General features: G+C 31.6%; 41 protein-coding genes, 2 non-coding genes and 2 pseudogenes across 47 annotated transcripts; 20 read left to right on the top strand and 25 right to left on the bottom strand.

Moving 5' to 3' along the window:
• The first annotated feature begins 4,754 nt into the window (after positions 1-4,754).
• On the top strand, positions 4,755-7,154 carry LOC124945755 (dr1-associated corepressor-like). Its single transcript, XM_047486245.1, has 6 exons — positions 4,755-5,043; positions 5,391-5,463; positions 5,570-5,663; positions 5,937-6,068; positions 6,172-6,229; positions 6,403-7,154. The coding sequence occupies exons 1-6, from the start codon at positions 5,011-5,013 to the stop codon at positions 6,886-6,888; spliced, it is 876 nt and encodes a 291-aa protein (XP_047342201.1). The 5' UTR covers positions 4,755-5,010; the 3' UTR covers positions 6,889-7,154.
• Positions 7,155-7,848: 694 nt separating this feature from the next.
• Positions 7,849-9,367, top strand: LOC124910007 (WAT1-related protein At3g30340-like). Its single transcript, XM_047450632.1, has 6 exons — positions 7,849-8,090; positions 8,179-8,241; positions 8,320-8,436; positions 8,517-8,901; positions 8,988-9,139; positions 9,223-9,367. The coding sequence occupies exons 1-6, from the start codon at positions 7,906-7,908 to the stop codon at positions 9,365-9,367; spliced, it is 1,047 nt and encodes a 348-aa protein (XP_047306588.1). The 5' UTR covers positions 7,849-7,905.
• Positions 9,368-10,595: 1,228 nt separating this feature from the next.
• LOC124910006 (NDR1/HIN1-like protein 1) lies at positions 10,596-11,312 on the bottom strand. Its single transcript, XM_047450631.1, has one exon. The coding sequence runs from the start codon at positions 11,310-11,312 to the stop codon at positions 10,596-10,598; it is 717 nt and encodes a 238-aa protein (XP_047306587.1).
• A 2,592-nt stretch (positions 11,313-13,904) lies between these two features.
• LOC124910531 (pentatricopeptide repeat-containing protein At5g08510) lies at positions 13,905-17,730 on the top strand. Its single transcript, XM_047451193.1, has 4 exons — positions 13,905-14,006; positions 14,912-15,883; positions 16,310-16,944; positions 17,597-17,730. Exons 2-3 carry the CDS (start codon positions 14,963-14,965, stop codon positions 16,928-16,930), a joined length of 1,542 nt encoding a protein of 513 aa, XP_047307149.1. The 5' UTR covers positions 13,905-14,006; positions 14,912-14,962; the 3' UTR covers positions 16,931-16,944; positions 17,597-17,730.
• LOC124910533 lies at positions 17,630-18,693 on the top strand (annotated as a pseudogene).
• A 4,650-nt stretch (positions 18,694-23,343) lies between these two features.
• LOC124945388 (beclin-1-like protein) lies at positions 23,344-28,542 on the top strand. Of its 2 annotated transcripts, none has more exons than XM_047485814.1 (11): positions 23,344-23,837; positions 24,967-25,276; positions 25,770-26,137; positions 26,255-26,425; positions 26,692-26,816; positions 26,967-27,015; positions 27,281-27,439; positions 27,547-27,632; positions 27,732-27,803; positions 27,901-28,050; positions 28,134-28,542. In XM_047485814.1, the coding sequence occupies exons 2-11, from the start codon at positions 25,138-25,140 to the stop codon at positions 28,390-28,392; spliced, it is 1,578 nt and encodes a 525-aa protein (XP_047341770.1). In that variant the 5' UTR covers positions 23,344-23,837; positions 24,967-25,137; the 3' UTR covers positions 28,393-28,542. The 2 variants fall into 2 exon arrangements, with proteins under 2 accessions (XP_047341770.1, XP_047341771.1); XM_047485815.1 differs by having other exon boundaries at positions 24,964-25,276.
• A 5,347-nt stretch (positions 28,543-33,889) lies between these two features.
• Positions 33,890-37,733, top strand: LOC124944580 (DEAD-box ATP-dependent RNA helicase 31). 2 transcript variants are annotated; one of them, XM_047484874.1, is made up of 8 exons: positions 33,890-34,319; positions 34,406-35,651; positions 35,757-35,963; positions 36,099-36,185; positions 36,270-36,365; positions 36,831-37,046; positions 37,124-37,306; positions 37,389-37,733. In XM_047484874.1, the coding sequence occupies exons 1-8, from the start codon at positions 34,213-34,215 to the stop codon at positions 37,614-37,616; spliced, it is 2,370 nt and encodes a 789-aa protein (XP_047340830.1). In that variant the 5' UTR covers positions 33,890-34,212; the 3' UTR covers positions 37,617-37,733. The 2 variants fall into 2 exon arrangements, with proteins under 2 accessions (XP_047340830.1, XP_047340829.1); XM_047484873.1 differs by having other exon boundaries at positions 33,890-35,651.
• Positions 37,734-57,299: 19,566 nt separating this feature from the next.
• Positions 57,300-58,185, top strand: LOC124910005 (abscisic acid receptor PYL9-like). The gene is made up of 3 exons (XM_047450630.1): positions 57,300-57,410; positions 57,593-57,808; positions 57,886-58,185. Exons 1-3 carry the CDS (start codon positions 57,300-57,302, stop codon positions 58,183-58,185), a joined length of 627 nt encoding a protein of 208 aa, XP_047306586.1.
• A 5,152-nt stretch (positions 58,186-63,337) lies between these two features.
• Positions 63,338-65,639, top strand: LOC124945869 (argininosuccinate synthase, chloroplastic-like). Its single transcript, XM_047486385.1, has 8 exons — positions 63,338-63,496; positions 63,694-63,808; positions 63,894-63,942; positions 64,030-64,212; positions 64,295-64,369; positions 64,451-64,636; positions 64,778-64,866; positions 64,946-65,639. Exons 1-8 carry the CDS (start codon positions 63,442-63,444, stop codon positions 65,487-65,489), a joined length of 1,296 nt encoding a protein of 431 aa, XP_047342341.1. The 5' UTR covers positions 63,338-63,441; the 3' UTR covers positions 65,490-65,639.
• A 5,916-nt stretch (positions 65,640-71,555) lies between these two features.
• Positions 71,556-88,442, top strand: LOC124944600 (vacuolar protein sorting-associated protein 52 A-like). Its single transcript, XM_047484898.1, has 20 exons — positions 71,556-71,857; positions 71,957-71,979; positions 74,612-74,669; positions 75,830-75,925; positions 76,738-76,839; positions 77,333-77,416; positions 78,506-78,586; positions 79,280-79,423; positions 81,914-82,005; positions 83,434-83,515; positions 84,004-84,186; positions 84,666-84,781; positions 84,872-84,930; positions 85,548-85,648; positions 85,858-85,908; positions 86,146-86,325; positions 86,444-86,578; positions 86,723-86,797; positions 87,577-87,634; positions 87,723-88,442. The coding sequence occupies exons 1-20, from the start codon at positions 71,813-71,815 to the stop codon at positions 88,028-88,030; spliced, it is 2,073 nt and encodes a 690-aa protein (XP_047340854.1). The 5' UTR covers positions 71,556-71,812; the 3' UTR covers positions 88,031-88,442.
• Positions 88,443-88,853: 411 nt separating this feature from the next.
• LOC124945985 lies at positions 88,854-90,152 on the bottom strand. The gene is made up of 6 exons (XM_047486529.1): positions 89,901-90,152; positions 89,710-89,813; positions 89,546-89,626; positions 89,385-89,460; positions 89,205-89,297; positions 88,854-89,087 (listed from the first exon to the last, which is right to left on the bottom strand). The coding sequence occupies exons 1-6, from the start codon at positions 90,109-90,111 to the stop codon at positions 88,978-88,980; spliced, it is 675 nt and encodes a 224-aa protein (XP_047342485.1). The 5' UTR covers positions 90,112-90,152; the 3' UTR covers positions 88,854-88,977.
• A 4,133-nt stretch (positions 90,153-94,285) lies between these two features.
• Positions 94,286-96,206, bottom strand: LOC124945520 (probable protein S-acyltransferase 14). 2 transcript variants are annotated; one of them, XM_047485971.1, is made up of 8 exons: positions 95,757-96,206; positions 95,493-95,589; positions 95,349-95,426; positions 95,183-95,274; positions 94,989-95,112; positions 94,802-94,887; positions 94,670-94,735; positions 94,286-94,601 (listed from the first exon to the last, which is right to left on the bottom strand). In XM_047485971.1, exons 1-8 carry the CDS (start codon positions 95,973-95,975, stop codon positions 94,503-94,505), a joined length of 861 nt encoding a protein of 286 aa, XP_047341927.1. In that variant the 5' UTR covers positions 95,976-96,206; the 3' UTR covers positions 94,286-94,502. The 2 variants fall into 2 exon arrangements, with proteins under 2 accessions (XP_047341927.1, XP_047341926.1); XM_047485970.1 differs by having other exon boundaries at positions 95,349-95,589.
• A 1,312-nt stretch (positions 96,207-97,518) lies between these two features.
• LOC124945852 (ATP-dependent DNA helicase 2 subunit KU80) lies at positions 97,519-103,294 on the bottom strand. The gene is made up of 12 exons (XM_047486363.1): positions 103,141-103,294; positions 102,420-102,512; positions 102,193-102,244; positions 101,376-101,507; positions 100,539-100,939; positions 99,972-100,258; positions 99,685-99,880; positions 99,376-99,582; positions 98,534-98,701; positions 98,113-98,442; positions 97,890-98,020; positions 97,519-97,774 (listed from the first exon to the last, which is right to left on the bottom strand). Exons 1-12 carry the CDS (start codon positions 103,153-103,155, stop codon positions 97,723-97,725), a joined length of 2,064 nt encoding a protein of 687 aa, XP_047342319.1. The 5' UTR covers positions 103,156-103,294; the 3' UTR covers positions 97,519-97,722.
• Positions 103,295-104,484: 1,190 nt separating this feature from the next.
• On the bottom strand, positions 104,485-105,781 carry LOC124945735. Its single transcript, XM_047486223.1, has one exon. The coding sequence runs from the start codon at positions 105,675-105,677 to the stop codon at positions 104,706-104,708; it is 972 nt and encodes a 323-aa protein (XP_047342179.1). The 5' UTR covers positions 105,678-105,781; the 3' UTR covers positions 104,485-104,705.
• A 606-nt stretch (positions 105,782-106,387) lies between these two features.
• LOC124946111 (peptidyl-prolyl cis-trans isomerase CYP18-1) lies at positions 106,388-108,326 on the bottom strand. The gene is made up of 5 exons (XM_047486678.1): positions 108,199-108,326; positions 108,041-108,115; positions 107,002-107,163; positions 106,732-106,890; positions 106,388-106,562 (listed from the first exon to the last, which is right to left on the bottom strand). Exons 1-5 carry the CDS (start codon positions 108,199-108,201, stop codon positions 106,479-106,481), a joined length of 483 nt encoding a protein of 160 aa, XP_047342634.1. The 5' UTR covers positions 108,202-108,326; the 3' UTR covers positions 106,388-106,478.
• Positions 108,327-110,036: 1,710 nt separating this feature from the next.
• On the top strand, positions 110,037-111,980 carry LOC124945238 (cytochrome P450 704C1-like). The gene is made up of 5 exons (XM_047485633.1): positions 110,037-110,569; positions 110,638-110,922; positions 111,006-111,332; positions 111,398-111,598; positions 111,672-111,980. The coding sequence occupies exons 1-5, from the start codon at positions 110,048-110,050 to the stop codon at positions 111,861-111,863; spliced, it is 1,527 nt and encodes a 508-aa protein (XP_047341589.1). The 5' UTR covers positions 110,037-110,047; the 3' UTR covers positions 111,864-111,980.
• A 432-nt stretch (positions 111,981-112,412) lies between these two features.
• LOC124944655 lies at positions 112,413-117,334 on the bottom strand. Its single transcript, XM_047484967.1, has 13 exons — positions 116,707-117,334; positions 116,546-116,632; positions 116,067-116,164; positions 115,838-115,888; positions 115,595-115,751; positions 115,199-115,501; positions 114,745-114,948; positions 114,178-114,654; positions 113,888-114,097; positions 113,618-113,806; positions 113,234-113,550; positions 113,076-113,154; positions 112,413-112,956 (listed from the first exon to the last, which is right to left on the bottom strand). The coding sequence occupies exons 1-13, from the start codon at positions 117,151-117,153 to the stop codon at positions 112,453-112,455; spliced, it is 3,123 nt and encodes a 1,040-aa protein (XP_047340923.1). The 5' UTR covers positions 117,154-117,334; the 3' UTR covers positions 112,413-112,452.
• A 1,271-nt stretch (positions 117,335-118,605) lies between these two features.
• Positions 118,606-120,770, bottom strand: LOC124910562 (protein ABIL1-like). The gene is made up of 9 exons (XM_047451228.1): positions 120,518-120,770; positions 120,204-120,286; positions 119,985-120,135; positions 119,798-119,897; positions 119,671-119,721; positions 119,500-119,590; positions 119,271-119,323; positions 119,123-119,190; positions 118,606-118,921 (listed from the first exon to the last, which is right to left on the bottom strand). The coding sequence occupies exons 1-9, from the start codon at positions 120,602-120,604 to the stop codon at positions 118,703-118,705; spliced, it is 903 nt and encodes a 300-aa protein (XP_047307184.1). The 5' UTR covers positions 120,605-120,770; the 3' UTR covers positions 118,606-118,702.
• A 5,473-nt stretch (positions 120,771-126,243) lies between these two features.
• LOC124910353 (desiccation protectant protein Lea14 homolog) lies at positions 126,244-126,975 on the bottom strand. Its single transcript, XM_047450988.1, has 2 exons — positions 126,732-126,975; positions 126,244-126,661 (listed from the first exon to the last, which is right to left on the bottom strand). Exons 1-2 carry the CDS (start codon positions 126,935-126,937, stop codon positions 126,397-126,399), a joined length of 471 nt encoding a protein of 156 aa, XP_047306944.1. The 5' UTR covers positions 126,938-126,975; the 3' UTR covers positions 126,244-126,396.
• Positions 126,976-130,176: 3,201 nt separating this feature from the next.
• On the bottom strand, positions 130,177-131,593 carry LOC124910442 (WRKY transcription factor 22-like). Its single transcript, XM_047451086.1, has 3 exons — positions 131,004-131,593; positions 130,780-130,890; positions 130,177-130,631 (listed from the first exon to the last, which is right to left on the bottom strand). The coding sequence occupies exons 1-3, from the start codon at positions 131,372-131,374 to the stop codon at positions 130,325-130,327; spliced, it is 789 nt and encodes a 262-aa protein (XP_047307042.1). The 5' UTR covers positions 131,375-131,593; the 3' UTR covers positions 130,177-130,324.
• Positions 131,594-136,380: 4,787 nt separating this feature from the next.
• LOC124946014 (probable glycerol-3-phosphate dehydrogenase [NAD(+)] 1, cytosolic) lies at positions 136,381-139,033 on the top strand. The gene is made up of 5 exons (XM_047486562.1): positions 136,381-137,405; positions 137,790-138,011; positions 138,165-138,412; positions 138,493-138,632; positions 138,708-139,033. Exons 1-5 carry the CDS (start codon positions 136,736-136,738, stop codon positions 138,832-138,834), a joined length of 1,407 nt encoding a protein of 468 aa, XP_047342518.1. The 5' UTR covers positions 136,381-136,735; the 3' UTR covers positions 138,835-139,033.
• Positions 139,034-140,987: 1,954 nt separating this feature from the next.
• Positions 140,988-147,885, bottom strand: LOC124910004 (probable E3 ubiquitin-protein ligase HERC1). Its single transcript, XM_047450629.1, has 4 exons — positions 147,040-147,885; positions 146,849-146,959; positions 141,173-141,256; positions 140,988-141,077 (listed from the first exon to the last, which is right to left on the bottom strand). The coding sequence occupies exons 1-4, from the start codon at positions 147,883-147,885 to the stop codon at positions 140,988-140,990; spliced, it is 1,131 nt and encodes a 376-aa protein (XP_047306585.1).
• A 1,876-nt stretch (positions 147,886-149,761) lies between these two features.
• On the top strand, positions 149,762-154,245 carry LOC124910003 (cytochrome P450 704C1-like). The gene is made up of 3 exons (XM_047450628.1): positions 149,762-150,008; positions 153,405-153,888; positions 153,966-154,245. Exons 1-3 carry the CDS (start codon positions 149,762-149,764, stop codon positions 154,243-154,245), a joined length of 1,011 nt encoding a protein of 336 aa, XP_047306584.1.
• A 365-nt stretch (positions 154,246-154,610) lies between these two features.
• Positions 154,611-156,483, bottom strand: LOC124944611. Its single transcript, XM_047484910.1, has 3 exons — positions 156,019-156,483; positions 155,776-155,936; positions 154,611-154,901 (listed from the first exon to the last, which is right to left on the bottom strand). Exons 1-3 carry the CDS (start codon positions 156,383-156,385, stop codon positions 154,638-154,640), a joined length of 792 nt encoding a protein of 263 aa, XP_047340866.1. The 5' UTR covers positions 156,386-156,483; the 3' UTR covers positions 154,611-154,637.
• A 4,982-nt stretch (positions 156,484-161,465) lies between these two features.
• Positions 161,466-162,506, bottom strand: LOC124910002 (PH, RCC1 and FYVE domains-containing protein 1-like). The gene has a single exon (XM_047450627.1). The coding sequence runs from the start codon at positions 162,504-162,506 to the stop codon at positions 161,466-161,468; it is 1,041 nt and encodes a 346-aa protein (XP_047306583.1).
• A 2,737-nt stretch (positions 162,507-165,243) lies between these two features.
• Positions 165,244-169,026, top strand: LOC124910001 (annotated as a pseudogene).
• A 6,525-nt stretch (positions 169,027-175,551) lies between these two features.
• On the bottom strand, positions 175,552-176,590 carry LOC124910000 (probable E3 ubiquitin-protein ligase HERC1). The gene is made up of 2 exons (XM_047450626.1): positions 175,745-176,590; positions 175,552-175,665 (listed from the first exon to the last, which is right to left on the bottom strand). Exons 1-2 carry the CDS (start codon positions 176,588-176,590, stop codon positions 175,552-175,554), a joined length of 960 nt encoding a protein of 319 aa, XP_047306582.1.
• A 1,883-nt stretch (positions 176,591-178,473) lies between these two features.
• Positions 178,474-182,968, top strand: LOC124909999 (cytochrome P450 704C1-like). The gene is made up of 3 exons (XM_047450625.1): positions 178,474-178,720; positions 182,128-182,611; positions 182,689-182,968. Exons 1-3 carry the CDS (start codon positions 178,474-178,476, stop codon positions 182,966-182,968), a joined length of 1,011 nt encoding a protein of 336 aa, XP_047306581.1.
• Positions 182,969-183,333: 365 nt separating this feature from the next.
• On the bottom strand, positions 183,334-185,206 carry LOC124944606. The gene is made up of 3 exons (XM_047484905.1): positions 184,742-185,206; positions 184,499-184,659; positions 183,334-183,624 (listed from the first exon to the last, which is right to left on the bottom strand). Exons 1-3 carry the CDS (start codon positions 185,106-185,108, stop codon positions 183,361-183,363), a joined length of 792 nt encoding a protein of 263 aa, XP_047340861.1. The 5' UTR covers positions 185,109-185,206; the 3' UTR covers positions 183,334-183,360.
• Positions 185,207-187,447: 2,241 nt separating this feature from the next.
• On the bottom strand, positions 187,448-190,940 carry LOC124909998 (ultraviolet-B receptor UVR8-like). Its single transcript, XM_047450624.1, has 3 exons — positions 190,095-190,940; positions 189,904-190,014; positions 187,448-187,507 (listed from the first exon to the last, which is right to left on the bottom strand). Exons 1-3 carry the CDS (start codon positions 190,938-190,940, stop codon positions 187,448-187,450), a joined length of 1,017 nt encoding a protein of 338 aa, XP_047306580.1.
• A 5,319-nt stretch (positions 190,941-196,259) lies between these two features.
• On the top strand, positions 196,260-198,177 carry LOC124909997 (cytochrome P450 704C1-like). The gene is made up of 3 exons (XM_047450623.1): positions 196,260-196,329; positions 197,337-197,820; positions 197,898-198,177. Exons 1-3 carry the CDS (start codon positions 196,260-196,262, stop codon positions 198,175-198,177), a joined length of 834 nt encoding a protein of 277 aa, XP_047306579.1.
• Positions 198,178-198,542: 365 nt separating this feature from the next.
• On the bottom strand, positions 198,543-200,493 carry LOC124944591. Its single transcript, XM_047484891.1, has 3 exons — positions 199,951-200,493; positions 199,708-199,868; positions 198,543-198,833 (listed from the first exon to the last, which is right to left on the bottom strand). The coding sequence occupies exons 1-3, from the start codon at positions 200,432-200,434 to the stop codon at positions 198,570-198,572; spliced, it is 909 nt and encodes a 302-aa protein (XP_047340847.1). The 5' UTR covers positions 200,435-200,493; the 3' UTR covers positions 198,543-198,569.
• A 2,182-nt stretch (positions 200,494-202,675) lies between these two features.
• LOC124909996 (ultraviolet-B receptor UVR8-like) lies at positions 202,676-206,166 on the bottom strand. Its single transcript, XM_047450622.1, has 3 exons — positions 205,321-206,166; positions 205,130-205,240; positions 202,676-202,735 (listed from the first exon to the last, which is right to left on the bottom strand). The coding sequence occupies exons 1-3, from the start codon at positions 206,164-206,166 to the stop codon at positions 202,676-202,678; spliced, it is 1,017 nt and encodes a 338-aa protein (XP_047306578.1).
• A 10,594-nt stretch (positions 206,167-216,760) lies between these two features.
• LOC124945301 (serine/threonine-protein kinase-like protein At3g51990) lies at positions 216,761-218,480 on the bottom strand. The gene has a single exon (XM_047485707.1). It carries the CDS (start codon positions 218,230-218,232, stop codon positions 216,883-216,885), a length of 1,350 nt encoding a protein of 449 aa, XP_047341663.1. The 5' UTR covers positions 218,233-218,480; the 3' UTR covers positions 216,761-216,882.
• Positions 218,481-228,167: 9,687 nt separating this feature from the next.
• On the bottom strand, positions 228,168-236,794 carry LOC124946049 (protein transport protein SEC31 homolog B-like). Its single transcript, XM_047486604.1, has 22 exons — positions 236,238-236,794; positions 235,524-235,578; positions 235,302-235,424; positions 234,889-234,985; positions 234,776-234,812; positions 234,578-234,683; positions 234,446-234,503; positions 234,158-234,255; positions 233,892-234,011; positions 233,646-233,688; positions 232,996-233,105; positions 232,789-232,916; positions 232,124-232,679; positions 231,855-231,947; positions 231,107-231,292; positions 230,823-231,036; positions 230,624-230,733; positions 230,334-230,495; positions 229,706-229,828; positions 229,341-229,623; positions 228,693-228,931; positions 228,168-228,490 (listed from the first exon to the last, which is right to left on the bottom strand). Exons 1-22 carry the CDS (start codon positions 236,552-236,554, stop codon positions 228,401-228,403), a joined length of 3,348 nt encoding a protein of 1,115 aa, XP_047342560.1. The 5' UTR covers positions 236,555-236,794; the 3' UTR covers positions 228,168-228,400.
• A 2,671-nt stretch (positions 236,795-239,465) lies between these two features.
• LOC124945689 lies at positions 239,466-240,802 on the bottom strand. The gene is made up of 3 exons (XM_047486166.1): positions 240,584-240,802; positions 240,440-240,492; positions 239,466-239,790 (listed from the first exon to the last, which is right to left on the bottom strand). The coding sequence occupies exons 1-3, from the start codon at positions 240,669-240,671 to the stop codon at positions 239,659-239,661; spliced, it is 273 nt and encodes a 90-aa protein (XP_047342122.1). The 5' UTR covers positions 240,672-240,802; the 3' UTR covers positions 239,466-239,658.
• Positions 240,803-243,298: 2,496 nt separating this feature from the next.
• On the top strand, positions 243,299-244,294 carry LOC124909995 (LIM domain-containing protein PLIM2c-like). The gene is made up of 5 exons (XM_047450621.1): positions 243,299-243,352; positions 243,538-243,637; positions 243,714-243,742; positions 243,828-243,920; positions 244,034-244,294. The coding sequence occupies exons 1-5, from the start codon at positions 243,299-243,301 to the stop codon at positions 244,292-244,294; spliced, it is 537 nt and encodes a 178-aa protein (XP_047306577.1).
• Positions 244,295-246,035: 1,741 nt separating this feature from the next.
• LOC124945013 (K(+) efflux antiporter 2, chloroplastic-like) lies at positions 246,036-256,031 on the top strand. The gene is made up of 20 exons (XM_047485374.1): positions 246,036-247,777; positions 248,393-248,564; positions 248,780-248,870; positions 249,348-249,484; positions 249,582-249,641; positions 249,746-249,865; positions 250,508-250,576; positions 251,037-251,102; positions 251,353-251,442; positions 251,696-251,800; positions 251,880-252,008; positions 252,346-252,555; positions 254,140-254,289; positions 254,776-254,829; positions 254,943-255,001; positions 255,094-255,160; positions 255,246-255,422; positions 255,504-255,560; positions 255,669-255,743; positions 255,829-256,031. Exons 1-20 carry the CDS (start codon positions 246,162-246,164, stop codon positions 255,928-255,930), a joined length of 3,606 nt encoding a protein of 1,201 aa, XP_047341330.1. The 5' UTR covers positions 246,036-246,161; the 3' UTR covers positions 255,931-256,031.
• A 271-nt stretch (positions 256,032-256,302) lies between these two features.
• On the top strand, positions 256,303-258,291 carry LOC124945014 (bifunctional protein FolD 4, chloroplastic). The gene is made up of 5 exons (XM_047485375.1): positions 256,303-256,752; positions 256,829-257,154; positions 257,247-257,483; positions 257,579-257,746; positions 257,902-258,291. The coding sequence occupies exons 1-5, from the start codon at positions 256,536-256,538 to the stop codon at positions 258,070-258,072; spliced, it is 1,119 nt and encodes a 372-aa protein (XP_047341331.1). The 5' UTR covers positions 256,303-256,535; the 3' UTR covers positions 258,073-258,291.
• A 3,275-nt stretch (positions 258,292-261,566) lies between these two features.
• LOC124944595 lies at positions 261,567-263,439 on the bottom strand. The gene is made up of 6 exons (XM_047484894.1): positions 263,038-263,439; positions 262,853-262,946; positions 262,554-262,675; positions 262,251-262,400; positions 262,043-262,147; positions 261,567-261,890 (listed from the first exon to the last, which is right to left on the bottom strand). Exons 1-6 carry the CDS (start codon positions 263,437-263,439, stop codon positions 261,855-261,857), a joined length of 909 nt encoding a protein of 302 aa, XP_047340850.1. The 3' UTR covers positions 261,567-261,854.
• A 2,334-nt stretch (positions 263,440-265,773) lies between these two features.
• On the top strand, positions 265,774-265,860 carry LOC124910922. Its single transcript, XR_007096532.1, has one exon. It is a non-coding gene; the product is annotated as a small nucleolar RNA snoR114 (small nucleolar RNA).
• Positions 265,861-267,397: 1,537 nt separating this feature from the next.
• On the top strand, positions 267,398-267,486 carry LOC124910923. The gene has a single exon (XR_007096533.1). It is a non-coding gene; the product is annotated as a small nucleolar RNA snoR114 (small nucleolar RNA).
• A 711-nt stretch (positions 267,487-268,197) lies between these two features.
• Positions 268,198-273,254, bottom strand: LOC124944594 (shaggy-related protein kinase theta-like). Its single transcript, XM_047484893.1, has 13 exons — positions 272,897-273,254; positions 271,840-272,082; positions 271,656-271,748; positions 271,327-271,386; positions 270,948-271,220; positions 270,774-270,848; positions 269,768-269,824; positions 269,543-269,683; positions 269,411-269,461; positions 269,236-269,331; positions 269,083-269,166; positions 268,891-268,993; positions 268,198-268,801 (listed from the first exon to the last, which is right to left on the bottom strand). Exons 1-13 carry the CDS (start codon positions 272,954-272,956, stop codon positions 268,740-268,742), a joined length of 1,398 nt encoding a protein of 465 aa, XP_047340849.1. The 5' UTR covers positions 272,957-273,254; the 3' UTR covers positions 268,198-268,739.
• A 2,716-nt stretch (positions 273,255-275,970) lies between these two features.
• On the bottom strand, positions 275,971-278,303 carry LOC124909994 (probable methyltransferase PMT16). The gene is made up of 5 exons (XM_047450620.1): positions 277,623-278,303; positions 277,291-277,501; positions 276,515-277,223; positions 276,366-276,443; positions 275,971-276,273 (listed from the first exon to the last, which is right to left on the bottom strand). The coding sequence occupies exons 1-5, from the start codon at positions 278,301-278,303 to the stop codon at positions 276,042-276,044; spliced, it is 1,911 nt and encodes a 636-aa protein (XP_047306576.1). The 3' UTR covers positions 275,971-276,041.
• Positions 278,304-281,020: 2,717 nt separating this feature from the next.
• Positions 281,021-283,105, bottom strand: LOC124945683 (protein CELLULOSE SYNTHASE INTERACTIVE 1). 2 transcript variants are annotated; one of them, XM_047486155.1, is made up of 2 exons: positions 282,934-283,105; positions 281,021-282,840 (listed from the first exon to the last, which is right to left on the bottom strand). In XM_047486155.1, the coding sequence occupies exon 2, from the start codon at positions 282,809-282,811 to the stop codon at positions 281,135-281,137; it is 1,677 nt and encodes a 558-aa protein (XP_047342111.1). In that variant the 5' UTR covers positions 282,812-282,840; positions 282,934-283,105; the 3' UTR covers positions 281,021-281,134. The 2 variants fall into 2 exon arrangements, with proteins under 2 accessions (XP_047342111.1, XP_047342112.1); XM_047486156.1 differs by having other exon boundaries at positions 281,021-282,821; positions 282,934-283,006.
• Between the last annotated feature and the right edge of the window lie 285 nt (positions 283,106-283,390).

Here is a 283,390-nt window from a genome sequence, read left to right as displayed (position 1 = left end):
AAGTTTGAAGCTGCAGAAATCTTTTGACTATATCAGCTGCTAAAATAGTAGAGAAACAAAAGTAGTAAGACTGTATCAGATTGATGAAAGCTACAAAAAAGTGAAGTAATTGGACCTTATGGAAACATTATAAGAACACAAGAGAGCACAGCACCTAATAGCCAAAACAATAACTCACATCTTATTCAGAATCCGTTGCCTTGCATCAGGTGGTATTTGGGACTTCCAATCACCAGAGTCAACAGCAGACTTATCACCTTGGGTAGACAGGTAACTGTTAGCATCCATTCCGACCTAACAAAATAAGCACAAACATCAAACTCTTTAAAGAATGAAATTACGCAAACAAGTGATGATCACTCTGCACAATAAAGATAAAACTATAACTAGATGAGATCGGAGAATTTCTTTACATACTATGCAGTAGAAGATCGGTAACTCGATGCTTATTTTGGATTGCTACAACCGCGTTGTTTTCCCCAATCGTCAACTAAAGAGGCGACGTAAATCATTCATGAACTTGCTCATATGATAACAGAGAATTTAGAAGAATCCCAAGCTAGGTATTCGATTTCAAAAGACTAGATTCAATAAGAACACTTCCCTCTTTCAATTCTATACAACATTAAATATAGATAATCACAATTCTCTGACCTAATATACAAATATTTTAAAATTAGTGAATTGATCAATTCCATCTTAGATAAACTATCAAACCACACTTTTCAACGGTAATATACAAATATTTTTATTATTTAATTTTGTAAGATAGTTATAGGAAAGAAAGTGTCTAAAACATACAATTTTACTGAGTTATTTTTTATTTTAAAAAATGTTTTTAATTGAAATAAAGTCATTATTCTAATAAATAGTAAGGAAATTTGACGAGATGGCCTTAAAGATGGTCTTATTTAAGTTTTTGATAGGCGCATATAATTAAATGCGCTGGTGCATCTTTATTTTTTTTTGGACGATTTTGTCCCTGTCGCGAGACGTTCACAATCGCGAGACTCAACCAGCATTCGCGAGACGCAACTTATTTTTATTTTTCAAAAAAATATATTTTTTCATCTCGCGAACGCCGGTTGTGTCTCGCGTTTGTGGACTTTTCACACAGCATCCAGTTGCGTCTCACAACGGGAGAATTTTCGTTCAAAAACAAAAAGGTGTCACCAACCCATTTAATTTTATGCGCCAGTCAAAAACTCAAATAAGATCATCTTTAAGGTCATTTAGTCAAATTTCCCGAAATAGTATTACAAAATTTAAAAATAAATAGAAGCATTTTAATGAAAAAGTGGAGGATGTATCTTATTAAAATCATCATTAAATTTTACATAAATAATCACTCCTCATATGTATTACACAATTTAAAAACTTTTTTTTTTAAATTAAGTTTCAACAGAAAAAATGTATATAAATTTTTTAAAGACATTTTTTTTTTGTCAATATTTCAACCATATGTCTATCTATTTGAGAAAACATTTTTTAAACATATTTTAATTAGACATAAATTTATTAAAGTTTTTTGATTAAACACAAATTGAGATTAAAGAAAAGATTGTTTACAAATGGGCTATAAATATCTTTTATGGGTAACTTTGGGTTTGAGTTGTGATAACTTAATTTTTCCTAAAATAATTTTAATACATTTCCTCTAAACATAGTCATTGTATCATATTTAAAGTTTTCAATAAAAACTGACATTATAAAATTTGGATGTAAAATGAAAGTCACTATTTTATTACATACCTTATGTAACAGGGAAGATGTTCCAATTTGTTAATTCAAAAAATTTAAGTATATTATCTAAGATGGGAAATACATTATCAATTCAAAAGCTTGAAAATAAATTTGAACTAGTTAAGTGGTTGGCAGTTGGTGAGGCACCAATACATACTGTATTCACCAAAGAAATTAATTATATACAAATGTTGTTTGCAGCTTATATTTACAAATTTTGAAATTATTAAATAAGTATAAGAATTGTAAATAGTTTTTTTTATTTGACCAAAAATTATATTTATATGTACCTTCTTATATCGATCTGTCACAGGAACACTAAACTATATAAAAATTATAATATTTTTAATTCATATTTACTACAGTGTCACACTATATTTGATATTTGTTTACTGACTATTTTAAATATTAAATAAAAACTTCAGTAAACTCAATATAATGAAATATAAGGATGCTGTACATTATCAAATTCTATGGATAATTGAGAAGGGCTAAAGTTGAAACAATATTTTAGGAAATTTCATGGAATGGTAGAAAGACTTGATTTTTAGAATGACAAATGGCAGCAGCTTCTCAGATTTGTTTGTACGATGAAAATGGTCAATGAAAAAATTATTTGGATTTACTAAACAAATTTAATAATTATATGATCAAATGATTGAAAACAAACGATAGATAACTTTTGTTTGTTTGTAAGTGATCATAATAATAATATTATTATTAGGGCTTCTAGGATGTGACTAAATCGAACAATTTGAGTTGCATTCTAAATATATATCTGAGTATTTTTTTTGTGTGTGTGAAACTATGTTTGAACAGATATATATTATTAAATTTCTTAATATATACAGTTAAATAATACTTCAAAACATTATTTTATTTAAATTAATATTTAGTAAGATATTAAAAAAATATTTGTAAAATGTTTTTTTTTCTCAAACTTGTTTACAAATTTGGTTACTAATTAAAATATGATATATGAATAAAATTTATAAATATATCAATTTAATATTTAAACATATTAATAAATTTGATTATTTTTAAATAAAATCTATCTAATATGATATAAATAAGAATAATTTAAAAATAATAAAAATAATGAAATGTACAAAATGTTATAAACTCAACCAAAACTAAGGGTGTTCATTGATTCGGTTTTTGAATTATTCGAGTTTTCGGTTCGAGTTTTTCGAATTTTTATTTTTTTAAGCAAATTAGAAAACCGAATCGATTTGATTAAATTTGAATTCGATAAATTTGAATTCGATCAGATATTCGGTTCAGACCAAATATTGAACATATCATACCTATAAGATGAAAAAAAAAATCTTAAATGAGTTAACAAAATAAATAAGTTGTTAAAGAGATCTTTTTACTTAAATTATAAAAAAAATATAAATCACGCAAATTAAGTTTAGTGATTCATAGCCTAGATATTCTAAAAGTTATAGATGAGGTGGACAATTGGAAGGACAACAAAGACTAGGAAGGTGGACGCAAAGAGGAAATAATTGATGGATTATAGATTTAATGAATTATTGGGCTGGGCTGGATATTAGGGATTAGTATGAGGCCCATGATAATTTAATATATAATATGTAATAAATTATATAATATATAATAAAAATAAATAACAATAAAATGAATTCATTTTTCGGTTTGGTTTTTGAGTTGAAACCTAAACTCAAAAATCAAACCAAAAACCGTATTTAAATTTGAATCGGTTTATAATTCGATTCGAAAACCGAAAATGTAATTCTAATTCGGTTTATTTGAATTCAGTTAGATAATCGATTTAGACCAAATATTGAACACCCCTAACCAAAACATAACAAGATTAACCAATTGGGTAACAACAGTGAAAATATAAGAAAAAATGTTTACCAACAAATAAATATAACAAAATTTATTATAAGAAAAAATGTTTACCAAATCTAGGGATTCATCAGTTCAGTTTTCGAATTATTCGAGTTTTCGGTTCGGGTTCTTCGAATTTTTATTTTTTTAAGCAAATTCGAAAAACGAACCGATTTGATTAAATTCGAATTTGATAAATTTTAATTCGGTCAGATATTCGGTTCAGACCTGAACATAACCTACTCATAAGATGAAAGAATTTTTTTTAAAAGAGTTAACAAAATAATTAAGTTGTTAGAGAGATCTTATTTACTTAAATTAAAAAATATATATATAAATCACGCAAATTAAGCTTAGTGACTCATCGTCAATATTCGTCGATTAAAAGACATAAATAAAATGTATTGATGATGACAATATATGGCGGTGGAGAAGTGTTGTTGACGGTGATGATATTATTAGTGAAATAGCTAGATATGCGAAGAATTTAGATATTTTTAAAGTTATAGATAAAGTGAACAAGAAAGGCTAGGAAGGTGAACGACTAAAGAAAAGGAAAAAATGAATGAGAAATTATTGATTTACTGAATTATTGGGCTGGATATTAAAGATATAGTATGAGGTCCGTGATAATTTAATAATATAATAAATTATATAATATATAATAAAAATAAATAATAAAAAATAAAAAATAATTCGGTTTTCAGTTTGATTTCGAGTTGAAACCTAAACTCGAAAACCAAACCGAAAACTGTATCTAAATTCGAATTTAGTCATATATTCGATTTAGACCGAATATTAAACACTCCTAACCAAAACACAACAAGATTAACCAATCAGGTAACAAAAGTGAAAATATAAGAAAAAATATTTACTAACAAATAAATATAACATAAAAGATAATAAAGCTAATTAAAAATAATTTACAAATATTTTGAGTTCATGTCCAAAATTTTGAAATCTCATTTCTGATTTTGGATGTAGTAACAAGCTTTTGATAGAATTTAACATTTATTAAAATTAGATTTAAATTTATTTAAAAAAACAAAACAAACACTTAATTTTATAACTACAATAAATTATTATAAGTAAGTAATATAAAATATGCAAACAAATACAATCCATAAATAAAATAGGATTTCGCTGTAGCCAAGCCGCACGAGCAGGCTTTCTGTTGTGTATACCCCCAAACCAGATTCTCTTTCTCTCTCTACTCAGACGCATCATCGGACGAGAAGATGATGATTGCCATGCACGAAGAAGGAGACGACGATTCACTGTGATCACAGCTATTCTTCACTTCGAATCCACTCATCTCCGATCTAATTCTCTCTATTTGATCCATATCCGTCTAATTTCTTATGCTCTCTTCGTCTCCACTTCCGATTACGAGATCCACAATCAGACTCTATGAGGAAGAAGCTCGACACTCGTTTTCCTGCCGTGAGTTCTTCTTTCTTTCTTTCCTCCTCTTTTGATTTCCTTTTTTTTTTTAAATTTCTTTTTCATTTTGTCTTATGTATAATAAGGAGTGTGGATTTGAATCAAGCATGTGATGATTGTTTAGGTTAATATAATACTGATATACCTGTCGTTACCTGGATTTTAATTATCACATCTCTGTTGTTTTTGACTCGTCGTTAGGGTTTTGAATCAATAGGTAACCTATATTTGAGAGATTAGGGTTTGTTTGACTTTTGTGAAGATTTAAATCATCTTATTTGAATTCAACCGTGTATACTGGATTATATGTTTTCATTTCATTGTAAAAACGAATTGAAACTGTACAGGCTCGGATTAAGAAGATAATGCAAGCAGATGAAGATGTTGGGAAGATTGCTATGGCTGTTCCTGTTCTTGTTTGTAAGTGATTTCTAAACACAAATCTTTTACATTCAATTGTTTGTATGGCTGTTCCTGTTCCTGTATTTAGTAATTTATTTGTATGTATGGTGGGATGATGTTGCAGCAAAAGCGTTGGAATTGTTTCTGCAAGATCTCTGCGATCGTACATACGACATAACACTTCAAAGAGGCGCAAAGACGATGAGTGCACTTCACTTGTAAGTAAATGGATAGTTGTTTACTCATTGTATTCTTCAGCATTTTATGTGTTCTTCTGCTTCATTTCCCCTGTATTTTTTTTTTTACCTAGAGTTGTTGCAGTCAGCTCATGAACTCTGTAACTGGGCTAGACAACATAGGATTTTATAGGAATATCTCCCGATGTTTGTTTGTTTGTTTGTTTTTACTATCATTGTCAGAAAAAAAGAAGATAATTATTTAATCAGTAGTTTTTGTTTTTGAATCTCCCCTATTTGTTGTCTGAATTGCAGAAAACATTGTGTACAAAGCTATAACGTCTTTGATTTTCTGAGGGATGTTGTGAATAAGGTTCCAGACTATGGTCACTCCGAAGCTGCTACTGCTTCTTCTGTTGGGGAAGATCGGGCAGTGTCAAGAAGAAGGTAAACCATCATTAGTAACCTTTTTCTAAATATTTGTTTTCATTTTTGTTTATATGCTTTGGTTTTAACGGTTATAGATACTTTTGTTTCTTTGTTTACCCAGGAAAGCTCCGGGAGATGAATTAAACGATAGTGACGAGGATACAAAGACTAGGAGGATGGTAGGATCCATCTTCTCGCTTTTATTTTTCTGAGTATTATAATTTGCAATTACAGAACATAAACCTGAGAAACAAAACAAAGATCAAAGCCATCTATTGCATTTTGTACTTGTTAATTGGCAACTCATTTGGTTATTTGCTCAACTTAGGATCGATTGTTATTTTAATTGCAGAATGAGACAGGCCATGCGAGCAGCAGTGGTAGAGGAAGAGGGAGGGGAAGAGGTAGAGGACGCGGGAGAGGAAGGGCAGCTTCTAAAGTAGAACACGACATTGAATTGGAACCTTCCGGAAGCAAGCATCCAAGTCCGGGGAGGTCACCTCCAATGGATGTGGTTATTCAAGAAGAAAACAAAGAAAGGGGAGAAGACAGTGCCAAAAAAGCAGTTGCTGACTCTGTTAGTGCTAGCCCAGCTTTACTAGACATCGATCTGAATGCAGACTTTGAAGAGAATAGTCAGGAGACAAGAGTAATCCCTGCTTCAACAGTTGAAGAAGTTACTACTACTACTACTAATAATAATAAAGCAGCAGCAGCGGGTGAAGAGATTCGACTGTCTGAGATGGACAGAATGGCGGTTCTGCAATTTGGGAATATTAACGAAGAAGAAGAAGAAGACTACGACGAAGTAGAAGAAGAAGAAGAGGAGGAGGGTTAAGGGTTAATCAAGGTTGGTTGGTTGGTTGTATCATGATGATCTCATTTTAATGTTTGATAGTATTAATTTGGCTAACTAACAGAGTAGATTTGTGTTAGGTCATATCTATGTTGGGATGAAATTCATTTTTATGTAGAAAAAAGCTTAACTTTCTATCGAAATAGAGTTTAGCTAGCTAGAGAATAGACATCTCTCACACACACTGTTCTTAATGGAAGTCATATCATATTATCATATTTATAATATGCCTCAAGTTGTTTATTCCACTTTTCTGGGCAATACTTAAAATTGCAAATCTAACTTTTATTTTTTCCTTTTTGATTCCATATGCTTTGAATCAATTCATCTTTTTGGTGATTAATCCTCAAATTGCTAGGGTTTCTTTTATCATTTCTTTATTCGAAATGAATAGACAACCATGAGATGTTTTAGCGGTCAGGCAAAATTTCGGGTATTGGGTGACCCGCCGAAAAATTGGGTTCGAGTTTTCGGGTACCCGATTCAGACCTGTTTGTCTTAAAAATTAAAAATAAAATAAATTGGTCTCTACGCTTTCGGTTCCAGTATATACGGGTCAATAACTGTAGCGACCCGATATTGACCTAAAAAAATTGGTTCCTGATTTACCATACCCGATAGAGGTGGGGGCGGCCGGATACCTATGGGGTCGGGTACCATTACCCTGCCTAGGTTTGTTTTGTAATTGGATGACCTACAAAGGATGATGTCATTGACAATGATGTAGGAATATTAGATAAGCTAAAAACATATATATTTTAAGCAACAGTTACAAAATTGATTCACTCTCCATATATTAAAAACAAATATGTAGCCTTTTAGGGGTCTTGGCACATCATTTTGGCAATGTAGAGAATATATTTGTCAAATCAATGATCATAAAAGCTCAAAATTAATTGTTCACTCACCATATTTATATATATATCATCAATGTAATGATGTTAATGATCTGAAGACTTAACAAGTTAATCAATTAACAAGCTTTTGTAGTGATTGATCATGGTTAGCTTTGAACAAAGTAAGCCATTTGTTGCCATGATAGTTGTGAACTTTGTTCTAGCAACTGTCAATGTTCTTTTCAAGAAGATTATCATCAATGGTGGAATGAGTCATTTAGTAATTGTCACCTATAGACAATCTGTTGCTGCCATTTTCCTTTCTCCATTGGCTTATTTTCGAGAAAGGTATGTATGTTTCATCGAATTAATCGTTGAATTAATCGTTGAATTAATCGTCGAATTAATCACTAAGAATTACTTTCATTTATTGTAGGAATGATGGTCACAAGCTTACCCTTCATGTAGTTTGTAATCTGTTTCTAAACGCGCTTATTGGGTAAATTATAATTTAAATATTATTACTACCCGTTTTGTTTTATCAAATGGTTTAATTTCTCGTATGATTGATCTTCAGCGCGACTCTAGTGCAATACTTGTTCTTGGTTGGGTTGGATTATACATCGGTTACGTTTAGTATGGCTTTCCTCAACATGGTCCCAATTAACACATTTGTTTTGGCAATATTCTTTGGGTAACATATAACACAAGTACACAACAACTTTATAATATTAAATCATGTGTGTTTCCAATAAAATAAAATAAAATTTGTAGGATGGAGAAAGCCAATGCGAAGAGTAGAGCCGGTTGGGCTAAGATTTTGGGAGCATTGGTTTCGATTGGAGGGGTGTTGGTGTTGAGCCTATATAAAGGAATGGCGTTTGGGATCAAGGAAGTGGATCGTGAAGATTTAGATCGCGAGAACAAGAAACGTACCATTGGTATTATAGTTTTGGCGGTTGGAAGTTTAATGTGGTCTTCTTGGTTCCTTATGCAAGCCGAGATTGGAAAGATTTATCCTTGTCCATACTCGAGCACCGCCATGTTGTCTTTTTTCAGCGCAATTCAGTCGGCTGTCTTGACATTGATTGTTGAAAGGAAATCCTCGTCGTCTTGGATTCCCAAGGGCATTTTTGATATATCATCCGTCATATATGCAGTAATTAAAAAAAATGTTGCATAATTTATTTAACTTTTGACATATAAATTGCTCACATATATTTACAATTAAAGAATTTAATGTAGGGAATGATGGGGTCGGGTTTGTGTTACGTTGTAATGTCGTGGTGCGTAAAGAAAAAAGGCCCTGTCTTTACAGCCGCGTTTAGTCCTACCATTCAAATATTCGTCGCAATATTTGATGTCTTCATTTTACTCGAACAAATTCACCTCGGCTGGTAGATATATGTACTTACAATCAATTATTCGTTTAATTGATTAATTCTTCTTATAAGTTGTTATTTTCTCCTCCTTTTGACAGTATTATCGGATCCATATTTGTAGTCATCGGCATGTATATTCTTCTATGGGGTAAGAGCCACGAATCAACAGTTATTAATCCCTCATTGCAGAAAGATGGAGAAAAAGATGGCAACAAAATGGAGATCCTCATAGGAGAAAAATAGTTGAAGCAATTTTTTTTGAAAAATAATTAATGTAGTATTTCCATAAAGAACCTCAATAAAGTTTGATTCCAGTTGTTTATAAAAATAATTATACCCAACACAATCAATTTCAATGCTACTCCAAAGAATTGATTCTATGTTATACAAAAATTATACCAAATAAATAATGATGACCAATTTAAGTCCTACCGAAGAAGGGTAGGTTTACATTAGGGTCGGGTTTACCCCCATTTATGTTGGTCCATCAGAAAAAAAAAACATTTTATAATAGAATAATGTCAAAATTCTTCTTAATTAACTCATCAATAAAATATTTACTTTTGAACCTAACCTGAAAACGCGATCCGAACACGAAATTATCAGGTTATGATTATGTATATTTGAGTTCGGATCAAAATCAGATGGACTTGTTTACTTGATGTTTACATGTGAAAATCAGGTTAATCTGAAATAACACAAAATAGACATTTTATAATTTTCTTTTGTTGAGTTTAGTATTTTTCTTTTTCACTCAATTATTAATTTTTTTTTTATAACTTTTTGTAAACGCATTTGTGATTTAACTTAATTTTTGTTTTGTGCTAATGTCATTTTAATTTGAAATGAAGATATTTGAATTAATTACATTGGATTAGGTAAATAGGTCGTGTTCGGGTCAATTACAAATAAACAGGTCAGGTTCATGTTAAAAATTTTAACCTGAATTACTACCGCTCAACCCGTTAACTTGATAAACCGAACCCACCAACCTGAACCTCACCGAAATGAGACTCTTACCTTTTTCCTTCAATTTTTCAAGTCTATCCCAAATTTTGTTAATTGCAACTAATTCCAAATCCTGAATTCATCCGACTAAACTAGGCATATCTGCCGAGCTAGGCTTAAACCTACAAATAAAATTATTATTTTATTTTTAAAAACTAATTCATGAGAATTAGATTGTTGCATTAATTCACTTATTTCATTCAGATATTTTTTTGTAAATACACCTGAAGTGGTACTAATTTTTCCAAGAAAGTATAACTTAATTTATAGAAATAAAAAATAAAGTTTTTGAAATAAGGATAGTATCATTATCTTTTAATAAATAAAAAAAGTAAAATTAATGTAGAACATGATTCCAATTAGCTTGGTAATAACAAAAGAAAGAAGGTGAAAAAGAAAGATGCTATACCCAAATGCTAAAGTAACCTCTTTTTAAAAAGATGATATTTTTTTATTAAATAAATTATACATTAACATGACATGAATTAGGAGAAGGCAATAAAGGAACTTGACCATAAGATCCATTCTTAACACTAACCGCCACGTCACACCGAACATGAACCGATTTCTTTCCCGTTGTAAATAATCCAATCTTCCATCTCAACTTCCCAACCACCACCACTCCCAACTGCATAACTCCATATCCTTCAACATCCAAGCTCAACCCATTCAAAGCCTCCGCCGATACCGGCACCGGATTTCCTCCTCCGATCACCGGCGACAGTGCCACCGTGCCCTGTTTTTCTTGAAACACCGGTGGTAATTCGAACGGAGGAGTTATGGTTTGATCGTGGTAAGATATAAAGGTGGTGAGGCGATCGTAGAAGATGGAGACGCGCTTGTTTGGGTTTTTTATTAGGATGTTGAATTGCATGGAGGTGGAAATGGAGGAGAGTGGCGATGGTGTTAGGATTAGGGCGTAGACGGCGGCGCCGACGATGGTGAATGATGGGTTTTTGGGATGGTAGATGAACCAGAGGGTGAAGATGGTTATACCGGATAAGATAAGGATGATGGCTGTGCAGATGATTATACCTCGTGGGGTGTTGTTTGGTCGGGACATGTGTCGGGTGTTTATATTGTTGTTCTTTTCTTGGTCTGGTGCCATTTTTATTGGTTGTGGGCCTTGTGGCTGCGGCGGCGGAGTTGGCGGCGGCGCTTGATGAGGTTGATCTTCCATTGTTAGAGAGAGGGAGAACAAATTTGGAGAAAATTAAGTTATAGGAAATGAATAAGAAAAGCATCTTATAGGAAATAGGAAATTTGGAGAGTTGGATTTGGATTATTGAAATTGTATTTGATTTTTTATTTTTTTATTTAAATTATAAATAGTAATTCATTTCTAATTTTTATGTTTAAATAAAATATAATAAAAATAATTTAAATATTTTATTAAAATATTTGTTTAATATAACATATTAGAACAACTTATTTATCATGAGTTTTTTTGTTTATTTTTAAGAGAAACAAATGATATCCACAAGTTAATTTACTAAATTAAAAACATAACATAGGCCGTCCTAAATTAGAATTAGGTTTTTTAGTTTATTTTGGTTAAAGTGACAAAAAAAAAAATTTTTTTTTTATGAAATATGAATAAGGTTATTTGAATAGAATGTGTTTTGGGACATTTAAGTCTCCATTGTTGTTAAAAATTAGGAATGTGCCATTGAGTAATAGAGTTTAATAATTTAAAATTTAGAAAAATTGATAAAGATAAAATAATATTTTAAATGGAGATATAAAATAATTGAAAAGATTGAAGTGACAGAGAAAATGAGAGAGAAAAACAAATTTAATTTAAAAAAAAAAACAAATAAGACAGGCCATACTATTTTTTTAAATTAAAAAAATAAAATTGTTTAGAAGATGATTTACCAAATATATAAAATATATAAAGTATTTTAAATTTTAATTTCTTAAATTAAAATATATATATATATATATATTTGTAAATGATAGAATAATAAAATATTTTTTATTATATACATTTTTTCATTCTAAATATAAAAGTATTATTTTTATTTAATATAATTGAGACAAAATAATAATTTTCTAAAATGATAGTACAGGCAATTCCAATTTATATATTGTTATTTTTTTTTTAAATAAACTCAATTGAAATAAAATTTAAAATAAATTAAGACCCTTTTTATTTCAAGATACCATTTTCACTTAAAAATACACCATTAAGAAGAAACATTATACTAATATTTAATAACTTAATAATATAGATAGAATAACTTAATAATATAGATGAATACGTGAGTTTACACAGTTATACTATTGACCATGGGAAGTTGGGCGACTTAAACGGAAAAATATATTTTTATATTTTTTAGTTTAATAGTTAAATAAATATAATAAATTTATCGGTAAATTAACTAATATACTAACTAAGGATCAAATATTATAAAAAAAAATCTGAATTTTGAATAACCGTGTGAGAAAGTGTAAGAGGGCCCTAGGTCGTGCCTAGTTAGCTATAGTAGGAACAAGAAAAACTATAAATACCCTGTCAAAAGAAAAAATATATATATAAAAAAAAAATAAAAGAAATATATTTTTTAAATAATATTATTTGATATTAAAAATGGATTGATTAGACATGAATAATATAAAAAATTTACTCATTTATAAGTAAATAAATAAAATATCCCTACACTAATTTTTACACTTAGAAAAATAAATAAATAAATAAATATGATAAAAAAAGTTAAAATAAATAAGACTTAATGACCCAAATAAATACTTTTGAAAAAACTGTAAGATAAATATATTGGAAGGTATGTTCTCTGAGATATGTCATGAAGAAACTTATTCATGGATAAATGCATTGGAGGATAAATTGTTTTCTCACATTTAATAATTGTCTAATTAATATTATACAAATCCCAATTCTTTTTAGTTAATTATATTTATTTATGTAAAATTGTAGATTAAATCAAATATTGATATAAAAGTTCTGAAAAAGTTAATAAAAATGTATTTGAAAAAAAAGGATTTGTAATAAATATTTTTTTAAAGTGATAAATATATATATTTTTTAAAATTAATAAAAAAAATTATCAATGAAAAATTCAAATAACATTAAACTAAAAAATAATATTGCAAGAATTTCAATTTATATTCTTATCTTTTTTTTTCAAAAACAAATTTAAAATCAATATGAAAAACATTAGCTTGCAAACCAATTTTTTTACATATTTTTTACTATATAAGTTTAATCATACTTTTTTTATCACATAGACAAATGTTAATTTTTATTTTGTTAATATGTTTTAAATATACTTATAATCGGTCGGCCGAAGTTTGGGGCATTAGACCAAAAAAAAATATATATTTTTTGAAGAATATAATAATTTTGTATAACATTTAATATAAATAATTTAGTTTAATTACTTAAATGTTATAATGGTCTTTAGGGTATCTCAAGAGTGTATTTTAAACTATGAAAATTAAAATGTTATAGAGAAAAATGTGTATAGTTTGCATATTTATATAATTAGGTCAAACCCAAACTTCTTTTTATTTTTAACTTAAGAGATGATACTTAATTTGATTAGTGATAACCAAAACTTTAGAAATGTATAGCAAAATATGTATATTATATTATCTTATCAAATTCATATTTAATTATATTTCTTTTAAAAAAACAAACAAATATAGTTAATACAAAATATATTTTATATTGTAATAAAAAATTGTAAAAAATACAGAATTTTGGGTTATATATATATAATTTTTTTCTTCTGATGTTAAAGCATTTTGGGTTTTAGACGGCCGGAGCAAGTGAACTCAAGAATAGCGGCAGAAGCCATACGGACTAGCTGAAGATCGGCACGTCGGCAATTTGTTTACTATTCCGATCACTGTAAGTTTTGATTCATAGTTCTAGAGTTTTGATTTAATTCCTCTGTAATCTTTATTCAAAGTAAATTGTAAATAAGACCCTGAATGAATGGAAGCAATAGCAAGTTTCAGAAGGAATGAAAGTCTGATTTTTAATTTCTGAAACTAGGCTTAATCCTCTAAAATCTATTTGATTTTGGTTGAGTTGTTATTGTGATTTTCTTCAGTTGATAGACTGAGTCCACTACATTGTCCTTGTTTGATGCATTTTTGTATGAGTAAAAGAGATGTTGGCTTGCTCGGGTATAGTTGGTATTTGGGTCTGATAGTGTAGATAATTTCTTTTTGGAGTTTGGATAATGTGGCCTTGATTGAAACCATTTGAATTAAATTGAAATCAATCTGTGTTGGTGATTGGAATTAAAAACTAAATTGAAAACACTTTCTAAAATGTGAAGTGTAATAAAGAGTTGTGCTAATACTCATGAATGCCATTCGGGCATAATGAATGAGTATAGATATGCAGTTGAATTGGTGGAAAAAACTTGATTGTGTTAATATCCATTTGACACAACTTTGAGAAAATCACTTGGACTTAAAATTTACTTTTGAATAAGAAGTTGAATTGAAAAAAATACTTTGCAAAGATGTGAATTGGGTCAGTCGTCAAACTAGAATCAGGTACTTGCCAAAGCTTTAGGTACTTGTCTCTGACTCTTAGTCTATTTATAACTTGCCAACGATTGTTTCATGGTGTTTATTATTATGTACAATATTAGAATGAGTTTGAACTTTAATACCAATTTGCTTGCCACAATCATAACTCATTCTTTCAAAATGTTACTTTGTTACCCATTGAAGGAAATATATAAATTGGGCACTGTATTATTATGAATTCTTTTAACATGTCTCCTTGCTTAAAAAAAGGGTCTAGGACAGCTCAAACCTCAGGCGAGTACTGTACAAGGGGAACTTGTTATGAACAAATTGAAGCAAGTCCACGCTTACACACTGAGAAATGGCGCGGATTTCACTCAATACCTAATCCTCGAGCTCCTTAAGCTAGGAAATATTCCATATGCCCGCAAACTGTTCGACCTTATTCCCCAACCAACTCTCTTCCTCTACAATAAGTTTATTCAGGCTTATACTGCACATGGCCCTTATGGTCACTGCATATATCTTTACAACCAAATGCGTCTTAAAGACTGTTCCCCAAATGAGTACACCTTCACCTTCCTCTTCAAGGCATGTCCTTCTCTTCCATACCCATCTCACGGCCAGAAGCTTCATGGCCATTTCCTTAAACTAGGTTTGGAATTTGACATCCATGCTATGACAGCTTTGGTTGACATGTACGCTAAGATGGGCAGGCTGGAGTCTGCTCAGTGTCTGTTTGATGAAATGCCAGTTAGAGATGTTCCCACTTGGAATTCACTCATCACAGCCTATGCTAGGTATGGTGATATGGAGAAGGCGTCTAAGATATTCACATCAATGCCAACAAGGGATGTGAAATCATGGACTGCCATGGTTTCTGGATATTCTCAGTGTGGGAAGTACACGCAGGCACTTGATGTGTTTCTGGAAATGGAGAATGTGATCAACCCTACTGAAGTCACTATAGGTAGTGTTCTTCCTGCTTGTGCAAATCTAGGGGCTTTTGAAACTGGACAAAGGATTGTTGAATATGCAAGAGCATGTGGGTACTTCAATAATTTGTTTGTATGCAATTCCACCTTAGAATTGTATGCGAGATGTGGTAAGATTCAAATGGCCAAGCATGTGTTTGACGAGATAGGTAGAAGGAGAGATATGTGTAGTTGGAACGTCATGTTAATGGGTTTAGCTATTCATGGTCAATGCTACGAAGCACTTCAACTGTTCCAGAAAATGCTGGTGAGAAAGTGAATAAAATATTTTCTTGGTAGAAAGTTTGAAACTTTTTAATATTTTTTTTTAAAAAAGGCTCATTTTTCTTTCTAAACATTTTTTCGCTATTTGTTTGGATAAGTCCATTAATGTAATTGTTATATGCATTTTAGAAAAAAAAAATTGCTAAACGTATACAAAGCAAAATGTATCATCCATTCTTAAAAGTTTATTAATTGTATCATCCATTCTTAATTGTTTGGATTGAGATTAAAGAGCTTAGAGCTGAATGAATAGTATCATCCATTCTTAAAAGTATACAAAGCAAAATGATCCAATACATCTTGAGGAAGCAAAACGAGTTTTAATGCAAGTGGGAAATGAACTTCTATCTTATTTTTTTCCTGCAATAACATATTATTTTTTGTCACTGCAACTAAATTGCTATAACAGAGAGAAGCAATTGCACCAGACGATATCACATTTGTCGGGGTGCTTCTCGCTTGTACCCATGGAGGCTTGGTGGTTAAGGGTCGGAAGATCTTCAGCTCAATGGAGAAGTACTATTCAATAACGCCAAAACTAGAGCATTATGGATGCATGGCTGATCTATTGGGCCGTGCAGGAGAATTGCATGAAGCATACTATCTAATACAAACCATGCCTATGAAACCAGATTCTGTAATGTGGGGAGCTCTGCTTGGGGCATGTAGCTTCTTCCATGGAAATGTTGAGCTGGCTGAAATAGCAGCTGAGTCACTGTTTAAGCTCGAACCAAATAATCCAGGGAACTATGTAACTCTTTCCAATATTTATGCATCTGCAGGCAAATGGGATGGAGTTGCGAAGATGAGACGGCTTATGAAGAAGGGACATCAAATGTCTAAGGCAGCTGGTTACAGTTTCTTTGAAGAAGGTGGTCAAATCCATATGTTCAACGTACAGGATAGATCGCATCCAAGATCTTTGGAAATCTACTCTTTGTTGGACCAACTTGTTTCGAAAATGAAGCCTAGATATGGTGTAGACTATATTCATGAAGATGCATTCATGATAGAAGATGTTGTATACTAAGATAGGAAAGTAAGGTTAGTCTCCTTCCCACTTCAAATGTTTATACTTATACTTATCCACTTGCATGAGTTTGTCATCAACAATACCAAATTTCCAGTTTAGATTATACAATTAATTTGCTTAACAAAATGTGAAAACACATCCTCAAAAGGTCAAATGTTTCATTAAGGAACCACAACATAGGACTCTTAGGCCTTGTTTGATGTAGGGTTATTTAGAAATAATCTAAGTTATTTGAAGAAAACAACAACCTTGTTTGATGTTAGGTTATTTAGGTAAAATGATAATTTAAGGTCACGACAATAAATATTAGGGTATAAAAGCAACATTCTTGCTCCCTCTCATTTCTGCTCTGCGCTATTGTGCGCAACAACAGAGCGGAGTCTGACTATATGTCACAGCTATTACCAAGTATCTAATTCCTCTCTCTAAAGCTCAATTCTTCTTCTATTACATATTTTTTTACTTCTCTGAAAGCGTTCTATATTGTTAGAAGTAATTTCATATCATATCATGGATATCTAGATTTTCCTCAACAATTCTGTCCAATTCATCTGTTGTGGCGGGATTCTGCTAATTGATGAAAAAAAGATGAAGAGTTTTTGGTTTGTTAGTTTATGCATTGAGTCTGATTCAAGATTATTCATTTTTCTTTTATAAATTCAGATCTTAACCAGATTAAGAGAAAAAGAAAAAGAGATGGCAATGTTTGAGCATTATCGTCAGTCTACTATTGGAATGTGTCTGACAGAGACATTGGATGTGATGGTCTCGAATGGGGTTCTCACTTCTCAGCCCAGATCATTCCATTCAAGTCCTTGTTCAGTTCGACAAGGTAATGTGGAAGCTATTTTATCAGTATAGACATGTTTTGTTGTATTGATATGAGTAGGAATGCACTTATATGTTTGTTTTTGTGCCCTCCTCGTTTTGTGGAATGCAGTTGACAACTGATGCTTTGGATAATCAAGTCAAGAACAAAGTCTCAATAAAGGTGAAGCATTTGGCTTGTTCTATTTGTGAGTGATTTTGGCTTTAGTTTTACTGAAGCTATATAAAGTCGCAATCGCTTCCACCAACTTTAATGCTGACCAATTTTAGACATTGTTTTAGCAGTTATTCTGCTTCAAAAGTCATTATAGTTGGAATCCAAAGACAAGGAACTTAAACCTTGACCGCGTTGTTATCTCTTGGAGAAACTCCTGTTCTGAAATTCATCTATTTCTCAGTCTAATTTGACCCCCACTTTAGCTAAATTATTGTCCTAGAATATTTTTGTACAAAGGATGTTAATTCTCAAGAGGTCTTTCTTACCCTCATACTAACTGTGTTCATGTTCTTGCTCAGAGCCTTCATGAAAATAATGACTACAGTTGGGACTGCATTCTATAATAGTATCACAGGGCCAAAAAACAGTTAAAAATATTTGACCTACATGGACATCTTCACACGTATAGATTATGTGACAATGTGTGGACATTCATCTTGCAAGATGCCTTATTCAAGAATGAGGAATGCCAGGATAATATAGGACGATCGAAGATTGTGGCATGCGACTCTAAGCATCTCACACAATGAGATACTTCACTAAAAACAACAGCTTCTTATTAGAGAAATACATGTTTTGAGTTCTTTCTTCCGATTAGGTTGTTAGTGCAGTTGCAGGTAATTTTGAATGAAACACAAGTTTCCCTGTAAACAAACTGATAATATTCTTTAGGTGCCTTACCTACAAATTGCAATTAAGAAGGAAATCCCTCCAATATATCTTTCCTATAAATATTCCTAACTGTTATAAAACAAACTCTAAGCCTCCCTGTAAACAAACTGATAATATTCTATTTAGGGTACCTTTCTTACAAATTAAGAAAATTACAATTAAGAAGGAAATCCCTCCAATATATCTTTCCTACAAAAATTTCTAACTGTTATAAAACAAATTATGCGTTTGATTAAGTGTGTTTGCGGGTTATATGTTTAACTTGCGAGGATTAGTCGCACTCTAAAAGAAAAGCGGTATCCAACGTTCTAAAAAAAAGCTAAACTTGCATAAGATTTTTTTTATAATAATTTGTTAATTTTCCTTGTTTAATCATGTGTTTGCCCACTTAAATTGAAAAGATTATTCTTATAGTTAGTTTGAACTAAACATTCATTTATTAAATTTAAAAATAATAGTATAATACAATAGTAAAAAGACAATAACTATAACAAAGGTTTTAGATCATGGTGAAAGGTTTTAGATCTAGGTGAATTACAAATTGGATTGAGTCTGGCTTTATTAAGTAGTTGTTTGCTTATCTAACACTATGAATATAATAACAATTTAAAACAATATAATTTTTTTAAACAAAAATGTAAAATCAAGCAAGTTGGTATATATGTACAACAAAATTAATCATAACATTAACAATAAATTTACAGATCGAATTGTTACGGTTATTTGAATATGAATAGACTCTATATATATCTTATTACATGGGAAATTTGAGGAAATGACCCTAAAGAGGGGTCAAATTATGTTTGGTGCGGGCTCATGTTTTTTATAGCGCTGGTGACCCCCAAAAAATTTTCTGCCGAAAATACCCCTATTGCGTCACGCACCTTCCAGTTGCGTGACGCACCTGAGGGCATTGTGAAAAGTCCACAATGCCCTTACTATATAATTAAAAAAATTCTAATTTTTCTCAGTTCTTTCTTTCTTGTTCTCTCTCTTCACTTCCCATTCTTCCATTCTCTTCCTTCTCTCTAAAAAGACGACTCCCGACGACGAACTCCGACGACGACCCCCGACGAAGACGTCAGAATCCCAGCGAAGGAGATGTTCGCTACTACTGGTATACTTTCTCCTTCCTTTATTTCTTTCGCATTGTTTTGTTAGGGTTTAGGGATTGGAGATTGATTAGATAAATGTCACCGGCGGCGAAATACGGGTACGTCACGTAGGTGCGTCACGCAGGTGCGTCACGCAGGTGCGTCAAGCAGGTGCGTCAAGCAGGTGCGTCAAGTAGGTGCGTCACGCAGGTGCGTCACGCATATGCCTCTTAAATCGTTCAATAGAAGAAGAATGATTGAATTACTACTAGTAGTACTGTTTCATTAGTCTATTTCATCATAATACTCCCATTTATAAAAGAAAAAAAGATTATACTTTTGTTTGTTTGTTTTAGCTTTGCAAGGGGATATTACTTTTTGGACCTCCTGAAATTGGGAAAACCCTTATTGCTAAGGCACTTGCAACTAAAGCAAGCACAAATTTATCAACATAACTACCTCAACTTTATTATCAGAGGTAACTAACTGTTGAATTTAATTTTTATTTTGTTTCTATTGATTTCACTTAATAGAAAGAAAACAACTACTGAACACTTGTGTTTACAAATGATGTTTGCAGTGGTTTGGTGAAAGTGTCAAGATATTCAAAATTTTCTTAGCTAAAACAGTCCATGGCGGAAGCAGGAAGACAACATGGCTAAAATTCTCTTGGCTAGTGTTTACGAATGATGAGGCATCTAACATGAACGAGCTTCGAAAATGGAATGAAAAGTATGGTCAAGGAGGAAGCAGGAAGATATCATCTTTTGGCTTTGCTAATCAATCTGAATCGCTAGCTTCTTCTTAATAGATAGCAAAATATAACACTCTTTTTTATTTATTAGTCTTTCTTTTAGTTGAATTAATTTTCTTTTGCAAGTAAAAATTGTTTAATTTCAGTTATCATCATCTCCTGTATTCGTCTGCACAATTATTAAGTAAGAAATATCATTCATTTAAATGACCATTTGCATTTCAATCATTAAAATATCCTCCAATAGATAGATGTGTGCACCAACATCAATCTGATATGAAAAAGAGATAAGGGTTTTAAAAAGGGCAAATCACAAAATGAAATCCATTAGAAGTAGTAGTGTTCTAAACAACTCTAATAAAGACTTTTCATTTCTAAATAGAATTCTACATACAAACTCATTTTAGAGCTCATTACACACTCAAGTCCATACTATAATAAAGTGATTTTTTATCATTCTTCAGGTATGGTAATTAACATAGGTATGGTAATTAGCATACTTGAAGTTATAATAATTGTCATAATGCATCAGATTGCAATTGCAAGAGAAAATACATTTTCCTATTTGTGTAAGAACATAGGATATCCTAACATTACTATTTGTGAGCTACTTCCAGGCATTGTTTCTGCATTGTGAGGACGTAATGATGTCAATGCTGATTTTGATGACAATGCTCTAGAGACTGATGATGGCCTAGAATTTGAACCCCATGAACTTGGAACAGGTTCATGCCCTCTATCGCTAGCTGCAGTTGATGGTCGAGTACCACTACCACCATCACTTTTTGGAGACAATGCTAAGGAGTTCCATGCATTGCCCGTGGATCGATTTTTCCAGTTATTGGTCCCCCTGTATGAACAAATAAGCTACTTTCAACTCCTATAAAATTTTCAAGATAGGATAAGCAAATAAAGTACATTACAATGTAGCATGTGCAATCTTTTTAAGTGCCTGTTTGTCTAGTTGTTTTATGAAGGATTTGAAGATTTATATGTATGAATGTATAAAGAAATTGATATCATACTCACTTGGGAACAATTTCAGCATTTGGGTCCAATCCATGATTTTCCAACCTAACAACAATATTCAGCAGTAATGTGAGACATCAAAATGAGAAATTCAATATTGGGCATAACTTATATTTGCAAAAGGATACAATGAAGAGTTGGAGACGTCATTTTGAAATGTATTTCCGAGTTCATTCAAATAACAATGCAATATCCTAGAGCAAGTCACACAATTGAAACATCAAAAACAAAAGAGAATACTTTAAAGCAATGTTATACTATATCAAGCAAGTAAACCAATCGGTATTGATTCAATAAAATTGTAAGCCTCCATGAAAGCATCAAGTTTGATAACAATAAGCATATTATTATTATTCTTTCATTACACTGTACATCTACATATGGGAGGTAAGTGTATATTCAAAATAAAACAGCATGAAGTCGACTAGCAATGGCTTTCGAAGCTAAGACTAATAACAAATTTATGCATATTTCTCTTAACATCAGACTCATCTACAGTTTGCCTATAATTCCAATAAACCCGATTCACAATCTATATAGTCCTAAATGTCAGCTAGTTTACTTGAAGAATTACTGCTTAATATATGAAGATCCAAAACAGTCTGTGCACCTCCCTTCTCAAAACTCTAAGGTTTTAACACTTTATGTAAACAATCAATTACAAAAAAAAAATCAAAAGTCCTGCATAATTCTCAAAAAGGTAACAAAAGGAAGATGTAGAACATAACTGAAAAGATGCAACAGATCATAAAACACAAGATAAGTTATTTAGGGTACAATAACATGCCAAAATAACTTTCGAAATGATACAACAATGGTTACAAAAAAAAGGGGACGCAATAGGTTCCAAACCATATATAGAGATTCCACAGCTACAAGGAAACCAGAAGAAGCGTTAGACAGAGAATGTGCTAACCAGATGAGACGCATCCTACTTGACGCATCCTACGTGACGCACCTGCGTGACGCATCCTACGTGACGCATCCTACTTGACGCATCCAACCAACCAACCTGCATTCAACAAATCAGGGCGAATCAATGACGTTCTGTAAAGAAAATCAACACAAACAATCATATATAAACGAAATAAACACAAAATATAAACGAATATAGTGGAAAATTTTGCTTTGGCCGTCGTCGTTCGCCGTTGGAGCCGCAGTTCGCCGTTGGAAGTTCTTCGCAGCTATAGGCCATTGAATATGGTGGAATGGTCGAGGGTGCCTCTTCGATTGGTTTTTCGGCGATGAAAAAGAAGAGAAAGTCTTCTCCGCCACCATTAGGGTTTCACGGCGGAGCGGAGAAGACGGAGAAGAAAGAGGCTGGATGAGAGAGAAAATGAATCGAAAATAAAAAAAATTAAGTCTTTATAGGGTTCAGGGTGCGTCACGCATCTGGAGGGTGCGTGACGCATGGGTATAATGGTCATTAAAAAGTTTGAGGTCATCAGCGCTATAAAAAACATGGGCCCGCACCAAACGCATTTAACCCCTACTTTGGGGTCATTTCCTCAAATTTCCCTATTACATCAGTTATACACTTATACTCAATCAAGACCTTACATTCGGTCATATAATTGATAAATCCAATATTTTTTTATTCAAATTATATTATTAACGTTTTAAATACTCATTTTAGTCTATACCATATTTTTTTTCCAAAATATCGAATTAATTATTTGAAATATTATATAATAAAAAATAATATTGCATTTTTTTTTTAATTTTTTTTTCCCGAAATTAAACAACGTCTGGAATTTATTTCAACCACCGGCTGAATAAATTATATTTTTTCCATAGAAAAAAAAAACGGGATTCTATTTGTTGGGGCCTTGGGCTTCACGATCTGAGAGGAAGGAAAGAGAAGTACAGAGGAAGAAGAAAAGAGCGATCGAAGGATTCCAATTTTCTGATGCTTCTTGAACGAGAGCTACAGAGGAAGTTGCCATGACAAGAACAGAGTGACTGCTTGAACATCTCCTGATATTACCGTGGCGGCGAATTCGATTTCCGAGAGCTAAGGAGGACATCCCCTGATTCGACCAATAACTGAAGGAAAACATCTGATTTGTACGTCGAGAATCACGAAGATCGTCTTTCGATTTTCTGATAGCAAGAAAGAAGCTGAAGGAACCTGACCTTTCCAGATTTGTCCACGAGAAAGAAAAGAGAAGAGAGAACAACTAAGAACAACTCCAGCTGATCGGGAGCATTCTCATCTTCAAATCTGGAGACTCTCGATATTGACAGTTGATCCAGCGATGACGTCCTAGCTCCGGAAGACTTCCAGAACCCTAAAACCGACGATGTTAGGTACAGGTTTATTTTTTATTGTTCAAAGTAATTCAAACATGCTTCTATTAGAATGAATATGATCAAATGCTTTGAATCTTCTGCAATTTCATAGTGCTGATCAAAAGATGTTCTAGCAATTATTGGCCCCATTTTGTCTGTTTTGATCGAAATTGCGTTGATATGATTTATATGAGCTATAATTGAGATGTTAACTTGATAGTATCATGAATTCTAATTGAGCTGAAATGATGCTAAGTCTGTTTGGTTTTGTCTGAAATAGGCAAATCCTCTCAAATTCTGAAATGCATGAAATGTTGAGATGCCTTGTTCTAAATATTAGAAATAATCTGTTCGAGAGGATCAATTTTCTCGAACGTGAATTAGCTTTTGATTATTAGGGCAATAAGAAAAACATTGTATGCCTGATTGAATACCTGAAGCTTTGAATAACTTTGAATTACTGTGAATGCCTGATTGAAAGTCTACCTTCTCTTTGAATCTTTGACAAATAGGCTTCTTTGATTTGCCTTCGGAGAGTCATAAATTAGTGTGAAATATTTGGAAAATAAAACAGAAACCCTCTAAGGATACAAAAGGGAAAAAAATATATAATTTCAAAAGAAGTGAAGGGTTCAACCAAAGAACTACGACTGTCCTCATCCCCAACAAAAGGGGTATGTAAGCAGCATTTGCACGAATGCAATAAAATAAAAAAGAAAACCCAAAAATATTCAATCCCCAAAACCGTGAATTGATGAATGATTTGATTGCAAATGATTTTTCAAGTTGATGAGTTGAGCTAGATTGTTTAATGTGTTAAATAACATCTTTAGAATGTTGAAACTGTCAGCTAGTCCAAAGATGTTTGTCCTGTCAATGAGGATGTGGTCGGACAGAAAATGAAAAAGATTTAAATTGGAATTCTGTTCTTGCACCATTCTTATAGTCTATGTAGATTTTGCTTGCATTTGTTTGGACTGAAGTTTGTGCACATTTTGTTTAGGGTATGTTTTTTTCTTGGAGAATTTTATATAAGTTGGTTTTGGATTTACATCATTTGTTCCTTCAGTTGTAACTAGAACTGTGCAACGCACAAGATCCTATCTAGTAAGTTTTCTAATAATATATCCTTATCTTATACAAGAAGGCATATCGGATTGTGGAACCCAAACCCGACAAGAATAATGCACAGCGTAGCATATTTGCTGTCACCGTTGATCTTTCTGTGACATTCTTCTGGTATACGATTCCTCAATTCGTCTTCTATATAACCGGAGCAACGAAAATGATGAAGAATTGTTGAAATTACGACAATACTATGCATGATAAAAGTCGAACCTTGCCGGTGGACCCAACCCTCCCGAGATGGATCTGCCAGAACTGTCATCAGCATCTGTGTATAGTCGGCGTAGATTCTTACGCCGACAAGTTCTCAAATGATTCCCCATCTCGTTCCGGTCAGTCTCATCTGTCTCTATATATAAGTAAATGATGTCCCTTAATTGATTGGAATTTCTGTTGCTTGTGACAATTAATTAAGTAGCATAGGCCTTATGCGGTTGGGGTTATTTAAGTAATAAAAAATAACCCACCATATTTTCATCAATCAAATGACTCAATTCATCAACTAAAAAACCCTCTATTTCTTTAAAATATATATATATATATATATTTTCATTATATTATAATATTTCAATTCCTTGTACCCAAATAAATCACTCTTAAATAACTCATGAATGCAAACAAGGTCTGATTTTGGCTATTGATCAAAGTAGTTCATTTGGTAGGTATGATATTTCCATGATTGATGCTGTTCTATAGGTCTAGTCAACTCACATGAATTCAATTGAAGTTCTTGAATGCACAGATGAATCAGTTTTTCATCACGACATTGATGTAGTAATTACATGTTACTAGTTTGGTACTTTGTTGATCACACTCAGTATGCAGGGATTCAGAATTCTTCTATCCATGGAACAACAAGTGTGTTAGGGCCTACGCGTATGGATCAGTCATTTGTTGTTTTGCCAGAACAAAGAAATCAATCGGCGAATCTACCTCCTCGACCTCGTGGCGGAGGAGTTGTGCAGCCTGAGACAAGCCAGGGTGGGAAGATGATGGAAGAGTCATTTGTGGTGTTGCCTCCAACTGCTGCATCAGTGTATAAAACTGACTCTGTGTCTGATCTCTCTGGAACCCATTTGCCAACAGCTGAAGGTGGAACAACAATCAATCCTACTCAACACAATGCTTCAGGATTTAGTTCCACTATAACTGTCCTGCAACGTGCATTTGATATTGCCACGAGCCAGACACAGGTTCATGTGACTTTTTGCTAGAATTACTGTCTCATTCCTGAAGAAGCAACCTTTGTTTCTATTGATTCCTCAGTTTTCCGATGATTAATTTATTGTTAGCTTATTTTTTTCTATTAGGTGGAGCAACCTTTGTGCCTGGAGTGCATGAGGGTATTGTCAGATAAGCTTGACAAGGAGGTTGAGGATGTGAATAGAGACATACAAGCCTATGAGGCATGCCTTGAACGCTTGGAAGGAGAGTCAATAAACGTTCTTAGTGAGGCAGATTTTCTTAAAGAGAAATTAAAGGTGTTTTTTTTTTTGTGAAATAATTTCTTTCAATCCAATTAGAAGAATAGTAGTCTTAGGAATTCATATTTGTAAATATTCTGCTAGTTAATTGCCTTTATTCCCTCCCTACAAACTTACCCCTGTTGTGCCCCGCGAAAAAGGAAAGTCAGTTTTGGTCTAAATTTCTGTTTTGTTTTCAAGGATGTTTTATTATCACTCAGTGATTTACTCTTCCAACTGCCATCATCGGCTAATTTTCACTTCTTTTTTATTTTAATATTTAGATTGAAGAAGAGGAGCGGAAACTTGAAGCGTCAATTGAGGAAACAGAAAAACAGCGTTCAAAAGTGACGGCTGAATTGAAGGAATTAGAAACAAAGTCTACCCGGTTTAAAGAACTGGAAGAGAGGTTGGTAATTTTCTTTGGATGAGTCTGTGATGGCTTCTCATTAAGTTTCCTGGCTTTGAAGCATGCTTACTTATTCTTGTAATTATATTGTATGAAATAAATTTTTATTGCTAATCTTTTCGACTTGACAATCAACTTCATGAGTGTCAGGTACTGGCAAGAGTTCAATAATTATCAGTTCCAGCTAACCTCTCACCAGGTGTGGTTTGAGTATTTTGCTGGAAAAGTCTTCTCAATAGTTTATTATGGTTCTATACAGTTGCAAGGGTTGAGACAGGCTTTTAAGTGTTTAACTTTTGCATTCTTCGTAATTCGTTAAATATGTGTAAACCAGTATCCTCATTCTCAGTCAATAACTATGATATGATTGAATTCTTCTGGTTTATAATCGAGGAGATTCCAAACTACAAATTGTTTCCCGTATATATTTGAAAGCGTTTAAGGGTTGGATTTTCTATTGACAGGAAGAGAGAGATGCTATTTTGGCCAAGACGGAAGTTTCACAGGCACATTTAGAGCTGTTGAAGAAAAGTAATGTACTGAATGATGCCTTCCCTATTTGGTATGATGCAGAATTTGGAACAATCAACAATTTCAGATTGGGAAGACTTCCTAAAATACCTGTAAGTCCCTCTTATTTTTGTTCTTTTACTGTGTCGCGGATTATGAGATGTATCAGTTATTTGGAGAAGTTATTTTGTTATGTTTACATTATCTGAATTATCTGTAGGTTGAGTGGGATGAGATAAATGCTGCCTGGGGCCAAGCTTGCCTTCTCCTCCATACAATAACCCAATATTTCCGGCCCAAATTTTTGTATCCTTTTTTCGTCAATTTTTCTTCGTATTGAGCAATTTCCTTTCTAGGCTGAAACTCTGATCGAAATCATCCTTTACTAAATTGGTTGGTATTCAGATCTAGGATAAAGATTCTTCCCATGGGAAGTTATCCTCGCATTATGGACAGTGCCAACAATACTTATGAGTTGTAAGTATTATACAAACGAAATGAAAATGTCTAATATGCCCCTGCTTTGGGGGATGATTCTTTTTTTTTTCTGAATGTTGTGAATGGGTTTTTCTAGATTTGGTCCAGTAAACCTGTTCTGGAGCACACGATATGACAAGGCAATGACATTGTTCTTGGCTTACCTTAAGGACTTTGCTGAATTTGCAAATTATAAGGACAAGGAAAATAACATCCCTCCCGAGAAATGTTTCAAGCTGCCCTACAAGTTAGTGTCGTCCTCTTTTTTTATCCATTTTTTATATATATATTAGTTTTATTAACAATTTGTAGTATTAATGGTGGTGGCAGGATTGAGAACGATAAAGTGGAGACCTATTCGATCACTCAGAGCTTCAATAAACAAGAGAATTGGACCAAAGCACTCAAATATACTCTATGCAACTTAAAATGGGTTCTCTATTGGTTTGTAGGGAATACAAATTTCCAGCCTTTGTCTGTCTCGGGTGCTTCATCGCGGGAAGTTCAAGCACCTGGTTCTTCTTCTCTGTACTCGCAGCAGCAACAGCAACGCCCAAAGTCTGAATTTCGGAATTTGTCAAAGTCCTGATGAGAATATGTTTATATTTGAAATTGAAAATGACAGACATGTAGAAAGATCTGGAGTTGTAATATGATTTATTGCATTGTCGAAGGTTGTCTGTCAAATGCCATTTATGCTGTTTTGTGGTGTTTTACTATGCTTTAGATCATTACATCTTACAAAAACAAAATACATTATATAAATTGTTTTCAAATTATTATTATTATTATTGTAAATAATCCAATTGTGAAGTTTGATCATGTGGACTCATTTATATTTAGCTATGAGTATGATTCTCGTTTTTAAACTAAGTTAATATATATTATTATCATTTTATTTTATAAATATATAATTGTATATTTTTTATGCAGGTGTTTTCATTAAAAAAAAATTGTTAAGGTAAATACTTAAATATTTGTTTTTTTTAGAAAATAATAATAAATAAATGTTGTGATCACAGAAATTTGGAGTTTACAATAAAATTTAAAGAAATTTAACTTAGACAATGAAATGATTTTTTAATAAAAAAAAATAATTATTCATGTCATATTTTTAAACTTATTTTTTTCAGTTTATTCAACTTTTTTATACTTCCATTTTTTATTTGCTTTTCAATTCTTATATATATATATATATAATATATATATATATAATATATATATATATATATATATATATATATATATATTAGTGGCAAGTAAGAGATATGCTATTAGAAAATTTTAATTTGTCTTTAATAATTATTATATTATTAATAAATAAAATTTAATAATAATAAGAGGAGCATGACCGGTCCTAGGTAAGGCTACTAGATGTACCCGCCAAGCCTCATCCTCCTCTCGTAGGGCCCCAAATTATATCATTAATTATATTATAATATTAATTATTATCTAATTATATACTTTAAACTAGAATGATATATGTTATAATTCTCAAAATCATTCCCCCACTAAAACTAAAACCTAGTTATAATAGTATTAGTATTTTAAATTAAACAGCATTAATTTCATTAAAATTTAAACATATTAAATTTTATAATCACTTCTTACTAAACGTATTTGTAAGACTATCAAGTATTTTTTTCCCTTTTTATGAAATCTTGAATCTAGTTGAATACTTTTATTTAATATTGTAATTTAACTATGGTTTAATATCTTAAATTTTAATAGATTAAGTTTAATGGTACAATTTTATAAATAATTATGCATATTAAATTTTAATATTTATGCATAAAATCAAAATTTTCTAACTATTTTGTTTTTCTTAATGATATTTATATCTTTTTACTATTAATATTTGTGATATAAATTATGAAAGTTTTTATAATAGTTATGATAGTTATATATTTTATTTTTTAAGCTTATAATTAGTACTATTTAACTTATAATTAGTTAACCATTAACTATTTAAAAATGGTTAGATCAAGGATCGGGAAATTTGACGAAATGACCCTAAAGATTCCTTTAAATGCGTCGGTGACCATCGCATAAATTAAATTGCGTTGGTGATCACTTAATATATTTTTGACGAAAATATCCCTTCGCGTTACGCGAAGGGGAAGATCGTCACGCGATGGGAAGACACGTGAAAAGTCTAGAATACCCTTACTATTTATAATTTGGTCTTTTTTTCATTTCTCTTCTCCGACGGACAGCCACGACGATCTTCGACGGACAGCCACGGCGGCGATCTTCGACTGACACAACCATGAGCACGAGCACTGTGACAACTGGTACTCTTCTTCCTTGAACTGTTTATTTTTTTCGTTAAAAATGGTATGGTCGTCTCGCGAAGGGTGGAACGTCTCGCGAAGGGGAATTGGTGAGGATCTTGGAGAAGATGAATATAGATGTAGATGGACGAGGATGGGTGGTCAGAATCATGATGGTTTCTCATCATGGAAAGAAATGGTAAATCAAGATTATCTTGTGCTAGCTGTTTCTCTACTCCTGTCAATATGGTCATGGGAGTCTTTCAGATATATGAATGTGGGTATACATTGTTTCAATTCTTTGACTTTAATGTTTTATATTACTATGCAATGGTTAAAAGTTTTCATTGACTTTATTGATTACTAGCCATTGTATAGGTACATTAACTAGATTAATTGATCTCCTTTGCAGTGGTAGGAGAAAAGTGACTGGATATGATACAAAAAGCTAGGTAAAATACTTACATCATGTCAATGGAAATGGAATGAAGAGACGGAGAATGAAGAGACGGAGAATGAAGAGAAGGATAATAAAGAGAAAGAGAATGAGAAGATGATGAATGAGGAGAAGGAGAATGAGGAGATGATGAATGAAGAGATGGAGAATGAGGAAATGGATAATGAAGAGAGGGAGAACGAGGAGTTGGAGAATGAAGAGAATGATAATAAAGAAATAGAGAATGAGGAGATGATGAATAAAGAGATGGAGAATGAGGAGATGATAATTAATTATATTAACTTATATTGTAAAAAGATTATGAGACAAAATATTATATTTTGCTCTTTGTCTATTTTCAACAACAAATATAAATATAAGCATAAGTGTTGCTTCGAGTTGAATCATTTGTTTTTTTATTAAATTAAGCTCATGAACCTTTGAATCTTTATTCTATCTTTTTCCAATTCATCAACAAAATCATAACATAATAAACAACACAACAACAATGGATTCATAAAACTTTAAAGTGGAGTCAATTCTGTATAAGTTATATGAATCAGGACAACTTAAAAATTTGGAGCCCAATAGGCATGGCAAAGTCCTCTACCAAATGGAAACATTCAACTTAGAACTTGTTGAATTTGGCAATAATAATACATTCGAGCATGGTCAAATGAAGGATCTTTGTAATAATCAGAAAAAATCAGAAAAAATTAAAACAAGTATTTGTCCATGGTACACAAAAGGTCCATACATTGCCAGGAAGACAGTAACAACCAAAGTCCTCATAGCCATTAACTTCCCAAAGCCACGGAAATAATGGCGAAACAAGTAGACAAAATACACAAGCGCAAAACAACAAACAAGTTTTTAAAGCAAAGAAGAACGGAAAAAAGAAATCTCCCCATCAAGTCATTCCCTTCTTCAAGAAAATACAAGGAGAGTAACAGTATGCCCTAAACCCTAAACCCATCGCGAGAATTCTCATCGCGAGAAGTCCCCATCGCGAGAAGGGACGACCCTTCGCGAGAAGCCCCATCGCGAGAATCACACGAATCTTCCCTGAAACGGAACCGAATCAAAGCATCATCTGCAAATATCATTATCGACAAGATGAACAATAAGAACAACCTCATCTGCATGCATCTACAAATATCATGGTTTAGGGTTCCATCGTTTAGGGCCTTTCAATAACATCCAACCTGCATTGAAGATGAACACAAAACATTTAATAAAACTATAATGGAAATAAGAACATAAATCAAACGATATTAGAACGGGTTTTCATCGTCGATCTGTATGATGTTTTCATCGTCGATCTGTATGATGTATTTGTTTAGAATTTCGTCGTGAGAGAGAGAACGCGGAGTAAAGAGAGAAAGGAAAATAACGAAATGAAAAAAAATTGAGTATTTATATAAAGAATTAGGGTCATTCGCGTGACGATCCTCCCTTTTGCGTTATGCGAAGGGGGTATTTTCATCAAAAAAAAAATATTAAGTGGTCACCAACGCAATTTAATTTATGCGCTGGTCATCAGCGTATTTAAGAGGATCTTTAGGGTCCTTTCGTCAAATTTCTCAAGGACTGGCCCGAGTGCCACCCTTTGAAAGAAAAAAAATTGAAATATTACAACATTTATTAATATAATAAATAAATAAAATTATTTTTATTAATAAAAATATTAAATTATTATATTAAATCAACTTAACATAAAATATATCTGGTAAAATAAAAATACTAACAAATTTATTTTTTTGGGTTCTTATTTCGGTAGAACGGTGAACTAATAGATCTTCTTGTAAATTTTTATAAATTTTCGAGCTCGTTAATATAATTTTTTTTAATGTTTGTTTAGTTGGTTAATATTTTTAATCATTTGTTTTTAAAATAGTTAATTTTATTATATTTTAATTGTAATTATTGACACTTATTGTTTTATATTATTTTGTTGTCAGGCTTAAATTATTCTAATTTTTAGGATACTAACCATTATTCCAATGTTTCGTTTTAATTATCATTTCAGATATTGTATATAATTTTGTTTTTGGTAAGTTATATTTTATTTTGTTTAGTTAATTATTTAAAGTTATTTATAAAAAGTCAGTTTGTGAATAATAAAATGGTATATTCAGGGGTGAAAAATTACTAATATTTTATATATATTGGAAATATTGTACCATTAAAATATTGAAAATATGAATACTATACAGATATAAGATTTTCAAAATTTAGGTTTATCGATAAATATTGAAATAAAATTTATAAATTAATATATATATATATATAATAATAATTATTAAAATAAATAAATAATGACTTATTAAATTATAATAATTATATTTTTATTTTTATTTCATAAATTATATTCACCTCCATTATAAATTTTTCAGTAATATCAAACGGATCTTTTTCCTCTTCACACATATTTGAAGTTTAATTTTGAAGATATTTATTATATTTCTTTAATCTTATCAATTTTATTTTGTTAAAATAATTAAATATTAATTCATTATAAAAACATTATTTTTTAAAATCAAATCTAAATATATTTATAATATAATATTATTCAATGTATATAATTTCTATACATTTATTTTAAGAGATATAAAACTAATTTAATTTCACTAGTGTTTGAATTTTTATTTTTATTTATAGAACAAAATCAATAGTATAAAATAATGTAAAGTTAAACTCAAATAAAACTCAACAACTATATCTGAAACAGAAGAGTTAATAATTCAAAAGGAGTAAAAATAACTTCAAGAAAATAAAGCCAAAGCTTTTTATAACTTTAAAAATATTGATTGTCTAATCTTTATAATTTACATATACAAATGTATTTAAACCGTTTTAGATCTTCTTATTTCATCTCCACTCTAACATGACTTGAAGATTATATTATATTTATTCGTGTTAATTTTAATTTTTATAATTACATTTAGTTTTTAACTTTTTATAGTTTTTACATATTGTATTCTTATAAATAATATTTTATTTTAAGATAAAAGTTTTTAATTTTTAACTATGTTTAATATTTTTTTAGTAATTATATTGTTTTTTTTAAATAAAAATATTTTTTTGATATCATTTATATAATATTAATATCGTATCGAAATCGAGGTATATCAAAATTAAGGTACGATAATTGTATAGATATTTTTTATATCGAAATTTTCGGTATTAATGTATGAATAAAGAATTACGTTACAGTGTACCAATTCACCCCACCCCCAAAGTATATCCCAATTTATAAAATATGATTAAATTAGATTTATCAAAAAAAAAAAAAAAAAACTAAATATGAAACATTTGATTTATTTTGAAGCATGTAATAATGTAAATGATAAACCCTATCCCATTCTTTAGGGTTCGGGCATAAGGGGGCTTAAACCCTATCTGCTCGTTTCTCTCATACACTCTCAAACACTAATTCTCACTGCCGAAAGCAAGCGGGAAGGAGAATATATATGCTTTTGACCTAGGCAGGCAGCTAACATGAAATTGAACTTTCCCATTCGTCTCATCAGCCCTTCTTTTCCGGTCTCCGGTTTCTCCTCCATGAAGTCCAATCCGACCATGAAGTCCTCCCGCATGGCGTCGTCCTTAATCGCCGGCGTTTTTCCTCACAAGCTCAAGTACAGTTTCCTCTACAGAACCTCAGGTGGTTTCACTCTTCCATCAAGAACTTCTCGAGATGACCTCGTCGTTCGTCGTTTCTCTACACGACCCAGACCCGGGGTTAGAGCGGAGGTCAGGGGTCCAAAGAGCTTGGTCGATGATGAAGCCGACCTTAGTGATTGGGTAAGTGGTTTACGGTCGACGCCCTCGTTTTCCAAGAATTTATACAGTAGTGACAATGACAATGATGACCGTGGTGGTGATGGCAGAAATGCGCGAAGTAATAGAGGAAGAGGCGGCGGGAACGATAGATTTCAGAGGGATAGGCCACCGATGAAGAGACAGAGGGATAGTGATTCAGATGCGTTTGACTCACCAAGTAGGAGAGGAGGCCGCGGAGGTTCATTTGCTCCGTCGTCAAGGAATTCTAGGAGGGATAGTGATTCAGATGCTTATGATTCACCAAGCAGGAGAGGAGGAGGTGGAGGAGGTCGGGGTTCGTTTGCTCCGTCTTCAAGAGGTTCAAGGGGTTCGTTTCCATCTTCAAGGGGTTCAAGGGGTTCGTTTCCCACCTCAAGGGGTTCATCAAGAGGTTCATTTCCATCGTCAAGGGGTTCATTTGCTCCATCTCCAAGGGATTCGAGGAGGGGTAGTGATTCAGATGAAATTGATGATTCACCAAGTAGGAGAACCAGCAGTGGTTCATTTGATCCATCATCAAGGAATTCGAGGGGAAGAGGACCTCGATTTGGTAGTGACTTGCAGAATGTTGATAGATCTTCATCAGGAAGAAGAGAGAATACACGTGGAGAAGCTGTATTTACGAAGAGAGGCAGCGAAAACTCGAGAGGAGGAGTTAAACAGCTGGGAAGACCTAAGTTGGTATCTTCGGACGATGAATCAGACGAAGATGATGAGCATCCATTCGAGGAAATCAGTGAATCTGACGACGATGATGAACAGCCAAACGAGTCCGTCAAGAGCTTCAGAGACTTAATCAGTGAAACTGAAGGCGATGAAAAAGAAGAAGAAGAAGAAGATGAGATCGAGAATGCAGTTAAATCTATTACTCCAAGAACTGCGCCTGTTTCTTCTGGGAGTAGCGAGTCTTACTTGAGCAAGACAAGGTTTGCTGATTGTCCAATTTCACCATTATCCCTAAAAGGCACAAAGGATGCTGGATACGAGAAGTTGACTGTGGTTCAAGAAGCCACACTTCCAATTATTCTCAAAGGTAAGGATGTTCTAGCAAAAGCAAAAACTGGCACTGGAAAAACCGTAGCGTTTTTGCTTCCTTCAATTGAAGTAATTGCTGGATTACCACCTAGTGGTCTTGATCAAAAGAGGCCTCCAATTTATGTTCTTGTCATTTGCCCAACAAGAGAGCTCGCTATTCAAGCTGCTAAAGAAGCCAACGCATTATTGAAGTACCATTCCGCCATTGGCGTTCAAGTTGTCATTGGAGGTACCAGACTTGCTCTTGAACAGAAACAAATGCAAGCCAATCCTTGCCAGGTCAGTTATCATTTCTTTTAAAGATTCACTAGCCCATTTATATGATGGTTGTTGGCTTAATTTCTGACTACTGCTTCTGCTTCTGTGATTATTGTTAAACATCAGATTCTTGTTGCTACACCAGGAAGGCTCAGAGATCATACAGAGAATACTGCAGGATTTGCAACTCGTCTCATGGGTGTTAAAGTCCTTGTTCTTGATGAAGCTGACCATTTATTGGATATGGGTTTCCGCAAAGAAATTGAGAAAATCATTGCTGCTGTTCCAAAACAGAGACAAACACTTCTCTTTTCTGCTACCGTTCCTAACGAGGTTATATTTTGTTTGTGAAAGAAGAACAAAACCTAGTTTAATGAAAAAGTTGATTATTTTGGTTAAATGACTAAAATGACTTAAATCCAAATAACCATTCATCAAAAAAGGGACTAATGGTTTTTGTTGTTTTAGGTTCGACAAATTTGTCATATGGCTTTGAAAAGAGATTACGAGTTTATCGACACAGTTGGAGAGGGGACTGAGCAAACACATGCACAGGTAAGTCAAGTCATTCACTACCCATTATTTTGTCCTGTCTGTGAATGTAATATAAAAACATTGCAAATGTGGGAATAATTTCAGGTCACACAATCGCATCTTGTTGCTCCTTTGGACCAGCATTTTTCATTACTATACACTCTACTGAAAGAGCATATATCAGATGATGTGGATTACAAGGTACAAACACATGGTTCAATATTTTTTTTGCAAATATTTGTGTCGGCTATGTTTGTTTGGTTTGGGCAGAACTGGGATTTGGAGTCCAAATCTGAAATTTTCTTTGTCTGATTACTTAAAATAAGGAATGGATCACTATAATTTCATTGGAAATGTATCATTCCTTGTTCGGGATTGCAATTTTACCAGTACTCCAAAAATTAATTTTGAATTGTAAAATATAATCCCAATTATACACATTCCAAAGACAGACTTATATTCTGAGAAAAAATTCTTTAATTTTCTTAAACACAAGTGTTTTAATGAAAATATCTCATTCATTGCATAGCAACTTGTTTTTGAACAAGTTTGTCTTACCTTCGAGTTCCACTTTGAATAATAACACATTTTTGTACATCCTTCCAAATTCCATTTATTCAGTTTGATCCAAATTTCAACACTAAAAGATATTGAAACGTTGTTCAGGTTCTTGTTTTCTGCACCACGGCTATGGTCACAAAACTTGTTGCTTCCCTCCTTGGTGAGCTCCATATGAATGTTCGTGAGATCCATTCGAGAAAGCCACAGAGTTACAGGACAAGAGTTTCCGATGAATTCCGCAAATCAAAAGGTCTAATTCTTGTGACTTCTGATGTCTCCGCACGAGGAGTGGATTATCCCGATGTTACCCTCGTTATACAGGTAGTTATCAATATACATTCTTATTTAAAGATGCCATTTATGGAGTGAAAAACATTTGCTAAATAAAAAAATGGCAGATTGGTACTCCGGCTGACAGAGAACAGTACATTCATCGGCTTGGTAGAACAGGTCGTAAAGGAAAAGAAGGACAAGGGATATTAATGTTAGCACCTTGGGAAAATTCTTTCTTGTCAACTGTTAAAGATTTGCCGATTTCTAAGGGTTCCCCACCCATGATCGACCCCGAGACAAAGAAAAAGGTAAGTTCCCCAACTAGCAATGTTGTCTTAAAAGCCAATTTCAATGTTTTTTCTAAAATATTTTTGTTGAAAACTATAATAGGTGGAAAGAGCGCTTTCAAATGTGGAGATGAAAAACAAAGAATCTGCGTACCAGGCTTGGCTCGGTTATTACAACTCGAGCAAAGTTGTGGGAAAAGACAAGTATAGATTGGTGGAGCTTGCGAACGAGTTTAGCCGAAGTATGGGGCTCGATAAGCCCCCGGCTATTCCAAAACTCGTTCTTGGCAAAATGGGTCTCAGGAATATACCCGGCTTGCAAGCAAAGTAAGTTTATTATATTAGATATATATAGCCACATCTTGTTGGTGGTTCTTCTTGCATCAATATGTTTTGAATTTTTCTAAGTTTTGAAATTTACATTATTTTATCACTACTTTATTTGCAATGGTGTATGTCTTCTTCTAATTATGTCAAAATGGGCTTCTTCTTTATAAGGCCCATCACTCACAAAAGGAATCATATTTCAAATGCCCTAAAACAAACGTATGCCCTTGTTCTGTCGGGGTAAATGGATTTTTAAGGTATTATTATATAATAAAAATAATAATTTTTGTAAAGAAATAGAGTGTATATTTTAATATGATAAAATGGATGAAAAAACTTAGGGTTAATGTAGATCTGGTCTTATGGGGATGAAAATTGGCTCTGCTGTCTATTTTTCATTATATGATTCATAGTCTTACCAGTTACCACACAAATTGAAATTAATATTCAAAGAAACATTGAATAACTCAGAAATTAGCTTTATGTTAAGAAAAAATAATGTCACTTGTTAACTATTATTTTGAGAATTAAAAAAGAACTAGCAAGTTATAACTCTCCCTTAAATTTAATTTTTAATTTTTTTTTACGTGGAATCAAATCCTTGACATTTTGATCTCTTAAGTCGATTTTTATTTTAAAACTGATTTTTTTTTTAAAATTATAAATTAACAAAATCTCTTAAATATTATACTGAAATTAATATATATATATATATTATTAATTTTAAAATATATAAATAAACTTACATATTAATAATTTTAAAATATATATATGAACTTAAATGTATTTATTCATGTATTAAAAAATGTAGTGATTTATTTTTTATTTTATTTATTTGTGAGAAAATAACATAATTTTATTAAATAAAAAGACCTGAAAAGAGTAAAATTTTAACCAACAAGATGAAAATAAAAAAATAATAAAAATGAGAACAAAAGTGAAGGGTTCAAACAACGAAATTTAATGTGTCTTGAAATTAGAAATAAGAGCGACTTTCTTCTATGCAATGTTCCATCTTTAACAAATCAACTATTTTTTTTCATAAACGAGAATTCGACTCCACGTTCGATTAATTGAGTTTTCATCAACGATAATTTAATTTCAAACAAACACCACATCATTTCAAAGCCTTGAAAATGTTTTTGCGTTTCTCTTCATCCAAATATGATAAATAATGTTTGCAAAGAATCACGTGAAGACATTTGAACTAAAGTCATTACCCTTTGTCTTGGTGATTGTCATTTCCTTAACATCAGTCCATTTTTTGGGAAGCGAGGAGACTCATTGATGTGGAGAACTTACCCCAAAATAAGGAGTAAATGGACAATCCCCAAAGAGATGATCAATGGTCTCCTGATTTCCTATACAAAGAAGGCAGCTGTGATCCAGGATATTCATATACTTCTTAATTCGATCACACGTGTTAAGTTTTTCACGGAATGTCAATCACAAAATAAATTAGTGTCTAGAAATAATTTTTGTGGACCACACTAAATGAGACCATGAAACCACATCTCCTTTGTCACGAATATTTCATGTTGATCCCGAGTCAAACTGTTTTCATTTTCACCACTTCAAACTTGAGAATCCACACAATTATTAAAATGACAGGAAGACGGAGTATTGAGGATCTTCGTACCTTTTAAAATTTCCCTTAGAAGGTTATTTCATTTCCTGTTTTTGACTTATTGAACAGTAGTCTGTTGACATTTCCATCTTATTTGAATAAGAGAGAAGACACTATTATGAATAATAGGGTAATCCTTGAACCAAAAAACAGAGTTCCGTTCCTATTCTCAATTTAAAGTTTGATCATTTTACCGGCACTATTTTTGAGCTTCAAATTTTTTTTTATAGGGATCATATCATTTTTATTTTGATATTGGACGTCCAGATGCTAATTTCCTTTCTAATGAACCTTGAATGAACTCATCTTATCCATAACGAGTCTTATTTTTTCTCCAATGAACAAAAATGCCGATAAGTGAGAGTTTATTCTAAGTAACGCAATCTTTAATACTAGTTTCACATTTTTCTTCGGTTTACAAACATCAAGTCACTTCACATTTTTGTCTACTCGCCCTGAGGCCTGAGGTGAAGTTACTTATAAATTGATCAACTCCTTTCATACATTTCACTATTGATAAGAACAAGTTCCCTGAGTAACTGATTTAATTACTCTTCATTAAGATTAAATTTATCATCTGTAATTATTTTTTATTTATGTATAAAAGTTATTTCTTATTTACACAAATAAAAAGTTACAAAATCAAACTAACTAAATGAGAGTTCATATGTTAAATAATATGAATTAGAGATCAATCTTAAAAACTTTAAAATTATTTAAAGACGAATTTTCATTTAGTTTGGTAAGTAGAACAAAATAATCAAACATTTCGGAATAGTTTGTACAAAATATTTTGAACACAATGAAATTGTCTTTATTCATGGGTTGGTAACAACGATAAAAAATATATATATATATATATATTTAGTGATAACTAACTGATTACATATAGTTAAAATAATTAAAAACTTATACAAATTAAGGGAGAATAATTAACTCACTAAAGTTGCTCAGGTCGAATTAAAGAGTGGTGTCTAAAAACCAAATGTCAAAATTCAATTCTCAATTAAACGCTTTAGATAAAAGTAAAAGTTATTACAAAATAAAATTAAGGGAGGATAATTTTTTATTGATAACTTCAAACTTCAGATTAATTAACTTTTATTAAGTAACTTAAGTGGTGGTTAATTCTAACACTGGTGAAAAAAGGGTCAAAACCGAGAGTTAAAACTCTCGGTTTTGACCCTATAACTTTCGGTGAAGACACCTTACCGAAGGTTTTAGTAACCCTCGCCATCCCTCGGTATTGACACTCTCGGGACTTCCATAAAGGGAAAAACCGAGAGTTATATGAAAACTTTCGTATTTTTCTCTTTTTGAAAAAACCGAGGGTTTTACAAGAACTTTCGGTTTTTCTCTTTTTGGAAAAACCGAGGGTTTTATACAGACCTTTCGGTTTTTCTCTTTTGTGGAAAAACCGAGGGTTGTATATAGACCTTTCGGTTTTCTTCTTTTTACAAATAACTTTCGGTTTTTCTCTGTGTGGAAAAACCGAGGGTTTTGCAAAGAACTTTCGGTTTTACCCGAAGAGGAAAACCGAGAGTTATATACAAAACTTTCGGTTTTCCTCTTCGGTTAAAACCGAAAGTTTTGTAAATAACTCTCGGTTTTCCTCTTCGGGTAAAACCGAGAGTTTTCCACTAACTCTCGGTTTTCTCCTTTTCAAGAAAACCGAAAGTTATATTAAAACTCTCGGATTTTACCCGAAGAGGAAAACCGAAAGTTTTGTAAATAACTCTCGGTTTTCCTCTTTAGGATAAAAACCGAGGGTTTGTCATATAACTCTCGGTTTTCTCTTTGGCTAAAAACCGAGAGTTTTCTAATATCTCTCGTTTTTTCCAAAAAGAGAAAAACCGAGAGATTTCAATATTACTTTCGGTTTTTTCCCCTAAAATTTTAAAAATGTGCGGATTATTTTGCTCGCAACCAAAACCTAACCAAAACCTGTTCAGCCAAACCAATATATTAATGATAAAAGAAATGCAGCATACATTAAACGATCACATTAATTGATCGTGAACATTACAAAATTCGAAACCAAACAAATATTCCGAACAATCTGTTATAAGTTCAACTACTATAATGAAAACATGTTCATAATCGAAACAACCTTAGCTTGTGGGGGGAGGAGGTGGTTGTTGCCTCATATATAATTCGATTCTCTCCATTCTCGCGTTCATCTCTGACTTCTCCCTCTCCATTTTTTCGGTAATCTCTAACTTCTCCCTCTCCATTCTTTCCACAATTTCTTGCTTTTCCAATTGCAATTCATCCATTTTCCGCCTTCTTTCTTCATCTCTCTTCTCCAGTTCCTCCAGCTTGAGCTTCATTATTTGATTCTCTTCTAACAATCGCTCATTGTTTCGCTGTGAACTGTTTCCACTACGACGATCCTCACGAAAGTGTGTGGGTCGGACGCCTGATCCCATTCCGAAGACGACCCCGTGTTTTTGTTGTCCGAACACCCTCTCCGTCAATTCAAAATCAGATATTCCCGGTTCGTTACTAACAACCTCCTCCATCTCAGCCTGCACAATTAAAATAAAATATCATTTCTATAATAAAAAAACTAGGCATATTCAATTCACTTACAATTTTCTCTTGCACGTGTTCGTCCGGGACGGGTGTTGGGTTTTCTTGTGTCGGTTTTGGTGTACGGGTCCTCTTGAATACTTCAATTACAGACGGTGGCCGTCCCATTTCAATCGCCTGTTGAAATAAATGATTTATATAATTAATAACAATCTTTATATTAAGTTATTACAAATAATGTACTTACCAACTCGTCTTCAATTTGTGCAAACGGTCTACTTCCCGTTCGATGTGGGAATTTCAGATTCTTCCGATTCTTCATATTTGTAGTACTGTGTCTCTGTATTTGAAATAACAAATGAAGTTAGATTAATTAATATCAACTCTTATTTGAATTATGAAACCGTACCTTAAACGTTTCTGTGAAGAAATGGTTGCGACACACAAACTCCCAATCATCTCGATCGTAGTCCGGTGGAGGATTAGCCAGTACCGCCGCCTCGTCTCCTTTGTGGACGCGGATATAATTCTTGTTCAAATCCGACCGCCATCTATCCCATATCTGATTGGCGTGTCCCAACCCCCTCGTTCGAAAAGAGTCAATGTCACCATTAGTCGCTTCGAACGGATCCTGAAAAAAATAACATCCAAATGTGAAAAATAATTATTTAATGACGTAATGTATAATCAAGTAATAATTATTAACCTTGATAGCAGTCCACAGTGAATCCAATTGGTCTGCACTTAAAGCCTTCCACTTGAGAAGACGGTGTGAGACGGCTGCGGGGCTCCGGATAATCGACCCCACATGTCTAGACCACAGTGTCCTTCCCACGTCTGTACCGCCTGGCCTCCCATCCTTCTCTCTAAACGTTAGAGGGATCCTCGTCCCCGCTAGCCTCTTAGACAGCGCAATATTCTTGTTCTTCCCCCGTCTCTTGCGGGCAGAAGATTCTTCAAAATTATCAAAATCTTAATTAAATATGTCAATCAATTGAAACACTAACTAATTTGTAAACGAAATACCTGTCGATGATGGGTCGGGAGTGGTCCCGTGCTCCTCCTCGTCATCCTGCTCCTCGATAGGCTCCTCAAGTCCCTCGTCTTCAGCCTCATCGCTAGGCAGGTTATCAGCGAATGTGCTCTCTATATACTCTGCGAAGTCATCAATATCGTCTTCAGTCTCGTATGTTCGGGGAGGCGCAGTAGCTATCGGGACCACAGGAATCGGTGGTTGGTCTCTCGAAGAAGATCCTCGTTGCTTTAACGACTCGGATTGGGCCAATAGGTTTTGGTAACTCTTATCCAATTTCTTGGGTGTCTTCCTCATACTCTTCCAAGTTGTTTTAGGAGCTTCAGACATTCTTAATTCACACCATTAATAAAAATGAGTGAATATTTGAAATAAAGTAGTAATAAAAATGAATATAAAGTTAAAAACATAATTAAATCTACCTAATCAATTAATATGAACTATATGTTTGTAAACCGCGGTTTTATTTTTGTCACAATCTTCCAACCGGGTCGGGCTGACATATCAGGGGCGTAGAATACTTGTTTTGCTTGACTCGCCAATATATACGGGTCTTGACTTTGCGTTTTCAATATTCGGTTTACATTTACACTTACGAAGCCATATTTATCCACTTTCACTCCTAGTTCCCCCGAATGTGTATCAAACCACTTACACTTGAATAAAACAACTCGTTTGTGAGAATAGTATTGTAATTCGATTATATCCGTCAAAACTCCGTAGTATGACATAGTTTCAGATCCGTTGAATCCCTCAACAACCACCCCACTATTTTGAGTTGTCAAACCTTCGTCGTGTTTTTCTGTACAGAATTTGAATCCGTTTACTTTACACCAAACATACATAGACGAGTACATACTTGGACCTTCTCCTAAGATCTTGAGGTCTCTTGATATGTCGTTAATTTCTGCTAAATGGGCGACCTATATATGTATCCGAAATGTAGTTGTTAATATGAATAAGAAAAGTTAGGATATATGGTTTGTAATTTACTCACTCGATGTTTGAAATATGCGGCAAACGTTTCTCCACTTGACTCGTTGTTATAATCTCTGCAAATAGATCGAATGCTAATTAGTAACACTCTTTAATGCTAATTAGTAATAGCAACTTTGAAACTTACATGTAAAAAGGTTCTGCTTCGGGACAATTTTTCAAAATGTAAAAATGAGCTGTCACTCGATCTATATAATCCAAGTTGTATACTTTTCCGTTGGATAGGTCTTCCAATGATGCAAATATTGAAATCCCCGAGATTTCAGGTTGTGCATTTTCTTGATCTTGTTCCTCCATATACCTGGCACATAAGCTAATACTTTCGTTAACAAGATAGCTCTCGCTTATAGAGGCTTCGGGGTGGTTATTATTCCGCAAATATCTTTTCATTGTACCCATGTAATGTTCAAAGGGATACATCCATCGATACTGAACAGGTCCTCCAAGCAAAGCCTCAAATGACAAGTGAACCGGGAGATGCATCATGATGTCGAAGATTGACGGCGAAAAAATCATTTCAAATTTGCAAAGTGTCAATGTAATATCCATGTACAATTGTTCCAGGTCCTCTTGAATCAACTCTTTGAAGCACAACAACCGAAAGAAACGAGACAAATTTACTAACGCATCATACACATACTCTGGAAGCAATCCACGAGTTGCTAAAGGAATTAGATATTCCAACAAGATGTGACAATCGTGACTCTTTAATCCCGAAAGTTTTTTCTCTTCCAAATTTACACAACCCCCGATATTTGAGCAAAACCCATCAGGCAACTTGAGATCTTTCAAGAAGTTACAAAGACGTATTTTATTTTCGGATGTCAAAGTGAAAGGCGCTTCTGGATAATGAACAACTCCTTCATCATTTATAGGATGTAACCATGATTTTATGCCTAAGAGTTCTAAGTCTTTACGAGCTTTAGGACCATCCTTAGTCTTCTCTTTCACATTCATTATTGTTCCCAACACGCTATCACAGATATTTTTCTCAATATGCATCACATCCAAATTATGTCTCAATAATAGGGATTTCCAATAAGGTAGACGGAAGAAAATGCTAAGTTTGTTCCAATTGTCTCCCCGCGTTTCATGATATATCTTGGTTCTCTTGCTCATATCCGCACTAAGAATAATGTCTTCTAGGTCTCGTGCTTGCTCATAACTTTCTTGCCCCGTTAACAATCTAGGGGGATCCCTATAATCAGTTCGACCATCAAACGATTCTTTATCCCTTCTGTATTTGTGCTTCGGTGGAAGGAAACGTCTGTGACCCAAGTAACATTGTTTGGAACCATGAACCAATCGAAGGGATACCGTGTCGTTGTTACAACAAGGACAAGCAAATTTACCTTTCGTACTCCAGCCTGATAAATTCGCGTATGCGGGAAAGTCGTTAATGGTCCACAACAACGCCGCTCGCATGTTAAAGTATTGCGAGGTGTGTGCATCAAAATAGCATACAATTTTTCTTACATGCGTCTATCTTGTCATATTTAAGCCCGATATCAGTAATGAATTTTTTACTTTCGTAGTATGAGTTTGGCAATTGAGCGTCAATCGGTAATATGTAGTCTTTAAGCAGACGCAGCAACATATCGAACGAAGAATTCGTCCATTGACATACATTTTTTATGTGAAGTAGTTTCAGTAGTGCCGATGATTTCGTTATTCGAGCACCTTCATACAATGGCCGTTTGGAATCATCAAGCAATTTATAAAATTTTTGGGCATCTTCGACTGGATCATCGTTGGTCGGGACGTCATTAACATTGGGGAACATATCGTTTATAAATTCGTGCATATAACGTTCTTCGTTCACCTGTTCATTAACTGTATTATTCATCTCCTGTATCGGATCGTTGAATTCCGGCACTGCATCCTCCGATTGATCATCGTCGTCATCATCATCGTAGTCATCGGCATCTTCATCGACATCTTCATTAACCACTTGAGTAGTACGTCTCTTTTCTCCATGAAAATACCAATACTCATAATGGATATTTATTCCATAAACGATGAGGTGAGTCTTCACTTCGTCTATTTCCATAAATGGCGTGTTCAAGCATTTCACGCAGGGACATTTCACAGTTTGTCGGGATGTATTCCGAACAGCATACTCAAGGAATTTGTCAACACCTTCCTCGTAATCTGGATGATCTCGACGTAAGGTCATCCAGCTTTTATCGGGTACTTCCATATTTCTAATAAAATGGAAAACAACCCGCCTTATTATTTACTTAAATTTGTCTAAATTAATTAGGATTACATAATGTTAACATAATTTCTAACTAATCTATCATTATCCAACCAAAATTACACATAAACAAATAATAATAAAACCTAACATAAATCTAACTTAAATCTAAACATACATATATTCTAACATTATTTCATTCATACACATTTCAAAACCTATTTAAATTATAATTCAACCTTATTTCATTCATACACATTTCAAACCTAATTTAATCTAACATATATAATCTAACATAATCTAACATAATCTAACATAATCTAACATAAATCAAACATAATACTTAATCTAACATAATACCTAATCTAACATACTTTAAATCTAACATAAATCAAACATGAAACTAACCTAACCATATAATAAACCAACAAGAACTAACCTTGCACAAATAGAGCGACGAAGAAGAGCAGCGAATGTAGATCGACGAGCGGGCAGCGGGCGGCTTAAATTCCTAACCTACATTAATATAACCAAATATTCAAACCAATAAATCTAATCGAATCAAACTCCAATCAAACATCAATCTAGCCAAAATCAAAATTTTAACCTAAAATTCTAACCTAAATTTCAATCATGTCTAACCTAAATCAAACCTCAATTAATTAACAATCAAACCAACAAACATTCAACCGAACATATATCAAATCAATTGAATAAAATAATCAATCCAAAACCTAAACTAACCAAAATCAATCATATTTTCAACCTAATATCAAACAAAATACCTAACATACAAATCTAACAAACATCTAACAATAATCTAACCTAATTGCAACAATCTAACAAAAATCTAACTTCAATCTAACCTAATTTCAAAAATCTAACAATAATCTAACCTAATCTGAAAAATCTAACAAGAATCTAAAATTAATCTAACCTAATTGCAACAATCTAACACTAATCTAACCTACTTTCAAAATAAAACCCTAAACTAACCTTGCAGGGCTGCGGCGGCGGCGGCAGAGCTTCTTCAAGATTCGGCGGCGGCGGCAGATGGCGATTCTTCAACAGCTTCGGTGGTCTTCGGCAGGGCGGCGGCGCAAGGTGTTCGGCAGGGCGGCGGCGCAAGATGTTCGGTGGTCTGCTTGTTCGTCGGGGAGAGAGAAGAGGGCGGCGGAGGAGATGAGAGGAGAAGAAATAAAATGAAATCGGGAAAGAGAAGAGGAAGAGGCGTTTTAATTTTAGGATGTAATTTCCGAGAGTTTTATAAAGAACTCTCGGTTTTACAATTTTTAAAACCCGAGAGTTGTGTGCAAAACTCTCGGTTTTACCCTTATAGAACCCGAGAGTTTTATATACAACTCTCGGTTTTATAATGTTTAAATTCCGAGAGTTTTAATATAACTCTCGGTTTTTAATGTTAGAATTCCGAGAGTTGTAATATAACTCTCGGTTTTTAATCTTTAAATACATTTTTAGAATTAAATTTAAATACACAAAAACGAGAGGCTGTGGTAAATCTTTCGTTTTTTAGGCATATTTCCGAAAGTTATATATTTAACTTTCGGTTTTACAACATGAGAACTTGTTAAATTATTTGAATTCTCACTTTCTAATAACGTTGAACAACATTAATTTAACACATTTGATATCCTTAAAACATTTCCCAATCCATATGTTCAAACATTACACAAATACATAGGATAATCAAACATAAACATTCATATACACTTCTATATATAATCAAACACATTCATAAACATTTTAACATTAAAGACAATTAAAATTTTTAAAATAAAAACACACACTTGATTATATTATTTAGGAGTCTAGATTGGAAGGTAGAGAACCAATGAATTTTACAATTTTGTGAAATGATAATTCCGAAAGTTATATAATTAACTTTCGCAAATTTACATCAAAACCGAAGGGTTTATATAAAACCCTCGTTCTTGAGAAATGTAAAATCCGAAAGTTTATAGAAAACTTTCGGTTTTGATGGTTATTTCCGAAAGTTAATTATATAACTTTCGGAATTATCACTTGACAAAAGGTTAAATTCTTTGGTTTTTCACCTTCTAATGACCTATAACAATATTAATTTACCACATTTGATGTATTCAAAATATTGCACAATCCATTTGATCAAACATTACCTACATTCATAAGATAATCAAACATGAACATTCATATAGACTTCTCTATAATAATCAAACACAATCATAAATATGTGAACATGAAACCCAATATTAAATTTTAAAATACAACACGAAATTGATTATATTAGTTAGAAGTTAAGATTAGTGGGTTAAAAACAAAAGAATTGAACAAACTAGGTAGTCTTAAAACCGAAAGTTATAAAATTAACTTTCGGTTTTGATGTGTATTTGCGAAGGTTTTAAATATATCTCTCGGTCTTGACCTTCATCAGAAGTTTTTTTGTAATTGTTAAAACCGAAGGTTTATTTGAAAACCTTCGGTTTTTACCCTTCCCCGTACTTAGAAAAAAATCTGATTTTTTTAATGTAAGGTCAAAACCGAAGGTTTATTTGAAAACCTTCGGTTTTTACCCTTCCCCATACTTAGAAAAAAATCTGATTTTTTTAATGTAAGGTCAAAACCGAAGGTTTATTTGAAAACCTTCGGTTTTTACCGGTCAAAACCGAAGGTTTATTTGAAAACCTTCGGTTTTTACCCTACCCCATATATTTAGAAAAAAATCTGATTTTTTTAATTTAAGGTCAAAACCGAAGGTTTATTTGAAAACCTTCGGTTTTTACCCTTCCCCATACTTAGAAAAAAATCTGATTTTTTTAATGTAAGGTCAAAACCGAAGGTTTATTTGAAAACCTTCGGTTTTTACCCTACCCCATACTTAGAAAAAAATCTGATTTTTTTAATGTAAGGTCAAAACCGAAGGTTTATTTGAAAACCTTCGGTTTTTACCCTTCCCCATACTTAGAAAAAAATCTGATTTTTTTAATGTAAGGTCAAAACCGAAGGTTTATTTGAAAACCTTCGGTTTTTACCCTTCCCCATACTTAGAAAAAAATCTGATTTTTTTAATGTAAGGTCAAAACCGAAGGTTTACTTGAAAACCTTCGGTTTTTACCCTTCCCCATACTTAGAAAAAAATCTGATTTTTTTAATGTAAGGTCAAAACCGAAGGTTTACTTGAAAACCTTCGGTTTTTACCCTTCCCCATACTTAGAAAAAAATCTGATTTTTTTAATGTAAGGTCAAAACCGAAGGTTTATTTGAAAACCTTCGGTTTTTACCCTACCCCATATATTTAGAAAAAAATCTGATTTTTTTAATTTAAGGTCAAAACCGAAGGTTTATTTGAAAACCTTCGGTTTTTACCCTTCCCCATACTTAGAAAAAAATCTGATTTTTTTAATGTAAGGTCAAAACCGAAGGTTTATTTGAAAACCTTCGGTTTTTACCCTACCCCATACTTAGAAAAAAATCTGATTTTTTTAATGTAAGGTCAAAACCGAAGGTTTATTTGAAAACCTTCGGTTTTTACCCTTCCCCATACTTAGAAAAAAATCTGATTTTTTTAATGTAAGGTCAAAACCGAAGGTTTATTTGAAAACCTTCGGTTTTTACCCTTCCCCATACTTAGAAAAAAATCTGATTTTTTTAATGTAAGGTCAAAACCGAAGGTTTACTTGAAAACCTTCGGTTTTTACCCTTCCCCATACTTAGAAAAAAATCTGAATTTTTTAATGTAAGGTCAAAACCGAAGGTTTACTTGAAAACCTTCGGTTTTTACCCTTCCCTTCCCCATACTTAGAAAAAAATCTGAAAATTTTAATGTAAGGTCAAAACCGAAGGTTTATTTGAAAACCTTCGGTTTTTACCCTTCCCCATACTTAGAAAAAAATCTGAAAATTTTAATGTAAGGTCAAAACCGAAGGTTTATTTGAAAACCTTCGGTTTTTACCCTTCCCCATACTTAGAAAAAAATCTGAAAATTTTAATGTAAGGTCAAAACCGAAGGTTTATTTGAAAACCTTCGGTTTTTACCCCAATATTTTAAAAAAAATTGGTCAAAACCGAAGGTTTTCAAATAAACCCCTCGGTTTTGGCGATGCGTTTTTTTTTTAAAAAAAGGTGAAAAGTCAACAAAACATAATTATTTAATAAAACATATTAAACCAAACAAAACAAACATAATAACAATAATTCATAAATATTAAAACATAACTGTCATAAATCCATAATAAATCTACAAATTAATTATTAGATGGGGTGGAAGGAGGGGGTGGTTGATTCAGTCGACTCCTCAACAAGACAAGTTCCTGTTCGAGATTCTCTAATCTCTGAGACATTTCGGCCCGGTCCGCTTTGATTTCACTCAGCAAACGACCTCTTTCGGCATCCCTTAGTCGGATTTGTTCCATTTCCAGCGTCATCTTTCTGACCTCTTCCTCACGTGCCGCAATTTCTGATTGTGTTATCAGATTCTGGTAACACGGATGCAGTTTCTCCGGTGTACGCCGAAGTCTCTTCCATGTCGAATCATCACCCATATCCTAAATGCATTTCAGATATATGTATATATATATATATTCATCAAACAAAATAACGTAAACTAACATAAATCTAGATCTATAATATATATATATACAAACTTAAGAAAAATCTAAATCTTACAATAAACAAAACAAAAAAAACAAATCAAACAAATTACCTGAAGAGAGGAGAAGAACCCGTGGCTTGGCTTGGAAGAGGCAGGCGGCGGCAGAGGCGGAAGAGAGAGAAAGGAGAGAAGCGGAATGAAAAAGAGAAGGGTTAGGGTTTGTATTTATAGAGGTCGAGGCCGAAGGTTTTCATAAAACTTTCGGTTTAGTTATTAGTCAAAACCGAGGGTTTATTATAAAACCTTCGGAAAAACCTTTTTCAAAAATTTGATAATGAGCAAAACCGAAGGTTCTTTGTACAACTTTCGGAAATGAAATTTTCAAAAAAGGCAAAACCGAAGGGACTTTGAATAACCTTCGCAATTAAAAAACCAAGGGATTTGAAAACCGAAGGTTTTTCCTAAAACCTTCGCAAATAACCCACACCCAATACTTAGAATTTTTTTGGGTTTTTTGGGAAGGTAAAAACCGAAAGTTCTTTGTAGAACTTTCGGTAATAATTAATAAACCCGAAGGTTTTACACCCCCCTCGGAATCTATTTTTAATCCCGAAGGATTTGTTCCTCTCGGGAGTATTTAGGAGAGGTTTACAAAACCTTCGGGAAAAACCGTCGGTAAAGCTCCTTTTTTTACTAGTGTAAGAGACAGTTCGAAATATCAATAAGAGAGATCATATAAAATAATAATCAAACAAGTGATTGATATACTAAAGGCAAATAGTATTCTTTGGATTATAAAAATGATAAATTGATAAAAACAAACGTTACCTCACATATGAGTGTTTGAAAAGGGAAACAAAACACCTTTCAACTCTAAGAAAACATACAAAATACTCATATATTCTTACAAGTATTTTCAAAGATGTGAAACTATAGAAAATGGGTAAAATATTAACAAGAATACTGTAAGAAATGATATGATATTAATTAAGTGAATTAAAATTTTAATATTAGAGATAATTTTTCATTTTCAATTCACTTGATCCATGTCACGGTAATCCTTAAACTTTTTTTTCTCAATCTTTTCCACTTCCCTATCATTTCTCTTTCAAATATTCATAATTTAAGAATTTCTTTCAAAATCGTTTAATACTTTAAACATCTATGTATTATTATCTCATCAAATTACTATTTTTTTTTTATCAAATGACCCTTAACCAACGGTAAAAAAAAAGAAGTCATTGAATATTAAAGGGGGGCATTAAATGAATAAAAACAGTTGGCTCTCGAATGCATCCATGCATCCACACTCAGAAAGTTAATGCGTCTGTCTGCTTCCTATCTGTATTTTATTTATTTATTTTGTATTTATTATAAATAGTATTAAATATACCTCTCTTTTTTAATTTTCAATATATGATATATACAACAATAACAAAACAATTATCACTAATTTTCACTTTTATTAAGCTGATCAATTAATGTAATAACTCATTAAAATGGGTTTTTTACTTTTTTATAAATTTAAATTACATTATATGTAGATATAATAATGATATGCATGCCCACATATATGATTTGTACAGACTTTAAACATTATTAATTAGTATATATAACCTAATTTACATAGTTGCCCCTTGTTTTTTTCTTCTTTATGAAGGGTCAATTCTAGGTTGGTAGTGGTCCTAATGGAAGGGTAAAATGGTGATATATTTTTGCATGGTCTGAGAAAAGACATAATAACATAGAACAGTAGAGAGAGAGAGAGAGAGAGGTAGGGTGCCAAATGTGCGGTTGCATGAGATGAAAAGGGTTGTCGTCTTCTTCCGATCGATCCTCATTATCTCCGCCACCGCCGGCGACGGCCAATTACAGTGGCGGCAGGTGTCGGAAAAGCAGAGAAAGGGAAATTGAATATTAATTACCTCTCTGATCACTGTTAAAACGATTCCTGCTAGCTGCATGCTGTTGTACGTTCATCAAAAGCTTCAAAATTATTCAACACGTGCTTTGTTTTTATTTTAAAATTATTATGAAAGGTCATATTCAAAACATTGTATCCTCACCACAATACCAGCAGCTATATATACCACCCCTTTTCATAAAACAATAAAGAAACTAAACCACTCTTCATAATTATTTTGTTTAATTGGCTTTCCCAAGTGATTATCTTGATTTGTATTCTATAATTTTAATCTAGTATTACTTCTAAAGCTAGTTTCATATATATGAGTTTTTCTTAGGAACTTTAAAAGAATCAAAGTAATTCAAAATCAAACTAACTTTAATTAAGTTATATGAAAATGAAATATAGAGTAGAAAAGTGAATAATAATAATTTTGATAAACACTAAGTTAAAGTGAATGTGATGTTGATTGAGGGGTCATCTTAAGGTTTGTATGGATTTGGGTTAGTGTAATAACTTGGTTATTTGAAAATAATGATTTGGGATGATTTTGATATCGGTATTTTTTAATTTGGTAAAAAAAACTTAAAGTATATTAATATATAATGATAAAATAAAAAGGAATAATTTAAAATAAATGTTATTTTATCCTTTTGTTTAATGAATTGTGTGATATTATGGAGAAGGGGTGAGTTGATATTTTTTGGTTTTGTATTCAAATAACCTCAACCTAACATGGCCTTAGTTTTTGTTAGGGTTTGTTTGATTTGGATTTTTTAAGGGGTATTTTGAGTTTTAAGGTTTATAAAAAAAAAATTATTACATTAATTATTATTTTAACTATCAAATCACTAATATTATTAACTAAAATATTTTTGTTTTATTTTTATAAAATTATAAATAAAAAATGATATTTTGTGAGTAAACTAATTAAAAAATCAAAAAATAATTTTTTGGACAAATCCTAAAAAAAACAAATAAGAATCAAACATTGGATTCCAAAAAATATTATTTCATTTCCCTTTTTTATATCATGTCACTACTTTTATTAATTCAAAATAGGGATGTAAATGAGCCGAGCAAAATAGGGATGTAAATGAGCCGAGCCGAACATTATCATGCTCGAGCTCGGCTCGTCTAGTATATATTCGTGCTCGAGCTCGGCTCGAGCTCGTTTCGATTTTTTTGCAATCGAGCTCGAGCTCGGCTCGTATGGATTTATTTGAGCTCACGAGCCGCTCGTGCTCGGCTCGTTTAAAGCTCGTTTAGAAAACTCGTTAAGAACTCGTTTAAAGCTCATTTAGAAAGCTCTATTTATTAACCCTAAGTTTAATTATAGCTTTATAGGTTATTATTATATTAATATAAATATAATCATGTAATAATATTAATTATTATAATATATATTTATATATTACTATTTGTTTTTAATAATTTACAAATTACATTTAAACAATATTATAATCGAACGTGTTCGTGAGCCTATAAACGAACTTGTTCGCGAGCTTAATTATAAGCGAACCTATAAACGAACATGTTCGTGAGCTTACGAGCCGAATATTGAGAAGTTCAAGCTCGATTCGTTTAAATTTTCGAGCTTTTAAACGAGCTTGAGCTCAACTCGTTAAGACTAACGAACGAGTTTTTTGTCGAGCCGAGATTCGAATAGCTCGCGAGCAGCTCGATTCATTTACATCCCTAATCCAAAATATTCAGCCTAGTTCAGGTTTTGAGTTATTCAAATAACCCAAAAAAATTAAATATCATTTTAATTACTCTCTTTTTCATTTATTAACCAAAATACTAAATATATATTATTTTAAATTATTATTTTTTATTTTATTTATATATATTAATACTTTTTAATTTTTATTACCATGAAATATTATTAGCTTTCAAAAATCATCGTCAATCATCATTTTTTCTCAATTATTTAAATAATCTGAATCGAATAAGGCCTTAAAATACTAAATTATTACGTTATATTTTATCATTATATATTAATATTTTAAAAAAAATTATAATTTTTTTTAAAAAAAAATCTACATCCTTAAAATATCACCGTTTATCACTTTTTAAATAATAATTTTTTTTTAAAAAAACCTCAATCTGATTAAAACTTTATCAAGTTATTTTATGTAAGTTTTTTTTAGATAAATTAAAGTAATATATATTTATATATATATATATCACTTTCAAGTTATTTTATTAAAATATCTTTAAAATTTAATAATTTAAACTTATAAAAATGGGTGAAAAAAATAGTATTTTTATATTTTAATTAATAAATAAAGTGATTTTATAATTAAAATATAAAATACTTTAAGTTATTAATTATTTTAATAAAACTTGAATTATTTTAAAAAATCTTTATTAATTGGTATTATTTTGATAAACTATTTTATTTTATTTTATTTTTTTAAATTATCACACAACTATCAAATCACTAATTTCTTTGTTTAAATGCTAAAATAACTTATTTTATTTTTATTAAGTTTAATTTTAAAATATAAAAAGATTTTTTAATAATTAAATTAATTAAATTTTAAATATTTTTTTATTTATTGTATTTATTTTGACAAAAACCAAGCTTTAACTGTTTACATGAAAAAAAAAACTTTTTAAAATGAAATAAGAAAAGCTGTGTAAAATGTTGTCTGACAGACATTTATTCGGATAAACATTCTTTTACAGTTATAACACTTTCAGTTAAAATTTGTCGTTTACCACTCATTAAACATTCATATTGCTTGGTTGACCTTATCCGACATGGATCCGACATGGAATTTTATCTCTGTTCTGTCTCTTCATTATTATTTGTTATTGATTGGATAGAACCCTGATCAGGGTTCCAAACTTCTGTCGGAAGATGTGGGAGCCTTATTTATGAAACAAATCAGGGTTAACGTCAGCAATTTGACAGAATGGGTTGGTTTGATTTAATTTATTTTTAAATTTTCTTAAAATTTTTTAAATGGTGAAATATATTTTTGATAATATTTAACTTATTTTAGTTATAAATTTTGAGTGTGTTTAATACAATTAATTGTTTTAATTGATTTAAATTGTTCAAATTATTAGTTAATAGTTCATATATACTTAATTTTATTTATACACATTAATTTATTCTCTAAAATTATTATATTAACTTATTACACAATTACAATATACTTTTACTATAAATCGAATCAAACTAACCCGGGCATGACACATTCAAATAGATTATACTTAGAATAAATTAGGTTGGGCTTGGATTTTGCTCACCGGAACGAAACAATACTAGCACTGCCCAACCCTATACATATAATTAAAAAAATTAAATATTTATTAAAATTATGGAGTTTAGTACATATATTAAAAAAAATAGGATCATTTTTTGTCTATAAATGATAATTGTAAACTTTTTTATTGATATTATTCTTATTTTAAAGTTAAATGGTTGAGCCTGCACGATGGAAGATAGACGACACGACATTGTAGGTTACGTAACACAATTAGTTGGATTTTCGGGTTGTATTGACATGAATACCATGTAAAACGATTAGTTAGACTTTCGGGTTATATTGACATAAATATCAAACTATTAGGCACGATTAAGTAGTGTCCATCAAGCTAGATAGACACAATTTCTAGGTTTAGTATGAAGTATGAAACATTATATTTTACTTTGCATTATAACTTTAATATTAATGTTAATGAGCTTATTTTAAAGAGAAAAATTAAAATTCAAAAAGATTAATTAGAGTAACATAATATATTACTAATCATAACCTATTCTTATCAACATATTTTTATTTTAAATAAATATAAACAAACATATATCATTATTTACTTATAAATTATTTAATGAAATTGTTAAATGTAATTATTTATCATAATAATATTAAATATATATTTCGGTATTTTATGATTTATTTTTTATTTTTTTCTCATGTTAATGCAATTCTTATAATTTTTTATTATATATATATAATACTCAAATAAGGGCTTGTTAAAATAATTTTATTTGAATAATAAACCTTAAATTGTTTTAAATTTTTTGATTGGTATTAATTTTGAAAAAATAAACTCATATGATTTAAAAATTAAAAATAAATAATATCTTAATTAATTAGTTAATTAATTAATTAATGAGAGTTAATAAAATAATATTTGATTATATATAAAAATAAAATAAAAACAATTTCAACCAAACAGAACATAACATTATCACTCAAATTTGTTAAAAAGAGTGCAAAATATATTAATAATTATCTTTAGCACCTCTTAAAATAAGAGGACCGTTACATTTAACAATCACAAGTATGTAAGTCTAGTATAATTCATAGCCAAAATAATATTTGAATGGAGATAACGAAGTCACATAATTGGACCATTATAAATTGAAGCTTTAATATGTATTTTTTTTTTTTATAAATGATGTAAGATAACCATATTTTTTTAATTTTATCTTCCCAACCATTTAATTTATTTATTCTTAATTCCAAAATCTTAATTGTAAATTTAATTATAAATTAGATTTGAAGTTAGATCAACTGTTTTATCTCATTAATTTTCAAAAAACAAAACTTCTGTTTTCTTATATTTCAATCAAACAAGTCCTAAAATATAGCGGTGGAATTGAGCTGTATTGAGGTAAGTTTAAAGGGTGGTAAAAGAGAGGAGAGAGAAAGTTACTGAATCAGAAGAACGTGGCAATGAAATGTGATTGAAATTATACTATAAATAGTGGCTTAGTGAACCCATAGATTTACATCCATCTTCTTCTATACATCGATCTATATATCTATCTATCCGAGGTTCTAACAATGGCAGCTCAAGCTCAAGCTCAGTACATTGCGATGCATCACCAGCACCATCCTAAGGGACATCAATCTTCCTCTGTCATTGTCAGGCACATCAAGGCTCCTGTCGATATCGTATATCATTCTCTATCACTCTTTTTATTACTATGCATGTCTATGAATTGTGTTCATTTCCTAGTTATCTGCTGTTAATTTCATGTATTTGGTATAGATTTATGTTTTTTTTGTTCGATTTGAAAGGATATATAATCTAGCTACTTCTCTAATTAAGTACTGCATGGATGTTTTTTTTGTAGGTTTGGTCGTTTGTGAGGAGGTTTGATGTGCCACAAAACTACAAGCCTTTCATTAGAGAATGTGAAAGTAATGAAATTTTCAAGGTCGGGAGTGTAAGGCATATCTCTATGAGGACAGGCCTTCCAGCCACATCCAGTGTTGAAATGCTATCTCGTTTTGATGAGGAAGAACACATCCTTGGAATCAAGATCATTGGTGGTGATCATAGGCTCAGGGTGAGTTGATTTTTTAACATATGGGTTTGTGTTTTTTATGTGTTTTGCTAATTAATTAATTGTTAAAAATGAAACAGAACTACTCTTCGATTCTGACTATGCATCCTGAGGAAATTGATGGACAAGATGGGACAATGTTGATTGAATCATTTATTGTTGATGTTCCTGAAGGAAACAGTAATGATGAGACTTGTTGCTTTGTGAGGGCACTGATAAACTGTAACATGAAGTCTTTGATGTTACTTTCTGAGAAGATGGTTATCAGAGTACAAGAAGCTGCTGCTGCTGCTGCTGCCGCCGCCGCTGCTGGAGAAGTGGTGGTGGAGGATGCTGCCGCTGCTAGAGAAGTAGTGATGGAGGAAGCTAATGGAGTTTAAATCTCTATCTATCTAGCTAGCTACTTATGTGTTTTTGTTTTAATGTTCAAAAATAGATCTGGCTCTAATAGCTATAGCAGCCAAAGCCAGGTTTATGTCTTCCTGTTTGTTTGTTTTTGCTGTTTTGCATTTCCCTTGTTGTTGTTTCGTGCATTCCGATGTTGTTTGCGACTGCAACTTGTTTGTGAATAAGTTGTTCATGTCGAATCGGAATTTTCATGTTTTATGTACTTTGAAGTTTGCAATGAAATTATGTTGTTTGTTGTTTTGGTATTTTGATTGGTTTAATTATAAGTTATTGAATAGTACTTAATTAGATGGAACTAAATAAGATCTATTTCATAAAGAAAAACAAAGAAATTAATTATCATCTAATATAGGTCTTAATCTTTCCAATTAGTTTATTTATTATTTATATATACTTTTACCTGTTTAAAAAATGACACAGGATTACAAAAAAACAAGAACTTTTATCGTGATTATTTTTATAAAGTTTTCGACTTGAATTTAAAATACCTTATTTATCTAATTGTTATTTGGGTGTAACTTGAATTATTTTTATCAAATAAAATTTAAACTTTAAATGCTATCATATGATACTCAAATTATCATTATTTTAACTAAAATTTAATAATTAAATGTTATTTTGTATTATTTTTAATTAATTTTGTAATTCATACCTAAATTAAATTTTAAAAAAATAATCATAATCAAATATCATTTTATTCACTTTAATCCATTATATCACTTACTTCATTAACAACAAAAAAAAAATAATAATAATAATAATAATAAAATAAAAAAAAAAATCTAACCTTTTAAAAAAAACATCCCAAGTAGCTCTTATATATATATATATATATATATATATATATATATATATATATATATATTATTTTAATGATTTAAAAGAAAGAGTTGCATCTAAGGGTGGCGGAGAAACCTAATAAAGGCTTGTGTCTCCCAGGTCCAACAGCATTAGGGTTTGCAATGAAGAAGCTGCCGGCGGCGCCACCTTGAAGATCTTCATTTCAGGTTCTTTCTTTCTTTCTTTCTTTCTTCCTCCTTTTTCAATGCAAACCCTAATGAACAAGGAACACAGAAGGAAAAGATGAAATCGTATCAGAATGTCAAACCCTAGCTAACTAGCTAGCTAATGAACAAGAAATAAAGCATTTTCTTCTTCTTCTTCCTCTTCCATTCCATTTCGATATCAACAGATATTCTATTTGGAAACCAGATTATGCTTCACAAAAATCATTTCAATAATATAAACACAAATATTATTTATTTATGTTTGTTTCATACATACATACAATCTGATAGGGTAGAAAGAACTATTCAGTTATTTCAAAGAGGCGAATTGCGAAATTTTGTAATATGAGATTTTTCTTGGAGAAAGGAAAATTAGACAACCTATTATTTAATTTGCAATTTTTTTCTCCATGAATTGAAAAACTATATATTAGATGGGAAGAAAATTATGAAATCGCCACACAATCAGTAAGAATAAACGAATTTAACCTTCTTTCCCTTTTGGAGGTCTACCTTCCCAACTGTTAAAAATAAAATAAGAGAAATTAAAGAATTAATAAAGAACAAGTTGGTGTGATTCTATTGAAAAAAGTGAGTAGGTAAAAATATATTAACTAGGTTAGGAATAATATTATATATATTTATTTAGACAGTTGCATAAAAAAATAAAATAGGTTAAAGCACTTTAACATTAAACTTAGTGGTTTCACAAGGGGAAGAAGAATTTGGGCGTGTGAAAGTCTTCGAATAAAGAATATTCTCCGATTATTTAATAATTAAAAAAAATATTCGTTATTCGCGAACTCTCACGGTCATGAGATTCGCGTTTTTTATCATTACCCTTTTCATATATCATACACATCTTTATATTACAATTTACCATCTAAATTGCATTTTCAATTTTGTTTATATTTATAATTATTTTCTTATTAATAGAATAATTAGTTTTTATAGGACAGAGCTAGATGTCATATAGGCTTATTTTTTATTTGAAACTCTTAACTTTGCTGTCATTTTTTTAAGTTGTTAACTCAGGTAAATATATAATTTATACAACAAAATAAAATTTCTTATTTGGAAAAGAAATGAAACAAGAAAAACAAAGATATGGTCTTTATGTTCAAATTTAAGAACAAATTCAAGGTAAAATAATGGCCCTAAAACCCCAAGAGCTGGGTTTGGTCTTTTTCTTTTTTTTTTAATTTATCTAAAACATATTATTTTAATATTGAAATATTGATTTGATAAATTAATGTTTTAATTATGTATTGTTCATTCAAATCCAACTACAGTTTAGCTCGATGTGTTCTCAAATAGAGACCACCATGATAATTGATTTTTTTTTCTTTGTTCATTATCAATTGTTAATTAAAATACATTATTTAAAATTTTATACAAGTCTCAAATACAATTTTTTATCACTACAAAAATTAACACCTTGGTTAATTATATATTTTTTATTATTGTTTTATTTTTCAATTTTTTTATTCAATATTAAATTTAATAATATTCATATAATTATTTTTTTACATAATACTATTATAAATTAAAATAATAAATATTTTTTAACTATTTAAATTAAAACATGTTAAAATATTATAAATTATTTGTAAAACTTTTATACTAAGTTTAAAAAATAATAATTTAACTATTATTAATTATTATTTGTTCTTAAAATATAATATGATAAGATTTTAATATATATAATGATATTTTAAATTAATTCTTTAACAAATATTCAAATTATTAAAATAAAAGATTAATATATATATATATATATATATATATATATATATATATATATATATATATTGTTATTTTGTATTAATATTTTACACTTATTAATTATTACTATAAATATATATATATATATATATATATATATATATATATATATATAATATCCAAATATTAAAATAAAATTAATTTATCTATTAAAATATATTTTTAATAGTTGATAAATATTAATTATTTTAATTTATAATATTATTATAGTTATATGAGAACTAGTAACTTAGTGAAATATTAAAATAAAATAATTAATCTATTATAATATTATTCTTAATAGTCATGAACTAATTGAGTACTCTCATTTTCTCTATATTGTGGATTTGTTATATATTTTTCTATAAAAAAATTAAAATTTATTTAATTAATAATTTAATTTTTTAAATATAAAAATATTTATTAGTATATATATAGAAAAAAATCATATATAAACAAGTAATATAAGAATTACTTACAAAATTTATAGAAAAAAAATAACAATTAACTTATATATATATTTTGAGCTTATTTTTAAAAATCAAAATAATTTTATTGGTTAGAAAAAGTTGATTAGCATTGTTTATAGGGTATTAGGTATGATCTTTGTATACAATTAACTATGTTTTAAATATCTTTATACATGATTTTGTTTTAAATTGTTTTTTATGCATTTTTTTTTATTTAAAATTATTCTTTGTATAATTATTTTTGTTTAAAATGGTTAAACTCTTTCAAACACTATAAAATTAAGAACTTAATTACAAGTATAAACAATTTTTATTCTATGATCAAAATATGAACCCTCTTGATAACTAATTTAAAATTATCAATCGCTTAAGGTTGTAACTATGCTCTTGTAACTATGCTGATGTATTTATCAGATTTTAGTTAGAGTATATTTTATTAATAACTCGTTTCATTTTTAAATCAAACTACATTCATTCTCACAGAGGGATATCCGTCATTCGGTGTAAATAATGTATAGTTGACCGGTTCAAATATATTACAGGTTTTATATTATAATATCATATTTAATATTTCGTAATTTATATTATATTATTTACATTTTTAACTATATGACTATTAGAAATCTTCTAATAGTTCAACATTAATATTTTTTAGAGATAATTTTGAAGACACAATATCTGAATATAGAGGAGACGAATGAGTAATAACCTCGCCGTCGTCTTAGTGTTCAACAACGCTGTCTGGAAATAGAACAAATCATATGCATCGTCGTCTAAGAATGAAATTAAAGAAGTCAAGACGATTTATGCCCGTAATAAAACTTATAAAATAAAAAAAAACATATCATATATCATGTATAAGAGGAGTTTGTGCATATATATTTTTTTTTATCACAAATTAACAATTTTATAACATTTTAAATTATTTTAGATATTTAAAGTATATAAATTCAAATAAAAATAAATGTATAAGGAATCATTTTAAACAAAAATAAATGTATAAGAAAATTTTCAAACAAAAATAAATGTATAAAAAATAATTTACAACAAAATCATGCATACGGATATATTTTAAAAATTAAATGTGGATGGAACATTATACTCACCTTTGTTTGTATGTAGCTTGATTTGAAAATATATCAAAAATTTATTTTCTATTTAAAATATTTATCTAATTAAATACCATTTTTATAATTTCAAAAGTGGTTAAAATTATAAGGATGATAATGATAAAATACTCATTTTCAAATAACCTAATTAAACTAATTAACCTAAATTTTTTTACCTAAATTAAACAAACCTTTAGGCATATTTAGGAATCAAAACAAAATTTCGATGAAAAAACAAAATTGCATAAGTAGACTCTTTCTTGTTTATAATATTGAAAGCATTTGTTAAATTTGTTTGATTTTGGGTTTTTTTAGATTCTTTTTGAAAAACTTCTTATCACATATATATATATATATATTTATGAATGATCAAATTACTCAGTTAATAGACTTAATATCAATCCTTTACTTAAAATAATAATAATTTTAGATTATTAAATTCTAAAAGTATTGTTTGTAAATATATTAAAGAAATATTTTTTTCAAAAAATATATCATATATTAAATATTTTTAATAAAAAAACTGAATTTTAACTTAAAAAAAATTACATCATAGACTCAATTTTTGTTGGATTTTTATGAGATTTTTCTTTAATTTGTTGGTAATAAAAAATGGTTATTATTTTAAACAAATCTTAAATAACCTACTTTTTATCATGAAACAAATATATATATATTTTGACAAAATGCCTAAAATTAAAAAAAACCCAACATCAAACTAGCTCTGAAAAACCCTAGCTTGAGTGGCTGTCAACTACCAATAATGGTAAAGTTGACAATAAAAGTAGTGCATATGTACTTCATTCCAAGTGATCAAATAAAGGAGAGCGATAGAGATTAGAGAGAGAGCATTTTCTTATACAAATTTGAGATCAGAAATGGCTGAGCTACAGGCCGTTGCTTCACATCCATCTGTTCTAAGTTCAAAATCAGGTAAATCTTCGAATCTATGAATGAGTGAGTATTCATCAAATGCGCTTATGTTCGCGACAAATCGTTTACGTTGACTTTGATGATTGACTGATTGATTCTGTTTCACTTGGAAGATCATTCATTTACGTTGACCTTGATGATTGATTGATTGATTCTTTTCTGGGTTGTTTTATGATCTTATCATTGTCACTTTGCAGAAATTCAAGCAGTGATGAAGAGTGATAATGGAGGAGTAAAATCCAAGAAATTGAATAAGGTGGTTCTAGCTTATAGTGGTGGCTTAGATACTTCTGTCATTGTTCCATGGCTGAGGTATGCTAACTTTTGTTCTTAAGAGTTCTCTTTCGATTCGGTTTCCTGTTTGATCAGTTTTACTTCATAAGTAAACATTTTGCAGGGAGAACTATGGCTGTGAAGTTGTTTGTTTCACTGCAGATGTTGGCCAAGTAAGCAATATATATATATATATGAGAGATATTCATTCATCTCTTTTGTTACAGCTTGACATGAAAGAAATTGAACATTTTGTGCAGGGTATCCAGGAATTGGAAGGTCTAGAAGAAAAAGCTAAAGCAAGTGGAGCTTGTCAGTTGGTGGTGAAGGATTTAACTGAGGAATTTGTGAAAGATTATGTATTTCCTTGTATTCGAGCTGGTGCTATCTATGAAAGGAAGTATTTGTTGGGTACATCTATGGCTCGGCCTGTTATTGCTAAGGTTAATTAAGCCTGTGATTGTGATATTAATCGGTCTAGTTTCAGGCATTTTGTTAATTTTCTTGATTGTTGTTGTGAGACAGGCCATGGTTGATGTTGCTAGAGAAGTTGGAGCTGATGCTTTATCTCATGGATGTACAGGCAAAGGAAATGATCAGGCAAGAACATAAATGACTTAAAAAAAACTTATAAGATTTGGATATTTCTGGTTTAGTGACATAAATGGTTTGATTTTTCAGGTCCGATTTGAGCTTGCTTTTTTTGCTTTGAATCCGGATCTTCATGTTGTTGTTCCTTGGAGGGAATGGGATATCCAAGGAAGAGAAGATGCCATTGAATATGCCAAGAAGCATAATGTGCCTGTTCCTGTTACCAAAAAATCTATTTACAGCAGGGATAGGAACCTCTGGCATCTAAGTCATGAGGTATTCATAATTGTTATGAATCAAACATATTTTTTTATAACCCATTTCGTGATTTACATTAAAAACGTCTTAAATTGAAGTGAGTTTGTTGATCATTACAAAATTGTATAACGTGTTTGACCTTTTGATTTGATGATGAAGGGTGACATACTAGAGGACCCTGCATGTGAGCCAAAGAAAGACATGTACATGATGTCAGTTGAGCCAGAAGATGCACCAAATGAACCAGAGTAAGTTTCTTTCAAGTTTCAACCTATCTATTGCGGGTTATCTTCTCATGCAATGATCAATGTTCAATGTTGATAATAGATACGTGGAAATCGGCATAGTCTCGGGTCTTCCAGTTTCCGTTAACGGTAAAGTGCTCTCTCCAGCATCTCTTCTGTCCAACTTAAATGAAATAGGCGGACGTCACGGAGTAGGCCGTGTAGACATGGTTGAGAATCGTCTCGTGGGTATGAAAAGCCGAGGCGTTTACGAAACTCCGGGAGGAACCATCCTCTTCGCTGCTGTTAGAGAACTCGAATCTCTAACGCTTGATCGCGAAACAATTCAGGTGAAAGACACTCTTGCACTGAAATACGCAGAGCTGGTGTATGCTGGTAGGTGGTTTGATCCTCTACGTGAATCCATGGATGCATTCATGGAGAAGATAACCGCAACTACGACAGGATCTGTCACTCTCAAATTGTATAAAGGATCTGTATCCGTTACTGGTCGGACAAGTCCTTACAGTCTCTACAGCCAAGACATTGCTTCGTTTGAGAATGGGAGTATATACAATCAGGCCGACGCTGCCGGATTCATCCGCCTTTATGGCCTGCCGACGAGAGTCAGAGCTATGCAGAAGTAGGATTTTGATTTCGATATGAAATTCTATCGCATGTCAAGTTAATGTTGTTTGAAATCGTTAAGACAACCGCAAATTTCAAAGTTTGTAATTTCATCCCGCAATTTAACCCTTTGACCATTTATTAATAAGATATCATCTATTATAATGTTTTGATATTTTCTAACTCAAAATACCAACCTTTCTCTCATATATATGTTTTTAATTGTTTTGTCACTTTCAAATAAAATTGGTATATAAGAATGATCTTACATGAAGTTTAACAATAGTTGATATATATTGAATCTTTTAAACCTTAAACATAGATCATTATATTTTTGTGGTTTTAATTATTAAATATTATATTATATTATTTCTCATTACATATACAAGTCTTACAATATTTGACGGTAAAATTTTATCATCAAAATCAAACTTAAGTCTTAAATTAATGAGGTTTCGGTTACAAGAATAGATTTGAAACTATAACTATTGGCTTATACCAGGTAGAAAGTTTAAATATATTTAATAATATTTTTTTTAATAATTTTGTTTATGTAAAAGTCACACTCAAATTAGGGGCAAAAAAAGAATATAACATTTAAATAATAAAAAACAGAAAGTTTAACTGATTTGTATATATCCATGTTACATTTATATATTATTTTGTTTACATATATTTATTATATTTTTTATTTAATTAATATTATAACCTATTTTTTAAAATTAAATAGTTGTTTTATGATTTAAAAATAAACTTACATAATTTATTAAAATTTTATTTACAAGAATGTTTCCAATTTTATTATATTATATATATATTTGTTAATTCATTTTATTCTTTAGTTTATTATATATTATATATATATATATTTTAGTTAATTCTACAATTATTAAACTTGATAAATCTACCTAACAATCTTATAATTGAATCGTTGTGATGAATAAAAAAATTGACTCGATTAAACCATTTAACCAGACCCAATTTTATAATTGAATCTCGATTTTATAATTGAATCGTTGTAATGAATTTTTCAATAAAAAAATTGACTCGACCAAATTATTTACCCAATTAAATAATACCTAACAACTATATATATATATATATTTATGTTAAAAAAAATTGTAAACACTAATTTAAAAAAAATTAATACTCTTCTTCTTCAGTTAACTTTTTTCTGTAATTAAGAAAACTCTACTTATTTTCTTGGGAAATTTGATGGAATAACCCTCATAAGAGGGGAATTTCCACTATTAACAGGTCATTAATAAATTTTTCATTTTTGACCTTTTGCCAAGGCAAAAGGTCAGTTTTACCCTTTATTAAAAAAAAAATAAAAAAAAATTTGATTTTCATTCTCCCCCGTCTTCCTTTCCCTCGAACCCAGTTCTCCTTTCACTCCCCCGTCTTCCTTTCCCAGTTCTCCTTTCACTCCCTCTCTCTCGTTTCCAACTTCGACGACGTCCTCTCCCTCGAACCCTCCCCGACGAGCTCCGACGACAAACAAGAGCCCCCGACAAATACGTCGAATGTGAGTTTATCTTCTTTCTATCCTAGTTCTCCGTTTTATTGTTTAGGTTTAGTTTTGGGTTTAAAATGCTTCTGTCGATGGCTGTTGCAGGGTTTTGGGTTTATTGTCGATGGCGACGATGCATTTTCGCAGACGACAGTGCATCTGTCGCAGACGACAGTGCATCTGTCGCAGGAAGAATACACTATTCGCCTGCGACAGATGCATCTGTCGTCTGCGACAGATGCACTGTCGTCTGCGACAGATGCACTGTCGTCTGCGACAGATGCACTGTCGTCTGCGACAGATGCACTGTCGTCTGCGAAAAATGTCATATTTCCTTTAAATTAGTGGTATTTACTTTCATTATTCTGACTTATTGATTTTTTGCAGATGGCACCAACCAAATGCAAAAACAAAACTGTAATTGAGAACTTTCCTGGACGTGTTTCATGGAAATCTACTTGCACCTGCTTGTTAAAGACCAAGGACAAGTTTAATCACTTTGGTCTTATGGAAAGGGCTATGAAGAGTCAAGTTTAATTATTCTGACTTGAATGTAAACCTTATGTATTTATTTTTGAATGTAAACCTTATGTATTTATTTTTGAATGTAATGTAGTTTGCTATTTTGAATTCAAATATAATATAGTATATATATATAATTAAGCACAAAACATAAATGAAATGCATCTGTCGCATGCGACGGTGCATCTGTCGCAGGCGACGGTGCATCTGTCGCAGGCGGGAAATGCATCTGGTGCATGCGCCAGATGCATTTCCCGCCTGCGACAGATGCACCGTCGCCTGCGACAGATGCACCGTCGCCTGCGACAGATGCACCGTCGCATGCGATAAATGCATCCCTGCTACTTCTATTTGTCCTGCGACAGATGCATTCCTGCATTCCTGAAATCAATCCTGCTATTTCTCTTTGACAACACAATAGATGACAACACTTAAACAGATAAAATATGAAGATGATCAAAACCCTACCCAAAAAACAGTTTGATCAACACCCTACCCCAAAAACAGATGATCAAAACCCTACCCAAAAAACAGTTTGATCAACACCCTACCCAAAAAACAGTTTGATCAACACCCTACCCCAAAAACAGATGATCAAAACCCTACCCAAAAACAGTTTGATGTACATACAAAAACGGTTTGATCAAAACTCTAAAACAGTTTCATGCCAAAGATTGGGCACTTGATTGTGAAGGTTGTGTAGATTGGGCACTTGATTGTGAAGGTCTTGCAGTAGATGGTGCAGGCATCACTGCTGAGCATGTTGCTCTGTTATGACCTAGACCGCCACATGAGCCGCACCGTCTCCGTTCTTTACGAACCTCACCTTGTGATGATCTACGTTTTGTTGTTGGTCGTCCTTTCTTAATCTTCACGGGGGGTTTTAGGCAGACTCGTTTCTTGATATGTTCGGGAATGTCCCAAGCTTCATTATGTTGAAAAACTGGATAACATGTCTCCGCATAAGCCATGCACCACGATTCAGTTGAGTAAAACCTGCAAAATTATACAGTGATAACATAAATTCAACATAACATATATTCAACACAACATAAATTGAACATAACTTATGGAACAAAAATTCTCTAACCTTGCGCACAACTCATATGGAACCGATTTCCGGAAACGGGCAGCAGCTAGGGCATGCGTACAAGGAAGACCGGATACATCAAATACCCTACAAGTACATGTTCGACCCTTGAAGTCAACTTGAAAATCAAATTCACCGTCATGCACATGGAACTGAAATCGATTAAGTGGATAAACACTGTAGAATCTAGCATTTTCACCTTCCTCACGTAATAACTTTTCATAATATGGAGATAAATGTTCGTTGTGGTTGGATGATTTTTCTCTTCTATGATAAAACCAATCTTGTATTGTGAATCTTAAATAGTCAGCTAATGTTGTTATGGGATATTTCCTAGCTTCTCTGCACTGACTATTAAAACTCTCAGCGTAATTACTTGTCATTTGATTGTATCGCGAACCGGGGAAAAAAGCACGACTCCATCTCTCCACTCCAATTTGTTCCAAATATTGAGCAATCCTAGGGTCTTTAGTTCTGATCTTGTCAAAATGCTTCTGAAACGTGGTCTCGGTGTATGCACGAGAAGCCAAATCAAACTCAACATGACAGTTATCAGTTTTAAATTTGGCCATTATATTCATTTTGATGTGGTATGTGCATGCCCCGTGATGTGCTTCTGGAAAAACCGCGGACAAGGCGTTGGCAATACTTGGGTGTCTATCGGATATGAAGACGAGATCCGGGACTGATCCAATTACCAACCTTAGTTGTTGCATGAAATATGTCCAAGAGTTATTATTCTCTGAATCAACGACACCAAAAGCAACGGGATATAGTTGCTCGTTCGCATCCAATGCTATCGCAACCAGTAGTTGACCTCCAACTTTATGCTTAAGGAAGCTGGCATCGATGCACAATACAGGACGACAACATCCTATGAAACCCCTAATTGAAACCCCTAAAGACATGAACATATACGTGAAGTGTCCTTCCTCATCCGTCTGGATGTCAGTTATGGTACCTGGGTTCTTCTTCTGCAACATGAACAGGTAGGATGGCAATTCACCATAGGAATCCTCCACAGTTCCTCGCACCGCCATTAAGGCCTTTTCCCTTGACCTCCAAGCCTTATTATATGTCAAAGTTAACCCATAACTTGTATGCATGTCTTCCATTATTTTTTTAGGCATGTGGTCATGGTGATGGTCCATGTATTTACGTTTGATACACTCCGCAATTACCCATGATGGTGCTTGCCTCACATTGTCTTGTCTCGTCAAAATTGAGCATGTGTGTTCTTTTACAAATTTTCTGATCTCAAACATCTCCGAGAATTTTCCTTTCATAGCACGCAATTTCCACTTGCAGTTCTCAGCCATGCATTTTACAAACCAAAGATTTTTTGTTGACTTCACCACTTTAAGGACAAAGTGATTAGACATCGCATGTCTATGCAACCTCAATTGTATTTCTTTTTTGTTATCAAAGAACGTACCCACTTCCAATGAATTTTCAATTAATGGAGCAGGAGTTTCGATCTCGAGTGGTTCATATGAGAAGTAGTGCTTGGTTCCCTCAGTATGGCTGAATGTATTCCTAACATGGGAAGTGCTTGGTTGACTTGGGAAGACATTTTCCGGCTCAAAAACATTTTGCTCCTCACATACATCTCTCTGCTCAAAAACATCTTGCTGCTCAAATATATCTCGCTGCTCAAACACATCCTGCTGCTCAAACACATGCTCAGATACATCTTGTTACCTTAGGAATACATCTTGTTGACTTGGGAATACATCTTGCTGCTCAAACACATCCTGCTGCTCAGATACATCTTGTTGTCTTGGGAATACATCTTGTTGACTTGGGAATACATCTTGCTGCTCAAATATGTCATTTTCTGGTCTTTCACTTTGTTGAGTTGAAGGTATTGACTTCTCTACTAAGGAGACACATAGCGGGGCGCGATGATTGGGCAGTGAAGACGAGAGTTCTTGTAAATAGAACGCCACATCGCTATCTCCAATGATTGTTGCAGGAGGAGAATTGATCATTAGCATATTATACTTTACCTTGAACACTAAGTCATATCTTAGTTTGTCCACACCAATAGAATTATAGACAATTGAAGCTAACTCTTCATATGTAGCATTTCGGGGTACATTCACACCACGACACGAACTTGAGACAAAAGAACTAACCCCACAATCATCAGTTTTCCAGTCTCCATCAAAGAGTAGAAAAACACCAACATTCATGTGATCTGCAATTGAAAAAAATTCAAAGAAGTCAGTGACAGTGACCAGGTAAAGGAGGAAAATGCAAGGAGGAAAATGCATCTGTCGCAGGCGACAGTGCATCTGTCGCAGACGACAGTGCATCTGTCGCAGGCGGGAAATGCATCTGTCGCAGGCGGGAAATGCATCTTTCGCATGCGACAGATGAACTGTCGCATGCGACAGATGCATTTCCCGCCTGCGACAGATGCATTTCCCGCCTGCGACAGATGCACTGTCGCCTTCGTCACCTTCTTCGGATGTATATTTCACTGTAAAACATATCAGCCAAGCTCTAAAACCATTATTCCATGACCTAACCTACATCCTAGACTCTAAACAACAAAACCCTAAAAGGACGGACGTCTAACCTGAATGTTGAAGACGATCGTCGATGATGAAGGAAGGAGCCGTAGGTGATGAAGGAAGCTTGATGATGAAGGAAGCTTGATGATGAAGAACCTTGATGAAGGAAGCTTGATGATGAAGAACCTTGATGATGGAAGGACGGGGAAAGGACGGTTGGTGGAGAGGAGGGAAATGGAGAAGAAAGTGGCATTTCATAACTGAAATGCGCACTCACTTTACTGATTTTTTTTTTTTTTTTTTTTTTTTTTTTAATAAAGGGTAAAACTGACCTTTTGCCTTGGCAAAAGGTCAAAAATGAAAAATTTATTAATGACCTGTTAATAGTGGAAATTCCCCTCTTATGAGGGTTATTCCATCAAATTTCCCTTCTTCCTCTTCTCTCTGAATCTCTCTTTCTCTATATCCCAATTCCCTTTTCCTCCGGCGTATCCTTTCGAGGACGTCGAACTCTCTTTCTCGAACCGAATCAGCATTACACTTCACGAACCCTAAACTTGTCTCTCTGAATTTGGTAGTGACAATTGATCTTACGGTTGAGGGAGGGGGATGCGGTGCTAGCTGGATGATGGTCTCCGTGGCCTTTTGTGTTAAAATCCATCCTCTGACATAACCGTTGACGATTTCGAGCTGGAGCTGATGATGGATTTCGAAGGCGATTCCACTCCTTCTTTCGATCCCGTGGTAAGCTTTCTATCCATCTTTCTCACGCCTCTTTCAAAATATTCCACAAGATCTGTAGATCAGTTTAATTGATCAGTGGTTGTACATCTTTCTGCACAGGAATGGGCATCATCATCGAACCTGTAAGTCTCTATAACACTAGATCTATATTGAAATCATCCATTTTTGATGCCATAAAAGTAGAAACTGATTTCCTTAGTCTGGTTCAATCGGGATGCTTCTCCAATTCCTAAGATGAAGAAATTCAGATAACAAGTTTAATCAGCTATGCAGAAATAATATTGATTCATGTATAGTGGTAGAGAATTTGGAAAGAACTGGTTTGTGAGCCTGTAGTTGCGTGCTTATCTGTTGTTGGTACCACTGATATTCTCTTTAGAATTTATGTTTCTGCTGTTGGTATCATCAACTCTAGCTCTGTGGTTGTTATCGATAACTATTTTCTTACTTAACTTTTCCATGTTACCCTATGCTCTTGGATGATAGGACATTGTTCCTCCTTTAAATGCTCTTGGTATAGTCTCTAAGTCCATATGAATAATGATTCTATTAGATTATAATTCTAATGGTAAGCATTTCAATCAATTATATTATTTTGTTAAATTTTAAGTCTAGTCCACACATAGGATAGGATCAGATAATCTTCACTACTCTAGCACAAAGGTGGTATAGGTTAAAGGTTGGAATGGAAAGGTTTTGGTATGGGGGAGAGCAAAGCAAAGGGGATAATCGATTTTTAGGATTGGTTGTCATAGTTGCATTTGGGTCGACTAGGGGATAGCAAGGTAGGCGGATAATCACAAATAATTTTTAAATGAGTGGCTATCAAAGTTGAATTGTCATGCCTATTAATTAAACAAAAAATGAGGTTTAGGTTCATTATGCTCTTCCAGTAATGTTCTTTCAAATGCTTACCCAATGCAAATGTAAATTTTGTACACAAATTTCTACTATTTATGTAGGAAATGCTAGAAAGGAATGTTTTTAATGGTGAATTTTCTTGCAAATGATGAAAGTCATCTTTATCATTCAATGTATTTATTGTAAATGAAATTATTAATATTTTCCCATTGTTTTACTCTCATTTTAACCATGCAGAAGAAAAGATCTATTTTCTTTTATTTTTGTTTTAAGTGTCCATCTAATAAATTTGTCGAAGAAAGTGATTTATTCAGTTTCATTTCTTCCATAACTTCCATATTTCTTTTACTTTTCTTATTTACTCTACTTAAACTAAGCAACATATTACTTATTGTATAATATAAATTTTCTTTTCTATTTGCGTGGCGTTGTAATTTGTTAAATAATATGTTTGGTTGTTGACAAGTAAAAAAACGTTTTTTCGGTCAATGAGGTTGTGTTTGGATGTAAAAGGCAAAAAGCTTAGTTTGAATGTTATAGTCTATGTAGATTTTGCTCTCTTTTGTTTGTATTGAAAATTGTCAACTTGTGCACAATTTGTTTACAGTGCCTGTTTTTTGGTTGAATTTCATAAAGTTCGTTTATTATTTACAACAGTGCAAAGCATGAGTTCCTACCTAGTATATATCTTATAATACTATGGAGCGAGTTCCCTGTACGCCCTCATGTCAGCTTTCTGGTTGCCATGGGTCGCCCTCAAGTTGGACAAAGAAATAAGTGGCAAAAGTTGGGGAAGACAACGATTAAACAAGAACACTTTGAGTCCTCGTCATATCTTAGTGTGTCCTCCTAAATAGTTAATTCCCCAACAAAAACATCCAAATTGAATACAAATTTGTTAGAATCACCTCGTTGTATGAGTGAACCTGCATAGCAATTTCTTTTGGGGATTTTAGGGTGAAAATTGCCATAAAAACAGAGATTGGGAGCAACATTTTGATGCAACATCAACCATACTGATGTATGATGATGACACAAAGTGTTCTTGTTTTTTCTTTGTCTTCCCTGATTTTCGCCACTTATTTTTTGGAACTTACGCTGGTTTCCCTAGAAAGTTGATGCGCAATTCTCGAAATTCCTATGATAATAATGTATGCATCTTCTAGATATAGAAAGTGTTTTGTGGTACTGTGTTATATTAGTGAACTAACCCTTAATACTAGACAATTATCCTCAGCTTCAGTAAAACCAAGTTTGAAACCAGATCATTTATAAGACAGTCAATTGAATGAGAAAAAAATTCCAGAAGTAAGATCTTGTGAGAAATTCTATGTCGTGTCAGTCTGCAAAATCTTAGACACATGTAAAACCCTAAATCAAGCTATTAAAAGGACAAACAACTTATGCTTCTTAACTCAGTAAAGGAATGACCATAGTCCTAAATGAGTGTAGGGCCCATGTTATTAGTCATTGTAAAAAATATAGTTTTTTGAGAACTAAATTTTTGGAAACTCAAGTTGTATCCCTACTTTCTTAACATAAAAGATGATTAGTAGATATACTTGTCAATTTGGTAAACCTACTAATCAGTGGCTAAGTTTATGTTTTAATGATCTTGACTTCATTGGGACAAACTAATAGCAGGTCCATCTATTCTATTTGTGTAATCTTACCTTCCTCTCTCTATGATCTTTCTCTATGCATGATAATCTTGTGCATCCTACCTTGGCTTTTCATTTTTATTTGGTTCATTGTGTAAGATTTTGGTTTTCTCAAGTTTGTAACATTCATTGAACAGATACATGCGTACCATAGGAATCTATTGTGGAAGTAGTACTTATTGCTGTTTGGACATTGGACTATTTTTTGAAATATTTGATTTGTTGTCTTCAGTGAGGATATATCCCTTGAAGGTCTAGAGCAAGAACTGGAAGAATGTAAAAGTGATGATGTAAGTACTAACTAATATTGTATCCTTCAGCTGCTTCAACTAAGTCATAAACAATACAAATATACTGGAGTACACTTTAGATGATACTATCACTTTGGAATTAGATGTTGGACTTAGACTGCTATGTCTGCTACTTATTCTTGATATTTATGAGAGATACATGCAGATTAAAATGAGTAGTAGCATTTGCTTTCAAATAGGGCTATTGTGTAACTGAAAGGAAAATTGCTTGTACAAGTAGAATACATATAGCACAATATTCTTCTCTTATAGATAAAATTTGTTTTCTATTAAGTATTCATGATTGTTGTTTCAAAAGAAAAATATACTCATGTTTGGTCTCTTGCTTTAAGTTCTTATTGCCATACTTTTGCATCAAACCGAAGTGAAGTTTGGGAGCGACCAATGAAAGGTCTTGCCATTATTTGATTTAGAGATGGGAAGAGGGGTTGAAAAGTAAGGGGATTTGTTTCAAACGACTTAATTATTTTTTTCTCAAAATTTTCTAAATCTCGGGGTTCACCTGGAGAGGAAGAGTTGAGATGATGAAACTTTTTGAGTGTCAAGACGAGACCTTGTTTAACTATTTCTCAAGAAGTAGATTTGATGGTTTCCACTTGGTGAAAATTGAGTTTAACTGAAAATTGGTTGGGGATGCAAGAAATGACTTGGTTAATCAAATAGGGACAAGTCATTTTGAAAGGGGATTTGCTTCAATTCATAAGAAAATAATTCCCTTTTCTTGATTTTGTTCTTTGAAATTCTAGTTTCCATCCTTAAGCTTATTTGCATATTGTAGAGGCTTTCCTCCTTTCTTTTTGTTTTTCTTTCATTCCCTTTACTTTTGGTCTCTTGCTTGTAATCATGAAATCACTATCTTTACGATCCCTCTATTTATACAAGCCTTAACTTTTCACAAACAAAACTATACTCATAAATGTTTTGACACATGTTAAGGTTGAAAACTTAAGCTTTATAATCGTTCAACATAATCTGCACTTCTACTCATATATGGACTTTTCTTTCTCATGCATATCAGCATATATCTGAAATAAATATGATTTACTTAGTATTACTCTTTTGGTCCTTTCCTTGAATTGCTGTCTACTCATTTTCTCATTCATGTACTTGCATATGGATATGGTTTCTTCTCTATGCAGGTTGTTGCGAACATATTGTCCAAGGGTACAACATTGCGAGAGTACACAAAGGGAGTAGAAGACAATTTGCGCCAAGTTGAGCTAGACTCGATTCAGGTTGGTCATTGAGTTGCAGTTTAACTTTTTTCTCTTGAAACCACCATGGTTTGACTTTTTAATCATCAAAGTATTTTGCGGCCTCATTACATATCTTGTGATTTTTTATTTTTGGATGTGTTTAGTATTGCTTCTGTTTTATCCCTTGACTGAATACTCTATAACTTCAGGTATTCATTTCACAAACCATTTTTCGGGCCTCGCATTGAGTCTGTAAAAGCTTGCATGTGTTTAATACTCATGGTTGGTAGTTGCTAACTTGCTATAACGGTGTCTATTCTAAGCTAGAAATCTTTCATTCAACACTTATGATGAAGATATTCAATTTGTTTCTCTTAATTTGATTTGGTAACATACTCTTACCATTTGTTTCATTAAGTAGAGTTGAAAATAAGTAGCAATATTTTTGTTGATCCTTTTTAAAATAAAAATAAGTAGCAATAGTTTAAGTAAACCCGAACATTAATTCTGAAAATTAATATGTTGCGTAGTACTTAAATATTATTTTGTTTAGTTTTATAACACTCACTTTTCTTTCACTTAACATATTCAATACTTAAAAATTAGTGCTCCATTTATAATTTTATCAAACAACTTGCTTGATATATTTCAACTTTATTATCATCATCTTCTTTTGTTGTTATGGCCTCAACGAAATAATGTAATGTAAAAATGTTGGTTCCCTTGATATAATGCATGGGGATCAATGTTGGTTCCTATTGGCTGGCTGTATTATTAGTCCTTCATGTTTTCATTTTTGAAGGATTGCAAATACATATGTTTTATGCACTGACCTTTTGTTCCAAAAACAGGACTACATAAAAGAAAGTGATAATCTTGTATCACTCCATGATCATATTCGAGATTGTGACATCATTCTGTCACAGATGGAGACACTACTTAGTGGATTTCAGGTATCTTTTCACCTAACATCACAGATGCATTGTAGAAAGGGAGGGTCAAGAATTGCAAAACCAGTTTATCATTTTAATAAACAAATTGGAGAAGAAAGTGACATAGTTATAATGAAAAAAAAATTGGAAATCAAAGTTTGTAATAGCCTTGCACAAATCAAATGTTTAACATTATTATACGATGAAAGGGCTCTGGAAAACAAAGCCAAGCTACGGCACTATTTCTCATGAGAATCTGAATATGTCGGATCTGCTGAAGGTAACATGCTTGTTGGGATGCAATCATGCAAGCATGCAACTCGTAGAACTAGGCCTACAGAATTTTTACCCTGAAAAGATAGTTGTGGTTATAAACTTCCACTGGTTTTCTTACACAAGCTGCCATAGAATTCTACTTATTGTTGTGCTTTGTATTGTTTTCTTTGTGTTCTCCATAAGCCATATTATTATTAATGTCAAATAATAACTATACTTATGGTTTTAATTGTGCTAGAGTGAGATTGGCTCAATAAGCGCAGACATAAAAATTCTTCAGGAAAAATCCATGGATATGGGACTGAAGTTGAAGAATCGCAAGGTAAGAACATTACAACCAAACTTATAGAGGGAGAATGTATTCTTAAGAAATAGTAATAGCTTAGATGCTGTCTTAGGGATAATAAAGCCCACTCAGTTACGAATTTGGGTCAATGAATAGCACAAATATACAAATAAAATATGACCCTAAAAGCCAACAATAAGCTGTCCTTCTGAAACTGTATGCTGGGGAAAAAGTAGCACTCCTTTTGGTACGATACTTCTTATATCTAGGATGAGCTGCAGTAAGGTTATGGATGATTCTGTGCTCCATATGCGACAGTGCTTTAACAAATGACTTTTTATATCTACATATTTCTACAATCATTTATGAAGTTGTTCATTGAAGCCTAGAAACTCTGGTCCTTCTTTGGTGAAATGTTCTTATAATTTAGTTTCTGTTCATTGATGGATGTCAAGGATCAACAGTTAAGTGCTCCTAATTGGCGATTTGTATATGCATTTAAACGACGACTATCCACACGTAAGTTAGCAACATTATGATTTTAAAAGATTTAGTTTCCAAGAACATATGACTTGGTGGTTCGTCATTACCTTATCTTCCCATGTTTAGGATAAGGCATGAGTTTGTTTCTGTAAGAAACTTCTTTGTGCTACTCATAGTTGTCAATAGCGAGTAGTGTTCCGTAGCGTCAAAGGTGTCATGGCTATAGCGTAAAGCAAACAGCGTAGCGAGGGCTATTTGAAAATAAAGCGTGGGAAGAATATAAATTTAAAAAAAAATGAAAAGCATAACAAAAGAAATATGGAACGAGGAAATTGTAAGAGGAAGAGGGAAAGAGAGAAATTTAAATAAGAAAAGAAGATGAAAAGACACGGAGAGAGATTGAAATTTCAATAAATAGAAAAAGCGTCGCTATCAGCGGTATAACTCACATAGCGATGAAAACGATGGCTTTCACCAACCATGAGTCCATTGCGCCTTATAGCCTTCCATCGTCGCTTCGCTACGCTATTGGCAATAGCGAGCGCTACGCTTTTTATTTCCTCCATCCTTGACCTTTTCTGCTTTCTCTAACTTGGACAAGAACCTTTAGTATTTTAATGGTTTACTAATGTTACGTGACAGGTTGCGGAATCAAAATTAGCAAAATTTGTGGAAGATATTATTATCCCACCAAGGATGATAGACATGATTGTTGAAGGAGAGGTAGATTCCGTTTACTGGATTTTTTTACCTTGAAAATTTTATGCTCAGATATAACTGCATCTTCACTTAGTTATCTTGATAGCATTAAAAAATTTGTATTTTGAACCTCTTGATGTTCCAAGCGCTTCCTGATGTAGAATCTAATAACAGGCAAAACAGTTAGCTGTAATTGGTGAGTAAAAAATATATCCTAATCAATCTTCCAAATCCCACTGTTTCAGTGTTGTAATTTTATAATATTCGAAATTGACAGGGCAATATGGAGCATTTCATGCTTCATGGAGCTTTAGGGAAAAGGTTAAGTACTTCCAGTTAGTTATCAGGTTCCATAGAGGAACTTTAAACGGACTGAAGTGTAGGAAAACATAAAATATTTTCTTAATAATATGTAAACCCTTGACTTTCCTTCCCAAGTTGAGATCATTAAGGGTCTGATAGGATCACATTGTATCGATCAGGTACAATTACTGAAATAGTTTCTTTAAAAGAGTTTGACCTTTATTTTTTTGATAAAGGTGGTTATGGAAAACAATTAAATTACAAGACAAGTTGCTCTATCCATGACACGATTAAAATATACAGTACTTGGTTCCTGATGATTTCTTTTGGGAAAGATTCATGGTGATTTCAGTTACTTGAATGTTTTTTTTCTGTTTCTCTTACCCACTTATAACTTGTAATTTAATCATCCAGGTTAATGATGAATATATGCGGGCACTTGAGATTTTGAGTAAGAAATTGAAGTTTATAGAAGCAGATTTGATGGTTAAAACATCAAATGCTTTGAAAGATGTTCAACCTGAGCTGGAAAGACTTCGTCAGAAAGCAGTCTCAAAGGTTATATCCATATTGAAACAATTCTTTGTTTGATCAACAGTATTTATATTCTTTGGATATTCAACGTTTTAGTAACTGGTGATGATGTTCGCTAATGTTCGGAGATTCATTTTCGAAGTTCCAGGAGTGACGAACTTAGCCGTTTGATATAGGTTATTTTTTGAACTGGAAAATTTTCCAACTGAAACTTCATTTGGGATCAAGCCTACCAAGTGCCCATGATCTAGAAATTTTACTGGTGATAATGTCCGGTGGTTCATTATGAGGTTTCAAGAGTGACAAAATTAGCCATTTTGGTATGGGTATTTGTTAAACTAGAAATTTTCCCTATTGAAATCATGATCTCATACAACTATGTTTATTAAGCAAACAAAAATAAATAAACCTGTTTCCAAAAATCAATTACCAAATGAGTTGAGTCACAAAAAATTCATCTAGAAAACACACTTCCCAAATGAGCTAATACGTTCTAATTTTACATGTGATGATAATTTTCTCCCGCTTCATTAGGAACTATTATTATTATTTTTAAAAGATCATTTTTTTTTAAGCGGAACGTAAGATGCGTTCAAACGTTACAAAGGGTGCGGGAAAAAACAAAGCAAGAAACAGAAAAACAATAGAAGAATTTTGAATGCCAAAAAGATCAAAAATTAGGAACATTATTATACATTCAAATAATTCCAAACTTTATGTTTTCATCCTCTTTGCTCAAGCTATCATATCCCATAGATCATGTGTTAAACTCAGATATTATTGTTGCATTTAGTATGCTATGGTTTCTTTAGTTAGATCCTTCTTGGTCAATTGACACATATATTTGACTTATGGAAGAGGAAGATGATCTGCATATTATTTGTCTATTGTTAATAACTTCCAAAAGAGTGTTGTTGTATAGCTGGCCGTTAAGTCTTTGAAAATGAAAACTGTGGTGGATTCAAATTCCCCATCAAATATATAGGTATTTTTGTTAAAAAACTTTCAAAAGACTATAGAGAAGAAGATGCCATGTAATGGCTTGTATATTTCTGAATAATCAAATGTACAAGACAAGATCAATATATATATATACAATGAAAAACAACTAAATCAAGAGATACATATTTCCAAGAAGCATTAAAGGGAACCTTGGGGAGTCCCTGGAAAGCATGCTTGCAGAATAATCTACATATTTGCCACTTGAATGCACATTTACTCCCATCTCTTATGCATATTACTTTTACTTTCCCTTGGAAATCTGGATATCAAATTGCTTTAGTTGTCCATTTTTCTTGCCTGTGAAATGTAACTCAGTGTGGTATTAGTCATAATGTGGATGTATGAACATTTTAGCCTCTTGTTCTTGTGGGAGGGTTGTGATAGGATGACTTTATACGGGAGATAGGTTTAGAAGATTTCTTTAGGTTGTTATCCTTTCAAAATGTGAATTGGTGTGATAAGAGGTTTTGCACGCAGTGTTAATTTCCTTGAGTAGACATTCTTTTCTTCAACTTGCATGGTTCATTGTAATTCATAAAGATGTTTAATTTCTCTCAACATAAATGCAATCGGTGTTCGAGTTCAAGATTTTTGGTGAGGCCAAAGCACATTTTGAATGTCATATAAAGAGCATACTTTGTACTGCATTGCGATTAATCTTAGCCATGTGTATGTTTACTTAAATCTAAGAATCGACTACTATACATGATGTTAGTGATAATTTGTGATGTAACACAAATGGTTCCAATGCCTATTATTATGCACAATATGTATTTCTAAACGGGACATACCTATAGGTAGCTCAGCTCTAATGCTTTATCCTTCTTGTTGAGCTTCATTTTAATAAAGACAAAATAGTGGAGTTACTTTATTTTATTTTTTTTTGGGGGAAAATTCTAGTTACTTCTTTTGTCATATGAAGATTGGCTTTCAGTGAAAGAGAAGCATTTATTATTTTGTATCATGTGGTGCCCCTCTCCATGATACTTGACTCTGAAAGACGGATTTTGCCACCTCTATGCTTTTATATAGTAGTTTTCCGTAGAGGTGGTGGTGAGATGTGGCCATGTGGCCATGATGCCTAGATGTCTTTTGGGAGTGCAGCTAAGTTTTGATTTTTTTTTTAGAGAAAGGGTAAACTTTTCATTAGAGGGAAATTTTTGTGAACGCGAGGAGGAGCATTCAATTAGTACAAAACGAGCTGAAAGAGAAAGGGTACATAATCAAAGGAGAAAAATAGAAAGAAGAAAACCATGAAAACAGAGTTAATTAGCTAAGTTTTGAATTTTCTGAGAATTTCTTCTTTATCCATACTCTTCTGGGCATATATTAAGGATATCTGCTGTTGATATTTTGAAATATGTTCCTTAATAGTTAGTTCTAGTCTTGATATTGATAGATATATTTGTTCTATGAAATATTTAATGGAGAAGAATATTACATTGATAGTGCTAATGGTTGGTTTGGTTTCTTCTCTTGGACTCATTTTATGGCCTGTCTTTTTCCCTCTAGGTGTTTGACTTCATTATTCAGAAGCTTTATGCATTGAGAAAACCCAAAACAAATATCCAGATCCTTCAACAGAGCGTTCTCCTAAAATACAAGTGAGTTGTTGGTATCTTACTACTGTGGTCTCAACAATATTACACTTTCAGAATTATTCCTTTATTTTTTTGTTTAGCTGAACTAGGGTTTCATTTTTCTGGTGCTTTATAAGTGTCATCAGTCTGATATGCCCTATGTGAACATTGTGAAGGCGACAATAGCTTTTTCCACGCTAGCTTTGTAGAAATACTTCTCTGATATTTTGTATTGATGACAAATATTTTTCAGCTTTCGAGTATATAATTATAGTTGGTGAACTTAAAGTTGCATTTGCATCACAGATGATTGGACATGAGTCTAAAATGTCTGCATGTCAAATAGCTGATCAAACTTGTGTGAAAGTCTCAATTCACTAAATTCTTGATTTGTTCAATCCACCTTTTGAACACTAATTCTGTCAACATTATTTTTATGTCTTTTTATTTTTCCTTCAATTTTGTAATGTTCCATCACCTTGTTTCCATTGTTCCCCTCCATCTAAGTCCTGTGTTGTATTGTTCATCTTCTTCTTGATTTACTTAAATGAACCATTGTTAACAGAGTTTAAGAAAATCTAATCACGTAAAAATGATTTAGTTGAAATGGTAATTTTAGTCAACTACACATGTCTAATGGGTGAATGGAGCTAATTTAAGGTTCACTGTATGATTCAGCCAATAGAACAAATTTAAAGGGGTAATCAAGCCAATTAGTATTGACTGGGTGATTTGAGTCTTCTTATACAAGTTGATGGTCATTTGAACTATATTTCCTCTTATGTTTACTGGTTCTATTGTCCATAACAATAAACTAGTTATTTAGCACATGGTGATTTCTTGACGCGCCGAATTTCTAGAATTGGAGGTAGTTGATATTCTTGGTTAATTTAGAGATTTGCTTCCTCTATTACCTTAGCGCCTATGAATGCAATATAAATTATAAAAAAATGTACTACTACATCAGAATTCAGCATTGGGCATTTTTTAATCTCTTCCACCAATGAGAATTGTATGCACCTAATTTCCATAATTTGGAATGATTACTTGATATTCTTGGTGAATGCAATAATTCATATTTGTTTATTAGAGATGGAAATCCTCTCTTTTTCCAGACTATCTGCGCACTATCTGTCATGCACAATCATGTTTATTTTTGGTTTCACTCGTTCATAAAGATGGCACCACTGTACATGAACTTAGTGTTGTGTTTTTTTCCTGGTCTCTGCAATCAAATCATGTTCCTGACATGACGGAGCTTCCTGCAATTTCCTTTCTGGAAAAATATTGCCAACTTTACTTTTGTGATATTTGTAGTTAGCACATAATCCAGTACTAACTTATTAAAGTTGAGGGCTGGTTGCAGAATGTAACACTGTTATGTTATCTTCTTAATGTTTGGTTATAAGAGTATGCATGCATTGTTGAACATTTTAAACTATAAAAATGTAGGTATATTATCTCTTTTCTAAAGGAGCATGGCAAAGATGTGTACATGGAGGTTCGTGCAGCATATGTTGACACAATGAACAAGGTAAAATCCTATCTATAAACATGTCTGGACTCTTCAAACTTGGTTAGTCTTTAATGGGCTGAAGAGCAAGTCTGAATTCTCCTTTAAATGACCTTAAATCAATTTCTTGTGTTTTACAGTATGAACATATAGATCATTGTTCTGAAATTTTAATTGGAGTCAGTAGTTTAGTTCAAGAAACATAAATTGATGTAAATTAATTCTAGAAACGTAGTTAAAGGTTTTCAATAACCTTCATGTCTATCTTAACTAAAGGTCCTGTGGAATCAAAGCATCTGCAAGTACAGAAGCATCATTTTTTATTTTGTTATTTGCATGCCAATTTTATGATCTTGTGTGCCACATCTAGGTAAACTTTCTATTCCAACAATTGTCTGGGAGCTCTTGACTAGAACCGTTTTCTTTTTTATATTGAGGCTCCTTTTCACATGTTTTCATAGCTGTTAATCATTTTCATGCACTGAACTGGTAACTGGTCAAATTTGAAGGTTCTTAGTGCTCATTTCCGTTCTTATATTCAAGCACTGGAGAAACTGCAGTTGGACATAGCAACATCTAATGACCTGATTGGTCTAGACACTAAAAGTACTAGCCTTTTTTCTAGAGCAAGAGAACCTCTGAAGAATCGGTCTGCAGTTTTTGCTCTAGGAGAGCGGATAAGCATTCTTAAGGTATTATTATAGTTTGCTGTAACTGACATGATTTTACTGCTTGCTTACTGGATATAGCATATTTTTGGTGGCACAATTTCTTTGCATGTAAATTAGAATTGTTTCCTTTTGTTGTGATTCAGCCTACCCTAGTGTTCTCTTTATGTTATTTATGATTATTAATGCCTGATAAGAAGGGATAGTCAGGCATAATGTTAATTTTATTGTGTGATGAAAGTTAAAAAGAAAATATCCAAAGAAAAAGAGCAAAGCAAATGAAGCATAAACATGTTCGAGGATAACATTCTGGACATGACGTTTAAAAGAAAATTTAAAGGGACTCAGCTTAATTAATGTGATTTAGTAGGATCTTTTGGAATAAGACTAAACAAACCTTTATTGGTATTCTCCTTCCATAGGTTGCAGTAGTACTGTTGCATACTTTATATTTTCCCGCTCTTTTTAATTTGGCGTTGATGGAATAACCTTTACCATCACAGGAAATTGATGAACCAGCAATAATTCCTCACATAGCTGAAGCCAGTGCTCGTAAATATCCTTATGAATTTCTATTTAGGAGCTTGCAAAAGTTGCTTATGGACACTGCCGGTTCTGAGTAAATAAAACTATAATCTCCAGCTTCTTATTTTTCATTCAACATGTATACCTTATAGTTAAACTTTGACTGTATTTCTTCTTGAAACAGGTACCTCTTTTGTGATGATTTTTTTGGTGAAGAGGCTATATTTTCTGAAATATTTGCAGGTATAAATATGTATGCAAACTTTACCTTTTGTTTGGCCTTTTTTTACCATAAAGTTGTACCTTCACTCATATACTTAACAATCTCACTCAAAAGCTTAAGCTATTACAGAATGGATCAAACTTTAATTGGTAACAAACTAACACATCTCCAGCACAACTACTGCGATCTCTGATAGAGAGCATTGATTGCACTCTAGAAGTAGATGACATAAATTAGGGGTGATTGGATTTTTTCCTGTAGAAAAATGGAGAGGATATATTGATATATTTTGTATATAATTGTAGTGAATAGTGTTAGATTATAATAATGAATGTGTAAATTCCCAAAGGCAACTATATATTCCCACCTATTTTCAATCTTATTTTCACCTTCTTCTTCTATGGTCTCATCTCCTAACACTCTATTATCTCATCTCCTTCTTGGTTTATTGTTGTTACTGGTTTTGACTATAACACATTGTTATGTTACTAACTCACTGAAATGCTTAAGCTGTTCTGTTTGTTGATGGCTCAAACGTCAATTTCAGGCTAACATCATCATAGTTATCCAATCACAATTCTCTCTGTTTTTGTTGTGTGATCTTGATTTTATGTTTTAACCTGGGTTGTTGTATCAGGGCCCTTCGCTGTAATTGATGAACACTTCAATTCCATCCTTCCAACTTCTTTTGATGCAATCGGCCTAATGCTTATGATTCGTATCATACACCAGCACCAGGTAATGTTAAACAATTATGCAAGTTGATCAGGAAAAACTAATAATGGTTAAAATCGATAGTAACTGCCTCAACTTCAGATTAGTATTGTGGATTTAGTGCCATCTTTGTCTGTGAACTGTGTTGTCTCATAAAACATGCAACCTCTTCTACATCTTGTTTTCAGTTTAGATATTTGACGTGTACTGTTTCTTGCATGTTCTCTTGTCAGCTCATTATGTCTCGAAGGCGTCTCCCATGCTTGGACTCATATTTGGATAAGGTATGCAAATAAGGACTGTTTGGTATCTCTTTTATTCACCTAATCAAACAGAGGCTTAGGTTGACGCTCTTGTTTGGACTATGCATTTTCCATAAACAAAGGATGATTTACATCTAATGTTGCAAAATACCTCGTTTAATACATGAACATCGCCATTGGCTGTGTTTGGGAAGAACATTTTATTTTAATGGCTAGAGTTGATAAACTTCTGTAAAATGAATGAATATAATAATACAGGTAAATATAGCCCTATGGCCACGTTTCAAAGTGGTATTTGACATGCACCTCAGCAGCCTGCGTAATGCAAATGTCAAGACATTGTGGGAAGATGACGTTCACACTCACTATGTCATGAGACGCTATGCTGAATTTACTGCATCTCTTATTCATCTCAATGTTGAATATGGGGATGGTCAGGTTAGTAAAAAAAAATCTATCTAGAAGATTGAATTCATAAAATCCCATTCTTGTGCCAAATATCAATCTACCCAACTTCTAAAACAGAACTAACATGGCTGGCTTCTGACAATTCCAGCTTGAGCTGAACTTAGAGAGATTGAGAATGGCCATAGATGACTTGCTTGTGAAGCTTGCAAGACTATTTCCAAAGCCGAAGCAGCAGACTGTATTTCTAATAAACAATTATGACATGACTATATCTGTCTTGAAGGTACGTAAAAATTGGATTCTTCAATTCCTCAGCGGTAGATTAAGGCGGATGTGAAATCCCTTTATTGTCCAGAAGTTTGATTTAATATTCTAATAGCTGATAGAGTCCAATGGTTATTATAGTTTAAATATTCTTCTTCTTCAGGAGGCTGGACCTGAAGGCGGGAAGATACAACTTCATTTTGAGGAACTGCTTAAAAGCAATACTGCAATTTTTGTGGTATGTCCTATACTTGAATCAATGAAATTGATAACAGCTTCTGTATGAGATCTTTCTCAACAAGTGAACCTGATATCTATGCACAACAAAATATAAGGACTATCCCATTTTGGTTATTCTTTTAATTTGGTAAAACTCAGCTTTCGATAGTTTACTCTGATGGGCTGTATGATATTGTAAATAGTTGTTGTTGGAAATTTTAGTAGTAAGTATATTATATGGGTAATATGGTAATGTGCGTTTGATTAAACTGAAAATTAAGTGTTAGAATTCTGAATTTAAGTTCCTAATGCTGAATATAACCCTAAACCCCACCAGAGTAGCCCGGTGGAAATAGTTCGATTCCCACCAGAAGCGCTTTGAATGAAAGCGGAGGGTCATAACTGTGGAGTGTTATGCAAGTTCTTATTAATTAAAAAAAAATCTGAATTTAAGTGCTTAGTGCCGAATATGCCAAATGAAAATATAAAAAGTAATTAGCATGTAAGTTGATTTGATACAATGTGAGGAAAGTATGTAAAGACCATTTTACTCTTAAGTTGATTAGTTTACATGATTAAAGTTGTCTTATGAATTCTCTTAGTATACTAATGAGTTAAGTCATTCACAACTCACCGAAATAAGTCTGATTGATTTTATAGTATACTAATGGTTAATTAAAATCACTTAATTATTTTGATTCACCAGAAATTCTGGCCAGCTCTACTATTTCTGATATGGATTACTTTTGTTTGCTAGCATACAAAGAAAAGAGACTAACCATTTTATTTGCTTTGCAGGAAGAGTTACTTTTGGAGCACTTCAGTCACATTATCAAGTTTGTTAAAACCAGAGCTTGTAAGTTACAATAGTATAATAAAACTGTGAAACAACCATTTGTTCGTCTCTTCTGAAAATGAACTCATATTGTTGTTTTCATGATCAGCGGAGGACATGAGTCCTGGTGGTTCTGAAAAGCCGATCAGCATATCGGAGGTTGAACCATTAGTGAAGGACTTTGGGAGTAGATGGAAAGCGGCGATAGAACTGATGCACAATGATGTGATTAAATCATTCAGCAATTTCTTGTGTGGTATGGAGATCTTAAGAGCTGCACTCACCCAGCTGCTCTTATATTACACCAGGCTTTCAGATTGCATTAAGAGGATTAACGGCGGTTCTGCCCTAAACAAGGATCTAGTATCCATATCTTCAATCATGTTCGAAATCAGAAAATATTCAAGGACATTCTAAATCGATGATGATGATGGCGGTTCTGCCCTAAACAAGGATCTTGTATCCATATCTTCAATCGTGTTCTAAATCAGAAAATATTACATTCTATATCGATGATCATATAAATAATCAAGTTAGATTCTCTCTTCCTCCTCTCTCTTTATAAATATCTAAACTGTTGTTATTCTATCACCACCACTATCATCATGATTAGGGTTCTTATTTTTCCTCTGTTGGACATGTGAGTATTAAAAGTCAGGAAGAAATGTCGTCCCTTTTTTCTTCTTCTTCTTGAGAGGGAAGAGAGTTTTGATTGGAAGTTTTTAGATGTATTTTAAGATTCGGTAACAAGTTTGTTCTCTTATTCATATCAAACAGAATATGTAAAAGATTTACAATATGTGATTCACAATTTTTTTTTGCTTCCTTTACTTCTAAAAGTAAATTGTTTTTTTTTTTTTTTAAAAGAGATTTAAGTTTTACTACTTCAATCTGAAGTAAGCTAGCACGAACTCTCGAGATTTTAATGAATGTAATTAATAAAGGATGACAATGTAAGATGAGCCTTAATGAATATTTGATACATTAATTTGTCTTTAAGCAAAGTGGTCATTTTTTAGTAACAAAATATAATTATTAACCCAACCCTGTAGTTTGAGATTGGACAATGAAATGACGTTCTTGATTCAAACCCATATGTTTAATCTTTGAAAATTAGTCGGTACTCCGAAGAAGCGGATATGGCGTTCTAACAAAATAAAATTTGATGCGGCACCAAAACCCCCAATTATGCATATGATAACACAATAAGTTGTGTTTTTACACATAACTTGACAAGCACATTAGATTATGCATATATGATAACACAATAAGAGTTATTTTGTCACACATAATTTGACACACACAAAAATCCAGTAATTTATTGACCACTACAGTCTTGTTTGGATGAACACCAAACTTCTAATCTATTCTACATTGATACGAGTAACCTTCTTAGTTGAAGAATTTCCCCCATCATCATTTTTCTTATGTCCTTCAGTGGGAGGAAGTGCCCATCCACCTCTGAAAATTGGTTCTGCAGATGGAAGAAGCCCAAATTAAACAACCAAACAAGTACTAATTATTAAGAATCAAGAAAGAATGTTTTCTTTTTCTTCTTGTTGGATCAAAGAAAGAAAGAAAGAAGAATTACCTGCATTTTCAAGAGATCTGTATAATTCACTATTCAGATCCGGAAGATACCCAGCATTATCTTTCCATTTTTGTTCAAACATATCAAGCTCATCTAAGAAGAAAATCAAGAAGTTTCATTGATATATTTAATTAGTTGAGAGATTTACAGACAGACAGATAGACACTTTGACCTAACAACCTTGGTTTATGTTGTGTAGAGTCTGCAAAGTATCTTTTTTACCATCTGAGTTTCGTTTTGTTGTAACTGAGTGACCCTGCATGTAAAAACTTAAATATTACATCATTAAGTAAGATTTGAAATACAAAACTCCTCCAATTGTTCTAAACAAACAAACAAACCTTATCATTGATTCCTCTTGAGACAGTGTGTAATGCTTCACCAATAGTTTTATCATCTTCATTAACCTCCATGAAAACAACCTATGAAGAAGAAGAAGACAATGCATACTAATCAGATAGAAAAAAGTTAAGAAGATGGCAAGAAGTATTAGGTAATTACTAACCCCATCCCCTCCGGATTTCTTAGTGACTGAAGAAGTATAATACGTCCCATTTAGACCACCATATGAAACTCTCTGATAACTGAAACTTCTCTTCTCTGTTCTTCCTATGTCCAAATATCAAAGGATCATTATCACAAATATGTATGATCATGCAGTTGGGTTTTACAGATTTTGGATTAAAAAGAATGTACCGTTAAGATTTGGGTTGTTGTTGTAGGAGAGTTGTTCTTTGTTGGGATGGATGATGTCAGATTTAAGAGGGTTTCCGTCGGAGTCCAATTCTTCAATGGTTAGTTCCTTGGAGGATTGACGGCCGGAGTTCTTCTCATGGGCGGCGCCACCAAATGGATGAGTGAAAAAGGGATCATCGAAAGGATCTTTTCCGCCGAAGAGATTAAACATCTTCGTAGGTAGGTATTAAATGGTGATTTTGGTTGAGTATGAAGAAGAGTTGGAGAAGAGCAACCTTATAAATGGGATAGGCGAAGAAGACGATGAAGATTCTAGATATTACTGGTAACTACGCGATTCAACTCAAACTCAAAAGTATTATGTCCTTTTCTTTTTTAAACCAAAATTAATTTTAAATTTGTAATTTTACTGTTATCATAAATAAATTATAAAAAATAAAGTATTGATTGGAATTAAATTTATTTATAAATAAAAAAAATTGAAGTCTTCTTAGAAAGAGTTTATATTTGTTTATTTAAAATTAAAACAATTCAATAAGAATTTAGATGTTAAATAATATAAAAAAATTAAGATTAAAATTTCAATATAAAATATTTAAAAGTCTTAAAATTTCTTTAAAGTGACTCGAAACAAAGACTTTTTAAGTTTTACAATGATAAGAGATAAATAATGCATGTTGAATAAACCAATCATGTGGAATAAACCAATCATGTGGTGTCATGGTGTCGTCTGAAGAATTCTACAAAACAATTTTGAGTCAAATTTATCTTTACTCATGAGATGGTAAACAACATCATAAAATGTTCCGTCAATTGATAACTAATTAAGGAAAAAAATAATAAAAAAAATCATATATATCAACTCAAAAAAATATATGTAGGAAGCCTTTCAAGATCAATTTCAATTATTCATTTATTTTTTATTAAACAAAAGAAAAACAGTTACAGTGTTATATTTGTCGTCTTTAACGTTATCATCAAAACAATTGACAGTATAAACGGTTAAAATTATTTGAATTAGATCCTAATTTAAATGGTGAGAAATTAAAATCTGAATGCGAAAACTTACCTTAGTTGTAATCATTAATCTTCTAAAAAAATGTGGTCAATCTTCTCTTTCCTTATACTTTCCTTAGATGAAATGGTTATTCCAATTTGATGAGTACGTTAATAATGTTTCTCTTTCATGGGGACGCAAATGAGAATGATCGTACTTCACTTTAAATAGAAACCATTACTGTTACAAAATAACCAACATTATATTATTTATTATAGTTTGGTCATTTCTAATTTAGTCCCTTCATAAAATTAGAAATACCACTTAAGTACCTCACTTTATATTCATGACAAATATATTCATAAACCATAAACTTAATTTCACATTATTTTGACTTATATTAAATATAACATTTTCACAATTATTTATTATATTTGTGACTCTATAAATTTCAACAATCTCCATGGATCACGTATGTACAAAAATAAATGTATCAACCATAATGCGTCTGAAGTTTTATATCATCTCAATTATATGTTGTATAAATAATTTTATCTTTATCAATTAATCATATCAATATAGGACCAAAGAATTCGTCTTTGTATTTAAGCACAACTAGGCCCAACAGTGATCACATAAATCAATACAATTAATAGACAAATCATATTATGAATGTGAAGAATGAAAATTTTGTGCATGATGATCTTTTCATGTCAATTTTCAACTGGTCTTATTTGGCTTCAGTGAGATCATATTTTAAACATAATTATACAAAGTGTAATGAACTGAATAATATTTAATTTTTTTATTAGAATATAAACTTCATAAATATCTATAAAATAACTAAACTGAAAATCAACCAAACTACAAACTCCCAATGAAGTTAGAGATCGTCAATCTCTACGACACTCATACGAGCAAAATTCTCATGAAAAACATTAGACGATAAACTCATTGTCAAAGGTTCATAACCAGAGTTTGTAAATATTTTATAAAAATCTATCAACTTTGTATTATTCATTCACAACAAAAAACTTGATGTCAATATCACCTAATTTGATGTCTAGTAACATGTCACAAACTTCGCTGCAATAGTGGATGACGCTTGTTTGTTTGACACTTCTTCAAGAAATGACAAAACCAGCTAGAGAAAAATATAAATTGAAGTGGATTTCATAATGTTTTTGGCATCCCGTAAGATTGGAGTCAGAATACTCAATGATCTCAAGACTATCCGACCTCTTATAAGTTAGCATTTAATTCTTAGTTCTTTTCCAATATCTCATAACATTGACTACTTAATTTCAATCAAAATTGTGGCAAACAAGATGTCACCCACATATAAAATCATAAATAGACGTTTACTCTCACTAAACTTGTGATACACAAATAATCAATTAAATTCACCTCAAAACTAAATAAATTATTGTTATTTTGTGAAATTTATGGTACTACTAACTAGACGTTTATTTAATTCTATAGATGAATTTATTTAATTTGCAAGCCATATTACTTCAAAATGTTAGAATTATGTGAAATAAATTCTAATTTAAATTGTGAGAAATTAAAATCTGAATGCAAAAGCGTACCTTAATTGTAATCATTAATATTCTATTTCTTTATAATGAAAATATTCTTTAATCTTTTTTTCCTTAGACTTTCCTTTGATGAAATGTTTCTTCCAATTTGATGAGCACGTAAATAATGTTTCTCTCTGTTGATGGAGACGTAAAAGAGAAATGGTCGTACTTCAAATGAAGACCATTAACGTTACAAATTAACCAACATTATGTTAGTTATTATAGTTTGGTCATTTTTAATTTCGTTCATTCATAATTTTGAAAATACCACTTAGGTATCCTCACTTTATATTTATGACAAATATACTCATAAGTCATAAACTTAATTTTACTGAATTTTGGCTTAGATTAAATATGATATTTGTATAATTATTTATTATACTAGTGATTCTATAAATTTCAACTTTAATAAAAAATAATTTACCAAAAGCTGGATTATACAGATTATAAAAATTAAGGATTATACGGATTTTTAGCTTGATCGATTTTTTCATCTCAGATTTTTATAGTCTGAATAATATTTTCAATCGTTGGTCGTTTAATGTTTATACACTCTAATTGTGTTGATGATCATTTTTCGAGTCAGAATCAGTCTCCTTCCTAGTAGCAAAGAAGACAAAATAATCGAATATGAAATTATTTTTTATTTTTGGATAAAAAGTTACTCGATTTAATTTTTCATATGAAGGACCTCTTACAGGTATCCTCCCATTATTTATATGGATTTCTCACTATTTCGGTCATATATATAGATGATCCATTTTCATTTGGTATGATATTTTTCGGCGTTGTTTACCAACCATCGACTAAAGATAATTTTAACTCCATTCAGAATTTTTGGTAGAGATTTTTCTGACATCGTTTCATTGGTTTATTTCACTTGTTCTACTTCAACCGTCATCGTTCAAGAAATCAAATGAGTTCTCACTATTTCGGTCATATATATAGATGATCCATTTTCATTTGGTATGACATTTTTCGGCGTTGTTTACCAACCATCGACTAAAGATAATTTTAACTCCATTCAGAATTTTTGGTAAAGATTTTTCTGACATCGTTTCATTGGTTTATTTCACTTGTTCTACTTCAACCGTCATCGTTCAAGAAATCAAATGAGTTCGTTCTTTGGAGGAATTCTCAACAAATCGCATGTCTAATGAGAGTTTTATTTTTATAAATTATTTATGCAATTCGATATCTAAATAAATTATCAATTATTAATTTTGTAGATATTATCTTATATTATTTATTAATTAATTTCTCATATGTAACTCTTATTTTAATTTAATAAAAAATAATTTTTTTTATAAAAACAACAAATAATTTATAAATTGTCTTCAAATGAAATATTAGTTTCATTTACTCTTTCTTCAATAAAAATGAAACAATTACAGATTTAATAACTTCATTTCTTTTGCGGTTAAAAATGAGATTTACACTCAAAAAATTATCATTAAAATAATCGACAAGGATGAGCAACAAACGACCAATCAAAAGTTGAAATATTATTTGAATTATAAAAAATTGAGACTAAAAAATCGATCCAACTAAACAAGATATTGGACCGAACAAAATAAAACAAATACTCAATTTGAGTGGTAAAAATAAAAACAAGACCTAGTCATTTATTGCCAAAACACAATTACTTTTCATATTCTCTATAGTTTTGTTAGTTTGAGAAAAAAATCAAAACTAAAAAATTGAGTTTTAAGATATTTTTTCTTTCATATATATATATATATATATATATATATATATATATATATATAATAAACCATCTAGATTATATTTCATACCATTATCTTATCTATTAATGAAAATTTAGAATATAAAAAGATATAAGAATGTATCAATAAATTACATTTTTGATCATATGTTACATTTTCATTAAAACCCCACATACAAAGAACCAATCATTTATTCTAACCCACATCTTAACTAGAGCCTCTCAACCATTTCCTCAAATGTTTCTTCTTCTAACTATAATACATCATGGCAAAGTCATTCGTGAAAATATTAAAGTATTCATGGAAACTGAAGGGTCTCCTCGAGTGTAGATATTCGACGCAAATCTTCCTCCGAGTAAGATGGGATTAACCAATATCGTTTGTCTGTCCCAAAGACCTAACAAATAAAATAACAAACTAGAGCATAAAAAAACATAATTAACCAACTTCAACATCATTACATACCTGTTCAAAGTTCCTCCTCCTTCCCAAGTCATATCGCCATTTTGGCGTGCTCTTCTTCTCATACGCCTAGAACCGACACTTAAAAACTTAGAACATGTAATTAATTATTAGCATAATGAAAATAATACATACCTCAATAGTAGTTGTATTACTAGAAACCAGTGATACATGCATAATCAAGAACCCCATTACACTCAAGGCAAACGCTAGATTCAAAACTGCAGATAATGAAATAGCATACCCATAAGAGCAAATTTATTAAATGAAATAAACAAATTGATTGTATTGTAATGTATAATGTAAAATGTATTGTCCTCACCAAATGCAAGAAAAGTTGTTGCAAGCATACTTGGTGTACCGGCTATCTCTTCATCAGTAAAGAACGCTATAAATTGTGGCAGCAACGACAAAGTAACAAGACTTGTTTCAAGAAACGTGTAAAACTGCATGTTCCATTTACGAATCAACACTCGAAAACGAATATAATAAAGACAATTGTGATTAATATCATACCAGAAAAAGGAGAAAATATTTGTAGTTTAATGCTCCAACACAGTTCACAACCCATACACAATGATGATCCATCTTCAGCACGCATCTCCCACCTGAATGAAAACAAATTTCAGTCTAATGAAGAAGAAGAAGAGCTTATGATGTTGATGTTAATGGCGAGACTCACAAACAGAACAATGGTGACAACGAGGCGGTTTCATCTGATTGCATTTTCTACAATATCGAATCCTTGGATTAACCTCATCTGCTAAGGGCAAACCATTGTTGTTAAAATCAGACACATTTATTGGATTGTCATCATCAATATCACCTCGCTCTACTTCATCTAACAATGGCCTCCAATTAGCTGGTACACTACCCGGATTAGTGAACACTACACTGAAATAACTCCATAATAGCAATACCAACTGCACCACCAATTGAATCAATCATAAAAGGTTTTAAATTTATCAAATTTGTCAACGCAAATCACGATGTAAACTGACATTGACTAGTAAATCTAGATCAAATTCAATTAACCAACTACTACTGAATTAAGGTGCAGCAAGAAAATTGGAGTGGGGAAAAAACTAACCAGAATATGGAACAAGATCAAGATAACTAGTGCAATTAGAGAAGAAGTGAAGCCGCCGGTGGCGTCGTAGAGAACGGGGGCGTAATTGGTGAGAACGACGGCGTAGTAGGTGACGCCGACGACGGCGAGGACTAATAAGATCATGATGGAGCCGAGCCCTCTGAGTGCAGTACAAAACCTAAAGATGTTCCAAGCCATGACTAATCTAGATCTATACATGGCAAAATATTAAAGCTGCTTTTGGCCGTAATAATTTCTGCAATTTCTTCTTGTAGTAGTAGTGTCCGTTTGTTTGTTTCATCGGTCGGTCGGTTTATAGAAGAATAAGAATGAATTTCTTCTTTAAAACAAGAAAATACATTGCAAGAACCCGAGAAATTAGGGTTTATGATTCCAGAATCCAGACAGTAGGAGAGAGACGATGAATTTGACTCTTGCAGGTTAAAGAGGACTGATTTTGTTATGAGGTTAGTTAGATTAATTGATTATTCTTCTTTTCAGATTAAAAATTATTTATAAAAGTGAATTATTTTGAGACGAGAATTTACTTCTTATTCTTTTTTCTGTTTTTTATTATTTATTTATTTATTTTTGTAAGATACCAACACTATTTTCTTGATTTTATCTGATATATTAATTCAATTGGGGATTAATTATATTATAAATGCAAAAGAAAACTTACCTAATTTCTAATAGAAGGGGCGTTGGCCGCCAATAAATTATTAAAGAAAGAAAAAGGAACATCTACCCCTTTAATTTATTTTTTTCATTAAAAGAATGGTATATATGACCAATGAAAATAGTTAAATTCAAATTCTTAGGTTAGATTATTTAATGAAAAGTTTAAAACAAGCTTCACTTGTACTATTTGTATTAAATAAAATGCTATCTTCATAATTCTTTTTTATTATTTTATGAGGAGAACTTAGTTAATATGCATTTGGGTGGTCCAAATAGAACTCTTCCTTTAATATGAATTCTTATTATTTATTGAATATGAGTTTACAACCAAATTATGAGTTCACTTTTTATTTAAATTTATTAATATTTATGTAAAAATAAAATATTCATTTAAAACGTAATTTTAATCTCTTATCACTTATACTTCCATTTTTTCAATAGAAACATTATCAATACTCACTTGAGAGGGAGATAACTCTATTCTTTCTTCTTATTTACAATAAGCAAATTTTAATATGAATGCTTGGTTGATTTGAGAATCCACTCTCAACATTTATATTTTTTTACTTTTTCTTTATATTTTACCTTATTTTGGCTACTTGTTATATTTTCTCTCCAATTATAAATATGTCAAAATATAATAACCTCAGATAAGATTTTGATCAAAATGCGGTTCTGAATAGAGCCTAATTTATTTCCATTATCATCATCTGAAGAGAAGGAATTAATGCAAGAATCCCATGAGTATATAATATATATGTCAATCGAGGACCCCATTCCTAGTTCCTACCTTTTCATTAAAAGAATCGGATAGGTAGGGACTTCCAAATCATGACATCACAACTCACAACAAACAAGGTTATAATTAATGTTTTATGCGATACACAAACTAATTGACCTCTTTTTGGCTATTATGTACTTAACATTGTTCTTGCCGCATCTTTCCTTTTCCTTTTTCTTTTTTTATAAAAATAATTGTCCCACTTTACACCTTATAATTATAATAGATTATACCCATTTGAGAATATTTATCATTTACTAGAAAGAGCTCATATGCTCTTCTGGCCCAGGCTTCTCCTTGACTGGTACATTGGGTGTTTAGTCTTTATGCCAATATATTTCCTCAATTTGTAATAGGGGAATAAACATAGAAAGTAAACATAAAGTTACAAATCCTTTGTTTAGATAAATTTCATTTTATGGACAAAAATAAGATCATCAAAACTAATTCACTAAAACAACACACAAAAAAAGGAAATATAAGCTTGTACCTTCCTTTGGAACATTATGGCTCTATTTTGACCATGAAACTCTTTGCCTCCTCTTCTTTAACATCACTGTTTGTATTGACAAAGACAAATGTAATTAAACCAGCTAGCCAAAAATCCAGACTCATCAAACTGTACAAATTGTTCAAATTTCCGAATCAAAGTGTAAGCGCAGTTATTAAACCTGTCATTTGCTTCGCTCTTGGTAATTAAAGATATCCCTCTTGATGTCATTAACTCACAGAAGCTTTTACGGTCTTTTTCCTGGCATAACTTATATACTTCACGTATAAAGTCATTGAATTGCCCCGGTTCCTGCGTGTAGAAAATAAGATTGATGTCACCGTCTAACAACAAAAAGTAATTATATCATCCAAATGGGATCGCAGGATAGGAAGATAACACACCTGTTCAGCAATGCAACCCTTGCGAAGAGCATTTAAACATTCCATTGCCTTTTGATATGTGTCGATCTCAGAGGAGTTCTCGACCAGCTGAATTATTTTGGCTTTCATACCATTAATTGCTTTGTTAACCCACTCAGGACTGTCCCTTCTAGACATAATTGCTTCAAAATCTTGAACAGGGTTCAATTCCCCAATTTCCTCAACTTTTAGAACAACAGACAAACTTCCTTTATAATTAACAGTTTCGCCAGCATTTGCATTTCTTTTAATCTCTCTCTCCTCGTCTGATTCGGATGGCTTATGGCGCAGACGTTTAGCTGATTTCTTCATCTGGGAGACAGATCTTGTGTTAGTATGAACGTAACAAATGCATTTTCCTCCTATGGTCTCCTATCAATAAATGAATTAAGTCATACAAAACCTTGGGATTGTCCTTCAATTGGAAGAGCCTACAAAATTCATCCAAGACAGGTCCGCAACGTGATATAGTTTCTGGACCGGGTTCTGTTATCTTCTTTAGTGTGTCATCAAGTGGAGGAATTGCCGCATCAGGGAATTTTGTTTTCAATTCCAGGTGGCGATAGAAACGCTGGCAATATAAAGAATTGTATATTTTAAAGATTAGTGTAATGAAGTCAAGAAGAGAAAACAACTAATGCAAATCCAGGCCTAACATGTTCCACAACATAAGAATATTATAGGTTGTAAGTTAGTAGTGTTTGATATCACAGCTTCTCACTTAATCTAACTTCATACTTAACATCACTTAATTATTTAGATTCAGCTCAAATTAAGCTATCAATTCATGTTTAATTTGTAAGCTACGAATGACTTAACTTGGTAATCGAATAAGAGCTTCATCAGAATGGTAAAATAGTTTTTAAGTACTTTCCGGACATTCCACAATTTAAGTATTTTCATTTGGTATATCCGGCATTTGTTTTTCATATACTTGAACTAATTCATCACTTAATTTTCAGATTTATCATACGCATGTAAAATTAAGAAAACTCATAAGTATACTCCCTAGTCCCTAGTTCATGTCTTCATTCCAATTTGCTTCCTTTAGTACACATGACTTTTTTTTAAGAGGTCAACTTTCATTAAAATCGAGAGTGGAACGCAAGAAACGGTCCTAAACAGTTTCATGATATTATGATAATAAAAGGGCTATCAAGGAAAATTGTTTTACAGATAAAAACCAATGAAAACTATATGCATAATCCAAGAAGAGAATTGGAAGGAAAAAAAAACATTTAATACCTCTAGGATAGGATTTGGAGTGATATCAGGCTGCAAAGCTTCCTCTTCGCCATCTGGTGCAAGGTCAAACATCTTTACCAAGTTATCTGCAGCCTCCTGCTGCTGCTCATTTGGCAGCAATGATTGAGGAAAGCTACCAAAAGAAGGAAACTGAAACTCACGAACATCCTCAGCAAAAGGAAGCACATTGAAGTAAAACGAGTCAGGCTGAAAAGCAAATCCAACAAGAATTTAAGCTTATTAGACCAAGATTCAGTTTGCAAATAGATCTTCCAATTCAACACGGTGAAAATAAGAGTTGAGACATACAACATTATTCTTCTCAGAAACATTTGGAGTCAATACTCCTAAGACAACATTTCCTTGTCCTTGTCTCCAAACACACCTTAGAATTGCCACTTTCTTCATTTCCTTCATTGCTCTAGCCAAGGCAGAAACTGCAAGGATCGCCTTGGTATTGCCCGGTTCAGCAATAAAGATGGATACATCTTTCACATAATAGTGTCTATTGTCAAATTACACACAGAGATAATCAGTCATCTTGGTTGCCAAGGAAAGAACATGTGAATAAACAATGTTTGAACATATAAAATTACCGCATTATATTTGAAGCGTCCGTAAATCCAAGAAGTTTTACACTCTTCTCAGGTTTGAACTTCACAGCATCCCATTCTGCAGTAGAAATAGGAACTACTTGTGGCCCATACCGGTACCCCTTAATTCTTTGTTCTGGAGGTACAATTCTGGCAGGATCTTGAACACTTCGGTACTGATAATCAACCTTGATTTCATGTGTAGCAAACTTATCTGTTTGTGGTGCTTTGTCAGAATACTTTTTCAGCGTGGGGAATCTTTCTTCAGCTGTTTTCTTGTAAACCCACACCTAATGTCACAAAAAATAAGGGGAAAAAATAAATACTTGAGCTGCCTTGGGTGGGTAACACCTCCCTGCAGCTGAAGATGGATAAATTCTATGAAGATTGTAAAACAAGTACTTATCATAATTAATGTAAATTTATTAATAAATTTTATACACTAGCACCAATTTAAACAGTGGTGAATCCATAAAAATGCTATAATGTTCTAAAAAATAACTCTTAGCATATGTATGCAATAGTGAACATTTAACACAAAAAGACATAGTAAATTTCTTGATGACTCACCTTTATTTTTAAACTAGAGCTCATTTCAAGATCACCCCTATATAATGTGACGGGAGCTATTCTCCGGCTTCTAAGAGCACCCAATAACGAAATGGAGTTATCCACATATAGTATCTTTGAGGAAGTTTTTGAAAATATACCCAACAATTTGTCATTCTCCTCAAGAAATTTCCTATCTCCATCTAAGTTTAGATTCTGCCTCACAATTACACAGTCCATTTTCATTCCATGACTAGCCATCTGAGCAGCAATGGTGCTGGCTTGATCCTCTTTGGTACCTTCATAGGGATCCTTACTAGGATGAAGTGCATTTGTGATGAGGCAAAGTCTTTTTTTTCCCTTGTTTGTCTGTCCATATTTTTTAATTAGCATATCCATCCCAACGACAATTGCATCAATAACTAACAAAAGTCAAGGATTCAGAAGTCTCAAACAGCAAGCAGAGTGCTGAATTACCAAAAAGGACAACAACAACTAATCATATTAAGGATTATAACGATTTTTCAGGAATTTATTAAAACTGGTCATAATTCCCTTGTGTGAGAAAACATGCTTGGTGAATTCCAATATCTAAATGTGAATACTGGGCTCCAAAAGGCTATGCATGAAGATTGTCAATTCCTAAGGTGAAGATACAGACGTAAAGACAAAGAGCCTGAGCCATTTTAGAGAGCTGTTGTGCTCGCTGGTGATGTCCAGATATTATCGTGATTAAAAGAAGTGAAGTTCATATGTTCCATATATTAAATGTTTTGAGAAAAGTGACTTATAGTCGTCTTTCATTAAACATATGTTCCATATTAGTGCCAACAATAATCTGGAACATGACAAGGATACAATCACCAGCAACAGTTCCACGTGGAAGCTTCTGAAGAACATCTACAAGGTCTCCATCAACAACCTTGATATTTTGTAGCACAACTATGTTCCCATATCCACCTATTTCCCTCCTTAAATCATTGTTCGTATCTGAAAATTCAAGAGTAGCATTACTGTGAATAATTTATAAGTAGTCATCCAATTACAAGACTCAGGTGTTATGAGGTGAAAACTTAAAACCTTCTACCACCAAAATGCAAAATGATAGCAATAAACCAAGCAACCAAACTCACTAGAAATCTACTAGGAAATCACAGTGAAGAATATGTTCTATTCAGGAGGATGGAATTGATAAACATCCTGATGATTATTTCACATGACTTCTTATAGCTGGTTTGATGTACGGTTATTTTGAAATATTTTTTGGGGGAATATCTTGTTGGATGTAAAAGTAGTTAAATGATTAAAACATCTTCTGTATTAAATATTTAAAATGTTATTAAAAAAATAAAGGTAATTTGGTATTTTGGTTTATGATTTGAATTATTTGATTGATAATAGGAAAAAAGGTTATACGGATTAAATTCAACTATCCCTTCATCAAACAAGGCCTTAGTCATCCAGATATAAAAAGTGTTGCATCTCTCAAGAGTTTTCTCTTTTGCAAATCTAATAACCAAAAAGCTACATTTGATATAACAGATGTAACACTTTTTATCACGTAGAAAGTATACAACAATTAAGTTATGGCATCAGAAATAGAAAATATTATATTATCTATCAAGAAATCTAAAATAAAAAATAAAAAAGCAGAAGATGATATCTGAATAAATACCTTCAGTTCCAAATAAAACAATTGCTACTTCATCATACTTATGGTAAATCAGCTGCAGAAATAAAACATGAAAACAATCAAATTATTTTCTGTAGAGCATTACAGAACTGTATTTAACAAATACAGGTTTTAGATTTTGATAGTCATGAAATCCGGCCACTGCAAAAGGAGAAAGAGCAAGGGCAATACTTATGAATGAGAGCGACAATGAACTTATAGGAGAGTACCTTCGTTTGTACTAGCCTGGAGCATATACTTTCAATCTGAGGCAAGATACCATGCATGGAAGGACCAACATCAAGCAACAAAACCACTGTCTCCTATTGAAGAAAAACAAAAAGTTTAGAAACCATTGTGGAATAAGAAGACGTAAAGAAAGTGTAAGAACAATTACACATTGAGAAATAGAATTCAATTCTCACACAACTGTCTCAAATCTTGGGCTTAATTCTACTAAAAAACAATAAAAGTAGCAAGTGGAGTCTAGCTCCAAATTCTAAATAGTCCTGATCAATTGAAGACCAAAAATACTTCAAAGCTGCAATGTATTGCAGCATATAACACAAAGGCTTCCATAAACCTTATTTGGACTTTCATCATGTCATATCACTTAACGTCAAGTCATCAACAGTAGTTGAACTGACTAACAGTGGTTACCTAGAATCATGTATCTTAAATGAAGGTCATGGATTCATTTCCAATCAATAGAGAAGTTTGCAACCAAATAAGCATTTGCATCATTTCATTAACTGGAAAATCGTAGAACTATAAGCCCTAACTATGAAGTATCATCAACACAGATACATATTCACGTTCGTTTGACAACTAATATTGATCTCAGAATCCGATTTCAATGGGAAAATAACAATCCAAGCGGCAACGGTCTGAAGCAATAGGTCAAGTGTAATCGATTAACTTTAAAAGACGATCAAAATGTGACTTGATTACCTTATTTCGAGCCATTTCGAGGGAGTGGAGATTCTTGAGAAAGGAAACTTAGATTCTGCGTGAAGACGTGAAACGGCAAGGTGTCAACTGTAAAATACGGTGAGCGTGTCTAGCAGGTTTCCCTCTTCCCGCCCTCAGCCCTCGCGAGTAAATAAAAAAGTTGACCCTTTAGCTTCTAACGCAAGTGAGTTTTAGCCGCTCAACCCCAAATGATTTGGCACATTTTTTTTTTCAAAAAATCATATTTTCTTTTGTATAAAAAATTTATTATTTTCGTTATTTACCCTATTTTAAAACATTTTTTATTTTTAAATATCCATTCAAATTCAAAAATATTTTTAAAAATGAAAATGAGTCGTATAAACTTAACAATAACAAAAATTAAAAGTCTTAAAATGAAATTAAGGTAATGAAAATTTTTTATGTTAAAAAAATTAAACTTAACATAAAAAAAAAAAGGGAAATTTGATGAAATGACTACATAAATAGACCCGTCTGATAATGTTTGCAAAATGGGCCTTCTGAAAAGTCTATAATATCCTCGTGCACCTGATTTATCGCCCAATTACGAGAAATGTCATTTACGCATTTTCATCTAAAACGTGTGAGTTAATTAATGCGTTTTAGATAAAAATACATGAGTGTCATTTCTTGACTTTCCATTTACGGGAAATGTCATTCACGCGTTTTATCTAAAAAGTCCAAATGTAATTATTTTTTTTTATGAAACAATAATTAAAAATAAATCAAAATGTTTACAGAAGAACCAAACATAAAAATAAATAATATTAATAAGTTTATTCAAGTGACAAAAATAAATTATGCTTAAAAGATCATGAGTTCAGCGGCGATTAAGAGAAAATTGTCATGTTTTGATTTTCACTTACACCTTAAGTGAAATAAATTAAAAAATTTAAGAATTAAAAGAAGTATTAAGAGATATATATATATATATATAATAGAATTATTTTTTATTTAAATAATATAAGTTATTAAAGAACTAGTGTAAGAAAATCAGTTCTTTGAAATACATACATAACATAAAAATAATTAAAGCATATGCTTGAAATAACAAATATTATTAAATATTTTAATATATATTTAATTATAAAAATTAAAAAACATTATCTTGTATAAATCAATACTCAACAAGATATTGAAATAAATATTATTTGAAAGTAAATTAAAAATAAATTGCAAGAACCATGGCAATGTTTTTTTAATTAAAAGTCAAGTTTTTACATGTTTTTTTAAACTATTTAATCACTTCATTTATAAACTAAAATATTATTTCTACGCATCTCAAATCCCAACCAAATAACCATTGGAATGTTATATATAAAAATGCCTACTACATAAGTTGTACAATTCTCTAAAGCAGGAAGAATGATGTTTCATCTCAAGTCCATCATATAACAATAACAAACATAAGAACTCCAATAATCCATCTTCAAACCTAATTACCATCAAGCAGATCAGAAACTATGGTAATTCGCAACCCTATTAAGCTTTAATTTCTCCTCATCAATACAACTATAACTCATATTCAAAGTTGATCAAAACGTTCAAGTTGCTCCAGGATCAAGAACAGGAAGCCTACAATGGAGACTAATCGATTTATCAGTTAAACGAGTACCTGGAACAAAGAACTGGAATATAACCGTCAAGCAAGCCCCCTGTGGAGCAATTCCATAGAATGCACAATCAGGTTTCGAAAGATGACATTGCAGACTCTTTGAGAAATGCTTTACACTGACTTCAACTGTCATAGCATCTCCTCTCTGAATTGCATTCTGTGTCCGAGTTTGAGCACTCAAATCTCTATCTTCCACCGGAGCCTGAACCTGATCTCCAATTACAACCAATTTCCTGAACTCAGCTCCAAGGCTAATCAACGTAGTTGATATTTGCAAGTGTAGGTCACCATATTTGCTAATGGAAACGTTAATCAAGTCACCTACATGCTTCATCCGATCAACAAATCCCTGTAACTGACTCAGATCCGGAACTTGAACTAGCGTTGGAGGTAAATCCTGAGCCATATCAAGCGCAGATTGAAGTTCAAGCACGTCAGATCTCGATAAAGGTTTTGAAATCGGTACATCTTGAATCACGGCTGATTTGTAGCCTTTGCTTTCAAATGTTAAGAACGGCATTGGTTGATGTGAGTGAGGGGAAAGTTTCTTGACTAGCTTGATTTGAAGACGGTTAGAAGTTCCATTACCGTCGTCTCCTGCGGCGAACTCGGCGTGGATTGCGATGATGCTGCGGAGTGCGCGGTGGAGAAGTGAGAGATCGATTGTGAAGGCGATGCGATCTTCGTTTTGGCTGGAGATACGGTAATCGTCAAATAGAGCTTCTTTACGAAATTGAGCAACGGATTGAACACCGTCGCCGTTGAGGAGGTTGTGGAGGAAGATAAAATGGTCTCTTGTCATGTAGAGATGGCAGATTTTCCCCATTTTATCTAAAGCTGGTAGGAATCTCTTCTCCAAAAGGCATACACCATTGTCAGTCAGAAAAGCTTTGAACTTCATCTCTGCAACAACGCAGCTTACAATAGGAACTCGTTCGTCTGGCCTGGAAGACAACCTTTTGAAAGCCCTAACCGTTTTTCAGTAGCAGGCGGCAGGCCAGCCTCTAGATTGATTGAAAAGTAAAGGACCCTAATTATATTTTCATTTATATAATAAAATCATTATTTTATATTTTATTTAGTGTTCAAATATTTACCCATTTTCGAAAGAAAAAAAACTCTTTAAAAGGGAAACTGTATCTGTGTTTAAAATTGAACAAAAAAATTATAAATATATATATCTAAGTTATATTTTAAAATATTAAATTGAGATACTTAACCAAAAAAAAAATTTATGTAATTTTATAAAGGATTAGTTAAAATTAATGTTAGAATATTAGATCTTAGTCTCTTGATGCAACTCTCTCATAACTATCTCCTTAAATAACCTATATTTTCACTTTTATTAAGGTGTTCTCTATTGAACATTAATTATTTTTTATTTTGAGTTCTAACAAAAACATTACAACTCTTGAAATAATCCAACGAAATTATCTAAATTAATTATCGTATCCAAATTTAGTAATTTCATATTAGATTAAAAGACACAATTACATTCAATATTACAATAATTCATTTTAATTTTTTTTACCTAAATAATCCACTTTTTCATCACCAAAACGAACAAGATTATTTGGAAAAAGAAAACAAGGCCTGCGAATTAACTACTCCAAAAGGACTCATTATATATCCATGTCTACATAAGTTGTACAATTCATCCTCAATTTCATACCAGCAAGCATAAAAGCTTCAAATCTCAAACCTAACCAGCAAGAGGATTAGCATGTATGGTGACCCTATTAAGCCTGATTTCCGCAAGTGGCCGATCTCCCGGCCCGGTTGGTGTCTGCAATAATCAAAGTTTTCAGATGAAAGGTAAACAATAAAACAAGAAGATGCCTAATATGTTCATTCATTTGACCATATGAGAAAGAAAAAAAATTACAAAATACACCATACCCAGTATTATAGCAACTTAAAGATCGATACAGCAACATAAATACATAAGAGATTACCTTCTCCATGATATCAAGAACTTCAAATCCGTGAATAACTTTGCCAAATATAGTATATAATCCATTGAGATGAGGCTGTTTCGCATAAGTTATGAAGAACTGACTTGCATTAGTATTGGGTCCGCTATTCGCCATTGCCAATATCCCTCGTGCATTATGCTGTACAAAACCAGTTAAAGAAAACCACTGTTGTTTAAGATTTCAAATAATCACTCAACTGAATGCATTAGAACAACAATTTCAATGATTTTGCCACAAAGATTTATTTACCTTAAGAGACTCTCTTATCTCATCGTTGAACTTTTTTCCCCATATACTGTTACCTCCTTTGCCTGTTCCTGTTGGATCTCCACCTTGGATCATAAAACCCTTGATGTTTCGGTGGAATATAGTCCCATCATAGTCACCTTTCGCACATAGGGCCAAGAAATTCTGAACAAATTCAATAGAGAAAAACATTTTGGATCTTAGATTGGTCATAATTTGTGATTCAGTGTGTGAGTAGGATCAAACATCTTTTCTTTTACCAAAGCATGATATTTCTAGAAAACTTATATTCTTCCATTCTGCTATGAGCTTTCAAATATCACCTAATTCATATGTAACCCTAGAAATCTGAATGGATTTGAATGAAAATCATCAACCAAGTCTAACTAACCATTTATTCTCATGAAGACAATATTGCTTGGTTTTAGCATTCAATTTTGTAATAAACAAGTTTAATCTCACACGAAATAAACACAAAATCTCATCAGCTTGTACCTATGGACTACTGAGAAATAATTGATTCCATCGACTCTTTCCTGCTTCTTGTTTAGCAATTTTATAAACAATATCATAATATATTAAACAGATGACAAAGTGAAGCAAACTACAATCTGATCTAAGAAATGTGAACATGATTCAGTTTTCAAAGATCACCTAATTCATATCTAACCCTAGAAAGCTTAATGGATTTTAATGAAAATCATCAACCAAGTCTGTCTGTCTTTCTGTCACTCACCATTTATTCTCATAAAGACAAAATATTGCTAGGTTTTAACATTCAATTTTCTAATAAACAAGTTCAATCTCACACGAAATAAACACAAAATCTCATCAGCATGTGCCTATGAACTCGATTCCATAGACTCTTTTCCAGATTGTTAAACAATTTTATAAACAATGTCATAAATTAAACAGATCTAAGAAACGTGAGAAGGATTCAGCAGCAAAATTGAGTATTATTCAAAGTTCAATATAAACAATAACCAGAAGTCATCTTCGTCAAAATAGAATATGATTTACTAAAGGATAGAGATATACCGACCTCAGCCGCCTTTGGAACCTCGTCGCAAGAGATTTCACACTTGATATCGCCGAGATTCGTATGAAGAGTGATAGACTGCGAAGATATGGTGGAGAATCTCGGTTGAGCATAATACGATTCATTGTATGAAGAAAAAGGAAGTGTGAAGGATCGCTTACCATTTTACGGAGAGATGATCTTGTAGATTTCTGCCGTTCGTCGGCGTTGATTTGGCGCCGTTGCTTTTGCAGATGTTTTAGAAGCCGCCGGCGTCTTGTTTAAAAGATAGATAGATAGACCAGGTATTTTTTGGGGGGACTGATTTATATATATATTTCTATTGGAGGACTGTACTATATATTCAACTTAATAATAAGGGCTTAATTATATTCTCAAACCAATTAAGTAACAATATTAACCTAACTTTTTGTAATTGCAATAGTTAAATTTATTATCTAAAATGTACAAATATTGGAGATTGGAATTTAAAAGAAAAAATATTATTTAATTTACTTATATATATTTTATAACATTGTTTATTTAAAATTAATATTTGAATAAAAAAATTATAATTAGTTAATCTATAAAATAAATTATGGTTGACAAATATATATATTGTATTAACTTAATGATGACAATTATAATATATTTCATATTTTTTATTTGAATTATTTTTTTGAAGTATAATTTTTATCTGATTTGATCGTAATTTGATCGTAGTTGACTGAGAATGATTATTGGTGTCTTTTCCGATCCCACCTCAATTCTGTTACAAAATAAACATAATTAGATTTATTTATAAATTTTTTTTTTTTTTTTTAAGAGAATATGATATAATGGTAATCCGCAATAATTTTTTTAATCAAACATAATGTTAATAAAAAAATATCCACAATGTTACATGTGACACGGGTTTAATAAACACGTTACCAGCTGATATTCTTGTCAAGCCCATTCTATTTATAGTCAAAGATATAGTTTATAAAATCCAAATTTATTAAAAGTCATTACTATTATGGGTGAAATTGATTTTATTTTTTCTGATTTTATTATTACTTTATTATTTTATAAATAATAAAAATAATTCAAATATATTAAAATGAAGAAACCTTACCATTGTTGGAATTCTAGTTAAGTTAAATATATATATATATATATATATATATATATATATATATATATATATATATATATATATATATAATTTGTATGAATAGGGCAGCACAAAATTCAGGACCAAATCTGTCCAATTGTAATCCTACTTTAAACTGTGTTTATTTTGTTTTCAATGTATTTATTTATTTTAAATTTTTGATATGTTTGGAATGATTATAAAACTTTAATTTGAATATTTAATTATTTATAAACATATGTAAAATTTACAAACACTTACAAACAAGCATTGAAATCGGGTATCCCACTAATTAAGTAAGATTTAAAAAATATATATCAGAGTCAATTAGTTGCATTCTAATCAGGTCAGGGTACCCCTAAATCAAATATATTGGAATATCTAATTTTTTGTTTTTAGTAGCATATTTTTTTTTATTTGTTGCAAATAAACTATACAGTTATGGGTTTGGATGACCAGTTTATACAATTAAATTATAACCCAACAGTTATCATTCAATTTAAAAAATTCAAGTAGTCATATTCAATTTATTCTTAGTTACGTTATATTGATATTTATATCTATTCTTTACAATTTTAACCATTATCGGTTCAGCTGTATATCGTAGTTACTCATTACCAAACAATACCCCTTTAGTCAATTTCACATAATGAAAAAAATAATAAAATAAAAAAAGCAAAGTGAATTACACGTTATCCTGATGATGACATTTATGGTTGAAAGTGATATTTACTTTGACATAGACTATTTTGTCTAATTGGAAATTCTATAATACTATTGAAATGTATCTTGTTTATATCTAATTTTAAATATTTGTTTGTATTATTTGTCTGCAACTGCAAAGATGTTTACATTAAATAGCTCTCATTCTGTATTATTATTATCAACATAAACAGATGGATTTCCTGAATCTCATTCTGATCATAATACCAACAATCCTACTGCTATTCCTCATCGTTATATCATATCTTCTAATAAAAGTCTTCATCGGAAAATCAATCAGAAATCCTAAATACCCTCCTGTAATCGGTACAGTATTCCATCAACTCCTTTACTTCAAGAATCTATATGATCGTCAAACAGAGGATGCCCGGAAGTATGCTACTTTCAGACTGTTATCTCCTGGCGAGAGTGAATTATACACAATCGATCCAAGAAACGTCCAACACATACTCAAAACCAACTTCGCTAATTACTCCAAAGGCCAGTACAATCAAGTGATAACCAAGGATTTATTTGGAGAAGGTATCTTTGCAGTTGATGGAGATAAGTGGCGCCAACAGAGGAAGCTTGCCAGCTTTGAATTCTCCACCAGAGTTCTTCGAGATTTCAGCTGCGAGGTTTTCAGAAGAAATGGTTCTAAACTGGTTGCAATTCTTGATCGGCTCTCTGTGGAAAACAAGCTATTTGATATGCAGGTAAGGAACCACCATACAGTTTGTTATGAAACTTTGAATGACTGTAAGTCTGTAACAAATGAGTGCAGGATCTGCTGATGAGAAGCACATTGGATTCGATATTTAAAGTGGGATTTGGTGTAGAGTTGAATTGTATGGAGGGAACAAGCAAAGAAGGGAGTACATTCATGAAAGCGTTTGATGATGTTAATGAATTAACTTATTGGCGTTATGTTGATCCATTTTGGAAGCTTAAAAGGTTCTTCAACATTTCCTCAGAAGCATCCCTCAAGAGAAATGTCAAAGTCATCAATGATTTTGTGAACAATCTCATCACTACAAAGAGGAAACATCAACAAAATGATAATCTAGCAGTTAGTTCATGACCAACTTTTCATCTTTCATTTCATTCTTGAAAAAAAGTTAACTTAATTAACTGATCTTTGGTGGGTACAAGGTTAAAGAGGATATACTATCAAGATTTCTGGATGCTGGCAAGAAGGAACCTGAAGAGATGAATGATCGATACTTAAGAGACATAATTCTCAACTTCATGATTGCTGGCAAGGATACATCAGCAAATACTCTGTCATGGTTCTTCTACCTGTTATGCAAGAATCCACAAATACAAGACAAAATCGAAAAAGAGATCAAAGAAATAGTCGGTTGGGAAGGCAAAGTAGATGAATTTATGGAACGGGTAACAGAAGAAGCGCTTCAGAAAACACATTACCTTCACGCGACACTAACCGAGACACTGAGGCTTTACCCTGCTGTTCCTGTGGTAATAATTGTCTTTTCATTCATGGGACAAACAAGACAATATTTGTTAATTTGTTTTTGTATTAGGATGGGAGGTGTGCTGACAATGATGATATTCTTCCTGATGGATATGAAGTGAGAAAAGGTGATGGAGTTTACTACATGGCTTATGCAATGGGCAGGATGGAAAGCATTTGGGGAGAAGATGCCACAGAGTTTAGACCCGAGAGATGGATTCGAGATGGTGTTTTTCAACCCGAATCACCGTTCAAGTTCATCGCTTTTCATGTACTAGAAACACAGATTTAATGATTCTTTCTGTTAAAAAGAGATGGATTCATTTGTTTAATCTTGATTGCAGGCGGGTCCAAGGATCTGTTTAGGGAAGGATTTTGCGTATAGGCAGATGAAAATAGTTTCTATGCCTCTCATTCGGTTTTTCAAGTTTAAGTTGGCAGACGAAGAGAAGAAGGTGACTTATAAAACTATGTTTACACTTCATATTGACGGTGGTCTTCCCCTTTATGCCACTTCGAGAGACATGTCTACATAAATACTCTTTTACCATTTTCGATATGTTCATACTATATTACTACGTTGTGTGTGTATATATAGTAGAGTGTACACGTGAATGACAACAAAGTATAAAAGTGTCTGTATTTTTATTGTACTTTTCAAATAAAACGTTTTCATGTCACGACCATGATAGAGACTTGTAAAAGGATTCAACTAGAGTATATATCTTCATGTTTTCCTAAAGTTTTAAAATCGTTAAAACAATCTATTTTTTAATTTTTCGTATAACTTTAATAATGAGGAGCTTCAAATTGTGATACACAATATATTAAATACAAACCTATTTTTATAATTTAATTTAAAATAATTTTTATCTAAATCATTCCAAGTAATAGACAATGAATTGGGTATACATTTGATTTGGGAATGGGAAGGATACATCAATTACATACATACATTATAAAAAAAAATACCCACAAACCCAAAAAAAAACTAAAAAAAAACTAGAAAATTATATTGGGAATAGATTCTAATATTAAAGCATTTCTTCCCCCAGCCACAACAAACAAGAAAAAGAAAGAACTATATACTATCTTAAGAAAGAACCCAACAAAACAAACTATATCCTATCTTAACCTTCTTTGTGTAGTCTTGTTTGTGTTTTTGTTTGAATTCAAGTTCAAGACCGAAACTTCTCGTTCTTCCCCTTCCACTTCATCCTCGCCTTCGGGTGAAGGCTTAACATACTTTCCAATCGTCTTCTGCCTATGTTTCCTTCTCATTCTTTCTAACTTATCCCTACTCTGTTTCCTTCTCTTCTCTTTCTCTACATTCTTCAGATTCCTTTCCTTTTCATAAATTCCCTGCCAAAAAACTTCACCTGTCAATGGCCATAGCCACCTTCTAGAAGAAGGCCCTTCTGAATCCGCTTCTTCAGCTAGATCCTCATCCATGCCCTTGAGTGTCGTGTACGAGAACCACTTCACCCACATCTGACCCCTCCGGTTCTTAAGTACGTGTTGTTCTTGCATCACACCTGTTTTCGGATTCACATACACCATTCGCCTCGCACTATGATATGCCCACACATTCACAACTAGCTCCATCATCCTTGAGTAGCAATGCTTATCCTGCGATAAACACCAGGAGATTTTTGAGACCGGGGTTTATTTTCATATTTAAGAAATTAGTCAAGTTTAAAAGATCATAACAGTAAGAAATTGACAAATAAGAAAACTAATTTAATCACCTTCCATAGACTTAAGTAACAATGCCCGGTTTTCGGGTGCCCATCGTAAACTTGTTTGTCGAGAGCATTGACAAACATCCTGCAACCGCAACACCCACAAATAAATATGATATTCAAAAGTAAGGAATTGGTGGGGATTCAAAACTAAAAAGACGAACCTTGAGAACATTATAAACTCCATAAATGATTTCGTCGGCAAAACCCAACTATGCATTACGGACCATGTCTCCCCGCCAACAGGCATTGAAGGAAGAGAAGTAACGTTAGTCTTTATTCCATACATCTTCTTCATTGCCTCCGAAAATGCATATCTGCAATTCCCAGCATTAATAGCATCGCAGAACGACCAAAAATCCTGTTGTAACGGGTTCCTACGATCCTCATCCAAACGAACCCAAAAATATAGGGTGTCCCCGTGTTTTCGAGCTTGGATCGCGTCTAAAAGTGCAGTTTCAGCTGTCTTAGACAAAGATGCCTGTCAATACACAAGAAATCGTTAATAGATTTCTAAATCTCTTTCAAAATGTGATTCTAATAAATACCTTTTGCGCTGTAACTCTCCAGGACTGGAACCCTATCCATGCGTTTTTGTGAATTCGATCGATCCGGTTAGCTATTGCAAGAAATGCTCCATACTCGCCCAGGGCATCTCTGTAATAAGGGTTGTTAAGAAGTGGAAGTCGAGAAGCTGCATCGATATCATCTACCCTAGGCCTTCGGCCTCTGCTAGACTGCAACCATTTATTGATTTGGGTCATTCTTTATTTACTTTTTTAAACTAGAATTTGAAAACTGGATATTATTCAACTAACCAGCCCGATTCCACGATAAAGAGACGGGTGATGCAAGAAAGGCCAGGTTCCCTCGCCAATGTAGGGTTCGTATATACACAACGGTTGTCCTGTCCTTTCAAGCTCCCCATCGTCTCTTTCGTGCAAATCGTTCTTAACACGATCAGCCCGTTTGGCACTTCGATATACTTCCTCCCATGTTCCTCGTTGCTGGTCGGTTCTGTCCTTCAACTGCATTCGTCAAAGTTATTAACATGCATAAATGAAATTTATGGAATTCTCTTTTCAAATTTTTGGTGGGAAACTTATACCTCTTCATCTTCTCTTCTCTTCCTCATATAAGCCATCTCAAGATACTTCTCTTCCCTCCAGATTAAACGCATGAGCCTTTCGTCTAGAGGAACAGCTTGACCGCGAGAATCCCCTAGTCGAGTAAGATTCGATATTCCATCAATTTTCTCCAAGAATCTCATTGTCTTAACATGCGTTTCTTCAGCAGTGGACCCAAATAGATTCCATTGCCATTCCCCTTTCAGTTTCATCGGAATATCTGAGATGGATCTGCAGGCAGCAACTTCTGACGGGAGCTTAAGTATTTTCTCCATGAGAAGAGTGTATCCCTCAACCGCCTCCAATGCCATAAGATTCTTAGCAGTCTGTCGGCCAACCGATGCAATTTTACGAGCCAATGGCGATAACTTTCCTTCCGATTCCACTTCTCCTAGCGTTCGAGTGAGATCGTTTATGTTATCCTTCTGGAAAAGATACCCATTCACCCTGTCATGGACCTAACCGTTATGCAAGACATGAGTCAGTTATTTAGAGAAAACAAAAAATCTTTACAAAGAAAAGAGAAAGCAACTTCAGGAAGGGCTTACATATTTGCTGATCATGGGCAAATCGGGAGCGATAATTGGTTTCCCCAAGCACATAGCTTTAACCAAAATGTCCGGAAACGACTGCTCTTCAAGGAAGGACCCGTATATGACAAGATCCGCTAAATTCAGTAACTTGTCTGAATCTTCATCAACACCCACATGTTTCACAGTGTCCCTCGGAAACCTTAAGTTGAGAGCGATTGCCTAAAAGAGAAAACTAGAGAAGTTAAAAAGAAATATACTTTATCCTTTTTAGACAAGTTTTTTTTTCTTGGACGAGGCTAGGGTTTATTCCTCGGAGCGATAGCCATGATCCCACACTTCAATCAGTATGTTCTTAGTGAATCGAACAGAATCAAACCTGAGACCTCATTCTCTTAGTTACTAGAGCTACTCTGAGTGGAGAAGTTAACAGAATACTAAATCATAAAAGAAGGGTAAATATAACTTTTACCTCCACAACAATGCTATAGTTACTCGCAGAATCACCGGCCAAGATGACAACCTTAAAATGAGGATTCAAAGTGTTAAATGGTAACAAGGCCTTTAAAACAAGGGCATGCTCCAACCATAAACCTTTGTACAAGAACTTGCTTCCCACAATAACAATAAGGAAATCGTCGTGTTCATATCCTATCTTGCCTCGGCCTCCATTTTCATCTTTAAACGAAGTCATTATCATATCTGCTTCCCAAGCTTCAGCTGGAGAACCCGGAATGACAAAGTAGTTCCCAGAATCAAATGCAGAGTAAAACATCTAGAAATAGCAATGGAGTAGAGAGAAATAAGATTCTAGAAAAATTGACGATTTTTATACAAATGATATATTCATGGAAGTAACAGTATTTACCGGCAAAGCATAATTTGGGAAAACAATTACAGTTGCTCGGCTGAAGAATTTCTTCCAATCGTTCACCAATTCTGTTCTGTTGTTCAAATGATCTGAGAGTGCGTTGTCCTGAATGGTCCATACAAGAGGAACATTCTTGAAAGGTTCCTGCAGAAGACTGCAACAAGTAAAACCCAAACATCATATTATTATTCATGAATAGACAACGAAGATCGAAACAACAGAATACATCAACATTGTTACCGATGGAAAACATCCACGGCTCCTATCGAGGCAATGATCACGCCATCAAATCTGTCAATAATAATAAACAAGAAATATTGATAGATTTCGAATTACTCCTTTGCTGCGACTGACTGATCGAGAAAATCAAAAGCCTTCAAATAAAAGTTTCATTTGATTATAGGCTTATCAAAATACAAGTTTAAGAAGAATGTAAGACATCTCAAGGACATAGATAGAATCATCATACTGTAACCAATCTATAGTGCCATTGTTTCCAATGACATTGACTCGAGCGACCACTTTTTCCCAAACTGCTAATGCAGGACCATCCTCAACTGCATAAACCTGCCATAATGACAAGATTTTATCCTGTTTTAGCATAATAAGTGTCTTTTGGATTAAAGACTGTGTTAAAGACTAATTTACCCTTGTAATGACATAAGTTGATTAATTTCCATGGTTTAAATTGACTTTATGATGCTTTTACTAGATTAGTTCATTCAAAGATTAGATTGAGGTGAATCTAATAATAAAGTGACTTTAAGTAACAGTTATTTATAGATAATGAACTTATTTGAAAAACTTAGAAAAGAAGAAACAAGCTTAATTTCAGCTAATGTGTGATCCAATTAAACAACAAGTTTCATATCCCCATGTAAGAATATATCCAAATTCTAAGAAAAGCTAGAAAAAAATTGACATGAACAGGTCTTATTTGAAGTTTACCTCAAATTCATAACCAATCTCCATCAATGCAATAGAAACTGTAGTCATCAGTATCTGTTGTGAATCAATCTGCAGATCTCCAAAGACCTAACACAAGAAGAACATGTAATTTCATGTTCATCTATTCACCGACCGACAAGAAGAAAGAAAACTGTACTCACCAGAGCAAGAAGAGGCTTTCGGTTTACAAATCTCACTCCTGTTCTTGAACTGACTTCATTGGACTCAGTCTGAAACTTAACCAAGAATCTCGCCGGCTCAAACTTCACATCTTCACCAAAATCAACACCATCAATCTCTGCCCAAAACGTCGAATCCCCATTATTCATTGACTTCCAAGGACCGCCGCCGCCGCCGCCGCCTGATTTATCAGAACCCGACCCGGGCAAAAGAGTCTGAAGGAAAACCAAGAAGGAGAAGAAAACGAAAACAGCACAAATCCAGTGCAAATGATGAACCCTCTTGAACAATCTCCATCTACCGGATCTCGATCTGGGTCTTTGTCCAAATGGGTGTCTCTCAATACTCCTGACAACAGGCGAAGATGGACGAAGAAGAAGAAGATGATGATCCTTCTTTAATGAACCATCGATTTCAAGAGAACCCATTACAGAACTTCAACATGCAGCAGTCATATCAGCTGTTTCAAGTTTCAAGTTTCAAGTTTCAACAATGGGGTTTTGAGTCTTGATTATCATCAAGTTGAGAGTGGTGGGTTTGAGGTGAAATGAAACTGCGATTAAAGAAATGAAAGGAGACTGTGGTTTAACTTAAGAGATGATGACAGCTAATTGAAGTAGAAATTGCACGCGCTGCTTTGTTGTGGATAATGAATAATGATTATCATCAAAGATGGGCCTTTTTCCTAGATTATATATATTAGATCTAATTGAAGATCTTTCTCTATGAGAAAATCAAGCAAGAAATTTTTATTTTTTTTTCATACATAAAACGAATTTTACGGTGACAAAAATACTTTGTCTGATCAATATGATTGACCTTTGTTGACCCTCTTTTGCTTCAATTTTACGAAATTAAAAAACTTATTATATTGCATACATAAAAAGTTATTTGTTATTATTTAAATGTTTTAAGTCTATCTTAGGTCTTATTAGTTTATTTAAATAATTTGGGTAATTTAAAAAATAATGATGGGTTTTAATTTTAAGTAAATTTAATATTTTTTAGTAAAAAGATTTGAAAATATTAAATATAATAATAGAATAGATTTATGATTTAAAATAAAAAGTATTTTAGTAATTTAACTTATAAATTGAGTGATAGAAATGATAGAGTGAGTAAAATTTTGTTTGATTAGATTGAATTATTTAAATAATTCAACCTAAAATAATTTATTATAATAATATGATAATAATTAAATCAATTTTTGAAAAACAAAGCCTTATGGTAATATTAATCTGTTTAATTTTTTAATTTATTATTGTAATATTTTTTAGTTATGATCAATAATTTTATATGTAAAATAAAAATAAAAAAAATTGTCAACAATACACTCATTCAATCAAAGGCAATACATAATATTATTTTGAAAAATATATAAGATAAAATACTAAAAGCTTAAACAAAATTTTATTTGGAAATTTTACAAAATAATTTCTTCCTTATTTTGAATTTTAATTTGATTGGATTATTATAATATTTTTTATTTAAAATTTATTTCATTTTATAATAAATATAGAAGTTAAACTAGACTCATTATAATCATGACTAAGTTTCAACTTAAAACAAGTAACCATTATTGAATGCGTTTTATATCATTTTTAATTTGAATATTTTTAAAGTAATCAAACTCACTTAATATTATTAAGTGTAATATAAAACCATTTTTAATTTGAATATTTTTAAAGTAATCAAACCCACTTAATATTATTAAGTGTAATATGACTATTATTGTAACGGTTAATAAATATTGTTGAATATGATTAATAAATATTGTTGAATATGATTTCTATCTCTCAAATATTCTTCATCTCATATATTTCTTCAAAAAATTAAGTAACATAATTAACTTCTTTAATACCATATTTATTAAACATTCATCAGTTCACATCCACATGATCATGTATATAGTAACTAAAAGATGAACACTGATCCAAACAATGACATTGTATTAGATTAACAAAGATCATTTGAATTTTATGGCACAACACATGATTTGAAAACATTTATGTTTCGACTTTCCTTGTTCATGCGACGGTTCTTTCTAACTCTGTGAGCCGCCTTATGTTTAGCAAAGAGGGAAGATAATACCCTCTTGCTTTTGTGGATTGGCTGATGACTAACATCAACCTCACTTCTATTTCGGTTATTGAACGAGGACTTGAACTCCAATTTATTTGATCCCTCGATCGAGTCCTACAATAACACAATAAAAGTATATCAAAATCCAAGTTTAGCAATTGTCAATCCGGATCATGATAATAAATTGTCTGAATTCAATTTTCAAATGTTTTCAAATAAAATTATTCATGATTTCTCATCCATATTGTGTTTCCAAATTGGGCCAATTGTATAGAAAGTCAAAACATATATGTCTCTGAGTTGATTTAACATTACCTTCTGCAATGCAGCAGCTAATGTCTGAGGAGTCGAGGATTTTGTTAGCATATTGTTGTTATCATCATCTGCAAACACAATAGTGGAGCGAAATGAAATATGCAGGCAATCGATGAACATTATGATAATGGGAAAAATTTAGTCATACTTGAGAAACAGAAAACTCCTGACATTGGTCTAGATGTAATTGTAGCACCAGTACTGCAAAGACAAACAATATGATAAGTTTTTGGCCTTGTTTGAAGAAGACCCTTTACTCCTTTATCATTCAAATGATCGACCAACATACATCAAACAAGTGCTCTTTTTCAAATAATCCAGATTATTTCACATAACTTTACATCAAACAAACTCTAAATTTGTATTACTAGACTAACCCCAGAGCAGCATTTGGTGTATAAGTAGCATTCAAAGTAGATTTTGTTCTTGTTGCCATATGCCAAGACAGAGTTTTTGAAGCAGGGATACCTTGATCAAGATTCACATATTAGGAAATTCTTGATCTAACAACTGATTCATAACGTTAATCCAAAAAATACTGAAATTACCTGAGGGGTAAGTACGTTGTGAGCTAAAATGTACATTCTTATTGACAATATCTGAATAGAGAAGAATATCAGATTGAGTAACAATGTTAATAGTAAAGCAAAACACTAAAATAATTATAAGCCTCACTTGGCAAAATGTAATGCTTGTGATGCCTTGGTATGCTAGCTAATAACTGTTGCTGCTTCGATCCTTCTTTACCCGTATATGTTTGGCATGTCATTAATTTCTTTAATGAAGAGAATTTACAAAATTATAAGTCAAGCTTTTCTCAACATGCCATTCAAATAAACAGAATGTCAGAATCATATATTACCTGATCCAAGCAAGAAAGGTTCAGTCCCATGGATGAAACATCTATAGTTTGTTGCTCAAGAAGATCATTCAATTTGAAAGCTACCGTGCCAAGGTGATCAACAGCGTTAACAAGAGCTTTTACTGCATAATCTTTTAGGTTATCCACAACCCTGAAACAACCGATAAATTGGATACAATGTTTATACAAAATCGATAGTAGTACAATTAAGTTGCTTACATCTGTTTCTGTTCAGTGCATAGATATGATTTTTCACAGTATTCTGCAGCAGAATAGAGTTGTGGCCTTAGATTCTTGAGTTCCTTGAAAATGACAGATGAAATATCAAATCAGATCGAGTCAGTGATTGAGGTTTTATGCTGAAATCTACCATGCATAATGCAAATTGTAAACATCGAGATGATCCAAAACCAGAAATCGACACAGACATGCAGCTCATAGAAATCCCCATGAATCATAAGTAAAGTTGGTAATAACCAAATCAAATCATCAATGCCTGATCATAAACACAATTCAAATAGAGAGATTCAAACCTGAAGAGCTTTCGCGAAAGTCTTGCTCCGTTCCATGGACATCTCATCGTAGGTCATCGAATGAGACACCGATTGTGACTGTTCCATCTTCTTCACAGTAGTTATTACACAGATTGACAATTGCAATGAATTATTACCTGTAATAACTATGAATGCGATTCAATCTGTTGCGAATCTTAGTAAACAATTCATAAAGAATCGATAATGGAGAATATAATAATAATAATAATCAGTAGAATTGAATTATGAGTCAAGTTAGGTTTCAATGGAGAAGAAGAAGAAGGTGGTGTGATCTTAATTAATGGTTTTGAATATCAATCAAGTGTAAAGGACGACGTCGTTTAATGTGTGTGGGGTAAGGAATATGGTAGTTGGAAGACATCAACAGGTGACAGACAATACATTTATTTTATTAATAATTTGGATTCTTATTTTATTATTTTTTACCATTTATTATATAATTCATTCCATCTTTAAAATAAAAAGAAACAAATAAATTATATACTCATCTAAAATTGAAAAAATCTTCTAATTATTTATATATTTAGATAATAAATCTTAATTTTAAAACAATTATATTAAATTTTCATTTAAAATAATTGTGGGTTATTTTTATAAATTTAAATATTTTATGATTGTTTTGAAAAAAAAAAACTTTTTAAGTCAAACATGTATAATATAGATGAATTAAATATTCCAATAATATAAGATCCTTACTTTTCAAATATTATAATAATATAGTCAGAATATATGAAATACATAATAAAAAAAGAAGGGAAGAAAGTGCACTCCATATGAGATCTTCACTTTTCAAATATTATAATAATTTAGTTAGAATATATGAAATCCATAATAAAGGGAAATAAAGTATTATGCATATAAACTAGGCTAATTCAATAATAATTAATTTGAATAGCACAAGGGAATTAATATTTTTTAAGAGGTTAAAAATTTAATGTTTGATTCTCATTACAAAAAAAAAATAGTTTAAATTAAAACAAAAAGAATAAATATGAAATTGTAATAATTATATTATCATTATAATAATTAAATCAATTTTTGAAAAATAAACTTTATTGTAATATCAATCTGTTTAATTTTTATAATTTATTATTATAGTATCTTTCTAATTATGATCAGTAATTTTATATGTAAAATCAAAATATAAAAAAATTGTCAACAATACAATTAACCATTCAATTTCAAAGGCAATATAATAGCTTATTTTGAACAATATATAAGATAAAAATATACTTAAAACTAAAAGAAAATTTTACCTCAGCATTTATTTTACTTTTACTTGATATTAGGTCATTTGTAAATTTTACAAAAATAATTTCTTGATTATTTTGGATTTTAATTTGATTGAATTATTATAATATTTTTTATTTAAAATTTATTTTATTTTATAACAAATGTAGAAACAACACAATACTCAAAGTCATGATTAAGTTTTAACTTAAAACGTTATAAATGAAAATAAAATAAGCAACTATTATAAAGTGATTTTTTATATATAACACAATAATTATTTCATTTTTATTTCGTTTGAACATTTTTATTGTAATGAAACCCGATTTAATATTATTAAGAGTACTATATATGACTATTATTATGACTATTATTGTAACGGTTAATAAATATTGTTGAATATGATTTTTATCTCTCTCAAATATTGGTCGTCTATCTATTTCTTCTGAAAAAATTAAGTAACATAATCAAGATAGTATTGGATAATATATGCAAAGAGTAACTTAATACCATACAATATATATAAATGTATTAAACATTCATGGTCCACATCCACATGATCATGTATAGTAACTAGAAGATGAACACTGATCCAAATAAATATAACAATTTCAAGTTCATTATAGATAAACTTGTCTATTTTTTTTCTTGCTCATTCTATATTTTACATCATGAATCTACCATTTAACTATCTTCCTGTAATTTTCTAAAACCTTCAGTTCCATTCCAAAATCAATTTATAGTATATAATAAACATTTAATTAAATTTAGTTAAGCAATGATTTATGAAATTGCACATCAGACCTAAGAACTAATTGATCATAGTAAAATTTGTTAAAAATATATGTGTTTTATTAAATTTATAACCGTGGCTGTAGACACCTATATTTTAAGTCCCGAATTTAAATAAATAAAAATAAAATAATAATAATTTTAGATTATTTTTAAAAAATAAAATAAATAAAAAGTCAAACAAGAACTAAGCCTATTTAAGCCAAAAACTTAAACTAAACTACCTAAGTCATTAACCAAGCCCAATCCTCGGACAAGCCAGACCCACCAACATGCAGGCCCAGCACAAAAAAAAAAAAGACCCACTGATAAAGAGACATGGGCCTATTTGTAACCAGAGAGAAGATAGGAGGAGACTATCCGTGCGTGGTTAAAGATTTTAAAATATATATAATTTAGGAAAATATATATAATTTAGAAAAAATATATATATAATAAGAAAAAATATATATGAGTTTGAAAATGAAAGCAAAACAAATATTTACCTTAATTAATTTAAATGAAATAAAAGACAATCAAGTAAATGAATAAAAGGATTACAACCACCTCTAAATGGGATAGATACAAGTAACAAATAAACATTTAAAAGACATTTAAAACACCTTTATCTTGATGAGAGTTAATTCTTTAATACATCATTATTTCCGAAAAATTAATAAGATCCATATATGTGAAAAAACTATCTCACGACAAAGAATCGAATGATCATCTTAAATTTATAAATCATACATAAATTAATAGTTAAGTTTTCCATCGTTAAACTACCATTTATATTATATTATTATTTGTTTTTTAAAATTAATATATAGTTGAAATAAGAATTTGATATATAATTAACAATACTTTACGAACTAATGAAACTAATCGAACCAATCTTCTAACCAACCAATAAAATTGAAACCAACGATTTAATTATGCATTTTGGTGTATAAATCGACCAAATCAAATTGTTTACCCTACTACTTATAAGGGTCGGTGAAGTTGGAGTCGCGAATTTTTTCATTTTCATTTTTAATTTAAAAGCTTGTAACTCAATAAAATTATTCAAACTCTTTATTGTGTAGGGACTTAAATGACCTCTTGGGATCTTTTATTAATTTATATTATTAATTTTTCATCTTGCATAACAACAACAAAAAGATCTATCATTAAATTCTTGAAGTTTAAGACAAATTAGTTTAGGTCTAGGGTTTTCAATTGTCCCGCAAGTTCCAACTCTACAATCCGATACTGTATTGCACGTCTGGTTGATGTCACACAAAGGTTTTTGTTGAGCCTTACTGCCTGCAGCATATAAGTGAAAAATATTTATTAATTAAAAATATTCATTTGTTTAATGACAAAAAAAAAGTTATTTTACCATTGGAGAAGAAAATAAGAAAACAGATCAAGAGATAAGGCAAGAAGTTGAAGCGATTCATGATGGTTATTATTTGAGTATGAGAGAATGAATGAATGAATAATTATATTTTAGAATAGGCTTTTTATACTTTTAAAAAATGAATAAAGAGATTAATTAAGAAAGGAGAATTTTGGTATACAATTTTTATCTTAAGTATCTTTTAAATAAATGTCACTTAATGCAATATACTAGTAGTTTATCTAACATTTAAATTCATGAAATCACAAATTAATTTCTGAAACTAAATTTGATATCTATTCTTTCTCAATTTACTTTTGAAAAAATTGTAGATATACTATAAATTTATCCAATAGAATCACAAATTAAGGCTGGGTTTGATAAAATTAAAAATTAAAATTTGAATATTGAATTTTAAGTATTGACTTAAATATTAAAAAGTTAAAAAATTAAATTAACAAATAAGATTATCTGAAATTTAAGTATTCAATATTTCAGTTGGTTCGATATTATCTAAAATTAATATGTGAACAAATACATTTATTTTGTTAACTTGTATATTAAACGTAATATATATATATATATATATATATATATATAAATAAATAAAAAGAAGGAAATTTGTTTACTTGTAATTAGAAAAAAAATAAAAAAATAATACGATTTTATATTTATATATAATAATAAATATGAAGGATAATATATATACATATATATTTATATATTATTTTTTATTTTATAATTAATTTAGATATAATTTTATTTTTATTTGATAACGATGGAAAATAGTCTTGTAAAAAATAATTAAATGATAAATAAAAGAAAAAATTTGTTTAACTTATAATATGAAAAAGAAAAAACTAATATAATAAGTATGAGTTAATGATATATATATATATATATATATATATATATATATATATATATATATATATATATATATATATATATATATATATATATATATATATATATATATATATATATATATATATATATATATATATATATATAGTTTTTTATTGAATAATATGAGTTACATTTTATGAATTTAAATATTTTGTGATTAATTTGAAAAAAATAGTCAAAGATGTATAATAGACAAGTTATGAATTCAGTATATATTACAATAATATTAGATCCATGAGATGAGGGAGTCAGATTTCATGAATCTAAATACCTTAATCATATAATCTACAAATTATTTATTCAATATTACAATAATATAATATGAAATCTTCACTTTTAAAATATTACAATAATATACCCAAATATAAATGAAAAAAAGTATATCTCATTCAATCAACATCATCTTATAGATTGAGGTTTTCTGATTTGATTTTTTTTTTAAATCAACAATAATTAAACATAAATTTATTTATTTTTATTAATAATATCACTTAATTTATTAATTAAAATAAATTTTATTTAAAAAAAAATATATTTATCATATTATATTATATATATATATATATATATGAATATTTAAAAAATATTTATCCACTATTATCAATATTATTTAAATAAACTAAAATTTATTTAAATTCTAAATGTCCAACAAGCTTTTAATTAACAAGTTCAAAATAATTTCTAAACAAGTTCTTCTACCTAGACATAAAGCTAATTTATTTAGAAGAAAATTAAATAAAAAATAATTAAATAATCTCACATCCAATCAACATAATCTTACCAAAATCACCATTTAAAATAGTAGAATATTTCTTTCCATTTTACTATTTTATTAATTGATTAAAAAATAAATATTATGAGTGATCATAATTATAATTTACTAATTTATTTATTTTAAACACAATTATATATATATATATATTAATTTTCATAATTTATAAATAAATTTTAATATATTAAATATTATATAAAAACATCTCATTTTATAATTTTAGGTATAAACATTATCCCATGTGATCCAAAACTTGCCTCAATCTATCCATATCCATTGCCATCCTTAATAGAATATCAATTTACCTAAATAATCATTACATCCCTTAAGCAGGCAACCAATTAATTCAAATTCAAATAAGTTACCTATCAAAAATTAAATTACATTACACAGAATAATATCAACAAAATCAAGACATATTTTCTAACGATGAATATAGAACAATTTTGTAATTTTTTAAAACATTGGAAAAATCAATAAAATTTCTAGATCCAGTAAGTTGAAAAGGGAAGGGACAAAGGAAAAAAGTATTTTCAATTTCTATATAACTTTTTTTACTTACAGAGATAAAAGAGAATGACCAACAATGCATTTTTTAATTAAAGAAATTCATTGAACCAAATTAACAAGCTCTAAATATAAAAGTCAAGAAAAGATAGCCATATTATTAAAACTTACAAGCATATAACACTAGGAATTAATTAAACATAATTATTATTATAAGCAACAAGTACAAAAAGAGTTGACCAATATCATCATCATTATTATTATTATTATTATTAATATTTGATTATTCTACTCTTCGTTTTTCTTCCACAAATCAGAAAGTGTCGGAAGCTTGATCTCGCCAGTAGTAGATATAGGAATAGTGAAATTTCCAATAATAGGCAAGTCAACAATGAGACCAATTTCCAATAGATAATCAATGTCCCAATCCGCACCTATATCCTTAACCAAACTCACCAATATACTATGTGCAACTTTCAAAGGCACATTCAACATAGTTTTTTCGTTCCCGGCCAAAGATCCCGGGTCCGGTACTGTCCCGGACGCAATAACCCTATTATAAAAATATAAATTTATAAGCTGATGGATTATTTGAAAATTATTTCCAAATAGTAATTAAATACCTGTTGGCGCTTTTGAGGGTATAAGAGATCTCGCAAATGGGAATTGAACGGCTGTAAGGGTTATCGACGGAGACCATAGCGGTGTAGGTGATACCGTCACGGCTAACACCTTTCAGATCTACGTCGGTAATTGTCGCCTCCGGCTTCTTTATGTGTGCCACCTTGTCGGCCACGAAGTTCTTCGCCTTGTCGAATAAATCCGCCATTTTTGTTATTGTTTAGATGAGAGAGAGAGTGTTTTGAATTGAGAATGAGAAAGAGGTAGAATCTTTATATATATATTTAGGATTGCGTAAAAAGAATGCACTAGAATTAATTCCTTGTAAAAAACAAGAAAAAAAAGAATGCACTAGACTAGTTGTGGTCGGTGACACGTGGCATCTTGACTAAATAGACAAGTGGGAGCGTTAAAGAGGACGCGGAAACATGTCGGCACGCAAGCACTGGCCACCGCGATATTTGGCTTTAATAGTTTTATTTTTTATTTTACTGAAATTTTTTAATTACGAGTGTCAAATATATTTATTAAAAATATTGGCTATGTTTGGAAATAAGGATGATGACAATGAATGCCCATAATGTTTAATATTTTAATATTCTTGTGTGTTCGATAGTCCATTCGGCCCATTAGGTATTTTAATTCGGGTTCAGGTCGGGCATGGAGAGGGAGAGAGTACTCGGTTGGGTATGAAATCGGGGATAAAAATATTGTGAAAACTAAAATCCGGACATACGACTATATTAATATTAAAAATAATTTTTTATTAAATTTTAATTTGTGACTTTTTAAATATTTTGTCATTACCAATATTATTATAAATACATCATTTAATTCGGGTTTTATTCACAATATAATATTGTCATAAATACACAACACTCTAATTTTAAATATTTTTATATTCCCAAAAATATTACTTCTTTTATTATTTTTCATATTCAATTTCTAACTTCTTTTCAAGTTTCATTATATTTTTTCTTCATTCTAATTTATCTCTTTTAAGATCTACAAAATTAAGTATAGGTAAGTAATTAATATTTTTATTTTAAACTATTTCGATATTACTAATTTTAAAATTATTTAATGATAGGTTTATTTTTCTTCCATCCTTATAATCTTAAAAAAAAATTAATCTGGTAACGGAGTACTCGTCGAAGATCGGGTACCCGACGAATAGGGAATGATGATAGAAGTGGAGATACCCGTCAGGGTCGGGTGATAAAATAAAAATCGAGTTCGAAAATGAAGATAAGATTAAAGATACCCATCAAGATCGAATAATAAAATAAAAATCGGATTTGGATAATTTTTTTATCTATAAATATATTTGACACTTTAGGCCCTTTAGGCAGGGCGTAGCTACCTTAAGAATGGCTCAAGCCCACATAATATTTTTTTTTACTAAGAATGTGACATAAATTTATAATTTTTTAATTTTTTAAAATTTAATTTACTATTTAATTATTTAATTCTCAAAAATAGATAAATCCAATGTTAATCTACATGTTTCGTTACTAATTTTCTAAAAAAATGTTTCCCAGGACTCCCTAACTTATTTTAAAGCCCAATCCAACTTAAATGTCTTGATCTGTTTGTGAATTTAGGCCAATTTGTTAGTGTATTTTTCCCATTTATTTGATAATTATTATTTAGTTATTTTTCAGAAAGAAATCAACTATTTATTTTTCAATTACAACAATATTTTTTTTAAAAAAGGAAATTACAACATTAATATTATTCATTAAATAATATACCTTTTTATAAACTTGTCTTAATAAGTTATTTTGAATTAAATTTAAAACTCAATATTTAATTAATTAAATTTAATATCTTCTCTTTAATAGTATTGAATAGTATATTTAAATTATTTATTTATTTTTTAATTAAATAATATCCTCAATAACTTAATCATTAATTGTATTTACAAATATAATGGAAAAAATAATTCTCAATATAATCAAATAAGTTAAATAAAAAACGTGGTTATTAAAATATCAAACATCAAATATTTGATTTTCACTTAAAACGTCTTAATTTAAAAGTAAAAATTATTAATATAATTTTTTATCTTAAAAAATAAATAAACAAATCAACTAATATGCATGTTTGTAACTAAATGCACTCATTCAAACTTTTGATAGTTTTTTTTTTATAAAAGTTTATGACTTGTGATGTTAACATATTTAATATTTTTGAGGATAAACATTTAATGAGATATAAAAAGAAACATTTGTTATGCTATAATTGTTATATAGTACAGTACCTAAACTTAATTAGAAAAAGAATAATGTTTTAATAATTGGTAACAATTGAATTAATTATAAAAAATAGCTGATCGACTTAAGATTACAAAGGATGGATTTTTGTAACTATATACAAATAACAAATGTTTTGTTAGAATATTGTGTTTATGAAATTAAAAAAAAAAAACAATAAATTTGTTCTAAAGTTAGAAAAGATGAACAAGTTAAGAAAACATTTAAGACTATCCTATTATTAAGAAAAGTGATTTGAAGCAAAATTGTTTTTCAAACAATCAAGGCCATCTTGTATTACTTTGTTAACGATATTAACAAAGAAAAGTAAAAAAAAAATAAAATTGATTGGAGGACTAAGTTTTTAAATGAGAATTTAGTAGTCGATAGTCAATTTTCTTAATAAGAGTTAAGAGATTATTAGTTAATTTGGTACTTAATCACACTTAAAAATAGCTTTTTTTTTTCTTTTTTTTTTTACCTTTGGTCTTTATTTCCAAATATTTGATCATTTGAATTTTTAATTTTATAAATTAAAAGAAAATCGTGAGGTAAAAAAGTAAGAGGATAATTTTGTATTAAAATGACATGGAGATTCGATTTTTGATAATAAGACCTAAATATGCCAAATATCAAATGAATTGGGCCTAATAAGAATTGGGCTAAACAAGATGAATTATAATTTAAGAAATAAAAGATAATAAAAATTACAAGTTTTCAGATCTATATATGTGTGCCTATATAAATATAATATATTTATTTATATTATATTGTGATAAGAGATTAAATATTTAATATCATTATGTTAAACATTATATATATATAATTTGTAAGAGATTGAATGATGTTGAAAAATGTGTAATTGGATAATTCAGCATTCAAATATAGCTTTTAACTAAAAGCCCATATAAAAACAAAAAAAAAATGACCTAAATTATGTGAAGAACTCACTTACTTGACCTTGAATTTTTAATATTTATTAGAATAATTTATAAATAAAGAAAATTTGATAACAGTTGTAAATTGTCCTTTCAAAAGAACTTAAACTAGTAAATTAAATTTCTCTACATGTAAAATAAAAAACAAAATAAACAACAGTAGCCAACCAATTTAGGTCCCATTTTCTATTCCACAATTAATAACATGTAAATGTTTAAAATGATGTTAATATATAACACTATCATATATATATAGTCCAATTTATAAAGTTAGATTGATAATAATGATCATAAACAACCCAACACCCACCCACCCCTATACAAGACTTTTCTATGATGAAGATTCTAATTTTTTTTAATGATCTTGTTCCTCCTACCTAAGGCGATTTCCCCTGTCGACAATTAATTGAAAATTGTATCTCCGATGATTGGTCCGGCAAGCTCTTCCAAACCCTCAAAGAGGTCATCAGATACAATTGTTTCGTCAACACCAATTTCATCCAACATCAGATCCTCCTTCACTTCAACTTCGGGCGCTGAATCCGGTTTTTGCCTGATGATTCCGGAAAGCTGATTCCGAGGAGCAGGCGGCATTGGATGGTTGTGTTCCGCCGTGTAAGTCAATATAAACATAGTCGAATCGGATCTACTCCGCTCCACTTGTTTTCGGGCCATACACAATTTTGAAGTGCTACATTTATAATAACTTCTGTTTATTGAAAAACAAAAGACATGGTCACATAGAGTAAACAAAAATATAAAATAGCCCCTTATGTTTAATGAAATACTCAAATAATGTAAATCACTTTAGATTGTTCCAAATAAATGATTAAACTCATAAGAGAGAACAAACCCACCTCGGATAAGGAGAACCTTTGATGGGTTTCTGCCCATATTTTCTCCAAGACCAGATGTCTGAAGATAAACCCTCAGCAGTCACTTGACAAACCCTCTTTTGTAACTGTTTCCTGTTTTGGAACAAGAAACAAATATGTTATAAACTGGTTGAATCTGAGAAATTGGTTTTTGTTTTTGCTAAAAACAGGAATAAAATCAACATGTTTCTGTTTGTACGATATACCTTCTTTTGGGCTTTGGACATGGACGGTTTGATGGGGAAGAAGGAATTAATCTCTGTTTCTGTTCTGGGCTCTGTTTGGGCGGCTGCGGCGGCGGCGGCGGCGGTGGAGGAGGAATTGGAGATAGATCTTGGAGACTGCAGATGATAGGGAAATTTCTGGGTTTTGATTTTGGGGAAAAGGGTTTGAATAGATCGTGTAATTCTTGATCAGTATTTTGCATGTTTGGTTGGGTTAATAGATCCGGAATGAAGCTAAAGCTGTCGTCTTGAATAGAGGCGGCGGCGGCGGTGACTGGTGTTGCGGTGTTGGTGGTGGCGGCGGCGTTTGTACAGCTTCTAACGATGGCGTTTAGGTCCCAATCATCATCCATTGCGGCGGTTTAGGGTATCTAGAGACTAGAGCAGGGGAAAGTGAAAAAAGAAAACCCGCTGACTTCGGGAGGAGAGAGAGAGAGATTGAGAGAGACGGTGGTGGGCGGTGGAGGAGAGGATTGAATACAATAAATAAATAAATAATATAATCATTTAAAGAAGAGAGAGAAGTAGATGGGCAGTAATCAAAACACACACACACTCTCTCTCTTTGGCTTTATTTATGGTTTAGGGTTGACTTCCTATTTTGTCAAAGGATACCTCACTAGACCTCAAAGGACAAAAACACAACACAATCTTAGAGGCCTTGTTTGAACTTGACATTATTTTATTTAAAAATTGGGTTCATTAGATAATCATCTTACTATTTTATATTATTTATATCAAACAAGGCTTAAGGGTTCTTTTGTAGGAGATTTCTTTAGATTATATAAGATTATTTGAAAATAAATGTTGGGATATATATAGATATTTTAAGATAAATGTTTCCAAAAATATTTTTACAATGAATTATCTTATAGTTATTGGGATCAATATGAATTATATTTACATATTTTATCAAAATTAAAATTAATTGCAAACTCTATTAACATTAATATTTACTTTTATAAATGAGATAAACAAGTTTGTTTGTAGTGGCTTTATTTTAAGGTGTAACTTGGTTTGATCGACAATAAAAACAATTGAATTGAATTGAATTAATTAAAATAGTAACTCATATCATTAAAGTGTTAAACAAGGACTTGATTAGTTGAAGAGACATGTAAATCTATATGCACCACTCAAAAAACAAAACAAAAATGTAAATAGAACATAACCAATAGTTGTAGATACATATGTGTCTTTCATGAAAATAAAAATATAATTGAATTTTAAGTTGATGAAATTTGATTAGTTTGTAAAAAAAGGTTTATTGACGAACTAAATTTGAGTCCGTTTAGTGGTCCTAGGTAAGCCCGACAAACCTACGGGCTAGGACAGCTCACTCCCCGGTCAGACCATTTAATAAAAACAAATAGGATTTTTGTTAAATTTATTATTTGGTTATTGGTTCAAATCTCATTAAAAAAAATAACAATTTTTTAAATTAGAATTTATTTATTTTCCACGTTTTATAGATGGAATGGGCAGCCTAATTTTCAGAGCCGACGCTAGGTTTAGTTGATAAGATTATTTATTATAAAGATTGGTATGATTCGGTATAAGTGTTATTTTCTGTATTTTGATTGAAAAATATTAATTAAAAAAAATTCTATACCAAATTAACTATTTTATGTTACTATTTCTACTCTTTTGCACATTTTTAGTTAAAATGGACTGTTATATGAGTTATTTAGTAACAAAAAAAATACTTGAATTAAATATTTTTTTAATAGTAAGATTTTATTTTTTATTCTTATTAAAACTATCGTATTAAATTAAGAAACATAAAGGTTAAGTGAAGAGTGTTAAGGTGTACAAAAATTGAGTATCAAAACATGCTGATAACATTTATGTCCTCAAATATTACTTAAGCATGATCTCTTATTCCAATGCACCATCAAACATTATGAGGCTAATAAATGAAATTAGCTAGTATAAATAGCTACATATATTAAATTATACTCATATTTAAAAAGCAATAATGTTACCTCATATTTGTTTAAGTTGAGATTATACACATGATCATTTACTTGGAAACAAATTAAAATGAAATTTTGATATGTATTTTGTATAATAAATAGATACAACAATATTTTATAAATCCACACCCTAATTATAAGATAATCTTAATATTTTTGAATTTGAACAATAAAAAATATAATTATTTTGTAGAAGATATACCATATATTTGTGTCATTAATAAAAAAAACATACTATTTTTAAAAACAGCTAAAATAATTTTCTTCTAATAATAAAATGGATAATGTTTCAATAATATTTTATCTATTTAAAAATATTTCATACCATATGTTTAGATATCTAGAAATTGTATTTTATTTTTGTATTAATTCTTAAATTCGGCTATTCCAATTATTATCAATTATCTATATACAAATACTATCCAATATATATATTTTTTATTAAATTTGGTTTTTCTCTTTTATTATTTCCATCGTTTCAATCTTTTCGACCATTTTATTTTTTATTTAAAATATCATTTTATTTTTTACCAATTTTTCTACATTTTAAATTATTAAACTTTATCTAGTACTTTTTATCTAATGACACGTTTTGTAATTTTTAACAACGATAGAAACTTAAATATCCAAAAACTCATTGTACCCAAATAAATTTAGCCATATTTCATATCGATTTTTTTTTGTTATTTTAGTAAAAAAATAAACCAAATAAGCTGATTTAGGACAGAATAAGTATTAATCTATTTTTTTTTTGAAAAAATCCAAACAAAACCCCATTAACCATTCCTCAAACGAGACCCTAACGGCGGAACTATATAAACTATAAGATAAAAAAAATACACTAATATTTACCAAAATTATCGTTCAAATATTCATTTTTCAAATCAAATTTAATAATAAAACATTAAGGTAACAAATTAAATCCAAGAGCTAATGATTCATTTTTCAAATCAAATTTAATTATAAAACATTAAGGTAACAAATTAAATCCAAGAGCTACGAGTTTAGTTATTATCAGATGATTAAAAAACTAAATTTATTATATTTTTCCAAATCACAATTTAAAAGTACAATTTAAATTATAATTAAAAAAAGTAATTTAATCTAAATCATGATAAAAACTATATATTTTTTTAAAAAAAGATTAATATAGATTGATATAAATATAATCGTTTAATCATAATTTTATAATGAAAAAAACAATACAAAATACGAAATTTCAGACGGTAGCAACATACTCAAAATACAAACAATACAAACAAATTAACTATTTGAGAGTAATAATAAAAAATATAAATTAAAAATGTTCATTAAAACCAAACATAATATTAAATTTAATGTTAACAAGCTCGGAGATATACTCAAAAGCTCGGAGATATACTCAAAAAGATCAATAAGTTCATCGACGCATTCACCGATTTTCGAAAAGAGATCTTCTATCGTCATAATATTAATGTTGTGGAGTAAACGAATCATTCAATCGTGATCAATAAAAGTCTTACGATTTTTTTTAGCCAAATAGTATTGAGATAGAAACCCATCGACTCAATCCAATCAAACTCACAGTTTCTATCCAAACATCCCAACAACTGACGATTGACTGAGACATCACTCACTCAATGTCAATCATATTCAAAATAAATTCCAAATCGCAGTCACTCTTTTGCAATGTGAAAGCAAGTGAGATGCTCTCCACCTCTTCGTAACATATTCTACAACACGACTAATCATAATCAGGGCCGACCCTGGAGTAAGCCCGGTAAGCCCTCGGGCTAGGGCAGCCCACTCCACAGGGCAGCCCACTTGTTAAAAATATTAAGGTATTTAGTTAAATATATTATAATTTTAAACATTAAATGGTCTAGCTTAATGGTTAAGGATAAAAATTTAGAATTTTATATGATATATGGGTTCAAATCCCATCAAAAACAATTTTTCTTATATAAATTTTTTAAACTAGACCTAGTGCAACAAAAATATATAGACTTTTTTTTTCTATCGGGGGCTGGGGCAATCCAAAACTCGGGGCTGACTCTGATCATAATGCACAACTTTTTCATTCATTTATCATCCGTCAAGATCCTCCATGAATGATACTCCATAAAAAAATAAATTTTTTTGTAGGGAATTTAAAATCTCATAACTTTTCTCATAAAAAGTCATATGAGACCATCTACGCAAATAATGTATAACAATAACAAATCTTAAAAAAATCCATATATTACCAACGTAAGATATAATGCGAATAAGGAATCACCGCAATATTCTTATATTTCGTTTAGTAGTAATATTTTGTGTTTTATTAATTAAATATAATAAATTTATATTATTTTTTAACAAAAATAAATAGTTTAGTTGATTAAATAGTAAATTAATATATATACAAACTTCGGAATCAACCATTGTTGATGATATAATTTTTTTAATTGGTCTGATTTTAGGTGCCCGTGTGGGTTGGGTGTTCTAGACGGTTGCCTAATTAGCCTTACTCAAGGGTACATAATCTTTTCAATTTATGATTACATATTAAGTTTCTCAATTATCTGATTTTAATCGCGAAATATTTGAATGTTTATCGAATATGATCTTAATCTAAGAATTTTACAAATTGGGGCCGAAACAAGGATTGAAAATGACCAGGCATGACTTCTACACAAAACATCGTCTTAGAAACTGATCGACGAATCACCCCAAGAAAGAGGGATGGCAATGGGGCGGGGAATGCAATTGCCATCCCCGTCCCGTTTTAATTTCGGGGAATTTTTTAATACCATCCCCGCCCCGTTCGGTTTTTTTCGGTTTCGGGGAATCCCGCGGGGCACCGTTAATAATTTTTATTTAAAATAAATAAATATTATACAATAAAATTATATAGACCGATTTTTTAATATAATATATATTATAATATATTAAAATTGTAAATTATTATAAAGAAATAATTTTAATACTCTTATAAAATATAGTAAATAAATAAATATATTGATAATTTAATATATTTAATTATGTTTATGGTATTCGGGGCAGAATCGAGGTGAAAACGGGATGAAATCGGGGCGGGTCGGGGGACACAAATACCATCCCCGCCCCATCCTCGTTCGGTTTCGGGGAAAAACCGTCCCAAACGGGACAATTCGGTTCGGTTTTCACGGGGCGGTTTCAAATTGCCATCCCTCAAGAAATGATAAAATTATTTTTTTTACTAAATAAAAAAACATATTATAATTTAAATAATAATTCATAAAAATAATTAATTTAAAATTGATTTAAATAAACACGGATCTAACCGTAGTTAAGTTATTTCTTATGTTATTACCACAGTAAACTAAAACAGATAAAAAAATGTTGGGAAACAGTTACCATTTGATCTTCTTCTCTCTAACGCGCGTTCTGTTTCCACGATCCTTCAGCGGCTGGCTCCCACCGCCAATCGTCGGTAGGCGACAACTGTCTTTGCTTCCATTTCTGTTCAATGCTGACTTGTTCGGTAGATTGTAGCTTACCGACGACGAACTTCAAGTCAGACTTTCCTTCTTCTTCATCTTCTTTTTAAGCTGAATGTTGTAGAATTGTATGTGAACAACAATTTCGTAGGGTTTTTGGAGTCTGATTGAGGGAAAACCATATAAAAACCCTATCTTTAGCTCTTCTCTGGTTAGATATTGAATTATTTTGTGATTTCTGCTTTGAATTTCATCTTCTTAGCTCAAGTTTACTCCGATTAGGGAAAAAAAAGTAAAGATGGTTGAGAGTAGTGGTGAGATTGCCAATACTACTAGTACTACTTACTCAAACGGATCAATTCAAAATCTGAATGGATCTTTTGAGGAGAAGCTTGACGAGTTTCGTGCCCTTCTTGGTAAAGCTGATGGAGATCCATTAAGGATAGTTGGAGTTGGAGCTGGTGCTTGGGGTAGTGTATTTGCAGCTATGTTGCAAGATAGCTATGGAGGTTTTAGAGATAAAGTTTTAATCAGGATATGGAGAAGACCTGGCCGATCTGTTGATAGAGCCACGGCGGAACACTTATTTGAGGTGATTAATTCAAGAGAGGATGTCTTAAGGAGGCTGATTAGACGATGTGCTTACTTGAAATACGTTGAGGGGAGATTAGGTGATCGTATCCTTCATGCAGATGAGATATTGAAAGATGGTTTTTGTTTGAATATGATTGATACTCCGTTAAGCCCGATGAAGGTTGTCACTAATTTGCAGGAGGCTGTTTGGGATGCTGATATCGTCATAAATGGATTGCCATCGACTGAAACATATGAAGTGTTTGCGGAAATTGGAAGATATTGGAAAGAAAGAATTACTATGCCGGTCATTATTTCTTTGGCTAAAGGTGTGGAGGCTGAAGTGAAACCTGAACCTCGTATAATAACACCAACTCAAATGATAAATCGAGCAAGTAAGATCATATCTATTATCATTTACCACTCTTCGAGATCTTACTTCATGTTTCTCCCATTAAAGAACAACAAGAAATTCATATTAGTAGTTTGGATTTTGTGTTTGGAATGTATCTTATGCATTAGGATTCCAATTTAGAACAAAAAAGTTACTCCTGTAAATGGTGTTAGATGAAAATGAAATTATGTTTCTAGGTCATTAGAATATCTTATTAATGCTGCTAGCTGCTGAGAACTACTTGTGCAAGAGCCATTTCACATGTATATGAAAGATTTATTTTTGAATCCTGATGACTCAATTTCCAACAGGAAATAATTTCAGTTATTAGTAATGTTGTTTTCATTTGACACTTATTAATCGTGAGCATTGAATGAATTTGCAGCGGGTGTTCCGATGGAGAACATCTTATACCTTGGCGGTCCAAATATTGCATCTGAGATTTATAACAAGGAATACGCCAATGCTAGAATTTGCGGAGCTGAAAAATGGAGGAAGCCTCTTGCGAAATTCCTTAGGCAACCCCATTTCATTGTGTGGGATAATGGTGACCTTATCACCCATGAAGTTATGGGTGGATTAAAGAATGTCTATGCAATTGGAGCTGGTAAGTTGGGTTCATATCAAGTGTTCATACACAGTTGGTTTCTCTTTTTAGCCGTTTGAAATGAAAAAATATTAAATCCCAATTCAGAACCTGAAAAGGTATAGAATTCTAATATGGTTTCTATCTTGGACCTGGATTATTATTACTACTCAGGTATGGTTGCAGCTCTGACAAACGAGAGTGCAACCAGCAAATCAGTATATTTCGCTCATTGTACTTCAGAGATGATATTCATCACCCATCTCTTGTCGGAAGAACCAGAGAAGCTTGCTGGACCTCTATTGGCGGATACCTATGTTACTTTGCTGAAAGGTCGTAATGCTTGGTATGGATTGAAGTTGGCCAAAGGAGAATTAAGCCTTGAAATGGGTGATAGCATCAAAGGGAAGGGAATGATTCAGGTACTTCTTGTCGAAATGTTATTTAATTTCCTAAAAGTGAAAAAGAGTTTTCAAGCTTTAAGATATTTTTATATTCTTAGGGAGTTTCTGCTGTGAAAGCATTTTACGAGCTGCTCAGCCAGCCGCAGTTAAGCGTACCACATCCAGAAGAGAAGAAACCGGTTGCCCCGGTTCAGCTTTGTCCAATCTTGAAGACGCTATACAAGATACTAATCTCAAGGTACGTTTAACTGTGTGTGTTTATAGTTTAATTTATGTATGAATTAAACAAGTAAATAATTATATTAATCTTCAGGGAGGTTTCGTTGGATGCAATCCTTCAAGCTCTTAGGGACCAAACATTGAACGATCCACGAGAACGAATCGACATAGCACAGAGCCACGTTTTCTACAGACCTTCACTTCTTGGCCATCAGCCTTGATTGTATTATTATGACAGATCCATCTTCTTCTTATTTCCTTAATTCATATTGGAATCTCATATTTGCATCTTGTAAGGTATTCAATTCAATTCTATTGATGTTCATTAAACTAGTCATGTTTAAGATATTGAGCTTGTTAAGTACAGTCTACAGACACTTTTTCTCTGTTTTATATCAAATCTCTGTTGTTTAATATATAGTTCGAATCGGGTGACTTCACATCTTTATATGTTATAACCCTTTAGGGTAGTTTAGGAACTTGGGGTTTCTCTCTCAGGTAAATGTCCCTTTATATGTTAACCCTTTTGGGTAGTTTAGGTGGTAAGAATCTTGTTCGAGAGCCGTTCAAAAAGATGAAACAAATTTAAAAATGCAAGCAAGAGGGGTTTCTTACATTACATGATCAAGCTTTCTCCATTCCTAAAGGAGCACAAAAGTGGTAAGTAAGGTAAAAATGAATCTTTAAAGATTTCAGGATTCATTCCTTCATTCAATTCTCAACAATAGATTTGTTTCTCCTGAACTGTAAATCACGACCAAGAAATCTCGCGCTTCCAAATCTCAAACTAGATCTCAAACTAGAAGTTTTCCTACTTCTTACGCCCCCAAATCAGAGTATACTCTACTAACTCGCAGTGCCTTATTACTCAATTTACCATAGTCATCTTGTTCTTCAACCTTAGTGCTTCATGCTTACTCAATTTACCATAGTCATCTTGTTCTTCAACCTTAGTGCTTCATGCTTCCGAGATCATTATTCTTCAATTCAACCTGTTTCCTATTTTATCAACTAAGAGTTGCAAATGGGTAAACCCAACTCATATTCAATCAATTATTCAATCCATTATTCAACGAGTTGAGTTGAGTTGAGTTGAGTTGAGTTGAGTTGAGTTGAGTTGGGTATGGGTATGGGTATGGGTATGAGTTCCTAATAATATGGATTGGGTTTGAGTTGAGTTGGGTATGAGTATGAGTTGGTAACTCAAATTAAATTTTAATTTGAACACATTTATTACATTTTTTACTCGTTTAATATTTAACACGTTTTTGTCCCGGTTAACACATTTTTATCCGTTTAATAATTATTTGATTCGTTTTACATAATTTAATACGTTTTTGACTTATTCATAATGTTTATAACTCGTTTAACTAATATTTGATTTGTTAGTCCTGTTTTGACTCGCTTAATACGTTTTTAGTTTTAACAAGTATGTAACTCGTTTTAATTTATTTTATATATTTTTGACACGTTTAACACGTTTTTGATAGTTTAATACGTTTTTGACATATTTTTTACACGTTTAGCACATTTTCGGCACGTTTAACACGTTTTTAACATGTTTAATACGTGTAACACATTTTGGCACGTTTAACATTTTTTTGACATATTTAACATGTTTTTGACTACGTTTTGACACGTTTAACACGTTTTGACAAGTTTTTACACATTTTGGCACGTTTAACACATTTTTTATATAACACGTTTTGACACGTTTCGTTTTGACACGTTTAACACGTTTTTGACATATTTAACACGTTTTGGCCCATTTAACACACTTATGACATATTTAGCATTTTCGGTCGTTTAATTTGTTTTTGCTCCGTCTAATATGTTTTTTACATTATTATACGTTTTTTTGACCCGCTTAACATAATTTTGATTTGTTTGAAATTATTTTGATAGTTTCGTTACTAAATTAGCTGAAAAAATAATAGGTGAGATTAATATGGATTATTTAAATAATATTTAAATCATTTATACTAAATAAAATCTTGAATACGGTAAGCTCCGATAATTTTCATAAATAAATTAATTCATTAAAAAGTTTTAAAATAATATTGATATGTTAGTTTTGTATGACTAGACTATAATTAATAAATATATCATTAATTAGTTTTAAATTTTTTAATTATTTTATATTTGACTTAAATGAAAATCAACATAGTAAAAATGAAGAAAATATATTTGAGTTGGAAGATAACTAATTTATATTAAATTGATAAGAGATAATTAAATTAAATTTATTTAATTTGGATAACCATAACTCAACCTATACTCAATCCAACCTAAATTAACTTACCAAAACTAATATTTTGGGTTTAGACGAGGACGGAGATTGGGTCAACCCATGATATGCTCACCACCCGTGTTATCAACCATCATAAACCATTATCTTTGATGGCCTTCTTACCCTGCAAGATCTCACGCCATGAGCAGCTAAAACTGCTGTATCTTTTCTAATCTGGAATCAAAGATGGATGAAATCGACATATATAAGAAATTGATTATAAAATATGACATACACAAGGTTGGAAGAGACTATACTCACATTTCCACCGTATCCTTGTCATCATCGTCGTCTCCATCGCGTTCATCATCGTTCTCTTCTTCGTTGTCAACATGTCTGAACATGAAGAGTTTCTGTGGTTAGTGCAAAGTTGGGAGTCTTCATTCTATCCTTCATCATTTGTTTCTTTCTCGTCTAGAGAAAAAATAATAAATTTGATAAGTAGAACTTGGTCTCCTTTAATTTAATTCTATTTTCACTGGGAGACTTCCACTTCCACTTCATATGTAACCTTCTTATTTGATTAATGGTTAACCCGACTCGTTTTATTTCATATAATGAGTTTTGCTATAAGGTGGAAGATCTAGTAATTAATCTACAATTAAACGTTAATATATATATGTATATATTTTTTTTTTGAGAAAATTGTATATATATATATATATAATTTAATGAAAAAAGAAATTTATCTATTATATTCTTTTATTTAAAATATGATAAAAATATAAAATAATTTATAATTATATATATAAGTATATTTGTTATTATATAAATTTATATTATATAATATTATATATTGAGAAATAAATGAGAAAAATGAATATTATTTTTAATTGTGATGAAAGATATAAATTTTTAATATTATATATAGAATGTTATATAATTATGATGAAAACATTATATTAAGATATATATAAACGATGATTGTGATTAGATTAGAGTGAATTATATATAAATAAATGAAAAAAGAAAATTTATTTTTTATATATTTGTATTTTAATTATTTAAAATGTGATAAAAATAAAAATATAATTATATATATAAATGAGAAGAGAATATATTTTTTTTATTTTTAATTTTCGTGGAATTTATATATGTTTCTGATGATGAATGAATAAATTAGATGATAAATTTGTTGTACCTTAACTCACCAAATTGAAAAAGTAAATTTGAAAGATACTATTTTATAGGAAAATGTGATAAAGATAAATGTGACTGTTATTGATTTAAAACATTGATTATAATTGAAAGCATGTCATACAAACTCTAAATATAACATAAAAAAAAGATGAAAGGAGTACAAGTTCTATTCACAATAGTTTTGGAGAAATTGAGATGAGATTTCACCGAGAGGATAGTCAATTTGGTAATAGGGAATCCTGTGGAGAAATTGACATTTATCTATAGATAATCAAATAACTTGGCATAAAAGAATGTCAACACTATCTTCATCTACCTTAGTCTATGGATTGTGGTCAAGGTCCAAAGATCTTCCAACTAGAGAATATTCAGATTTCACCGGTGGATTTGAGGAATCATCTAATATTTCAGAAAGTCTATGTGCAGAAAAGAATGAAACTTGTAGCACACGCATCTGGAAATGATTTGAGTGGTTTCACCCAATGCCAAAGTCCACAGGTGATAGAGTGAATCCAACTTATCATCAAATTCTGGCTTAAGCTGATCAGTATGATGAATTCATTTCTTCTTAGGAAATTGTACAAGAACTTAAGGTTGGGATACCGGGAGATGAATAATGAAAATAACAACATTGAATAATTGCGAAAACGAAAAAATTCAACTAAAAACCGCAAACACAAGATTTATAGCGGTTCAGCCAAAACCAGCCTACATCCACTTTCGAACTACAAAATGCTCTCAACTTTATTATATAGATTGTTATAGGAGTATTACAATTACTATTCTCTCATAATGAAAATCACACACAACTCACAAGAAACTGATGCTCTCAAGACAATGATTTGTTTTCTAAAGTGTCCGACTACACATTTAAATAAATCTCAATTAAGTTAATATCAACATCTTGTCCAAAATTCTCAAAAAAACTTTCAAAATATTCTTACCATATTTCCATAACAAAATATCTATTTTCCTTTTGTGATAATCTTATTTCATAATATCAAGATTATACACCAAAGATATTTTTTTTTGTGTTGAATATACAATTTTCTTGTATCAAGATTGTGTATCATGAATATATCATGTTTGTAATATTTTAAATTCATTTTTAATACTCCACCTTGATTTACAAGCTATCTCCCTCTTATCTTCCATTATTTTTTGCTTTGTCAACAAATAAATTCTTCATAACTCCAAAATTCAGGAACAACTAGCATATCAACTCACATTCTTGATAACAACTTCTTTTTACTCGATTATGCCTCTCTCGATGTACAACCCCATATCGAACTTTAGCGTGAAAAACTGATTCGACAATAGTAAAAACCACGGACCCTTAGGCCGCTTAAATAATCCATTAAATTATATATAACGGGTTACATAATGTTTTTGTAAATTAAGATTTAACATCTAATGGATTGCATAAATCTTCAAAAACATCATCATCATTAAAGATGATACATATATATAAAATGTATCTTCACTAATGGTGGAAATACCTAAACCTAGATATCTAGGGAGTGAAGAGAAAATAGTTGAAGAAACATAGATTTTCTTTCAAACACTTACCTTCGTCTTAATTCGCTTCCCTCTTTTTGTCTTCTTCCTTTTTAAAATTAGATATTTATTGAAAACTGAGAACATTCAATACGAACTTTCATCGTCTACTTTCTCAAAATAAGATAATAATCGAAAGTCAAAACGTTAACTAGTGATTCCATAAAAAAATAATATACTATAAAAGTTTGTATAGAGATACTTAAGAACAAATATTACTTATTTTGCTACTGGAGTTCTTAGTTCGATTGTTGGATTAGCGGTGTTGGAATAAACGTATTCTTCGACATGCAGTTACCCATGAGCCTAACTTTACGCTAGGGTTGTGCAAAAAAATCAGAAAATTGGTAATCCAACTGAACCGATAATTAACCGGTTTCATTTTAACGGTTTATTGGTTAACTGATTCTAGCAGTTTCGGTTAACCGGTTAAACGATTCAGTTTTCGGTTTACCTATTTTTCTAACGGTTTAACCGGTAAACCAATACTAATTTAATTATATATTTTTATATTTTATAATTTGTATTAGTTATTTTATAAATAATATTTAATAATTTATAAATCTTTTTTATTTTTAAATTTTAAATTATAATTTTTAATGAATTATTTTTTAAAAGCACTATAATTAGTATAAAAAATTTATAAAAATAAATTAAAAACAAACTGAAATAATTTCATTAAAATATATAAATTTGTTTTTATAATTATATCATAACGTAGTAGAATTATAAGTTAACAAAATCAAAATAATTATAAAATATATTATATTATTATAATAAAATAATATATTATGATATATTTTTAAATATATCAATAAAATATATTATAATAATAATATAATATATTATAATATAGACATGAAATGATGTAAAATAGTATAATAGGAAAGTACAAACAATAATTAAAAAAAAATCATTTCAAAATTTATTACTTAATTTAAAAATTAAATTATCGGTTCTTAGTTAAACCCGGTTAACCGACCGGAACCGACCAAAACCGATAGAACCAGAACTGGTAAAATCGATACCATAATGGCCGGTTAACCGACCGGTTGAACACCCCTACTTTTTGCGGCCCATAAATATAAAAAGAAATATGTACTTCGATAAATAAAGTGATTTTTTATAAACAAAAAATATAAGAAAAAAAAAAACGTGATAATTAATATATCTTTTGAAATTTCAAAACATCTTATCTAGCAATAATTATATTTGCTTTTTTTCATTTCTTTTATTTTTTATATATCTTTATTCAATAATTAATTATATATATTTATTAAATTTATTAATCTTATAAAAAAAAAAATATATATATATATATAGACACCCACGTCTTAATAATAATAAATATAATATATTAATAATAATATATTTATTATTTTAAATTCATTTTTGATGATTAATAATAATAAGAATAATAAATTAATTATAATAAAATTATGCATATATTAGGAAGGTAATATATCATCAATAAAATAATAATAATAAATATAATATAATAATAATAATAAATATAATATAATAAAATAATAATAAATATAAATATAAATATAATAATAAATATAAAATAAATATAATAATAAATATAATATTAAATATATAATAATATTAAATATAATAATAAATATAATATAATAATAATAATAATAAATATAAATATAATAATAATAGTAATAAATAAAATAAAATAAAATATAATAATAATAGTAATAAATATAATATAATATTAATAAATATAGGGATTGAAATTGTAATTTTTTTATTGTCATAATAATATGTTAACAATTATTTAATTAATTATATATTATTATATATTATTATTATTTTTATATTATATTTACTATTGTTATTATATTTATATTTATATTTATTATTATTATTATATTTATTATATTTATTATTATTATTATTATTAATATATTATATTATATGATATTATTTATTATTATTATTGTTATATTATATTTAAATTTATTATTTTATATTATATTTATATTTATATTTATTATTTTTATTATTTTAATATATGCATAATTATTTATTACTATTATTATTATTAATTTTTTAATATTATTTTTGTACTGAAAATCGTCAAATTAAATCCCTCTATGAGGTTAGAAGAATGGATGTAATTTTCATATTTGAATAAAACTATTTAAGTTGTTTAAAAAAAATTAAATAGATACAAATTATAATTTCAAATTTAATAAGAACTAATATATATATATATAGAGAGAAATGATTAGGTGAGGGAATTTGGTGAGGGAATTTGGTGAGGGAATGATGTGGCATAATCTTATTCGCTGAAAAAATCAAATAATTTCTTTCGTTTCTCTCTTTCCTTCCACTTTTACATTTTCCAACCAATGAAGGTGATGCCACGTCATTCCCTCACCAAATTCCCTCACTAAATTCCCTCACTCTATCACTCCTCATATATATATATATATATATATATATATATATATATATATATATATATATATATATATATATATATATATATATATATATATATATATATATATAAATATATTATTAATTTTGCCTTGGTTGAAAAGCAAGCTTGCATGACACTAAATCCAGTGAAAATGTCTTACAAGATGCCAAAGAAGAGAAAATCTTTAATGTCAATAAAAAAAATCACTTTTCTCCTACCAAAAAATGAAAACAAAATATTTATATTAAAATGCACATTAAAATTTAAATCTTCTCCGTCACAAATTATTCATAACACCTAATTAATATAATCAACCAATTTATGAATAAAAAATTTAAAAAATTTAAAACAATACAAAATTTACTCTAATCATTTTTTAAAAAATAGTGGTTATAATTATGAATTAAGTTGTAAAAAATGTTTGGTTTAAAATTTTCATTCCGGTAAAGAAAGTTGGGTGAAGGAAGAGAACCATCCAGTAATACTGCTGTGTCTGAACTCCGCGTGATAGGTAGATCCGAATCCGAAAAGTCGACCACGGTTGGTGGTCACTAAGACGGTGTGATGGAAGCCTATGGTAACTTGACAAAAGTGTTCATCCAATTTTAAGCTGTCTTTTTCGAGAATCAACACAGAACCCTCTATTGGAAATCCAGAACCATACACGTAAAAGGTGCGGCGGTCGTTCATTAAAATAATCGTATTAAACTGAAAAGCGTTTACCTGTATATAATGTGTATATATATATATATATTAAATTAATGTTGAAGAAATTGATTGCAAATTAATTAATTAATTAATTAATTACCTGTATAGCAATCTGACTCTTGAGGTGGTTCACTAAATGTGGTGTGCTAAGATGGTTTATATAACCTCCATTACACAACTGCCCTGTTACACCTCTCCCCCAAGTATAAACCTTAAATAAATAATATAGTCAAAGGTTAATAGAATTTATAATATTAATTTGTTAAAAAAACTTAATTAATAATTAAGTACCAATCCACTAGAATCGAGAGCTACAACATGACTAAGTCCTGCAGAGACTCTAAGAATGTGAATGTCCCTTCTTTTAAAGAAGTCAACCAGACGAGGGCGTAGCTCATTCTGCTCAACTCCGTGACCCAAACACCCATCGTCCTCGCCCGAGCCGAATGAATACAAGTTGCCATCGCTAGTTACAGCTAATGTGAAAGTTAGACCAGCTGAAACTTGAACTACTACACAATCTACTAGCGATTCTACTATGGTAGGTGTCGGTCTATCCACGCTATCACCATGACCAAGCTGACTGTGATTGTTTCTCCCACAAGTATATACTCGTCCATCTCTTGTAAGAAACACAGTGAATTTATAACCGACTACAACTTGTTTGCAAGGGATTCCCTTCAATGCGCCTTCCACAAGCCGAGGTCTAAGGATGCGATTGTCAATGTCACCACCGCCACCGCCACCGCCATCCCCACAGCAACCCGACGAATTGTTACCACATGTAAAAACCTCTCCTGATTGCGTAATAAAAGCAGCATGACGGTACAGGGCAGAGACGTCATAGACTAGTATATTATCCACATGACATGATGATGATGATGATAAAAGCTTGTCAAAGTTAATCCGAGTAAACGAGTCAACCCGTCCATACTTGACATACTTATCCAATAAAAGGCCACACAAAGAATGAGTACCCGAAATGTACACCGAATAATCCTTCAACACAATTGTAAAAAGAATTCCTGCTATCACCTTTATATAATTACCTGATCTTAATTTACTCTGAACAATATCTGAGGAGGATTCTTCAACAGAACGCAAGAAATTCAATGCTTGCTTCCAGTTGTTGCCCATCCTTCGCAAAAGATTTTTTTTTTGAGTTTCCTTCAGACATGAGTATATTGGATGAGATTCACATAGGCGAAACACTGCCAAATCAACTAAAGATCGGAACTTTATTAATAGTATTGGGTCATGAAGATATTCTTCTCTAATTCTACCGAATGTAGTGCAAGTTATCTCCAGACAAGCAAAATCAGACACGCTCAAGCAGTCGGATTTAAGGATACATAGGATCAAATCCGATGGTAGTTCCTCAATAATTGATACACTTGTAGATTGATCGTCCATTTAGTTACAGCAAAACCAGAAGAGGGTCAAGAGATAGAAAAGAACAAAAAAACAAAAAAAAATGTATGTGCATGCTCTTCTAGGTTTTATTAGCTATAATATAATATAATATACATATAAAAATAATATTAAAAGATTCTCTCATAATAAAATAAAATTATTTTATTCTAAAATAATATTACAAGATTCTCTCCAATAATATATATCCTTATTCTAACCGAGATAAAAATAGTAATTGAATTTTACTTTTTTGCTTTTTTTTTTTTTATTAACCTTTAGTCTTTTAAAAGTTTTTTTTTTTGACTAGTACTTGAGTTTCATAAAAATTGAATTTACTTAATATTTAAATTAAATTAAATAAAATTTTATTAAAAGATTCTCTCAAATAATATCTTTATTCTAACCGAAATAAAGATAGAAATTGAATTTTACTTTTTATTATTATTATTAATAATAATAAAAATAATATCAATATTAAACCTTATATACCTAAAATAAAGATGGCATACCTAAAATAAACTACAATAATATAATTACAAAGATGGTATATTATGCTTAAATATTGACATGCATGACAAAAGATATATTAGATATTCTCAACCATATTGTGAAGATTAATTTAGTGTTTATAAGATTTTCATGTTATGCTTGGTTATTATATTTATAAATTGTCAATATATATATACATATATATATAGGTTTGTGAAATAGTAAAGAATTTATCTGGTTTAAATAATGAACCAACATAATTGAAAAGCATTAATCTCTTCATTTTCATGAAGATATAAATAAAATATTATTTATGTATAAATATTTTAGATAAAAATAATATTATTCAAATTTAATAATTTTGAATGAATTTAGTTTATAAAAATCAAAACATATATTTTAAATTTATTAAATATTTAAAGTTACAAAAATTCTTTTTTTAGATTGAAATTTACTTAATTTATTTAAAATATACTTAAAGGAAAAAAAGATTAAGACTGTATTTCATAACTTGACTTATAACTAAATTATATATATATATATATATATATATATATATATATATATATATATATATATATATATATATATTTTAATGAAACGACGTCGTTTAAACCGTCTTCTTCGTTGAGACGAGACGAACATCGGAGATCAACGCCCGACGCCGACGACCTTCCAGAAACTGGATCTTCTTCCTTTCTCGTCTTTATCCTCTCAAACTTCACCAACATGCACGTCTCTCCCTCACCATCATTACCCCTAAAGATTGAAGTCAAACTCTATCATAGAACTAGGCTAGCGAAAAAAATAGTTTGAAAATCTGAATTTTTTAAATTTGATATTCTTGAGCTTTTAAACTGAAATTTTGATTCATTTAGTTGCCAAACATGTTTCCATTTTCTTCATTTCAAAACCCTAAATCAATTTATGTTCTTATTTCCATTATCTTCATTTCAAAACCCTAACCCTAAATCGATTTAACTTGTTCTTATTGTTCTTATTGGTTCATATTGATTAATATTTTGTTCATTTTATTGTTCATATTGGTTTTACTATTCGTTGTTCATATTGTCGATGATGATATTTGCAGATAATCTCTTTCGATGATCATATGGGTTCGGTTTTAGGGAAGATTCACTTTTCGCGTTACGCAAAGGCACATCACGTTACACAAAAGTACATCGCGTTAAGCGAAGGCACATCACGTTACGCGAAAGCCATCGCATTACGCGAAGTCCCATCGCGTTACGCGAAGCGGCACGGTCGGAACGTCGCCACGCGAAGCGACACCGAGTTGTACTTAGATTTGTGTAAAACATCAAATTCGATTCCTATTGTTTTTCAGCTGAATGAAGAATGTATAAAAAGATGATCTAATGGGTCTCTTTCATGTTTGTTATTGCATCATCGGGTAAAAAGAAAAATTCCCCTTCTTTGGGATGATGATGACAATTTGAAGATTTCTTCATTGAAGGGCGATTATTGAGAAACACATGGAGTAAAACAAGTGAAAGAAATCAAGAAATTATTCATAAGAGGAAGGATGGTCTGTCTCCTGTTATGCTATCCAGCTAGCCCTAACCATTCTTGTCACATTAACCGGGCTTAGTGTTTTTAGGTTCGGCAAGTTTTTTTTGTTCTTTCTATTTGCGCTTGTAATGTTTTTAAATTTATAGTAGTTGTGAACCAAACCACATTCGAAACAGAGATGGATCATTTTGGATTTGACATAGTGGGGTTTGAATGTTTTCCTTTTCAATTCATGTCATTTTTGTTCTTTTGAAAATGATCAGAAGACTTCAACTCATAACTTTTTGATCGTGTAACTCCTGACTTTCTATTCATGTAACTCTTGACATATCTTCTTATTTGTAACTTGTAATAATAATTCCATGACTTTCTGTTCTGTTTAACTCATGACAAATTTGTATTTATTTGGTTAAATTTTCAAAGAAGATTCAATTTTGTTGCTGACTATTATTGTAATATTGAATTTTTTGTTGTATTTTTTTAGTTATGGTTTTAAAATAAAATCAATTTCAACGTTAATTATCTTTATTTATCTTTTGGCTTCTTCTTTCAAGATAAAAGAAATTCTTTAACAATGTTAAATAAGATAAGAAAGACAAATATGACTGAATATGAGCAGGTGACTGGTTTTTAAACAAACAAAACAAAGAAAACCATTCTTCATTCAGCTTAAAACAATAGGAATCGAATTTGATGTTTTACACAAATCTAAGTACAACTCTATGCCTTCGCGTGACGACTGTGCCGCTTCGCGTGTCGACCATGCCATTTCGCGTGCCGATCGTGCCGTTTCACGTTGCGACCGTGCTGCTTCGCGTAACGCGATGAGACTTCGAGTAACGCGACAGATCTTCCTCATGTGTTGCCTTATGTACGTATATATATTTTTTTAAATGAAGCCCCCCATATGTTGAGAAGAACATGGGCATTGAAAAAATTTGATATATTCCATTCTATATTAAAACAATTGAACAGTGAATTATTCAATGTTTGATTTATTGATATGTTGTTTTGTGATTGAAATGGTCATCTTTAGTCTTTGTCGGATGATTGAAATTGAAGAAAAGAAAACATAAAGGAAAGCAACCTAACCAAACATAACCCCATACTGGGTAAATAGATATCCATTGGCATGGATAGAAGAACCCTTATAAAAGCAAGTTCTTCTTCAATGTTTCTTTTTTTTTCTTTGGCCAATACCCCCTTCTTCACTTTCTCTAACTTTTTTGCACCTTAACATCCAAGCCAACTCTTGTCCATTTACCCAAAACATACACTCACATATTGTCTTATGGTCCCGAGAAGATGAGATTTTGTTTTTACGTAACTTATTTCAGATTTGTATATAAAATAATCGTTTAAGCAACATACCAAATGAGGATAAATAACCACCCAATGAATTCTAGTTATCATTATAAACTTAAAAAACAACATGCAAAAACATAATTTGAAGTGTATAAGAAGTGGGGTCCTTTTGAGTTTAAGGTGTATTTGAGAGAGTGTACATTTCTGATTATGATTGGCAATAATTTGATGACATGGAAGTACAACTGTCAAATGACATGGAAATTCAACTAAGGAATGGTGATGACAACAACTACTCATTCCAAATTTTCAATACACAACAGAAGCAACAAAAACAGCCTTTATTCAGCTGAAAAATAATAGAAATCGAATTTGATGTTTTACACAAATCTAAGTACAACTTTGTGCTGCTTCGCGTAACGTGATGGGCCTTCGCATAACGCGATGTGCCTTCGCGTAACGCGAAAAACGAATCTTCCTTGAAACGGAACCCATATGATCATCGACGAGATTATCTGCAAATATCATCATCGACAATATGAACAACGAATAATAAAACAAATATGAACAATAAGATGAACAAAATATGAACCAATATGAACAGCTTAAATCGATTTTAAAGATAAACATAAATTGATTTAGGGTTTTGAAATGAAGATAAATCGATTTAGGGTTAGTGTTAGAGATTGAATTGAAGATAAAGACCATAAATTGATTTAGGGTTTTGAAATGAAGAAAATGGAAACATGAACATAAATCGATTTAGGGTTAGGGTTAGGGTTTGAAATGAAGATCATGGAAATAAGAACATAAATCTGTATGATGAGCATAAATCGATTTAGGGTTATGGTTTATTATCTGTATGATGTGTTCGGCCGCCGCCGCCGTAACAGTCGTCGTGAAAGAGAGAATAAGAGTAGGGAGAGAAGAGAGAGAAAGGAAATGAAAATTTTGAGTATTTATACAAAATCCAAATTCATCTCGCAAAACGCGAAGTCCTTCGCATGACGCGAAGAGGGTATTTTCGTCCAAAAAAAATAAAGTGGTCACCATATCAATTTAAATTATCGGGTGACCACGGATGCAAATACTTCAATCTTTAGGGTCATTTCGTCAAATTTCTCGTTAATATATATATATATATATATTTGTATGACCATTGTCAGCACAAAATTGGACCCAATTGTCATGTGTTTATTTTGTTCACAGTGTATTTATTTATTTTAAAAATATTTTTGAATAATTATGTTTTGAAAGGTTTATAAAACTTTAATTTGAATATTTAATTATTTATAAACAGATGTAAATTTACATACTCTTAAAAACAAGCATTAAAATCCGGTATCCTACTACTTAAGTAAGATTAAAAAAAATATATATGCCAGAGTCACTTAGTTGCATTCTAATCAGGTCAGGTACCCCTAAATCAAATATATTGGAATTTTTTTTTTTTTAATTAAAAATTAAATATACAGTTATGGGTTTGGATGACCGGCTTATTATTCTTAATTAAATTATAACCAAACAGTTGTCATCCAATTCAAAAAATTCCTAAGTAGTTATATTCAATTTATTCTTAAGTTATATGTTATATTGATATTTATCTGTTTTTTACAATTTTAACCATTATTATCAGTTCCAGCTTACCAAACAATACAAATCAATTTCACATATGAAAAAAAAAAAAAAAAAGCAAAGTGAATTACACGTTATCCTGATGATGAGATTTATGGTAGAGAGTGATATTTAATATGACATAGACTATGTTTTGTCTAAATGGAAATTCTATAATACTATCGAAATGTATTTTTGTTTATATCTAACTTTGTTTGTATTACTTGTCTTCTGCAACTACAAAGATGTTTACATTAAATAGAGAATAAGCAAATGAAAAAACTCTGTATTATTCTCAACATAAGCCAGCCAGCCAGCCGATGGATTTCCTGAATCCAATTCTGATCATAATATCAACAATCCTACTGCTATCATCCTTATCCTTATATCATCTCTTCTAATAAAAGTCTTCATCGGCAAATCAATCAGAAATCCTAAATACCCTCCTGTAATCGGTACAGTATTCCATCAGCTCCTTTACTTCAAGAATCTATATGATCGCCAAACAGAGGATGCCCGGAAGTATGCTACTTTCAGACTGTTATCTACCGGCGAAAGTGATCCAAGAAACGTCCAACACATACTCAAAACCAACTTCGCTAATTACTCCAAAGGCCAGTACAATCAAGAGATAACCAAGGATTTATTCGGAGAAGGTATCTTCGCAGTTGATGGAGACAAGTGGCGTCAACAGAGGAAGCTTGCCAGCTTCGAATCAGAAGAAACGGCTCCAAACTTGTTGCAATTCTTGATCGGCTCTCTGTGGAAAACAAGCTCTTTCATATGCAGGTAAGGAACCACCATACAGTTTGTTATGAAACTTTGAATGACTGTAACAAATGAGTGCAGGGTCTGCTTATGTGAAGCACGTTGGATTCGATATTCAAAGTGGGATTTAGTGTAGAGTTGAATTGTATGGAGGGAACAAGCAAAGAAGGGAGTACATTCATGAAAGCGTTTGATGATGTTAATGAATTAACTTATTGGCGTTATGTTGATCCATTTCGGAAACTTAAAAGGTTTTTCAACATTTCCTCAGAAGCATCACTCAAGAAAAAAGTCAAAGTCATCAATGATTTTGTGAACAATCTCATCACTACAAAGAGGAAACATCAACAAAATGATAATCCAGCAGTTAGTTCTTGACAAACTTTTCATCTTTCATTTCATTCCATTCTTGAAAAAAATGTTAAACTTTACTACTGATCTTTGGTGGGTACAAGGTTAAAGAGGATATGCTATCGAGATTTCTGGATGCGGGCAAGAGAGGAACCTGAGGAGATGAATGATCGATACTTAAGTGACATAATTCTCAACTTCATGATTGTTGGCAAGGATACATCAGCAAATACTCTGTCATGGTTCTTCTACCTTCTATGCAAGAATCCACAAACACAAGACAAAATCCAACAAGATAGTAGATAGACATGAAGTAGTAGGCTGCTATTATTTATAAATGTGGGTATTGTTTAAGTCATGAACATTTTCAACAGCAATATGAAAAAACAGAGTAATGTGTTCATCGGGGAGGGGGGTGTCTACGGAAACAGAGAACTGAAGATCGATTTCGAGAGATCATGATCGGTCAGCACTAAAATTAAGTCCAAGTATTCTAGTCTCTCTCTCGGACTTAGGCCCTGCAGGAAAAATATAAAATAGTTTGAATGGGTTTGGACCATTATCTTCAGACACTCTTCCACTGTCAGGACCCTTTGATGATTCTTCTTGCACGTTATCTCAGCAGATTCCATCAAAACATTTAACACCTTTTCTTCCTCTAGAAAATGTTCCTCCAATGAGTTCTGCAAGTCAAAATATGTTTTTCTTAGACTTAGAAATTATACACACTGATACAATTTCTAGCTTCTACAATTAAACAAACTGGTATATGTCAATTATTGATGAACCATCTAAAACAGTCAGCCCAACAACCAACAACTAAAAGAAACAGAAGACTAAATAGTAACTAGTGACTGTGAAATATATGAAGATGGAGAAGAGATTGTTATGTATTCTCACATAGAATAGAAGCAACTTATAATTCAAAATGGATGTAGAAATATCTTCCATAGAAAAAAATGATACTTGGACACTAATGGTTCTGCCTTGAGGAGCTAAAAGCATTGAAGTTAAATAGATTTTTAAGACAAAGCTCAATGAGTGTGGTGATATTGACAAGTTAAATGCCAGACTTCTCAATAATATGGAATTGATTATACAGAGGTATTTGCCTCTGTTGCAAGATGGAATACAATTAGGATGGTAATAGCAATGGCAGCTCAAAATAGTATCATTCAAATGGATGTGAAAAACGGTTTTCTGAATGGTAGTTTAAATGACGAAGTATACGTTTAGCAGCCCAAAAGATTCAGTATTAGTGGTTATGGTTAAACTTTTATTTCGGTTTGATTATTTATTTGTTTTATGGCTATTTATAGCTGATTCATCTAGAATAGTGACTTTTCATTTGATTTGTTCTGATTTCATATCTAACATTTATCCTATGTGTGACTAGAGATTTATTCTGATTTCATATCAAACATCTATCCTATGACTAGAGATTTATTCTGATTTCATATCTAACATCTATTCTATGACCAGAGATACCTGTAATAATGGAAAACAAAACAAAACAAAAAAAAACAGAACAGCCTGATCAATTAAATCTATGGATACCTGAAGTGTCTGGAGTCTAGAAAAAATCCCAACAAGTTTTTGTACATAAGTGGTCGAGCCGAGAATCATGGATTGAAGAGAGTCTATGTCTGTATCAATCCCATAGTGTAGAGGCACATGAGACAGATGCTGTTGCATTAACAATTCAGGAAGCTCAAGCTCTGTTGGAAATAAAAAAAAAAGGGTTAGAGACATATTATTTATTGGGTTTTCTTAATAATGGTAAAAAAAAGGATGCCTTACCTTCATCGGAGGAACGCAGAAATGGAAAGATGATGGAATCTTCAATGGTGGCATGCTCCTGGAGTATCTGTATTAGTGATTTAAATGACAAACACAGTTTTGTAACTTTCAAAGAGAGAATTGCCTTCCTCCTCTGTCGGTGGTCACCTACATGCATCAGCAGCTCGCATGTGCAGGTAATGATGGATTGCAAATGGAATTGAATGCTAGTATGATGCATTGAAGTTATTTTAAAAATCAACTTCCATTCACCTTCTTTGCGATCGTAAAGTTGGCTTCTAGGCAGCAGCTCCGGGAGAGGAAACTTACCCTCAACGTAGGCTAAGACTTCCTCCAGATTTCCTCCAATTAAATCTTCCCCTGTCATGATGCAGGGTGTCGGGATCTTATATGTGGGATGAAAATTTACTTGAATCGTTTTCAAACTCAGAAAATATCTAATGTAGTAAACATTGTTATCGGAAGGATGCCCCCAAACATGCATTGTGGTGGTTGGAGTTGGATTATACCGAATCCTTGAAATTAAACTCCCAATCCCCCAAATCCTAGACCATACATTCCCCATTAACAAACAAACCCTAGTTCCCGGGAACAAAAGAAGACAGAAGCTGTTTATTCTCTTTTTCGCTTTTTCACCAGGAAGAAGAAGAAGAAGTATGTTTTCGCGCTTGAAGAAGAACAACCTTTTCCGGTCCGGTTTTGTTTTAGTTTTATTTATATAATAATAATATTTTAAATTCCGCATCAGTGTAATGAAGTCAACAGCAAATCACTAACATGTTTATAGGTAGTAAGTTACTGGGGTTAATTTGATAACACAATTTTTCAGTACTTAATCTAACTTCATACTTAACATCACTTAATTAGTTAAACTCAGCTCAAATTAAACTATAAATTCTGGTTTAATTCGTAAGCTACTTTCCCGACATTCCATAATTTATTTAAGTATTTTTATCCGACATTTGTTTTTTCATATACTTGAACTCATTCATCACTTAATTTTCAGATTTATCGTACGCATGTAAAATTCAAAAAACTATTTAATAAGTATACTCCCTAGTTCATGTCCATGTCCATGTCTTCGTTCTAATTTGTTTACTTAGTACACATGTGTTTTTTTTTAAAAAAAAAAATAGGTCAACTTTTCGTTAAAGATGGATACATCTTCACATAATAATAATAATAATAATAATAATAATAATAATAATAATAATAGTTCACATAATAATAATAGTGTCTATTGTCAAATTACACACAAAGATAGTCAGTCATCTTGTTGTCAAGGAAATAACATATGAATAAACTATGTTTGAACATATAAAATTAATCTAGATCTATACATGGCAAGAAAATTAATATAATTAATTTGGTAAGTATAACTTTTATAAGGATCATTTTTTTACTTATTATCATTTTCTTAATTAATTTTATAAATTTTTAAGTAATAAAATATTTAATTATATAATTACTATTTTTTAACTTAAAACTTTTAAAATTAATTAACGCGATTTGAAGTAAGTGGCAATTCGAATAATTTTAATATATTAAATACAAAATATATATTTTTTTTATCTAAAATCAATCCAAGTAATAGACATTGAAATCGGTATACATTTGATTTGGTCATGGAAAGGATACATACATTATAATAAAAAAAAAAAAAAAAATACCCACAAACCCCCAAAAAAAAAAAAAAAAAAAAAAAAAAAAACTAGAAAATTGTATTGGGAATAGATTCTAATATTAAAACATTAATTTCTTCCCCAGGAAAAGAAAGAAACCCAACTAAACAAACAATATCACCTATATATTTGTGTAGTCTTGTTTGTGTTTTTGTTTGAATTCGAGTTCAAGACCGAAACTTCTTGTTCTTCCTCGCCTTCAGCTTAACATACTTTTCAATCGTCTTCTGCCTATGTTTCCTTCTCATTCTTTTTTCTAACTTATCCCTACTCTGTTTCCTTCTCTTCTCTTCTCTTCTCTTCTCTTCTCTTCTCTTCTCTTCTCTTCTCTTCTCTTCTCTTCCTCTTCTCTTCTCTTCTCTTTCTCTACATTCTCCACCAGATTCCTTTCCTTTCCTTTTCATACATTCCCTGCCAAAAAACCTCACCTGCCGAGATGGCCATAGCCACCTTCTAGAAGAATTGAAGGCCCTTCTGAATCCGCTTGTTCGGCTAGATCCTCATCCATGCCGGCCCTTGAGTGTTGCGTACGAGAACCACTTCACCCACATCTGACCCCTCCGGTTCTTAAGTGCGTGTTGTTCTTGCATCATACCTGTTTTCGGATTCACATACACCATTCGCCTCGCACTATGATATGCCCACACATTCACAACTAGCTCTGTAAAAATAATACTAACGGTTTATTTTTGGATAGCTGAAAAAAAAAAATGGAGCTTGCTGAATTGGTTTGCTCGGCTGTCTAAATTGGATAGCTAAAAGAAATTAAGCTTGCTGAATTGGGCTTGCTGAAGAAAATGGCTGCATGATCGTAGCTTAATGTTTCATCGACTTGTTTTGTCAAGGTGAAACTTTGTTTCTCTACTACGTTTCTCCTTGAGGGGAGGATGTAAAAATAATAACTAACGGTTTATTAAACCGTTAATTAGTTAGTAACTGATTCGTTAGTTTGATTAATTAGTTAGTATTGAACTCTTATATAAGGGAGATATGTAATTGTTTGAATAATTTTTTTTCGATAATATAAGATTACATTTCTACTTCTCCTTCTTCAAGATTTTAACAAGCTCCATCATCCGCGAGTAGCAATGCTTATCCTGCGATGAACACCAAGAGATCCTTACTAGGATGAAGTGCATTCGTGATGAGGCAAAGTCTTTTTTATTTATTTATTTTTTTTCCATGTTTGTTTGTTCATATTTTTTTAATTAGCATATCCATCCCAACGACAACTGCATCAATAACTAACAGAAGTCTCAAACAGCAAGAAGAGTGCTGAATTACCAAAAAGAGGACAACAAGTCAACAACTAATGATATTAATTAAGGACTATAACGATTTTTCAGGAATTTATTAAAACTGGTCCTTGTGTGAAGAAAACATGCTTTGTGAATTCCAATATCTAAATGTGAATACTGGGCTCCAAAAGGCTGTGCATGAAGATTGACGTAAATACAAAGAGCCTGAGCCATTTTAGAGAGCTGGTTGTGCTCACTGCAGGTGGTGTCCAGATATCATCGTGATTAAAAGAAGCGAAGTTCGTATGTTCCATATATTAAATATTTTGAGAAAAGTGACTTATAGAAGTCCTTTCATTAAACATATATATGTTCCATATTAGAGACCATATCAAATTATTCTCCATTTTATTGCGAAGTTTCGTCTTCACCTTTTGATCGCATTCACGACCAATTATTTGACACAACTCAACAAGTGTGAAAACCTTCAATTTCAGCATCATATCAAATTTATAACGTGGAAACAATTTTGTCGTTTAATGATCTTCGTTGTTAGAAAACAAAATTAGAAAAGTTTCACTATATTGATTTTGAATTTTAGAGACCATTGACGCAGAATTTTCACTAGTTTGACAATCTCTCTTTTAAAAATAGAAGATATTAATGTTTTTCATTTATTTGTAATAGATTGATGTTTTATTTTATATTTATCTATACATAATTTATCATAAAATGTTATTTTCATAAATAATTGAAAGTTTAAACTCTCAAACTATGTTTATATTAATTTTAAGATAAACTCAACTATTCAAATTAAATAAGTATTTTATCGAATAATTAGAATGTAAAAATTAAAAAATTAAAGAAAAATAAAAGTAAATATTTTCATCCAACAATTAGAGTGCAATGAAAATTTTTAAAATAACTCAATAATACTAACGATAACGATAAGTGGCTGGTTGTATATTAATCAAATATGCATAAAATTAATTATAAATATCATATAAATAATTAAGTCGATAATGGTAGTAAGTAAAATGTTAAATTAGGGAAGAGAATTAAAAAATAAAAATAAATTAGTAGAAAATTTTATGTCTTTGAAAATTAATATGAAATGTAAATAATTAATAAAATGAGAATGATTGAAATAAAATAATATTGATGGAAATAATTAGTGAATTGGGAATGAATTAGTGAAATATGCTTGGTTGGAAATAATGCAAACTATGGAAATAAGTTATATAAGATTTAAGGTATTAGAATTAAAATCAAAAGATTTTGTTGGTTAGAAATTATATCTATGGAAAGATAGATATATAATATAATTTTTTATTTGGGGTGGGCTTAAGCACACCTCAGCTCACATGTACGAATGTCCCTGTGCGAAGGGGCACGATCGTCCCGCAAAAGACACAATCATCATGCGAAGGGGCACGATCGTCTTCCGAAGGCACGATCGTCACGCGAAGAGGCACGATCGTCACGCGAAGAGGCACGATCGTCACGCGAAAGGCACGATCGTCGCGAGACAATCGTACCCTTCGCAAGACGATCGTGCCCACCGCGAGAAAGGACCGCCCAACGCGAGAAAGGATCGATCAACGAGAGAAGGGACGGCCCTTCGCGAGAACGATATCAAACAACGAATCAGAGCATCATCATCGACAAGATTAACAATATTAACAAACTCATCTGCATGCATTTAAATAAACAATAAAACAACAAACAATCGAGGAATAAGAGTACTAGTTTCCACAGTGCTCGTGCTCGCCGTGCTCATGGTTGTGTCCGTCGAAGATCGCCGCCGTTTAGAGAGGAGGAGAAGAGCGGGAAGAGAGAGAAGGAGGAGAAGAAAAATGTTTGGTTTAAAATTTTTCATTCCGGTAAAGAAAGTTGTGTGAAGGAAGAGAACCATCTAGTAATACTGCTGTGTCTGAACTCCGCGTGATAGGTAGATCCGAATCCGAAAAGTCGACCACGGTTGGTGGTCACTAAGACGGTGTGATGGAAGCCTATGGTAACTTGACAAAAGTGTTCATCCAATTTTAAGCTGTCTTTTTCGAGAATCAACACAGAACCCTCTATTGGAAATCCAGAACCATACACGTAAAAGGTGCGGCGGTCGTTCATTAAAATAATCGTATTAAACTGAAAAGCGTTTACCTGTATATAATGTGTATATATATATATATATATATATTAAATTAATGTTGAAGAAATTGATTGCAAATTAATTAATTAATTAATTAATTACCTGTATAGCAATCTGACTCTTGAGGTGGTTCACTAAATGTGGTGTGCTAAGATGGTTTATATAACCTCCATTACACAACTGCCCTGTTACACCTCTCCCCCAAGTATAAACCTTAAATAAATAATATAGTCAAAGGTTAATAGAATTTATAATATTAATTTGTTAAAAAAACTTAATTAATAATTAAGTACCAATCCACTAGAATCGAGAGCTACAACATGACTAAGTCCTGCAGAGACTCTAAGAATGTGAATGTCCCTTCTTTTAAAGAAGTCAACCAGACGAGGGGCGTAGCTCATTCTGCTCAACTCCGTGACCCAAACACCCATCGTCCTCGCCCGAGCCGAATGAATACAAGTTGCCATCGCTAGTTACAGCTAATGTGAAAGTTAGACCAGCTGAAACTTGAACTACTACACAATCTACTAGCGATTCTACTATGGTAGGTGTCGGTCTATCCACGCTATCACCATGACCAAGCTGACTGTGATTGTTTCTCCCACAAGTATATACTCGTCCATCTCTTGTAAGAAACACAGTGAATTTATAACCGACTACAACTTGTTTGCAAGGGATTCCCTTCAATGCGCCTTCCACAAGCCGAGGTCTAAGGATGCGATTGTCAATGTCACCACCGCCACCGCCACCGCCATCCCCACAGCAACCCGACGAATTGTTACCACATGTAAAAACCTCTCCTGATTGCGTAATAAAAGCAGCATGACGGTACAGGGCAGAGACGTCATAGACTAGTATATTATCCACATGACATGATGATGATGATGATAAAAGCTTGTCAAAGTTAATCCGAGTAAACGAGTCAACCCGTCCATACTTGACATACTTATCCAATAAAAGGCCACACAAAGAATGAGTACCCGAAATGTACACCGAATAATCCTTCAACACAATTGTAAAAAGAATTCCTGCTATCACCTTTATATAATTACCTGATCTTAATTTACTCTGAACAATATCTGAGGAGGATTCTTCAACAGAACGCAAGAAATTCAATGCTTGCTTCCAGTTGTTGCCCATCCTTCGCAAAAGATTTTTTTTTTGAGTTTCCTTCAGACATGAGTATATTGGATGAGATTCACATAGGCGAAACACTGCCAAATCAACTAAAGATCGGAACTTTATTAATAGTATTGGGTCATGAAGATATTCTTCTCTAATTCTACCGAATGTAGTGCAAGTTATCTCCAGACAAGCAAAATCAGACACGCTCAAGCAGTCGGATTTAAGGATACATAGGATCAAATCCGATGGTAGTTCCTCAATAATTGATACACTTGTAGATTGATCGTCCATTTAGTTACAGCAAAACCAGAAGAGGGTCAAGAGATAGAAAAGAACAAAAAAACAAAAAAAAATGTATGTGCATGCTCTTCTAGGTTTTATTAGCTATAATATAATATAATATACATATAAAAATAATATTAAAAGATTCTCTCATAATAAAATAAAATTATTTTATTCTAAAATAATATTACAAGATTCTCTCCAATAATATATATCCTTATTCTAACCGAGATAAAAATAGTAATTGAATTTTACTTTTTTGCTTTTTTTTTTTTTATTAACCTTAGTCTTTTAAAAGTTTTTTTTTTTGACTAGTACTTGAGTTTCATAAAAATTGAATTTACTTAATATTTAAATTAAATTAAATAAAATTTTTATTAAAAGATTCTCTCAAATAATATCTTTATTCTAACCGAAATAAAGATAGAAATTGAATTTTACTTTTTATTATTATTATTAATAATAATAAAAATAATATCAATATTAAACCTTATATACCTAAAATAAAGATGGCATACCTAAAATAAACTACAATAATATAATTACAAAGATGGTATATTATGCTTAAATATTGACATGCATGACAAAAGATATATTAGATATTCTCAACCATATTGTGAAGATTAATTTAGTGTTTATAAGATTTTCATGTTATGCTTGGTTATTATATTTATAAATTGTCAATATATATATACATATATATATAGGTTTGTGAAATAGTAAAGAATTTATCTGGTTTAAATAATGAACCAACATAATTGAAAAGCATTAATCTCTTCATTTCATGAAGATAAAATAAAATATTATTTATGTATAAATATTTTAGATAAAAATATATTATTCAAATTTAATAATTTTGAATGAATTTAGTTTATAAAAATCAAAACATATATTTTAAATTTATTAAATATTTAAAGTTACAAAAATTCTTTTTTTAGATTGAAATTTACTTAATTTATTTAAAATATACTTAAAGGAAAAAAAGATTAAGACTGTATTTCATAACTTGACTTATAACTAATTATATATATATATATATATATTATATATATATATATATATATATATATATATATATATATATATATATATTTTAATGAAACGACGTCGTTTAACCGTCTTCTTCGTTGAGACGAGACGAACATCGGAGATCAACGCCCGACGCCGACGACCTTCCAGAAACTGGATCTTCTTCCTTTCTCGTCTTATCCTCTCAAACTTCACCAACATGCACGTCTCTCCCTCACCATCATTACCCCTAAAGATTGAAGTCAAACTCTATCATAGAACTAGGCTAGCGAAAAAAATAGTTTGAAAATCTGAATTTTTTAAATTTGATATTCTTGAGCTTTTAAACTGAAATTTTGATTCATTTAGTTGCCAAACATGTTTCCATTTTTCTTCATTTCAAAACCCTAAATCAATTTATGTTCTTATTTCCATTATCTTCATTCAAAACCCTAACCCTAAATCGATTTAACTTGTTCTTATTGTTCTTATTGGTTCATATTGATTAATATTTTGTTCATTTTATTGTTCATATTGGTTTTACTATTCGTTGTCATATTGTCGATGATGATATTTGCAGATAATCTCTTTCGATGATCATATGGGTTCGGTTTTAGGGAAGATTCACTTTTCGCGTTACGCAAAGGCACATCACGTTACACAAAAGTACATCGCGTTAAGCGAAGGCACATCACGTTACGCGAAAAGCCATCGCATTACGCGAAAGTCCCATCGCGTTACGCGAAGCGGCACGGTCGGAACGTCGCCCACGCGAAGCGACACCGAGTTGTACTTAGATTTGTGTAAACATCAAATTCGATTCCTATTGTTTTTCAGCTGAATGAAGAATGTATAAAAAGATGATCTAATGGGTCTCTTTCATGTTTGTTATTGCATCATCGGGTAAAAAGAAAAATTCCCCTTCTTTGGGATGATGATGACAATTTGAAGATTTCTTCATTGAAGGGCGATTATTGAGAAACACATGGAGTAAACAAGTGAAAGAAATCAAGAAATTATTCATAAGAGGAAGGATGGTCTGTCTCCTGTTATGCTATCCAGCTAGCCCTAACCATTCTTGTCACATTAACCGGGCTTAGTGTTTTTAGGTTCGGCAAGTTTTTTTTGTTCTTTCTATTTGCGCTTGTAATGTTTTTAAATTTATAGTAGTTGTGAACCAAACCACATTCGAAACAGAGATGGATCATTTGGATTTGACATAGTGGGGTTTGAATGTTTTCCTTTTCATTCATGTCATTTTGTTCTTTTGAAATGATCAGAAGACTTCAACTCATAACTTTTTGATCGTGTAACTCCTGACTTTCTATTCATGTAACTCTTGACATATCTTCTTATTTGTAACTTGTAATAATAATTCCATGACTTTCTGTTCTGTTTAACTCATGACAAATTTGTATTTATTTGGTTAAATTTTCAAAGAAGATTCAATTTGTTGCTGACTATTATTGTAATATTGAATTTTTTGTTGTATTTTTTTAGTTATGGTTTTTAAAATAAAATCAATTTCAACGTTAATTATCTTATTTATCTTTTGGCTTCTTCTTTCAAGATAAAAGAAATTCTTTAACAATGTTAAATAAGATAAGAAAGACAAATATGACTGAATATGAGCAGGTGACTGGTTTTTAAACAAACAAAACAAAGAAAACCATTCTTCATTCAGCTTAAAACAATAGGAATCGAATTTGATGTTTTACACAAATCTAAGTACAACTCTATGCCTTCGCGTGACGACTGTGCCGCTTCGCGTGTCGACCATGCCATTTCGCGTGCCGATCGTGCCGTTTCACGTTGCGACCGTGCTGCTTCGCGTAACGCGATGAGACTTCGAGTAACGCGACAGATCTTCCTCATGTGGTTGCCTTATGTACGTATATATATTTTTTTAAATGAAGCCCCCCATATGTTGAGAAGAACATGGGCATTGAAAAAATTTGATATATTCCATTCTATATTAAAACAATTGAACAGTGAATTATTCAATAGAATGTTGATTTATTGATATGTTGTTTTGTGATTGAAATGGTCATCTTTAGTCTTTGTCGGATGATTGAAATTGAAGAAAAGAAAACATAAAGGAAAGCAACCTAACCAAACATAACCCCATACTGGGTAAATAGATATCCATTGGCATGGATAGAAGAACCCTTATAAAAGCAAGTTCTTCTTCAATGTTTCTTTTTTTTCTTTGGCCAATACCCCCTTCTTCACTTTCTCTAACTTTTTTGCACCTTAACATCCAAGCCAACTCTTGTCCATTTACCCAAAACATACACTCACATATTGTCTTATGGTCCCGAGAAGATGAGATTTTGTTTTTACGTAACTTATTTCAGATTTGTATATAAAATAATCGTTTAAGCAACATACCAAATGAGGATAAATAACCACCCAATGAATTCTAGTTATCATTATAAACTTAAAAAACAACATGCAAAAACATAATTTGAAGTGTATAAGAAGTGGGGTCCTTTTGAGTTTTAAGGTGTATTTGAGAGAGTGTACATTTCTGATTATGATTGGCAATAATTTGATGACATGGAAGTACAACTGTCAAATGACATGGAAATTCAACTAAGGAATGGTGATGACAACAACTACTCATTCCAAATTTTCAATACACAACAGAAGCAACAAAAACAGCCTTTATTCAGCTGAAAAATAATAGAAATCGAATTTGATGTTTTACACAAATCTAAGTACAACTTTGTGCTGCTTCGCGTAACGTGATGGGCCTTCGCATAACGCGATGTGCCTTCGCGTAACGCGAAAAACGAATCTTCCTTGAAACGGAACCCATATGATCATCGACGAGATTATCTGCAAATATCATCATCGACATATGAACAACGAATAATAAACAAATATGAACAATAAGATGAACAAAATATGAACCAATATGAACAGCTTAAATCGATTTTAAAGATAAACATAAATTGATTTAGGGTTTTGAAATGAAGATAAATCGATTTAGGGTTAGTGTTAGAGATTGAATTGAAGATAAAGACATAAATTGATTTAGGGTTTTGAAATGAAGAAATGGAACATGAACATAAATCGATTTAGGGTTAGGGGTTAGGGTTTGAAATGAAGATCATGGAAATAAGAACATAAATCTGTATGATGAGCATAAATCGATTTAGGGTTATGGTTTATTATCTGTATGATGTGTTAGGCCGCCGCCGCCGTAACAGTCGTCGTGAAAGAGAGAATAAGAGTAGGGAGAGAAGAGAGAGAAGGAAATGAAAATTTTGAGTAATTTATACAAAATCCAACATTCATCTCGCAAACGCGAAGGTCCTTCGCATGACGCGGAAGAGGGTATTTTCGTTCCAAAACAAAATAAAGTGGTCACCATATCAATTTAAATTATCGGGTGACCACGGATGCAAATACTTCAATCTTTAGGGTCATTTCGTCAAATTTCTCGTTAATATATATATATATATATATATTTGTATGACCATTGTCAGCACAAAATTGGACCCAATTGTCATGTGTTTATTTTGTTCACAGTGTATTTATTTATTTTAAAAATATTTTTGAATAATTATGTTTTGAAAGGTTTATAAAACTTTAATTTGAATATTTAATTATTTATAAACAGATGTAAATTTACATACTCTTAAAAACAAGCATTAAATCCGGTATCCTACTACTTAAGTAAGATTAAAAAAAATATATATGCCAGAGTCACTTAGTTGCATTCTAATCAGGTCAGGTACCCCTAAATCAAATATATGGAATTTTTTTTTTTTTAATTAAAAATTAAATATACAGTTATGGGTTTGGATGACCGGCTTATTATCTTAATTAAATTATAACCAAACAGTTGTCATCCAATTCAAAAAATTCCTAAGTAGTTATATTCAATTTATTCTTAAGTTATATGTTATATTGATATTATCTGTTTTTTTACAATTTTAACCATTATTATCAGTTCCAGCTTACCAAACAATACAAATCAATTTCACATATGAAAAAAAAAAAAAAAAGCAAAGTGAATTACACGTTATCCTGATGATGAGATTTATGGTAGAGAGTGATATTTAATATGACATAGACTATGTTTTGTCTAAATGGAAATTCTATAATACTATCGAAATGTATTTTTGTTTATATCTAACTTTGTTTGTATTACTTGTCTTCTGCAACTACAAAGATGTTTACATTAAATAGAGAATAAGCAAATGAAAAAAACTCTGTATTATTCTCAACATAAGCCAGCCAGCCAGCCGATGGATTTCCTGAATCCAATTCTGATCATAATATCAACAATCCTACTGCTATCATCCTTATCCTTATATCATCTCTTCTAATAAAAGTCTTCATCGGCAAATCAATCAGAAATCCTAAATACCCTCCTGTAATCGGTACAGTATTCCATCAGCTCCTTTACTTCAAGAATCTATATGATCGCCAAACAGAGGATGCCCGGAAGTATGCTACTTTCAGACTGTTATCTACCGGCGAAAGTGATCCAAGAAACGTCCAACACATACTCAAAACCAACTTCGCTAATTACTCCAAAGGCCAGTACCATCAAGAGATAACCAAGGATTTATTCGGAGAAGGTATCTTCGCAGTTGATGGAGACAAGTGGCGTCAACAGAGGAAGCTTGCCAGCTTCGAATCAGAAGAAACGGCTCCAAACTTGTTGCAATTCTTGATCGGCTCTCTGTGGGAAAACAAGCTCTTTCATATGCAGGTAAGGAACCACCATACAGTTTGTTATGAAACTTTGAATGACTGTAACAAATGAGTGCAGGGTCTGCTTATGTGAAGCACGTTGGATTCGATATTCAAGTGGGATTTAGTGTAGAGTTGAATTGTATGGAGGGAACAAGCAAAGAAGGGAGTACATTCATGAAAGCGTTTGATGATGTTAATGAATTAACTTATTGGCGTTATGTTGATCCATTTCGGAAACTTAAAAGGTTTTTCAACATTTCCTCAGAAGCATCACTCAAGAAAAAAGTCAAAGTCATCAATGATTTTGTGAACAATCTCATCACTACAAAGAGGAAACATCAACAAATGATAATCCAGCAGTTAGTTCTTGACAAAACTTTTCATCCTTTCATTTCATTCCATTCTTGAAAAAAATGTTAAACTTTACTACTGATCTTTGGTGGGTACAAGGTTAAAGAGGATATGCTATCGAGATTTCTGGATGCGGGCAAGAGAGGAACCTGAGGAGATGAATGATCGATACTTAAGTGACATAATTCTCAACTTCATGATTGTTGGCAAGGATACATCAGCAAATACTCTGTCATGGTTCTTCTACCTTCTATGCAAGAATCCACAAACACAAGACAAAATCCAACAAGATAGTAGATAGACATGAAGTAGTAGGCTGCTATTATTTATAAATGTGGGTATTGTTTAAGTCATGAACATTTTCAACAGCAATATGAAAAAACAGAGTAATGTGTTCATCGGGGAGGGGGGTGTCTACGGAAACAGAGAACTGAAGATCGATTTCGAGAGATCATGATCGGTCAGCACTAAAATTAAGTCCAAGTATTCTAGTCTCTCTCTCGGACTTAGGCCCTGCAGGAAAAATATAAAATAGTTTGAATGGGTTTGGACCATTATCTTCAGACACTCTTCCACTGTCAGGACCCTTTGATGATTCTTCTTGCACGTTATCTTCAGCAGATTCCATCAAAACATTTAACACCTTTTCTTCCTCTAGAAAATGTTCCTCCAATGAGTTCGCAAGTCAAAATATGTTTTTTCTTAGACTTAGAAATTATACACACTGATACAATTTTCTAGCTTCTACAATTAAACAAACTGGTATATGTCAATTATTGATGAACCATCTAAAACAGTCAGCCCAACAACCAACAACTAAAAGAAACAGAAGACTAAATAGTAACTAGTGACTGTGAAATATATGAAGATGGAGAAGAGATTGTTATGTATTCTCACATAGAATAGAAGCAACTTATAATTCAAAATGGATGTAGAAATATCTTCCATAGAAAAAAATGATACTTGGACACTAATGGTTCTGCCTTGAGGAGCTAAAAAGCATTGAAGTTAAATAGATTTTTAAGACAAAGCCTCAATGACGTGTGGTGATATTGACAAGTTAAATGCCAGACTTCTCAATAATATGGAATTGATTATACAGAGGTATTTGCCTCTGTTGCAAGATGGAATACAATTAGGATGGTAATAGCAATGGCAGCTCAAAATAGTATCATTCAAATGGATGTGAAAAACGGTTTTCTGAATGGTAGTTTAAATGACGAAGTATACGTTTAGCAGCCCAAAAGATTCAGTATTAGTGGTTATGGTTAAACTTTTATTTCGGTTTGATTATTTATTTGTTTTATGGCTATTTATAGCTGATTCATCTAGAATAGTGACTTTTCATTTGATTTGTTCTGATTTCATATCTAACATTTATCCTATGTGTGACTAGAGATTTATTCTGATTTCATATCAAACATCTATCCTATGACTAGAGATTTATTCTGATTTCATATCTAACATCTATTCTATGACCAGAGATACCTGTATAAATGGAAAACAAAACAAAACAAAAAAAAAACAGAACAGCCTGATCAATTAAATCTATGGATACCTGAAGTGTCTGGAGTCTAGAAAAAAATCCCAACAAGTTTTTGTACATAAGTGGTCGAGCGCCAGAATCATGGATTGAAGAGAGTCTATGTCTGTATCAATCCCATAGTGTAGAGGCACATGAGACAGATGCTGTTGCATTAACAATTCAGGAAGCTCAAGCTCTGTTTGGAAATAAAAAAAAAAAGGGTTAGAGACATATTATTTATTGGGTTTTCTTAATAATGGTAAAAAAAGGATGCCTTACCTTCATCGGAGGAAGCAGCGAAATGGAAAGATGATGGAATCTTCAATGGTGGCATGCTCCTGGAGTATCTGTATTAGTGATTTAAATGACAAACACAGTTTTGTAACTTTCAAAGAGAGAATTGCCTTCCTCCTCTGTCGGTGGTCACCTACATGCATCAGCAGCTCGCATGTGCAGGTAATGATGGATTGCAAATGGAATTGAATGCTAGTATGATGCATTGAAGTTATTTACAAATCAACTTCCATTCACCTTCTTTGCGATCGTAAAGTTGGCTTCTAGGCAGCAGCTCCGGGAGAGGGAAACTTACCCTCAACGTAGGCTAAGACTTCCTCCAGATTTCCTCCAATTAAATCTTCCCCTGTCATGATGCAGGGTGTCGGGATCTTATATGTGGGATGAAAAATTTACTTGAAATCGTTTTCAAACTCAGAAAATATCTAATGTAGTAAACATTGTTATCGGAAGGATGCCCCCAAACATGCATTGTGGTGGTTGGAGTTGGATTATACCGAATCCTTGAAATTAAACTCCCATCCCCCAAATCCTAGACCATACATTCCCCATTAACAAACAAACCCTAGTTCCCGGGAACAAAAGAAGACAGAAGCTGTTTATTCTCTTTTTCGCTTTTTCACCAGGAAAAGAAGAAAGAAGAAGTATGTTTTCGCGCTTGAAGAAGAAACAACCTTTTCCGGGTCCGGTTTTGTGTTAGTTTTATTTATATAATAATAATATTTTAAATTCCGCATCAGTGTAATGAAGTCAACAGCAAATCACTAACATGTTATAGGTAGTAAGTTACTGGGGTTAATTTGATAACACAATTTTTCAGTACTTAATCTAACTTCATACTTAACATCACTTAATTAGTTAAACTCAGCTCAAATTAAAACTATAAATTCTGGTTTAATTCGTAAGCTACTTTCCCGACATTCCCTAATTTATTTAAGTATTTTTATCCGACATTTGTTTTTTTTCATATACTTGAACTCATTCATCACTTAATTTTCGATTTATCGTACGCATGTAAAATTCAAAAAAACTATTTAATAAGTATACTCCCTAGTTCATGTCCATGTCCATAGTCTTCGTTCTAATTTGTTTACTTAGTACACATGTGTTTTTTTTTAAAAAAAAAAATAGGTCAACTTTTCGTTAAAGATGGATACATCTTCACATAATAATAATAATAATAATAATAATAATAATAATAATAATAATAATAGTTCACATAATAATAATAGTGTCTATTGTCAAATTACACACAAAGATAGTCAGTCCATCTTGTTGTCAAGGAAATAACATATGAATAAACTATGTTGAACATATAAAATTAATCTAGATCTATACATGGCAAGAAAATTAATATAATTAATTTGGTAAGTATAACTTTTATAAGGATCATTTTTTACTTATTATCATTTTCTTAATTAATTTTATAAATTTTTAAGTAATAAAATATTTAATTATATAATTACTATTTTTTAACTTAAAACTTTTAAAATTAATTAACGCGATTTGAAGTAAGTGGCAATTCGAATAATTTTAATATATTAAATACAAAATATATATTTTTTTTATCTAAAATCAATCCAAGTAATAGACATTGAAATCGGTATACATTTGATTTGGTCATGGAAAGGATACATACATTATAATAAAAAAAAAAAAAAAAAAACCCACAAACCCCCAAAAAAAAAAAAAAAAAAAAAAAAAAAACTAGAAAATTGTATTGGGAATAGATTCTAATATTAAAACATTAATTTCTTCCCCAGGAAAAGAAAGAAACCCAACTAAACAAACAATATCACCTATATATTTGGTAGTCTTGTTTGTGTTTTTGTTTGAATTCGAGTTCAAGACCGAAACTTCTTGTTCTTCCTCGCCTTCAGCTTAACATACTTTTCAATCGTCTTCTGCCTATGTTTCCTTCTCATTCTTTTTTCTAACTTATCCCTACTCTGTTTCCTTCTCTTCTCTTCTCTTCTCTTCCTCTTCTCTTCTCTTCTCTTCTCTTCTCTTCTCTTCTCTTCTCTTCTCTTCTCTTTCTCTACATTCTCCACCAGATTCCTTTCCTTTCCATTTTCATACATTCCCTGCCAAAAAACCTCACCTGCCGAGATGGCCATAGCCACCTTCTAGAAGAATTGAAGGCCCTTCTGAATCCGCTTGTTCGGCTAGATCCTCATCCATGCCGGCCCTTGAGTGTTGCGTACGAGAACCACTTCACCCACATCTGACCCCTCCGGTTCTTAAGTGCGTGTTTGTTCTTGCATCATACCTGTTTTCGGATTCACATACACCATTCGCCTCGCACTATGATATGCCCACACATTCACAACTAGCTCTGTAAAAATAATAACTAACGGTTTATTTTTGGATAGCTGAAAAAAAAAAAAAATGGAGCTTGCTGAATTGTTTGCTCGGCTGTCTAAATTGGATAGCTAAAAGAAATTAAGCTTGCTGAATTGGGCTTGCTGAAGAAAATGGCTGCATGATCGTAGCTTAATGTTTCATCGACTTGTTTTGTCAAGGTGAAACTTTGTTTCTCTACTACGTTTCTCCTTGAGGGGAGGATGTAAAAATAATAACTAACGGTTTATTAAACCGTTAATTAGTTAGTAACTGATTCGTTAGTTTGATTAATTAGTTAGTATTGAACTCTTATATAAGGGAGATATGTAATTGTTTGAATAATTTTTTTTCGATAATATAAGATTACATTTCTACTTCTCCTTCTTCAAGATTTTAACAAGCTCCATCATCCGCGAGTAGCAATGCTTATCCTGCGATGAACACCAAGAGATCCTTACTAGGATGAAGTGCATTCGTGATGAGGCAAAGTCTTTTTTTATTTATTTATTTTTTTTTCCTTGTTTGTTTGTTCATATTTTTTTAATTAGCATATCCATCCCAACGACAACTGCATCAATAACTAACAGAAGTCTCAAACAGCAAGAAGAGTGCTGAATTACCAAAAAGAGGACAACAAGTCAACAACTAATGATATTAATTAAGGACTATAACGATTTTTCAGGAATTTATTAAAACTGGTCCTTGTGTGAAGAAAACATGCTTTGTGAATTCCAATATCTAAATGTGAATACTGGGCTCCAAAAGGCTGTGCATGAAGATTGACGTAAATACAAAGAGCCTGAGCCATTTTAGAGAGCTGGTTGTGCTCACTGCAGGTGGTGTCCAGATATCATCGTGATTAAAAGAAGCGAAGTTCGTATGTTCCATATATTAAATATTTTGAGAAAAGTGACTTATAGAAGTCCTTTCATTAAACATATATGTTCCATATTAGAGACCATATCAAATTATTCTCCATTTTATTGCGAAGTTTCGTCTTCACCTTTTGATCGCATTCACGACCAATTATTTGACACAACTCAACAAGTGTGAAAACCTTCAATTTCAGCATCATATCAAATTTATAACGTGGAAACAATTTTGTCGTTTAATGATCTTCGTTGTTAGAAAACAAAATTAGAAAAGTTTCACTATATTGATTTTGAATTTTAGAGACCATTGACGCAGAATTTTCACTAGTTTGACAATCTCTCTTTTAAAAATAGAAGATATTAATGTTTTTCATTTATTTGTAATAGATTGATGTTTTATTTTATATTTATCTATACATAATTTATCATAAAATGTTATTTTCATAAATAATTGAAAGTTTAACTCTCAAACTATGTTTATATTAATTTTAAGATAAACTCAACTATTCAAATTAAATAAGTATTTTATCGAATAATTAGAATGTAAAAATTAAAAAATTAAAGAAAAATAAAAGTAAATATTTTCATCCAACAATTAGAGTGCAATGAAAATTTTTAAAATAACTCAATAATACTAACGATAACGATAAGTGGCTGGTTGTATATTAATCAAATATGCATAAATTAATTATAAATATCATATAAATAATTAAGTCGATAATGGTAGTAAGTAAAATGTTAAATTAGGGAAGAGAATTAAAAAATAAAAATAAATTAGTAGAAAATTTTATGTCTTTGAAAATTAATATGAAATGTAAATAATTAATAAAATGAGAATGATTGAAATAAAATAATATTGATGGAAATAATTAGTGAATTGGGAATGAATTAGTGAAATATGCTTGGTTGGAAATAATGCAAACTATGGAAATAAGTTATATAAGATTTAAGGTATTAGAATTAAAATCAAAAGATTTTGTTGGTTAGAAATTATATCTATGGAAAGATAGATATATAATATAATTTTTTATTTGGGGTGGGCTTAAGCACACCTCAGCTCACATGTACGAATGTCCCTGTGCGAAGGGGCACGATCGTCCCGCAAAAGACACAATCATCATGCGAAGGGGCACGATCGTCTTCCGAAGGCACGATCGTCACGCGAAGAGGCACGATCGTCACGCGAAGAGGCACGATCGTCACGCGAAAGGCACGATCGTCGCGAGACAATCGTACCCTTCGCAAGACGATCGTGCCCACCGCGAGAAAGGACCGCCCAACGCGAGAAAGGATCGATCAACGAGAGAAGGGACGGCCCTTCGCGAGAACGATATCAAACAACGAATCAGAGCATCATCATCGACAAGATTAACAATATTAACAAACTCATCTGCATGCATTTAAATAAACAATAAAACAACAAACAAATCGAGGAATAAGAGTACTAGTTTCCACAGTGCTCGTGCTCGCCGTGCTCATGGTTGTGTCCGTCGAAGATCGCCGCCGTTTAGAGAGGAGGAGAAGAGCGGGAAGAGAGAGAAGGAGGAGAAGAAAATGTTTGGTTTAAAATTTTTCATTCCGGTAAAGAAAGTTGTGTGAAGGAAGAGAACCATCTAGTAATACTGCTGTGTCTGAACTCCGCGTGATAGGTAGATCCGAATCCGAAAAGTCGACCACGGTTGGTGGTCACTAAGACGGTGTGATGGAAGCCTATGGTAACTTGACAAAAGTGTTCATCCAATTTTAAGCTGTCTTTTTCGAGAATCAACACAGAACCCTCTATTGGAAATCCAGAACCATACACGTAAAAGGTGCGGCGGTCGTTCATTAAAATAATCGTATTAAACTGAAAAGCGTTTACCTGTATATAATGTGTATATATATATATATATATATATTAAATTAATGTTGAAGAAATTGATTGCAAATTAATTAATTAATTAATTAATTACCTGTATAGCAATCTGACTCTTGAGGTGGTCACTAAATGTGGTGTGCTAAGATGGTTTATATAACCTCCATTACACAACTGCCCTGTTACACCTCTCCCCCAAGTATAAACCTTAAATAAATAATATAGTCAAGGTTAATAGAATTTATAATATTAATTTGTTAAAAAAACTTAATTAATAATTAAGTACCAATCCACTAGAATCGAGAGCTACAACATGACTAAGTCCTGCAGAGACTCTAAGAATGTGAATGTCCCTTCTTTTAAAGAAGTCAACCAGACGAGGGCGTAGCTCATTCTGCTCAACTCCGTGACCCAAACACCCATCGTCCTCGCCCGAGCCGAATGAATACAAGTTGCCATCGCTAGTTACAGCTAATGTGAAAGTTAGACCAGCTGAAACTTGAACTACTACACAATCTACTAGCGATTCTACTATGGTAGGTGTCGGTCTATCCACGCTATCACCATGACCAAGCTGACTGTGATTGTTTCTCCCACAAGTATATACTCGTCCATCTCTTGTAAGAAACACAGTGAATTTATAACCGACTACAACTTGTTTGCAAGGGATTCCCTTCAATGCGCCTTCCACAAGCCGAGGTCTAAGGATGCGATTGTCAATGTCACCACCGCCACCGCCACCGCCATCCCCACAGCAACCCGACGAATTGTTACCACATGTAAAAACCTCTCCTGATTGCGTAATAAAAGCAGCATGACGGTACAGGGCAGAGACGTCATAGACTAGTATATTATCCACATGACATGATGATGATGATGATAAAAGCTTGTCAAAGTTAATCCGAGTAAACGAGTCAACCCGTCCATACTTGACATACTTATCCAATAAAAGGCCACACAAAGAATGAGTACCCGAAATGTACACCGAATAATCCTTCAACACAATTGTAAAAAGAATTCCTGCTATCACCTTTATATAATTACCTGATCTTAATTTACTCTGAACAATATCTGAGGAGGATTCTTCAACAGAACGCAAGAAATTCAATGCTTGCTTCCAGTTGTTGCCCATCCTTCGCAAAAGATTTTTTTTTTGAGTTTCCTTCAGACATGAGTATATTGGATGAGATTCACATAGGCGAAACACTGCCAAATCAACTAAAGATCGGAACTTTATTAATAGTATTGGGTCATGAAGATATTCTTCTCTAATTCTACCGAATGTAGTGCAAGTTATCTCCAGACAAGCAAAATCAGACACGCTCAAGCAGTCGGATTTAAGGATACATAGGATCAAATCCGATGGTAGTTCCTCAATAATTGATACACTTGTAGATTGATCGTCCATTTAGTTACAGCAAAACCAGAAGAGGGTCAAGAGATAGAAAAGAACAAAAAAACAAAAAAAAATGTATGTGCATGCTCTTCTAGGTTTTATTAGCTATAATATAATATAATATACATATAAAATAATATTAAAAGATTCTCTCATAATAAAATAAAATTATTTTATTCTAAAATAATATTACAAGATTCTCTCCAATAATATATATCCTTATTCTAACCGAGATAAAAATAGTAATTGAATTTTACTTTTTTGCTTTTTTTTTTTTTATTAACCTTTAGTCTTTAAAAGTTTTTTTTTTTGACTAGTACTTGAGTTTCATAAAAATTGAATTTACTTAATATTTAAATTAAATTAAATAAAATTTTATTAAAAGATTCTCTCAAATAATATCTTTATTCTAACCGAAATAAAGATAGAAATTGATATTATTTTTATTATTATTAATAATAATAATAAAAATAATATCAATATTAAACCTTATATACCTAAAATAAAGATGGCATACCTAAAATAAACTACAATAATATAATTACAAAGATGGTATATTATGCTTAAATATTGACATGCATGACAAAAGATATATTAGATATTCTCAACCATATTGTGAAGATTAATTTAGTGTTTATAAGATTTTCATGTTATGCTTGGTTATTATATTTATAAATTGTCAATATATATATACATATATATATAGGTTTGTGAAATAGTAAAGAATTTATCTGGTTTAAATAATGAACCAACATAATTGAAAAGCATTAATCTCTTCATTTTCATGAAGATATAAATAAAATATTATTTATGTATAAATATTTTAGATAAAAATAATATTATTCAAATTTAATAATTTTGAATGAATTTAGTTTATAAAAATCAAAACATATATTTTAAATTTATTAAATATTTAAAGTTACAAAAATTCTTTTTTTAGATTGAAATTTACTTAATTTATTTAAAATATACTTAAAGGAAAAAAAGATTAAGACTGTATTTCATAACTTGACTTATAACTAAATATATATATATATATATATATATATATATATATATATATATATATATATATATATATATATATATATATATATATTTTAATGAAACGACGTCGTTTAAACCGTCTTCTTCGTTGAGACGAGACGAACATCGGAGATCAACGCCCGACGCCGACGACCTTCCAGAAACTGGATCTTCTTCCTTTCTCGTCTTTATCCTCTCAAACTTCACCAACATGCACGTCTCTCCCTCACCATCATTACCCCTAAAGATTGAAGTCAAACTCTATCATAGAACTAGGCTAGCGAAAAAAAATAGTTTGAAAATCTGAATTTTTTAAATTTGATATTCTTGAGCTTTTAAACTGAAATTTTGATTCATTTAGTTGCCAAACATGTTTCCATTTTCTTCATTTCAAAACCCTAAATCAATTTATGTTCTTATTTCCATTATCTTCATTTCAAAACCCTAACCCTAAATCGATTTAACTTGTTCTTATTGTTCTTATTGGTTCATATTGATTAATATTTGTTCATTTTATTGTTCATATTGGTTTTACTATTCGTTGTTCATATTGTCGATGATGATATTTGCAGATAATCTCTTTCGATGATCATATGGGTTCGGTTTTAGGGAAGATTCACTTTTCGCGTTACGCAAAGGCACATCACGTTACACAAAAGTACATCGCGTTAAGCGAAGGCACATCACGTTACGCGAAAGCCATCGCATTACGCGAAGTCCCATCGCGTTACGCGAAGCGGCACGGTCGGAACGTCGCCACGCGAAGCGACACCGAGTTGTACTTAGATTTGTGTAAAACATCAAATTCGATTCCTATTGTTTTTCAGCTGAATGAAGAATGTATAAAAAGATGATCTAATGGGTCTCTTTCATGTTTGTTATTGCATCATCGGGTAAAAAGAAAAATTCCCCTTCTTTGGGATGATGATGACAATTTGAAGATTTCTTCATTGAAGGGCGATTATTGAGAAACACATGGAGTAAAACAAGTGAAAGAAATCAAGAAATTATTCATAAGAGGAAGGATGGTCTGTCTCCTGTTATGCTATCCAGCTAGCCCTAACCATTCTTGTCACATTAACCGGGCTTAGTGTTTTTAGGTTCGGCAAGTTTTTTTTGTTCTTTCTATTTGCGCTTGTAATGTTTTTAAATTTATAGTAGTTGTGAACCAAACCACATTCGAAACAGAGATGGATCATTTTGGATTTGACATAGTGGGGTTTGAATGTTTTCCTTTTCAATTCATGTCATTTTTGTTCTTTTGAAAATGATCAGAAGACTTCAACTCATAACTTTTTGATCGTGTAACTCCTGACTTTCTATTCATGTAACTCTTGACATATCTTCTTATTTGTAACTTGTAATAATAATTCCATGACTTTCTGTTCTGTTTAACTCATGACAAATTTGTATTTATTTGGTTAAATTTTCAAAGAAGATTCAATTTTGTTGCTGACTATTATTGTAATATTGAATTTTTTGTTGTATTTTTTTAGTTATGGTTTTAAAATAAAATCAATTTCAACGTTAATTATCTTTATTTATCTTTTGGCTTCTTCTTTCAAGATAAAAGAAATTCTTTAACAATGTTAAATAAGATAAGAAAGACAAATATGACTGAATATGAGCAGGTGACTGGTTTTTAAACAAACAAAACAAAGAAAACCATTCTTCATTCAGCTTAAAACAATAGGAATCGAATTTGATGTTTTACACAAATCTAAGTACAACTCTATGCCTTCGCGTGACGACTGTGCCGCTTCGCGTGTCGACCATGCCATTTCGCGTGCCGATCGTGCCGTTTCACGTTGCGACCGTGCTGCTTCGCGTAACGCGATGAGACTTCGAGTAACGCGACAGATCTTCCTCATGTGTTGCCTTATGTACGTATATATATTTTTTTAAATGAAGCCCCCCATATGTTGAGAAGAACATGGGCATTGAAAAAATTTGATATATTCCATTCTATATTAAAACAATTGAACAGTGAATTATTCAATAGAATGTTTGATTTATTGATATGTTGTTTTGTGATTGAAATGGTCATCTTTAGTCTTTGTCGGATGATTGAAATTGAAGAAAAGAAAACATAAAGGAAAGCAACCTAACCAAACATAACCCCATACTGGGTAAATAGATATCCATTGGCATGGATAGAAGAACCCTTATAAAAGCAAGTTCTTCTTCAATGTTTCTTTTTTTTTTCTTTGGCCAATACCCCCTTCTTCACTTTCTCTAACTTTTTTGCACCTTAACATCCAAGCCAACTCTTGTCCATTTACCCAAAACATACACTCACATATTGTCTTATGGTCCCGAGAAGATGAGATTTTGTTTTTACGTAACTTATTTCAGATTTGTATATAAAATAATCGTTTAAGCAACATACCAAATGAGGATAAATAACCACCCAATGAATTCTAGTTATCATTATAAACTTAAAAAACAACATGCAAAAACATAATTTGAAGTGTATAAGAAGTGGGGTCCTTTTGAGTTTAAGGTGTATTTGAGAGAGTGTACATTTCTGATTATGATTGGCAATAATTTGATGACATGGAAGTACAACTGTCAAATGACATGGAAATTCAACTAAGGAATGGTGATGACAACAACTACTCATTCCAAATTTTCAATACACAACAGAAGCAACAAAAACAGCCTTTATTCAGCTGAAAAATAATAGAAATCGAATTTGATGTTTTACACAAATCTAAGTACAACTTTGTGCTGCTTCGCGTAACGTGATGGGCCTTCGCATAACGCGATGTGCCTTCGCGTAACGCGAAAAACGAATCTTCCTTGAAACGGAACCCATATGATCATCGACGAGATTATCTGCAAATATCATCATCGACAATATGAACAACGAATAATAAAACAAATATGAACAATAAGATGAACAAAATATGAACCAATATGAACAGCTTAAATCGATTTTAAAGATAAACATAAATTGATTTAGGGTTTTGAAATGAAGATAAATCGATTTAGGGTTAGTGTTAGAGATTGAATTGAAGATAAAGACCATAAATTGATTTAGGGTTTTGAAATGAAGAAAATGGAAACATGAACATAAATCGATTTAGGGTTAGGGGTTAGGGTTTGAAATGAAGATCATGGAAATAAGAACATAAATCTGTATGATGAGCATAAATCGATTTAGGGTTATGGTTTATTATCTGTATGATGTGTTCGGCCGCCGCCGCCGTAACAGTCGTCGTGAAAGAGAGAATAAGAGTAGGGAGAGAAGAGAGAGAAAGGAAATGAAAATTTTGAGTATTTATACAAAATCCAAATTCATCTCGCAAAACGCGAAGTCCTTCGCATGACGCGAAGAGGGTATTTTCGTCCAAAAAAAATAAAGTGGTCACCATATCAATTTAAATTATCGGGTGACCACGGATGCAAATACTTCAATCTTTAGGGTCATTTCGTCAAATTTCTCGTTAATATATATATATATATATATATATTTGTATGACCATTGTCAGCACAAAATTGGACCCAATTGTCATGTGTTTATTTTGTTCACAGTGTATTTATTTATTTTAAAAATATTTTTGAATAATTATGTTTTGAAAGGTTTATAAAACTTTAATTTGAATATTTAATTATTTATAAACAGATGTAAATTTACATACTCTTAAAAACAAGCATTAAAATCCGGTATCCTACTACTTAAGTAAGATTAAAAAAAATATATATGCCAGAGTCACTTAGTTGCATTCTAATCAGGTCAGGTACCCCTAAATCAAATATATTGGAATTTTTTTTTTTTTAATTAAAAATTAAATATACAGTTATGGGTTTGGATGACCGGCTTATTATTCTTAATTAAATTATAACCAAACAGTTGTCATCCAATTCAAAAAATTCCTAAGTAGTTATATTCAATTTATTCTTAAGTTATATGTTATATTGATATTTATCTGTTTTTTACAATTTTAACCATTATTATCAGTTCCAGCTTACCAAACAATACAAATCAATTTCACATATGAAAAAAAAAAAAAAAAAACAAAGTGAATTACACGTTATCCTGATGATGAGATTTATGGTAGAGAGTGATATTTAATATGACATAGACTATGTTTTGTCTAAATGGAAATTCTATAATACTATCGAAATGTATTTTTGTTTATATCTAACTTTGTTTGTATTACTTGTCTTCTGCAACTACAAAGATGTTTACATTAAATAGAGAATAAGCAAATGAAAAAACTCTGTATTATTCTCAACATAAGCCAGCCAGCCAGCCGATGGATTTCCTGAATCCAATTCTGATCATAATATCAACAATCCTACTGCTATCATCCTTATCCTTATATCATCTCTTCTAATAAAAGTCTTCATCGGCAAATCAATCAGAAATCCTAAATACCCTCCTGTAATCGGTACAGTATTCCATCAGCTCCTTTACTTCAAGAATCTATATGATCGCCAAACAGAGGATGCCCGGAAGTATGCTACTTTCAGACTGTTATCTACCGGCGAAAGTGATCCAAGAAACGTCCAACACATACTCAAAACCAACTTCGCTAATTACTCCAAAGGCCAGTACAATCAAGAGATAACCAAGGATTTATTCGGAGAAGGTATCTTCGCAGTTGATGGAGACAAGTGGCGTCAACAGAGGAAGCTTGCCAGCTTCGAATCAGAAGAAACGGCTCCAAACTTGTTGCAATTCTTGATCGGCTCTCTGTGGAAAACAAGCTCTTTCATATGCAGGTAAGGAACCACCATACAGTTTGTTATGAAACTTTGAATGACTGTAACAAATGAGTGCAGGGTCTGCTTATGTGAAGCACGTTGGATTCGATATTCAAAGTGGGATTTAGTGTAGAGTTGAATTGTATGGAGGGAACAAGCAAAGAAGGGAGTACATTCATGAAAGCGTTTGATGATGTTAATGAATTAACTTATTGGCGTTATGTTGATCCATTTCGGAAACTTAAAAGGTTTTTCAACATTTCCTCAGAAGCATCACTCAAGAAAAAAGTCAAAGTCATCAATGATTTTGTGAACAATCTCATCACTACAAAGAGGAAACATCAACAAAATGATAATCCAGCAGTTAGTTCTTGACAAACTTTTCATCTTTCATTTCATTCCATTCTTGAAAAAAATGTTAAACTTTACTACTGATCTTTGGTGGGTACAAGGTTAAAGAGGATATGCTATCGAGATTTCTGGATGCGGGCAAGAGAGGAACCTGAGGAGATGAATGATCGATACTTAAGTGACATAATTCTCAACTTCATGATTGTTGGCAAGGATACATCAGCAAATACTCTGTCATGGTTCTTCTACCTTCTATGCAAGAATCCACAAACACAAGACAAAATCCAACAAGATAGTAGATAGACATGAAGTAGTAGGCTGCTATTATTTATAAATGTGGGTATTGTTTAAGTCATGAACATTTTCAACAGCAATATGAAAAAACAGAGTAATGTGTTCATCGGGGAGGGGGGTGTCTACGGAAACAGAGAACTGAAGATCGATTTCGAGAGATCATGATCGGTCAGCACTAAAATTAAGTCCAAGTATTCTAGTCTCTCTCTCGGACTTAGGCCCTGCAGGAAAAATATAAAATAGTTTGAATGGGTTTGGACCATTATCTTCAGACACTCTTCCACTGTCAGGACCCTTTGATGATTCTTCTTGCACGTTATCTCAGCAGATTCCATCAAAACATTTAACACCTTTTCTTCCTCTAGAAAATGTTCCTCCAATGAGTTCTGCAAGTCAAAATATGTTTTTCTTAGACTTAGAAATTATACACACTGATACAATTTCTAGCTTCTACAATTAAACAAACTGGTATATGTCAATTATTGATGAACCATCTAAAACAGTCAGCCCAACAACCAACAACTAAAAGAAACAGAAGACTAAATAGTAACTAGTGACTGTGAAATATATGAAGATGGAGAAGAGATTGTTATGTATTCTCACATAGAATAGAAGCAACTTATAATTCAAAATGGATGTAGAAATATCTTCCATAGAAAAAAATGATACTTGGACACTAATGGTTCTGCCTTGAGGAGCTAAAAGCATTGAAGTTAAATAGATTTTTAAGACAAAGCTCAATGAGTGTGGTGATATTGACAAGTTAAATGCCAGACTTCTCAATAATATGGAATTGATTATACAGAGGTATTTGCCTCTGTTGCAAGATGGAATACAATTAGGATGGTAATAGCAATGGCAGCTCAAAATAGTATCATTCAAATGGATGTGAAAAACGGTTTTCTGAATGGTAGTTTAAATGACGAAGTATACGTTTAGCAGCCCAAAAGATTCAGTATTAGTGGTTATGGTTAAACTTTTATTTCGGTTTGATTATTTATTTGTTTTATGGCTATTTATAGCTGATTCATCTAGAATAGTGACTTTTCATTTGATTTGTTCTGATTTCATATCTAACATTTATCCTATGTGTGACTAGAGATTTATTCTGATTTCATATCAAACATCTATCCTATGACTAGAGATTTATTCTGATTTCATATCTAACATCTATTCTATGACCAGAGATACCTGTAATAATGGAAAACAAAACAAAACAAAAAAAAACAGAACAGCCTGATCAATTAAATCTATGGATACCTGAAGTGTCTGGAGTCTAGAAAAAATCCCAACAAGTTTTTGTACATAAGTGGTCGAGCCGAGAATCATGGATTGAAGAGAGTCTATGTCTGTATCAATCCCATAGTGTAGAGGCACATGAGACAGATGCTGTTGCATTAACAATTCAGGAAGCTCAAGCTCTGTTGGAAATAAAAAAAAAAGGGTTAGAGACATATTATTTATTGGGTTTTCTTAATAATGGTAAAAAAAAGGATGCCTTACCTTCATCGGAGGAACGCAGAAATGGAAAGATGATGGAATCTTCAATGGTGGCATGCTCCTGGAGTATCTGTATTAGTGATTTAAATGACAAACACAGTTTTGTAACTTTCAAAGAGAGAATTGCCTTCCTCCTCTGTCGGTGGTCACCTACATGCATCAGCAGCTCGCATGTGCAGGTAATGATGGATTGCAAATGGAATTGAATGCTAGTATGATGCATTGAAGTTATTTTAAAAATCAACTTCCATTCACCTTCTTTGCGATCGTAAAGTTGGCTTCTAGGCAGCAGCTCCGGGAGAGGAAACTTACCCTCAACGTAGGCTAAGACTTCCTCCAGATTTCCTCCAATTAAATCTTCCCCTGTCATGATGCAGGGTGTCGGGATCTTATATGTGGGATGAAAATTTACTTGAATCGTTTTCAAACTCAGAAAATATCTAATGTAGTAAACATTGTTATCGGAAGGATGCCCCCAAACATGCATTGTGGTGGTTGGAGTTGGATTATACCGAATCCTTGAAATTAAACTCCCAATCCCCCAAATCCTAGACCATACATTCCCCATTAACAAACAAACCCTAGTTCCCGGGAACAAAAGAAGACAGAAGCTGTTTATTCTCTTTTTCGCTTTTTCACCAGGAAGAAGAAGAAGAAGTATGTTTTCGCGCTTGAAGAAGAACAACCTTTTCCGGTCCGGTTTTGTTTTAGTTTTATTTATATAATAATAATATTTTAAATTCCGCATCAGTGTAATGAAGTCAACAGCAAATCACTAACATGTTTATAGGTAGTAAGTTACTGGGGTTAATTTGATAACACAATTTTTCAGTACTTAATCTAACTTCATACTTAACATCACTTAATTAGTTAAACTCAGCTCAAATTAAACTATAAATTCTGGTTTAATTCGTAAGCTACTTTCCCGACATTCCATAATTTATTTAAGTATTTTTATCCGACATTTGTTTTTTCATATACTTGAACTCATTCATCACTTAATTTTCAGATTTATCGTACGCATGTAAAATTCAAAAAACTATTTAATAAGTATACTCCCTAGTTCATGTCCATGTCCATGTCTTCGTTCTAATTTGTTTACTTAGTACACATGTGTTTTTTTTTAAAAAAAAAAATAGGTCAACTTTTCGTTAAAGATGGATACATCTTCACATAATAATAATAATAATAATAATAATAATAATAATAATAATAATAATAGTTCACATAATAATAATAGTGTCTATTGTCAAATTACACACAAAGATAGTCAGTCATCTTGTTGTCAAGGAAATAACATATGAATAAACTATGTTTGAACATATAAAATTAATCTAGATCTATACATGGCAAGAAAATTAATATAATTAATTTGGTAAGTATAACTTTTATAAGGATCATTTTTTACTTATTATCATTTTCTTAATTAATTTTATAAATTTTTAAGTAATAAAATATTTAATTATATAATTACTATTTTTTAACTTAAAACTTTTAAAATTAATTAACGCGATTTGAAGTAAGTGGCAATTCGAATAATTTTAATATATTAAATACAAAATATATATTTTTTTTATCTAAAATCAATCCAAGTAATAGACATTGAAATCGGTATACATTTGATTTGGTCATGGAAAGGATACATACATTATAATAAAAAAAAAAAAAAAATACCCACAAACCCCCAAAAAAAAAAAAAAAAAAAAAAAAAAAAAATAAAAAATTGTATTGGGAATAGATTCTAATATTAAAACATTAATTTCTTCCCCAGGAAAAGAAAGAAACCCAACTAAACAAACAATATCACCTATATATTTGTGTAGTCTTGTTTGTGTTTTTGTTTGAATTCGAGTTCAAGACCGAAACTTCTTGTTCTTCCTCGCCTTCAGCTTAACATACTTTTCAATCGTCTTCTGCCTATGTTTCCTTCTCATTCTTTTTTCTAACTTATCCCTACTCTGTTTCCTTCTCTTCTCTTCTCTTCTCTTCTCTTCTCTTCTCTTCTCTTCTCTTCTCTTCTCTTCTCTTCTCTTTCTCTACATTCTCCACCAGATTCCTTTCCTTTCCTTTTCATACATTCCCTGCCAAAAAACCTCACCTGCCGAGATGGCCATAGCCACCTTCTAGAAGAATTGAAGGCCCTTCTGAATCCGCTTGTTCGGCTAGATCCTCATCCATGCCGGCCCTTGAGTGTTGCGTACGAGAACCACTTCACCCACATCTGACCCCTCCGGTTCTTAAGTGCGTGTTGTTCTTGCATCATACCTGTTTTCGGATTCACATACACCATTCGCCTCGCACTATGATATGCCCACACATTCACAACTAGCTCTGTAAAAATAATAACTAACGGTTTATTTTTGGATAGCTGAAAAAAAAAAATGGAGCTTGCTGAATTGGTTTGCTCGGCTGTCTAAATTGGATAGCTAAAAGAAATTAAGCTTGCTGAATTGGGCTTGCTGAAGAAAATGGCTGCATGATCGTAGCTTAATGTTTCATCGACTTGTTTTGTCAAGGTGAAACTTTGTTTCTCTACTACGTTTCTCCTTGAGGGGAGGATGTAAAAATAATAACTAACGGTTTATTAAACCGTTAATTAGTTAGTAACTGATTCGTTAGTTTGATTAATTAGTTAGTATTGAACTCTTATATAAGGGAGATATGTAATTGTTTGAATAATTTTTTTTTCGATAATATAAGATTACATTTCTACTTCTCCTTCTTCAAGATTTTAACAAGCTCCATCATCCGCGAGTAGCAATGCTTATCCTGCGATGAACACCAAGAGATCCTTACTAGGATGAAGTGCATTCGTGATGAGGCAAAGTCTTTTTTTATTTATTTATTTTTTTTCCTTGTTTGTTTGTTCATATTTTTTTAATTAGCATATCCATCCCAACGACAACTGCATCAATAACTAACAGAAGTCTCAAACAGCAAGAAGAGTGCTGAATTACCAAAAAGAGGACAACAAGTCAACAACTAATGATATTAATTAAGGACTATAACGATTTTTCAGGAATTTATTAAAACTGGTCCTTGTGTGAAGAAAACATGCTTTGTGAATTCCAATATCTAAATGTGAATACTGGGCTCCAAAAGGCTGTGCATGAAGATTGACGTAAATACAAAGAGCCTGAGCCATTTTAGAGAGCTGGTTGTGCTCACTGCAGGTGGTGTCCAGATATCATCGTGATTAAAAGAAGCGAAGTTCGTATGTTCCATATATTAAATATTTTGAGAAAAGTGACTTATAGAAGTCCTTTCATTAAACATATATATGTTCCATATTAGAGACCATATCAAATTATTCTCCATTTTATTGCGAAGTTTCGTCTTCACCTTTTGATCGTATTCACGACCAATTATTTGACACAACTCAACAAGTGTGAAAACCTTCAATTTCAGCATCATATCAAATTTATAACGTGGAAACAATTTTGTCGTTTAATGATCTTCGTTGTTAGAAAACAAAATTAGAAAAGTTTCACTATATTGATTTTGAATTTTAGAGACCATTGACGCAGAATTTTCACTAGTTTGACAATCTCTCTTTTAAAAATAGAAGATATTAATGTTTTTCATTTATTTGTAATAGATTGATGTTTTATTTTATATTTATCTATACATAATTTATCATAAAATGTTATTTTCATAAATAATTGAAAGTTTAACTCTCAAACTATGTTTATATTAATTTTAAGATAAACTCAACTATTCAAATTAAATAAGTATTTTATCGAATAATTAGAATGTAAAAATTAAAAAATTAAAGAAAAATAAAAGTAAATATTTTCATCCAACAATTAGAGTGCAATGAAAATTTTTAAAATAACTCAATAATACTAACGATAACGATAAGTGGCTGGTTGTATATTAATCAAATATGCATAAAATTAATTATAAATATCATATAAATAATTAAGTCGATAATGGTAGTAAGTAAAATGTTAAATTAGGGAAGAGAATTAAAAAATAAAAATAAATTAGTAGAAAATTTTATGTCTTTGAAAATTAATATGAAATGTAAATAATTAATAAAATGAGAATGATTGAAATAAAATAATATTGATGGAAATAATTAGTGAATTGGGAATGAATTAGTGAAATATGCTTGGTTGGAAATAATGCAAACTATGGAAATAAGTTATATAAGATTTAAGGTATTAGAATTAAAATCAAAAGATTTTGTTGGTTAGAAATTATATCTATGGAAAGATAGATATATAATATAATTTTTTATTTGGGGTGGGCTTAAGCACACCTCAGCTCACATGTACGAATGTCCCTGTGCGAAGGGGCACGATCGTCCCGCAAAAGACACAATCATCATGCGAAGGGGCACGATCGTCTTCCGAAGGCACGATCGTCACGCGAAGAGGCACGATCGTCACGCGAAGAGGCACGATCGTCACGCGAAAGGCACGATCGTCGCGAGACAATCGTACCCTTCGCAAGACGATCGTGCCCACCGCGAGAAAGGACCGCCCAACGCGAGAAAGGATCGATCAACGAGAGAAGGGACGGCCCTTCGCGAGAACGATATCAAACAACGAATCAGAGCATCATCATCGACAAGATTAACAATATTAACAAACTCATCTGCATGCATTTAAATAAACAATAAAACAACAAACAAATCGAGGAATAAGAGTACTAGTTTCCACAGTGCTCGTGCTCGCCGTGCTCATGGTTGTGTCCGTCGAAGATCGCCGCCGTTTAGAGAGGAGGAGAAGAGCGGGAAGAGAGAGAAGGAGGAGAAGAAAAATGTTTGGTTTAAAATTTTTCATTCCGGTAAAGAAAGTTGTGTGAAGGAAGAGAACCATCTAGTAATACTGCTGTGTCTGAACTCCGCGTGATAGGTAGATCCGAATCCGAAAAGTCGACCACGGTTGGTGGTCACTAAGACGGTGTGATGGAAGCCTATGGTAACTTGACAAAAGTGTTCATCCAATTTTAAGCTGTCTTTTTCGAGAATCAACACAGAACCCTCTATTGGAAATCCAGAACCATACACGTAAAAGGTGCGGCGGTCGTTCATTAAAATAATCGTATTAAACTGAAAAGCGTTTACCTGTATATAATGTGTATATATATATATATATATATATTAAATTAATGTTGAAGAAATTGATTGCAAATTAATTAATTAATTAATTAATTACCTGTATAGCAATCTGACTCTTGAGGTGGTTCACTAAATGTGGTGTGCTAAGATGGTTTATATAACCTCCATTACACAACTGCCCTGTTACACCTCTCCCCCAAGTATAAACCTTAAATAAATAATATAGTCAAAGGTTAATAGAATTTATAATATTAATTTGTTAAAAAAACTTAATTAATAATTAAGTACCAATCCACTAGAATCGAGAGCTACAACATGACTAAGTCCTGCAGAGACTCTAAGAATGTGAATGTCCCTTCTTTTAAAGAAGTCAACCAGACGAGGGCGTAGCTCATTCTGCTCAACTCCGTGACCCAAACACCCATCGTCCTCGCCCGAGCCGAATGAATACAAGTTGCCATCGCTAGTTACAGCTAATGTGAAAGTTAGACCAGCTGAAACTTGAACTACTACACAATCTACTAGCGATTCTACTATGGTAGGTGTCGGTCTATCCACGCTATCACCATGACCAAGCTGACTGTGATTGTTTCTCCCACAAGTATATACTCGTCCATCTCTTGTAAGAAACACAGTGAATTTATAACCGACTACAACTTGTTTGCAAGGGATTCCCTTCAATGCGCCTTCCACAAGCCGAGGTCTAAGGATGCGATTGTCAATGTCACCACCGCCACCGCCACCGCCATCCCCACAGCAACCCGACGAATTGTTACCACATGTAAAAACCTCTCCTGATTGCGTAATAAAAGCAGCATGACGGTACAGGGCAGAGACGTCATAGACTAGTATATTATCCACATGACATGATGATGATGATGATAAAAGCTTGTCAAAGTTAATCCGAGTAAACGAGTCAACCCGTCCATACTTGACATACTTATCCAATAAAAGGCCACACAAAGAATGAGTACCCGAAATGTACACCGAATAATCCTTCAACACAATTGTAAAAAGAATTCCTGCTATCACCTTTATATAATTACCTGATCTTAATTTACTCTGAACAATATCTGAGGAGGATTCTTCAACAGAACGCAAGAAATTCAATGCTTGCTTCCAGTTGTTGCCCATCCTTCGCAAAAGATTTTTTTTTTGAGTTTCCTTCAGACATGAGTATATTGGATGAGATTCACATAGGCGAAACACTGCCAAATCAACTAAAGATCGGAACTTTATTAATAGTATTGGGTCATGAAGATATTCTTCTCTAATTCTACCGAATGTAGTGCAAGTTATCTCCAGACAAGCAAAATCAGACACGCTCAAGCAGTCGGATTTAAGGATACATAGGATCAAATCCGATGGTAGTTCCTCAATAATTGATACACTTGTAGATTGATCGTCCATTTAGTTACAGCAAAACCAGAAGAGGGTCAAGAGATAGAAAAGAACAAAAAAACAAAAAAAAATGTATGTGCATGCTCTTCTAGGTTTTATTAGCTATAATATAATATAATATACATATAAAAATAATATTAAAAGATTCTCTCATAATAAAATAAAATTATTTTATTCTAAAATAATATTACAAGATTCTCTCCAATAATATATATCCTTATTCTAACCGAGATAAAAATAGTAATTGAATTTTACTTTTTTGCTTTTTTTTTTTTTTTATTAACCTTTAGTCTTTTAAAAGTTTTTTTTTTTGACTAGTACTTGAGTTTCATAAAAATTGAATTTACTTAATATTTAAATTAAATTAAATAAAATTTTATTAAAAGATTCTCTCAAATAATATCTTTATTCTAACCGAAATAAAGATAGAAATTGAATTTTACTTTTTATTATTATTATTAATAATAATAAAAATAATATCAATATTAAACCTTATATACCTAAAATAAAGATGGCATACCTAAAATAAACTACAATAATATAATTACAAAGATGGTATATTATGCTTAAATATTGACATGCATGACAAAAGATATATTAGATATTCTCAACCATATTGTGAAGATTAATTTAGTGTTTATAAGATTTTCATGTTATGCTTGGTTATTATATTTATAAATTGTCAATATATATATACATTAATATATATAGGTTTGTGAAATAGTAAAGAATTTATCTGGTTTAAATAATGAACCAGCATAATTGAAAAGCATTAATCTGGTGCATTTTCATGAAGATATAAATAAAATATTATTTATGTATAAATATTTTAGATAAAAATAATATTATTCAAATTTAATAATTTTGAATGGATTTAGTTTATAAAAATTAAAACATATATTTTAAATTTATCAAATATTTAAAGTTACAAAAATTCTTTTTTTAGATTGAAATTTACTTAATTTATTTAAAATATACTTAAAGGAAAAAAGATTAAGACTGTATTTCATAACTTGACTTATAAATAAAATTATATATATATATATATATATATATATATATATATATATATATATATATATATATTGATGACTTATTTAAAATTAAGTATGTTTGATAACGATTATAATCACTTATTGTTATATACTTATAGACTTAGGTGAAAATATGTTAAAATTAATAAGTTAAAATATGAAACTTATGGTAAAAGTGAAAAAAAAAAAGTTAAATGCACTCCTTAAAAAAAAAAAAAATAATAATAATAAAAAAAAAATAAATAAATAAAATAAAAAAATAGGACGACTTATATATAAAATTCGAATTATTTTTCAATTTTTTTCTCATCACAAATAAAACAAAAATATTTTTTTATTTTATTTAATTATTTTTACGAGATTATTTTCAAATATCATAAAATAAAAATATAATTATTTTAAAACTAATTATAAAATAGAAAAACAAGATAAATAAATATAATATATATATATATATATATATATATATATATATTATCTTTAATGTTATATATAAAGCCATATTATTTTCTCCTTTTTTTCCCTTTTCATATTATATTACTGATTGATTGGGTGTATTGTAAATATAAGTCTAACCAAACTGTTGGAGTAACAAATTTTTATCTCAGTTTATCCAGGTGAGATATAATTTTTTTTATCGTGATTTATTTATTTATTTTTTAAAAGATTATTTTCAAACATTATAAAATAAAAATATTATTATATCTAAACTAATTATAAAATAAAAAATAATAATAATATATATATATATATATATATTTTTGTTAGTCTATTTTATTTATATATATTACTAGTGAATAAATTATAATTTAATATATTAGTGAACAAAATATAATATATTAATATATATACTTTAATATATTAAAATATAAATGTCATTATAAAAAATTTACCTACACCAATTTATTATTTTAAAATAATATTTTAAATTTTAAAATTCAATATAATCCAAAAGGAAAGAATAAAATCAAATTAGTATTAATTATAGTGATAATAAAATCTTAAATAAAAATTAATTCAAAATTCAAAAATAATTTGAGATAAAAATATTGTATTTCTTTTACCCAAATTAAATCCCAAAAGGGTTAAAATAAATTAATTATGATTTTAAACATAAATTATATATAATTTATTACTTAAAATAATTAAATATATACCCCTAAATACCTAAAAATAAAAAATATGGACATAATTTTTATTATGTTTTCAAAAATATTTTTGTATATTAATTTGGTGAAGGAAAATGAAAAAAAGAGTTAAAAATTTGATTTCAAATAAGTCTTATATTAAAAATAAAAACTACTCATCTAGTGTGGCCGAAACTAAGAAGATTGGTTACAGCAGGAATTCTATCCATCGGATCAACGGTGGATTTCCATCTAGCGCCTAGGAAGACTCCACGCCTACCGGTTGTAGCCAAGAACGCATGCACCTGGGCCACAACAGAACATGAGACGTTCGTTAGCCAGGACGCTAACGGAACGCCCTAGCGAACCGAAGGAACGCAACGGATCTCAAACGGCGCATTTCATTTAATGAAACGACGTCGTTTAGACCGTCTTCTTCGTTGAGACGAGACGAACATCGGAGATCAACGCCCGACGCCGACGACCTTCCAGAAACTGGATCTTCTTCCTTTCTCGTCTTTATCCTCTCAAACTTCACCAACATGCACGTCTCTCCCTCACACTCATTACCCCTAAAGATTGAAGTCAAACTCTATCATAGAACTAGGCTAGCGAAAAAATTAGTTTGAAAATCTGAATTTTTTAAATTTGATATTCTTGAGCTTTTAAACTGGAATTTTGATTCATTTAGTTGCCAAACATGTTTCCATTTTCTTCATTTTAAAACCCTAAATCAATTTATGTTCTTATTTCCATTATCTTCATTTCAAAACCCTAACTCTAAATCGATTTAACTTGTTCTTATTGTTCTTATTGGTTCATATTGATTAATATTTTGTTCATTTTATTGTTCATATTGGTTTTACTATTCGTTGTTCATATTGTCGATGATGATATTTGCAGATAATCTTTTTCGATGATCATATGGGTTCGGTTTTAGGGAAGATTCACTTTTCGCGTTACGCAAAGGCACATCACGTTACACAAAAGTACATCGCGTTAAGCGAAGGCACATCACGTTACGCGAAAGCCATCGCATTACGCGAAGTCCCATCGCATTACGCGAAGCGGCACGGTCGGCACGTCGCCACGCGAAGCGACACCGAGTTGTACTTAGATTTGTGTAAAACATCAAATTCGATTCCTATTATTTTTCAGCTGAATGAAGAATGTATAAAAAGATGATCTAATGGGTCTCTTTCATGTTTGTTATTGCATCATCGGGTAAAAAGAAAAATTCCCCTTCTCTGGGATGATGATGACAATTTGAAGATTTCTTCATTGAAGGGCGATTATTGAGAAACACATGGAGTAAAACAAGTGAAAGAAATCGAGAAATTATTCATAAGAGGAAGGATGGTCTGTCTCCTGTTATGCTATCCAGCTAGCCCTAACCATTCTTGTCACATTAACCGGGCTTAGTGTTTTTAGGTTCGACAAGTTTTTTTTGTTCTTTCTATTTGCGCTTGTAATGTTTTTAAATTTATAGTAGTTGTGAACCAAACCACATTCGAAACAGAGATGGATCATTTTGGATTTGACATAGTGAGGTTTGAATGTTTTCCTTTTCAATTCATGTCATTTTTGTTCTTTTGAAAATGATCAGAAGACTTCAACTCATAACTTTTTGATCGTGTAACTCCTGACTTTCTATTCATGTAACTCTTGACATATCTTCTTATTTGTAACTTGTAATAATAATTCCATGACTTTCTGTTCTGTTTAACTCATGACAAATTTGTATTTATTTGGTTAAATTTTCAAAGAAGATTCAATTTTGTTGCTGACTATTATTGTAATATTGAATTTTTTGTTGTATTTTTTTAGTTATGGTTTTAAAATAAAATCAATTTCAACGTTAATTATCTTTATTTATCTTTTGGCTTCTTCTTTCAAGATAAAAGAAATTCTTTAACAATGTTAAGATAAGATAAGAAAGACAAATATGACTGAATATGAGCAGGTGACTGGTTTTTAAACAAACAAAACAAAGAAAACCATTCTTCATTCAGCTTAAAACAATAGAAATCGAATTTGATGTTTTACACAAATCTAAGTACAACTCTATGCCTTCGCGTGACGACTGTGCCGCTTCGCGTGCCGACCATGCCATTTCGCGTGCCGATCGTGCCGTTTCACGTTGCGACCGTGCTGCTTCGCGTAACGCGATGAGACTTCGAGTAACGCGACAGACCTTCCTCATGTGTTGCCTTATGTACGTATATGTTGAGAAGAACATGGGCATTGAAAAAATTTGATATATTCCATTCTATATTAAAACAATTGAACAGTGAATTATTCAATAGAATGTTTGATTTATTGATATGTTGTTTTGTGATTGAAATGGTCATCTTTAGTCTTTGTCGGATGATTGAAATTGAAGAAAAGAAAACATAAAGGAAAGCAACCTAACCAAACATAACCCCATATTGGGTAAATAGATATCCATTGGCATGGATAGAAGAACCCTTATAAAAGCAAGTTCTTCTTCAATGTTTCTTTTTTCTTCTTTGGCCAATACCCCCTTCTTCACTTTCTCTAACTTTTTTGCACCTTAACATCCAAGCCAACTCTTGTCCATTTACCCAAAACATACACTCACATATTGTCTTATGGTCCCGAGAAGATGAGATTTTGTTTTTACGTAACTTATTTCAGATTTGTATATAAAATAATCGTTTAAGCAACATACCAAATGAGGATAAATAACCACCCAATGAATTCTAGTTATCATTATAAACTTAAAAAACAACATGCAAAAACATAATTTGAAGTGTATAAGAAGTGAAACATGAACATAAATCGATTTAGGGTTAGGGTTAGGGTTTGAAATGAAGATCATGGAAATAAGAACATAAATCTGTATGATGAGCATAAATCGATTTAGGGTTATGGTTTATTATCTGTATGATGTGTTCGGCCGCCGCCGCCGTAACAGTCGCCGTGAAAGAGAGAATAAGAGTAAGGAGAGAAGAGAGAGAAAGGAAATGAAAATTTTGAGTATTTATACAAAATCCAAATTCATCTCGCAAAACGCGAAGTCCTTCGCATGACGCGAAGAGGGTATTTTCGTCCAAAAAAAATAAAGTGGTCACCATATCAATTTAAATTATCGGGTGACCACGGATGCAAATACTTCAATCTTTAGGGTCATTTCGTCAAATTTCTCGTTAATATATATATATATATATATATATTTGTATGACCATTGTCAGCACAAAATTGGACCCAATTGTCATGTGTTTATTTTGTTCACAGTGTATTTATTTATTTTAAAAATATTTTTGAATAATTATGTTTTGAAAGGTTTATAAAACTTTAATTTGAATATTTAATTATTTATAAACAGATGTAAATTTACATACTCTTAAAAACAAGCATTAAAATCCGGTATCCTACTACTTAAGTAAGATTAAAAAAAATATATATGCCAGAGTCACTTAGTTGCATTCTAATCAGGTCAGGTACCCCTAAATCAAATATATTGGAATTTTTTTTTTTTTAATTAAAAATTAAATATACAGTTATGGGTTTGGATGACCGGCTTATTATTCTTAATTAAATTATAACCAAACAGTTGTCATCCAATTCAAAAAATTCCTAAGTAGTTATATTCAATTTATTCTTAAGTTATATGTTATATTGATATTTATCTGTTTTTTACAATTTTAACCATTATTATCAGTTCCAGCTTACCAAACAATACAAATCAATTTCACATATGAAAAAAAAAAAAAAAAAGCAAAGTGAATTACACGTTATCCTGATGATGAGATTTATGGTAGAGAGTGATATTTAATATGACATAGACTATGTTTTGTCTAAATGGAAATTCTATAATACTATCGAAATGTATTTTTGTTTATATCTAACTTTGTTTGTATTACTTGTCTTCTGCAACTACAAAGATGTTTACATTAAATAGAGAATAAGCAAATGAAAAAACTCTGTATTATTCTCAACATAAGCCAGCCAGCCAGCCGATGGATTTCCTGAATCCAATTCTGATCATAATATCAACAATCCTACTGCTATCATCCTTATCCTTATATCATCTCTTCTAATAAAAGTCTTCATCGGCAAATCAATCAGAAATCCTAAATACCCTCCTGTAATCGGTACAGTATTCCATCAGCTCCTTTACTTCAAGAATCTATATGATCGCCAAACAGAGGATGCCCGGAAGTATGCTACTTTCAGACTGTTATCTACCGGCGAAAGTGATCCAAGAAACGTCCAACACATACTCAAAACCAACTTCGCTAATTACTCCAAAGGCCAGTACAATCAAGAGATAACCAAGGATTTATTCGGAGAAGGTATCTTCGCAGTTGATGGAGACAAGTGGCGTCAACAGAGGAAGCTTGCCAGCTTCGAATCAGAAGAAACGGCTCCAAACTTGTTGCAATTCTTGATCGGCTCTCTGTGGAAAACAAGCTCTTTCATATGCAGGTAAGGAACCACCATACAGTTTGTTATGAAACTTTGAATGACTGTAACAAATGAGTGCAGGGTCTGCTTATGTGAAGCACGTTGGATTCGATATTCAAAGTGGGATTTAGTGTAGAGTTGAATTGTATGGAGGGAACAAGCAAAGAAGGGAGTACATTCATGAAAGCGTTTGATGATGTTAATGAATTAACTTATTGGCGTTATGTTGATCCATTTCGGAAACTTAAAAGGTTTTTCAACATTTCCTCAGAAGCATCACTCAAGAAAAAAGTCAAAGTCATCAATGATTTTGTGAACAATCTCATCACTACAAAGAGGAAACATCAACAAAATGATAATCCAGCAGTTAGTTCTTGACAAACTTTTCATCTTTCATTTCATTCCATTCTTGAAAAAAATGTTAAACTTTACTACTGATCTTTGGTGGGTACAAGGTTAAAGAGGATATGCTATCGAGATTTCTGGATGCGGGCAAGAGAGGAACCTGAGGAGATGAATGATCGATACTTAAGTGACATAATTCTCAACTTCATGATTGTTGGCAAGGATACATCAGCAAATACTCTGTCATGGTTCTTCTACCTTCTATGCAAGAATCCACAAACACAAGACAAAATCCAACAAGATAGTAGATAGACATGAAGTAGTAGGCTGCTATTATTTATAAATGTGGGTATTGTTTAAGTCATGAACATTTTCAACAGCAATATGAAAAAACAGAGTAATGTGTTCATCGGGGAGGGGGGTGTCTACGGAAACAGAGAACTGAAGATCGATTTCGAGAGATCATGATCGGTCAGCACTAAAATTAAGTCCAAGTATTCTAGTCTCTCTCTCGGACTTAGGCCCTGCAGGAAAAATATAAAATAGTTTGAATGGGTTTGGACCATTATCTTCAGACACTCTTCCACTGTCAGGACCCTTTGATGATTCTTCTTGCACGTTATCTCAGCAGATTCCATCAAAACATTTAACACCTTTTCTTCCTCTAGAAAATGTTCCTCCAATGAGTTCTGCAAGTCAAAATATGTTTTTCTTAGACTTAGAAATTATACACACTGATACAATTTCTAGCTTCTACAATTAAACAAACTGGTATATGTCAATTATTGATGAACCATCTAAAACAGTCAGCCCAACAACCAACAACTAAAAGAAACAGAAGACTAAATAGTAACTAGTGACTGTGAAATATATGAAGATGGAGAAGAGATTGTTATGTATTCTCACATAGAATAGAAGCAACTTATAATTCAAAATGGATGTAGAAATATCTTCCATAGAAAAAAATGATACTTGGACACTAATGGTTCTGCCTTGAGGAGCTAAAAGCATTGAAGTTAAATAGATTTTTAAGACAAAGCTCAATGAGTGTGGTGATATTGACAAGTTAAATGCCAGACTTCTCAATAATATGGAATTGATTATACAGAGGTATTTGCCTCTGTTGCAAGATGGAATACAATTAGGATGGTAATAGCAATGGCAGCTCAAAATAGTATCATTCAAATGGATGTGAAAAACGGTTTTCTGAATGGTAGTTTAAATGACGAAGTATACGTTTAGCAGCCCAAAAGATTCAGTATTAGTGGTTATGGTTAAACTTTTATTTCGGTTTGATTATTTATTTGTTTTATGGCTATTTATAGCTGATTCATCTAGAATAGTGACTTTTCATTTGATTTGTTCTGATTTCATATCTAACATTTATCCTATGTGTGACTAGAGATTTATTCTGATTTCATATCAAACATCTATCCTATGACTAGAGATTTATTCTGATTTCATATCTAACATCTATTCTATGACCAGAGATACCTGTAATAATGGAAAACAAAACAAAACAAAAAAAAACAGAACAGCCTGATCAATTAAATCTATGGATACCTGAAGTGTCTGGAGTCTAGAAAAAATCCCAACAAGTTTTTGTACATAAGTGGTCGAGCCGAGAATCATGGATTGAAGAGAGTCTATGTCTGTATCAATCCCATAGTGTAGAGGCACATGAGACAGATGCTGTTGCATTAACAATTCAGGAAGCTCAAGCTCTGTTGGAAATAAAAAAAAAAGGGTTAGAGACATATTATTTATTGGGTTTTCTTAATAATGGTAAAAAAAAGGATGCCTTACCTTCATCGGAGGAACGCAGAAATGGAAAGATGATGGAATCTTCAATGGTGGCATGCTCCTGGAGTATCTGTATTAGTGATTTAAATGACAAACACAGTTTTGTAACTTTCAAAGAGAGAATTGCCTTCCTCCTCTGTCGGTGGTCACCTACATGCATCAGCAGCTCGCATGTGCAGGTAATGATGGATTGCAAATGGAATTGAATGCTAGTATGATGCATTGAAGTTATTTTAAAAATCAACTTCCATTCACCTTCTTTGCGATCGTAAAGTTGGCTTCTAGGCAGCAGCTCCGGGAGAGGAAACTTACCCTCAACGTAGGCTAAGACTTCCTCCAGATTTCCTCCAATTAAATCTTCCCCTGTCATGATGCAGGGTGTCGGGATCTTATATGTGGGATGAAAATTTACTTGAATCGTTTTCAAACTCAGAAAATATCTAATGTAGTAAACATTGTTATCGGAAGGATGCCCCCAAACATGCATTGTGGTGGTTGGAGTTGGATTATACCGAATCCTTGAAATTAAACTCCCAATCCCCCAAATCCTAGACCATACATTCCCCATTAACAAACAAACCCTAGTTCCCGGGAACAAAAGAAGACAGAAGCTGTTTATTCTCTTTTTCGCTTTTTCACCAGGAAGAAGAAGAAGAAGTATGTTTTCGCGCTTGAAGAAGAACAACCTTTTCCGGTCCGGTTTTGTTTTAGTTTTATTTATATAATAATAATATTTTAAATTCCGCATCAGTGTAATGAAGTCAACAGCAAATCACTAACATGTTTATAGGTAGTAAGTTACTGGGGTTAATTTGATAACACAATTTTTCAGTACTTAATCTAACTTCATACTTAACATCACTTAATTAGTTAAACTCAGCTCAAATTAAACTATAAATTCTGGTTTAATTCGTAAGCTACTTTCCCGACATTCCATAATTTATTTAAGTATTTTTATCCGACATTTGTTTTTTCATATACTTGAACTCATTCATCACTTAATTTTCAGATTTATCGTACGCATGTAAAATTCAAAAAACTATTTAATAAGTATACTCCCTAGTTCATGTCCATGTCCATGTCTTCGTTCTAATTTGTTTACTTAGTACACATGTGTTTTTTTTTTAAAAAAAAAATAGGTCAACTTTTCGTTAAAGATGGATACATCTTCACATAATAATAATAATAATAATAATAATAATAATAATAATAATAATAATAATAATAGTTCACATAATAATAATAGTGTCTATTGTCAAATTACACACAAAGATAGTCAGTCATCTTGTTGTCAAGGAAATAACATATGAATAAACTATGTTTGAACATATAAAATTAATCTAGATCTATACATGGCAAGAAAATTAATATAATTAATTTGGTAAGTATAACTTTTATAAGGATCATTTTTTTACTTATTATCATTTTCTTAATTAATTTTATAAATTTTTAAGTAATAAAATATTTAATTATATAATTACTATTTTTTAACTTAAAACTTTTAAAATTAATTAACGCGATTTGAAGTAAGTGGCAATTCGAATAATTTTAATATATTAAATACAAAATATATATTTTTTTTATCTAAAATCAATCCAAGTAATAGACATTGAAATCGGTATACATTTGATTTGGTCATGGAAAGGATACATACATTATAATAAAAAAAAAAAAAAAAATACCCACAAACCCCCAAAAAAAAAAAAAAAAAAAAAAAAAAAAAAATAGAAAATTGTATTGGGAATAGATTCTAATATTAAAACATTAATTTCTTCCCCAGGAAAAGAAAGAAACCCAACTAAACAAACAATATCACCTATATATTTGTGTAGTCTTGTTTGTGTTTTTGTTTGAATTCGAGTTCAAGACCGAAACTTCTTGTTCTTCCTCGCCTTCAGCTTAACATACTTTTCAATCGTCTTCTGCCTATGTTTCCTTCTCATTCTTTTTTCTAACTTATCCCTACTCTGTTTCCTTCTCTTCTCTTCTCTTCTCTTCTCTTCTCTTCTCTTCTCTTCTCTTCTCTTCTCTTCTCTTCTCTTCTCTTCTCTTTCTCTACATTCTCCACCAGATTCCTTTCCTTTCCTTTTCATACATTCCCTGCCAAAAAACCTCACCTGCCGAGATGGCCATAGCCACCTTCTAGAAGAATTGAAGGCCCTTCTGAATCCGCTTGTTCGGCTAGATCCTCATCCATGCCGGCCCTTGAGTGTTGCGTACGAGAACCACTTCACCCACATCTGACCCCTCCGGTTCTTAAGTGCGTGTTGTTCTTGCATCATACCTGTTTTCGGATTCACATACACCATTCGCCTCGCACTATGATATGCCCACACATTCACAACTAGCTCTGTAAAAATAATAACTAACGGTTTATTTTTGGATAGCTGAAAAAAAAAAATGGAGCTTGCTGAATTGGTTTGCTCGGCTGTCTAAATTGGATAGCTAAAAGAAATTAAGCTTGCTGAATTGGGCTTGCTGAAGAAAATGGCTGCATGATCGTAGCTTAATGTTTCATCGACTTGTTTTGTCAAGGTGAAACTTTGTTTCTCTACTACGTTTCTCCTTGAGGGGAGGATGTAAAAATAATAACTAACGGTTTATTAAACCGTTAATTAGTTAGTAACTGATTCGTTAGTTTGATTAATTAGTTAGTATTGAACTCTTATATAAGGGAGATATGTAATTGTTTGAATAATTTTTTTTTCGATAATATAAGATTACATTTCTACTTCTCCTTCTTCAAGATTTTAACAAGCTCCATCATCCGCGAGTAGCAATGCTTATCCTGCGATGAACACCAAGAGATCCTTACTAGGATGAAGTGCATTCGTGATGAGGCAAAGTCTTTTTTTATTTATTTATTTTTTTTCCTTGTTTGTTTGTTCATATTTTTTTAATTAGCATATCCATCCCAACGACAACTGCATCAATAACTAACAGAAGTCTCAAACAGCAAGAAGAGTGCTGAATTACCAAAAAGAGGACAACAAGTCAACAACTAATGATATTAATTAAGGACTATAACGATTTTTCAGGAATTTATTAAAACTGGTCCTTGTGTGAAGAAAACATGCTTTGTGAATTCCAATATCTAAATGTGAATACTGGGCTCCAAAAGGCTGTGCATGAAGATTGACGTAAATACAAAGAGCCTGAGCCATTTTAGAGAGCTGGTTGTGCTCACTGCAGGTGGTGTCCAGATATCATCGTGATTAAAAGAAGCGAAGTTCGTATGTTCCATATATTAAATATTTTGAGAAAAGTGACTTATAGAAGTCCTTTCATTAAACATATATATGTTCCATATTAGAGACCATATCAAATTATTCTCCATTTTATTGCGAAGTTTCGTCTTCACCTTTTGATCGTATTCACGACCAATTATTTGACACAACTCAACAAGTGTGAAAACCTTCAATTTCAGCATCATATCAAATTTATAACGTGGAAACAATTTTGTCGTTTAATGATCTTCGTTGTTAGAAAACAAAATTAGAAAAGTTTCACTATATTGATTTTGAATTTTAGAGACCATTGACGCAGAATTTTCACTAGTTTGACAATCTCTCTTTTAAAAATAGAAGATATTAATGTTTTTCATTTATTTGTAATAGATTGATGTTTTATTTTATATTTATCTATACATAATTTATCATAAAATGTTATTTTCATAAATAATTGAAAGTTTAACTCTCAAACTATGTTTATATTAATTTTAAGATAAACTCAACTATTCAAATTAAATAAGTATTTTATCGAATAATTAGAATGTAAAAATTAAAAAATTAAAGAAAAATAAAAGTAAATATTTTCATCCAACAATTAGAGTGCAATGAAAATTTTTAAAATAACTCAATAATACTAACGATAACGATAAGTGGCTGGTTGTATATTAATCAAATATGCATAAAATTAATTATAAATATCATATAAATAATTAAGTCGATAATGGTAGTAAGTAAAATGTTAAATTAGGGAAGAGAATTAAAAAATAAAAATAAATTAGTAGAAAATTTTATGTCTTTGAAAATTAATATGAAATGTAAATAATTAATAAAATGAGAATGATTGAAATAAAATAATATTGATGGAAATAATTAGTGAATTGGGAATGAATTAGTGAAATATGCTTGGTTGGAAATAATGCAAACTATGGAAATAAGTTATATAAGATTTAAGGTATTAGAATTAAAATCAAAAGATTTTGTTGGTTAGAAATTATATCTATGGAAAGATAGATATATAATATAATTTTTTATTTGGGGTGGGCTTAAGCACACCTCAGCTCACATGTACGAATGTCCCTGTGCGAAGGGGCACGATCGTCCCGCAAAAGACACAATCATCATGCGAAGGGGAAAGATCGTCTTCCGAAGGCACGATCGTCACGCGAAGAGGCACGATCGTCACGCGAAGAGGCACGATCGTCACGCGAAAGGCACGATCGTCGCGAGACAATCGTACCCTTCGCAAGACGATCGTGCCCACCGCGAGAAAGGACCGCCCAACGCGAGAAAGGATCGATCAACGAGAGAAGGGACGGCCCTTCGCGAGAACGATATCAAACAACGAATCAGAGCATCATCATCGACAAGATTAACAATATTAACAAACTCATCTGCATGCATTTAAATAAACAATAAAACAACAAACAAATCGAGGAATAAGAGTACTAGTTTCCACAGTGCTCGTGCTCGCCGTGCTCATGGTTGTGTCCGTCGAAGATCGCCGCCGTTTAGAGAGGAGGAGAAGAGCGGGAAGAGAGAGAAGGAGGAGAAGAAAAATGTTTGGTTTAAAATTTTTCATTCCGGTAAAGAAAGTTGTGTGAAGGAAGAGAACCATCTAGTAATACTGCTGTGTCTGAACTCCGCGTGATAGGTAGATCCGAATCCGAAAAGTCGACCACGGTTGGTGGTCACTAAGACGGTGTGATGGAAGCCTATGGTAACTTGACAAAAGTGTTCATCCAATTTTAAGCTGTCTTTTTCGAGAATCAACACAGAACCCTCTATTGGAAATCCAGAACCATACACGTAAAAGGTGCGGCGGTCGTTCATTAAAATAATCGTATTAAACTGAAAAGCGTTTACCTGTATATAATGTGTATATATATATATATATATATTAAATTAATGTTGAAGAAATTGATTGCAAATTAATTAATTAATTAATTAATTACCTGTATAGCAATCTGACTCTTGAGGTGGTTCACTAAATGTGGTGTGCTAAGATGGTTTATATAACCTCCATTACACAACTGCCCTGTTACACCTCTCCCCCAAGTATAAACCTTAAATAAATAATATAGTCAAAGGTTAATAGAATTTATAATATTAATTTGTTAAAAAAACTTAATTAATAATTAAGTACCAATCCACTAGAATCGAGAGCTACAACATGACTAAGTCCTGCAGAGACTCTAAGAATGTGAATGTCCCTTCTTTTAAAGAAGTCAACCAGACGAGGGCGTAGCTCATTCTGCTCAACTCCGTGACCCAAACACCCATCGTCCTCGCCCGAGCCGAATGAATACAAGTTGCCATCGCTAGTTACAGCTAATGTGAAAGTTAGACCAGCTGAAACTTGAACTACTACACAATCTACTAGCGATTCTACTATGGTAGGTGTCGGTCTATCCACGCTATCACCATGACCAAGCTGACTGTGATTGTTTCTCCCACAAGTATATACTCGTCCATCTCTTGTAAGAAACACAGTGAATTTATAACCGACTACAACTTGTTTGCAAGGGATTCCCTTCAATGCGCCTTCCACAAGCCGAGGTCTAAGGATGCGATTGTCAATGTCACCACCGCCACCGCCACCGCCATCCCCACAGCAACCCGACGAATTGTTACCACATGTAAAAACCTCTCCTGATTGCGTAATAAAAGCAGCATGACGGTACAGGGCAGAGACGTCATAGACTAGTATATTATCCACATGACATGATGATGATGATGATAAAAGCTTGTCAAAGTTAATCCGAGTAAACGAGTCAACCCGTCCATACTTGACATACTTATCCAATAAAAGGCCACACAAAGAATGAGTACCCGAAATGTACACCGAATAATCCTTCAACACAATTGTAAAAAGAATTCCTGCTATCACCTTTATATAATTACCTGATCTTAATTTACTCTGAACAATATCTGAGGAGGATTCTTCAACAGAACGCAAGAAATTCAATGCTTGCTTCCAGTTGTTGCCCATCCTTCGCAAAAGATTTTTTTTTTGAGTTTCCTTCAGACATGAGTATATTGGATGAGATTCACATAGGCGAAACACTGCCAAATCAACTAAAGATCGGAACTTTATTAATAGTATTGGGTCATGAAGATATTCTTCTCTAATTCTACCGAATGTAGTGCAAGTTATCTCCAGACAAGCAAAATCAGACACGCTCAAGCAGTCGGATTTAAGGATACATAGGATCAAATCCGATGGTAGTTCCTCAATAATTGATACACTTGTAGATTGATCGTCCATTTAGTTACAGCAAAACCAGAAGAGGGTCAAGAGATAGAAAAGAACAAAAAAACAAAAAAAAATGTATGTGCATGCTCTTCTAGGTTTTATTAGCTATAATATAATATAATATACATATAAAAATAATATTAAAAGATTCTCTCATAATAAAATAAAATTATTTTATTCTAAAATAATATTACAAGATTCTCTCCAATAATATATATCCTTATTCTAACCGAGATAAAAATAGTAATTGAATTTTACTTTTTTGCTTTTTTTTTTTTTATTAACCTTTAGTCTTTTAAAAGTTTTTTTTTTTGACTAGTACTTGAGTTTCATAAAAATTGAATTTACTTAATATTTAAATTAAATTAAATAAAATTTTATTAAAAGATTCTCTCAAATAATATCTTTATTCTAACCGAAATAAAGATAGAAATTGAATTTTACTTTTTATTATTATTATTAATAATAATAAAAATAATATCAATATTAAACCTTATATACCTAAAATAAAGATGGCATACCTAAAATAAACTACAATAATATAATTACAAAGATGGTATATTATGCTTAAATATTGACATGCATGACAAAAGATATATTAGATATTCTCAACCATATTGTGAAGATTAATTTAGTGTTTATAAGATTTTCATGTTATGCTTGGTTATTATATTTATAAATTGTCAATATATATATACATATATATATAGGTTTGTGAAATAGTAAAGAATTTATCTGGTTTAAATAATGAACCAACATAATTGAAAAGCATTAATCTCTTCATTTTCATGAAGATATAAATAAAATATTATTTATGTATAAATATTTTAGATAAAAATAATATTATTCAAATTTAATAATTTTGAATGAATTTAGTTTATAAAAATCAAAACATATATTTTAAATTTATTAAATATTTAAAGTTACAAAAATTCTTTTTTTAGATTGAAATTTACTTAATTTATTTAAAATATACTTAAAGGAAAAAAAGATTAAGACTGTATTTCATAACTTGACTTATAACTAAATTATATATATATATATATATATATATATTTTAATGAAACGACGTCGTTTAAACCGTCTTCTTCGTTGAGACGAGACGAACATCGGAGATCAACGCCCGACGCCGACGACCTTCCAGAAACTGGATCTTCTTCCTTTCTCGTCTTTATCCTCTCAAACTTCACCAACATGCACGTCTCTCCCTCACCATCATTACCCCTAAAGATTGAAGTCAAACTCTATCATAGAACTAGGCTAGCGAAAAAAATAGTTTGAAAATCTGAATTTTTTAAATTTGATATTCTTGAGCTTTTAAACTGAAATTTTGATTCATTTAGTTGCCAAACATGTTTCCATTTTCTTCATTTCAAAACCCTAAATCAATTTATGTTCTTATTTCCATTATCTTCATTTCAAAACCCTAACCCTAAATCGATTTAACTTGTTCTTATTGTTCTTATTGGTTCATATTGATTAATATTTTGTTCATTTTATTGTTCATATTGGTTTTACTATTCGTTGTTCATATTGTCGATGATGATATTTGCAGATAATCTCTTTCGATGATCATATGGGTTCGGTTTTAGGGAAGATTCACTTTTCGCGTTACGCAAAGGCACATCACGTTACACAAAAGTACATCGCGTTAAGCGAAGGCACATCACGTTACGCGAAAGCCATCGCATTACGCGAAGTCCCATCGCGTTACGCGAAGCGGCACGGTCGGCACGTCGACACGCGAAGCGACACCGAGTTGTACTTAGATTTGTGTAAAACATCAAATTCGATTCCTATTGTTTTTCAGCTGAATGAAGAATGTATAAAAAGATGATCTAATGGGTCTCTTTTATGTTTGTTATTGCATCATCGGGTAAAAAGAAAAATTCCCCTTCTCTGGGATGATGATGACAATTTGAAGATTTCTTCAATAGCCTACATGTCCAGTTAATGATGAATTGTAAAAGGCATGTAATACTCATATGTTGCACTACAGTTAGTTTCAAAATCAACTGTCATTCTCCTTCGTTGCGATCGCAAGGTAGGATTCTAGGCAGTAGCTCCGGGAGCGGAAACCTACCCTCAATGTAGGCTAAAATTTCATCGAGAGAACCTCCGTGAATCCAGATTTTTTTTACACTATGCTGAAAAAAGTTATAAATATTACACTAATACGAGTAATAAATGAACATATTAATCAAACAGTTTCAAAAATACCCTTACTAAAATAAAATAAATATACGAAACTTAATAAAATATAAGAATACTCAATTAAAAAAATATTAAATAAACGTGAGAAGTTAAATTAATTAGGTTTTAAATAATAATAAACTAACTATATAAATAAAATAAAATAAAAAATACGAAATCTAATATAATGAAGTTTAGCCTAATTTTGTGAGAATGTAGAAAAAAATGTAAATAAGAACAAAAATAAAAAATTGTGATAAGTACACATATTATTAAGTGAATAAACATTTGAGATTACAATTATAGAATATTAATGCATATAAATCGTTTTAGAAAAATAAATAATATATTAAATTATTTATTTAAATATTGAACCAAATCAATATAACTGTTTTGACTTGTGTAATAATATTAATTGATATATTTTATTTTTTTTGAAATAGTTTAAAATTAATAAATATAAAAAACTATTTTACCTTTATATTTATATAAATTATTATTTTAATCTTTATATTTCACTTTTTTAAGTAATTTATATTATTAATATATTGTAATTAATAAAAAATAATATATAATTATTATATAATATATTTTTAAAATAAATAATACTATTATATAATTTACATAATTTTGTATATAATTCTTTATATTTTAATTTATATAAATAAATTTTATTTATATATTAAAAAATATTATTTATTTAAAATAAAATATTAATTATAATTATTTTAATAAAATTATATTTAAAATTAGAATAGAATTAATTTACAAATAAATTATATAGATATAAATTAAAATATAATAAATAAATTCCATTTTAATAAAAAGAAGGTGAGCCAGGGTTCAATCTCCTGTTTTGGCTTATGAGTTTCAACTACAAAATCAAGTGAACAAAGAACTATTTGTTAAATATATATAAAAAAATTTAAAATTTTTATCGTAGACACAGCCCAACCCAACCCAATGTAGCTCCGTCCGTGTGCCGAGATTGTATAAGTGGGATGGAAATTGACTTGGATGAATGTATGTTGTTGGAGTAGGATTATGCCAAAATTCTACAGTTACTTGGATGAATGTATGTCCAAGTAATGAAGAATTGTAAAAGGCATGTAATACTCATATGTTGCACTACAGTTAGTTTCAAAATCAACTGTCATTCTCTTTTGTTACGATCGCAAGGTAGGATTCTAGGCAGTAGTTCCGGGAGCGGAAACTTACCCTCAATGTAGGCTAAAATTTTATCGAGAGAACCTCCGTGTAAACAATGGCGAATCCAGATTTTTTTTACACTATGCTGAAAAAAGTTATAGATATTACACTAATACGAGTAATAAATGAACATATTAATCAAACAGTTTCAAAAATACCCTTACTAAATAAAATAAATATACGAAACTTAATAAAATATAATAATACTCAATTAAAAAAATATTAAATAAACGTGAGAAGTTAAATTAATTAGGTTTTAAATAATAATAAACTAATTATATAAATAAAATTAAATTAAAAATACGAAAATCTAATTTAATGAAGTTTAGCCTAATTTTGTGAGAATGTGGAAAAAAATGTAAATAAGAACAAAAAATAAAAAATTGTGATATGTACACACATATTATCAAGTGAATAAACATTTGAGATTACAATTATAGAATATTAATGAATATAAATCGTTTTAGAAAAATAAATAATATATTAAATTATTTATTTAAATATTGAACCAAATCAATATAATTAAGAAATATATTTTATATATTAATTGATATATTTTATTTTTTTTAAATAGTTTAAAATTAAGAAATATAAAAAACTATTTTACCTTTATATTTATATAAATTATTATTTTAATCTTTATATTTCACCTTTTTAAGAAATTTATATTATTAATATATTGTAATTAATAAAAAATAATATATAATTATTATATAAATATATTTTTAAAATAAATAATACTATTATATAATTTACATAATTTTGTATATAATTCTTTATATTTTAATTTATATAAATAAATTTTATTTATATATTAAAAAATATTATTTATTTAAAATAAAATATTAATTATAATTATTTTAGTAAAATTATATTTAAAATTAGAATAGAATTAATTTACAAATAAATTATATAGATATAAATTAAAATATAATAAATAAATTCAATTTTAATAAAAAGAAGGTGAGCCAGGGTTCAATCTCCTGATTTCGCTTATGAGTTTCAACTACAAAATCAAGTGGACAAAGAACTATTTGTTAAATATATATAAAAAAATTTAAAATTTTTATCCTAGATACAGCCCAACCCATTGTAGCTCCGTCCTTCAGTGTGCCGAGATTGTATAAGTGGGATGGAAATTGACTTGGATGAATGTATGTTGTTGGAGTAGGATTATGCCAAACTCTTAACCATAAATTTATGTCCACGATTTTGTTTTTGTTTTATTTATATAATAATAATATTTTAAATTTTTTTGGTAAGTTTTTGTTGTATCTTAGATATTTTTTAAAACAAATTATTAAAAATAACTATAAATAAGAGATAATTTTTTAAATATTTTAGGAATAGCCATTTTCGGAAAACATTTTTTATTTTTATCTTTAATATAAATTCAGAAACTAAACTTAATACAAATAAACGTATCTTAAAAATTGTATCTTTATTTAAAATTAGAACCAAAAAAATATTTTAAAAAAATTATAAATATACATCTAAGATATATTTTAAACAAGCAAAGTAATTGTGCTTGTGTTTTTTTCTATCTCGTGTTTTAAGTAGGGATTGAGCATTTAATTTTTTTTATTGTTATATTTATATTTATATTTATATTTATATTTATATTTATATTTATATTTATATTTATATTTATATTTATATTTATATTTATATTTATATTTATATTTATATTTATATTTATATTTATATTTATATTTATATTTATATTTATATTTATATTTATATTTATTATATTATATTATTATTTGTTATTATTCATTATTATTATATTATATTATATTTATTATTATTCTAATATAATATATTTATTATTATTATTGTTATATTATATTTATATTTATTGTTATTTTATTATTATATATTTATTATTAATATTATTATAATATTATATTTATTACATTTATTGTTATTTTAATATATACATAATTATTTATTAATATTATTTTTTACTGAAAATTGTCCAATTAAATTTAAAATATCAGACTTTTCAACGAAAATGCAAAACAAATATTTTGTTTTATGAATTCATTAATTTATATTTATTACTTCTATCTAAAAAGTTACTGAAAATTATAAAATATATATTATATATATATATTTAAAATTTTATAATATTTTAGGTGTATTTTACGAGGGATTCAGTGATCGATTGATTTAAATTTTAAATATAAACTAAATTATTTATATTTTTATATATTTTTTAAATTATTATTTTTATAAATTTAATTATTTATATTTTGATATATAATTTAAATTCAATTATTTTTTTTATAAATTTGATTATTTATATTTTAATATATATATATTTCAATTATTATTTATATAGTGTAATAAATATTAAATAATTCTAATAAATAATTGATAAATACTAATAAATTTAAAATATTTTAACCATAACAATATAATAATTAAATATTCATAAAAGTTTTTAAATTTATCAATTATTTATTAAATATAATAACAAAATTACCATATTTTAATTATATGATAATTATATTTAATTAAAAATGTTATTATATTTAATAAATAATTGATAATTAAAAAAGTTTTTATGAATATTTAATTATTATATTGTTATGGTTAAAATATTTTAAATTTATTAGTATTTATCAATTATTTATTTGAATGTTAAAAAAAAATATTTATTAAAATAATAATTGAAATATATATATATTAAAATATAAATAATTAAATTTATAAAAAAAATTAAAATTTTTATCCTAGACACAGCCCAACTCATTGTAGCTCCGTCCTTCAGTGTGCCGAGATTGTATAAGTGGGATGGAAATTGACTTGGATGAATGTATGTTGTTGGAGTAGGATTATGCCAAACTCTTAACCATAAATTTATGTCCACGATTTTGTTTTTGTTTTATTTATATAATAATAATATTTTAAATTTTTTTGGTAAGTTTTTGTTGTATCTTAGATATTTTTTAAAACAAATTATTAAAAATAACTATAAATAAGATATAATTTTTTTTTTAATATTAAAAATTAAAAACGATAACTCAAACAAGTATGCAACCATTTATCTATTAACCAAGATTATTTAAATTTCATATATATATATAGTAATGAACCAAAAAATATATATTAAGGCATATTAATAGTATCTGTTAATGTGATAAAATGATATGTATGAATAAATAAACAAAATCTCAAAATCTAGTATAAATGAAAATGTTATCAAGCAAAAAATAAAAAAGATTTCGTGTTCATATCCCAGCCTGGGCCTCCATTTTCATCTTTAAACGAAGCCATTCCTAAAGATGTTACAAGCCACGACTAATCTAGATCTATAAATGGCAAAAAATAATTAATATAAATTATTATTTTCCTAATTAATTTTATAAATGGTTAAGTTATAAAATATTTAATTATATATATAAATATTTTCAAAAAACATTTTAGGAATAGCCATTTTCGGAAAACATTTTTTATTTTTATCTTTAATATAAATTCAAAAACTAAACTTAATACAAATAAAAGTCTCTTCGAAATTGTATCTCTATTTAAAATTAGAACCAAAAAAATATTTTAATTAAATTATAAATATACATCTAAGATATATTTTAAACAAGCAAAGTAATTGTGCTCGTGTTTTTTTCTATCTCGTGTTTTAAGTAGGGATTGAGCATTTAATTTTTTTTATTGTTATGATAATATTTATATTTATATTTATATTTATATTTATATTTATATTTATATTTATATTTATATTTATATTTATATTTATATATTTATATTTATATTTATATTTATATTTATATTTATATTTATATTTATATTTATATTTATATTTATATTTATATTTATATTTATATTTATATTTATATTTATATTTATATTTGTATTTATTATATTATATTATTATTTATTATTATTTATTATTATTATATTATATTATATTTATTATTATTCTAATATAATATATTTATTATTATTATTGTTATATTATATTTATATTTATTGTTATTTTATTATGATATATTTATTATTAATATTATTATAATATTATATTTATTACATTTATTGTTATTTTAATATATACATAATTATTTTTTAATATTATTTTTTACTGAAAATTGTCCAATTAAATTTAAAATATCAGACTTTTCAACGAAAATGCAAAACAAATATTTTGTTTTATGAATTCATTAATTTATATTTATTACTTCTATCTAAAAAGTTCCTGAAAATTAAAAAATATATATTATATATATATTTAAAATTTTATAATATTTTAGGTGTATTTTACGAGGGATTCAGTGTTCAGTCGTTTGATTTAAATTTTAAATATAAACTAAATTATTTATATTTTTATATATTTTTTAAATTATTATTTTTATAAATTTAATTATTTATATTTTGATATATAATTTAAATTCAATTATTTTTTTTATAAATTTGATTATTTATATTTTAATATATATATATATTTCAATTATTATTTATATAGTGTAATAAATATTAAATAATTCTAATAAATAATTGATAAATACTAATAAATTTAAAATATTTTAACCATAACAATATAATAATTAAATATTCATAAAAGTTTTTAAATTTATCAATTATTTATTAAATATAATAACAAAATTACCATATTTTAATTATATGATAATTATATTTAATTAAAAATGTTATTATATTTAATAAATAATTGATAATTAAAAATTTTTTATGAATATTTAATTATTATATTGTTATGGTTAAAATATTTTAAATTTATTAGTATTTATCAATTATTTATTTGAATGTTAAAGAAAATATTTATTATACTATATAAATAATAACTGAAATGTGAATATATATATATTAAAATATAAATAATCAAATATTAAAAAAATATTAAAAGGGATTGATGTGCCCTCCATAAGCCGAGGTATAAGGATGCGATTGTCAATGTCACTGTCGCCGCCATCCCCACCTATAATTGTATGCCCACAGCAACCCGACAAATTGTCACCACATGTAAAAAACCTCCCCTGATTGCGTAATAAAACCAGCATGATGGTACAGGGCAGAGACGTCATAGACTATATTATACACACATGATGATAAAAGCTTGTCAAAGTTAATCCGAGTAAACGAGTCAACCCGTCCATACTTTAAATAGTTCTCCAATAAAAGGTCACACAAAGAATGATTACCCGAAATGTACACAGAATAATCCTTCAACACAATTGTAAAAGTAATTCATGCTATCACCTTTATATAACCTGATCTTAATTTAGTACTACGATCATTTACACATGATCGCGTTAATTTTACTTGTCAGTAACTCCCGTGAGTAAGTTTATCAACTCTCACGTAAACATATATGTTGATAGTACTAAAATCATTTACACACGATCGCGCTAAACGTTACTTATTAGTAACTCTCATGAGAAATTTGTCAACTCTCACGCCAGCCTATTTGTTAATAGTACTATGATCATTTGCACATTATCACTTTAAATATTACTTATTAGTAATTTACATGAAAAAGTTTATTAGACTTTCATGCCCCATGTCTTGTCTATTGACATTAACTCTGATAATTTATATATGATGATCATCCCAACAAACATGAACTAAATACAATCAATCGATAGTTATATAAAATACATTTGACATTAATAGTTTGTTAATATTCACGTCTGTTAAAAAGTTGATTTCTCAACAATATCCATGGTCATCCCTGCACCATCATCTTATACACTTTGCGGATACTTTGTTAATATTTGTGAAGGGTCCAAAAATCAAGACCACCCTTGGTCCAAAATTAATCCTTGCTAGGATAATTATCAAAGAAAGATTCATAATCATATAGGAATGTTCAAAAAACTCGACAAATGTTATACACAACAACACGAAGATCACACCAGAATCTTCCCACTCCAAGTTCTATCTTTCCATTTCTCATATAGAAAAATATAAATTGGACAAAAAAAACTAGTGTTAGATGTCATACTCGAATCCACGTTTTTAAAACCAGTTTGTTATAATTAAATTCGGTTCGAGATGGCCACTCTGTAAACAATAAAATTTACCTATCAAATTTATAAATTTTAAAATAATTATTTTGAATAATTAAAATTAAGGCTAAAACATGATTAAATAATTAATGAGATTAATTATTGTAATAATTAAAATAGTGGCCAAGACAAATAAATAAAATAATTTAAGATAAATGTTATATTTATTTTATCTCAAATTAATTTTAAGGGGTCAAAAAAATTAAAATAAATAATTTTGGATAAATGTTGGTTCATTTTATCCCAAATAAATTATTTATTAAATCTCAAAAATATAAAAAAAAAAAATAATAATAAAATAAAATAAATAGATAAAAAAATATCATATTTATTAAAAATATTTCGTATATTTTATAACTTAAAAATGGAAACAAAATGAATAGAAAAAAAACAATATTTTATATGCATTTTACAATACTATGCGTTTAACCGTTTGTTTATAGTAGTTTAATTGGGCTTCGTTGGATGCAATCCTTCAAGCTCTTTGGGACCAAACATTGAACGATCCACGAAAACGAGTCAACATAGCACAAAGTCTCGTTTTCTGCATACCTTGCACAAAGTCTCGTTTTCTGCATACCTTCACTTCTTGGCCATCAACCTTGATTGTATTATTATGACAGATCCATCCCCTTCTTATTTCCTTAATTCATAATGGAAGTTCATATTTGCATTTTGTAAGGTATTCAATTCATGTTAAAATATAAGTACAAACATTTTTTTCTAAGTTTTATGTCAAATCTCTATTGTTTAATATATCGAATTTGATGTTTCTCTCTTGAGTGAATGTCCCTTTATATATTATAAACATTTTTTAGGATAGTTTAGGTGACAAGAATCTGACTTAAGACTTGGTTCAAAGATATGAAAAGATGAAACAGATTTAAAAATGCAAACAAGATGGACTTCTTACATTACATAATCAAGCTATCTCCATTCCTAAATGAGCACACAAGTGGTAAGTAAGGTAAAAATGAATCTTTAAAAATTTCAGGATTCATTCATTAATTCAATTCTCAACAACAATAGATTTGTTTCTCCTTAACTGTAAATCACGACCAAGAAATCTCGCACTTCCAAATCTCAAACTAGAAGTTTTCCTACTTGTGTTCAATTCGGATTCATGTTCTTCATCTACAGCCATCAGATCCTTCAAACCCAAACCCCTTCTTCCTCTTACGCCCAGATCAGAATAAACTCTACCCGAGTTTCGCAATGCCTTACTAGTCGATTTACCATCGTCATCTTCTCCTTCTTCAACCTTAGGCTGTTTATCATTATTCTTCAATTCAACCTGTTTTCCTATTGTATCAACCATCATACATGGTTTGGCAAAACCATTCCAGGAATGGAGAGGAACCAGTTTGCTTAACCCACTCAGCCTCTCCACTATCTCCTTCATTGATGGCCTTCTCTCCCTGCAAGATCTAACACAATGTGCAGCTAAAACTGCTAAATGTTTTCGAACTGCAGGATCCTTTGGAGGGTCTAATCTGGAATCGAAAATGGAGGAAATCTTTCCACCCTTCTTAATCAATGGAATTGCCCAATCCACTATTGATGGAGGTGAATACTCAATATCAATTGCTTTCCTACCACTGATAATCTCTAACAAAAGTATACCAAAACTAAATACATCTGTTTTTGTACTCAAATTATCAGGAGTTACATAATCAGGATCTAGGTATCCGATTGTTCCTGCAGGCGGAGTTGACCGGAGACGATAATCATCTGCACTGCATCTAAGAGCAAGTCCAAAATCTCCTAACCTGGCATTGAAGTTCCGATCGATCAATACGTTAGCAGACTTAATATCGCGATGAATCACCGGAGGATTTAGACAATGGAGGCTATCAATAGCCATGGCAGTCTGGAGAACGAGTTTGATTCTTCGTCCCCAGTTTGGAGGTCGCGAACTTGAATGCAGGACGTCGTAAAGAGTGCCATTACTCATGAATTCGACGACGAGTAAGCGGTCGGAAGAAGGATCAGCGGTGAATCCGACGAGATTCACGAGCCGAGGACTCCGGAGTTGAGATAGGATCTGAATCTCGTTATCAACTTCGTTAGAATTGGTTCTGGACGAGGAGTTGGCGTGGGCGGCGGCGCGGGATGAGGATGCGGATTTCTTGACTGCGACGAGACGACCGCTACGGAGAACCCCTTTATAGACGAAACCATGGCTGCCTTTGCCGAGGAGTTTTTGATCGGAGAAGCCATTGGTTGCTGCTTCAAGGTCGCTGTACTGAAACTGCTGGATCTCGATGGGTTTTTCTTTCTTAGATTGGTGATGGTGGTGGTTGTGGTGGGGATTTGAAACGGCGACCGATGCTTCAGCTTTACAGGATAGATAACCCATATCAAAGATTGTTCAATTGATAAAGGGAAGGTCAAAAGTTCATCTTTTTTGTCTTTTGAAGATCAATCAAATCAAAAGGCTTGAAAAGGGAATAAGCTTTTTGGTAGTGGAGGGGTTTCTTCTCCATATGTTATGGGTATGAATCGAAACTCCAATTCCAAATTCTATTGTTGACTTCTTCTGCATTTGCAGACTGCAGACCGAATAGAGAGAGAGAGAGTGTGCAGGAAGAACAGGAAGAAGAGGTAGGAGAGGGGAAATTGGACTAAATGACCCTGCAAATAGGCCTATTTGTATCCGTGGTAATTTTTAATATTTTTTATCTGATGACCACTTATTTTTTTTTTTGACTAATTTACCCTTTTCGCGAAACGCGAAGGGAGTTCGCGTTTCGCGAAGTGAAACAGTCTTGATATATATACTCAAATTTTTTCATTTCTCTCATTTTCTTTCTCTCTCATGCTTTCTTTCCTCCTGAGTTTGTCGCCGGCGGCGTAAACTCCGGCGACGGCCCTCAAGCATAAATCGACAAGATAAGCAACCTTAAACCCGAATCTATGTTTATATAACAGATTTATGTTCTCATTTCTATTTTTTAATGAAACCCTAACCCTAAATATGTTCTTTTTGGTGATATTGGTTAATATTGGTTCATATTGAATCATATTTGTTCATATTGGGTAGTATTTGTTCATATATGTTCATATTTGTTCATATTGGTGTATTAGTTTGTTCATCTTATTGATTGTTCTTTTGGCTGTGATGATATTTGCAGATGATATCGTTTCTGCTAGTTATTTAACGAAGCGTTAAGTACTTAACGAAGCGTTAAGTACTTAACGCTTCGTTAAGTACTTAACGCTTCGTTAAGTACTTAACGCTTCTGCACGCGCGCGTAGGAAGACGAAGAGGCGCGCGTATATGCACGCGCCTGACCATATATTTTAAAAAATAAAACATTTGGACATTCATTTCTTTCCCTCTTCTATCCTCTCGATTCCTCTCTCTACAACCGTCTCACTGAAGAACACATTGACAAGGCCGATCTTCCCGTCCCCCTCGTGTCCTCCCTCTCTATCATTGATTCCCCATAAATCTCAGGTTAGTTTTATTTTGGTTGTTGCATGTCTTTTTTTGGTTATGGGTTTTCATATTTGCATGTTTAGTTTTAGGGTTTTGGCTGTTTCAGTTTATTTGGTTAGGTTTAGCGTTTAATGTTTGTTTCTGGTTATTGATTATTGCATTATATTTGCATGTTTGTTTCTGGTTGTTGGTTATTGTTTCTGGTTTAGGGATTCGCGAATTACTTAGCGAAGCGTTAAGTACTTAACGAAGCGTTAAGTACTTAGCGAAGCGTTAAGTGCTTAACGCTTCGTTAAGTACTTAACGCTTCGTTAAGTACTTAACGCTTCGTTAAGTACTTAACGCTTCGCTAAGTACTTAACGTTTGATGTGGTCTATGTATATGATCTTACATTTTTGTTGTTGTTCCTTTTGTAGATGGCAGAAACCACCGTTCCTGATTTCCCTGGACGGATTTCTTGGAAAAGCGCCCTCTGCCTTAAGAAGATTGTAACGAAGTTTGAGGAAATGGATCTTGTGGAGAAGGTGTACAATACCCAATTCCGATATATAGTCTCTGCGCCAGTGTTGCAGTTCTCAGGAACTATTGTACATCACATGTTGCTTAGGAGGGTAACCTCAACCTCCAAGGAGATTACTTTCAATATCAATGGGCAAGAACTTGTGTTTGGTATGAAAGAGTACGCCTTGGTGACGGGCCTAAACTTCGGAAGGTTTCCTGAGGTGAACGAAGAAGAATGCCGAGGTTGTCCACCTCTGTTGGTAAAATATTTTAAAGGGAAGTCGAGTGTAGTAATGCAAGACTTGGAGACTGCTTTTTTGAGATGTAGAGATAAGGAAGATGCCTGGAAGATGGGGCTGGTATGCTTGATTTGCCAGTACCTATTTTCATTTGACCCAAGGAGGGTGGTATTTGCCAAAATCCTCCACATGGTCGAAGACGAGGAAAGTTTCCTCCGATTTCCTTGGGGGAAAGTGACCTTTAGAGCCACCCTCAAGGGTTTGAACAAGAACATGAGACATCTCAGTCACAAATATTATAAGAAGAAGAAGAAGAGTACTGATCCTTATGCTCCTTTTGCTTATAACATTTATGGGTTTGCACTGGCATTTCAAGTGTGGACATATGAGGTCATCAAAGGTTTTGTTCCTAAATTTGCTAGAAAGAATGAGCTTAATGATCCTCTACGCCCAAGGTTGTTAGTCTATCATTCCAACAGGAAGAACACCTTGATCGAGATAAAGACTGCCCTGGAGACAACGGATCTGACTGAGATGGAAGAGTCCTCCATGGAGAAGAGGTTATACAGTGGTGAGGACTTTGAACAAATAGATGAGTCAACTGATGAATTTTTTGAGGGATTTACAGAAGGGAAGTTAGTGAAGGAGGATTATGATGATGAAGAGGAGGGAAGTGAAGCTGAGGATGAACATGAAGAACCTACTTCCAAACCAAACACCCGGAAGAGAAAGGCTGCGCTTAATCTCAAAGAAGCCGTAAACCTGAAGAGGAAGCTTGCTTATGAATCTAGTCCTGCCAACATTCCTAGCCCCCCATCCGCTACTAGTCCTAGATTACCTCCAACATCTTCTGTTGGATGTAAATGTGAAGAGCTGAAAGAGGAGGTAAAGGCGCTGAAGGAGGAGCTCATCAAAGAGGTGAAGGAGGAGCTGAAAGAGATGAAAACAGCTTACGAAGAAACTCAAACAAATCACAAGGCTTATATGAAAAAGTTGGTTGTTAGTATGTGCGAACAGTTATTAGCCAAATCCAACCAAAGGATGGCCAGTTTATTTGTGAAATTAGATAATATGGAGGAGGAGAGGAAGAAGAAGAAGAAGAAGAGCAAATTGGAAAAGAAGGGCAAGACTGAGGTAAGAGAAAGATACTTATCGCTGCGTTAAGTACTTCTCGCTTCGTTAAGTACTTAACGCTGCGTTAAGTACTTAACGCTTCGTTAAGTACTTAACGCTTCGTTAAGTACTTAACGCTTCGTTAAGTTCTTAACGCTTCGCTAAGTACTTAACGCTTCGTTAAGTACTTAACGAAGCGTTAAGTACTTATCTTTGGTTGTTCTTAACTAACCACACTGTTGTTTTATTTTTGCAGGAAGGGAATGTGGAGGAGATGAAGACGAATGACAAGGAGATGAAGGATGGGAAGGTGGAGGAGGAGAGTGAGAAGGTGGAGGATATAACTGAAGTAAGTTTTACTTAGTGAAGTCAAATGTTGTTTCGGGAAGTAAACGCTGACCACACTGTTGTTTTCTTTTTGCAGGATGGGAAGGTGGAGGAGATGATGACGAATGAGATGGTGATGAAGGATGGGAAGGTGGAGGAGGAGAGTGAGAAGGTGGAGGATATAACTGAAGTAAGTTTTGATTAGCGAAGTCAAATGTTGTTTCGGGAAGTAATTGTTGATCACACTGTTGTTTTCTTTTTGCAGGATAGGAAGGCGGAGGATAGTGTGGTGAAGGTGGATGGTGGGGAATCTGAGAATAATGTGAAGGTGGATGGTGGTGAGATTGAGACGGATGTAAAGGTCGATGGTGGGGAGACTGATGTAAAGGTGGATGGTGGGGAGACTGAGAATGATGTAAAGGTGGATGGTGGGGAGACTGAGAATAATGTGAAGGTGGATGGTGGTGAGATTGAGACGGATGTAAAGGTCGATGGTGGGGAGACTGATGTAAAGGTGGATGGTGGGGAGACTGAGAATGATGTAAAGGTGGATGGTGGGGAGATGTTGCTCTCCGATATGATGCAAGAGATAATTGATAAAAAGAAGGATAAGGTCAAGGTTGAGAAGGTTGAGAAGGTTGAGAAGAAAGCCAAGGTTGGGAAGGTTAAACTCAAGGTTGGGAAGGTTGAGAAGAAAGTCACGGATGGGAAGGATGAGAACGATGGGAAGGATGGGAAGGATTCGAGGGATGGGAAAGATGAGAACGATGATGATGATTTCCAATTATACAACACTCCACCTAAAGGAGTTGTTCCCAAAAAAAGAGTGAGGAAGCAGAAGAAAGATGAAGACTACACCAACCCTTCTTTGTCAAAACAGCCAAAGACGAATGATCCATTAACTATCAATCCCCTTCAAAAATTTGATGATGAGTTGTTGGTTCAATTACAGAATTGGTTGAAAGATGAAGCTACCAATGATGAGACGAAGACTGTGTTTACTTGCGAAGCACGAAAGAAGTTGTTTGTTAGAGTTCTAACAAAGTCCACATGGCTTAAAGATTCTGTAAGTGTTGCATTTCATATTAATTCTTTAACTTATGAATAAGGTTTTTGATATATGCTGCCTTTTCACCCATTTTGTAGGAAATCGACGCAGTCTGCCACTTGTTGCGCAAAAGGATTGAGCAATATCCCAAGACATATAAACATTGTAAAGTATCAATAGGGGATTGCTTATTAGCAGATATGATGAGGCGAGAGTACCCGAACTACAAAAAAGATCCAGAAAAATTTCCAATATCAGACGTCTTTTCTCAATACTTCTGGGGAGCGCCTCATAGACATATGCCAGAATGGCCACTAGTAGACGATATTTACGTGCCTTTGAACATTGGCAACAAGCATTGGGTACTGTGCGTCGTTCGTGTACAAGATAATCACATTGACGTTTATGACTGCGACTCGGGTATTTATAGGAATCTCGATCCATACATGAGACCTTTGTGTGAGATGTTTCCACGAATATATGCAATGGGAGCGAGTGATGCTGAGCTACAACGGTATCCTAATTTCAATTTCCAGAAACTGACATATAAAAGGTTGCCACACCCAGTCAAAAATGCAGTCCCCAAAAAAGGGGAAGTCCCTAGAGCAGAAGAAAGTGGGGATTGTGGTGTATTTATGCTTATGCACATGGAATACTTGACTGCTGGTTTAGGTGTAGAGAAGGTGACTTCCAATGAAATTGAGTTTTTTCGACAAAAGATGGCGGTCCGGTTATTTCATCAAATTACAGAACCTTAGTTTGTATTGTAATCTTTTATTGATTTTTGGATAGAACTTGACTGCTGCTTATGTATTCTGATCTTGTATTGCTTTTTGGTTAGAACTTGAACTTGATCATGTTATAATATTTGTAGTTTTAATGTAGTCTGGTTGGTTGGTGGTCCGATATTTACATACCAAATAATTGAACATATAAATCAATGTACCAAGTAACTAACTTCAACTCACTTATACCAAGTTTTACTTGACAAAGCGCTTAACGAAGCGTTTAGTACTTAACGATGCGCTAAGTACTTAACGAAGCGCTAAGTACTTAACGAAGCGCTAAGTACTTAACGAAGCGCTAAGTACTTAACGAAGCGTTAAGTACTTAACGAAGCGCTAAGTACTTAACAAAGCGTTAAGTACCCCTACAGTACACAGATACAAATTATCCAAAACACAATACAAATTATCCAAAACATACAACTTATCCAAAACACTTATACAACTTATCCGAGTTCAACTTATCCGAGTACAACTTATCCAAAACATAATACAAATTATCCAAAACATAATACAAATTATCCAAAACATAATACAACTTATCCAAAACACTTATACAACTTATCCCAATCAATCTAAAGGCTCATATTGTTGAGATGATGGTTCGTGCTGTTGAGAAGATGAGTCATGATGCCTAGATGATGATGCTTTTGCAGTAGATGGAGCAGGCATGACTGCTTTGCATGTGGCCCTATTATGTCCTAGTCCACCACATGAGGTGCATCGTCTCGGAGCCTTAGGTAACTCACCTTGAGATGACCTACGCTTTGTTTGTGGACGCCCTTTCTTAACCTTCACAGGTGGTTTTAGACATACGCGTTCCTTGATCATTTCGGGAATATCCCAATCGTCTTCATCACCAGCAGGGTAACATGTCTCCGCATATGCATTCATCCAAGATTCAGTTGTGTAATATCTGTAAGAATGGAAAATAAAACGATTAAACAATTGGTTAAATAGATTGAACATGTGAGCTGAATAATACCTTGAACAAAAGTCATAACAAACCAAATTGCGGTGACGGGCAGCAGCCATTGCATGAGTACAAGGAAGACCAGAAACTTCAAATACCCTACAAGTGCAGTTCATGTCTTTCAAATTGACTTTAAAATGAGACTGATTGTCATGCACATAAAACTCGAATCGGTTAAGCGATGATACTGTATAGAATCTAGCCTTCTCGAATCCCTCACGTAACCACTTTTCATATGTTGGAGATAACACTTCTCGGTGGTTGGACGCTCTTTCTCTTCTCTCATTAAACCAACCTTGTATTGTCAATCTTAAATAATCGGTCATTGAGGAAATGGGGTACTTTCTGGCTTCCCTGCTCTGACTATTAAAACTCTCAGCATAATTGCTTGTTAGTTGATTGTATCGCTTACCGGGGAAAAATGCTCTACTCCATCTTTGAAATCCAATTTCTTCCAAATAGGCAGCAATCCTATTATCTTTAACCCTTATCTTGTCAAAAAAACGATTGAATTCGTGGACGGTGTACGCACGAGAAGCCATATCAAACTCCATATGACAATTATCAGTTTTGAATTTCGCGTTGATATTCATCTTTATGTGATATGTGCACGCACCGTGGTATGCTTCTGGAAAAACAGCACATAAGGCATTGGCGATGCTTGGGTGTCTATCGGATACGAAGACGAGATCATCAACTAATCCAATTGCTTCTCTCAATTTTTGCATAAAATAAGTCCAAGAGTTATTATTCTCTGAATCAACAACTCCGAATGCGACAGGATATAATTGTTCATTAGCATCTAATGCAATAGCCACCAATAGTTGGCCTCCCACCTTGTGCTTAAGAAAACTGGCATCAACACACAATACGGGACGACAAAATGCCTTGAAACCCCTAATAGAGAGGCCTAGGGACATGAACATATACTTGAAGTGCCCGAACTCGTCTGTTTGGATGTCTGTTATGGTACCAGGATTATGCTTCTCCAACATGTATAAGTATGAGGGTAATTTTTCATATGAATCCTCAACCGTTCCTCGCACCGCCACTAATGCCATTTCCCTAGCCCTCCAAGCCTTATTATAAGTCAAATTTACCCCATAAGTTGCCTGCATGTCTTCAATTATTTTCTTAGGCAAGTGATTATGGTGATGGTCCATATACTTACTCTTCACGCACTGCCCAATAACCCATGCTGGTGTTTGCATTTTTTTCTCTGGCCTAGATAGAACTGAGCATGAGTGTTGTTGGTCGAATTTCCGGATCTCAAACATCTCAGATAATTTACCTTTCACGGCACGCAATCTCCACTTGCATTTCTCATCCAAACATTTCACATACCAAAGATGTTTTCTTGACTTCTCCACCTTGAATTCAAAATGATTAGCCATCGCATATTTATAGAGCATCAGTTGTAGTTCTTTTTTATTTTCAAACAAGGCACCGACTTCCAATACAGTTTCAGTAGTTAACGCCAACGCAAATGAGGGGTCTGTCGGTGATATGTCTGTCGGTGATATGTCTGTGGGTGATATGTCTGTCGATGGTGTACCAAATGATGACCTTCTTGCACTACTTGGTGTACCAAATGATGATCTTCTTGCACTAGTAGGTGTACCCGTTGATGCTCTTCTCGCACTATGTGGTGTAGGTATCGATGCATGCAAGTCCTCAGTAAGTGGGATGTGAGGCAAAGAGTTATCTCCTGCTTCATTACTTTCAACAAAGACCTCCGAGGGTAAAGCTTCTGGTACAATTTTCTGAGTAAATTGTGGGAGAATACTTTCTTGAGTTGGGTAGGTAAGTAGTGGTATCTTTTCTTTAGTAAATTGTGACTTCTCTACTACAGACACAAACAATGGTGACACAGTTCTACCCAAAATCAAGCGTGATAAATATATGTTCAGATCCTCATCATCTTCAATAAAAACGGGTTTAGGATTTGTGATATTCGGAATATCATACTTCACTTGCAGCACTAAATCATAGGTACATTTCTGCACTTGAAGTCTTTGATGGAGTTTATCGATTAATTCAGCATAACGAGTACTTTGGGGTACATCCAATGTTTTGATTGAAGAGGCATCAAAAAACAATATTCCATTAGCATCAACTTTCCACTCTCCATTATAGAAAACGAAAACTTCGGCTGCAAGAAAAATGGGAAACGGGATAATTAATACTGTGAAATGGAAACCCTTAGCGAAGCGTTAAGTACTTAGCGAAACGGTAAGTACTTAGCGAAACGGTAAGTACTTAGCGAAACGGTAAGTACTTAGCGAAACGGGAAGTACTTAGCGAAACGGGAAGTATCATCAGATGAAACCCTAAACAACGCAGTGATTCGAAAATGCATAAATGAACATCAATAAACTTGAAATACATAAACTTACCAATTGTTACAGTGCTTGTGCTCGTCGTGGAGCTCATTGAGTGCCGCCGTTGAACTCCGTCGCCGGCGAGATTAGAGAGAAGGAGGAGAAAAGCGGAAGGGAAGAGAGAGAAGAAGAAGAAAAGAAATGAAAAAAAGATGGCCGGATTTGATTATATAGTAAGGGTATTCTGGACTTTTCACAGCGTCTCACTTCGCGAAACGCGAAGTCCCTTCGCGTTACGCGAAAAGGGTAATTTCGTCCAAAAAAAATTAAGTGGTCACCAGATCAATTTCAATTATCTGGTGACCACGGAGGCAATTTGCCTTATTTGCAGGGTCATTTAGTCCAATTTCCCGTAGGAGAGAGATGGGAGGTTGTAAAATGGAAACTCTTTTTTTTCATATAATCTAATGTCTGTCTTAGATATTTTAATGATCATTTTACTGTTTTGGTCCACGGTTATTTTTTTTTTATAATTATAATATTTTTAATTTATTTGGTAGGTTTTGTTTAAAAGTTTCACATTTCATATTTAAAACGTTGGACATTGTTATTTTTTTAAAAATAAAATGATAAAATAATTATTTAAGTAATAAATATTTTTTAAAGGTTAATAGATAATGTATAGGCAGACAATTTTGGATAACACTAACCATCCTTAAAGAGGAGGTAAAATGTTTTGAATTGAGAAAAAAGATAACATCAATGTTAGAAACAAATAATTTGGGATAATCATACTTACAACAATTATCGTATAAACCGCTCTTAATGATAAATAAGAAGTTTAAACACAACAAATTTAAAAATTAATATGAACAATTAAAAACGATAAGACCACGGAAAATCAACTGGTATAATTGAAGAACAAACAAATATGGAACCATTTATTGTTGAAGATTTTTTTATTTTCCTATATCTCAAACAATTGATCTAGTAATGTACCAAAAATAGATTAGTCCATTTTTCAAATGAAAATAAATTATATTATGAACTATACTTTTGGTTATATGTAAAAGAAATTGTATAATTTGGTACAAATCATCATGCCACGATTTAATTATGACTATTCTATTAGTAATCAACTAATCATGGGGGTGTTTAGGAACTAGTTTGATTCATTTTATAAACATATTCAAACTTATCTGAGCATTTAACAAATAAATCATGTTGTGAATAAACTGAATCAAACTAACCCTACATAATATTTTAATACATCTTCAATCCCAATTATATATAACTAAGTATTCAACTCCAGATCTCAACTGAGATCTCAAACACTGGTCCATGGCTATAATATATTATATTCAAGACATGTTTGATTATTTGTGATCACATAAACAAATTTACTCACAATAAAACATAAAATAATCATTTTTAATAATATTATGTGCTACTAAGAAGATGTTCAAATTGAATAATGAGCATATTAATAATCTTGAAATGGGGTAAAATAATATATATGAATAAATAAACAAAATCCCAAAATCTAGTATAAATGAAAATTTTATCAAGCAAAAAATAAATAAAAGTCAATGTTGTCCTATTATCATCCACCAACTGTATTATATATGGGAATATCATCATAAATCTTGCAAGGAAAGGAAGTCAAATATTTGACTAAAATAGCAGGTTCCTATCTGAACAAATACTTTGATGGAAGAAATCGAACAGATTCTGATCATATCTACCCAAACCTTTTTTATGATGCTAGAGAGGAGATTCATCTGACGTTTTGCCTGGTCTTGATCATGCGTTTTAGAGCAGTCAACCAGAAGTTGCATTCATCCCAATCGCTTGTGGTAAGTTGGACCTGCGAATCAATAACGAAAACATCAGAAATCTGCAATTTCTTTCTTTTCATTTCGGGTTATTTAACAGCATACTAAACAAGAGAGGAAACAATATCAGATGTCATCGAGAAATTAATCCATTGTTAGTGTTGAGGGTGGTTCCGAAGGGCTTGTTTCATTGATTGGTTTAATATACCGAAGAGGTTAGCAGAAGTTATATACCAAGATTTGGAGAGCAGTATTGAAATCTCCATTATCCAAAGCTTGGCAGATTTGGACAAGTTTTTCAGCCGCGTTTCTAGATATATCCCCAGCGTTGAGTTTTGCATACAAGGCCCCTATTTTCCTTGAGTTGTCTTCTATCTCACGCTTTTTAGCTGGAACCGCACGTGAGCCTCCTAGTGCCTCTGATGTCTCGTTGAAAAGTCTGGTCAAAGTTGTAATAACAGGCCTTTGTTGCGCTGTAAACCAAAATTCATAAATTAGCATATTAATAAATGATCCATAAAAATTATCAAAACATTGTGGGGTGTTTTTTGCTTATTGGTTTTAATTATGTCAGATGGAAAATGAATCAGTAAAATATCTTCCTACTTATTTTATACAAGAATTCATATCCATTTAGGGCTTGTTTGATGGGTTTAATATTTCATCATCCATAAAATCATTTTTAGTATTAAATTATGAGAGAATATTATTTTGGTTATTAGATCCAAATAATCTGTATAAACAACTTTTTTCACCAAACAAGATTTTAGAAAGAAAATAAAACAGTTATTTTGAAATAAGCACATATCAAACAAGCCCTTGGTATTCTTGTGACAAAAGGCACAAATAGGATATAATGAGAATTGATGAAAATTGCAATACCAGGAACTTTTGAAGTATCAGCTGTCTGTATTGTGGGTGGAGGAGCAGCAGGAGTTACAGCAGGTGGTGCTTGTGTGGACTGAGTGGGGCTGGATGGCTGTGATTGACCCATTACAGGTCTTTGAACTCCAGAATTTGCAACAGGCATGAATCCTCCTCGGGATGTGGGAGCAGGAGCGGGAGTAAAAACCTGAGGCATTTTATGACCTTGAATAGAACCCGGTTGAGATGTAACCGGAGCAGAAAAACCCTCGCCAGATGGATAGTTAGGAACTCCAGTCCCCTGAATTCAATATGAATTTTTTTAGGGTTAGAGATGGATTCTCAAACATTTGCTTTTCAAACTTAAATAAAAAAATACATACAGGATATAACTGAGAACCCAGTGTATTTAGCTGCTGATACTGCTCCGGATTTCTCAACATCATAGGGTTTGCAGGATTGAAAGTTGTGACAGCGGGCTGATTGTGGATAGGAGGTGGAGCATACTTCATCAAAGAAAAAACAAAATTCATTCCAGAGAATTACATTTGACAACTGCTGACAATGTGGAAATGCACAAGTTCTATTGCAAAGAGACAGTTAAAACTGAAAGTGATTCTTTTTTTGTTATGCGATTTTCTTTTTTGAAATTATAGTGTATTTTTTTTTTGTTTCATTTGATATGCAAATTATTTTCTTGATCATGATCCAAAATAATAGTATAATTTTTTTCTTCATTTGATATAGAGATGTTTTTGTAGACCTAATCAGATTAATATTATATCATTGTGATATTTGGAAAACATAACAATTAACAACTACAGATTTTTCATATCATGGTCATCATGAAAAAGTTGGTAACAAAACAGCCCTTAGACAGTTAGAATGTACCGGATTTCGAGGAAGACAACTGGTCTCTCTCTTATATTTATGATTATACAAAAAGAAGCAGCCAAAATTGTGCAACTAAAAAAGCGAAAATTAAAATGGAAATAAACCAATTGGATATACCTGAGAGGAGACCTGCTGTGATGGGAACATTGGTGATGGGTTTGCAGGCTGATATGGAACAGGCATATCATATCCTCTACCATAAGAAGTACCAGACATCTGTTGATAGTTATTCGCATAAGAACTGTCTTGAACACTTGGCAGATGTGATGCTACTGGTTCCTAGATAAATGATCAGCAAGATTGAGGGAAATATGAAAAGACATTAAGCCTGTACAAAACTATAAAAGTGACAAAATTGTGGTTTTGCCATTTTTTTCTCATAGAGTTAACAATTTAAGGAGAATCACCTGATAATAAGGAGAAGTGTTGGGCATACCAAAACTGGGCTGACTTCCATATTCTGTTCCAGTCTGTGATGAAGAATAGTCAGATGGAATAGATTTTGGTATTTCTTTCTCTGTCAAACATCAAAAGAAAATTGTCAATTTCCATCAACATACTGCAAGAAGGTCCAGAGGTAGGTATTATAGGGCAAAAGGTACAAACCATTTTCTATAGACACAGCAATGCGATCTTGCAAGACCCTTAGTTCAGGAGATAGTTCGTCCAATCCAAACAATTTTAAGTATCCCATAGCAGTAGATAAAAGCCCTTGACTGGCTAATATCTCAGCATAGTTCTCAACTAACTTGCATAAAGAACCACTACATTGCTTAGGCTCAGAAGCAAGAACAAGTACAGTTGTCTTTTCCATTAAATCCTGATAAAAAAAATAATGTTAATAGATATTATCAGTATTTTGAACAAGCATATAGGCAAAGTATACTTGCCTGAAGAAGATCAACATAGGATTTTCCTTCAAGACCTTTGGTAAGACTCCAAGACCATAATTCTATGGTTTTATCAATATTGCCAGCGCATATGTAGCAAAGATTGGCAGCCAGTGTATTGCCTGCAGCCATAAGCCTCGCAGCAAGTGCATCACATAGCAAAGTCCACTCCTCTTGTTGGGCAAACTGTTTATCAGTGATGATGGGAACTGACATTAGGAAGTAATAGGATTGGATACCTATGTTGAAGATATAGCTCATTTTTAATGGTAAGGGGTAATGCAAGTAATATTGTAACTTTCACCATCTATTAATCCTTGTATTCCATGTTTTCTTTCCCTAATTATTAGATAAACGCACTATAACGAGAAACAATCTTTTCCCATTCTCTAATTTACAGTAAAAACAAACTTATTTCAGCTGCAATTTCATTTAGGAGAATTGGTACTATAGTTATTGGGGAAGTTACTGCTTTGAGTTTTTCTGTAAACAAAAACTTTTTTTATGTCCTTTTGAATAGTAGATACTTCGTCATCACAGCAATCTTAGAAATTTAGTGCCAATGGAAGCAGCAGTTGGTGCTACAAGTTTTGACATCAATATAAGTGAAAGTTTTATGCTAAATTAAAATTTGTATACCAGTTGTAGAAGAATACAAATGTTCTCTAAAAACAGGCTAAACATAAGTGCATAGAGGAGTGTAGGAATTCAAGAAATCTTGTATCATTCTTGGATTGAAACAACTCACAGAGCAAATTAGAGCAAGGGTCTCTTTCCAGGATTTGAGGGGCCTACTCTTGACCAGGTTGGACAGATCATTGTTCACCATTGCAGAAAGAATCTGTGAACGGAAATATACCAAGTATACTCAGATTGGAATCTCAAAATAAAACTTCTAGTTTATCAATTGACATCGTCATAATTCCAAACCTTTTAATAACTAACACACTTTTGATGAAAGCATGACATGACAGGTAAGAGAAGGACAAAGCCGGACAGAATTAACATAAAACAAACCTTTAAATAAGGAGACCGACTCATCTTAAGGTATTGATCACGTGTGTTCTCCCACAAGGAAGCTCCACCAAGATGACTAATAACTAAAGCATCAGCTAGTTTATTTGCAGATATGCATTTAGCAACTGCACCCTTATAGTCTCCAACAACCAATGCATGCTGAATGGACTCATCAAATGACGGGTCAGGGTTCTCCTCCCATTCTTCATCCACCACTTCTGTCTGTGCTGTCTCAACACTAGTAACTGCCGCATTAAAATTATTCCCAGAAGCTGAGACAGGTGTGTCAGCTTTAGGACTTGGAAGATTGTTAAAGAAATCATCTCCATTGTCAGTTGGGAAGGCACTTGTGCCATGATCTGCCGCATAACTCACTAACTCTGATACCTTTTCTTCAATTCCAAGAGCATTTAATTCCTCAGAAACATTGTTTTGCAGATTATCTGTTTCCTCAACAGGTAAACTAAAACCAAGATGGTTAAGTAGTTTTGTCCTTGCTGTCCCTCCTTCAGACAAAATCCTCAGGAAACACCATGTTTCTTTCTCATCCTCCGACCTGCTCAGTAATCAATTCAATGAAAAAAAGTGATATCAATCCATATGGTACCCATCTTGTCAGACCAAATTTTGAGGGTAAACTGTTGAACTTTGTCAGAATGACATACTCAGTTTCTTGAGATTTTCCATCACATATTAGCTTTAATGAAGATCTATCCCAGTTTTGTACTGCCGCTTGGAATTCAGATGAACGGCTTGCCAAAGTCTGTTCTGTGACCAAGCTTTGGATATGAACCTAGAACAAATGCAATTATAATATATAAGATTATCCAACAGATACATGAGAAGTACAGATGCCATAATTAACACCCTACCTCTGAACCACCTGATGTACCATCTTTTGAGCAAAATGAAACAAGTTTTCCCCCAAACCCAAAGGACACTCCTGCTTTACGCTTATACCATTTTGGTGCTCTTAGTTGTGCTGTGCAGAAAAAGAGAGATTGTTGCTATGCAATTACCAGGAATACAAACTTGCAACACAGGCAGGCAGGCACAAGAACAAATAAGTCAAATATTGGAATAAGTTCTATCCATCAATCAAGATTGTTGCTCAACAAGATAAATAAAAAGGATGAAATTCCACATGCACACAAGAATAACACATTAGACAAGATTCACAAGGAAACCTATTTCCCTGGTTTCTTAGCTTTACAAACCTATTGCATAAACTGTCAAGTCATTCGGGCAGGAGAATGATACATCAGGCAAGAGTTTGAATGTCAAATTGATACCTACTTCTTGCTCCTTATCATTTTCTGAATTACCAAAGGGTATTAGACTCCCACATCAAGTGGCGCATGATGGGAACTTCTTAGAATTTTTTTTGCTCAGAATACAGACTGTTTTTCAGATGCACTGAGTAGTTGATTGCTTAGACAACAGACAAGATGATTGACTAAAAGTATACAAAAGTGGAACTCAGTTCAAATATTCAAAACATTTACAGGACAGTTAATGATACCTGCACCAACATTGTCCTCTCCAATGCCATAACGGCTACAAGCCTGCGTATATAAGGCAGGGCAAATGAGAACACAGAGAAAAATCATCTGGAACTTTTAGACACAATATTGAATGGCAACTAGAGATGTTGGTCAATAAATTAGGTAAGAAGACTCCATCAGTTTAAATGAAAATGAATTCTCCAAGCAGTTGTTACACAATTTTCTTTAATTTGTTATAAGGATTAGAAACTGACAAAACTAACCTCCATATTGTAAATGCCAATTTTTCCATCAAATGAGGATGCTGAAATGACCCCAGGTATCTTTGGGTACCAGTGTACATCAAAGTTCCAGTTAGTTCCAGCTGGAAGTTCAGAGACAATCTAAATGGAATTCATATGAAAAATAGAATTAGTGCTTACAAGTAGTGTATATACATTGCATATCATTCCGTGTAGTCGGAGAGGGAAAAGGAAACCCTATAGTGATAAGACAATAATCTAACAAAAGCATTATCTATGATATTTACCTCTCCAGAAACAACATCCCAGCAAATAGTACGATTATCTTTGGCACAGGTCAGCAGATAAGAACTATCATTCGGACACCATGACATCGCAATCACGCCTGGAAGAAGACAAAGGGAACAACAGATGCAAAGGCAGACTAATAAGATTCTACAAGAAATAAACTGAAGCATGAGCGCAAAAAAGAAGCTAAAAGTGATGTTTTCTAGATGTAAACAGCCCACAAACATATAAAACAGCATTAATTATTATTATTATCAAATAAAGAGAGACAGCGATTATTGGCATACCCATAGTGTGTCCAACAAACTCTCTAACAGGCGTCATTATATTCCGCATATCCCATAGCTGCAACAGAGACATAATATTCACCTATAAATACTTTGTTCCTAGAAAATGAAAAACACAAGTATCTAACTTACTCTGAGAGTAGGTGAGCTGTCGTCATCAGATGCTACAATTAGCTGAGTGGCCATATCAGGATGCCATTGCAGGACAGAACATCGCCGCTTAGTCGAATCTGAAAAACTGGACAGCTCATAATTGTATCAGTCCAAACATTCTTATTATCACACAAACTGAAAGAGACACCAGATTCATGTCATAGTCAAACACTTTACCTGATTACTGGCTTCTGTTTCTTTAAGTCCCAAACAACTGAAAAGAAAAACAGAGTTCATTTCAGTCCAAGCAGCATATGCAATTAGGTGTATACAATTATAATTTTCCTCACCAACTGTTCCATTGTATGAAGTGGATGCTAATATATGTTGAACCTTGCTGTTCCAAGATAAAAAAGAAATTTCACCCTGGGTAGCAGATCCACTACCCTGCCAAAAAAACAAAGACTCGTTAAAGCTGCTTTCAATATATATTAAACGGATTTCAACAGGTAGTAAAATGGAGAAGTGAAATAAGGCAAAAGTCTCAAAAGCACAAGAACATAGTACCATATGACCGAGTGGGCAGCTAGTTCAATTATTGGAAAATGTTAACTCAATAGCTCTTATTAAGGAAGCAGATTTAACAATTCTTGTTGTCTCATTGTGGCATATGTTTTCCATTTACAAATATAGAGATCCTATTCTGAGTTGTAAACTTATCTGATAAGTCAGTGAAGAAGCATAATAAGAGGAGCAATTATACCTTCAGAGGTGGGAAATGAGTAGGCTCTCTAGGTTTTGTTATATCCCAAATACAAATTTCCCCTTCATCGGCCCCAGAAGCAAGATGATTTGGGGAAAGGCCATTAAACTCCAAGCCACGGACCTGAAAACAAGAAGAAATAAGATAATTTGGACCATTTTTTCATCTATATGAATGTAAAAAATACGGTAAAATACAGGTATGCTAGGTGATCTAACTTACAGGCCCTTTATGCCTTGAGAGTTGTGATACAAGAGCATCTTCACTTGCCTCAGAACTGGAAAGAAAAAACTAAGTCAGATGTAACCAATGTCTAGGAAATAAATGAGGGATTGTATGATTAATAACGAAGAGATATCAAGACTAGTCCAGTTAGCTCCATTCATTCACCATAGTCTACAAGATTCTCAGTTAAAATAACTTATATTATCTCTTCCCAAATTACCTCAAGATTATTACAAATGAACTGGGAAAGCAAGAGCATGACGCCATTGATGCTATTATACGTTGTTACTAAGTCTACTATACAATGTGCAAATGTATCACTGTATTGACTTATGGACAGATGTCCAAAACTTCAAATCCCCAGTATACATAAGGATCTTGTTGAAAATTAAGTGGTAGTTTCTAATTTTAAGACAAATAAGTACAATGAAAGTATAACAATGAGATGAATCCGCAAGTTGGGTAACATGCTACCGTATTATTTAGGTAATTGGTCAATGGTAGCAAGAAAGGTAAGCTTGATTTTTATCAATGCAGCTGTGCTTGATTTTTATCAATGCAGCTGTGCTTGATTTAATCAACGCAGATGTATGTCTGCTAAATGAATACGTAAACAAAAAGATCAAAGTTTTATGTTCCTTAGCTTTAAATTTAAATTCAGCAGTTTAATACAACAAATTGTAGATTTTTAGTTGATTTATAGAACAGTACCGGATCAGATTCAGCGGGTTCCATAGACCAATGCTGCCATCCACCAATCCACCAGCAATTAAACCGAGAGAGAATTCCTCCGAACCAGCTGAATTCTTCCCCCATGACAACCGATTGAAACGCTCGGAAGTCGTGGTCTCTCCAACCAAAGGCAGCTCCTGATCGTCAGACTGGAAATCAAGCTTGAATATCTCTAGATTTGCCGATGAACTGAAAGAAAGATCCACCGCTCCGGCCATCGTCCCCGCCGCCAGGTACGGTGCTTCTGGCGCGAACGCCACGGATGCCGATCGGTTAACCGTCTTTACGCAAGCCATGGCCGGAGATTAGCACCCGCGATGACAGACGATCTTCTCTTTATCTATATCGAAGCAGACGCAAATGGATTGAAATTGGGGATCTTGATTGTGAAAAAGATATGGATTCGTAATAGTTGAACAGCAAGCTCACACTGAGAATTGAAGAAGTTCGATCAGAGGACAGATCGAGAAAAATGGTGTCTGTTTCTAAGCATTTCACACACTCTCTCTCTAAACTTCACTTCAATTTTGTTTTGGACTTTCTATTCAAGGATCGAGATGAACTTTCTAAATTGGGCCTCATGGGTCCTCATTATTATGATAGTTGGGCATAAGCCCACCTTAATTCTTTTTAATGTTGGGTATTACTATAAAATATTTCTAATTTTATATATATAATATATATATATATATATATATATATATATATATATATCATAAATTATATAAAAGATAATTTATGTGTATATTATTTTTTCACTTACTTTATTATATATAAAAGTTATACAATATATAATAAAAAATCTTCATACAAATTTATATATATAATAATTTCAGATTTAATATTTATATATATAAAATATACTATTTTTTTATAAATTATATTTTTCTTATATTATTTAATATATTTATTTATATATAATTATATATTCTCTTACTTATAAATTTTATAATTATACATATATATTTATTTATTTATTCTATTATTCACTCATTTATAATTATATATATACATGTATATATGTTAGTAATTTATAATATAAATATAAATTTTGAATTTTTTGTTTTTATTGAAATCAATTTGTTTCTTTTAAATTTATTTTTTATTTAATATATATATATATATATATATATATTTTTAAAATTAGTATAATATAATATTTTCATATTTATATGGTAAACATTTACTGTAGTGGTTTTAATTTTATTTAATGTAATGGTTGAAAAGGATGGCGAAAGTAAAAATATTAGAATAGTTATTTGTGATTCCTAATCACGATTATGGGTGTGATCAATTTAGTTTTGTCGATTTATTAATAAAAATGCATCTTCAAATCGTTGACGTTGGTTTATTAAATTTCAAATTGGTTTATCAAATTTTAAACTGTTGGTTTATTGGGTTTGATTGATTCGATTGGAACTGTTATAAGATTAGTTTGGTTGGTTTAATTGATTAACAAATTTATATATATTTGAAAACATATATCCAACTTTACTTTAAATAATAAAGAGTTTTGATTTTTTTCAAATTTTATTTCAGTTGAGTTTATTTAAAAAAAAATAACGATATATAAATTGGAATTGTCTGGAATATAATTTTTCTAAATTAGTATTTTGTCACAATTATATTAAGAAATTGTTAAATAAAATTAATATTTTTCATATTTGATATGAAAAGTATGTAATGAAAAAATATATACATTTATTCTATCATGCCATATAATTTTTTTATTTTATTTTGGTTTTGTCAAATGCTTTCTATTAAATTTTTGGCACTTTTAGTTTTATATTAATATTTTATTTAATATACAAATTTACATAAAAATAATAAATAAATGTAATAAACTAAAAAGAATAAAGTTATTAAAGAATTATATAATTATTAATAATTTCTCCGGCGAAGACAATAATGGATGAGTATATTTCTCGCCGACATGATCTCCAAGAACATCCCTTCAGTTTCCTTTCCGACGCTATACAGAACACTATCTATCTTCTCCAGTTTCTTCCCCACTTCCTCTGCCGCCGCCGGCACTCCGCCGCCGTCATCCACCGCCGCAACCACCCTACCCACCGCACAGTCCGCATATCTCAACTCCCTCGCCAAACCATTTCCTCCCGCCATCGCTTCCGTCACAATATCATCCATTGCCGCCACGCCTGCCAAATCAAGCCCGCCCGCAAATCTCCTCATATTCAAGTACGGAGAAGTATCTCCGGACAACCCAGATAACACGATTCCGCAGACCCAATACCCGATTCCCCTCACAATCATTAGGGCTCGTCGGATAACCTCTTCTTTCCCCACATGATAAGAAGAAGAAGAAGACGCTAGCTGACATTCTTGGAACGCCAACTGTTTGTGTAAATGCCTGAACCGGATCCCTCGCAATCGATCTGCGGCTTTGTTGGGCGAGGGTCCTAGGAGAGTCAAAGCATGAGATGAACAGAGCTTGGCATGACGGAGATGGGAGAGAGATGAAGTGATCGAGTTGAGAAGCTCGGATAGATTGAGAGTGTAATTAAGGTATCCTTCAATTGAATCATCAGCCAATTGGGTGACTGGATGGTCGATCTCCACAACCAGTCTAGCAAAAGCCATGTTCACTTTCCGCAGCGTCTCCAAGCACTTTTGAATCCATGTCAAGGATATTACATCTTCGATTGGGACTGATTTCGAATCCGAAAACAATTGATTCAAGAACTTGGACACATCTCTGCAGAAATCTTGAAAGTCCAGTTCGATGCTACTATGAATCTTGGGGTTGGGGGAAGAGAAGGGTCTGTTGAGAGAATGGAAGAGCTTTGAAACCAGGTTCACCATTGAATTGAAAAGGAGAAAAATGAAGAAGAATGGTGTTTGGAATTGGGTTATATACATACTTGGAGGGAAGAAATGAAACGCGTAAAGGTGAGAGCTTGAATTGAACATACGAGGAAACAATTACATGTTTGACTGCAGTAGTTGTTTCTTTCATAGTTATCCGTTACCCATTTTTTACACGCTTTTTAAGACACGTTTGGAAGCTTGCTTACTACCCACGTCCATAACAACACTTAAGAGGAAGGCCGATGGAACCAGCAAACATAATTAAGGCTGATGAAAAATGCAATATTTTATTTAATATATTAACATTTAAATCCAGTTAATTCTCATTTTATTATATATCAGAAAAACCCAAAAAAACGTGATTGTTGACTGCAAGAATGCCTGAATAGTTAATATAAACTTTTCTCATAATTCCATTTCATAATGTTACTAAATATGTATATATTCTTCAAATCAATCTCACATGACTAACTCTTGAATATAAAAGGAAATACAAAATAAAATACTTCATAGAGAACAATACAAGAAGAGTAAATAACTTAAACAAGATATTTGTGCTGCTACTACATTTTCAAGTATTCTTTGCACTGTTCTTGTTGTTAGACTCAACTTGTGCCTTGACAATGCTTAATTGACCTCCTTCTTTGTTAGCATAGCTAGCAGCTTTAGTCTCGTTGCAACTGTTGATGAACTTGGTAAGCTCCTGTTTAATCAAACAAAAGACCAATCAAGTTTCAACATTAGGAGAATCAACTAAAAATCTTCTTCTATGACAGGAATCTCGAACCTAACCTAGGAGAGATCTTACTATACTAATAAGGCAAGCAGTTTAAATAAACTTCAAAATCATATATGAACAAAGAAATAGAACATGTATTTTCAAAAGGGTAGACATAAATTGATCTTTGCAAAATAGTATACCAAGCAGTTTAAATCAATCCATTAACTTCAAAATCATATATGAACAAAGAAACAGAACATGTGTTTCCAAAAGGGTATACATAAATTGATCTTTGTCATCCATGTTTGATGATAAGTATCTCCTTATTAGCTTATTTAGAGTAACCCAGAAACTTAAAAAGACTTCTTAGGTGCAGACACTATGGGTTGATGCTGTGCCTTCCAAATAGAAGAATCATGAAATCTAATTGTATGGTAGGAAGAGCAATCCAGAGAATTGCACAATTTAGGGATAAAATTGAGCAGTTTCCCGTGATGGGTCAGACTAATTTCATCATACGGAAGCATCAATTTGGCTGATTACTCGTTAAATTTCATTAGAATATAATTAGGGTTTGTTTTCAAATACTTATAAACGAGATGTTTTTGAGTTGATAAGCATAAAAACATACACGGTCAGCTTCCATATCCTTAGTGGTCTTCGAAGGTTTCACATTTCTCTTCCCTGAAGTTTGAATCAAGGAAGAAGAGTTTCAGTTTCTGCATGAAAAGAAACGAAGAGGATTGAAAAATTGAGTTTGAGATCGGAATCGAACCTTTACGAGTTTGAATGGCCTTGCCATGTCGATTAGCAGGGATTGATTTCTTCTGTTGCCCTTTGAATAGGGTGCTTTTCTGCGTCATCTTCCTATAGAATAGAAGCTTCTGCTCGATCTCTATTCGATAGGTTAATGGTGGGATCAGTTCAAAGTTGGGGAAGAAAAAAGAATTGTAGGATTAGAAAGAAAGAGAGAATACCTAGCCGTGCGGCTGCTTCTTAATTTTTTTTGAAAAAGGGAAAATGTTAGGGTTTGAGATGGTCCAAGTCGGGCCGACCCGCTTCGTACATAACCCAACTATCTTAACCTAAATATACATAAATAATATTTCACTACTAATAATTTATGATAAAATAAAATAATATAATAAGCTTTTGTGATAACTATATGTTTTTGAATTTAAAATCTCTATGGGTTGGGCTTACTCAAGTACCGGTCTCCTTATATACTAGTCTACACAATTATCTTGATTCTATATAATTTGTAAAGTAGTAAGTTGGAGCATAATCACATATACCTTAATTGATTTTATTTTAAAAAATAATAATATGTTTTTTATATTTTAAAAAATAATATATATTATATTATAATGTTAAAAATAAAATAAAATAATTCACTAAAATAAGTTAAGTAAAAAATAAATAAATAAATAAGAGAACCAAATTAATAATTAAAAAACAGGTTTAAAAAATAATAATTGTTGATGATTTTGAGAAGTTAATGATTATTTTTAGTAAAAATATTTAAAGAGTATTGATATATATAAATAAAATAAAAATTAATAATTTAAAATATATGGTATTTTAATATTTTGGTTAATGAATTGAGTGATGTGATTAAAAAGAATGTTTAATTTTATTTAAATTATTTTAATAACCCAAATCAAATAAGGCATGATTAATGAATACTCCCTTAGCCTAGAATCACCCACCCCTTTTAAAAATTGAAAGAGATGGTATAATAGTATTTAATATCTATACATTTTGAAATATCTAGTTATTTATGATTTTGTTTAAATTGTTTTTTATACATTTATTTTTTTTTCTAATTTACTCCCATAAAATTTGAAACTATTTAAAATGTCATAACTCCATTCATTTCGGTTAAAAATAAGTAAAAATTCATATGCTTGATATATTCATTTTTATTTTTTTAAATTCTATTCCGGACAGTTTTTATATAATTTTTTCTTGCTACATTCTCAAACAACGACACAACTCTTCCATTTCATTTTTAGACAATGATGTAACAAACTAAAATAATAACGTTGTTTCAACTGACCGATTTAAGACAAACTGTAGGTATCATCAGAAGATAGAGTAGAGAAGGTGCGCCTCTAGTCCTTTTTTGAGAGGAGGACATGAATGGATAGATCTAGTCTTTTTTGAGAAGAGGACATTAATGGATAGAAATTAACTTTCTTATTATCAAAGCAATACCCATATTTTAGGTAAGCACAGAAGAAAAAACAATGTAGAAAATCGATATCTATTGAAAGTCATTCCATGGTGACTTCTTGATTTTTTTTTAGTATTTTAAATCATTTTCTTATAATTCTCATTATAAAAAAAAAAAATCAAAAAAAGAATAAGAAAATAACCCTTCCTTCTCCCAAGAGGTCGTTTGTTTCTCTTCCATACATTAAGCATTGATCTTTCTATGTTTTCTCAACCAGTGAATTAATGATCAGAAAAAGACACAATATACGAAGAAACAAACAAAATAAAATAAATTGAAAGAATATTTGTGCATGTTTGGCTTGTAATCATTTTTAAAATGTGACTTTTTCTTTTAAGGAGATTGTCTTTTTAAAGACAAATCTATTGCATTAATTTATATTTTTACAATTATCATATAATTATGGTAAATAATATCCAAATAAAAATAATTCATTACAAAGTATGAAAAGTATTATTATACAATAACTTACAAATTACACTACAACTGAAGCTAAATAAAGAAAGAAAAATATAAAGTTTCCTTTAAAAATATAATAATAATAATAATAACAAGGTAAGCAAAAGAGAAAAATAAAAGATTTCGGAATCATGACAACCTTGATGTTCTTATTTCCAATTAAACTGGTAAACATTTTTTTTTTGTCACAAAATATTTATTCTCCTTATTTCTCCATGCCAAGTATATATAATGACAAATTAAAATTTCTCATTTTCCAAAAATAAATATAACAATGTTAATTCATACTTAGGTTGACTAGAAAAATAAAATAATTAAATTAGTAAACATATATAAATTCACAATATATATTGAATTATGTCAGAATATATCAATTATTGTAGTTTTTATTTTTATTAAACATCTTTTTATATTTGTGACTAGTAAGAATTATAAATTCACAACACATTATGTTTAAATTAACCTTACACTTGATAAATCAGAATTAGAATTAGACAAAAATTTACCATTTAATTTCCATCCTGATTTTACTCTTTTACGGTCATCCATTCACGTGTCTCATATATAATTCATGCATAACAAACTCAATGTCTTTACACCGGCCATTAATGCAGTAAAAAATTAAATTAGACCTAAAGGATTCATGCATGCATGCATGCTTTTCCAATGAAATATACACCAAATCTAACAATAATTAATCTCGATAGAGAATTAAGATCATATGATCCATCCATCTATCTTTCAATTAATCTTGATTCGTCACTCGTTAATCTATGATTAAACAACAACGATAAAATGACGTCGTTATTCACGGGGACTCTAGACAAATGCAAGGCTTGCGATAAGACTGTTTATTTTGTCGATTTATTAACAGCAGACGGGGTCACGTATCATAAGTCTTGTTTCAGATGTAGCCATTGCAAAGGAACTCTAGTGGCACGTTATGATCGAACTCCTCTATCAATATATTAATTTCGATATGAATAACCTTTTTTGAAAATGTAATTATATATATAATTGTTAATTGTTTGCAGATGAGCAATTATTCATCCATGGATGGAGTCCTCTATTGCAAGACTCACTTTGAACAACTCTTCAAACAATCTGGCAATTTTAGCAAGAACTTCCAAACAGGTTAATTAATATCTACTAATAATTCATTAAGAGCATCATGATGATCATAAGCATGTTATTAATAATGATATATCAGGTGGAAGACACGATAGGGACAATTCCACGGTAAGTACGTGGACTCGATTCGACTCGAACCCTATTGTTTATTTATTTTATTTAAATAAATAAATTTGTGCATGCATGCATGCAGGCTACGAGGGCACCAAACAAAATGTCCTCTTTCTTCTCTGGAACAATAGACAAATGTGCAGCTTGTAACAAGACTGTATATCCTCTCGAAAAGGCATGTATATATATATATATATATATATATATATATAATATTATAAACCATTATTATTATTATTAATTTTTATTTTTGTGAATGAATATTATTTTTATTGTTATTATTATTAGATGACAATGGAGGGGGAGCCATACCACAAGTCATGTTTCAAGTGTGCACATGGAGGTTGTCCTCTCACACATTGTTCTTATGCCGCTCTAAATGGAGTCCTCTATTGTAAGAACCACTTTGCCCAACTTTTCATGGAGAAAGGAAATTACAAACATGTCCTCGATGCTGCTACTCATCGGCGAAGTGCTGTTGTTATGGTCGCCAGCGATGATAAAAAGCCCGATGTCATTGAAGGATCAGAAGGCGAGGAACAACCCTAAGATTATTACTTATAATTAGAAATAGAGTAATTGATTCAAGTGAAAGAACCCTAATTAGGCTGTAGAAAAAAAAGAGAAGTATGTGTTGTATAATAGCAATTGTATTGAATGAATAATTTGTGATTACAGTTTTTGAAATAAATAGAGTAAAATTTATACACTATTCATAATTTAAATTAATTTTTTGGGTAAATAAACATACAGTGTTATTTCATTAAAAAGAACTCAAAAGAAAAAAAAAAACATGAATTTTGAATTAAGCTAAAGAAGCCTTAGTCTTGATTTTACAAAGAAAAAATAAAAGAGAACAAGTCAATTACGATCACTAAAAAGGTACTCCAATTGTTACTAAGCATTCAATCATCAACAACGTCTTTTCAAACCTGCTCTTCTATCCTCTAAATTAGGGTTAGTTCGAAGCTATTATTATTATAGATAATACATTTATCCATTAAGAAAACGTCATATATATATATATAAAAAATAAAAAAATCAACAAATGAGAGATATAATACTTCAATGTTGTGTATATATCAACAAATGAGAGATATAATACTTCAATGTTGTGTATATATCATGTATATATGTCACTTCATTAATGAGATACAGGTAATGTACATGTATGTACGGATAGCATTAGTATTGATATATCAAATATGCAAGTACATTTGAATACAACTTGTTACATTGTTTTCACAGCTAACAACATTTGCTAGGAAATTAAGAATATTTATGTTTTTTTTGAGAAATTATCCATAGCGAGAAAATAAAAAGACATTCACCAAAGTCAATGCATTCCTCCTCCTCCACACATAGAAGACTACTAGAATCTTGAATGTTGATAAATTTCTTAAGTCGATCCGAGTTGCCAACATTTCCCGATAAACAAGTCACAAAATAAATTGATGCATAGGCATCACTTTAGATTACCAAACAATTTGACTCCCTTGTACGAAATAATGTCCCATGCCATCCTCGACATAAACTTTCCATTTCTTTTAGTTTTCCATGTCAAAGAAGAATTTGCACTATCCTGAAATTGAATAGCACATAAGAGTTCTGTTATTCTCCTTAGATGAGAACCACATTGTCCATCGCAAACTCTTCCTTAAGAATAGTATACTGATTTTCTTTAAGTGACCAACACATTCTTTCTTTAATTCTGCAAGTCCTAACACTAACTTCACCTTTCATAAACATTGTGTAAATCCATCCTACCCATAACAAATCATTTTTTTTCTCAAGAGCCCATGGATGCTGAAGCATGAGAAATCAATTTCATTTCTCTAAATTTAATTATTGCTAGTAGCAAAAAATAAATAAAAATAATTATTGCCTTAATAAGGAACGAAAAGACAAGGGTATAAAAGATAAAGGCCAATAAAAAATTATCCACAAAAATGTATAATTTGCAGTTTTCGCTTATTATATTTGCTCGGTCCGGAAAGAATAACAGTGACTCAGTGAGTGGGAGGAGAGAGAAATGTTCATCGTTTACAGGTGTTCATCGCTTCTTCTCAAACAAGCTGCAACAATGGCGAATTTCAACTGATCACTTTTCCACATATTATTCCATTTTCCGAACAATTCAACACTTTCCATAGATTTTCTCAGCTGAAGCTTCAAGGTACATTATACGAGTCATGATCAGTCAGTCAGTTCAATAACACTTGTCACCAATTTACATTGCTTAATCTTCCAATGGATTTAAGTGATTAAGTTTGCAGTCAGCTGTCTCTTTGAGTTATTGTGAACTTGTTTCATCTTCCGCAGGTGTTTGATATAGTACACCGAAGAGTCCCTGACTCGTATTACATGTAGTATTTCTGATGTGCATGGTACATCTACGAGATTACGAGAGATAACTATGGAATTTGCTAATAGTTTGCGGTATTCAAACTTGATATGTGGCGGTGAGGGCACCCGTTGTTACCAGTTGGATGTAAATTGGAAATCTAAAGGGAGGAGTTCTTTTTCTAGTGTTTATGGAAACACAAGAGTGAAAAAAAATAAGAATATATCTGCGTCTTCTTCTTTGATTAAAGGAGAAATTGGTAAAGATTTGTGGGGAGGTAGGGGATTTAGGTACTTCAGTTCCAGGGTTGGTAATAATTTCTGCACTTCATTAGGAACGTTATGCTGTCAAGGCAATGATTCCATAGCTTATATCGATGGAAGTGAGCAAGATGTCAATAAGGTTGAAAGTGATAGTGAAGATAGCCAAGGAGTGGATAGTTCAGGAAAAGAGACTGGGGGAGAAGAGAAGGTGCCTAGCTTGGATGAATTAAGGGAATTGTTGCAGAAAGCCATTAATGAGTTAGAGGTTGCAAGGCTCAACAGTACCATGTTTGAGGAGAAGGCCCAAAGAATATCAGAAACTGCGATTGGATTAAAGGATGAAGCTGCAAATTCTTGGAATGCTGTTAATTCAACCTTACAAACAGTCAATGAAATTGTCAGCGAAGAAACTGTTGCTAAAGAAGCTTTTCGAAAAGCAACAATGGCACTTTCTTTAGCCGAAGCAAGACTTCAAGTGGAAATGGATTCATTAGAAGCAGCAACGAGTAGAAATGGTTCCCCAGACTTTTCAAGAGAAAGTGACTCAGAATATGATAGTAACGAGGAAGGACTGAATTCTTTGAGAGAACATGAAGATACACTACTGGTTGTGCGGAATGATGTTAGAGAGTCCCAGAATACACTGGTCAATTGTGAGTTTGAACTGAAACGGGTGCTTTTCAGAAAAGAGGAGCTGCAGAAAGAAATAGATAGGCTAAATGATGTTGCAGAGAAAGCAGAACTTGCTGCTTTAAAAGCAGAAGAGGACGTGGCAAATATTATGCTTTTGGCAGAGCAAGCTGTTGCCATTGAACTTGAAGCTGCTCAACGTTTAAGTGATGCCGAAATTGCCTTACTGAAAGCAGAGAAAAATCTCTCTTCACAAATTGATAACCCAGAAGTACCAACTCAACAAAACGGGTCTTCATCTCAAGGACATATTTTAAGTAAAGAGACGGTCATTGAGGAGGAATGGGTGAATCAGGAAAAGTCAGGAGACACTGCAACTGGAAAGGATGGGAATCAAGTACTTGAAGTTGATTCTTTGTTGGGTGATTTTAAGCCTCTTAACCAGTTTGATGGACCTGAAAAGGGTCTTGGAAGTACTAGTTTATCTTATGAAAGTGACCAGGATAATAAAAAAGTAAATGCTGAATCATTAAAAGAAATTGAATCAGATTCAGAGAAGTCCAAGAACACATCTCAATCCAAAAAGCCGGAGATCCAAAAGGATCTTACCAGGGATGGGTCACCTCTCAACTCTCCCAAAGCATTACTGAAGAAATCGTCTCGTTTCTTTCCCGCTTCATTCTTTTCCTTGGATGGCACAGAGTTTACACCATCATCGTTTTTCCAAGGTCTTGTGGAATCTGGCAGGAAGCAATTGCCTAAGCTAATTATTGGTTCATTGCTTATTGTTGCTGGGTAAGTAGTCATGTTCACTTTTCTGCTGCTTTTTCTACAGTTACATATACATGTAACATCAAGGTCGTCAAAGCTGTCATTGACAGTCAATACTCTTTTATTTATTTTTCTGTCACGGATTTTTTTTCTGTGACTGAACTTGTGCATGCAGTTTATTGTATCTACAATATAGATTACTGATATGATCTGCTTCCTCAAATCAAAATAAATATTCTCAAAGTTAAGAAGATTGGTGCATAAAGTTAGAATGTATACTGGGAGAAGAAATGCATGAGCCGGAATTTCAATAGTCTTGCTGAACTGTATTGATTGCTTGACTACATGATTTATATGATACAAATTATCGCTATTAATATGAACTTGGTGCAGAAAGTTAGAATGCTTGCTGAGAGGAGAAATGCATGAGCCGGAATATCAATATTCTTGCTGAACTGTATTGATTGCTTGACTACATGATTTATATGATACAAATTATCTCTATTAATATGAACTTGATACACTAGAAAATTCCAAAATTCCAGTATGAGACCTTTTTTTGTTATGCATAGAGATTACAGACTTGCAGCATCTTTTGTGGACATGTAACAGTTCCATCCTTGCTGATATATTCCTCAGGGCTGCCTTTTATATGAAACGGGCAGATACCATCAACCAATTATTTCAACAACCAGATGTTATTACCTCAAGCATTGATGAAGTTGCAACAACTTCAGAGTCTTTTGTCTACCAAGTTCAGAAATTGCCAAATAAAATTAAGAAACTAATCAAAATGCTTCCACATCAAGAGGTACGCGCCAAGTGTCATTATCGACATTCTTTTATCATAATCTCTTACTGTCTCTATCCCCACATGTATGATCACTGCTCCTTTTTGATGTCATACTCCTGTGGCATATTTGTATTTAAAAATATCATCTATAAAGTTTTCAACTTTACTCTTTCTAGATAGTACAAATTAAAAGATAAGTTTATGTGTAACTTTTTTCGCATTTCAAATTTCAGATGAATGATGAAGAAACTTCTCTTGTTGACATGTTGTGGCTGTTGCTGGCTAGTGTAATATTCGTCCCTATTTTCCAGAAAATACCTGGAGGTAACATAGTTTTTCATTTCTCTGAATGTGCAAGTCCCATTTCATTGTAAGGAGCTTCTTATTTTGACTTGCTTTTGTGTCTAAACACGCGTATTCTCTAGCTATTCGTATAGTGCTTATCACATGTGGCAATGGGTCACAATCACAAAACAATACCATGCCCCTTTTAGGGACATTTATCTGCTTCAGTTTCAAGCTTCTTATCCAATACTATTCCTTTTTATTATTCTTGAATCTACTGAACACATGTAACTGTCAAGCTATTCATTCTCTTGAATTCCCTATAGTATATGATAAAAAAGCTTGGGCTACTCAATTTTTTTTTTCTTAGGAATTTGACTTCACATTAATGATGGATTTAGCTCTGTTTCATTGATTTAGTACACATATTTATGGGTGGATAGTTGTTGTTTCTGGATTTAGTTATTATATCCATGTCACATATTGATAATGTGTCATACTTGTTCTTATTTTTAGGCAGTCCTGTCCTTGGGTATCTGGCTGCTGGCATTTTAATTGGACCTTATGGCCTCTCTATTATTCGACATGTACATGGTACAAAGGCAATTGCTGAATTTGGAGTAGTTTTCTTGCTCTTCAATATTGGACTAGAGGTAGAGTCAATAATGTTTGCATCTTAGTTAATTTTCTTTATGTTTATTTTTCCTGTTACAAGAAAGATGTCTGAGGTTTTGGGTTTTCATCTGACAGCTCTCTGTTGAAAGACTCAGTTCCATGAAAAAGTATGTCTTTGGATTAGGGACTGCTCAGGTGATTCAAACTTACTATCTGTATGTGGTATTCATTCCACTAAAAATCTTTCAAGCACAATTTATTTTTACATAATCTTGGCTCTTGGCTGAAAAAATCTTCAGGTATTAGTGACTGCTGTTGTTATTGGATTTGTGGCTCACCTAGTCGCTGGGCAGCCTGGTCCTGCTGCAATTGTAATCGGGAATGGGCTTGCATTGTCATCTACAGCTGTTGTCCTTCAGGTAATAAATAGAGCAATTTGTGCAATTTAAAATGGCTCATAAGGAACTTTGTTGTTGTCTATCAACTGACTACCCACAGGGAAAAACTTTTGACTCATTGTTATGGATTCCTAGACTTAGTTTTTCTATAGATCAACATGTAATATTTGGTCCTCTTATCCATTATTAGGGTGATTTTACTAAGAATTGCAACTCTTCCAAAGCATTTATCCCTATTGTATTTGTTCTTACTCAGTTTCTCTTGTTTATTGTTATAATGCCTGTCAAGTTTTCAATGTCAACTCAAATATAATGTATAATGCATAAGCAAACATACATATCATATCATTTTTTTTAGACCAAGGTTTGTTCCCTTGAAGAAGCTAGCACAACATCCCACGCCATGAATAAAAGAAAAGAAATCTATCAAATATGATAAAGAAAGGATGAAATTCATTCATATGAGCATTTATGCCTCATAAATTTGCCCCTGATACTTTACTAATTCAAATTAGTTGTCTGCTCGAATTAATGTTGGATCATTCCTTTGAAAATATTTCTATGGTTTATTGCCTCATAAAATCTTATTTGTATATGCCTCCACCATCCAAATGCTTCTCAGTTTATCTTGCAAGGGAAATAACTTCTCCAGTTCCTGTGCAGGTATTACAAGAACGAGGTGAAAGCACATCTCGTCATGGACGAGCTACATTTTCAGTGTTACTATTTCAGGTATTCCATGAATTAGAAAGAAAAAGCTACTCATCAATGTTAGATTTGAATGTCCAATCTTATAAGTGATTTACTATTTCTGATACATTTTTTGGTGCATATTTCTAGATACTAATTCTCTGAGTTTTATTGTGCCTGTGTTCTAAATCGTTTTAACTTAATATTGCTATTTTTGTTTTTCCAAAGTAATGTTAGCATCTGTTGAATTCCATCCATTTTCTGCTAGTTAATTTGTATGATGTCCATCATAACATTTGCTTTTAAGTACTAGATTTTGATTAACTTGATGCAAAGAATGAAATATGACCGTCTTTGTTTGCTGTTCTTTATCAGAGTTGCTAATGAAATAATACATATTTCTTCCTTGCCTCATTTAAATCTTATCTGGTTCTATAGATTATTTTGTTGACTCTTTGAGTTAAATCTTCTAATTATCTTTTATTTCTCGATTTTCCTCCAGGATTTGGCTGTTGTGGTGCTATTAATACTTATACCTCTTATTTCACCCAATTCATCAAAAGGAGGGGTAATAGGTCCTTTTTTCTTTCTTCTGTCTATACAAGAATTGAATCTTGTTCACTAATCAAACAAGAAGAATTCCGCTTACTCTTATTTTGCAAAGGCTGGGGAGTTGTTTCAATTTATTCTCATTCTTCCCCTTTGGTATTCCTCTTTCTGGTCTATTTTGCTCTAGGGAACAAATAATTACTTCACCTAACACTCCCGTTTTTTGTTAATATTTGTGTTTTCATTAGAGATATCTTTTCTATTTATAGATTGGGTTCCAAGCAATTGCTGAAGCTCTTGGTTTGGCTGCTGTAAAGGCTATTGTAGCAATTGCAGCAATAGTTGCTGGAGGACGTTTGGTGAGTTATATGATGATTGTCTTTTACAGAAAAAGCATTTCAAGATTGCAATTTCCTTCATGCTTGATATTATCCATGCCCATCCTTCTCATTTGAAATTATCCATGCCCATGTTTTTATCTATGATGGTATTTGATATATTTGACTCTACCATGATTTTTTTTTTCTTTGATGCAATGCACAATAATCAGACATTGAAATTTTCTGTACTACTTGTGAAGTTTGTTATATTTGTCTTTCTTCTAATTTTCAGCTGCTTAGGCCAATATACAAGCAAATTGCGGAGAATCAAAATGCAGAGATATTTTCTGCAAATACACTTCTTGTTATTTTGGGTACCAGTCTCCTTACAGCCAGAGTATGTAATGTTGAATATCACATTTCACCATTAATAATATATATGGAATGGAAGGTTATTCTTACTTTAATTGGAACAGGCTGGTCTTTCCATGGCGCTGGGAGCATTTTTGGCCGGGTTGCTTCTTGCAGAGACAGAATTCTCTTTGCAGGTTGAATCAGATATTGCTCCATATCGTGGCCTTCTGTTGGGACTCTTCTTCATGACGGTAGTTCCCCGTGGCACTGTAGTATTTTCATGTTTACTGTTTTATTACCCCATTTGACATTACAAAAGGGAATGTTTTGGAAACTGCAAACGATCAATTTCTTTTGTTCACTATCTTGTTATATTTGAATAATGGCACTTATTTACTATCTATGTTATTCACATGTTTGATTCCATTCAAACCTTGCAGGAAGGTAGTAAGTAATACTTTCCAAATACTGTAATTGCTCCTAGCATACTTGTTCCTAGCATATTGCAAAAGATACTTCCTGCTAAATAGATTGTGGTTGGTCAACCTCATCAAACTTACTGTGGAATATTCTTTACTGTGTTGTCAGGTTGGAATGTCCATTGATCCAAAACTACTTGTTTCAAATTTCCCTGTTATTATGGGTGCATTGGGTCTCCTAATTGGAGGAAAGGCTCTATTGGTTGTCATTGTTGGTCGACTTTTTGGCATTTCAACAATTTCTGCCATAAGAAGTGGTCTTCTACTTGCTCCAGGGGGAGAATTTGCATTTGTGGCTTTTGGGGAGGCAGTTAATCAGGTTTTGTTCTTTAGCAACTTAATACTTATTGGCACCTTGCTTGACCTTCAATTGTTCACGTAGTTCATCTATTTTATGGTATAAATTCCTGAACCTTTAGCAAATCAACTTGAAGGAGAAGACTTTAATTGTTGCTATATTTATTGGTTAGGTGCATGACCATCCTTGCTACTGTAGAATCTATTTTAGTTTCAAGTTGATTGCTTTAAGAAAATACACTTCCTAAAATTGTAGACTGTTGTCTCCTAAAGCATTCCTTGATAATTTGTTGTTCTAAGTTTTGCCCAGATAAACGAGTTGCAACTTGTGGTTACCTTTTGGAGTACAATTTTGGGTTTGTTTTGCTGGCCCATATGGTTAGCTCAAATTATGTAGTATTCACTGTGGCATGAACATTTTTTGTTTGTAGTTCAATGTTTCAAGAAATTGGAGGCATCTACACCATGACATAGGTGCTTGGCCAGGACATAAGGAAAATCCGGGAAGATTATATAGATATGATTGTTGTTTTGTCCCTCAAAATCAACTTCATTTGGATTTTCCCCCTTGCTTTTAAATTATTTTGAATTTACCCCAACGAAAAGAAACAAACTCGTTGTCAATTGTCATTGATGTCCAAACTCTTTCATTGCTACTATTTTTGACCGTGCATCTCTTTCCATTTTAGGGGTAAGATAAAAATATGAAGTTGAACGAGATTTTGATATAAGGGTTCAAACTTATTTTTATACAATATGATGCTCCGTCTTGTGGTTGTGCTCAGAATATAGCCTTAAAAATAACAAACTGGGTGTCAAGTTATTTTATGAAGTCTAGTTATTATAAAAATAAAATAAACATTTAGAGGACTTCTTTGCAAACTTATTTCTATTTATAAACTTTTAAAGACTGATAAATATCTTCTTCTAACCGATGACAGAGTCCCCTATTCTCTGGACATGACCATGAGGTCTGTTGAGGGGGGAAATAAAAAAAAAAAAAAATCTAGACTTGTTTGTTTATTTCTCTCTCTTATATTATTTCTGAAATCTTTGTCTGCTAATTAATTTTTAAATCTCCACCTTAATATCTAAGCATCTATTATCCAGTTTTAACTTTGGAGTTGCTTGTTTTGGATTTAGATTGCAATCTTATGATAATTGATGATTACAAATAACATCATTAAATAAAAGTGATTTGGAGAGGATAGGGCTTTGTAGATCATAATTCTCCCCAACCCCTAGTATTACTATGATGATCATTCTTTTGGACAAGCATTATTTCCCAATAAACTTAATTTCTTTAGTTTGTAACTTGTTTATGCATCCATTTGGCCTAAAAATGGAAAGGGGTTCCTGGTGGATAACTCAACCACTTAAGGGAGAAAGGCACATGTCAAATCTGGTTCCTTATAATTAAATAGACTCTTAACAAAATTAATTGTCTGGCTTCATGCTTGGGGTAATGATATATGGTGGCTGTTACTCACTGTCCTGCAAAGCAAAAATGATTATAATTAAGATACTTGGAAAATAAGCTTGAGAACATTTGGAATCATCATTACTGTGTGAGAAGTAGAATTATGCTCTGCCAACAATTTTGCAGGGTATTATGTCTCCCCAGCTGTCATCATTGCTGTTTCTTGTAGTTGGTATATCAATGGCCATCACTCCATGGTTAGCTGCTGGCGGTCAGTTAATAGCCAACAGTTTTGACTTACATGATGTACGCAGTTTGTTGCCTGTGGAGAGTGAGGTAAACGACTTTGTTTCAAGTTTCTACTGGTGTAAAAAGCCGATTTAGCTCTATAGTGAACTGTATTTCTATGATGCAAACTTTGTCTAGATATTTCTCAGTGCTGAGGATATATAACTAAAAAGTAGGTGTTTTTGAGTGCTGCAGTCCAACTGGATTTTTTTTTCACTTGCTACATAAGAAAATATGATGAAAAAAGGTTCAGTGACGGCCAACTTAAGCAGACAAGGATGAGCAAATTGGACAAGTTCAGTGTAAAAAATGGTGAAAGTTCAAAAGGGGAAATTTGAGGTTAAATCCTATTTTGTATGACAAGATGTTTGTTAAGGACCACAAACAATAGACGGGAAACAATGCCCTCATTGCAGAGATATTTTAGTTCTGTTAGTGTTTGCAATGAACCTTATTATTCACAGAAATTGCTTTAAGTATAGAATTGGGAAAAGCCTTGGTCAACCTCTGATTGCTTCTTTTTTTCTCATCCAGACTGATGATCTGCAAGATCATATAATTATTTGTGGATTCGGACGTGTTGGTCAGGTTTGTCAATGATGAAAGCATATATTATTGTGCTTCTTTATTTTACAATGTAGTTATAATGCACGAACATATCCATGTTTTCTGAATTCAGTTGTCTCATCCGTGGTCTGCAGATCATTGCACAGCTTCTTTCAGAACGACTAATTCCTTTTGTTGCCCTTGACGTAAGGAGGTAAGCCTAATACCTTGTTCTACTTAAATGGAAAGTCGTGTTCTTACAGATGCTTTGTCTTGTTACCTATTTATTATTTTCCAATGTGCTAGCGACCAAGTAGCAATTGGCCGTGCACTTGATCTTCCTGTTTATTTTGGCGATGCTGGTAGTCGAGAGGTATGTTTAACTGTCTCAAAAATAGAAAGAAAAAAAACAGCTTTTTTACCTTCTCTGTTTGGTATGATATTCTTAAAAATACCAGGTTCTCCATAAAGTTGGTGCTGGAAGGGCTTCTGCAGCAGCAATAACCTTAGACTCTCCTGGCGCAAGTTATAGAACCGTCTGGGCTTTGAGCAAGTATTTTCCCAATGTGAAGACATTTGTCCGAGCTCATGATGTTGATCATGGACTCAATTTGGAAAAAGCTGGAGCAACAGCTGTACGAAATATCCTACTTGTTATACAGTTTACATTTCTCAATTACGATATTTGAGTTGAAAAAGGGGGAAAAAACTTGCAGGTTGTACCAGAGACTTTGGAACCAAGTCTACAGCTAGCAGCTGCTGTTCTTGCACAAGTAAGAAGCAGAATTGTCTATAAATGACCAATAAATTAGCTTTCTCTTGATGAGTTTAGTTAGTTTATTGCGTTAAATTCAATTTCACTTTGTGTGTTCCCTGAACAGACAAAACTGCCAATGTCGGAAATAGCAGCAACTATCAACGATTTTAGGTCCCGACATCTTTCTGAGCTTACCGAGGTACATACATAATCTTTGTTAAAATATGTTCTATTTTCATTTTACGGGTTCTCTAGTTAATGATCATATCAAATTTTGGTAACAGCTATGCGAAGCAAGTGGGAGTTCTCTTGGTTACGGGTTCTCTAGGGTGATGAGCAAACCAAAATCTGATGATAGTCAAGCCATTGAAGGAACTCTAGCATAATAACGACATGAATTGTACATAAATTTCCCCCATTCTTACTCCCGCCAAAAATCATTGATTTAAAAAGGGAGTCTCTTCTTGTTTTCATTGATGAATTTCAACTTATTTCAGTTATAGAAAAATAACCTTTATTAATATGTATAATTCTTAATTTGTTTCCTTACCTAATGTATGATAAAATTCTTTTGATTCTTATGGAAAAAATAAAATAAATTAATAAATAATATAGCTTCTGCCTCCATGACTGCAGGCTTTATAGAGTGTGTGAGAGAAACAAGACTGGGCTTATATAACCTGGGCCGGGCTGAGATAAGCCCTGAAAGCCCATGGGCTTGGTTAGGGCAACAACCTCAAAAAAAAAAAAGTTTATTTCCGTAATTCAAATTCAATTGCTGTCTGTAACCTCCTCCTCCTCTCCTGGCAACTGAGTAAAGGATCGGCCACGTCTCCCTCATCGGCGATACTCCGGTCAACTCTCCGGCCGTCTCCAATCGTCCGGCGCTTTTCTCATCGTACTGTTCGCCGTCGCAATCTCTCTCGCAGAGTCTCTCTGTGATAAACCTCTTTTGCTAAGTATAGCGTTCAGGATCGTATCGTATCTTCGTATGGCGTCAGCGATATTCACTGACTGTTCATCAGCTACGAAGGCTGTGGCAATGACGTCTGCTCGTCTTCCTCCGTTGAGCAAGCTCAAGGACCAACAAGGTGCTGTAATTTCTCCCCGCTCGATTTCCTTCCGGCCTAACTCAAGAAGTTACAGTCTACTCAATACCGTCCTCTACACTACTCGCGCCATGGCTTCCTCCGCCTCCCTATCTCCTGGTTTGTTTTTTTCACTTCTTAATTATCCTTGACAGCTTTAACGGAGGATTTTGAACTGATTTATCTGTTCGTTCAGTTGTGATGGCTGAGGATTCATCTGCCAAAATTATTGACGGAAAATTAACTGCAAAGCAGATTAGAGATGAGATAGCGATAGAAATATCAAGGATGAAGGAATCAATTGGCGTTGTTCCAGGATTAGCAGTTATCTTAGTTGGTGATCGTAAGGACTCTGCTACTTACGTACGCAACAAGAAGAAAGCTTGTGAAACTGTAGGGATTAAATCGTTTGAAGTAAGCTTACCAGAAGACTGTTCAGAACAGGAAGTACTTACTTATATCTCAAAATTCAATGATGATCCTTCAGTGAATGGCATCCTTGTGCAGTTGCCTCTTCCTTCTGTATGTTTCCGTTTCCATATCATCATTACATAAATTCTCTTTTTTAGAATTTACTTCAATCCAATCTCATTAGTTCTCTCTTTGTTCCTCAGCATATGAATGAACAAAACATCCTGAATGCTGTTTGCATTGAGAAAGATGTTGACGGTTTCCACCCTTTGAACATAGGGCGGTTAGCTATGCGTGGTAGAGACCCATTGTTTGTTCCATGTACGCCTAAGGGATGCATAGAACTGTTGCATAGGTATGGAGTGGAAATCAGAGGGAAAAGAGCAGTTGTTATTGGCAGGAGTAATATTGTCGGGATGCCTGCTGCTATGTTGCTGCAAGTAAAACTTACATTTAACACGAGCTTCCATTCGGTCTTCATTCCATTTGAATTTGAACTCAAAGAAGTTGTTGTTTGTATGTTTTGCATTGACAGAGGGAAGATGCTACCGTCACTATTATTCACTCGAGAACAAAAAATGCAGAGGAAATCACTAGACAAGCCGATATAGTCATTGCAGCTGTTGGGCAGGCGAATATGGTGAAAGGTAGCTGGTTAAAACCTGGTGCAGTCGTTATTGATGTCGGGATCAATCCAGTTGAGGTGATTATTCTCATTTTTTAAATGGAAAATGTTATATACATCAAAGAAAGTATTATTTAGCCCTAGTTTCTTCAAGCAATTGCTTATAATATTGAGATGCATTGTTCCATTGGCACAAAAGAAATTGAAAAAAATAAATGGTATTGTGGTTGTAGGATTCAAGCAGTCCTCGAGGTTATAGGTTGGTAGGAGATGTTTGTTATGAGGAGGCTTGTAGGGTTGCTTCAGCCATTACTCCAGTTCCGGGTGGAGTGGGTCCCATGACGATCGCCATGCTATTGTCGAATACTCTTGACTCGGCAAAAAGAGTTCATAATTTCAAATAAGGTATTTAATAATTTTGCTATATGAATTATTATTATTATAAATAATCAAAACTAGAGATTCTTTTCTCCTTTCTTTAGAGATCTTGGAAAGGATTTTTTTACCAGATATTTTATTTAAGGGAGTGACATGTTTGTGAGGTAATATTATAATATATTTTACTCAATCTATGATAGATTTGTATTGAAAGAAGTTATCAAGGTTAGTTATATTTAGATGATAAGCACTTTCCTTTTTGACAATAGAAAAAAGTAATTTGTTCATATTGATTTTAGTCACCATGAAACTGAAATGTTTTTCTTTCAAATGAAGATGAATGCTTTCTGGAAAATACCTACAGATGTTCTTAATTTGACTGGAAAATCGGCGGCTATATACTAAATTGAAATATTTGGAAGAAGATTCTACTGTAGAAGATGCATGCTCATTCGTATAGAAATTAGTCTGATTTGTGTATATTTTTAAATTTTAAATTATAAAATTAATATTATAAATTAACTTACAATATTAAATAATGGGTCAAATTAGGCCAATATAATTAAAAATGATTAATATCTCCAAAATTATTGAGATTAAATTGTCAAATTCACACATGTACATCTTTAAAATATTGATCTCTTAATAAAACTATGAAAACTGTAATTATTAAATTAATTTATAATTTTTGTATATATGTTTAAATTAAAATGCCTGTATATTAAACAACGGATGACCAATATTCATTCCCTCTGAGCGGTGACTTTCCCTTTAGTCGTATTCTATACAGTTTTATAAACAAACAAACCAATATATAATATAAAAGAGTAATAACAAAATAAAAATTTGAAAATTGTTACACCTATTAAAATTTTTCAATCCATAAATGACGTCATAAATACAAAAAAAATTAATAAAAATTCATGACAACAAAGTTTAAAATTTTATTTTCTTTCAAACCAACACAATTCTTTTTTTAGTCACTTAAATCAGTAGCATATAAAAGAGTGTCAAGAAAATCTGAGTTTATAAAATAGAAAAATAATATAAAGATGTGATTCGTGAATAATTTTTACATTATTAAGATCTAAAAAATAATTTGACATATTAAAAAAAAAAAAAAAAACCATTTCATTTGAAACTTTGACAATATTTTTTAACAAAAGTGATTTGTTTGAAATATTGTCACAAATTACTAATTTTCAAATAAGTTCAATATATCAACCGGTGTGGCTAACAAGCAAATTTTTATTTACATGTTATCATCAAACTAGAAACAATTATATCCTTAGATAGCGTTTGTTATATAGTATTAGTTATATAAAAACAATTATATCCTTAGATAGCGTTTGTTATATAGTATTAGTTATACTAGAGAAATATAGTTTAAGCAATTTACATTCTTAATTAATCATGCATCACTCTGCTCATTAGGTGTTATGTAGGGAAAGAACTAATCTCTTCGTATAGTAAGTGTTAGTATTATGTTAGTATAGAATTACCTGGCAATAGTCAAGGCCAGGTCATTTCAATAGAGAGATAGGAATCACTTGAGGATATGAATGAGTAACTGAAATATCTAATTCTCTCTCCTTATTTCGATCTGGGTCTTATCTCTTTCTTTAAGTGTCCGAGCTCTCTCTTCTTGAAATGCTCATCTGTTTTTAATATATATATATAATGATGCTTAATTTTTAAAGCTCGTGCATTTGCACGAGTAATAATATAAAAAACCGTGAAAAAAATTACGGATAACATTTTTAATTTTATTTTTAACCGTTTTAAATTTATGGGTGGGTCAACACATAATCCGACCCAAGTATCCATTTACTCAACATCATTATATATTAGTTAGTTAAAAAGTTGAACTTATATTAATATTAAAACATCCTGCATTTATCAAATTTGGTATTTGAATTAAATATATAAAGTCTTTGTACCCAAGTTGGTTAAAGAGTTGTACTTGTTTTGTTAGGTTGCAAGTTCGAAACATACCTCTAGCATTTTTAATTTTATTTTTAACCGTTTTAAATTTAAAAACGGGTAAACCCACAATCCGACCCAAGTATTCAAATTAACCACAACTCTCGACCCGGCAATCCGGACACTTTAAAATTAAGCATCATTATATATATATATAGATTAGTTAGTTAAAAAGTTGAACTTATATTAATGTTAAAACGTCCCGCGTTTATCAAATTTGGTGTTGAATTTAAAATATAAAGTCTTTGTAGCCTAGTTGGTTAAAGAGTTGTACTTGTTTTGTTAGGTTGCAAGTTCGAAACATACCTCTAGCATTTTTAATTTTATTTTTAACCGTTTTAAATTTAAAAACGGGTAAACCCACAATCCGACCCAAGTATCCAAATTAACCACAGCTCTCGACCCGGCAATCCGGACACTTTAAAAATTAAGCATCATTATATATATATAGATAAGTATTAATTGTAAGGGTTATAAATTGTAAAGGTGTATTAAGAGATATAAGTTATATATGTTATTTGTATTTTGTTGAAAGTATAAGAGGGTTATAAATTATATAGATTTTATAATTTTGTGTTTGGTTATAGTATAAAATATTGTATAAAATATAAAAGACATTTTTGCCTTTTATATTTATATAAATTTAATTTAATTGTTAAATTAATATTTACTTAATTTTTTTTTATTATTTCTCTCTATTCATGTATTTTTTTTTATCATTGCGTTATGTTGTTATAAAATGATGTTAACAAAAATTTGTGAACACATTTTGTGTTAGGTTATAAAATGATGTTAACAAATGTTAGTTCTTTGTTCATGTTGAATATTGAAACTTTGTTTTTCACCCATAGTTCTTTTATTTATTTTTCGGGAAAATTTTAAACTCTTTAGATCTCATTTAAGAAATAAGTTTCTTACCACTATATTAAATCATGACTATAGTAAAAAATAATTTTATTTTACCTTTTTTAAGAATATATCTAATTGATAAAAAAAAATGATTGACAACCCAACTCTCACATTCCTTACATAACTAATATAATAACACACTTGTATTCATACATTGAATTAAAATAAGTAGATATCTAAAAGAAACTTAATTAGATGAATCTTGTTACATAACAAATGACACAAATTAATATCTTCATAAGTTGAGGGAGTTAGTGCTTTATAAATAAGAAACTAAAAAAATAATATTATAGAACATAATATTAATTGATAATTTTTTTACATAATAATAAAAACTGATAGTATTAAACAAAATATTTTTATTTAATATTCAAAAGATCTAAATTATACAAATAAAAATACTTTGTAAATATTGCTTTCAAATGAAAAAAAATATAATAAAAGTTTAAGTGTAAATATGGAAGTATAGTTTTTATCCTGGGTTGTAACTGGTATGAATTTGTACCTAGTTCCATATATAATTGTAAAATTATATAACCTTTAATACTGTTTATATAAAATATTTTAACCATACATTTAATATAATTTACTGTTAGGATTATTATCCTATATCTACATGATAGTCTTAGTGTTTTAATTATATATAAATAGGAGATAATTTAGGGTTTTTGAGAGAGGATACCTTCCTTTTTAACATATAACCTAACCCTTCATTCAATAAGCAATAGTAACACCTGAAACAATAATGATTTAAATAATATGCAAAAAAACTTTGGTCACCAAGCTAAACAAAATGCCCATTTTTTACATGTATAACATTTAGCTTTCTATAACAGAACAATAATTCTCATCAAAATAGAAGATGACATAATTCTTTTGAATCTCGACCTTTTTCTGCGCTTGATCAACCCTTTTACTAGGTAGGTGTCTTCTCTATCAGCAACTCGATTTTCTAGTCCAAAGAGACCACAAATCAGAATTATGTTGAATGTGCACTTTTAAGAGAAATAGATCTAATGCCCTAAGACAAGACATCATCACCTTTGTTTTCCACGTTTTGGGTCAATATTTCTTATAATAGATAGACGATAAAGAAGTACACACCTTTACAGATTTATGGACTTCTTCAAGCTTATTCAGCAGAAAATCTGAAGGCATTCCTGTTGAACCTCTCGGCTCAACTGAACCAAGGTGAGGAGAGCTCATCACCTGCATTAAACTAAGTTTTTTAGTCTATAAATGTGATAGAAATAGTGTTTTCAAATGACTCTATTCTCGAGCAACCAGAGAGCCTCTGCAACAAACTGCTTACCTTCCTGTTTTTCATTGGCGATCGTAGAACTGCAGGACCCTCAATTACGGATCCCATGCAGGGAATATTTTCTCTTTCGAAGTTTACATTGGTTGGTTGAAAACCTCTGCCAGCATCTCTAATCATCTTACAAGCTTCTGTTACAATAACCTGTAGTCATGCAAGTCAAAGGGTCAGAAATTCTTTTACAATGCTCATATATCTTATTGAAGCAGATTATCAATATAAATATATATATGCTAACATATGTTTTTTTTTTCTGCTAAAGCTGAATTAAATATAAGATTTGCAACTGATCAATACCTTCCTCAGAAGCTCGGGGTCACATAGACCTTGTACCTGTAGGTCATCTACAGGTGCAGCTTTTCCATGGGCAATACTTTCAATTCTAAAAGTGTGTACTCCATACATCGATTGCAAACATCCTATAAATATGAAAAGGAGCGTGTAGAATATGTTTCTTCCTTGTTAGTCTAAACCAGAAAGAAACCTAATGCAGTGAAACATAATCCAACAGAGAAGTATCATAAACTATTGAATTCTAGAATAGGTACCAAGTATGAATTCCAACAATGATGAATAAACTCGTGTTTAACTATTACCTTGTTCAATAATTATGTCAATCACTTGTGACAGAGGAACATGTCTGTCGATGTCAAAGTTTACCCAGAAAGGAACAAATGAAGGTCGCGACACCTTAAACAAAATAATCAATGTCACTGATCAAACAGAGATTATTTTCAGCAATTTCAAGAATCGCCAAGTGAGATTGGTGAAAATTCAATACCTTGTAAATTATTTCAGTAGGAGTAACATATAGTTTACGTGAAGAAACCTCCTTCCGAAACATATATCTTCTAAGAGGCAAACACAGCAGGAGGATGAGACCAACGCCCCAGGCTAATACCAGCAGCAGTGATATAGAAACCCAAATGATGGTGTCATATTGGACAACCTTCTCCGCAAGTTCATCAAATGAGGCAGTGTAGAGTACATGTTCAGAATTAACCTCTTCTCCATCGTCACTAACCTCAGAGCCAGGAATCAGTAAATCTCTTGAAGAGCCAAGTTCAGGCAGAACATCGGAACGGCCCATCAACATCCTAGGGAACAAGCAATGCTGAGTATATGAGAACATAATTTTAAATAGATCAAGTTCAGGCAGCACATCCATATGACCTATCAACATATCTGATAAACTAGAACTTCTGAAACTAAGCAGTTGCAATATTCTCCTACTTGAATCAATCTCCTACCATTTCTTCTTTCCATGAAGAATAAACAATGCAGCAAATAGGTTAAAGATTAAGAACTCATATGTGTATTGAATCAGTTCGAGATGGCCTCAAGCAGACAATGAACCAGTCTAAGAAGATATTACTAATCAATAATCAAGCAGAAGCGCGGTAACAGAATCAGGAAACAAAGCATTTTATCAAAAAACACGAAGCTTAAACTTCTAAGAAGATATTACTAATCAATAATAAAACAGAAGCACGGTAACAGAATCAGAAAACAAAGAACTCTATCAGAAAACACGAAACTTAAACTTCTAAGAAGATATTACTAATCAATAATCAAGCAGAAGCGCGGTAACAGAATCAGAAAACAAAGAACTCTATCAGAAATCACTCACGAAATTTGAAAACACGAAATTTAAACTTCTAAGAAGATATTACTGATCAATAATCAAGTAGAAGCGCAGTAACAGAATCAGGAAACAAAGCACTCTATCAGAAAACACGAAACATAATTTCCGGTCTCCAGTTAGGCACGTTAAATACTTTCTCCGTGAGTAAAAAAACGGCGATTCAGCTTATTCTTATCAAGACGATGCCATAAAGTGAGAAGGAACAAACAACTGAAGGTAATGAAATGTTTTACCTGGAGAATTTCGCAAAAACTGTACCAAATTGAATCGGAAGAAATTTTACTAATCAATAATCAAGCAGAAGCGCAGTAACAGAATCAGGAAACAAAGAACTCTATCAGAAAACACGAAACTTAATCTCCATTCTCCAGTTAACCCTAGGCACGTCAATTACATTCTCCGCGAGTAAGAAAACGGCGATTAAGCGTATTCTTATCATGAATATGACATCAAGTGAGAAGAACAAGCAACGGAAGGTAATGAGATGTTTTACCTGGAGAATTTCGCAAAAATTGTACCAAATTGAATCGGAAGAAATTCTATGGACGATGAACGAACAGATAGTTGAAGATTCAGCGAACTAACAGTCTTTCCTGCAGCTCTCTCTCTCACTAGAATCGTACAGTCGTTAGGCTTAACCAGAGAATGATTGAGCAAGCAGCTATGAGTGCCAAAATGGCCACCAAACCTTCAACGCTCCCCCGCTCTTTTCTGGTCCAATTTCGTCTCAAATTACTATTTCACCCTTCTACCTTCCGAGATCATATTTATCATATGACCCCCTAAACTTTATATTATAATTTATCCTTGAATTTTCTTTTAATATAAACTTTGCCCTGTAAAAGACTTTTGTATCGGGAAATTTGACGAAATGATACTGGCTTGGCTAAATCAACGGGGTGAAAAATGCGTTAGTGATCACTTTATATTTTTTTTTTATGAAATTATTCCTGTTGTGAGACGTAACCGTCGATTGTGAGACGCAAGATACTATATGAAAAGTTCACAATCGCGAGACGCACCCCCGATTGCGATAAACAACCGACAATCGCGAGAAGCAACCGACAGTCCGATTGTGGATTTTTCACATGGCATCCGGTTGTGTTTCGCGACATGGACAATTTCTTCAAAAAAAAATATGAAATGGTCAGCGCATTTAAAATTATGCGCTCATTTATTCTCTTTTTTAGGGTTCGTCAAATTTCCTTTTTTATTTAAGCTAACGACATTTAGTTTATATTATAGATAATAGTGATTTTCAAGTTTCTGAATAGTATATTTCAAGTTCTTACTGAATTAAAAACTAAAAAACTTGATAATCACATATATTAAATAAAGAAATAGTTTATTTTGGGAACATATTTTATAAATAGAAGAAACAAGGGTTTATTAATCTAATTAAATTCACTTTGATTAAGAATTATATTAATAGTTTGTTAGGTGAAATAAAGTTGATTCTATCGTACTAGACTACTAGAATATCTTAATCATATAATAACATATTTATCACTAAATTTAATAATCGGAAAAAAAATATGTTGAATTTGAAAAATTGGATAATAATATGTAGTTAGAGAATCGAACTCTTCGAAAGTATAAAAAATTACCAAATTTGTTATGATAGTTTAAATACAAAATTAGAATGTGAAATTAAAACTTACAATAGTAGTTACAAAAATAAAATAAAGAATAGTAATATTGTCATTCAATATAAGAAAGCATTATTTAAGTGGAGTCACATGGTGAGTTGCCTTTTTTTAAAAAGTTATTAAAATGATTATAAATATAATATAACAAACATTAGTGTGGTTCAGTGGCAAAATGTGTTCATTCCTTGTTGGAGGCATGGGTTCGAACCTCACTGGTGGTAAAGAACTATGATGATATATGCACCTTCTGGCTGATTAGGGTCGGCCACTTTATCTGATAATCAGATAAAAAATGTGTACTACTGAGTTCTTTCTTTTTTTTTTATTCAATTTTTCTTAGTTTTTTTTTACCTTTTGAATCTTAAGTGATTAATTCTTTAAATTTCTGTCATTTTTTTGGAGTTTTTTAAATGATCCTTTGAACCTTAAAGTGATTAACTCATTAGATTTTATTTCATTTTCTTAGAGCTCTTTAAATCATTAAATTTATGATTTTATTGTGGGAGGAGAATGGTTAATTGCCTTTTAAAAATCGGCCAATTTATCTCGATAAATTGAATAAAAAATGTTGGTGCTACTGAATTCTTCCTTATATTTATTCTCACCAAAATTGTCTTTAAAATAAATAATTTGTTACCTTTCAAAATAAAAAATAAAAAAATTGTTGTCTTTAGAATGATAATAAAACATATATAATATATTTAAACATCAATCATTAGTTTAGATGAATAATGGGTGCTGCTGAGTTCTATAATTTTTATTCAATCTTTTGTTAGTTTTTAATCATCTATAATAATTGATTAATTCTTTCAATTTCTGTCACTTTTTTTGGGTTCCTTAAACTATCTTTTGAACCTTAAAGTGATTAACTCATTTGATTGATCTTTTAGTGGTTTTGATTGTCATATGATTTTATTGTATTTTTACTATTAGTGTAATTATGGTTGAACAGGACAAATAATCTTACTTGATGACCTGCTTTATCGAATCGATCTGAAAAAGTTAAAGAAAATGTTGAACATAATAGACTGTGATTTGTTAGAATAAAGGGGATATATTATATTGAATATAATATATGGAGAGTTATATAAATTATGTTTAATATATAAATATTACAATATATTTATAAAGGAAATTAATATTATCATAATCTTTTTATATATATATATATTATAACACCCCTCAATTGAATATATTAAGGTTGAAAATAAAACTATAAATGTTGACGTTATGTTTTTTAAATTTGATAAACTAATGAGTGTTGAAATCCATCAAATAATGTGATCAAATTATGTTATGTGATGGTTAGTGTACTAACGGATAAATCAGTGAAAATATAGAATCTCAATGGTTGAATGTTGAGATAAAACAATAATTCGAAATAAAATTTGGAATAACTCGTAAGTCTATATATCCAAAATTAGTTATAAATACAAAATTAGAATGTTAAATTGTTTACTCTGGAATCACAAGATTAGTTAGAAAATGAAAAATATCTTAATATATCCGTTCTATATAAGTAAACACTATTTGAGTGGAGGAGTAAATGTCAGGTAGAAGTTATTAATATAAAAATAAATTGAATATAATATGATATGATTTTTATACAACAGGAATTAGTGACGTTCTGTGGCAAATCATCCAGTTTTCTTCCCTTTTTTTTTTTTTTATTTATTCTCAGCAAAATTGTCTTTAAAATAAAAATATATATTTGTTTTTTAGAAGTTATTAAATGATAATAAATTCAATATAATATGATAATTAAACATCAACCATCTGTGTGGTTCAGTGGCAAATAGTTCCTTCCTCCACTAGGAGATACGGGTTCGAACCGCACTGATGGTGAAGAACAGTGAGGATATATGCTCCTTTGTGGCTGAATAGGGTCGGCCTCTTTATCTGATTCATTAGATGAAATACAGGTGCTACTGAGTTCTTCATCTTTTTCATATATATATATATATATATGAGCCAACTATCAATCAGATGTCTTAGAAATAGATCTCACCATTTTTTTGGTTTTTTCTCATAACTACTTCTAGAGTAGAGGTCTTCTTGTTTGTAGAGATTTGAATGGAATCACTTACCTTGAATCTTCTTAAGAGATTAATTTGAATAGAGTCATTAATTCTTTAACTTTCTGTCATTTTTTTAGAGTTCATTAAAATATCATATTTACCTTTCAATCTTAAAGTGATTTTATGTCATTTTCTTATTATAGCTCATCCAATCATTAAATTTCTTCCACAATTACAATGAAGATTAGTTACAAAATATGAGATCTAAAATTTCATCTACTTTTGACATAAAAAAACAACTATGATCTTCATAAATCTTAAAGTGAATCTCGTAGGTAATACTTATACCAACCCTTGAAATCGAGTTGTTGCTCAGTGTAATCATGTAACATACACGGGATAGATCTTCCAAAGAAAGGCCTTTTAGATATCTGGCGAGTCAACATATGATAGAATGACACCGATTGGAAATTGAATTTGGTTCAGTGTTGATTGTTTGTTTGTTAGCCTAATGTAAATTTCTTCAATCATAGAAATCCTACTGATTGATACCATTGTGTTCCTAAAATGCCTCCCATTGTAAATGTATGTAATACAAAGACATGGAAATCTAAAGAAATGATATATTTAAGGAAAATATAGATTTCTTACATAGAGAACCAACCAATCCAACACTTGATAATCATGGGATAATACATTACATACATACATACATACATATACAACAACATCAGACAATGTGTCCTAACTCTCCTCCTTAACTTCCCCACTTTGTTAGCCATCCACCATGAATACACAAACAACATTAAAATTCAAATAAAATTAAAAATTAAGGGATTCAAATATTCATAACTCATCTTAACATAAATAGATGTCCAAGGAAATAAAGAAGAACAAAAAAAAAATCATAAAAATGCTACCAAGCACAGATGATGGTGCCCCCGAAGCTTAAAATTCAGGTTTGTTACCTGAAACCCTTAAAAGGATCGCGTTGTCTTGTGGCACCTCAGTGATGATGGTGGCTTGCTTGCCTCTCTTTAACAAGTATACACCCCCCCACCCCGAGAATTTCGAAAAATATATATATATATATATATATAATTTATAAAAAAATAAAATAAAAGAGAAAATATGAGTCGCCTCCTTTTACTACACCCACTCCAGTAAGCAGTTATTTCCTCATGTGCTCAGGAATAAGTTGTTCGCGTAATTCAGGAGAAACACCTGCCAATTCTGAAACAAGTCCAACCAAACAACCAACAATCAGAAAAAAAAAATATATATTATTCGATCTAAATGATATCTAGGATTAGACTGTTAACCTTGTGCGGTGAAATTGAATAGAGGGGGAAAGGGCCGACCATTAGGCAAAGATACATTTGGTTGTTTTAGATCATTGAAGAAAGGGTGCGCACATGCCTCCAGCTGAAACAAAACACAATATTGTTGTTGTTATGTTATATTGTTATTAGTACCAACTTCAAACCAAAGGTAATAATTAGTTATCAACTTACAGCTGTGCAACGTAGCTTTGGTGAATACTGGAGTAACCGCGAAACCAGATCAACAGCTTCAGCTGGCAGCCTTTTTTGAAATATCTAGAAGAAAGACGGTTTGGACTAAGTAAGTAAAAGATAAATTTCTCCATCATGTTACCAAAAAAATACCTTGTGCCATGGGTGAGCCTTAATCTGAGGAAACTTATATTCGTTGTAATTTGGATTCATGCATTTAATTTCCTCTCTGGTTGGCGTTCCGAGAACCTATATATAATTCAGAGATAAGAGAAAAGAAAACACTCGAATGGTAAACAACTCATATGATTGATGAACCATTTACTACCTTAATGATCTCCACCAGCTGATCAACCCCGCTTTCTCCTGGGAATAGTGGCTGCGTCAACAAACATAATCACAAACTGTCAGAAAAAATAAAAATGAAAAAGGAAAAAAAAAAACTAATCATTTTACTCACTTGTCCTAGAAGTAGCTCAGCCATTACACAGCCTGCAGACCACATATCAATTGCTGTTGAGTACTCTGTTGCTCCGAAAATCAGTTCAGGTGCCCTGTAATACCTGGAGCAGATATACGATATGTTGGGTTCACCAGGCACCTGTGGTCAGGGAAGAATGAGTTGCAATTTCCATTCTATAATCCTTTTTCAAAGATATTATTATGTCCATGGTTCGAAACATACCAGCATCTTTGCACTCCCAAAATCACATACTTTTAGCTGATGAGAATTGGGATTGACCTGCAGAATGGTTGAAATTTGTTAAAAATTAGTGGATAAGGGGTGTGGCCATGTGGTCAATCCTAGGTTACAATCAACAGAAGTCGGAATACTAAATTCAGGGGGTGCGTTTGATAAAACTGAAAATCAAAGTGTTGAATACTGAATTTCAATTGTCGAATTAGCCAAGTGTTTGATAAATAAATATTGGAATAAACCTAATTAGAATATCTAAATTCTAAGTACTTCATATGTAAGTTAATTTGATAAAATTGGAACTGATTTCGGTTAATTTTACCCATATGGTGACATCATTTTGCTAATTTTTAGGGATTAAAGTTGCTATTTTGACACTCTTACTATATTACCGAGTGAAGTCATCCATAACTTACCGAATTAAGCCAACCTTTTAGCTTAATTTGAGTTGAATCTAAATAATTACGTGGTTTAAATAACAGTTATCAAATACTCCTAAGTTACCCCCTTTATAGCTCAAGTCATCATTTTTTCATGGGGGGCCATCATGTACCTAATGAAAAATTAATCAAGAGCAAGGTTTCCCTCTTTCACTATATGTATATCTATCTATTTATCTCTCTTATAGGTAAGTATTGTACTTTGGCCTCCCAATCCTATTTGGGAATTTATCTTCCAATCACTAAACCAAATCTTAAATTCATATAAGCATTTGTTCTTCAGAGTGTTGGCTTAGTTAAACACTTCCCCATCCACACATCAACAAACTGAACCTAGCAACTGGGGAACTGACCAAACCAAATATATCCAAGGAGAATGAGAACAAAGATAAAAAGAAATATGTCTTCAATGAGAGCATAAAGCAAAGCCACCTATATATCCTAAAGAAATACTACCTAGCAGATTATGAAAGCTTCTCCAGAATGCAGTCATTTGTTATGCTTGATTTGGATCCAAATGCAACTAGTGGATTGAATATACAGAAAAGACTTACCAGTAAATTCTGCGGTTTAATATCACGGTGGCACACTCCAATTACATTGTGTATGTAATTAAGAGCTCGACATATCTGCAGGTTGACAAACATGAATAACCATTATAAAAATAGATTCATGGATCAAAACAAAGGCACAAAAGAAATCAGGTGTAGAATACAAGCAACTCTTACCTGATATGTGTATAACTGCACATAAATCGTGGGCATGTACTGATGCATTCTAGTATAGTGCTTGGAAACTCTATAGACAGTTTCAGCTACATATTCCAGGACAAGGTTAAGGTACACCTCATCATTATCGGTGGTAGAGAAGAAACAATGTTTTAGTTGAACAACATTAGGATGGTTAAGCAAACGCATAATCTGAAGTTCTCTGTTCTTGTATCTCTTATCCTGCAACACCTTCTTTATTGCAACAGCTTCTTCAGTTTCCAAGCACTTGGCCTAAATTGTATATGAGAAAATGTCTAAGTTATATCTTCAACAGATAATCAAACAAGATATCATCAGTTTCAAATGAGGTTAAAAGAAGTTGGGCTATTATAGTTACCTGGTAAACAACACCAAATGAGCCAGTGCCAACTACACGCTCTGCCATGTATGAAATTGTCTGCAAGAAAAAAGGAAAAGAAATGTACTAGTCACTTAACTTAGTCTTAAGCACATAATCAACTTCATTGTATTCTTCTTTCTGCCGTAATATCTCTCATGCTATTCCATAGAAAAGGTTGAGAGCTGTTTGCATGAACCCCATGAAGAGTTCAGCATTCAAGTAATTACAAAATGGTCCAACTGCTTGGAATTCACAGCAAGTGCATATAGAACAATAACATATCTTTAGATTATGATGTGCCAAAACAATGAGCAAATGAGATTGACCTGTTTCTGATGTCCATCTTGTCCATTGACTGTTGTGACAATTATCTGACCTTTTTCTGTTCCATTGCCAGAAACAACAGTAGTTTCCATGTCCTACAAATATCAAATATATGTTGAAATAATTATAAATCCAAATGATAACAAAAAGAAATATATAAAACCAAATATACAGTATATATTTTACATGATCATCAACTCTATCATCCCTGATTTTCATGTCATTAATGTCTTTTGTAAGCTCCTCATAACCAGGTTTATCAGTTTGAGCAATAGAGGACACGGAGGATGAGCTTGCAGCAGCTTCTGGTGCAGTAGACATATTTTGATCAGTGTGGCTAGAAGTTTCCTCCTCCGAGTAATTCGTTCCCAAGCTTCTTTGTTCTACATCTTGGTCAACCTTCACCTTCCTTGTGGTAGGATCCCCAGCCTGTAAATATTGTTGGTAGCTTAATCAACAACTCTTTTAAGAAACTTTTTGATATCCCCCAGTTTTACAACAAAAAAAATACAAATATATCAACAACATCAATTACATGAACACTAAAATATACCAAGCTGTTCAATGTACTCGCATAATGCTGAATAATATAAAACTAAACAGAAGATAAATGTAAATAAAGTTGCTATGAATCCTAGAATGATGAAAGGGAGATAATTATATGAATGCTCATACCAGGATTTTGCATTCTTAAAATATTAGTATAGAAGAGAACATGTTAAAACATGCGTGAACCAGTAATTCAATCTGCTCTGATGCACTTATGAATGGAACTTGCAGAAGATCCAATGATTCAATGCTTAATATCAGAATCGACAGAGACAATTTAAGAAGATAAATCATTATGATGGAGGTTTAACATGTGAAATGTTTTGATAAGCATAGTTATGAAATGACAATCATGATAACACATGCGTGAACCAGTTATATTCAAGCTTCTGCTCTGTTGCACATATGAATAGAACTTGCAGAAGATCCAATGATTCAATGCTTAATATCAGAATCGATATAGACATATTAAGAAGATAAATCATTATGATGAAGGTTTACGATATTTAGAAGCATAACAATGAAGAAGCAGGCACAACACATTGCTTTGAAAATGATATTTCTAAGCTAAATAAGAGATACGCACATACATACGAAAGGTTTACGACGGTGATGAAGATATGAACATACATACATTCCTGCATTACAATTTACAATTTAGAAGTCAGATCATGAATAATTAAGAGGTGATTACCGGATCGGAAACGGAAGTACGACCGGAGGCAATGCTCTTGAGGCGACGCATGACATTCATTATGAAATCGAGATCAGAAACCCTAACTTGTATCTATTTGTCTATCTTTCTCTATGAAAAGTCTCAAAAGATGATAGCAGCAACATAGATTGAGCAAGAGAGAGAAAAAAGGGGAGAGATATCTCAACTCCTACCTCTCTCTCTCTGTAAATCTGTTCTCTCCTCCGCGGTTCAACCGGAGAAGAAGAAGAAGGAGAATTTGCAAAAGAAACACAAGGAACGGATTCTCTCTCCAAGCTCCTCCTCCGCCTGCTTTCTCTCTCTAAAAAAAACTCTCTCTCTAGAAAAATACTTCAAATGGTTGCTTTTTGTTTTCAACATCTTTTCCGCCTCCTTCTCAAAGTGGTTAATTAATGCCACTCATTCTCATATCGGATTAAATTCAAAATCTGACCCACATATATCCTAAAATGTTCAAATTTATCCTACAAGATATTTATTTGAACTAAATTACCCAAATACTCGATAAATCTAAAATCAAAGACTCTTAGTACTATCCTCAATTCTTTTTTTTGTCTTCAGTATTGATTCTGCTAAAGACATGTTAGGTTATCTGGGTTTGAAAAACACATTTATAGATTTATTTGAATTAATTTTCAAATACATTATTTGAATATCAATTTAAATAAAATAATATATTATTAATAATTTTCTATTAAACTCAATTTTAACTTGGTTACGAATGTTCAAACTATAATAATAAAAGTTACAACTTATTTTCATTATGATCAAATATTATCCTTGGAATAATAATGGTTGATGTTGGATTAGCATAAAAGGGGGACAAATTAGTTGAGCCGAGTTCAAGTCCGCCTAAGTTGCAAATTAGTCGAGCCGAGTTCAAGTCAGCTTAAACTCGATTCGAACGAGTTCGTAAATTTGAACTCAAACTCGATTCGATAATTTACCCACAAATTTGAACTCGACTTGAAAAGTTTGAATTAAAATTAAAATTTTCAACCCAAGCCAAAATCAAGCGCGAACATATAATTATTTTTCTGTTTGATAGAAAGAAAGAGGAAGCAGCAATGAGAGTAGGGTAAGTGTGATGATCGAGAAATGTATTGATGGGGTATGATTTCGAAAAATGATTATAGATAAAAGATGAATTCGAATAGAATTAAGATTTTGGAATTAATTTTGAAAAACAACATTGATAATGCCTAGATAATGTAATTTTTTTTTTATGATATCGAGTCAGTATTTTATGAGTTCGAATTCGGCTTAAATATTAAATGAGTCGATTCGAGCCGACTCCGAACTGAGTGAAGATCGAGCTCAAATAGAGTTTTGATTATGGTTAATACAATGCTCACATAAAAAACTCTAGGTGTCAGTTTGAATATCTCATAAAATTTGGAAGGTGATATTGGATATTGAAACTTATGAATAAAATGCCAATCATTCTAGTCGCTTTCGTACTACGGTCAAACTTTGACTCGTCAACGTTGATTCATCAATACTCCGCCGTTTTTTTATATTTTGTTTCTCTATTTTCAATAGATAAATATATGTTTACCAGAATAATAATTAGATAATAATATTATTTTTCTTTGAAATTAAAGTTTGTTCAACAAAAAATAAATGTTTTTTATAATAATTATTTATTTATTTATTTGGAGTGTGGGCTTCCATTCTTTCAACTTGTATTGACGTCGAATAATTTGAAAATATGCGGGTTTTTCGTATTTCGATTAATTTTCAAAATATAAATAATTTAATATTTTAATTAATTATTTAAATTGTTAATTTGAAAATTAATAGTAAAATAGTGACTTAGTTATATTAAATTTAAATTTTAGATAGAATAAAAAATGACATTTTTTAAAATAATATTTTGTGAGAGATTATTTTTTCACAATTATGAAAATCGAAAAGTGAAAATCAGTTACTTACTTATATAAAAAAGTGTGATTAAAATAATAGTAAATAATGCAAAAAGTTAATAAAAATGTATCAAAATATATTTTAAATTATTTATTTATAAGTTTAAATAAATTAACAATTATTTAAAGATAATAAATTATCTTATTAGAAGATTAGAACATTAAGCAGTTATTGTTTAAAAGTTGATTGTGTTTAGTTTAAGTCCTAAGTATTGCATAAACTTCATATTTAACCCAATTATATATTCTTACTATGAAAATAATATTATTTACTTAAATCAATTTATTATTTATATCATGTTTAATCTTGGAATTTTCTAGATTTTTATCTAGGTTTTGAATAAAATTTTCATTTGACTTACTTTTTTTTTTTTTTTTAGTTTAACTATTATTCTATCCTTTAAATAGATGAGATATAAATATATTAAATAAAAAAGTATTTTGATATTTAAATAGATAAAAAAGAGTGATGGATAAATAAAATAAAATAAAAAGGAAGAAAAATATTTGATTTTTTTTTTTAATTCCAAAAATCTCTATCAAACGAGTTTTCTAGATTTTTTTAATTTTATTTTATTGAGATTCTATTTTTTTTTTTTTTAAATTCACTCCCTATTACATTACTATCTTTATCTTATGACCATTCATTTTTATTTTATTTTTGAAAATTCTTATAACCATTAATTATTAATTTCATCAACTAAATTACTAAAATACTCTCACATTTTTAATATAAAAAATAATATTTAAGTAATCTAACTCATTAAAGCTCAACTAACTTATTTTCTTATCAAATAAGTTTAAGAAAATATCACTCTCTAAGAATTCTCAAATAACCAATATAAAACAAACCATTAAAGACAACCAATATTCCATTAAAGACAGTCAACCTTCCACTTTAATTTAAATATTTTTAAATCAAAATTGACAAACATTATAACCCAATTTTCACTAAACAAATGTTAATACTCTATTTGAATATGAGATGAATATGCAAGTTGGTACAAATGAGTTTGTTGGATGGTGGTATAAATAATAATTTTTTTCAAATAAACACTTTTGTAACATAGGTTAATTCCAATGAAAAAATGATTATCCCAATATCAACCTGTTTAATTTGATTCTGATTTTAATAATAATCTATTTGTCATGGTAATGCAAGAATGAAAGAATGATCAAAATCATGATGAGAATCCCCTCTAATGTAAACTCGAATTATCCTTAGGAGAAGTCCAATAAGATTTAACCGCGACCAAAATCTTCTCCCTCGAATGTGCACTCACTTCATTATCGGTCATACGGTTCTCCCATTCGAGCCCTCCCACGATGCTCTTCACCTTCAACATAACATCTACGTCGTCTCTTATCACTACGCTCCCTCGAGGACGCAATATTCTATCCATTTCTAGCAAGATATCTTCAAACTCACATCTGCTCAAATTACAAACCAACCTCTCATTTTCAAATAATCTAACTAATTGTTAAAAAACACTGAAGATGAATGAAGATACATATATATATACCTTCCTTTGTACATGCTGAAAACATTCTCTGCGTGAATGAAGTCGTAGGTCCTTGGGTAAGTAGACATTGCCTCGCACCTGACATAAAACAAGATCGAATATGAATGATATTGATATCTGAAATTAAGATAATAAGAGAATTAAAATACCAATTGTGGTATGTTCCAATCAAGCCACGTTCGTAAATAGCTCCCAGAGTATCAACTTTTGCCTCGACAGGGACGACATTCATAACCCAAACCGGGTAATCGACTAAAGAGGCTGCAAAACCTCCCAAATTAGCATTCATATCAAGCAAATTTCGATACCTCCCTTTCTCTGCCAACTGGTAGTCCAAAGCCTTATAACGAGACAATCTCTTATTCCAAATTTCAATATCCTTCCTGAAAATCTCGGGTGTGATCCCATCTATACTTCCGCGGATAATCCTTGGTGGGACTTCAGTCAGCCTCTCGGGCCACTTAGCTAGCTGCCCGCCTGAAACTTCTTTAATATCAGATGATATTGTTTTTGGAAGCGGAGTCATACAAGTTTCCAATTTTCTATACCATGCCCTGTCTGGATCATTAACATCCCCTGCCTCACAAAATTCCGGTTTCTTGAAAACCTTACGGTTGGTTTTGCAATGAATGTGGTTTGTCGGTTTTTGCCAAATAGCAATGTCACGATTCTTTTGCACTAGTTTCTTCCAGCAAAGGCTCCTCGCTACTTTCTCAATCACATCTTGCTCGCGTTTCAAATCCTCAATAGTCCTTCCCCATCCTTTCCAATGTTTCTCGAAGTTTATTGGTGGTCCCGACAATATCCAATACCCACCAGGTCTTAAAACACGATCAACTTCAATCATATACAACCCTTCTGCAAAATCATCAAAATATTTTCAAAAACAATGTACAAAAACATTAATTTTGTATTTTTTGTTTACCATTTTGCCCCCACGGAATGAGGCAACGCGAACAATGTGCCATGTCGAATGCCCTAGCCGGATAGGGCAATCGAATAGAAGCCATTACACCGATCAAAGCCGGAACACCTCTTTCGAGTGCAAATTGGACTTGTGCTTCATGAGTGTCTCTTGGTGCAAATGAAATTGCTGTTATGTTCCTTGATAGAAGATAAGCTCCCCAACTTGCAACCTTTTTTTATACATTTGTAACAAATTGAATTATAACATAATGAAATCGAAATCTAAACAGGGCAAAATCTTTCAATTTTACCTAAATTTCTCAATAATTGAATGGATTATATCATACATACCCCACAACCAGTATCAATGGCGGTTCGAATTGAACCATCTTTAAAATTGATCACCTTCCCAATATCATCAATATAAGAATCAGCACCTTTAGGAAACATAGTTCCACCACCAGGGAATTTAAACCGGTCACCTTCAAACCGGATCCAATTCTGAACCGCCTTCTCTACAGTCAAATGCTTATGAGGTACATTAGCATACCAAACCCAATCGCGACTCTCCGGCCAACTAAACGGCGTCATGTAACCATACGGCGCCGGAATTCTACACTTCAACAACTCCTTCTTCACCGGACAATGTCTCTCCCTGTAAATCAAACGATCGCGATCGAATTTCAACGATCGATCAGCATCTTCGCAAGGAGTATACTCACCGTATTTCGATTCGCAACGAGGAAATCGCTTCACATTCTGTACCGCAGATTGATTTGATAAATGGATCAGATCGACGGCGGAGTGGTGCGATGCGAAATCGAGCTGATTCTGATCGAGGAATGCGTCGGCGACGGAGGATGAGTTTTGCGACGTCGGAATGCATGAGAATCTGGATATTGAACCGGTTTGCCATAGTCCGTATAGGTAAGACGTAAAACAGAGAATCGAAATGAAAATTAACCAGTAGAGTTTGGATTTGTTTGATTTGTAGGAAATGAGACGATGAATGATATTGATAAGATTCGCCATTGATGAAAACTGTACTAGACTGAGGTCATCGATTTGTCAATGAATTCGTCTTCACAAAATCTCTGTTTCTAGAGAGAGGAAGGTGACGAGTAAGAGAGAGAGAAACCCTTAAATCTTCTTGTAATTAATTTTATTACTATAAAAATAAAAAAAATTAATATTGTTATAATATATTATAGATTTTGTTTTAGTATAAAATCTTGTTATAACTATATTAATAAAGAATTTGATGCAACTATACCAAACACTACCGAATTTGGTGAATTTTTGCCTTTTTTTTCTATATTTAATTTAATTCAAAATATTTGACTAAAAGTTTGTTTAATTAAAATAGAATAAAATTTAAAAACATGTATTAGATATTTCTTATTTAAATTTAATTCTTTTTATAGTACAATAATTTAACAGTAACTTGGAGTGTTTTTAGTTTTGTTTATAAGATATTAACATAATATTACTTTTTTTTTTTTAAATAATTTTAACATATCAAATAAATCCGATGAATATAGAAAAAATAAACTAAAAAAACTTATACTAAAAAGAATACAATCTTACTCTTTCCTCATTTCTAATAGTTTTTTTATTGAGAATTAATTAGTGATCTTAGATATTTTATTATACTCTTAAATGAATTGAACTATGATTAAGATTTATGGTTTTGAAATTGTGATTTCCTATTTTTTTTTTTTTTTTATTTCTCCTAATGCCTTAAGTTTTTTAAATTTAATATTATAAATATATTTTTCTATTAAAATGATAATAAAAAAATACATACAATTTTTTTTAAAAATGGACATATGTGTCAAGTAAATAAAGAAAAAGATACAATTTAAGTATATTCACACCAATTTAAGTAATAAGTCTTCATATTGCCAAACAAATACTGTTAAATGAACTAACAAACAACAAAAATATCATCAATAAATTAAGAATACATAATCTTTTGTACAAATCTCAATCACATAAAATTTATTTTAGTCAAACACTTCCTTAAACAAAAATCATGATTTTTTATTTATTTAAATTAGTACCAATATTCAAATACAACATTAATGACTTCACATTTAACTTAAAATACTTTTAAAATATATTATTTTTCATATTTCAATAATACTATACTAATTAATTAGGTTGAATTTTTTAATACACACAATTATAAATAATTTTTTTTTCCGAGTAAACTAAACATATACTTGTTTGATTCACCATATTTCTTCATAATAAGCAAATACAATAACAATATCTAATAAGCTAAATCTCTAACTTAGTAATTTTTCTCTTTTATTTTATTTGTTAGACCACTAATTAATTAATCATAAATAATATATAAAAAAACACACTTATATATATATATATATATTTGTACAACTAGATTACTTAAACATATATATGACTTAATAAAAAATCATTAAAACATTCATATATAAAAAAATACTCATTTAATATATTATTAAACAAAGTTAATTTTATTTTTTAATTTATATATTTATTAATTGAATATTAATATTTTTTTTCATTAATTAAACTATTTAAATTTATTTCATTTTTAAATTTTTTATTATTTTTATATTAGATTATTTTTCCTTTATTTCATATTTTTTTTATCCGTTTTTATTTATCTTATTCCAAAAAGAGATTTTAACGATTTATTTATAAATTTTGTTATACTTTAATATTCTTATGAAGAGTTTATTTCTTATTTAATTTAATATGAAAAAATATAATAAATAAGTTTTTATTTAATTTTTGATTCATGACTTAGTTTAATAGTAAAAAATATTGTTTTTTCTAATATTTAATTATTACTCTTTTATTTTTGATGAATGAGTTGTTATAATTATTAAATTTTTTATTTTTGTGTTATATATATATATGACAAAAATAAAAATAAAGAGTTAGATTAATTAATAAAAAATAAGATAAAAAATATATTAATATTTAATTAATAAATATATAAATAAAAAAATAACTTTGAATCTTTTATTAGTATATTAAATAAGCTAAAAATATTATAAAATATATTTGAAATAAAAAAATAATCTAAAAATAACATAAATTTTGAATAAGTGAAATCAAACCAACCCACTATTATTTTATTATTTTATTGTGCAATCAAAATCTATCTATATATATATATATAATGATGCTTAATTTTTAAAGTGTCCGGATTGCCGGGTCAAGAGCTGTGGTTAATTTGGATATATGTGAGAGTAAATGGATACTTGAGTCGGATTGTGGGGTGACCCGCCCATAAACTTAAAACGGTTAAAAATAAAATTAAAAATGCTATATGTATGATTCAAACTTGCAACCTAACAAAAACAAGTACAATATTTTAACCAACTAGGCTAATAACACTTTATATTTTAAATTCAACCTAAAATTTGATAAACGTGTGACATTTTAACGATATAAGTTTAACTTTTTAACTAATTAATCTATAATATAACTAATCTATATATAACTAATCTATATATATTTGTGGTTAATTTGAATATATGTGAAAGTGATTACTAAAATCATGAAATTTCATTATATTATGGTTTAAACTTTAAAAAATATTTTGATCAATTTTGTTCTACAATTTTGTTCTACTTTCAAAACTAGAAGTACTAAAATCATGAAATTTCATTATGTTATGGTTTAAACTTTAAAAAACACTTTGATCAATTTTGTTCTACAATTTTGTTCTACTTTCAAAACTAGAAGAACCCAAATAAAAAGGAAGCATTTTTACATAGATCTTACCAAATCTTGATTAATATTTCATACAGCATATGAAACGAAACATAACAGATAACAATCCGATTACAAAAACAAAAACAAAAACATCATTTCCTACTAAAGAAACTTCTAATCTTCCCTCTCTCCAATCGATCTAGAAGCTTCTTAGCCCCAACCACTTCCATTTCACTTAGCTTCTTAAGATACCCAATTGCCCCATAAGAAATCATACCCTTTTTACATCTCTTACTAGTCGATATCGCAGTCAAACAAACAATCGCATATTTCTTAGCCGTATTCTGTAAACTCGGATCAAGCGATTGAACCAAATTAGGAACACTCTTATCATCCTTCTTAACTTCCCTACAATTTTGAGGAACAACAATCAAGATCGAAATAGCTTGAGCCGCCATTTCTCTACCTGTATAAGTTTTCCCTTCAAGCATCTTTATCAAAAACGGAATACAACCCGCTTCACCCATCAACCTCTTTATCTCAATCGACCCACAAATCTTACAAACAGTCGCCGCCGCCGATTGTTGAGCACCCGGCGACCCAGATTTCAAAACATGAACTAAACGTTGAATCAAACCCATAGATGTCAGAACTTCAATTGACATTAAACTAACCAAATTTTTTACCGCCCCAATCGCCGGTTCTTGTGGGAATGGACTGTCGATGTAATCCAACAAACTCTTGACACCGCCGGCGGAGATTACAGCTTTCCGGAGACTGTCGTTGGTTGATGTTAGGTTTTGTAGACATTCGGCTGCGTATTCTTTCGTGCCTAATAATGATCCGATGTTTAAGAGTTCAATCATTAGTTTTACCACTGATTCGTCTGCTAATGTTTGTCTGGCGTCGGGTAGGGTTGATATGTTTTTCAGAGTACAAGCGGCGGAGGATTGAACAACGGAATCGCCAAATCTACAGATTTCTGTTAGTGGTCGGATTCCTCCATGGCCGACGATTGATCTTGCGGTTTCCGGTGACATTGATAGTCTTTGAAGGGAGATAACAGCTTTTTCTTTACCGAATGAACTACCGGATTCAAGTAGTCTGATTAAAGGTGGAAGAATACCTTCTGAAATCAACCAATTCTCGCAGCTTCCTGATTCGGCTAAAGAACAAAGAACAGAAACCGTCATTTCTCGCATACGAGGAGAAGTTGCTGTTAGTAATTGAACCAAAGCAGCGACATTGCTCCGACCCAGAACGGAAAAAACCATCTTTTCATCATCTCGCATGATTTCGATTAACGTTTCGAGAGCTTTCTGTTTGGATTCCAAATGCCCAATTTGCAGACGGGCTAGTAGTTCCCTGATATTTCCATGCGGCGACGGAGAAATTGAAATTGGAATTGAAACAGGGACTGTAACGTCTACAAGCATGCCGGTTTTGATTAGCAAGCTACAGTCTTTCAAATTCAAGTCAAGTTTTCCGATCAAGGCATCTAAATCGCTCTGCATTTGAAGTTTCCCTTCAAATTTCTCGGCGATACTCGTTTCAGCTAACTGGATTACTTCTTTCAGAGTGATGGAAACTGTCTGTAATTGTTCTTTACAGAGAGTGTTCTTGGAAAAACATGGATGACATGATAAATCTGATAAACGTGAAGGGATCTGTTCAAGTTTTGAAATTATCATCTTCCATTTTGCTTGAAACCCTTTAACAAGCTTAGCCTTTTCAACCGCCGTTGGAACTAGCTTTAAGGCAGAGGATAGTAAATCTTCAGTTGAGATCAAAACGTCGTCGTTACACACGTAATCATCATCATCCGCCATTGTTACTAGTCTAGATTGAATATAAACAGCTGCATGAATGAATTTATTAAGAAAATAGAAACCATGAAAACAAGATGCAGAAAAGAAAAGAAAACCCTCTTGGTTGAAGCTATGAATCTTACCTGTTCGTAAAAATAAACAAGAAAGAATCAATCTTTCTTCTTCTTCTGTTTCTGAAACAGGGAAGGTAGCTCCGATGGGTTCTTGATCCTTCCTAGCCGTAGATAGTGAATCTTGAAAAGGAAGCGAGGAAAGAGAAAGAGCTTTCTTTAGGTTAAAGAAGAAGAAGAAGATGGAAGGGGGACCTCCAACAAAACAACGATCATAATTCAAAAATCAAATTTTTCTCGGAGAAAATGTCAGAGAGGATGCACTCCTGTCGGGAGACACGTCACACTCTCTCTCTAGAATGGGGGGAAAGTGTTAATAACTAGTGTGGGCCATGAAAGGATCCGACGGCTGTGATTTTGAGATGGGAACAGTAATTTATTTGAAATGGAAACAGTAATTTGACCGTTGAGATTGTTAAATGAAATTTGAATTTTAGAATAAAAAACTTGTTCCTAGAAATCCAGCCCA

This window comes from Impatiens glandulifera, chromosome 7 (assembly GCF_907164915.1).
Source record: "Impatiens glandulifera chromosome 7, dImpGla2.1, whole genome shotgun sequence".
Taxonomy (NCBI): domain Eukaryota; kingdom Viridiplantae; phylum Streptophyta; class Magnoliopsida; order Ericales; family Balsaminaceae; genus Impatiens; species Impatiens glandulifera.
Note: the sequence above shows the minus strand (reverse complement) of the source record. Positions and strands in the feature narration are given on the sequence as shown.

Bases quoted from the DNA above. Each gene is read 5' to 3' on its own strand.
- LOC124944591 (XM_047484891.1), bottom strand. From the start codon at position 200,434: ATGCATGTTTGGGGGCATCCTTCCGATAACAATGTTTACTACATTAGA. The intron at 199,869-199,950 runs GTAAGGCATCCT...TATTTCCAACAG, and splicing joins TCTGCGTTCCTCCGATGAAG to AGCTTGAGCTTCCTGAATTG. The intron at 198,834-199,707 runs GTATCCATAGAT...TTTGACTTGCAG, and splicing joins CTAGACTCCAGACACTTCAG to AACTCATTGGAGGAACATTT.
- LOC124946014 (XM_047486562.1), top strand. From the start codon at position 136,736: ATGGTTGAGAGTAGTGGTGAGATTGCCAATACTACTAGTACTACTTAC. The intron at 138,012-138,164 runs GTAAGTTGGGTT...ATTACTACTCAG, and splicing joins TGTCTATGCAATTGGAGCTG to GTATGGTTGCAGCTCTGACA. The intron at 138,633-138,707 runs GTACGTTTAACT...ATTAATCTTCAG, and splicing joins TACAAGATACTAATCTCAAG to GGAGGTTTCGTTGGATGCAA.
- LOC124910005 (XM_047450630.1), top strand. From the start codon at position 57,300: ATGGCAGCTCAAGCTCAAGCTCAGTACATTGCGATGCATCACCAGCAC. The intron at 57,411-57,592 runs GTATATCATTCT...TTTTTTTTGTAG, and splicing joins TCAAGGCTCCTGTCGATATC to GTTTGGTCGTTTGTGAGGAG. The intron at 57,809-57,885 runs GTGAGTTGATTT...AAAATGAAACAG, and splicing joins GTGGTGATCATAGGCTCAGG to AACTACTCTTCGATTCTGAC.
- LOC124945238 (XM_047485633.1), top strand. From the start codon at position 110,048: ATGGATTTCCTGAATCTCATTCTGATCATAATACCAACAATCCTACTG. The intron at 110,923-111,005 runs GTTAGTTCATGA...GGTGGGTACAAG, and splicing joins AACAAAATGATAATCTAGCA to GTTAAAGAGGATATACTATC. The intron at 111,599-111,671 runs GTACTAGAAACA...TCTTGATTGCAG, and splicing joins TCAAGTTCATCGCTTTTCAT to GCGGGTCCAAGGATCTGTTT.
- LOC124944580 (XM_047484873.1), top strand. From the start codon at position 34,014: ATGAAATTGAACTTTCCCATTCGTCTCATCAGCCCTTCTTTTCCGGTC. The intron at 35,652-35,756 runs GTCAGTTATCAT...GTTAAACATCAG, and splicing joins TGCAAGCCAATCCTTGCCAG to ATTCTTGTTGCTACACCAGG. The intron at 36,186-36,269 runs GTAAGTCAAGTC...GAATAATTTCAG, and splicing joins CTGAGCAAACACATGCACAG to GTCACACAATCGCATCTTGT.
- LOC124944595 (XM_047484894.1), bottom strand. From the start codon at position 263,439: ATGTTGATAGGTCATATGGATGTGCTGCCTGAACTTGATCTATTTAAA. The intron at 262,947-263,037 runs GTATTGAATTTT...ATTTTGTTTAAG, and splicing joins CTACTGAAATAATTTACAAG to GTGTCGCGACCTTCATTTGT. The intron at 262,401-262,553 runs GTATTGATCAGT...GCATGACTACAG, and splicing joins ACCCCGAGCTTCTGAGGAAG to GTTATTGTAACAGAAGCTTG.
- LOC124909997 (XM_047450623.1), top strand. From the start codon at position 196,260: ATGGTTTATTATCTGTATGATGTGTTCGGCCGCCGCCGCCGTAACAGT. The intron at 196,330-197,336 runs GTAAGGAGAGAA...TCTCAACATAAG, and splicing joins CCGTGAAAGAGAGAATAAGA to CCAGCCAGCCAGCCGATGGA. The intron at 197,821-197,897 runs GTAAGGAACCAC...GCTTATGTGAAG, and splicing joins ACAAGCTCTTTCATATGCAG to CACGTTGGATTCGATATTCA.
- LOC124946049 (XM_047486604.1), bottom strand. From the start codon at position 236,554: ATGGCTTGCGTAAAGACGGTTAACCGATCGGCATCCGTGGCGTTCGCG. The intron at 234,256-234,445 runs GTATGCCAATAA...GTCTTCTTCCAG, and splicing joins GTTTGTTGGACACACTATGG to GCGTGATTGCGATGTCATGG. The intron at 229,624-229,705 runs GTATGTATTTTT...TATTGAATTCAG, and splicing joins TGGGTTCTCAGTTATATCCT to GGGACTGGAGTTCCTAACTA.
- LOC124909996 (XM_047450622.1), bottom strand. From the start codon at position 206,166: ATGGGCAACAACTGGAAGCAAGCATTGAATTTCTTGCGTTCTGTTGAA. The intron at 205,241-205,320 runs GTACTTAATTAT...TATTTATTTAAG, and splicing joins CTCTCGATTCTAGTGGATTG to GTTTATACTTGGGGGAGAGG. The intron at 202,736-205,129 runs GTAATTAATTAA...TGTTCATCGCAG, and splicing joins AGAGTCAGATTGCTATACAG to GATAAGCATTGCTACTCGCG.
- LOC124910003 (XM_047450628.1), top strand. From the start codon at position 149,762: ATGGGTTCGGTTTTAGGGAAGATTCACTTTTCGCGTTACGCAAAGGCA. The intron at 150,009-153,404 runs GTATAAAAAGAT...TCTCAACATAAG, and splicing joins TTTTCAGCTGAATGAAGAAT to CCAGCCAGCCAGCCGATGGA. The intron at 153,889-153,965 runs GTAAGGAACCAC...GCTTATGTGAAG, and splicing joins ACAAGCTCTTTCATATGCAG to CACGTTGGATTCGATATTCA.
- LOC124910006 (XM_047450631.1), bottom strand. From the start codon at position 11,312: ATGGAAGATCAACCTCATCAAGCGCCGCCGCCAACTCCGCCGCCGCAG.
- LOC124910531 (XM_047451193.1), top strand. From the start codon at position 14,963: ATGAACAAATTGAAGCAAGTCCACGCTTACACACTGAGAAATGGCGCG. The intron at 15,884-16,309 runs GTGAGAAAGTGA...TTGCTATAACAG, and splicing joins AACTGTTCCAGAAAATGCTG to AGAGAAGCAATTGCACCAGA.
- LOC124910442 (XM_047451086.1), bottom strand. From the start codon at position 131,374: ATGGATGATGATTGGGACCTAAACGCCATCGTTAGAAGCTGTACAAAC. The intron at 130,891-131,003 runs GTATATCGTACA...GTTCCAAAACAG, and splicing joins TGTCCAAAGCCCAAAAGAAG to GAAACAGTTACAAAAGAGGG. The intron at 130,632-130,779 runs GTGGGTTTGTTC...TTCAATAAACAG, and splicing joins AAAGGTTCTCCTTATCCGAG to AAGTTATTATAAATGTAGCA.
- LOC124945869 (XM_047486385.1), top strand. From the start codon at position 63,442: ATGGCTGAGCTACAGGCCGTTGCTTCACATCCATCTGTTCTAAGTTCA. The intron at 63,943-64,029 runs GTAAGCAATATA...CATTTTGTGCAG, and splicing joins TCACTGCAGATGTTGGCCAA to GGTATCCAGGAATTGGAAGG. The intron at 64,370-64,450 runs GCAAGAACATAA...TTGATTTTTCAG, and splicing joins CAGGCAAAGGAAATGATCAG to GTCCGATTTGAGCTTGCTTT.
- LOC124910562 (XM_047451228.1), bottom strand. From the start codon at position 120,604: ATGGAACAGTCACAATCGGTGTCTCATTCGATGACCTACGATGAGATG. The intron at 119,324-119,499 runs GTTAGTCTAGTA...TTGTCTTTGCAG, and splicing joins ACACCAAATGCTGCTCTGGG to TACTGGTGCTACAATTACAT. The intron at 119,191-119,270 runs GTATGACTAAAT...TTGTGTTTGCAG, and splicing joins AGGAGTTTTCTGTTTCTCAA to ATGATGATAACAACAATATG.
- LOC124944606 (XM_047484905.1), bottom strand. From the start codon at position 185,108: ATGACAGGGGAAGATTTAATTGGAGGAAATCTGGAGGAAGTCTTAGCC. The intron at 184,660-184,741 runs GTAAGGCATCCT...TATTTCCAACAG, and splicing joins TCTGCGTTCCTCCGATGAAG to AGCTTGAGCTTCCTGAATTG. The intron at 183,625-184,498 runs GTATCCATAGAT...TTTGACTTGCAG, and splicing joins CTAGACTCCAGACACTTCAG to AACTCATTGGAGGAACATTT.
- LOC124909994 (XM_047450620.1), bottom strand. From the start codon at position 278,303: ATGGCGAATCTTATCAATATCATTCATCGTCTCATTTCCTACAAATCA. The intron at 277,502-277,622 runs GTATGTATGATA...GTATAAAAAAAG, and splicing joins CCATTGATACTGGTTGTGGG to GTTGCAAGTTGGGGAGCTTA. The intron at 276,444-276,514 runs GTATTTTAATTC...GTTTTATGTCAG, and splicing joins ATTGGAACATACCACAATTG to GTGCGAGGCAATGTCTACTT.
- LOC124910000 (XM_047450626.1), bottom strand. From the start codon at position 176,590: ATGGGCAACAACTGGAAGCAAGCATTGAATTTCTTGCGTTCTGTTGAA. The intron at 175,666-175,744 runs GTACTTAATTAT...TATTTATTTAAG, and splicing joins CTCTCGATTCTAGTGGATTG to GTTTATACTTGGGGGAGAGG.
- LOC124909999 (XM_047450625.1), top strand. From the start codon at position 178,474: ATGGGTTCGGTTTTAGGGAAGATTCACTTTTCGCGTTACGCAAAGGCA. The intron at 178,721-182,127 runs GTATAAAAAGAT...TCTCAACATAAG, and splicing joins TTTTCAGCTGAATGAAGAAT to CCAGCCAGCCAGCCGATGGA. The intron at 182,612-182,688 runs GTAAGGAACCAC...GCTTATGTGAAG, and splicing joins ACAAGCTCTTTCATATGCAG to CACGTTGGATTCGATATTCA.
- LOC124945689 (XM_047486166.1), bottom strand. From the start codon at position 240,671: ATGACGCAGAAAAGCACCCTATTCAAAGGGCAACAGAAGAAATCAATC. The intron at 240,493-240,583 runs GTTCGATTCCGA...TTCAAACTTCAG, and splicing joins GGCCATTCAAACTCGTAAAG to GGAAGAGAAATGTGAAACCT. The intron at 239,791-240,439 runs GTATGTTTTTAT...TTGATTAAACAG, and splicing joins AGGATATGGAAGCTGACCGT to GAGCTTACCAAGTTCATCAA.
- LOC124909995 (XM_047450621.1), top strand. From the start codon at position 243,299: ATGACGTCGTTATTCACGGGGACTCTAGACAAATGCAAGGCTTGCGAT. The intron at 243,638-243,713 runs GTTAATTAATAT...ATGATATATCAG, and splicing joins TAGCAAGAACTTCCAAACAG to GTGGAAGACACGATAGGGAC. The intron at 243,921-244,033 runs GCATGTATATAT...TATTATTATTAG, and splicing joins CTGTATATCCTCTCGAAAAG to ATGACAATGGAGGGGGAGCC.
- LOC124910353 (XM_047450988.1), bottom strand. From the start codon at position 126,937: ATGGCGGATTTATTCGACAAGGCGAAGAACTTCGTGGCCGACAAGGTG. The intron at 126,662-126,731 runs GTATTTAATTAC...TTTTTATAATAG, and splicing joins ACCCTCAAAAGCGCCAACAG to GGTTATTGCGTCCGGGACAG.
- LOC124945735 (XM_047486223.1), bottom strand. From the start codon at position 105,677: ATGAAGTTCAAAGCTTTTCTGACTGACAATGGTGTATGCCTTTTGGAG.
- LOC124945014 (XM_047485375.1), top strand. From the start codon at position 256,536: ATGGCGTCAGCGATATTCACTGACTGTTCATCAGCTACGAAGGCTGTG. The intron at 256,753-256,828 runs GTTTGTTTTTTT...CTGTTCGTTCAG, and splicing joins CTCCGCCTCCCTATCTCCTG to TTGTGATGGCTGAGGATTCA. The intron at 257,155-257,246 runs GTATGTTTCCGT...TTTGTTCCTCAG, and splicing joins TGCAGTTGCCTCTTCCTTCT to CATATGAATGAACAAAACAT.
- LOC124945013 (XM_047485374.1), top strand. From the start codon at position 246,162: ATGGAATTTGCTAATAGTTTGCGGTATTCAAACTTGATATGTGGCGGT. The intron at 248,565-248,779 runs GTACGCGCCAAG...TTCAAATTTCAG, and splicing joins AAATGCTTCCACATCAAGAG to ATGAATGATGAAGAAACTTC. The intron at 255,161-255,245 runs GTATGTTTAACT...TAAAAATACCAG, and splicing joins GCGATGCTGGTAGTCGAGAG to GTTCTCCATAAAGTTGGTGC.
- LOC124944594 (XM_047484893.1), bottom strand. From the start codon at position 272,956: ATGAATGTCATGCGTCGCCTCAAGAGCATTGCCTCCGGTCGTACTTCC. The intron at 271,749-271,839 runs GTAAAATATATA...TGATATTTGTAG, and splicing joins ATGATAGAGTTGATGATCAT to GACATGGAAACTACTGTTGT. The intron at 269,462-269,542 runs GTGAGTAAAATG...TTGTTGACGCAG, and splicing joins CTGAGCTACTTCTAGGACAA to CCACTATTCCCAGGAGAAAG.
- LOC124909998 (XM_047450624.1), bottom strand. From the start codon at position 190,940: ATGGGCAACAACTGGAAGCAAGCATTGAATTTCTTGCGTTCTGTTGAA. The intron at 190,015-190,094 runs GTACTTAATTAT...TATTTATTTAAG, and splicing joins CTCTCGATTCTAGTGGATTG to GTTTATACTTGGGGGAGAGG. The intron at 187,508-189,903 runs GTAATTAATTAA...TGTTCATCGCAG, and splicing joins AGAGTCAGATTGCTATACAG to GATAAGCATTGCTACTCGCG.
- LOC124946111 (XM_047486678.1), bottom strand. The intron at 107,164-108,040 runs GTCGGTATATCT...GAATTTGTTCAG, and splicing joins AGGTTCCAAAGGCGGCTGAG to AATTTCTTGGCCCTATGTGC. The intron at 106,891-107,001 runs GTAAATAAATCT...GGTTTTGTACAG, and splicing joins AGATAAGAGAGTCTCTTAAG to CATAATGCACGAGGGATATT.
- LOC124944600 (XM_047484898.1), top strand. From the start codon at position 71,813: ATGATGGATTTCGAAGGCGATTCCACTCCTTCTTTCGATCCCGTG. The intron at 71,858-71,956 runs GTAAGCTTTCTA...CTTTCTGCACAG, and splicing joins CTCCTTCTTTCGATCCCGTG to GAATGGGCATCATCATCGAA. The intron at 85,649-85,857 runs GTAATGTTAAAC...TTCTCTTGTCAG, and splicing joins GTATCATACACCAGCACCAG to CTCATTATGTCTCGAAGGCG.
- LOC124944611 (XM_047484910.1), bottom strand. From the start codon at position 156,385: ATGACAGGGGAAGATTTAATTGGAGGAAATCTGGAGGAAGTCTTAGCC. The intron at 155,937-156,018 runs GTAAGGCATCCT...TATTTCCAACAG, and splicing joins TCTGCGTTCCTCCGATGAAG to AGCTTGAGCTTCCTGAATTG. The intron at 154,902-155,775 runs GTATCCATAGAT...TTTGACTTGCAG, and splicing joins CTAGACTCCAGACACTTCAG to AACTCATTGGAGGAACATTT.
- LOC124945985 (XM_047486529.1), bottom strand. From the start codon at position 90,111: ATGTTTAATCTCTTCGGCGGAAAAGATCCTTTCGATGATCCCTTTTTC. The intron at 89,461-89,545 runs GTTTGTTTGTTT...TTTTACATGCAG, and splicing joins CAAGAGGAATCAATGATAAG to GGTCACTCAGTTACAACAAA. The intron at 89,088-89,204 runs GTAATTCTTCTT...TTCCATCTGCAG, and splicing joins CAGATCTCTTGAAAATGCAG to AACCAATTTTCAGAGGTGGA.
- LOC124910007 (XM_047450632.1), top strand. From the start codon at position 7,906: ATGGTTAGCTTTGAACAAAGTAAGCCATTTGTTGCCATGATAGTTGTG. The intron at 8,902-8,987 runs GTAATTAAAAAA...AATTTAATGTAG, and splicing joins TATCATCCGTCATATATGCA to GGAATGATGGGGTCGGGTTT. The intron at 9,140-9,222 runs GTAGATATATGT...TCCTTTTGACAG, and splicing joins GAACAAATTCACCTCGGCTG to TATTATCGGATCCATATTTG.
- LOC124945852 (XM_047486363.1), bottom strand. The intron at 99,881-99,971 runs GTAATTTTATAT...ATTTGACAATAG, and splicing joins GACGCTTCAAATATAATGCG to ACACTATTATGTGAAAGATG. The intron at 98,443-98,533 runs GTTTTGTATGAC...TCTGTCTCCCAG, and splicing joins AATTGAAGGACAATCCCAAG to ATGAAGAAATCAGCTAAACG.
- LOC124910002 (XM_047450627.1), bottom strand. From the start codon at position 162,506: ATGGACGATCAATCTACAAGTGTATCAATTATTGAGGAACTACCATCG.
- LOC124944655 (XM_047484967.1), bottom strand. From the start codon at position 117,153: ATGGGTTCTCTTGAAATCGATGGTTCATTAAAGAAGGATCATCATCTT. The intron at 116,633-116,706 runs GTGAGTACAGTT...TTCTTGTGTTAG, and splicing joins GAAAGCCTCTTCTTGCTCTG to GTCTTTGGAGATCTGCAGAT. The intron at 115,889-116,066 runs GTATGATGATTC...TATTATTGACAG, and splicing joins GGCACTATAGATTGGTTACA to ATTTGATGGCGTGATCATTG.
- LOC124945755 (XM_047486245.1), top strand. From the start codon at position 5,011: ATGAGGAAGAAGCTCGACACTCGTTTTCCTGCC. The intron at 5,044-5,390 runs GTGAGTTCTTCT...GAAACTGTACAG, and splicing joins TCGACACTCGTTTTCCTGCC to GCTCGGATTAAGAAGATAAT. The intron at 6,069-6,171 runs GTAAACCATCAT...TTGTTTACCCAG, and splicing joins CGGGCAGTGTCAAGAAGAAG to GAAAGCTCCGGGAGATGAAT.
- LOC124945301 (XM_047485707.1), bottom strand. From the start codon at position 218,232: ATGGGTTATCTATCCTGTAAAGCTGAAGCATCGGTCGCCGTTTCAAAT.
- LOC124910004 (XM_047450629.1), bottom strand. From the start codon at position 147,885: ATGGGCAACAACTGGAAGCAAGCATTGAATTTCTTGCGTTCTGTTGAA. The intron at 146,960-147,039 runs GTACTTAATTAT...TATTTATTTAAG, and splicing joins CTCTCGATTCTAGTGGATTG to GTTTATACTTGGGGGAGAGG. The intron at 141,078-141,172 runs GTGGAAATGTGA...CTTTGATTCCAG, and splicing joins ACGATGATGACAAGGATACG to ATTAGAAAAGATACAGCAGT.
- LOC124945388 (XM_047485814.1), top strand. From the start codon at position 25,138: ATGCATGATAAAAGTCGAACCTTGCCGGTGGACCCAACCCTCCCGAGA. The intron at 27,633-27,731 runs GTATCCTTTTTT...GTTGGTATTCAG, and splicing joins TATTTCCGGCCCAAATTTTT to ATCTAGGATAAAGATTCTTC. The intron at 27,804-27,900 runs GTAAGTATTATA...GGGTTTTTCTAG, and splicing joins GCCAACAATACTTATGAGTT to ATTTGGTCCAGTAAACCTGT.
- LOC124945683 (XM_047486155.1), bottom strand. From the start codon at position 282,811: ATGGCGGATGATGATGATTACGTGTGTAACGACGACGTTTTGATCTCA.
- LOC124945520 (XM_047485970.1), bottom strand. From the start codon at position 95,975: ATGTATAGATCTAGATTAGTCATGGCTTGGAACATCTTTAGGTTTTGT. The intron at 95,113-95,182 runs GTATGATATTAA...TGGAACATGCAG, and splicing joins AATATTTTCTCCTTTTTCTG to TTTTACACGTTTCTTGAAAC. The intron at 94,888-94,988 runs GTGAGGACAATA...CATTATCTGCAG, and splicing joins AACAACTTTTCTTGCATTTG to TTTTGAATCTAGCGTTTGCC.